General features: G+C 37.8%; 2 long non-coding RNA genes and 1 pseudogene across 4 annotated transcripts; 2 read left to right on the plus strand and 1 right to left on the minus strand.

The window, feature by feature from the left end:
• Nucleotides 1-29344: 29344 nt before the first annotated feature.
• Nucleotides 29345-44769, minus strand: LOC119232542 (uncharacterized). 3 transcript variants are annotated; one of them, XR_008549678.1, is made up of 6 exons: nt 44530-44769; nt 37428-37486; nt 32831-32923; nt 32288-32357; nt 30340-30439; nt 29345-29551 (listed from the first exon to the last, which is right to left on the minus strand). It is a non-coding gene; the product is annotated as an uncharacterized LOC119232542 (long non-coding RNA). The 3 variants fall into 3 exon arrangements; XR_005122145.2 differs by lacking the exon at nt 30340-30439 and adding an exon at nt 33902-33986; XR_005122144.2 differs by lacking the exon at nt 30340-30439.
• A 41246-nt stretch (nt 44770-86015) lies between these two features.
• LOC119232016 (uncharacterized) lies at nt 86016-212317 on the plus strand. Its single transcript, XR_005121983.2, has 4 exons — nt 86016-86064; nt 123893-123955; nt 141069-141142; nt 212273-212317. It is a non-coding gene; the product is annotated as an uncharacterized LOC119232016 (long non-coding RNA).
• Nucleotides 212318-237739: 25422 nt separating this feature from the next.
• Nucleotides 237740-237837, plus strand: LOC119233109 (U6 spliceosomal RNA; annotated as a pseudogene).
• Nucleotides 237838-254393: the final 16556 nt, after the last annotated feature.

Below are 254393 nucleotides of genomic sequence, written 5' to 3' on the forward strand. Positions count from 1 at the left end.
ATGTTAGGTAGAACTCTGTCAGTCCCCTCCCCCCCAGAGGTGTCTCTGCTCTAGTCTTGGGACCTGAGACTATGTTGCTTCCTATGGCAAAACTGACTTTAGAGGTGTAAGGTCAGGAAGGACACAGGGCAGGTTTTCTAAAATCCAGCAGACCAGGTAAAGGAGGAGTCAGAGTCCTCATGGTTTTTGCAGGTCTTTTATTGGGATTTACCCGATATATGGCAGGCAGGGGTGCTGGGGGGCTGGGAGGCTGGCAGCCCTCCCAGCCCCCAGCAAATCTTCACTCTGTTTGTGCTCTCCGGCATTCTGTCTCTGTCTCTGTCTGTCTGTCTGTCTCTCTCTTGGCTTCTCTTTCGGATTCTACTGGCGTCCCCATGACACCGCCCTTAAAAGCCCAGTCTCAGCCCAGGTGAATCCCATCTACCTATGCCCACACCCTATTCCAGGTGCCCGCCATCAGGCATGCATTCAGGACCACAAGGATCCATCATCTGTCCTGATGGAGGGAGGGCAGAAAAGCCTGACATTTTTCCTTACCCTACAGGAGGTATAATAAAGGTAAAGATCTTGAGATAGCAAGATTATCCTGGGTAATGTGTGTAAGATCCATTATAATCCCAAGAGTCCTTATAAGTCAGAAAGGAGGTTAGCAGGTTAGAGTCAGAGAGATTTGAAGATGCTATTCACCTGGATTTGAAGGAGGACGAGGCTAGGAGCAAAGGCATGCATGGGCCTCCAAGGCTAGAAAAAACAAGGGCACAGGATCTCCCCCAGAGCCTCCAGAGGTTGCACAGCCTGCTGACTCCTGAATTTGAGCCCAGTAAAACCCATTGCAGACTGCGACCTCCAGGATTGTAATATAGTAAATGTGTGTTGTTCAAAGCCATTAAGTTTGTGGTAATTTGTTACAGCTGCAATAGAAAACCAACCCATTCCACCCAAGTCTTCTTAGGTGTGACCCACTCCTGGTCAGGGGGTTTTTCCTATTGCTCTGTTGAGAAGTAGAGACGAGCTTCAGCTTCTGCTCTGAATTCCTTCCAGACCCAAATCCACACAACAGGGCTTTTCCCCCAAGTCCTCTGCTTAACCTAGGGAGTGACTTTCAAGACCCCAGCTGGAAACAGAAACAGCAGCCACCTGCTTCTTACCCCTGGAGGAAGGAAGGATCCAGCCAGGCTAGCTGTTTGTCTGTGAAGTTAGTGCTTCCTGCCTCAGAGTCCATCCCCTTCTCTGCGCTGATCCCATCTCACCTGCGTGCAGCCTCTTTGGGACTTGAAGACAGGAAAATGGATTCAGCTAAAGCTTCTGCTTTCGCTGTCTTTACTCCTGCTAAATTGCAGCATGCATTTCTTCAAGAAAGTGTTTTCTTTAGAGTCACTGACAGCACCCTTATCCTTTTTCTTATTACTACCGTGGAGTCTCTGTTTTTAAAGAGATTTATTGTCATCTCAGTGGGATTTGAGGAAAAAATTAGGCAAATACATATGTTCAATCTGTCATCCTGATTTGAAGAGTTCAATTTATTTTTTACTGCTCTTTTTCTACGTATTTGGTTATTCTTGGCGTTGCTCATCCCCACGTGTCTCTACTTGGGGAATATTGGGAGATCAGGTAGGATTTTTTTTTTTTTTTTTTTGGTTGCGGTGATCAAAGATTCTTGGGGCAGTGCCCTCATTATCTGTCTGTGATTAAGAACAGGTGCAGCTGAGTCCTTGCTGTGTCTGCCATTCCTGCCTGCTTCAAATGCAAAGCAGGAGTAAGTTTTCTGTGGGAACGTGCCCTCCCTCTCAATTCTCTTGTGCTGGAGAACTTTCCAAAATGTTGGCAAGGATCTGGCTTTGTGGCTGACCAGTAGTCCCACATCCTGCCATGGTCCCCACAGACTTTGCAGCTTCAAGATAAGTGATTTTGATGTGGTTCCACCCGAGTCATATCTCCCATGTAATTTCAATTTAATCGGCTGCCTGACATACAGTGAATTATGGGTTTATTGATCTATTCTTCATTATTTTTCTATGATCAAGCAATTCTTTGAAACTTCTAAACATGGATGGCAGCATTCCCTTATTTCTAAATAAGATACGGGTGTTCTCTCAATTCTTTCTATATCCCCTGGGTTATTACAGTCTTTAAGTGCATGAGTTAAAGATGGCAGTGAAACTACCATGCCTCAATGAGAAGTTCTGATAGGATAATGGGAGCCATAAGCTTATGATGTCTATTCTGCTCTTTCAGCACAGGGTAGCTTCGACATCAGTTTATCCATTTTGACTTCATTTTATGGTTTCACCCTAAATTGCAGTAAAGGGTAGGAGGGTTCATGAGTCCTGGGTATTTTAATGATAGATGGTAGTACAAAAATTACACATTCTCATGCTCAAGGCAATAGACAAAAAGTGATATTTGTATTCTGCTGTCTGCAAAATATAAGAGCATCCCACATCGAAGTGCCAAAAATAGCAAAGGAGATAGAAGGGCAGAAATGTTGTAAAAGGAGATATGCAGGCAGTTTCATTATTTTGTCAACAGAGAGGGTGGGCTCAAGTCTCTGAGTTGCATTACAGAAAAGATACTTCCCAGGAAGAAGAATTAGCTGAGAAAGAAGGTGTAAGAACCAGGCTTATTGAAGGGAATAGGAAATAGGAACAATAGCTAGTTAATTATACTATTTAATCTAGCACATTGTTATTTATTTATACCATCAATAAACTAAAAGTAAAAATTACAAAACCACCAACCTTATGCAAATTTTATGGTTTTGTTGGGGAAGTATTTAATTAAAGTTTACTAACTGGGCTCTGATATGGATACTCAAAATACATCTTGACTTCTTTAAGCTTAGGCTGAAAATGTCCATCTTCACTTTGGTGACTTTTACTCTGAATACTCAAACGTTCCATTATCATATCAATAAAAGCTTAGAAAATATATTTAGGCCACTATAAACAATCACTTCTCATGAGACAAGGAGAGAGTCCCCCATGGACAAACAGCCAACTGTTCCCAATTGTGCTACTCTTTTAAATAAAGGATTCCCAGCCAACATTCGGAAGAAATCCTATGCCTTCCAGGGATAGGCAGCTGGGAAAGAGGGAAGAGATTAATAGAGAAAAAACTGTGGACCATCTCGATCCTATTCTTCAGTGCCTTGATTGAAGGCATTAGGTTTTATTTTATTAACTTCTTTCTTGCCCTTCAAAAGTTGAGGGTGCTCACTCTAGGGCTGCTATAGAACTGCCCCCGGGACGCTCAGTACAAAGGTTTGAAATCACAGCTGGCTGTGATTAGAAGGATTGGGAGAGATCAGTGCTTGATTAACTTTCAGCTGCTATTGGTTTGCCTCAGTTCCTGCAGGAGAATTAATCCGTAGGTTCGAGTCAATTTTGGATCTTAATGGATACCAGATACATTGAGGCCACCCAGACCACCGAGACTTAGCAATCCCTTTGCTCACATGGAGATTGTACAAATGAATTCATTCCTTCTCACCCAGCCACCAAAATAACTAGACCTCACTGTTTTTCTTCCATGACGTTTTCATGTTAGGATGCCTCCTGTTCTAAGAAACTTGAGGTACTTGAAGGTGAGATCCCAGGATGTAGTTTTTGTATTTTCAGAAGTATAACTTTAATTCCTTTCACTCCCAAAAGACTGTTGGATGAACAGTGAATGTTGTACCCATTGGCTTAATTTTTGTTCAATGCACACGAAATTATACTGGTTCTATAATCAATGGTCTCCACTTCCCACTACAGCAGGGAGTGACCCTCCTCTGTAAATGAATTTATGCAAAGTTAGTTAAAGATTCTTGAATTGGAGATGTAGACTTATTATCATGTCAGAACATTAGTCGGTATTATGTCACTAAATATTTTTACAAAAATCCATGTTTCGAGATCTTACATGTTTTATTGGTTGGTTTCCTAAGAGGGGACATTCTTCATCTAACTCTTTTTTGTTAACTAAATATTCTTATACTTGTGAATTGAGAAACCCACTCAAAAGAAAAAAAACATAGCATAAACGTAATACACACATATTTGCTTAAATTTCAAGAGACTTTAATTTTTGTGCTAGATTATTATGATAGCATTGGTCTATGACGCTGCCCCCTATAAGATCAGAGATATATAAATACAAATAAAGCATGAATCAGCATAAATAAACCAAAGAGACTTTTTCCTAACTAACTAGCATGTAACTCAATTCCTTTTGTAGAATCTTATTGCAGGAAATACTAAGAAAAAAACTGAAAGAACTCAGTCTTATTGTAGTGCCCATGTATTTCTCCAAGAATTTTAATGTAAATGAGTCAGTGTTCTATTTATGACTTCTTGAACTGCTCTGCTCACCTTACTTTCAGATGCATATGCTCATTTTCTTCTCTTCCAACAGTTTTTATTGGCCTCACACTAACACAAGTTTGCAGCACTGAATTTATCCTAGGAAAAATAGGTTAGATACATGTTCTCATTTATTGGCCTATTCATTTTCCATGTTAATGTAGTGTCTATCCCACACTTTGCTTTAGCTTTTGCCAGTTGCTTCTCTCACCTGAAATTGCCTGTTCCTGCTATTCATTTGCTAAGCAACTCCCAGCCTCTAGCTTAAGAACCATCTTGTCCACAAGATTTTTTCTAGATTTTGCCCAGAAGTTTCTCTCTTCTTCAAATCATTGTTACTTTTGTTTTGAATCTCATATTCAGCAGTTATTTGTTGGTTGTTTGGATTATCATTTTGTGAAATCATCTGGTCTCTGTAACTTGACCGTACCCTCTCAAGATAGGAGGTCCTTAAAAAGTGGGAACTGGACCTTATTCATACAAATAGGATTTCACAAATATTTGCAAATTATGATGCTATGGCACTTATGAAAATAATATAACATTTTAAATTTCTTTGGTGGAAATTTAACTGCTATAACCATTCTGGAAAACAATCCGGATTTACCTTAAAACACTAAAAATAAAATACATTATGACCAGCAATCCCACTCTTGGGCATCTAACTAAAGAACGAGAAACCATCAATGCAAAAATGTCTATGTTCTACAATGTTTACTGCATCATTATTACAATAGCCAGGACATGGAAACACCTAAAGTGTCCACTGATAGAGGACTGGATCAAGAAGATGTGGTCTATACTATCAGTCATAAAAAGGAAATATTGCTACTTACAGCAAAATAGAAGGTGTTTGAGGGATTTCTGTGTAGTAAAGCAAGTCAGAATGACAAAGACAAATATGGGATATATCTATTTGATTTTATTAAAAAACAGTGAATACTAACAAATAAAGTGATGTTTCTGAAACTAAGAGGGAGAGGAAGGAGGAAGTGTCAAAGGGACATACTGGATAATGGTGGGGGAAGGATTAGGAAAGGTAACCTTATAAGGATATCCTTTATTCTCTATTGAACATTTGTGGCTTTACCAAGTCATAATTGATAAACAAACAAACAAAAAATCAATAAAATTTCTTTGGCTCAGATTACCCAGAAATTCTTAACATGTCAGGGGCAAAATATCATTCAACTCTTCACAGCTACAAGTACTGTTGACTAGAGGTCTGGAAGCAGAACGACATATCAATTGCCATAAGCTTCTTGGTAGATTACAAGACCATGAAAATCGAAATCAAAATTGCCTGGTTGCTACTAAATTCCAGTATTGAGCGTAATGCCTACAACAAGCCTTGTGGCCAATACATGATTCTGAATGAATCAAATGGATGAACAAGTAAAAGCAGTATCTTCAGGATGAGCAGAATGGATGATTCCAGGAAAGTTGCCTCTATTTCTCTCTCCAAAATTTCAGTCCTCCAGATCCACTGATTCCATCTAATGATGGGAAGAACCGACTTAACTCATTCTCACTGCAGTGTAGCTGTCAGTCCTAGCCCCTAGAAGACTAGATTTTCATGGTTGCTTCAACTAAGTATATATCTACCTACTGAACCATCTTCAATATTTTCCAAAATTTTATTTCATTTTTTAAAGATTTATTTATTTATACAAGAACTAGGGTACAGGTCAGAGGTGCGGGAGGGTGAGAGAATTCACCAGAGACAGAGCAAGAAGCAGAACAGGCAGATGGACCGAAGACATTGCTGAGGGGAGCAGCAGGGGAGGCAGAAGAGGTCTGCTGTGCCATGTGGATATCTCCCAGGCTGGCTGGGAATCCAACCTGTGCTGCAAAGGCTGCAGATAGCTTCACAGTGTGGTGCTCAACCCACTGCGCCACCGGGGAGGCCCCTATTTTCCAAAATTTTAGATTTAAAACTAAACAGGTTTCTTCTAGAAATGTTTTACAGCAGGCTAATTATTTTGTAGGAGTCCATTTCTAGGATTGCCTGAAGGGGCATCCTTACGAATTATCTTCTCTAATTCCTTGGCCATGTCTTTCTCCATAGTACCCCACTTCTCACAGCTTCATCCATTTTACTCATCCTAAATCCAGCTAACTGAATGTTGCCCCTGGGGTCAAATACACAGTGTCCTGGTTTCATTAAGACAAGGAGATGTGAAGAAAGGGATCCTGACAGCAGCAATGCTATCATATCATTCACATAATACGTATCCCATCAGAAGTCAAGTTATGTGCTTATGTACCCAGCAATAAGGTTATTAGACACAGATGATTACGCCTAAAGAAAAGACACTCTAAAAAGCAACAACTAAAAAGGAAAAAAAGTCAGGAAATGCCGTGGATACTCAAGTGCAATTTGGAGAAGAGCAAAAGAAATGCAAATAGAGCCTTTGTTATCTTAGAACTCCTAAACCATTTTTAGAAGTCATTGAAGCGGAGACCATTTATAAATAAGCTGCTTTTGAGAAAAGTTGACATTCATCATTCATTTTCTAAAGAACTACAATCTGCTAAGGAGATTATATAAGGAAAGATCCATTGTATAAGCTTAGCCTTGTAGGAAGTTGTCAGCTTTTCAGATGACCAAGGCTCTCTTTGTCTTGCTGGAAGCAATTTTTAGCCATCGCTGTGGCTCTGGCTTCTGGCTCCATTTTGCTTATTTCTCCCTGTATGAAAACCTCTGCTCCTCATTTCCCTGTTCCTCATTAGACACCTTAAGGGTCACTGGCAAGCAGTGGTCTTTTTATAGAAATAAGGGTCTAGCGTGAATGTGTCAGGGAGCTGGAATAACTTTCTCTTCCCCCAGGATCCAGCAAATCAAGGTTGAGGGCCATTGCCAAAGGCTTGGCTCGGCAGGAGGCAGCGCCTAGAAGGAAGGGGGTTATCTTTGCACTGGAGGGTGTCCTCGCTGTATCTTCCCTGCTGTTAAACTACAGCTTTCAGAGGCTACTGACCCAGGAGCTTTCATCAGCCTGAATCCTATTTTTTTTTTTTTTTTTTTTTTTTACTTTTAATAACAATGAGCTCAGGGAGTCCAGGGAGTTATGCACCAAAGTCTGTAGCTCTGACAAACATCTCCTGGTGGTGCTGCCTGGTAAGGTCACCGCAGCTCCATCGGGCGTGTCTCCTCCCCTGCGCCGTTCTGCAACTCAAACCAAACATCACCTTTTGGAATGAAACCCGCAAATAAAAACAAATTAACCCGCTGCACCACCGACCCCCTCCGGCCCCCCTGGAGGTCTATGTTAGCCCCGTGCTGACTTTAATGTTCTATTTTACCACTTTTTGTGCTGAATTCTTTGGACAGCCACCCTCCTCAGAGTGGGGCATGGCGATTCAGCTTCTTCATTAATCATGATGGGGAATTCTGCTCATACAGCCCGGCCCATGGTCTCTCTTCTCAGCTTGCAGTCCCGCTCCTGGCAACAAACACTCTGCACAACGTGTTTACTTTACATGTCAGATGTTGTTAACCTTGAACAGGGGAGCCTCTCGTGTGAATGTTCAGTGAGTCCAGTGCCGCTGGCTCAGGTTTCTTTTCCATGATGGAACTGACATCAGATCTTCCAGCTCCCAGATCGTGGTTTTGACTGAACTGTTTGCAGATTATGTCTGGAGATTTAAGTGATGGTTGAACCTCAATTCAAGCAGTCCATGTCCTGAAGGAAGTGTTTCCTTCATGGATTTTCTTAGTGAAGATCAAGAGAGCAAAGTGCTGTGGAGGTGTTTTGATGAACTCCCGCTCTCAATTTCTTGGGAGTCACACAACTGCTCTTTCTAAGTGATTTCCCACTCTCCGATGTGTGTGTTCCTCCCCATCAGCCCCCTTATCACCGGTGGTGCACGGGATCGGGTCACTCGCTCTTCTTGAATTGTATTCTTTTCCTAGCATTTTTCCTTTCCAGTCACTCAAGTGATTTCTCGCTTTTCTGGAACCCCTGTTTCAGACATCAGCCTGCAAAAACTCATCATTACATGTTCCCTAATTATTTCCAGCGTGTTAGCTTCCTCTCACAAGTCACACATTATGCTGAGAGCATTGCGTTCAGAAATTTGCCAGGGAAAGGGGAGCCTTCAAGAGGACACTCTCTAAATTGTGCATACACTTATCTGATCAGATTTTAGGAGTTACTACAAAGGACACGCCCATCCCCAAGTAAAAGGACTTTTCTGTTTTTATCGGACAACATTCTAGATGAAATGTGTGCCTAGAATTACAACACAAGCTTTACAAGCTTTGCAATTGCAACACAAGTGTTAAAAAGCATCAGTGGGAAAGTTCTAGAATGCAAAAACTGGTGGAGAGGCAGGATTTTCTAGGCTTTTCTAGCATCCTCATCCAGCAACTCTTTACAGGGAAGATATTTCTCCCCAGGGGACATTTAACAAAATCCAGAGACATTTGTGGTTGACCCAAGCATGTATTGGGCAATAGCCAGGGATACTGCTGCCCCAGACAAAGAATTATCTGGTTCAATATATCAACAATGTTTTGGGGGTGTCAATACTCAGATCTGAACTTTCAGTATATTGATAGTCAGTAAAAACTTCTCGAATAATTAAATGGATCTGAACTAGAATCTGTGTTCAATTTTTGCTCACTAGTGCTCCCTTAGTAATCCGTTCAAGCCTGGACCATACCTGTCTGCTTAGACTTAATGCAACTTTCTGTTTCTTCCTGCCACCCCCCCAGACTGGCTCTCCCCACCCTGGGCCTGTTAGATTCATCTCACTCCTGGCTCATGCCTGCTTAGCTCTCAGTCTCCAACTTGACAGCTTGCAGAGCCAAAAGGCCACAGAAGCAGGATCAATAGGAGACCTGAAATCAAGAGTAGCAACAGTCACCATCACCTCTTCTAAATAGTAACGTCACTTGATGGATTTCGGCAACTTTCCCATTTTATGCCAGGCCCTGTTGATACAAGTGCTGTAGCTGTAATGAAGTTAAACTCAATATATTTTTTCCTCTCGTTATAACTGGCAATAATTTTGCAAGTTCCCAGCTACCGTGGAATCCATTTGGGGGCAGGCAAAGAAAGCAAACAAGCTCCAGTATGAAATGTAATTGTGGTTGCCACATGTGAAACAGGTTAGCTACCAACTTTTCTTGTTAGCCTTGTCTAAGTTACAGACCCTCGTTTTTGCTCAAACCAAGTATATTTCACTAATAGGAAGTGGAGACAATTATCTGGGCATTTAATTGAAAGAAAAACGGCCTTTCCTGGAAACGTTCAGATTATAGAGACAAAATGATTCTTAAAATATGTTGCCAGAGGGTGGATCAACATTTTCTGATTATTTATCAGAGAGATGTGAAATACACTATATACCCAGGTCCGGAAGTGTGACTAGACACGGTTAATCAGTACATGCAAACTAGCTGCTAGTTGCATGCATTACCCACTTAATCATCCCAATGACCCTATGAGGCATAAAGTAATATCTTGATTTGTTTTTTTGAAAGATTTTTAAAAGTTATGCACACAAGAACTGGGGTGTAGGCCAGAGGTGTGAGGGGTAAGAGGATTCACCAGAGACAGAGTGGGGAGAGGAACAGGCAGATCTACTGAAACACTGCTGAGGGGACCAGCAGTGTGTGAGACAGGAGAGGTCGGCTGCACCATGTGGGTATTGAACTCATGCCTCAGTAGCTGGCAATAGCTTGATAGTGCTGAGACTTTAATCCCTGTGCCACCAGGGAAATCTTGATATCTTCATTACTATAGTTAAGGCACTGAGCTCATGGAGTTTCTATCTTCTCAGATAGAAAATGAAGCTTCATTTAATATCAGAAAGAACAGGGGCATTGAAACTTTAGTTCACTAAGAAAAATCTCCAAGCCATTAGAGAATTTGAAGACATTTGACATTTCTAAATATTTATCAATCAATAAATGCTGCTTTCTGTTTTCAATAGTCAAGTTACATCAGTTTGAAATTCTGCATCTATCCCTCTTTATTCCCTCTAGTAACCAACTCCATGAAAGTGTAACTTGTCTCTCATCCTAACGAAAGCAACTATCTACTATTTTAAGTTCTTTTCAGTACAAATTATTTCTCTTTTAAAAATAACCTGTCAATAACTGAGCCGTGTCCCAGTATCTCATTTAATTTTAGGTCTGTCAGGATGAACACATCCTTGCATAATTACGTGGAGGTCCGTGGTCACTTTAAACACACATTGGAATCTGACTTCATGAGGAAAATGTTTCACAAGTAGAAATGTTGGGTAGAAAAAAGGAAAACTAGCGGTACTTAAAGCCCCTGCAAGTTTCTTTGCTTAATCGTACTTAATTCATCTTATAACTAAACTCTATTTGTACAAGCCAAAGCACACGTTTTATTTAAGTAGACCAATTTGCAAGGAGCCCTGTTCATACATCCGTCGCTACTATAAACACGAACACACAGAGTCCTTTTATGCTTATTGGGTTTTTTTATATTTTTATTTCATATCAAGAATTTCTACTGACGTCAATGGTCGTCCCGGATTGGAATGAGTGGTAAAGATTTAACAGGCAGTGGTTGAGAGGATTTTAGCTTATTAGCTGAAAAAAAAAAAAACAAAAAACTAACATCAGTGATCCTGACAGTGAAGGCTAATTTAAGAACTTTCAACTTGTATTAATCTTCAAAGTGGAATAAACAAGAGCAATAATAAGAATAATTGAAGGAGGGTGTCACTTCAGTGTCTCAATTGGGTGGAAGCTTGTAATGAATTGTACAATAGATTTTCTATTTCCTCCCCCAACTGCTTCAAATCGTGTCTGGATGTGCCAATGGGGTAGGGGACCACCTCCTTGACCTAGGATGGGATGGGTTGGGGGCAGGATGTCAGCTAAATGGGCACCAGAAGAAAACCCAATAGCTTCTTAATAATATTTTGAGCAAGCAGGGCAAGATATCATCAGTAGAAGAGTTGATCTGACTTAGTTTAAAATGCTGCTGCATTCCCGACAAGGAAGTTATCAAAAGTTTTTCATACCTTTAACGATAGGAAATCCCCATTAGTTAGAACCCAGGGATCTATGGTCACCTTAATAATACACAGAAGATTTGTGTGTTTTGCAGGGGAGGAAAAAGTAAAATAGGTGTGATGCATTTTTGGAACTCCTCTTGTATCCAGAAACGACTGAATTTATGCTTCCTAGAGCAGATACCATTTTTTTTTACTACATCCACAATATCTGTTATCTGGGGAGAAGAAAACTATCTGACTTTGAAATTGATAGGGGATTTGGGGCACAAGGGGGATGGGTTTCCTTGTGTTTGATCCCCAGTGTGTGGGGTTGCTAATGGGAGCTGGTATTTTACTTTTTTACTTTGTATGAAAAACATTATTTTCTCTTGAGGCAGCAAGTCTCCCAGGTGGGATTGAGGCAGCAAATCTCCCAGGCCTCGATGGCCACATCTCCCCCCTTTACCTCATAACACGTTCCCTGGCTTCCAATAAATCGCACATCCGTTGTTTTACCACCAGCTTATTTGATCCCCGTGGAAGATGAATGGCTTGGACTAAAACAATTAAACAATGGTAAAAGTAGATTGCAGCGAAAAGTAAACCTCACTGCTCTGCAGAATCTCCGTTCTTTTTTCCTGTGTCTGAGATCAGGTCTGGGTTTCTTTGCCATCCACTCACATTTACTGGAATTCTTTTCATCACCGGTGTTTCTTTTTCAAAATTTGAAATTGTGGTCATTTGTCTTTCCTAGTTTTCTTCTCAGTGGGTTGTGCTAGAGACTGAGTGTGAGACTCTGGGAAGGTGTGCGGTTCTGTCACTTGTAACCCTTTTCTCCTAGCTCCCAGGACTTACTTTTAGACTATGCATTTTCTTGCTTACGAAGTGGAAACAATGACTTAGTTCCTTTGACTCTTAAAGGAGTTGAGAAGATGCAATGATATTATGTGCATAGAAACAACTTGAATGCTTAAAACAAACTACTTCTGAAAGAAATTAAACTGGAAATTAAACCTACTGCAAACTTATTACCTAGAATATTTCACTATATATAAACTTCCTGCATTGAATATATGTGAGTACAACACAAGCAGAGAAATAATTTCCAAAGTGTGCTCCAGTGTTTCATGAAATATTAGCTAATTGCTACAGAGATACTTAATTTTAACTGTCAATCACAATTCTGGGTATCTGTTGCTACAAGTACATATTGAGGTCTAGCTCATACACCTAAGATAAAACTTGAAAGAGACCAGATCCTTGTCATGAGCAAACATATTTTGCCATTCTCCTGAAAATATTCTCTTAGAGTTCTAAATTGTTCAACAAATAATAGAGATTCTGGAAAGCAATGGAGATTTCCAGTTCATGCTCACTCATCATAAAGGTTACATCATATTTGGTTCCGCTGATATATTCCAGGATACACCAGAATATGGACCAGGTTATCAGGGAGGGGGTATTATTGAGTGACTTGGAAAACCAGCCTACCAATGAAATAACTCACTAGTGAAGCCTACGAAGTCTCTGCTATGTAAATTCCCCAACATTTGGCATCCAAGAACACCAAAGAACATTGTTTCTCATCCTTGCACACCCAAATGGGTGTGATGGGGAAACACAATAATGACAATGTCTTGGGTACATTGACAAATAATTAGAATATTTCAGATGTCTACCCAGGTAGAAAAGCCAAAGAAAGATGAATATGCGCTTAGCATGCATGAATGATTCAACATTTCTATGATGAACACGTAGCATATAAATTCCCAGAAATAACTTAAACTGATTTATGTCTGTATATCCTACAGAGAGGGAAGGAAGTGAGAAGAAATGCTGCCAACACTAAAATGTCCCACCTCAATATTGGTGACATGGTATATGTTTTTCCTAGTATTTTCCTAGTACCCTAAAGAATCTATTTGAATAGAAAAATAATAGAAGTTCATGACTTACTTAAACACCTGTGGTTTGGTGGTTTTGGGGTTGGATAAAACATCATTTTCCATACAAGTAATTTAGGTTAAAAGGAATTCAAATAGCTGAAAGCTGTGCACTAGATCCTGTTGCTTTGGGGCTCACTTGCTAATTGTTCATTTATAGCATAGCCCCCATGGATATTTTTTATGTAACTCCCTTTTTGAAAGGCTTCACTTCTGCATGTTTTTGGAAGGGAAATAAAATGTGGGGTGATACAGGAAGCTCTTAAACAAAAAAATCATTAGTAAGACTTACAGAATCAGATAAAGATGAGCAATGAAGACAAAATATCACATCAGTAGTGACAAGAGTTAAGGTCAAGTCAAGAGGAACAAAAAATAATTCAGGCCGAATCAGGCAGTTAACAGAAAATGTAACATTCAATCCACAATTTAAAAACCTGGGTTCATTCTGCTAGTAAATGAAGTGGAGGATGTTAGTGCTTTGGTTCCTGGTCTTGCATCATGGCATCAACACATCTGGAAGACAGGCACTTGGACTCTAAATCTTCATGGTGACTTCAATGATGAGCTCAGGTTTCGAAGGAGTTCCAGGTGAATAATTACCTTGTAAATATGCATTCTGGTCGAACATCTGTCCGTGAGGAACTTCAGATGAGTAAGGAAAAATCTCCAATGTTTCTGAAATGATATTGTTTCTATAAATGAACAATCACATTGTTTTGATTAAGGGATAATAGACAGGACATATTGGTTTCAGGTGTATGATGTAATGCTTCTTCATTTGTATATATTGCAAAATCATCACCACAATAAGTTTAGATTTGCTTCTCTTAGCAACCTTCAAATATGCACTACAGTATTATCAACTCTAGTCACCACGGTGTACATTTCACCCCATGGCTTATTTGGATTATAACTGGAAGCTTGCATCTTTTTGGCTGCCTTCAGCTATTTTGCCCAACCCCAACCCTACTTCTAGTAACAAGAAGTCTATGAACTTTTTTTTCACTTGCAGTATTTTTTGTATCATTCGATACTTTTTCATTCTATTAACTTCCATGGCATATATGGGGAAATATTAAACCAGAGAGAATGCTGAAGGCAAGTTAACTCATCGATTATACATAAGGGACAGTGGAGACTGAGTTTACTTCACTATTTCAAATTGCAATAAAACTGTCATTATTAACTCATGCAAATCTGCATTCATTACCTCTTAATTTGAAGTCAGGGCTGCTTTATACTTTTTTCTAACATATACCACCAAGTGGAAATGTTCAAAAACAGCTTAGAATTAAATCAGCTGTGCCACTCGGTTCCCATGGAAATGATCGTCCCGCTTACATTATTTTTATTTATTTCTACTGCAGTAGAAATGACCTATAGTATTATTTAAATTTAAGATGTATATAATATGATCAGACATTTGCATATGTGGTGACATGATCATTCCAGTAAAGTTTATTTACAATCTTAGAAACTTTCAAATTTGTAACACCGCCCCATTATTTCACATCCCCATGCTGTGCATTGCATCTCCTTAACTTAGTGATTTAGTAACTGCAAGTTTTTACCTGTAGGTCTCCCTTCACTATTTTTACGCCCCCCGCTTCTTTTTTTAATATTTATTTATTTATGCATACAAGAGTTAGGGTGTAAGCCAGAGGTGTGTGTATTGGGGGGCGGTGAGAGGATTCACCAGAGGCAGAGTGGAGAGCAGAACAGGCAGATGGACTGAAATACATGGCTGAGGGGGAGCAGCGGGTGAGATAGGAAAGGTCTTCTGTGCCATGTGGGTAGCACCCTGGCCTGGGATGGAACTCATGCTGCAGTGGCTGGTGATAGCTTGCTAGGGCTGTTTTTAACTCCTGTGCCACCAGGGAGGCCTCTCCCCCCTTCTTATAACCCTTCTCATAACCACCAATCTGTTTTCTGTTTCTACGACTTGAGTTGAGTTTGTTTTGTTTTGTTTTTAGATTCCACCTACACATGAGTGCATGCCTGGTTGTCTTTCTCTGTCCAGTTAAGTTCACTCTGCATAATCTCTTCTAGATCTATCCATGTTTTCATAAGTTAGTAATCCATTGTGTATACATACGTCACATCTTGATCCCTCCATGAGCTCAAAGGATTTTTCCATCTCCTGGCTACTGCGAATAATGCCACCATGAGTGTAGGAGTGCATATATCTTTTTGACTTAATGTTTTCATATTCTTTGGATAAATACCTAGAAGGGAAATGATTGAATCATATGGTATCACTTTCTTAATTTTTTGAGGACTCCCCATACCGTTTTCCATAGTGGCTTCCCCTGAGGAGATAGTGTCAGATGGAGTGAATACTCAGGGAAGCTGCTGAAGTTGGAGCAGTGTGTGTTATGTGGCAGCACAGGACCCACACCCTATGTGAAACTGAGGGACAGTTCATGGACTCTGAAGAGAACTGAAGCAAAAGGAGCTAGGAATATTCCCTCAGAATCTGAAAAAGGATGAAGAAATGAAAACTAGAGGATAAAGATAAGAGGCAGAGACAAGAAGAATAGATACAAGCAATTCAGTAACAGGAATTATAGAAAAGAAAATACAGAACATTCAAAGTAAGAGCAATACCCAAATCAAAGTGAAAGAAGCTAAACTGCAGGCTAGAAATGCACATGGGATTTCATATAAAATGATTACAAAAATTTCTAAAGAAAGATGATGAATTGTTACAGAACAAATGTTATATGCATATAAAACATATATGTATATATAATTAGTTAAATATATATAATATATTAAGGTAGTTACTATATATTTCAAAAGTACCTGGTGGAAATCCTATAACTACAATCATACAGATGTGACATAGACAAAAAGAGTACTAATAATGGGAACAAGAAAGTAATAAAGCATGAGATTTCTCCCAGAACTAACATTTAGGGGATAATAGAGTATATTATAAAAAAAAAAACAACAAAACAACTGAAGGAGTAAACAAAGAGGTTTAATAATTTTCTTTTCCTTAAAATCTTTGGCCCATTAAAAAATAATAGACAATGATGCAAAATATATAAATAAAAAAATAAATTGTAAAAAAATGAATAAATAGAAGTGATTCAAATAATGGGAAAGATATGATTGAATAGAAATGATGAATAGTAAAGCCACTAAAATATAATAGTAATCATTAAAATAATCATTAATATCCTTTAAGCAATTTAAGGAAATTTCAAAGTAACTAATCAAAGAAATATGTAAAACAGGAATGTCAGGAAGAAAAAAAAAATGGGCTTTGTAAATTTCACATGTATTTTTTATATATCATAGACTGGACCCATAGTTTTTTCCTTATTAAGCACAAAGATACATTCATGTGATATTGTTCTTAGCCAAATATTGGCTGACAAATGATAAAATCCAGCTCTGATTAATTTAAGTAGACAGAGAATATATGACAAGGGCTGTAGGTAGCTCTCATAATTGCCAGGAAAATTGTAAAAAAGGTTCAGAAAGAGCAGAGGAGGCAATCATAATGAGTATTATCACTCTGCACACATATTCAGATGCCTTCTCCAGAGCCAGCATCCTGGGCACTTGCCAGTGTGGTTTGATACCACTTCTCCAAATACCATGACCCCTGTGGGGTCTAATTGCATTGTGGTCTCTGGGAATAATCTCTGGCCGACACAACACCTTGTAAGAGTGACCAAATGTGCAAAGTAGGGGCAGAGAACTGGCCAGGCTAAAGTCACTTGCCTTCCCCCTACCTGCTGGAAGGATTCAGCCACCATTGCCCCATCCTTGCCTCTCCACGGACTGGATGTCCATAATTTGGAAAGGGTACAAAGACCAATGTCCATGCCAATAAAATGCACTCATACAAATGTACACACACTTCCTGACATTATTTATGTACTGTGAAGTGGAGCTCTTTGGTAGAGAAGATGAAAAGCATCTGGAAGGTAATCACATACCTTTTTCATAATTATATATGCATGTATATAAATGTATGCATATTTATATATTTTCCCCAAGACTTTAGAGCAGCAAAAGGTGGCCTCTTCTGAGCATGAATGACACCTAGCATTCAGATCAAAGTTGGAAAGAGACGTCTCATTTTCATTTCAGCATATCCAACTCCCTTAGTGTAGGACCACAGTCACATCTACATTTGGCTTGAAGTCTAAATGTAAGGCTGCAAAAATGAATGCTTATGTCTCTAATATAATGAGGCTTCAGATTCAGGTTAACCTAAAATGACTTTTTTCTCAGTGAATTTTACCTAAACGTCAAAAGTTGTGTGCCAGGACTAGCTCCAAATATTTTCATTGCCACCCTGATCTGGCCTAAAGACAAGAACATAACTTATAGAGGCTCCAGTTGCAGTGAACTTACAGTGGATCACTTTTATTTTTATAGGGATTTTCCTGCCAAGTTCTAAAACATGGAAACTTATACTAGTGTTCTGGAGACAGTACACAGGGCAAGTGTTTGAGGGTCCTCCTTGATTACTTCTCAGCTCTCTTGGAAATTAAAAATGGCCATCATCTTCAACTTTTTAAAATACTATTTTTATTCCTCTGCTAAATCTTTATGTGTGAGGAAGGAAGATCGTGTTTTTATCATTTAAATAATTTTGCCATCACGTTACACCTTTTCTTCCATACCTCAGTGATCATTCTCAGAGACTTTCATCTCCACAATTTATGCTTTTCAAACATAGATTTTATGCTGATGCCAAAAGTAGGAAACAATCTTTTGAATGGAGAATGCTCTCTTTTTGATTAATCTTAAACCTCATAAAATTATTTCAACTATGTGTTAAGCTCAGCAGAGAAAGGGGACTCATCAAAAATGAATCCTCCAGTTACTAAGTCCATGAGGAGGAGAGGGTGTCTTGGATACAGGAGAGCGGAATAGACATTCATTACATTGATTTAAAGCAATCACCTTTACAGAACTGTGCTTAAATTTCATTACAATGTTCATTAATTATCAGATGGGGATCAGAGGGAATAATATCTGTTCATAGAGTTGTGTTAGAGCTAATAGCTAGGAAAGTTGAGTTTGGACAAAATTGTCCTCCAAGCCCTTAAAACACATTTTTTTTTTCCCACTATGCTACTGTCTTCCTTATATTCTTCAGTTTCTATCTTAATTCTCCCACTGTTCTGAAGACTTGGATATTTTTATCTACTAGTTTAATAGGGAATGTCCTATGTATACTATATAATTTAACAGATAAAGGCTAGTTACCCAAAATTTGAATAACTTCCACCAACAGTTAAAATCATGTTATTCCCTGCACTTATCCAAACTGGTTATATCACTCTTTTGGTTTTTTGGTTGGATGAAAAAACAAGTAATATTTCTTTGCATATCATATGCATCCCTTATTTTGATGTTCTTACAACTGAATTAGTAATGTGTATTTTTCCTGTGAGTTGCTTACTCATATCTCATGTAATTTTATTATTGTATTTCCACTTGACTCTGGTTGCTTTAGATGCACAGTGGAAATTCACTGCTATGACTATGTATCCAGGAGTCCACCTGGCCTTGGGTCTCTTTTGTTTATTGGCTTGTTTTCTATTACATAAAATATTGAGTTTTAATTCAGTTAGAATGAGTATTCCTCTTTGTGTTATTTTACTACCAATATTCTTCAAAAAGAAACTTTCCACATACAAGTTATTTTCACACATCACCTGTGCATGCTTTTATTCCATTAAAGTTTTGAATATTTATATTTTGCTTCTTAGTACATAGAGTAAGGTAGGAATTCAAATGTTTATAAAATCTCATGATTGTTTACTTTTGACATAAATATCTTTGAAGGCTAAGTGCTTCTAACCAGGATAGTAATCTCCCACACAACTATGTATTAGAGTAGATTACTTCATAAAGTCTTTCTATTAATATGCATTTCATCTGAAAGTGCAACTATATAAATATATGCAAATATAACTGTACGTAAACTGCATTTATATGTTTACTTTCACAGAGTTGTATTTTATATTAGCCTTATTTACATATTTATTTTCTCTTAGCTATCTACTAAATGTTTTAATTTGCTTGAACTAATAATTTTTTTACTAAAGTGGGAATCTTAGAAAATGAGAAAAGTAAATTTACTGTAAAATTATAGTCTCAAAATTTTGCGTTTAATGTAGTTAACTGAAAAATTGTTAGGTATTGAATGTTCAACAAATTTTGAATTTTTTTTATAAATCTGATAAATAGCTTGGTTTCATGGTCTATTTCAGGTACCAACCTCCAAAACCATAAAGTTAAAATAAATGGACCTAATTGTTTAAAATAATATGTTCTGTCTTTTAAAAAAATGATGGAATATATGCTTTATCTCATCCTGCTTAATAATAAAAATAGACATAACTGACCACTTTAGTAAGATAACCCTTTCCAATTCATTTTCCAGAACTCAAATTTAAATCATGCTTATTTTTCATATGTAAATTACTTTTCAAATGATGATTTAAACAAATTCCTAAAGTATCAGAATATAATTTATTTTTCACAGAATCTGTGTGCTCTATAACAAAGGTAGCAGTTAATATCTTGTGGGAGGAAATGTCAAAAATGTACATAAAAGAATCTCAAATAATTGATCTTAGTTTACCTACTTTAAAAACCAAAATTAAAATCATAATAAGCTTGGATCATGATTTTCCTCCCTTTCATCGCTGCTATTTGTCAGAATTGTACTATAAGAAACAGAAATACATTCTCTATGATTGCAATTCCACTTAGGCTTCATCTAATATGTAAAAATGTATAAAGACTCATTAGCCATCTAAAATCCAAGATGAGTTTGAAAAATAAGACACAACAAGGATTTAGTCCAAAAACAACAACAAAAATGAGCAAGAAAAAGATTAAACCCACGAACAATTTCCACTCCACTTATTTTAAATACCACCTGCAATTAACTTCATAATATAGGTTCTATAGTCCACAGTTCCCTCATGGTTGAAGCTTAATAAACATGTAAAATAAGTGAAAGCATTTTTCCTGAGTATTTGCTCAAATCGTTTCTAAGGGAGAAGGCATACATATCATTTTATGCAGAGAGAAACGCTAAATGTTTTCTTTTTCTGTTTCTTTTTTTTTTTTTGCAATTTAAAAAAAAAAAAAGTCCTAACACAAAGACTATCGTGGACATACTTCAAATTCTTTTTTCTGTCTTTTCTTTTCCTAGACCTGCATTTTAAATTAACCAAGAGAAATAAAAAAAAGAAGAATCAGAGCAAGCCAGGGCGTTATGACAGGATGATTTTACTTTATGTATGAGTCTAAATGAGATTTTAGAAAATGGATACCTTCTTCCTTAAATGGGTCTGTGTGGTCGAACACCATTAAGCAACTTTGGAAGATTCCACAGGGACACCTGGGGCCAGACGTTTTAATCCCCCTGGACTGAGTCCTCTGTTTGTCTTTCTGCATGGAGAATTAATAAATGTATCAATCTTCCACCAGCGGCCCTGAACTAGGGAGCTTAAAGGAAATAGAATAAGTGGGGAAAAAAAAATGCTCATGTGCATTTTCCTTCCCCTCCTCCTGATCTTCTCTCTTCTGCTCGTTGAACTTATTTTCCCATCAGATTTTCTTCATATTATTCTTTTCCCCCTTGTTATTAGTTCTGTCTCTTAGCATTCCTGACTGCCTTGCACTTTGTCTGCCTTAAAATGATGTCTCACGACCTGGACGGGGGCTGTAATTTAATGGAATTGGCCACCTTTGCATACCTTCTGCTCAGAAGATCAGTCAGTGGCCTTGAAGTGTCAGATTTCATTAAATGATTTTAGTTTCAGGGGAAAAAAATTAAATGGAAAGTAAAGGAAACTGCAGCCAGGAAGCTTGTATGGTGCCAGCAGCCTGAGGAGCACGGGATTCCAAGTCATTCCAACATTCTGAACTGATAAGCTAATTAATTATTAAAACAGAAACACTCCTAGGATGCCTATGACCAAGGTTATAAATACACTCCCTCTCAATTCCTCTTTCTTTCCTTTTCTATTTCATGATTACAAAGGGTTGTCTTTGCATTGCACCAAGGTGATTCTAAAAAGCCAGTTACAAAGATTTCAAATTGCATCAAGGAATCTAAGGGGCTAAGAAGAAATAGTACTTGCATTACAATAATAATGTTATGGCGTTTCTTTGAAACCATTTAATTTTTGTTTTCTCCCAGCTGGTTTAAAATGAGAGTGAAGCAAAATTTAGAAGAGTGATTGACATTGTCATTACACTAATTTTTATATCCATTGATCTTTCTCTCCACCTCTGCTTAAGGCTACGATCGTGTTGGTCCCACCTTTTGCAAATGGTTGGAGGGTAAAGATAGTGAAAACACAACAAATTGAGCCAAATTAAGCTGCTCTGTGAATTGCCTGTTTACTAAGGAGTATACACGTATGGCTTGTATTCTCAAAAGCTGGTATCCTAATTTCCCCTTGAGACTGTTTTCTTTAGTCAAATAACAGTCATTTGTGATTTAGGTAAGAAGATATAGGTGTCAAACATAGAAGACAGAAAAGGAAGCACAGAGCAAATCAAGAGCTGAATTTCAGTGCAAGAAATGAGATTAAGTGTGTGCTCTGCTGTCCTCTTGAAAGGAAGAGAGAATTGGGGGAATCTTGACTGGGGCTCAGAACCTGGAGCTCATATTTGTTGAAATAGTCAAGAGGGGGCCTCCCAGTGGCACAGCAGGTTGAATGCAGCACTGTGAAGCTGTCCACAGCCTCTGCAGCATGGGTTTGATTCCCGGCCGTCCGGGGAGATACCCACATGGCGCTGCAGACCTCTCCTGTCTCACCCGCTGCTCCCCTCAGCAGTGTGTTATAGTCAATCTGCCTGTTCTGCTCCCCACTCTGTCTCTGGTGAATCTTCTCACCCTCCCACGCCTCTGTCCTGTACCCTAGCTATTGTATAAATAAAAAAAAAATCTTTAAAAAAATAGTCAAGAGACTTTCAAAGCATATATTCCTGTAATCTTGGCACTGTGTGATATAAACCTTTCTAGCTACCCAAATACTTAAAATAATTACACAGAAAGAGGTTTTCATTATCAAGTTTTATTTTATTTCTTTTAAAGATTTATTTATTTGTGCATACAAGAACTGAGGTATAGGCCAGAGGTGCAGGGGGTGAGAGTATTCACCAGAGACAGAGTGGGGAGCAGAACAGGTAGATCTATTGAAATCCACTGTAGAGGGAAGCAGCAGGCTGACAGGAGAGGTCTGCTGCTCCATGTGGGTCAGCTCCCTAGCCGGGGATTGAGCTTGTGCTGCACTGGTTGCAGATAGCTCTATAGTTCTGAGATTTTAACCACTATACCACCTGGGAGGACACCCCACCTCTCTCTTTTTTTTTTTTCCAATCCAAAAGGACAGGTTTATTATGGAAAAGGGAGAGAAGAATAAAGGACACTTGCATAGACACCAAGCGGGTAGAAAGATCTGCCTGGACTGTCTAGGAGATGGCTGTGATTGTGGAAGAGCTATATTCTGATTTCTGAGAGCAGTGCTGTCTACAGGATAGCATGGCTAGGATGCCTCATAGGGTTCTGAAAAACCTAGAGGAAGCTGGAAATTGGGTCCACTAGCTAGTAGAAACTCTAAAGTGAGGATAGCAAACCCTGTTGCTTCTGTAAAATCTTTTTACTGGGGTGTGGCTTTTCCCAACAGGGAGCAAATAGGAAGAACTGTCCTTCCCCCAAGCTTCAGTGTCCTGTTCCGTGATTTACTAAAACATGTCTGCAAAAAGGTAGCTGGAGAAGGGGAAACATGTTCTGCACAATACCACAATATCCCAGAGTCTGCAAGAATAGATTTGGGGGCCCGAGATCATAGTCTAATGTCTGGTGACACAGCAGGTGCTAAGCCTTCCACTGACTGCACCAGGGTAGCAGGGGTGGGTCAAGCAACTGTGTCCCTCAGCCTTTGATTCTACTTAGGGACTAGGAGAGATATCGGATCCCAGCCTTAAGAGGAATAGATGGGAATCCACTTCATTTGAATCTCAAAGACTAACTTTAGGCTGGGTCCAATCTGGACACAGAGCTTATACAGTGAAAACAGAAAATTACTAAAATGATTATTTTTCAAAATGGCTGTGTGTGACAGTCATTCTTAAATGTTGGGTGGATAAGTTTATATCACAGGGAGCCCAAGGATATATAGCTGAATAGCTCTACTGGTGTGTCAACAGAATCGGCTTGCTGGATACATGGTGTGGCTGCGTATCTGAATGACTGAAGGTGGCATCATGGCAACGTTCCCTTATCTCTGTCTTCTGAAAAAGCAAATATTGTGTGAAGTGCAAAGGAGACCTGCCTTAAGGAACTTCTTCCCTTATCACTGAAGCTGGAATACTGAAGCAGGAATTGGGCTAAGAGGCAATGGATTGATAACTGAATTTGTTTGGAAATATTTTGAAAGAAAAGTAATACTAAAAATGCAGAAATAGAGAATCTTTTTATTTCACACATCAATTAATTGTATAGACTCTAATCCACATGTGGTAGATGGACAACCTTTGTGCTTATTAAAATCAGGACATAATAGAAAGGGAAGAATTTCTGGTTACCATCCCAATTCAAGGATCCATCAGGAGATACAAATTCTTATTTTGCATCATAACATAATTCTGTTCTTCCCTAACAAAAACTGAAATGAGTTTTTGCCCTTCATTGCTGTTTTATGAAATGCTAACAGCCATCCTTCTACCCTCAGTCTGTAACGAGAGAGGAAATTAGATCTCTTATATCTGATAGCTCATCCATCCCAATTTCATTAATTCACATTTTTCCTCCACTTTTATAACAATGGTTGAAAGTCCACTTATATTCATTCTTTTATTCAACATGTATTAAGTATTTGTTATTGTGTTTTTTCTTTTATTGTTTCACTTGCTAATTTTGATTTGTCGTATTATGTCTTCCTGCCCCTAACACTATCTATGATAATTATTAAGCAAAGGTAAATAGACTTAAGGAAATTTGGAAGACAAATACTTTAGAGAAAAATATATATGCTTAGAAATAGTTTTGGTTTTGAGCTAAGCAGTTTGGGGTACAAATTCTGATCTGATATAAATATAACCTTTATTTTTCAAGATATGAGTTGACACATTCTTCACTATTAATGTGAGAAAAGTTGACTTTGGAGTGTTTCTAAATGCATGTCTACATTCCAAACCTAAACTTGGCTTCTGGAAGTAGAAGGATATTTATACTTTATTTTACTACATATTCAAATGGACCACTGTTTGTGAGTAAGTTACAATTAAACCATTGTTGGTGTAGCATTTTATTTTTGTTAATCTCAAATGCCTTTTATCTTGGGAAATTCTTTCATTGTGCATGGATACATGATATTTATAATAGTTAACTTTATTAATCATATGTTCTAGGCCACACAGTATTCTAATCTCTTCTAGCATCAATCAACTCATTTAATCCTCCTGACACCTAAATACCTCTCAGGTCGATACCACTTCTGGGTGAAGCACTATAGACCTTCTGAGTCCAGAAGACATGAAAACCATAGCACTAGTAGTTAATACATGTTGACAGATTTCTAAACCATCAGCATCAAGACTAAGATTTTGCATATTTCAATTTATTTATCCCTTATAAGATTCTTGCCTATTCGAGACTGTCATTACCTGCTCTGTGTAAAGAAGGACGGAGCCAGCTCACATAATTAAGGAAGGTGCCCCAGCTCAAAACACTGAAGGTTTGAGCATTGAAGGTGCTATTTGAACATTGAAGGTGATATTTGAACTTGGGCAAAATGTCTCCTGAAACTGCCTCCTGGATCAATCCGCTATTTATTCCAAGATGAACCAAAAAGAATATCAAATGGAATCTTCAGAAATACTATCGGCATCAGTAAAGCAAAAAATAGCAAAGAAGAGTCATTATTTCTGTTTTGGTCTTAGAAATGAAAAATCTAATGTTGAGAATGAGTAATGTTATTCTCCACAGAGAGAACTGGATATGATAGTAGGCCGGTGTTGCTTCATTTCAGAGTTCAGCCCCAGGAAATTGCACTCCAGGGGGAAGGAATGTGAAAAGGAACTCGGTTGATTGCTAACACGAGTCTGTGTTAGGGTTAGTATGCACACAAGCCCACTGATTCTCAGTGACTCCTTTTCTTCCCATCCCCACCACTGGGACCACAACAAAATTCAAAGTGGGACTGCCTAGTACATTGCATTATTCACCTCCTAGCTCTCAGATCATATAGTTTGATGTTTAAAACTCCCCTCCAAAAAAAAAAAAAATCTGCGAAAAGATATCTCATGGGGTGAATGAATCAAGCAATCAGAGATGCAAGATGATACAATTCTAGAATCTCAACTCACCACCCCAGGAAGGGCCACAGAATTGAAAGTCATTGTGTTGACTGAGCACATTCTCTCCTCTACCTCCAGCTCTCCTGATGCCGGCCTGTCTGAGACTTTCTGCTCCCAAGGGCAACCGTGTTTTCTTTCTCTGTTGGCATCTTGTAGATTTAATGTTCGTCTGTTGAGGCACATTGAGGTGACTTGCCAAATAACTCCTTTTGGCAAAAAGAATGTGCTGGGTTATTATTCTTTGGTCCAAATGAGCCAGACTGACTGTCTACACTGTGGGAATATGCCAGGTAATTACTTTAACCATGTCTTGCCCTTTTGCTGTATATACATGTTCCGCGGATTCTAGATAAACTCGGTTAAACTTCATATTGAATAATCACTGGCAAGTAGCCAGGTGCTCAGAGTAATTTAATGTTCATCTTTGGTTTCTACAGGGTGCTAGTGACAAAAGCAGGTTTTGTTTATACTTGTGTTAGAAGGAGTTTTCTTTTTAGAATTCAAAAGAAAAAAATGCCAAAACATGAAGAAAACAGCACTCAATTAAAAAAAAAAAACAACAACAACAAATAGTTTGTATCCAAGTGTTCCTCTGGTAAGGAAAGATGATGCAGTTTAGCTTTTAGAAATAAATACGTGTCCCCTGCCTCTGATGTCAAGTGATTCTGATTACCTTTAAATCCCATCCAATGCAATGTTGCTCTCTGATTTGAAAGTGAGGGCAACAGAGTTGCATCTAAGTAGAGACGGGAGACTATATGGGTTTCCATGGACTGTGGCAGCTTTCAGCTCCAGGATAATAGAAAACCTAAGAACAGAGACAGAGCGTAGAAATCCCAGTACGAATGTGTTTCCTACTGGTTTTAGAACCCGAACCAAGCAGATTTAAACTATCTCCATGAGAATGACAACATCATCCTCATCTTGCAAAGCATATATAGGAGGTTTCAAGGAAACCACCGACAAATAATTTTATAACTGGTATGACACTAAAGACCCTACACTAAATGACAAAAAAAAATTGTAATTTATTTTTTATATTGTTTCATTTTTTTTTTTATTGAGATGACATTGTCTACAACACTGCCTTATCATCTAGGGTTCACACTTCTTCAGATGTATGTTTTCACATCGAGAGTTTTTAGGGTTTGTAGACTTTTCTGGAATAAAACACAAAACAAGTCATGGTGGGGTAAAGATGGGTTAGGAGAATACAGTGAAGAGACAGACAGTCCTGGGAATAATTACATCAGGAAGAAAACTGAACTTTGCAAAGTGGTTATATTTCCCTCTCTTCCTTGACTGCCACAAAGGAAAGCTGGACATTTCAGAGAGAAGAGGGAGAAACATGAGTAGAAAACAAATTTGCAATATCAAAAGTCTACGCTTGGAAAATATTCCTATTCTTGGATTCACAATTTTCCTTCTAGGAACTCTCCTGAGTATGCCATGATGAATATTGTTTTTATTTTTCTTAGTAAAATATATTTGACATATAACAGTGCATAAGTTTAAGGTGTACACCATGTTCACTCAATACACTGACATACTGTAGCATGGCTGTCATTCTAGCCTAGTGAGCACCTCTGTCATGTCACATGATTATCATTTCTTTCAGCGGTGGGAATACTTAAGATCTAGTCTCTCAACAACTTGATGAGTATAATACAATAGTGTTCCCTATATTCACTATACTGGACATGACACACGTTCAGGACTTACTTGTCTACTAAGTAGATTCAAGTTTGTACCCCTCAATGTTCTCTCTCCTAATCCCATACATCCCAGCTCTTTGTAGCCACATTTACTCTCTGTGTTTATGAGCTTGGCATTTTTAGATTCCATATGTATGGATTAGCGTACTGTGTGAGTCATTCTCTGTGTTATTTCACTTAGAATAGTGTCCTCATTTTCCATCCATGTTGTCACAAGGGCAGAATTTCCTTCTTCCTGTCTATCTAATGTTCCACTGTGTGTATATGTGTGTATTGCATCTTCTCTCATCTATTGGTGGGCGTGTCTAATTGTTGAATGGAGAGAGCAATCAACATGAGAGATTTATTTATTTTTTTTGATATTTACTATCTTACATCATTGTTAATTTTTGGACAACATTTGATTTCTCTCCTCAGATGCACTCCCTGTAATTTTTCTACCATCTTAGCACCCATGATCCATCACCATAGTCCCTTGTGTTCTTCGTTCTCCATCTAGACTAATACATATATTTGACTCTTTCTCCCAAAGCTAGGATTCTAAGCATCAAAGACAGTTTTATGGGTCCTTAAAAAATTCTGAGCTAAAAAAAATTTCTTATGGAAATTTCTCTATTTAATGTGGATAAAATGGATACATAAAAAGCTATATGGTATTTTAATGTTGCGGGTCCACAAATGGAATGGCTTTTTGGAAAACTGCCTAGTTCACATGGAGAATTTCAGTTGAAAATTTAATGTGCTTCATCTCAAGGAATACAAGCATATTCTATACCATATAACTTGAAGAATCTGTAACAACTTGAATCATGTTCAATTAATATAATAACTAGCATTTTAAGAAAGATCATAGAATAAGTTATTTTGTACCAGATTACTTTGCTCCAAGTTAAGGAATTCTATATTTAAAGAAAATTGGAAACATGACAAGAATTCAAGAAAGAAAAGAGATATGCTTCTATATGTATTCTAATATCAAGAAATGTCTCCACTTAAAATCAGCGTATTTACCAGAGGGTTACAATTAATCTGAAGTATCTCAATGATAGCAACAGACCACCTGTCTGGTAAAATTGAAAAAAAAATCCAGGAATATTTAGATCTTTATTTTAATCACAATCAATGTGAAATTGTTGTGTTTGAGGGGGGAATAAAGTAGACAAATCAAATAGAGCTTAAATTCTAATATGGAAATTTTCTGATAACAGATGTGATTTGTAAAGTCAAATGGCTGGGCCATTGACTTCAAAAGATCAGATAGGTATCTCAGAACTTAGACTTTACAAGATATAGGTCATGAACTTTATTATTTTTTAATCCACCATCTTTTAATGAGCACCACTGTATCCTGTGGAGCTGAGGAACTCACTGGGTATGCTCAAGTAGAAGTTTCTAGAACCCTCAGCAAATACTTGGCAACCAGATACCATGGTGACATATATGTCTCCTCTATTACTCAAATACTTAAAATGCTTAGATCTCTGTTCACAAGTTTAATGACATGTCTACAAAAAAATACTTCATAATACTTTCTTTTGTTTGAAATAAACTCTTTTGCAATAATGACACCTCTACCCAGAACTTTGTGGGAGAAAATATTGATGTAACTATTTAGTCACAGACTGAACCAAAGGGAGACCAGTGTTGGTAGAAAAAAGACTGTAAGATGGAGATTGGCTTCTTCATTAGACTTGTTGGTGGTACTTCACATAGAAACACAGATTTTTAACTTCATGGACATTCCTCTTAGAGCCTTATATATCTAGTCTTGCTGTCAGTCTTCATTTTTAATGATAAGGACTGCATTTTTTGGTTGTTGTTGATGTGACTGTTTTCTTAAATGTCTAATGGGGAATGAGAATAGACTGCCTGACACCTTTTAGCCTGGCCCCATTTTAGTCGAAAGATTGCTTTGTTCAATTCTTAATACTCTTTCTTGTATTTCCTTCTTCCCTTTCATCTTACTGTGGGATGCCAACACAAGATCAGAAATGTTTTCCCAACATCTGTTTATTATTTATTTACGGCCCAGGAACACAAGACTGCACACATGCACATTGTTTATAGGTTTGCGTGGAGCCCTCAGACGACTTCCTCACATTTATTCTTGATGATTTGGCTCCAACCCTCCCGTTTATATTCAATTCTTCTTTTTATCCTTTGCTCTCAAAGCCAAACATGTTTCTCAGTGGTACTGGTTGGAGGACTGCAAGAGAATCACAAACAAGCCAGTGTTTTATGTTTTATGCTCAGAACTAACAAACACATCCATGGCTTAGAGGAATGCCTTTACACTAAAGCCAGAGGGTGTGAGCTAACGCGTCTGCCGCTGACCCTCAGAGTGTGAAGAAATGATGGAATTCTTATCGATGCATGTGGAGAATGATGGAAAAGTTGTTGATAAATGAGTAATTTATCACCTCAGTTGTTGATAAATGAATAATTTATCAGGATTTTTAAAATATATATATATTTTACATCATTGTTCATTTTTGAAAAAGATTTATTTATTTATCCATACAGGAACTGGGGTACAGGCCAGAGGTGCGGTGGGTGAGAGGATTCACCAGAGACAGAATGGGAAATGGAACAGGCAGATTGACTGAAACACACTGCTGAGGGGAGCAGCAGGTGAGACAGGAGAGGTCTGCTGCGCCATGTGGATAGCTTCCTGGCCAGCCAGAGATCGAACTCATGCTGCAGAGGCTGAAGATAGCTTCATAGTGCTATGCTTAACCCCTTGCACCACCATGGAGGCTCTCATCGTTCATTTTCAAACAATGTTTTGCTTCCCCCCACCCCCAGGTGTAGTTCCCATAGAATTTCTCCACCAATGCACCCGTGCACCATCACCACAGTCTCCTGTGCTCCTCCCTCTCTCTCTCTCTGATGCCTCTTCCTCCTCCTCCCCTGCAGGATGTCTCTGGCTTCTAATTGTTTGTTTTTTTTGTTTTGTTGTAGTTTGTATTATTATTTTTTCCCCTGATGTCTTACTTGGTTCCCTTATATTCCTCCTTTAAGTGAAGCCATCCAATATTTTTCTTTTTCCTTCTGACTTCACTGAGCATAATTTCTTCTAGCTCCATCCATGTTGCTGTGAATGGCATGAATTTATCTTTTTAGGTTGCTGAATAGTATTCCATTGTGTATCAGGATTTTTTAAATGTGTAAATAACTGCATAATAAGCATTTATGGTGGATTAATTTATGCTAATTTCCTTCTGAGATCCCTGCTTAATTGTAAAACCAAGCCTCTCACCTGGACACAGTGAATGACAAAATTGTAGGATGAACCCTTAGATGCAATGAATACCAGAATTATCACAGAAGGGAGGGCTTTTTTTTGTAATACTTCCTTCAATTTAGAAATGTAGATTTAAACTTTATTAAATCAGGAATAGAGTCCTAATTCAGTTAGGCAATCTGATTGGATGGACTTTTTCCAAATTATTTCAATAATGATGATGGTATAATCTGTCCTTCACTGCACAAATTCATTTAAGTAACACATTAAATTTATGATGTTAGTGTGTCCTCTATCACCAAATTCATCAACTCAATAGCATGATGGTTATTTTAAAAAGGGAAAATAGCATGAAACAAAGATAGATGATGGATAGAGGGAAGAGAAGGAAGGGAAATCTTTTGGACAGTTTGGTATCATCAGTAAATCTCCCTATCAAATTTCATTTGGATTTGCATGTTGGTTATTTTTGTGGGGTTCAATTTCTTTTTAAAGATTTATTTATTTATGAATACAAGAACTGTGTTGTAGGCCAGAGATGTGGTGGGTGAGAGGATTCACCAGAGACAGAGTGGGGAGCAGAACATGCAGATTCACTGAAATACACTGCTGAGGGGAGCAGCAGGTGAGACAGGAGAGGTCTGCTGTACCATGTGGGTAGCTCCCTAGCTGGGGAATCAAACTCATGCCGCAGTGGCTGGTGATAGCTTGATTGTCCTGAGACAGTAACCCCTGAACCACTAGGGAGGCCCTGTGGATTTCAATTTTTTGTATCTTTTACACTCCGTTAAGTGAGTTATGCCCTTGGATGTTAAAATATATATTGACTTATATATCAGGTAATCACCTTAATTGTTTTGCTTTACAGTATAAACAATGAATCTGACCAATCACTTTCAAGATCATAGAGACTTTGTGAGTAATCTAGTCTAAGTGATATTCCTCTGCTCACCCAACCACTATGGAGGGGGTGGGGGTAGAAAATAGTAGCATTTGACTTCTCATCAGGAACTCAGCAGAGGTAGCATAATTTACTTTAATGCTTAAACCATAAGATGGGCAGATTTGAAAGGAAGCAAAGGAAAATAATCATTCACATCCATACCCTAACAATTCACAGTGAGAGATGTGGGTTTCAGCATCAGAGAGAACTCAATTCAAACATCAGCTTGCTAACTGTGTGACTGGGACTAACTAGCAAACCTTGCTGACACTTTACTTATTTTCTCATAAAATTGGGTGGGAAGAGTTTAATTGAATAAATGGAGTAGGGAAGGTATAATTATTGTATAATAGAGTAAGTGTACGGACCCCTTGCATGACAGGTTAGGCAGAGGGACAGTCACTCTCAAGGGACGGGCTATGCATGCAGACTGACACAGGGGTCAGAAGGCAGGGCTGGGATCTGGTCTCTTACTGAGCCCCTCACCCAGCCTGCCAGAAAAAAAAAAAATGAATGAATATGTGGTGAATATGATCCATAACTATGCCATTTTATTATTTATAATGTCTGAAGCTCTAAGATTGTTATAAAGTCATACAACTTGATTTAGGCTAAGGTTAAAAGTTTGCTCACTGTTCCAAAGATTCACAGAGAAACACATACAGAGAAACAGTTACAGTAATCCTCAGTTCACAACTGAGGAGTATTGAACCTTCCAGGAGCTGTTTGGCAAGTTCTGGAAGCAGTTTTCTTACCACTACAAGGAAGGATGGGAGTGTGCTCCTGGCATCCAGTGGGAAGGATCCAGGGGTGTCAGTAAATATCCTGCAATGTACAAGCATACCTTAAAAATAATGAATAATCCGGGCCCCAACATGAATAAGGTGAGATTGAAAAATGCTGGAATATATTAAAAACATTCCAAACTACATCTCGAAAGATCTGATTTAAAAAAAAAAAAAGAATTCTCAAAGCCCATAAAACAAGGTCCAGTAAAATTCTGGCTTGAGTTTAATTATATTCATTTCTACATATCATGGCTAACCTTTTGCCTCACAAAAATACTTTGCTGGGATACTGTTTAATTTTCATATATTTTATATTATACTCATGAAATATAATCATGATCTATGAAATATAGGAATTTAGGGCACAATTATAAATGTCAAAACACTAGAAATATTCTTTAAAATTTACTATAGCTTGTCAAATCTGTGCGTTCACCCAGTCTTATTGAACCAGGGGGTTTAGGTAACAGAAGCTCAAATAAACAAATGAAAGAGGAGAGCAAGACTTACCTAAAATCAGTCTACAGGAAAGATGGAGCCAATATTTCAAACAGGCAGAGGCCATCAGGATAGGACTTTCCTAGAAAGTGTGTGTCCGGGGGACTCCAGATAAAGTTCCAAATAAATGAAAAGAAGCCATTCAAACATTTTTATACTAGTGATTAAAATATTGAACTTTTATAATTATTCTTCTTTCAGATGAAACCCTCAGAAATTCTGATGTTCCACACAAAATTAACAAGACACTAAAGACTTTTCTGAATGACAAAAAATACCCACAAGTATATTTAGTTAGCTTTAGACCAAGGTGGAGTGTGTGTGCATGTGTATGTGTGTGAATTGTGTGAACACTGAATAATCTGCTGTTGTATGTGGTATGTCTGTAAACATAGCCAGGGATGCTAGCTTACTATATCCTAGATATACCTTCAAATAGCTCAAAGGAAAAAGATCTGCCATAAATAATATTTGAGCTACTGGCTTTAAAAGTTAAACAAAACAAAAACAAAAACCTTTCAAGTCTTTGAAACTCTGTTCTTGAAGGAAATGCCTAGAAAAACCATCTTTGGCATTTTTTCATAGTCTTCTTGTTCAGGAAACCACTTAAAACTTACAAGATTTATTCCATGTATCTGAAACAAAATACTTTTTGTTTCATCAAATTTCTTTGAAAGATATTTGTTTTCAAGATTTTGTCACCACTTGTAAGTAAAATAAAATATAGAGGATTTTCATACTGGGGACACTTTGTTCTGCTGGTCCCCTATCAACATGTTCTGAATTAGATGATTCAGGCAGAAATTTTCTTTTCAAATTTATTAAATATTAACTCTGCTTAGGCCCTTTAGAGGACTGCAAATTTCCTAAGCTTTCTATGAATTAAAGTCCTAAAAATTTTCTTCATAGAATATTCTTAAGGGTTTAGAATATTCCTCTTCCCCCCGAAAAAAAAAGAAAGAAAAGAAAAATAATATCCTTTCCTGTTGAGAAAAGGTTTCAGATTCCAAAGTCTAATATTTTACATTGGTAAAATATGCTATTAATTAGAGTTAAGAAAAAAATAATAAATGAATACTCCACCTTTCATCTGAACCTTCTAAGAGTTCTGTTCCTATCAGGGAAATTTCACAGTCTCACACCAGGAGACAGATCCTACAGCCAGAAACTAGATGAAAATTATAAATGACATTGTTTTTAAAGTGAGCAATGGCTATAAATCTGAATATCTGTGGTAGATTGTTTGCAAAATTTGCCAAAAGAAAGGTCCTCTGGGTATCTCCACACTTGGCTTGGTCCTATCCCCTGCAACTTTGGATTTAGCCAAAGGAACAATAACAAAGGATGTTAAGTACTGGACCCCTGGAGCTGGGGACCTGCAAGACTTGACTATTCTGTTGGGGAAGGAGATACAAGTGACCTCATCACCTCACCCCACCTCTCTGACCTTGAGCCAACCCCCAGTGAGCCAGTGAGGTCATCCTAGACCATCTGCCCCAGATGTCTAACCCAAACTCGAAGAACGTCTGAGTTGACCCACAGATTTATGAAAATTAGTAAATAATTATTGTTCTAAGTGGCTAAGTTTCAGAGTGGGTTGTTACAGGGCAAAAATTGGCTATAAATTATCCATGGATATTTAATACATAAGGTTAAAATATTACTGTAGACGTAGCTGACATTTCTAAAATCCCCATGCTATAATTTAACTATTAAGAAAATGAGGCAAATTTGTGTTCAGTGGAAAGAGATCTTATGTGGGCATGTAGATTCAAGTTTTGTCTCTTGTTCTTGATTACGAATAAGACTTAGAACATACTGCTTAACTTATCTGTGTATGAGATTTTTTTTTTTAATCACTTTCTCCTCACAAGACTTTCAGTGCTGTTGCCTTTTAGTGATGGGGTGATGTCAATGGTGCTCTATATATTCATTACTCCTGTACCCATGTCTTCCATTTTTATTTATTTGCACCTATTTCTGAAGTTCAGATGTTCTTTTCCATTAATTGCAGCCTGCAAATCTCAGTTACTTGTTTAGCTTCTCCTATAGACATTTCAAACTGTTGAGGGGGAGAGGTTGTCCTGAACAAACTCCACAAGTAGGTTTTATGGGCCCCCACCCCTACCCCAGACCAAAGAGATTCAAGGCGCCAAGCACTGCAAATCCCATAATGCCATCACCACTGAAGGGAGGGTTGCTGGGAACTGAGGGTGGGGTTAGCAGCCAGACTTGGTATATAACCAGACATGTGGGCCTGGGAGGTGCTTGGTTCTTTGCCAGCTTTCAGCATGCTGTTGGGGTTCTAGCTCAGTGGGACTAATAGGACGCATTCACCATTTTATCTCTCTTTCTTCCTGGATTATTCCTTTCTTCATTTCCCCTTTTCGTAAATAGGCCCTTTATTAAACTTTTTGTGTGTATCTGCAGTTGAGTCTCATTATAAGTCCCTTTTAAGCGTGCTGGTGAGGGCCCACAGCCAGGCAACCCATTTCACATTGGCGTGCCCTGTAGCAAAGCCTTAAAAGAAACATGAAAAAAGAGGTAAGAAGGAAGGAAGGAGGCACGGACAGAAGCAGTCACTGTAGCAGGAGTTCAATCACCAGCCAGGGAGCTACCCACATGGTGCAGCAGACCTCTCCTGTCTCACCTGCTTCTCCCCTCAGCAGTGTATTTCAGTGGATCCTCCTGTTCTGCTCCCCACTCTGTCTCTGGTGAATCCTCTCACCCCCTGCGCCTCTGATCTACACCCCAGTTCTTGTATGCATAAATAAATAAAATAAAGGGCCTCCCCGGTGGCGCAGCGGTTGAGCACTGGGTTGCGAAGCTGCCCGCGGCCTCTGCGGCGCCAGTTCGATCCCTGGCTGCTCCCCGACCACCAGAGGAGGGTCCCACATGGCGCGCAGACCTCTCCTGCCGCCCGCTGCTCCCCTCAGCAGTGTCCTTCGGTCCTTCTGCCTGCTCTGCTCCCCGCTCTGGCTCTGGTGAATTCTCTCACCCTCCCGCGCTTCTGACTGTACCCAGTGCATGTATAAACAAACAAACAAACAAACAAATAAATAAATAAATCATGCCTCTATAAAAAATAAATAAATAAATAAATAAATAAATAAAATAAATCTTAAAAAAATAATGATAGTAAGGACCTGCATTTATAGAGATTTCTAATCTGATAGTTTTTAAATCACCCAGGATTCCAAAAAGTCAAACCAATGCATGTAATGGAGATTTTGATGAGAATTTCATGAAGAGACTAACTGCAGAGGTGTGGGTAGGGATAAGTTAACCAATTACTGAGATTTCCAAGAACTAGAAAGACTGTTCATTTACCACTTCTACGTATCAGGGAACATAAGGTGAAAGGGTTTGGTAGGATTCAGCAAAAGTTGTGAAGGGAAGAGGGAGAAGAGAAACTGTCCAACATGAACCAAAGTTTAGGGGAATATAATCATTGGTGCTGGCAAGCAGCTGGGGCAGGAAGAAATGTGCATGTTATTCTCTCCTTATTCTCATTTGGGCAACTAATCAAGATCCGGAAGGCAAGGAAGTTTGGGTGTGAACCCCTAGGATGCCAGTTTGGCAGGGTATAGGACAGAGAAGGAGAAAAGTTAGTTCTAAAGGGCGAGATAGGGATGTAGGTCTTAGTTCTTACACCTAAGGGCAATATGTTGTGCTGTTCTCTCCATGTGCCAACCTACAACAGCAACAAGTTCAGGGCATAGTCAATGGCCAGTGACCCAAATGTATTTCAAACTGAAATGTTGGCTCTCATCTCTTATTCAAAGACCCTGGGAAAGCAGTCCAATATGTGAACTTGGAGATTGAGCCACTGGGATTTGCTTTCTGCTTCTGCCACATGTACTTGTATGATAAACAGTCTATTCTGAGTTTCAGCTTCACTATCACTAAAAGTAGAGCAATAATAAATTCTAAAAGAATTTTTATAAGAATTTTTTAAGTTTTTTTTTTTAAAGATTTATTTATTTATTTAAACGAGAGCTGGGGTACAGGCCAGAGGCACAGGAGGGTGAGAGATTTCACCAGAAACAGAGCAGGGAGCAGAACAGGCAGAAGGACCAAAAACACTGATGAGGGGAGCAACTGGCGAGGCAGGAGAAGTCTGCCTCACCATGGGGGTATCTCCCTGGCCGACCTGAAATCGAACCCGCACTGCAGAGGCTACAGACAGCTTCACAGCGCTGCGCTCATCCCACTGCGCCGGGGAGGCCCAATTTTATAAGGATGTTTGACATGTAAATAAGACTTCATTTCCTGCTGGAAGTATCACTGCCACTCACAATTCCCCTTCAAAAATATAACATTGAAAAAAAAATATAACATTGCATTTCAAAAATACGTCTGACTGCCTAAGTGAAAATCTCCAAACCCTAATAAGTGAGCTGCCAAATTGCCCCCATTTTCTCTAAGGACCTCTTTTTTTTTTAATATTTCAAAATTATAGATAAAACCCAATTTCATGTGTTCTTGTGGACAATATTGATTCAAAGATCAGTTTCCTAACACTTATGTTTCTTCCTCAAAGTTTTTACACGCCACATACCAAGACACAAACTTATATTCTTCTATATTTTAAGCATTCATTTCTTACCAAATGTAGTTCAGCATCAAGGTGCACTTCCCAGGCAAAATGAGATAAAAACCAGGGACCTGTGAAAAATATTGGATTGTATTTTTTTAAAGATTTATTTATTTATTTATGCATGCATGCAAGAAGTGGTATAAAGCAGTGTGGGGGGTGAGAGGATTCACCAGAGAGACTGTGGAGCAGGACAGGTGGATTGACTGAAATACACTGCTGAGGGGAACAGCGGGAGAGACAGGAGAGGTCTGCTGTGCCACGTGGGTAGCTCCCTGGCCAACCTGGAATCAAACTCATGCTGCAGTGGCTGGCGATAGATTGATAGCACTGTCTTTAACTCCTGCACCACCAGGGAAGCCCATATTTGTACGGAAATACCACCTTATATTTTACCATGAATTATATCCATTTGCGTGCTCCTGGATTCCACAGACTATTATAATTGGCATTAGTTCTATCTTCTGGAGGTTGTGAATTCTGTTGGCCAAGAATACCTGTACAGAATCTGAACGTGTGCATGTTTGATGTACTTTGTGATGTGAGGAAACAATCTTCTAGCTTCAAATCCTTCATGAAATTAAATATTATCTTAAGAAATCCTAATTAACTTAATCTTTGACTCCATCTTCATTTTCTTTTCTGTGACTTCATTCTAAGCTGGCCTGCCTATGACCTGAACACATTGACTTCCATTAGCTGCAATGTTACTAAAACCTGAAGAAAGAATCTTTGATTACCTTTTAAACTCTGTAAAGAGAATTCATGTTTTTGTGTGACATCATTCTGTGATGGTTTCAGCACACTCATTTTATTTCTTTCCTGCTCTAATTTGTCTTAGTTTACACAGATAACTAACCAGATGTTGAAATATTAAAAATGGGTTATTGCTGTACATTTCCACTCAAAGTGGCTGCAGCTGAAGAATACCCTAACATTTCCTGCCTAGTTTTGAATTTATTAATTACGCATTTATACTATTTATGTTTTGCATAGAACACCAACAATTGCAGTCTAGCTGGCATAATGATAGAGATTCTGCAGGAGCAAAAGGTGCTATAGAGAAACAATAACCAGTGATCCAGTGATCGCTTTGGAAGTCATTAAAATAATGCCAAAGCCAGTTTACCACAACACATATGATCTCAGATCTTCTATATAGGAAAATCAACATCACCTGTCACTAGATAGTTCTCCATTTTTTTCCCCTGAAGAATGAATATGGCCAAAAAATGAAGGTATGGTAGACCAAGTTCAAATAGCAAATTAAAATATTCCAACTTTGAGGTTTTATTATCCATCTTCCTGCCATATGTGAAAGCTAAACCCTCACCATTCACACCACTATTAGTTGTTCAAATCTTGCACATTGACCAGTAACTATATTTTGGTCATTTGCTTCCACTGATAGAAAAGTCATGGAGGTAGATTATTAAAAAAAAATTACATATGTATGATGTATGAATTGAAGTATAAAATGTTAAACAGAACAAAATTGACTTATTCAGCAACATATTTGAACAATATTTTCAAATTCCTGGATTGAGAATGGAGGATAGATACAGACAAATGATATTTAAATTATTCAGAAATTATAAAGCAACAAACTGAGTATTCCCTCTGAGGTAAGTTAATTGCTACAGGAATAGGATGATGCATATTTATTTATTTATTTTGGCTGCACTGGCTCAAACTTCTTGTGTGAGAAATTGGCCTGTGAGATTTGATTTTAGTATGGGTGGGGTGTTGGCCATCCCAAGATGCAGGACACATTCATTCCAGTGTGGGAATGAGTTTAGCAAGGGTGACTAGATATTTGGTAAGTGGCGAGTGACCAGAAATAGGAACCCCATTATAGAGAAGAGTTCTTCTATAGTAACAGAGGATTGATATTTGCAAGACAACATGGATTGTGCATTGAAGACATAATTCATATGGAATTTCATATTGGATGCACGAAAGAGAGAGATTGATCTTATCAGACCCCTAAGTGACTAACCTTTTGTGTTAATCACTGTGACCAAGCTTCTTTGCCTCCATGCCACATCAGATAAAAGAGGAAAAAAGTTATAAACCACACATCTGAGCTAATCAGAGGATGGATTTTTATCAGAGGATGGAAGGTCTTCATAACTCTGTTATGGTTTCCAGATAGGGTTTCTTTTTCTTTTTTTTTTTTTTTTTCCTCTCTGAATCTTTTAGACAAGTAGGTGACAAATCCTTAAGCTGCTGAAATAATGATCCCCTGGGGAAACTTAACTTAGTTTTGTACTGTGTGCTCATGATTTGTTCTTCACTTTATCCTTAGGGTTTTGAGGTATCTTGCTTTTCTGTATTTGTTTTCCTCTGTCAGCTTCTTTGGTCTTGCCACCATAATCAAAGACTATGTAGTTCAAGAGAAGAACAGTGTTTAGTGATATGGCTTCAGCGTCAGAGAAACTAAATTTAACTCTGCACTTGAACAGAATGATCTTGGATTAGTTATTAACATCCTTTTTCCTCTTCCTTTAACATAATAATGATAATGATGTCCATGTCACTAGATCACTGTGAGTAGTGTATCATGCATAAAATGAGCAGTAATACAAAAAACGATGGCTAAGATTTATTACATTATTATTATTATTATTAATAACATCGTTGTCATTTAATGCAGCCAAAGGAGCAAACTTGTCATTGGCATAATACTGATTTCATGTGCATTAGAACATTGAAATCCATGAGGAGAAAAATAGATACATAGAGGCTGCTTATGTGTTTTCTTGCATTTGTCTCCATGGTGCCAAGCTCATTTCTGTATGGTCAGCCATCAGTCTCAGGTTTTCAATGAAAGATTATTCACTCTGGGAGCTTAGTTCCTGCATTATTCATGCCATTCTGCATGCAGCTAGATTTATGTGTCAGGAAAAACATACAAATGGAATCCGATTTACTTGCACAAGTTCCTGGACCATTTGATTTATGTTTGAGTAAATAAAGACATATGTCTTATAGGCATTGGCTTCCCTCCTCTGTAGAGATGGAAGTGCAGTGATTCAGTTTCTTTTCCTGGCAGGCACACACTTCTGAAGTTCTGTAAGCCATACAACTTCAAACCATGGAGTTTTCAGTTTTCAATTGTGTTCATTATACTTTTGTGTTTGCACTCAGCCCTCTTGGTAGCAAGACAATGAGAAATCTACAGGTCTGCAACACTCTGGAAAAGGCTCAAGAGCTCCTAGTGTAGGTACAAGTCATAGAAGCAACTGAAATTGAGAAATTGAATGTGAGATTTATCCAAACCACCATCAAGTTTCCTAGTCTCTGGCTACACATATCTGTCCACACCACCTCTGCCCGTAGTACATTTTACATGGTCAGTGTCTCGAGAGGGCCCTACGTTGGCTTGGATCCTTCCCCCCAGCTTTGCTGTATGGTTGTTTCACATGAGTCTCTCCAATAGGCGAACATATACATTTAAGTTATTTTCTTGACCTCTAACTTTTTTTTAAAGATTTTTTTTTATTTATGTATGCATACAAGAACTGGGGCACAGGCCAGAGGTGTGGGAGGTGAGAGGATTCACCAGAGACAGAGTGGGGAGCAGAATAGGCAGATTGACTGAAATGCACTGCTGAGGGGAGCAGCAGGGAGACAGGAGAGGTCTGCTGGGCCATGTGGATCAGCTCCCTGGCTGGGGATTGAACTCATACTTAGTGGCTGCTGATAGTTTCATAGTGTTGAGTCTTAACCTCTTGTGCCACCAGGGAGGACCCCCTCTTCGCACGTTTTTTAACCTTCCTGGGCTATCACCCCAGTCTACCTTATGAATTTTAATTGCTGAGTGTTGGGTTGGCTCCAAAACTGGAGAGGTGAAAGAGAAGGGGGAAGTGCTGAACACACCTGGGAAGGGGTAGTGTCCTTGCAGGAAGAGGAGGGAGTTTGTGGGTGGGAACTGATACTCAGCTGGTTTGTTATTTAATTATGTATCAATATTCATGGACAGTCTTAGGTGACAACCTGGGCTAGACAGTTTTTTTTTATTTAACTTGAACTAGACTTTAAAATATTTTGTAAAATCTCACTCATTCCAAATATTGGACATCTAGCATTTGTTACAGAGAAGTTATCGCAATGGTTATACCTGGTGATGGTGATAAAGATGATGATGATGATGATGGTAATGATAGTAATAGACACCTGAGTTCAGCTAGATTTGTGTCTAAAATCTGAAAAACACAACTGACTCTGGTTGGTGTTAAAGCTGTTTTCCTTCTGCATGACTTACAGCCAGGTCAAGAAGAGACAAATTAAAATTTTCAAATTACTTATGAAAAGAGAATTTGAATCCCTACAGTTTACATTAGCAAATGGCATGACTTTGGTGCAGAACTAAGTTGCTTTTGTCATTATAAGCAACTGTCATGTTGAACATAATTGCCCCAGATCTTACAATAAATATTTTGGAAACCAAATATCTGCATGAGGAAGGAATACTTAGATTTTCATGAAACAATAGCTTGTTTCTGTTGTTCACATTTGGTAGCCGATAAAATGCTAAGTTTCTTTATCAATCACATTTAAAACCACTAGTATCAATTTAAAAATACGCTTTTGATAATGACACCTAATTACGATGTTTGTCTAAGCTTTGTAAATTTGGGACAATAGATTATGTAAGAGCCACAGAACCACCAATGCACAATAATTTATCAATCATCAAATTTCCAAATCATGGGAATCTTCCCCAAATGACATGATTCATATTAGACATTTTGAAATATGAGATTCACTTTAACACGTCTGGATTCCTGTCTTACATTTTCTTGGGCTGAGTGTGCTGAGAATGCTGGGTAGAAGGTAATGTACTAATTAGTTTGCCCCATACAGTTACAACTACATGGTTCTTAACACTGTGATATAATAAAGAGGGGTTGTGGTTAGCCCTGTGGAGATGTAAGGGGAAGGATGAAATCCATCAATGAACAGGGATTCATGAACGAGCCACCTGTGTGTCCTCATCTTTCCACTGTGCTGTATCACACCCATGATTGAACTAAGTACTAAAAGTTAAGAAAGGGATCAAATTTTGGAGTAAGTGAATTTCACTTTCTCTAACTTGTGATTTAGCTGCCTCGAATATATTCTTCATGTGAATTATATCTAGCCATCACATGGGATGTGGGATGCATTAGTTTTGAACACCCTTCAATAAATATTTGCTAAACTATGCATGAAAGATGAAGTAAAGTGGGAAGAATTGGTCTTCAAGTTAATCATGTCACTTTGTGCAAACTGCACTATGTTGGTTCTTGTGTGACCTCCTATTTAGCTGTTGGTGTTTCATGGTCAAGGGTGCTGTAGCCTATTAATGGACTCCTGCAGCTTCCAGTAGTTTAAAAGACCTCAAAGGATCTAGTTCTTTCCTCAGAGTCCTTTCTTGGAGGTAAATTGGCTCTCCCCAAACCTGCTACCTGTGGAGAATGAACCAATTGCTTTATGTATTCGGGAAAAGTGTATTATTCACTTTCCCCAAACACATAAAGCTACTGGTTCATAAAGAAAATGTTTATTGAGTGCCTACTTTGTGCCATAGATTGTACCAATCAATGTAAAATAAAAATACATCAAATAATACATTAGTTTTTGTTCTGGAAGAAACTAGATTGACTAAGGAAGACACAGATTCCAAACTATTATTTTAAAAGACTGGTGGAATGTGAAGATGTGGACAATTTATTGTAAAAGCTGTCAGGACAGACAAAGGAAGTCAGAAGAGGATCTAAAGGGGCAGCTTCTTACAGGAAACATCCCCTGAGCTATTAAACATGGGTAGGAATTAGCCAGATGATAAAACAAAGGCATTCCAGGAAGAAAAGTCAGAAAAATCAAAAGCACAGACGTGAGAAGTTGCATGCTGAGTATAAAGAGAGAAAAAAAGTCTTTCTGGAAGATAAATCCAAGGCAGGAATTGGGGAAAGAGAGTGGAGAGTTGGGGAGAAGCCAGTGGCTTTTTCCATGTTATGGAAATTGGACGCGGTGGGAAGCTATTGATGCATTTTAGGCAGTGATCTTTAGCATTTTAATTAGCTCAGCCTTGGACACATGAGGAATTAACTTAAAGGGGAGGAAGAGCGGTTGGTGATGGTAAGAAAGCAAGTTAGAAGGCGCTCTCTGTTCAGGATCCGAAGGAAATGCAGGCCCTAACTGGCCACCACGTCTAGAAGAGTGCAGAGGAAGTTTGCCATTAAAGATTTAACTATTAAATGAACTAGCCAACTTTTCCATTTTCACAGTTGCAGCTAAGCCCCGAGGTGTAACACCATATTCTTTGAGAGTGATCCACGTCCAAATGGGATACCTTCACACTTAATATTGTTCCTTAATTCTGAGATTTTTTTCATGTGCCATTTTGACTAATCTTGTTAGAAATAGAAGCCATTTCTTTTTTAAAAGGCATGTAAAAAAGGGCATTGAAATAACTCATCACAAATGGTCTCAAGCCACATATTTCTTTTCCTTTCAAATGTGAAGAGTGGTGTGTGTGTGTGTGTGTGTGTGTGTGTGTGTGTGTGTGTGTGTGAGAAGAAGTAAAAGAGATCCAGGTGAGGCTGAAGTCCTGTATATACTACTGATTCATGAAAGTTGGCTCTTTCTCAGATCTGGAATTTTATGTTTGTGGGGATACCTGCAAGTTTCTGTCTCATTCATCTTTCAGATGTTAATATGTTTTTAGGTTCTAACTCTGGTTTTCTATTTTTGTCTTCACAGTTTTTATGAGTTATCGCCTTACTCTAGGATACTCCATTTTAATTTCTATATCCACGTATTTTCTATATATCTCTACTAGCTATTGACATTATTTTTTAATTGCCTAGCAGATCTCTATACTTTGCTTCCATGTAAAATTGAAGTTCAGCATTTCTTAAATCATACTTATCTTTTTCAAAACCCTTATCTTCTCCACCAAAGCATGAGTCCTACTTATTTTTGGATGTGCATCTCTGCAGGAGGTCCATCATCTTTCCCTTGTGCTCACATCAGCACTTGAAGTCACCCCTCCCAGCTGCTTCCCGGGACCACGAGAGTAAAGTTTTAATTCCCTGCAACAGCAGGGGTCTCGTCATTAACTCACCTCTGAAATGTTCTCTTTCCATTCATTTCCTCATTGTTGTTGTTCTATGTGTTTACTTTTTAGAGATGGATCCACCCTGAAACTTGGGCTTAGGGTCTCTCTTTTATACTGTGTGATGGCATTGACGCGACAAAGGCCATTTTGGGGATCTGGCTAAGGGAAGGGAAGATTTGACAAGCATATACATTTAATTTTAGTGTGCTGGATATGTATGTATAGTCACTTGGGAAATGGATCAAAAATGAGGTCATTGTGTTATCATAAAGGAGCAAAGGGTCAGAGGTCACATGAAAACATGTTCCTGGCAATGGAGAATGGTACAGGAGCAGAAGAATCGTATTTCTTATTTCCCCAGAAAGTAATATATGAAAATTTCCACATCTCATAGTCCTTGTATGTAAGAAACTAGATTTCAATTTGACAACATTCTTAAAAACTACAGGATGTCACCAATACTTGATAAGTAAATATATTTTTATAACCTATCAGAAAAGGAAATCAACCATATTAGAGGAAAAAATGACTTGTCTTTTTGTTCACCTTAGAGAAAATATTCAAAACAATTCTCCTGTATTATGAGTAGGATAAGAAATAGTAGGTAGAAACATACATAAAACATAGTATAAAAAGTCTATGTTCGTTTTCCATTTATGTAATATATATGTTTTTTAAAATATGCATTTTGTGAGTTTTCATCTAATTCTACATTCATACTCACACCTAATTTTGTACTTATGATATCACATTTCTTTAATAATCCCCCTAATTGTATCAGCTTCAGTTTCACAAAGCCTAAATCTGACAATGAGCATGATAAAAACAAAATAGATATTCTATTGATGACGGTACACATTACATCTAAAGCCTACCTAGACTTCTCCAGCTTGCTGAAGGCAGAACTAACATTGATGGGGCCTCCCTCGTGGCACAAGGAGTTAAACACAGCACCATGAAGCTATCTGCAGCCTCCACAGCATGAGTTCAATCCCCGGCCAGCCAGGGAGATACCCACATGGTGCAGTAGACCTCTCCTGACTTGCCCGCTGCTCCCCTCAGCAGTGTATTTCAGTCAGTCTGCCTGTTCTGTTCCCCACTCTGTCTCTGGTGAATCCTCTCACTCTCCAAACCTCTGGCCTGTACCCCAGTTCTTGTATGTATAAATAAAAATAATTCTTAAAAAAATAGATGAAAAGGTAGTTCCAGGAGAACTGAAATGATTTCCCTCTCTCTATTCCAAGGATGGTGTCAATGGCCTATATTTTTGCATAATGCTTGAACTTTTGGATGGCCCATCAAAAAATAACAAAGGAGTTATTTGTGTTAAATATTTAAACAAGGAAGGCAATATACTTTAAACCCAAATCATGGCAGTAATTGGAGAGATCCAGTGATATTCCCTGCTTCTAGTATCTAGAGTGATTCTAATATTAAGTGCAGAATGCACCAAGGAAGAAACTCAAGCATCCTATCAGGTACAAAAGCAAATAAGAAATAAGCATTAGATTGAGCATGCCATTATTTAGAAAGATGTTCCTTTCTATCATAAAAATGAAAATTTCTCACATAACATATATAATCTCTCTATGGACACACATATACACACATGCACATATATGTACATACATAGAGTCCTCCTTCTCCAGTGATGGTACTAAAAATTATTCTTAACAAAAACTCATTCTTGCTGTGTGAGTATCAATTTCCATAGTCATTTAAAAAACGTTTTAGCTTCTTTGTATAATAGTTTATTACTGGTTCTTTTTCCCCACTTGGTCATTAAAATGATCTACTTTTACAATGGTATAGTATTTTGCAACTATCATTTTTCTTCCTCTCCTCCTCCTGTTCCTTCTTCTGCTTCATCTTCTTTTAAACTCCATTATAACTTATGTTCACATTTGTGGCTTTCACAGAGAGCCAAAATGTACAGCAAAGAAAAACACCATAAATTCATTATGAAATTCTACTCCATGTTTTTTCATATATACTCTCCAGTCTGCAAAGACTATATTAATGGGAATTTCTAATTTTGTTCTTCAGAATGAAATAGTGTCGAGTTGTTGAATTCCTGAACTACTAATATGTTTTCAAGCCTGGTGCTATTTATTTTGTATGTTGAGAGATAGTTTCTTATGGAGTAATTTAACTAATGCTGTGAAAAATAGCTGGCTGTTTTTTTCTCTCTGCGGGGTACATCAATACTTTCTTGAACCAAAAGGAAAGAAAATACACATTCTCATTTCTCAGATTTTCTGATCAAACTGTGCCATTACTTATTGTGTCCTATTAGTTTTTCTAGGCAGTTCAGCAAAAATCAGTGTCTTCCTTCAGCCAATTGTAATTTTCTCGAGTCATGGATATGGGTGGGTATCTTCAAATTAAACAAATATTTGTCAACTCCTCCATGTCTTAGACAAATACTGCTGAGTCTTTGTCTTCGTTTGCTCACAAAGCTATAACAAACCTATCACAAACTGGGTGATAGAAACAACAAATATTTATTTCTCAGTCTAGAGGGAGCAAGTCCAAGATCAAGAAGCCAGGAAATTCAGTATCTGGTGAGGTCCTTCTCTGTAACCTCACATGGCTGAAGAGGCCAGGGTCTCATGGGGGTCTCTTTATTTTTTAAGATTTATTTTGTATATTTATGCATACAAGAGCTGTGGGAGGCAGAGAGAGGATTCACCAGAGACAGGGTGGGGAGCAGAACAGGCAAATTGACTAAAATACACTGCTGAGGGGAGCAGTTGGGAGACAGGAGAGGTCTGCTGTGCCATGTGGGTCAGGTCCCTGGCCTGGGATCTAACTCATGCTTCAGTGGCTGTGGATAGCTTCATAGTGTTGAGACTTAATCCTTTCACCACCAGAGAAGCCCCTCACTGGGGTCTTGTATATTGGCTGACTGTTTTTTTCTCTGCCCTCATGGTATAATTACCTCTTTAAGACTCCACCTCCAAACACCATCATACTGGGGATTAGGCTTCTGCCTATGAATTTAGGGGAAGCACAAACATTCAGTTCATAATGTATTTTCACACAAGTCATCTCATTTAATATACACGGAGTCCTGTGAAAGAGATAGCTCTGTGGCCAGTTTGTATGGTACTAATTGGGCCTCAGGGAATTGAACAAATCAGGTGTGCAAAGCTGGCCCACACTCATACACATGGCGAGGAACGTGGACTTGGCAATCATACTTAACTTGGCCTGTCCCTTCCCCTGCAGGCTTCCAAGTCTGCAACATGTTATTTCTTGAAGCTTTGATATTTTTACCTATGAAATGTAGGTAAGTGCCACAGAGGATATTTGTTGATAATTAAATGAAACGCTGTATGAAAATAATCAAATGTATGCAAACAAACCAGCAACAGTAGCAGTGAGCATTGCCATCTAATTCCTGAACTCAAATCCAGAGCTTGCTACTAAATCATAGACTCTCTGCATGAAAATCTGCCTGTATGTAGAAAAAAGCAAAGGAAACAGAAACAGAATCAGAAAGCAGCTTAAATACGTGATACTTCACTTTCAAATCCAGGACAGATATAATAATACACACTAGCATTCACCCAGTACCATACACAAGAACCTTACCATTTCCATATCTAAAGAAGTGAGTTTAAAGATTTTTAATTGTATTTTTTTTATAACTCATCAAGAAAAGTTTAAAAATGCAATGCACAAGATGCATGACACATATATGGGCAGATGGAGAAACCAGAAAGTCTTTGCTTTGATTACAGATTACTGCATAGCTGACTTCGCTGCCTTCCTTTAGTAGAAAGAAAGTTTCATGGAGAACTTTGATCTATATGTTAAAAGCCAAATTTGTGAAAATTTTATTAAGGAAAACCAAAACAACTTTCCATTTCTGGTTTTAAATATGGGACCAAATAGTCTCCCTTAACAAGTCAGGGATGGGCAGGGTGAGTGAGGGAGTCAACAGACCTTTACAAAGTAAAGTTGTAGATACACAGATAGGCTTCCATCAGTGATTTAGGGTTAGCTGTTGTGAGGCCTCCATTATGACCTCATGGGATGCAGCTCACTAAGCGATTATATGAAAACATACGAAAATCATTTTATCCAAGCAGTAGCCCTTCCAACTTTTCATCTTGGGCTAACCACAGTTCTTAATGTCCCATTAGTACACGGGAATGTTTAAAGTCAGAAACGCATAAATGAACTCTCTAAAATGAAGGCCTATGTCCTACTTGGCTTCTGGTACTGGGCAAAAGTTCAGGCCATTGTGTGTTTTATCAAAACTTACCATAAATATTTTCAATGCATTTGCAGTCACCATGTAGAGTCACTGCAAGTGAAATGTGTGCAATAATCTGGAGCACCCACATCTCTTTTCTAATCATTAAAGGCCACTGGAGCTAAACCTCTTTTCTATTTCAATCACTAGTGCTCTGCATGGCCCATGCTCTGGGATAATCGCAGGATTTAAGAAACACAGACTCTTACTATTAGAGCCCATGCCAGTGACAGACAGACCGGGTCCATTTCAGACAAATGTCAAATACTCTCGGGCCCTCCTTGTGCTACCCAATTTATTTCAGCATTTCCTTTTCTGCCAAGTGATTAGTGCTGTAATCTACCAGTCACAGCAAGAATTGATCTATTTATTGAAGGTTCTGAATTTCAATCTGGACCATTAGCAAACCTTAAATATCGCCAGATGATACAAAGCTCTCTGGTGCTCAACACAATGACTAGAACAAGAGTGGGTAGAAGACCACTAACATGGAGCCTGGTTTTGCACCAATGGGCAAATCACCTAAGGCAGGAGCAGAGAAATCATTCACAGTGATAATAACAAAGAGAGCAAACATTTCCTCCAGGACTCAACCATCATAATGTGATATTTCAAATGACTTTTACTTTTAAAAACCTGAAGATGCTTCAAAAGATGCACCTTCTAGGAGACCCTAGTCTTTTTTAAAAAAAATCACTTTTATTCAAGTGCATGATAAGTTTCAGGTGTATATCATTATAAACCAAAGTCTGCAGATATTGCATTAAGTTCCCCTCTGTCTAATTTCCTTCCCGTCAAAGTAAAACATTCTAGTTGGAAACTAAGATGCTTTAAATAAATGCTGATGTCATTTTCACTTTTTAAAAAGGAGTTATTAAATGATATTGATTTTTCCATTTAATAAGAGGATCTGTGGAACAATTTTTAATGCTTTAAGGATGTGGTCAAAGCCTTGGATGGTTTATGGCATAAAATCACATGAGGGCTATGTAAGTCCTAAAATGGAGGCTGGAGAGAAATAAAGGACCAGTAATGTTCATGACCACATACCTCACACTTCTCTAGAAAGTCCACTTCCTTCATTTCATTTGATGAAGTTTATCTACATCACAGATGACAGCCTTGGAAATGGTCCCTCGAATCTGGTGGCACCCCAAAACAAAACTTCATCTCACTTTCACCGGTGTTATCTCCCAGGAATGCAGATGTGGACATGTCCATCCCCAGTGGCCAGTTCTCAGAGGATGCCCATGGCCCATGGTGGAGAAAGTCTAACTTCTGCTCTTGTGTCATCAATATAATGACTTTGGTGATTTCCAATATGATCTTCTACTATTTGCCTTCCTTGTGTCCCTAGACACCATCTCATAACAACTGAGCACTTTCACTTGCTTAAAAACACCAAGCTCATGAACTCCCTCTTCATCGCTCTGGAACGAACCCTTCTCTTGCCTTGATAGCCGGTCCCCTGTATGTTCCAGAAACAGCTATGAATCTGAAGTTAGGCAGTGGGGCACATGTGGATTCATGAGATTCCCCTTTTGCCTTCTTCTGTTTTATTCTCTTCTCTAGTCTGTTTTGGCATCTTCCCTGCACTTTGGTGAGTGCACAACTCATCCTTCAATCTTTAATTTATTAGAGTAAACACCCAGGATTTGAGTTAGTCTTATTAGACTTGAAAACCCTATTGGGTAGAAGTAGTTTCTTATTTAATCACTTTATTATATTTTGGTTTACAGTATCATATAAATTTCACATCCATAATTGATGAATCATGTATGTGAACAAAAATGAACAAAAAAGGATCTTTTGGCTGCATCAATACATATTACTGTACTGCTGTATAGTACAATGTATACATTATATACAGTAAAGTGCACTAATATATATTACTGTAACTGTATACATAGTTGACTTTTTACTTTTTTGTTTGTCTGCTTGTTTAAGATCAAAAATTATTCTCTAGAGTGGCTTATTTTTTTTTTTTTTCTATCAAGACAAGGTCAGGATATGCACAGGATAGAAGTCTTTGATAAGATGTGACTACAGGGCCTCCCCAGTGGTGCAGCGGTTGAGCGCTGGGTTGCGAAGCTGCCTGCAGCCTCTGAGGCGCCAGTTCGATCCCCGGCTGCTCCCCGGCCACCGGAGGAGGGTCCCCCATGGCGCGCAGACCTCTCCTGCCGCCCGCTGCTCCCCTCAGCAGTGTGCTTCGGTCCTTCTGCCTGCTCTGCTCCCCGCTCTGGCTCTGCTGAATTCTCTCACCCTCCCGCGCTTCTGACTGTACCCAGTGCTTGTATAAATAAATAAATAAATAAATCTTTAAAAAAAAAAAAAAAGATGTGACTACATCCTCTTAAATATTTTAGAATTAGAGAGAGCACACCAACACAATGTATTATGGCCATTAATTTTTTTTTTTAAAAAATGAAGCCCTAAAAGAGGGAGAGAAGGAGGTGGAAGGAATAGTGATTTTCTACTATTTATATGACTTGAAAATTTCATTTCAAAAATGCCTGCTATAAAAATATAACTCTTGTACAAATCTTTGCAGTCAGTTATTCTTTGAGTTGTCAGCATAATAGCTATATAACTTTCCACTGAATGTGGCTTTAAGACTTTATTTAACCAGATTTTAATTTTTTTATTTCTTCTGTGATATTGTTACTAGAGGTGGAAATGTACAAGTCATATGCTTTTTTGAGTATCTGATCACATTTCTATTCATTTCCTTGGGATGGATTTCTAGGGATATAATTAATAGGTCAGCATTACATTTGACTGACATATAATATATAATCACGTATGTACTTAAAGAATGGTGTCCTACATCTCTCTACCAAATTTATATGAGAATGCACCTCTTGCCTAGTTCACTGCTAATAATTGCCAATTTTAATGACAGTGTCTGTCTGGCTGGCACTAGTTCCTTAAGGAACACTTATAAAAGTGTTTTCTAAATGAAAATTTTTATTTGTTACTATCTGGTTTTGGGGTATTTTTTGCATATAAGAACTGGGGTGTAGGCCAAAGGTGGGAGAGTATGAGAGGATTCACCAGAGACAGTGTGGGGAACAGAACAGGAGGATCTACTGAAACACACTGCTGAGGCAAGCAGCTGGTGAGACAGGAGAGGTCTGCTGCACCATAGGGGTCAGCTCCCTGGCCCAGAATGGAACTCAGGCCACAGAGGTGATAGTGCTGAGACATAACCCCTAGGCCACCAAAGAGGCCCTTGTGACTACCCTTTTAAGTGTTTTTCCTATTAGTTTTTCATTGGGATTTAAGTTCCTCTGGTTTACTTACCAGCAATTTTTATATAACTCTGAGGCAGATATAATTTCAGAGTTTACAATTGACTTTTTAATTTAATTAAGATACGTTTACCCTTTTTCACTTACACTTTCATGTTTGCAAATATCTTTGTGATATTTTTCCTTTGCTTTCAATCCTGAGAATGTCTTTCTTTGTCCAAAGATCATTAAACATCTATCTTTATTTGAGGGGTTCCTTGTTCCTATTTGTAGTTAGTTGTTGACTTAATGTGGATCTACTGTGATGTGTATACCGGGTGATGTTTTGGCAATGTTTTTCAGAATATTCCAGATTGTATACAATGATTGGTTAATCAATCACTCCTTTCCCTACATATTATGTGGCTCTACCTTTAAAAACAACTAATTTCAAATATCCATGTGCACTGCCTCGAAGATAGCTCTTCTGTGTGCCTGATTAGTGCCTACATTCTTGCTTGAGTATAACTTTTTAATTTAATATGGTTAAATAACAATTTTTTTTAATTAATAAATTTTATTTTTATATTCCTCATACAATTGCAATCCCCCCAAGATGTGCTAGGACAGGCTCTCTTCACCCCTTTTCACAGTGGAACTTTAGCTTTGGATTTGTCTTCTTCCCTCCTTCGCTGCTCTTCTCACTGGATCCACAGTGGCCACAAACTGAGTAGCGCCCACCATGGTTTTTAGCTGATCTGATTCCCAATCTTAAATAAAGAGGCACATTGCACACAGAAGGGAGAATGTGAATTGGCTTCTTTCTTGTAGCTATTTTTCATTAGTTGTGTCTGTGGATAACCTTAAAAAAAAAATCCCCATTTTTCTAATACAACTGGTATTAGATCCTGGTAACATGTCACTTTTTCATTATAAAAATACTACTTGATGTTTTCAACATTTCTGACTTGTGATTAATTTGTTATGGATAATTTGAGAAAATTTACCCAGAGAATGTTATTTAGGTTCCTGGCTTATCACAGTTGGCCAAAACTCATAAAAGGACTATTTCCTATGTAAAGAACAAATAAGTATTACAGGTTTTCTAGAACAGGTCAACAGAAAGGAGCGCAAAAATGATGCTTTTACAGAGAATATGAGTTATAACATCCCAGAGCTGCAAATCTACATATTCCCAAGTGAATCATTTAGCTATTCTAGTTAGCTTTTTGTATACCTGAGAAACACTGTAAAAATGATATAAAATATTTCTACAGAAACAAATTGAAATATCAAATTTGAATTATGGAATTATGTACCGATTCTAACGAATCCTGTACACATGAAATCAAGTTGCTGGTAATTTTTTAACCCCAAATATTAGCCTTGACCTTCCATACTGGTGTGTCTGTACATGTCTGACCAGCAGTGTAGCTGTGCGTCCGTTTCTTCAGGTTCTTATTTCTCGTGCTCAATTTGCTGATGTTGAAATGTCTCATATTCTACTGGGCACAGATATTCCAAACATTACTCACAGAAATTAAAGGCAAGTAGACCATATTGGAATGGAATTATTCATTCAATTCAATGCAGTCTAACATGGCTAATTCCATGCGGGAGTCTTAAGTTTAAATAAACTTTCCATGCAATCTATTTTCTGAAGACTTTTGCTTTGTTTGAATTCTTTTATAGAAGGACATTTTGCTCCATATGTTTATTCTCACAGACAAATACAGGAAAAAGCCCACTTGCTCTTCTTGACCTTTCTGCTTAGCAACTATTACTTTTCTCAGCTCAAAGGTAATTCTTTATTCAAGAGGGCCTTATTTAGAACACATGATAGGCATTCAGAGTTTTCCAGTAGCCTCTGAACACCACAGAGTATTTATTTACATTGTATAAAATTAGAGGAAGTGGAGGGGTATGCATTTAAACTAGAAGCAACAGTCTAATTCTCTTTATGGAGCGATTTCAGTCAATGTCACTTTAGGGGGAAAAAAAAAGAACTCAGATTACAGACATTTTAAACAATATAGATATTTTTAACCTAACAATGACATACATCATGCTGCTTTCTAAATAAGAAGTAGGCTATGCATTAGGGGTTGTTTCTATTTTGTGCATTTTCTGAGAGTACTTTTAGATTCTTGTGTTAGGAAACTTAGACATAAGGAGTCATCTTTGGGGATCTTGAATGAGTGGAAACTACTTTAAGAGAAAATATTACTCAAAAAGGACCAAGGTGCATCTAATAGAGTATCAACTCTATGAATGTGCCTGTGTTTGCACATAGATCATTAATAAAAGAGCATTGAATGAGCAACTGGTGAATGATATGATACCAATGGAATTTGTATCAGGATGGTTTTTATTAACACATATCACCATTCTTGTTCTTTCCATTGCTATAAAAACCCAAACCGTATTCATTTAGTTTGCATTTAAATATATTTGATACCCAGTTTTATAGATAGAGCAATCAAGTGTACGGTAAGGAAAAACTAATATAAAATGCACTCTCAATATTTCTAAAAGCAGTATGAAAAAAATATTTAACTCAAGGTGCAAAAATATTTCATAGCATCTACTTGTGGGATGTCCAGTAAATAAAATAAATGATAAATACAAAGCAAGGACACAAAAACAATTCTAGAAATAAAAACTAACATATAGATCTTGTACAGATGCTAAAGTGGTTGAATAGATCTCTAATTTAGGAAGTTATAGGGAGAAAATTATAACTTATTTTACTCATAGCAATGCAAAAATATGTTTAAGTGATTTACATAATAAAGTCTCATTGAACAAGATTAATTTTCCAAATCAATTAACCCATATATCCAAATTCTTATTACTTAAGCTATTTTTAAAAGACAATTTAAAAATTGCACATATCTTTATCAAGAAGAGTCTATTTATCAAGCTCAATGAAGCTCAGTGAAGTAATTCTGCAAGATTAAATAAGCTCAAAGATTGTCATCTATTCATACACTATAGTCTTAAAATCCAGAGACAGTTTTTCCAATATAGCAGAAAAAAGGTCCCTAATAAGAGTTTTTAAAATTTAAAAAAAAAAGACGTTTTAAGAGCTGGTTCTGTATTAAAATATGTTGCTGAAATACTTTGATGAGTTCTATACGCTTTATAAAAATTCCACTAAATATAAAATATGTCATATACACATAGAGAGTAAACAAACATTAGATAGCACAAAATTTTGGAGTGCTTTGTAACATTTATTTTCTAAGCTCATTCAAACATATAAGGTATAATTATATATATAATATACATTATATATATATATGCACATGTAATTTGTGTATAGAAACCACAAGCACAGATATAGAAGTAAGAATGTTTAGTTTGCTTATAGAATATATTTATCTTCTCCTTTCAATTTTGTGATTCCTAGACATTCTCGCACATAGTCGTACTGAGGATATAGTTGGAAGCTACCTTACATAATAGTTAAGGGCTATGGAAACATATGGTTTTGTATATATCTTTATTGCATCAAAACAGGAGGCACATAATGTTAAGTTGTATCACAACTGGTGAGAATTGATTAGAGTTGGGGTACCTAATGACTCCATTATAATATGCATTTTCCCACTGTAATTATTTTTCAATATCTTAAATCCACTATTATAAACATATGCGAAGCCTACATCCTTTTGTAAGATATGCAAATTATTTGTTGGGTTATTTTTACTTTATGGATCTCATTTACTTCCTTTTTTACCATGAGGAAATCGATTTGTATATAACTTTTGCTTCTTAACTTGGAAAATGTGTTCTGTCCTTATGATCTAATTTCATATGCAACCTCTGGCGACAGTGATCTGTTACTCAAACACGAGAATCTTTTCTTACCTCTCAGATGACTTTTCTTGCTATCCATACTGTCCACCTCCAACTACAATCAGTTCACTTCTTTATCAGTTGAGACAATGGAATGAAAAAAGATAGCACACTCACGATAACTATTTATAATAGTGGTCAGGGTTCAGGGAGTCACAAGTGATGATGGCAGATTCTAGGACTAGCAAGATGATGGTTTTGTTACCAACTGATGAAGCCCATACTGGCCAGCTTCCTGCACAGGGGCTGTGTGGGCAAGAGATGACACATCTGCAGGACCAGCTGGGAGATGGTGAACTCTCTCCTTTGAGACTTGATTTTTGTCTATTAAACACTCCCATGCAGGGTTATTAAATTTATATAACTTCAGATCATTTAAAAAATAATAAAAACTATAGAATTTATCTGTTAAGTGCAGAAAAATGCACAAGTAAATGCACACCCACCCACCCACCCACACATGAATGGGACATGACTTTAAGAACCTTGTGTAGTTCCTTGAGTCTATACAAAGATTCAGGTTAAGACTTAACTCAGGTTAAGAATTTCTAACGTAATATTAGTAAGGTTTATGGATCTATTTTTTTTTTCTTATGTGAAGCTCTTAACCCTACCTCCTTTGGTGAAGTCCGTAAGGTAAAAATAAAGTGTGTTTTATCCACCTTTGTGATCTCTGTGTCAATTAATTGCCTGGAAAATATACAGAATATCAAGAATATACTGTTCTCAAAAGATTCACATTTGACAGTTGCATCAATAAGGAAATGATTTGCAAGTATTTACTTTAAAATAAATTTATAAGATTTAGGAGTTTTAAGAGAAGGTATATATTTAAGAAACAGAATTAAATGGTGTATATTTAAATTATTAATCACTATAGCAACAAGCCAAAGACATACTTCAGGTTTAAAATATATAAATGACTTTTCTTACTTTTTCTGTTAATATATATATTTTTAAATTGATATAATATTGGCTTACAACAGTCTGTGGTTTCGGGGGATAGGCTCACCTCTCTTCACATGTATGCCACCACACTCCACCCACCTCCAAAGCTCCATGGTCCTCCACCATAAACATCAGGCCCAAATTTGGTCCCTACCCTTCTCCCCCCAGTAGCCTTAGTTCTGCAATTGCATGGTTTGACTTAGTTTTGTCAGTTCTTTTGTTTGGTTTCTTTTTATTCCACATATGAATAAGATGACCCAGTATTTGTCTCTCTCATTTTGGCTTATTTAGGCTGAGTGTAATCCCCTGCATTTCCATCCATATTGTCACACACTGCAAGATTTCATCTGCTTTCTTTTTTGTAGCTGACTAGTATTTCATTGTGTGTGTATAATACTTCTTCCTAATCCACGTATCTGCTGTTGGATACTCAAGTTTTTCCCAGGGCTTGGCTATTATAACCAGTGCTACAATGAACACATAGGGCATATATCCCCTTGAATTAGTGTTTCTGCATTCATTGGGTAAACAACAAGAAGTGGAATTGCTGGATCACATGGTCCATCTATTTTTTAATATTTTTATTCTTTAAAAAGATTTATTTTTATTTATGCATGCAAGAACTGGGGTGTAGATCAGAGGTGCAGGGGGGTAAGAGGATTCACCAGAGACAGAGTGGGGAGCAGAACAGGCAGTTCTACTGAAATATATTCCTGAGGGGAGCAGCAGGTGAGACAGAGAGGTCTGCTGCACATTGTGGGTCAGTTCCCTGGCCTGGGATCGAACTTATGCTGCAGTGGCTGCCGATAGCTTGATAGTGCTGACTCTAACCACTGCACCACCAGGGAGACCCCTATTTTTAATATTTTGAGGAAGCTCCACACTGTTTTCCATAGGGTTTGGTGCAGATTGCAACAAGTGACTCTTCTGTTACAAACTCTCCCAGAAATTAATTTGGAAATGGATTAAATTAACAATTTATTTTTAAAGCAGAGTCTTCCAAATTTTGGCAAACTGTGCAAGTAATTTTGTGCAGTAGAAAAAAAAAAAACATATGCCTCTGTTAGAAAGCGGATGCAATGTTCTTTTTTCTTCAGGTTTTAAAATTGTGAGTTTATTTACTTTTTAGGTTTATTATTTCTGACAAGTACATGAAGCATATGTTGAAATGGCCAGAAAAAATAAAATTTGTCATATGGAGCCCTCAAAATATCCACTACATAAAATGGAACTAGGGATATGGTATTTATTATTTAATAGCCCAAATAGAGGTAGGTAGAGATTGGGAGGGGAGGGGATTATGTTGGGTGTTATTATTTTCACTACAAGAAACTATATCATCAATTTGCAAATTATACAAAGATAAAATCTCCATGTTATACATGTGAAACTAATAGGATGTTCTGTGGCAATTATACGTCAATTATAAAAATTGTATCTTAAAGATACACTTTTTAATAGACGTAATCCGGAGGAGTAGAAGGTTTTTATTTTTCAAAGAAACAGGTTGATAGTACTTATCTGATAAGATTTAAAAGACAGGTAGAAAATGTCATTGCAGTGAAAAATGGACACCAATAATGCGGATCCCCCAATCAACTCCCTATGTTAAATTTGATGATTATTTCTAGGTGTGTCAGCCATAGTGCAAAATTATTTAGAGATCTTTGAAACTGTGTTGGCCAACCTATTTCACGAAGGATTTCTTTCATTTTCTACTCTTGGGATCTCACTTGCAAACTAGAAAATGCACGGATCTGAAGTATGAAGCTAAACGAATTTTTACACATACACGCAGCGATCACCTTGAACGGTGCTTCCTTAAGGAATATGTGGATCATGGTCAGCGCCCCCAGGGAAAGGCTGAAATCCACCCAGTGATCTACCTGTCAAATTGACACAGGAATGGGTCTGTTGATATTAGACTGGCTAATCATTTTGCTAATTGGACAACCAGTGGGCCACAGTGCAAACTCAGATTGGTTTTCACTTTAACTACTCACACAGATGATGTTTGACTCAAACATATTACTTTATATCAACACACTGAATGGCTGTAAAAATAATACCACATGTGCGGCTGCTTCTTTTTAATAAGTGTCTTCCTCAATTTTCCCTGTTATAATAGAGATTTTAACACAGAAAAATTAAAGGTTATTTAAAGGATATCAGTTGAAAAATGCACCCTTAGGATTCTGGAAAGAAACCCAGCTACCAGCACAGTGTCTGGGTCATTCGCCTGTCACTTCTCTCTACTCCAAGCCAAAATGTTCAAATGAGCCGAGCTTTGATTTTCTGTTTCAGATGCTCCGTGTCCTCCTGCTTCCTTCATACAGATAATGCAACCTCATCTCAGAAATAAATTTATTTTTCTAAATAAATGTATTCCCTGTCTCCCTCCTTAGATTCTTACAAATTAGAACTTGGAGATATTTTCATGCAGTAGGGGGAAATACAGGATTATTTGGAATATGCCCAAACAATTGCATTGTGGCAAATCAAACAGACCACACATCTTTTAAGAAACAGAACCACTTGCTGGCTGATGGATGAGATTCATCTCTCCCTTCGATGAGTCACTTTTGTCTTCACAGTTAGAAAAATGAAAGGATTGCAAAGTTCCCATTGTGGAGGTGGATCAGGAATTGATGTTAGTGTAGATTATCCAGTTATAGCACACGCCACCCCTTCCCATAAAGCAAAGCATTTGCAGTGGGTTTAAAAATAATCAGAATTGTTGCACATATTTCAGATCAATGGAATTACCATGACATCCAAACCAGTAGGTGTCTGGGTTTAAGACAAAAAGTCTTAAAAACAGCCATGTGGGGCCTCCCTGGTGGTGCAGCGGGTTGAGCGCAGCGCTGTGAGGCTGTCCACAGCCTCTGCAGCACGGGTTCGATTCCTGGCTGGCCAGGGCGATACCCACATGGCATGGCAGACCTCTCCTGTCTCGCCCGCTGCTCTCCTCAGCAGTGTTTTCGGTCCATCTGCCTGTTCTGCTCCCCACTCTTTCTCGGGTGAGCTCTCTCGCTCTCCTGCACCTCTGGCCTGTACCCCAGTTCTTTTTTTTCATTTAAAGATTGATTTATTTATGCATACAAGAGCTGGGGTACTGGCCATAGATGCAGGGGGTGAGAGGATTCACCAGAGACAGGGTGAGGAGCAGAACAGGCAGATTGACTGAAATACACTGCTGAGGGGAGCAGCAGTGAGACAGGACAGGTCTGCTGCACCATGTGGGTTGCTCCCTGGCTGACCGGGGATTGAACTTGTGCTGCAGAGGCTGCGGATTAATTCATAGTGCAGTGCTTAACCCCTTGCGCCACCAGTAAGGTCCCTACCCCAGTTCTTGTATAAATAAATCTTAAAAAAAAAAAGCCATGTGGCTTCACTAACGTTCACTAAACTGTGGACAAGCGCAAAGCCTTCAAAAATGGGTTCTGTGGCAATAATCAGTAAATTATTGCCTTTTCTGGGTAGGTAATTCGCTGTTTTTGCCCAGTCAACTTCCCTTTAGTGTTCTTCTGCCTCCCTTCTCCTCCTGTCTCTCTGGCTGCTAGTGTTCCTTCTCCTTGCTCTTACTGAGAGCATTTAACAGCATTACAGCATCGTCTTCTGATACCTAACTGTCAATTTCCCCTTTCCGACATTGGCTTTTTTTTTCCTAAATATTTATTTATTTATGCATACAAGAGCTGGGGTGTAGGCCAGAGATGCGGGGGGTGAGAGGATTCACCAGAGACAGAGTGGGGAACAGTACAGGCAGATCTACTGAAATACACTGCTGAGCGGAGCAGCGGGCAAGTCAGGAGAGGTCTGCTGCACCATGTGGGTAGCTCCCTGGCCAGCCAAGGATTGAACTCATGCTGCGGTGGCTGCAGATAGCTTCATAGTGCTGCGTCTTAACCCCTTGAGACACCAGGGAAACCCTTGACATTGTCTTTTATCTGAGCATCACTTTCCCCCACAACCATACCTGTCTTTTATGTCATAGGTCAAAAATTAAATTTTAAATGCATTAAATTGACACAATTATTGGGAGAACTTTCAAAATTAAAGTTGCATTTATGATAATTTAGACATTCTTGGCATGTCTAAGTTAACTTGTTGATGCTATCTATGTTTGAAATCCAGAGTGTTTGTGCTGTGTGGTTAGCTACTTTAAGCTTGCTTCTGCCTTGAAGTTTTAATTTTTATTTTTGCAATCAAATCATCTCAAAGTTGACTCTAACCTGCCATCTATGTCTCAATGAAAATGTCTTTGCCAAATATCTTCTCTAAAGACATACAAAATAGCTTCCTCCCTCCTTTTTCTATTATATCACTGTTTAATTTATTGAAGTTACCACCATCCCAAATTATGTAGTTTGTTTTATTTTCTGGTCCAATTGCATATATAGAGATGAGGAACTCCATGAGCTGCTGTTTCCTCACTGCTTAGAACAGTAATGTTTATGGAGGAGTAAATGGATTTCTAAATAATATTAGTTCTTTCTTCTTATCTATATACCTAGGATATAAGTGACTACTACTGAAAGTGTATATGTTTTATTTAGAATTAGGCATATCTATAGTATACTGATAACTATAATATCTATATAGTTACTATACAGTATATAGATATCTGTAGTATATAGATAACATGTATATATGTACATATATAGTGTGTATATATACACATATATGCGCATATGCACATGCATCTATAACTGTGGCACTAAACTGTGGCATGTGATTTTGTTCTAAATGCTACAGCAAACATCAGTAGCACATCGTCAATGACTCTGATTAGAAATAAGTTCAGAAAGAAGAAAAAAAAGTATTTTTAGCACCTAATTCAAATTTGGGGAAAAAAGCACTGTATTGTGAATACTTACTATAATTTGGTTGAAACTGATCTGATGTGGATTTAAGGTGCATTAGAGGAGTTTGGAATTGAAGACAAGGGTCTGTAAAGATAATATATTATTCTAGCTTTCATTGCTTCTCTAAAATTGAAAGTGTGTTCTCCATGATCCTCCTTTGGGAAAGCAGACTTACTCAGAGTGGGAGTTTGCCTGCATTTGATTGTTCAGCTGTATATCAACTGGTGTGGGTTCAGCAGAGGTCTCTGCCATTTTGCATTCAATCCTGCAGAAAATCACCACCCAAATATCCTACAACAGGGATCAGGCTTCGGTTTAAGTGCTGCCCCCCTCACATACTTGTGTTCTAGTCATTTAGAAAAGTGTGATTAAAAACCATTATGTGCCCTAACAGATGTGACCTTAAAGAGTCTACTAAGGTTTAAAAAAAAAAAGGTGCAAAGCAATAGTGGTTAGACTAACACCAGGAAAGTATTATACGAGCTGAACCACATTGAATAACTTCTCATTGATTACTACCTTCTGTTTCAAGAAAAATACCACGATGTTTAAGAATGAGCTGCAACGTTCCTAAATCAGTCTCCTTCTCCATCTTCTGCTCTCCTGGTTCTAATGAGGAAGAAATTAAACTTAGACGGTTGCTGAATTTTAAATGCTCTTTGCTGAAGAGGAATTATTGGATTGTTACCATCTTCATTTCCTCTACTCTCAGATAATTTAATCCATGTGCCAAGAAAATACAAAACAAACAAAATGAAACCATGGAAACCATTTAGAAAATGAGAACCCTTGTTTGAAAATCTCTCTTGTAAATACTAAAGCATGCTTAGCAATCTTGAGCAAATAAGTTAGCTACCTTTTATTAAGCATACTGCTCCTGTTAGCTAACAGAGTCTTGCTAATTTCCTTGAGAGTTCATAAAAACTTTTCAGTGTTTTAAAATGTTGATTGTAATTTACTATGTCTTGTCCACAAAAATGCAGTTACTAAAACAACAGAAAAGTATATATGTTGTCAATACACCAGAAAAGCTATTTTGAAAGTAAAAATCTCTCCAATTTGTAAGGACTGATAGATTATTCTGCTCATTTCCTTGTCCTCCTTGTGACCAATGATATAAATCTGGAACACATTCTACCCTGGAAAGGGTAGAATTTATCAGCATGGAAGTCAGGCTACTGAACCTGGATTCAGCAATGTTACGAATAAAATACATTTACTTGAAAGAAAAAAAAATCTATTTGTAATACACGTATGTATTTCACTCATAGTTATATTAAAATTAGGATGAGTTTTTTGGGGGTCTTGATAATGAGCTTGAATAATATTTTTAGCTTCAATTTTATTTTTCCCTTGACCTCTTCTTGACATATTGCTTAGTTGTTTTAAGGACTAGAACAGTAAAACAGGGCTGTTATATAGTAGAAAAAGTAATTTTGAATGTCTTGCATTTTAAAAATCAAATGTAGAACAAATGAATCCTAAATAATAAGTACTACGAATTCTACAATCTGCTGTTAAATTATAAACACGTTCAAGATGTTATTAAGAAGATATTTTATAGTAAAAAAAAACTAGTTAAAAATCTTTAAATGGTCTTCAATATATTCTGTAAAACAACAGAGTCATTACACTCAACACTTGCAAATTTAAGTAAATTTGTTGTTTGAAATCAGTCCCCACAGTTGACAGTCCCTTTTAATACCAAACAATTACAAATTTCATTAAACTTTGTTTTAAATAGTCTGCAACTATGGTTAATGACAGTTACAAGTCATGCTGATTTAATACTTAAATTACATATTGAAAGAAACTGTGGATAAACATTGCCATTCTTCCCTGTCTCAGAAGAAGGCTAACAAATAACTATGGGGAGTGTTTGAGTTGGAACAAAGACAGTCGATCATTTAATAAGCCCAAGTTATCTCTGTCTTTCAGTTAAACTGAGAATCACTAGCATATCTCAGGTAGGAGATAGGAATTTTCAGGTATGCAAAAGTTGGTATCTTAAAAATAAGAAGCTAAAGAGTTGTTTCCAAATCAACAGGTTCAAGATGATGATTTCCATCAGATTTTTACATCTACTACCTCTCTCCTCCCAAAGCTACAGAAATCACTAACAAAAAGAGTCCTGAATTCACCATGGTAAACTGCAAGTCATGAACAATGGGTCAGCAGATAATGTAAGCCATATACACACAAAAGCCAGAAACAATTCAGCGTGATGTTAAGATTTCTAAGAACGCCAGAATGCTGTAGGTGAATATGATGACTAATAATGTCCATGGAAGCTGAAAAGTTGCCATGGAATAGAAAAGATAGCAAGACTCAGGGTAACTCATAGTCCAGATACTTTGGTGCCAACCTGCACGTCTGAGTAAAGACATAAAGTTGGAAGGCACCATATTTAACCTGACTGGACAGAAAGTCATTCTTAGACATCTTACATATGCAAATTCACTCTTCACACAAAATTTGTATTTCTTATCTAAGGGATAGGTTTTTTTTTTAGATTTATTTATTTATGCGTACAAGAACTGGGGTATAGGCCAGATGTGCGGGAGGGTGAGAATGGGGAGCAGAACAGGCAGACTGACTGAAATACACTGTTGAGGGGAGCAGCGTGCGAGACAGGAGAGGTCTGCTGCGCCATGTCAGTATCTCAGCAGCTGGTGGGGATTGAACTGGCACTGCAGGGGGTGGGGACAGCTTCACAGCGCTGCACTCAACCGCCTGAGCTTATCTGAAATGAAGAGGGTTTTTAGCATTATTTTCTCACTGTTTATTTTCATTAAAATTTAAATGGGAAACACTGTGGATCCAGCTGGTCTTAATGTAGTTACAATACTGGAAATGTGGGTGCCCTTGAGAATAAGAACAAAGGGAAAGGAAAAATGGTCCAGATCTAGAGACACCACAGCCCTCCTGCCTGATACTCCCACAAAAATGTCCTCCGTTTTGAAGGAATGGGTGGCTCTCTGTATTTCTACATCTTATAACTCCTGAAAGGAGTGGATAAGCCTAAAGGAAGAATGAGTTAATATTAAGTGCTGTCAACACACTGAATGAAGTTCATAGCCCTGAGATCATTTTCAGAGATAGCTCCAGGATAGGAGATCAAGAGGGTTGGGGAAAAGGTGAAATTCCTACATTCTGATCCTTCTCTCTGAGTAGAAGTTTAAAAAATCAAAATTTTCCATCCTTTGGTACATCAAGTCTAGTCCTAGGATGTGTGGATGTTGGGAATACAAGCTTCTCTGCCCCGCCCAGTTCCTCTAAGTGGTGACTGTGCAGCTAGAATAGAAACCTGTATGTGCCAAACACGCCCTGCCCAAAATCTGTGTCTACACTGAAGACATGTTTGATGCTCCTTTTCTCCTGAAAAACTATATCTTCACAACCTTTTATTAATACATTTTCTCCTACTTTGTTTTATAAATAAAAAAGTCACCAAAAAATATACTTTTACCTCCAGATGGCAGAAAGTTTGATTTTAAACAAGGATGATTTAGATGAATTTCAGGGTCTGTGTAAAAAGATCTTTCGAATAATTATGAATTCTGATTTCACACATTCCTCAACAATAACACTTATATTTAGCATTTTTATCACCATTAGCATATTAATTCACCCCTAGAATAATAACTATTCTATTTAAAGTTACGCACAAGGTTACACATTTTTACAATAAGATTATTGGCAATGTTTCATCATAACCTATCTACAGACAAGGCACAGAGACACAGAGTAGTGATCTACATTATAATTCACAACTTCTTTGCTTTTAGTCTTTTAGAAAAAAATTACTTAACTACTTTAAATCAGTTGGTATGTCCTGCTTCCAACAAAGATGATATTTGTCAGTTACATTTACCTGCAGTTTCAAATAGATCAGCTTCAATAAATTAAAGAGGCACGATCGTATAATAAATATTGATCCTATAGCAGATAACAAACAGCCCACAGACACATACATAATTTTTCTATTCTCAATTTGTTCTGCTTTGTTGTATTGTAATTTCAATGAGGGACCATACTATGAGGGATTTCATACTATCGAAAGAGCTTTGTTAATATTAGGAAATTTTGCATTGATACAGGATACACACCAAAACTAACCTTTTAAAGAATTCTTTTATAGTTAAAACACAAGTGTCATCATCAATGCCTACTCCTATACAGAAACATTTAAGAAATACAGATAAAATCCAAGCTCATTGCATATGTAATTTGGTGCTATTGAGAAACATTTTCTAGAATAAAATACTCAAAATAATTGTAAATTAAAAGTTGCAGCCATGGAGGGATCACATATGGGGACTTAAAATATTGTTTAGTTCTTCAAATAAAGAAATAAATTGAACTGATTATAATATTTCATGTATTCTGAAGTAACAAATGACTTCATGGGTTTTAACAGGAAACCCAGTGAATTTCCCATCAATTGCACTGTTGAAGACTTGTCCTACTGTAATATTTTGGTTTTAGGGCATTAGAACTTATTTCTAGCGGAATACTGGAGTAGAACTATTCAGTTCTGACATGTCATTCGTTTCTGTCTCAAGACGTAGGTACATTTTAATAGATGGGATGAGAGAGAAAGGACTGTTTTGTCTCTCAAGGAATTGCTAAACCAGATGTCGAAAAGGGAGGAGAGATTTTCAGATTTTAGCTGGAAAGCACTATCCAACGAATCAAAAACTGGCATCCAATCGGTGACCATGCCCCAGCCAGATAGCTCTGCGTCCTTCTGGGTCACCTCTGGCCATTCTGTGAGGTGACTTTTACAGGTCACTTCTCATTGTATATTTGTGGAGGGTTTGTGCTGGAAGCCTGCATGCCCCCATGTCCTCCCCACATCAAAGGCACCATCTCCAAGCTCCTTCACGAAACAAGGGTCAAGTTTGGGAAATTTAATTCTGTGAAAGCTACTCCAAAAATGAACTGCAGATTCTAATGCATTTGAATTTTTAAAAGAATCTAGCTCATGATGTCTAGCTAACATTGAACATTTCTGGTAAGTCTGTGGCATTAGAATTCCTTTTCCTGAATTCTCATAGTTTCTGCTCATTATTTTAGGGAGAAAAAAAAATGACTTAGACCAGTTTCAAAGACATTTTTCAAAAGTTTTTCCTTCTGTCTTAGTAGGTTAAAACTTTTATAAATATTATTTACGTGTGAGGAGATATCATGTAAGTCTAAACTTATGTCAACGGAACAAAATGCTTTTGAGTGAAGATGACCTGTTAGGAAGTAAAGCAACATTTCTTTAATGTTAACATTTTTCAAACTGTCTTATCCTCAGAATACTTGTATTAAAAGCTGAAAGTAACAAAGACTAAAAAACCAGCCCCCAAATTTCTGATGTTAGAAGTTAGAAGCCCTGGAACTTTTGTATTTTCCCAACAGAGGGCAGTGGAATTCCACTGATGGGTTTGATGGCTGTGTTGAAAAATAGAGGCCCAGAATGTAAATCTCTGAAGAGAAATCTGTCTTAACACAGCTACCTCAGGAAAAGGGGAATTATTGCACTTAATTAAAGTGTATTGACACCATATGTGGGCCCCCCTCCCCACCTCTCCTTTTTGGATTCATTAATGATTAAAAAAAAAAATCAGTCCAGTAAGTGCAATATTCCTATAGAGTCTGTGACTTCAATCTGAGACATTAATCCTATAAAAATTAAACCTAAACAAAAAGCTAGTTAGCAAAAAGAAGTCTTTTAAATGAGACAAGTTATGTTAATTATTTCTATAACTCAAAGAAATGTCATTGTGCTGTTTTTTTTAGCTTGAGTTCTCTAATGACAGGTTATATTTTCTTCTGAGAGCAACACATTTTTAAAGGCTAGAAAAACTCTAATTGCTTTTGCCAGTGGAGAGTATATGCAAATTTGAATATTTGTCCCCATCTAAAGAGAAAGAGAAATCATAACTCTCCATGTCTAATTCTCCATGTAATTTACAGTCCTTGATCTCTGAATAAAATACATCCATTTTAGTTGAAAATGAAACCTTTTTGTTCTACTTGGACATCTGTAAAACTTAGCAAATTAAACTTGAAATATATTTAATTCCAAAAACTCATCTGTAAGAAATACTTTGATACTTTCTCTTCTTTATTCCCTTTCTTGTCAGAACACTTTTATGAGTTCTTTTTTATTTGCTATCAAATTGAGTTTTAACACTCTTCAAGAGACAGTTGAAGGTAGATATATATTTATCTTCACATTTCAATCTGCTCTTGAATGAGTACCTCCAATGTGGATTTTTCATAGGTTCTAATTAAAACAGAATCATAAGAGGTCTCTATAAATGTCTCTGTGCCAATAAATTGGAAAACCTAGAAACACACATTCTTAGACACATATAACCTTTCAAGACTGAATCGGGGATAAATATAAAAACTGAATGTGTTTTCTTCATCATAGTTTTAAAGATAACATTTTTATTCAAAACACCCACTCATTTTCCAATTATAAAATAACGAACAATGATTGCAGAGCAAGGAGAAAATATACCAATATAAAATAATGAACCCGAACTTCTACTTCTCAGTGAAATGCTATTAATGCTATTTTCCTTCCTTTTTCACACAAGCACATGAAGTATGTATGCATTTCATATGTTTATATTTTCATATATCAAACTATATTTCATGCATATGCATATTTAATATTTAAATATTGGCATAGCAAATATATTATTATATTTGATATTTAAATATTAACATACATACTATATTTAATAACTTTGGATTATAACCAATATAAAATTTTTGATTTGCTTATACCTTTCCTTACCCTATACTTTGAAGACTTTCCTAGTTCTTTGGGTTATCATTATTTGTTTTCAAATGGCTATGAACCACTTCATCATCTGGCTTTATCATAATTCATTCACTTTTACCTTGTAGATCAAAAATTTATTTGACGTGTATTAGTTCAGGAATTAGAAGGTGATTCCTAAGTCAAAAGAATTCCATGACACCAATTCTAAGTCTTTTGATTTGAAACTTCTCTGTCTTTTAAATTAGATTCATAACAAATCTAAAGAAATAGTTAATAACTGCAATAAAGAAGCCATAAAAGGTCAGGAAGTATATTTACTGTCTGTTTTAGGGGTGAGATAAATATTTTAATAACATGATGAAGAAAGGTAGTGTCTGGGTCTCTCACTTTATGTAGCTGTTTATGACAAATGACACCTTTGTGTATAAGAAAACTTTCTCCATCCTTTTGTTTAGATGGAATGAATGCCATTTTTTATTCATATGTTCCCCAAAGTATTTTAATTTTCAGATACTTTTTCTGTTACTGTACACATTTTTAAAAACAGATGAGACATTTCACTACATCATTCAGAGTCATATTTCTACTAGCTAAACTCAAATTCAAAAGCTAGGTACCTAATATTTTAAAATCTTATAAAGTTGGAGAAAGGTAATATTAAGGGATAATTTTTTTGGTTGGGGGATACAGGCTCCTGCCCCACTCACTGTAAATCCTACTTTTCAAACAGTCACATCCTGATTCATTTTATCACATGTATATAAGAAATTCTGCATGGCTTATAAAATAACCACATACAGAATGAATACAGAATTCATTCAAGTAATAGCTGCTCTTATAAATTTTAAAAAATAATTTATCTAGGTATATATCTATATAAATATCCATTTCTATATATTTTAAATACCTTGCTGATTTAAAGATCTTTTCATGATTTCTGGAATAGAGATTATTAAGTTATTATGTATTTATGTATTATATATACACAAGAAACATATATATGTAAATTCAGAATTGTTTGAAATATTGATAAAATATCAGTAAAGTGATTAAACTCCAGTCATATAGCAAGATGAGAAATGAATCCTGCCTCGCGATATGTACAGCAGTGCTCACTCTACCAGAACATATGTTTCTTTAACTTACTGAAGTCTATTCATACGTATGCCTAGGTGATTGCATAAACTATACTTAATATATAAGTATATTTTATAGAAGAATTATACATGTATTTGAGAGCGAGAGAGAAGGAACACAAAGAAAGTGTATAGTGTATACAAATGAAAACATCTACCTATATATACATTGAACTATTTTCAGCTCATAATTCATCAAAGAAAAAATAAATAGCAACTTTAAGAATCCTACATTTCTTTACACTCTGACCTATGGATTCTTTTTCAAACAAAGAGACATTTTCAGCCTTAATCATAACGCTGAGTAAATGAAAACGTTCCTGCACATTTGAATTTCACAGGTTTTGTATTTCACACTGGGAGTCAGGCTTTCACAGTTTTTTAACTACCTTAAAACCTTGTTAACTTTCAGCTGAAATTGCTGTTTAACAATGTTATGTTCTTGTGGGAATACAGGATCTTTTAGAAAGCAGTTTGGAGGAACTCTATTCCCAGAGCAATCTACCAAAGCTGGGTGGAAACAGAGCTGGTTGGCAGGGTAACTTCGGTTTGAAAGGCCTTCTACGTTTAGAGACAAAGGGTAGACTACAAAGATGAGTTTTCTCAAAATTCAGAACCTGTCGGTGTTGGAGCTCATTTTTCTGATGGAGCATGACGAGCACCCTCTCCTTGTGGCAGGTAGCGAGTGTACCAGCTGCTGGCAAGGGCCTCTTTCTGCCCAAGTGGGTTAATTGGGGGTGGAAAGCACTGGGGACTCCCTGTCCTGGAGGCACCCTCCGCCTCTGCCCCCACCTGGTGCTTTCCAGCCAACAGCACATAAGGGAGAGCAGGTCTGAGATAGCAGCTTAAGTCCGCAGCTGTGAGCCAAGCTACGTGTTGAAGGCTTTAATTCTAAGTGAAAATGAAAAGTCAAGCTGGTAACCACCTGAAGATTTCAACAGTCAATAGGTAAGGAAAAGGGCTCAGGATGTTTCTCTCTGAAGACCACCAAAGGAGAGAACAAACAGAGCAAGTCTGCAGGGATGGTAAAAATAAGGGAGCTCATTGCAGAGGACATTGTCCCAGACTGCCAGGCCATTATACATAGATCTTTAAGAGAAGTAGATGGTCTTCATTCCATTGAACCACTTCCCTCTAAAACGTTTGAATTTTGAGGACACTGGATTTGAGAGTATTGCTTCTCTGCCTGGGGTGATTTTGATAGTGTCTGGAGACATTTTTGGCAGGTGACATCGGCTTCTAGCAGACAGAGTCAGGACAGCATCCACAGAAGAATCAAAAGTATAAGAATTATCATCCCCAATGTCGCGATGCTCATTGGAGAAATCCTGCTTGAAGCCCACGTTTCCAGTCACCTCTTGCAGCTAGTGAATTGTAATCAAGCAATCGGTGGCAGCCAGTGAGTTATGGAAATAGGTAGTTTTTGATCACTGTGCTGAACTGGCAGCCAAATACGCAGAATTATGATAAAGGCAACATCCCCCTGAAATTATTTATTTAGCTTTTATGAACTCTCACTAGGAGACAGTCCCTTTGGCTGATCTTTCAAAGCTTTCACATTCACTTAAAAAATATTTGCCTTAGGACAATAGTCTGATCTTCTAGCAGGGGTCTTAATGTGGCCTATGCACATGTTTATCCTCCATGAATATCTATACTGTTACTGAGACTATTCATAGAATGTTACCACGGAATGGTCTGTCTATAGGGTGTGTGTGTGTGTGTGTGTGTGTGTGTGTTTGCCTTAAAGAGAGAACAGTAAACAAGGATCTAGAATACAAAATTTCCATACACTGTAAAAGAAACAATAATAGAGACATTTCAAATTAAGTAAGGGGGGAAAAAAACCTGTTGAAATAAAATGCCAAGGTGCCTGGTAATGTAATATAGCTTTCTCTCTCTTTTTTAAAAGTGCATATTGAAGTGTAAAAGAAAAAGCCATTTGGTTCTTCCACTTTGCCTTTCCTCTCCTAGAAAGCTTTCTAGACCTCTATGAAACAGACATTGTGGGGTGTGAAACTGTCAAATGGAGACAAAAGGTTTCCAAGGGGCCTCGAGTTGCGTTAGAAGCCACTCATTTTCCATGTCAGAATCCAGCCTGCCTGTGATGAAGTCTGCTTTTTCTACAGCTTGCCAGCAGCTGACCAGTAAAATTCAGTCTTTGCCGGAAGTCTTAGCTGCGAGGTGGCAAGGGTTAATATTAAACCCACCACCGCATTTTGTGCAGTCTCCCAGGAGATAGCTCAATGGATTTCTACTGCCACTGGAAATAATGGCTCACAGCTGCAGCAACCCGTGGTAACACTTGATATTCCAGTCGCAGGCAAGCCAGTGCTTCCAGTGGGAATGAGAAATCACTGGCCAGGGCAATGCCTTGTGCCGGTCAGTCCCTAGTCACCCCCTGAAATGACCTCTCAGCATGACACCCGGCCCAGATAGCTGCTGGCTGGGTTTATGGTCTTCCTCATTTTGTGCTAAGTCATCTTGTCAGGTTTGTCCTAAGGTTAAACTCAATGAAGAATCCTAGGGAAGATTTCTGTGTCGAGGGAATTGATTTCTATTTTGCACAGAGTAGATTTCATGGACTTAAAGAGAATCTAGAGTTATTCTTCCAGTGTTGAAGAATATGTGGTCACTTGAAATGTGCCTCCAGACATATGTCGGGACCATTCAAGGCCTCACATCACCTACCCAATTCTTTCTCCTCCATCTTCTCAAGGCCTCCAACAATCTCCAACCTGCTTCTTAGTCTCAGATCCAAGGATACAAATTCAATATATCCAATTGTTTATTCCTCTATATTTAATTTGCATAAAAGATGCTCCTGTGAAAGCTTACTGTTTACCATTTTAATATTTTCACAAAACTGGGAATGCATTTCTAATCCTGGAATTCCAGGTGCTAGTTGTCTGGCTTTGAAAAGAAGTAACAGAATGAATGCTTATGATAGTGTCTATCTGATAAGAACATCTGTTATAGATGCAGATACACACAAACTCCTCTGACATATAATGTGCACATACAGTTTATAACACATCCACATAGATGACTGACTATAGTGCAAAATTGCTATATCACTATTACAACTCTTAGAACTTGCATCAATCAAAACGATTTGTAAGAGATAGTATATTTCATATAGAGCCAGTTCATTTATTCCATTTATTTCAAAGCTCCCAACTGTTTAAAAGAAAATTAAACATAGCAAAAATTTCTGTCAAATACTCCAGAGGAGCCTCCAATTCTTTTCATTTCTGGTTATGCTGCACAATTTCAACAAGCACTTTTTAGAAAGTGGGTGGAGCAGAGAGTTTGAGCTCCGTGGAAGACAGACACAAAATGTCTCAAGCACTCTAATTGTTTTTCTGGGAAATTTAGTAATTATAGAGAAGTTCTGTTTATTTTAATGGCTTCTTATCACCACATGCAACCCACTTAATGACCACAATTTCTCAAGGGACCTCCATGACATCATTGAGTGGACCTGGTGCTTCCTGATACTTTAAAATGCTGTCACAGCCAATTTTCAGTATTGCAGAGAATTGTGGGGTTACTGGGAAAGTTCCACAAAGCTCTGTTCATCCATGCATGTACATCTCATATGCAGATATACATACACGTGCAATATACAGTATTTAAAAATACTTCCTAAAATATTTTGAGCCATATGTTAATACACATTATATTATCTCCTATATATAGTTTTAGAAATATTTTCTTTTATAAATACTTCTTTTCTATATATTATATAAATGTATTTATGTCATATTTCATATATAAATATATTTTCTATATATAGTAATGCATATTTACATAGCATTAGTTTATTTACATACTATATTCATGAATTATAATTCATATTTATAATTTGTAATGCAGAATTTATAATGCAGTCGGATGCAATGAGGTGAAGTTTGAGACTTTCAAGCTCTGTTAATTTTTAGCTTGCCAAAATAAAGCTCTGATTAAATTTTATACACATTGCCAAATGGTTTTACCTAAAGGCATTTTTTTAAAGGGACAGAAAACTCACTGAAGAACACTAGCATCTGCTAGGAGAGTAAGCACAAAGTGTGACAAAAGTATGGTGAGACATAGGGCCATGTATAATTGTCTTTGGATCTCTATTTGTTATATTCTAACAAAAGATATATTGAGAATTAGATAAAAACAAGAAACCAATGGTAAAATTTGTGAAAATATTGAAATGATAATTAGACTTTCAGTGGAGCTTATTTTTACATGAATTAAATACAGAGGAGAAAACAGTTGATATATTAAATTTCCATCTTCATATCTGAGAATAAGAAGGACGTTGAACATAGTTGGAGGGCTTGAGAAGTCGGGCGTGGGGGTAGAAAGCATTGACAAAGTGATGTAGGAACTTAAATGGCAACAACACTTGTCTGGAGACACATCACAGATTTCCTCTTCCTGCATCACTGCCGGATGCTTTATAATATCTTGCATTAAGTCCTACTATTTCCCTGCATAAAAACAAACAAACAAAAACAATGTATCCCTGGACTCTAAGCTAATCTTTTTTTGTAAATTAAATCCACTTCTTTTCTTTTTCTTTTTCTTTCTGACTTATTTCACTGAGCATGATCCCTTCTAGCTCCATCCACGTTGCTGCAAACTGCATGTGTTTCTCTTTTTTGATTGCAGAGTAATATGCCATTGTGTATATGTCTCACTCATAGCAGGAATTTAGAAAACCTAAATAAGAGACCAGGAAAAAGACTAATCAATACAAAGTAAAAATCAAAATCAACAAGCAACTATAAATCAGAGACACACTCTGGGGTGGGAGGGAAGTGAGGGGCAGGGAAAGGAAGGACTAGTGTCAAAATAAGGGGGGGGGTGCAATTGTATGGGGAATATAACCAAAATGAATATGCATACATTGTGCGAAGATGAAAAAAGATGTAAGAATTATATAAAATAAAATATTTAAATAAAAAATAAAAAAATAAAGTGATTAAGTTAAAAAATAAAAAATAAACCACTTAAAATATCAAAAAAAAATCCACTTCTTTATGTATGTAGCTATTTTGGAGACACTTTATTTTCATTTGACCATATAATGAAAATATTAAATTATATCATGTCCATTTGAGTTACCTGCAGGTTGGCACTCATCTAAAGGCTTTCTTCTTTTTATCTATTTATTTGTTGGTGTGGTTTTACATCCTTGCTAGTGTTTTGACAACATAGGATTTTCCCTCTCAGGTAAGTGCCCCAAAACAATGTAAGTGCCCCAAAACCCTTCTAAATGGATCAAGAAGATGCGGTAAATGTACACAATGGGATACTACACAGCTATCAAAAAAGAAAAACTCCTGCAATTTTCAGCAACATGGATGGATCTGGAAGGGCTTATACAAGTGAAATAACCAGAAGGAGATAGATAAATACTTGATAGTGTCACCTGTATGTGGAATATATAAAAAACCAACAAAAGGTCATACAAAGACAAACTTTCAAATAAAATCTTTGTTCTTTTTGTTGCCTCAGAGTGACCTTGGAAACACTCAGGGGGCAGCTAATGTCCTGTCTGCCACCCTAAACACCTAGCTTCTCTTTTTTGTACTCAGATAGCATGTTGTCTTTATTGCAATCATAGCACACATTCCTATTTATAATGGTTTTTATTTGCACTTGTTTTGCCTTTGTCTCCAGAGTCTATGCTTCCAAAAGATGTGGTGAGATTGGATTTTTCAAAGTAGTATCAGGTCCTCTGGTACAGTGTAGGTGCTCGATGACATTTGGGGGAATGAATAAAGAATGAATGAATGAATGAATGGGTCACTTTACTATGATTTGTAGAATGCTTGCACTTGTAGGATGCCTATGTAATGGTTTGCTTATGCCTTCTCAGCATATATGGTATTTAAGATAAATGCTTATAGCACGTTATATATCTCAAAGACACGGAAGATGGAAGAGATGACCAGTCTCCTAGGATATTGGAAAGGAATGTCTGGAAATCTCTCATTTTATAAATAATCTACCAAATTTAAACTTGTTCAAATGTTTATAGCAGAGAACATGTTTTTAGTGGTTGCAAAAGAGCAATGACCTCTAGCATCTATTAATATTCTGCCAACTTTTGGTTACTAAATTTATCATCAGGGATGAATGTTATTTTCTGCACCATATAGAATTTTCTGGTAGAACTGAAACTAAATTTAGAAAAATAACATACAGAATTATGTGTAGGCTTCACTCATATGTGAATAAAAATAAACACCCTGCGTGCTTGTACGCACGTACTTAGCATGGGACATTATTTAGAAAAATGGATAGACCTTTATTATTTTCACTAATGGAGGGGAGCAGAAACAGGTCATTTAAAAATGATCCATGGCTTTCTTTGTAATGCATTTTTAAATGTTAGTTTTTATATGTTTGTGTCACTATTAAAACAAACTTTAAACAACATGAAGTTACATATAAGACCCAACTCCTGGTGAAGTTGAAAATTTCAAAGCTTCCTCCCATTCTCTCTCAAAACAGCTAAATTTCTTTCATGTTGGAAAGTGGAAGCATCTTTTTCCCTCCAAATATTACACAGAACGTAGAAGCCTCAAATTCTTCTTAGAATTAGGACGTTCATAAAGGGTCTTGATTTTATCCTAGTGCCTTGGCATCTTTAATTAAAATAGTACTAAACGAAATATAAAGCAATGTTGATAAAATGTAGTCATAGAGAAGGTGCGCTGTTACTTATTCTCTGTCCCTTCTTAATCTCCTTGGTCTGAAGCACTGCAGACGTCTCCTAGGAGCAGGCAAGATTGACTGGCAGCTGGCAAGCACCTGTTGGTCCTGAGGGTGGTTATGGCTGGTGTCCATTTTGATTGAACGGGGCATCTGTTTCTGATCGGTTGTTGCCCATGTTCTACTAGTCATTAAATAGTTTCAACATCAGTCCTGGGACTAGGTAACCATGCTAGATTCTTGATGTTTACAGATTTCTCCCTGTAGTGAAGTTTACTTCTATGAAAAATTCAATGAGTAATGTTTGCCCCATTTCAGCATGGAGAGAGAAATATTGTATAAAGCACTATAAATAGGTTAGATGTCTAAGATTGGTAGATCCATGTTGCTAACGAATTACGAAAGTGATGATCCCCACAGTAGGTTAATATTCTTATTTAACTATGAATTTTCATGTATAGAATACATCCTTTTTTTTCATAGGCAATCTGAGTGAAATCGCATCCCGATCTATATTTGCAAAAAGTAAATGAATGGAGTAGAAATTAATGCGACGTCATCTTCCTTTCATTTCCTAGTCTTGTTGGAAATATCGAGGCATGAAGCTCCAGGAGAAAAAGTAGTGATAGTTCTGTATAGAACTGAGCCCCCTCCACCGACATTCGACATTCACTTGAACAAATAAACGAATAATGGCACTTCACAGCTATTTAAAAAAAAAAAAAAGAAAAGCCAGGCTGTGAAGGTACGCTTAGTGGCTAGACACAGCTGGAAATAATCGTGGAACAGAGTACAGTGCAAAAGAGTTTAAAAACCACATGGTCTCAATGATATTTTCATAGTGCTCCAAGCAATTTTCTTCCACAAGTCAAATGGTTTCAAGACTCTCCAGCCCAAAATTACCTACAAAACATAAATGCCAAAAAAGGTAAACGGCAAGGCACGAGGACAAAACAACCAGCAATCCTTGAGGAAATTCCTTGTCAAAATTGTGAATGGGACACTTCGTGGTGGAAACAACCATCACGTACTCTTTAATCCAGACTGTCAGTGTCCCTGGTCCACACCAACAAAGACGATAAATAGTGATTCACTCATGATGCTGAGAAATCCATTGAGTCACCTGTCTCTGTTCATTTCTGTGGATGGTGGTGGGAGGAGTTCTAAAACCAGTCTAGCAGCTTCCACAGAAGCAGATCACTGTTTACTAGGGCTCACTTGTGCCCTTGTATGAAAAAGCCTTCCTTTCAGGGAGCTTGAGTTGATATGCTAAAGAAAGCTTCGGACCAGTTGCCCCAAAATATAAACCATCAGTATCACACACCATGAAGAGCAGAACTGTCACTGACCATCTAAACACCAGAATTCAGAAATCCGAAGTCTGACACCAAATTGTTTTTTCTAATTTTGCTCATTGTGATAGCAGGTTCTTGGGGTGTGTATGCCATTACTTCTTTCCTTTTAGATTTTCTAATCTCAAAATAGGATGCTTTTGCATGATAATGTCACTCAATGATATGTCAATCTCTTTGACTAATTAAGTATATTAGTAGTGGTTTAACATACTACCTGCTAAGAACTGTTCTAAAGACTTTACATAGGAAATTTACTTACACTTTGTTTTTGTTTTTTTTTTAAAGATTTATTTAATCTATGCATACAAGAGCTGGGGTGTAGGCCAGAGGTGCAGGGGTGAGAGGATTCACAAGAGACAGAGTTGTGTGGAGAACAGGAGGCTCTACTGAAACACACTGCTGAGGGGAGCAGTGGGTGAGACAGGAGAGGTCTGCTGTGCCAGGTAGGTCACCTCCCTGGCCAGGGATCAACTTTGTGCTGCCTTGGCTGTGGATAACTTCATAGTGCTGAGTCTTAACCCCTTGCGCCACCAGGGAGCCCCCTACTTACACTTTGTAAAATGTAGCAATTATCCCATTTTGCAGTTAAGGATGTTAGGTTTCATAGGCAGAAAGCAAATGACACAAGATGATTTAATGTGTGGTTACTGAACTGGACCTTTTACTCTCCATTCTCTTTTCAAATACTGGAAGAATAGACATGATGGGAAAAGAGTAAGCCAAGCATAGAGTTATAATTATTTCTCAAATTAAAACCACCCAAATGCAGCATTATTGCAAACTTATTCATTATTGCAAACTCTCTAAAGGTCAAATGCAAAACCCTAACTATTCCCCCAATTAAAATATCTTTAGATGTCATTATGATAGAAACAGGATTTGGATTTGGGACTTTTTTTTTTTAAAAGATTTATGTATTTATTTATTTATACAAGCACTGGGTATAGTCAGAAGCTCTGGAGGGTGAGAGAATTCACCAGAGCCAGAGCAGGGAGCAGAACAGGCAGACTGACAAAGTACACTGATGAGGGGAGCAGCGGGCGGCAGGAGAGGTCTGCGTGCCATGTGGGACCCTCGCCTGGTGGGCGGTGGATCGAACCGGCGCTGCAGAGGCTGCAGGCAGCTTCGCAACCCAGTGCTCAACTGCTGTGCCACTGGGGAGGCCCAGGACTCTTTTTTTTTTTTAAGATTTACTTATTTATGCATACAAGAGCTGGGGTACAGGCCAGAGGTGTGGGGGGGGGTGAGAGGATTCACTGGAGACAGAGTGGGGAACAGAACAGGCAGATTGACTGAAATACACTGCTGAGGGGAGCAGCGGGCGAGACAGGAGAGGTCTGCTGCGCCATGTAGGTTGCTCCCTGGCCGGCCGGGGATCAAACTCGTGCTGCAGAGACTGCAGATTGCTTCATAGTGCCTTGCTTAACCCCTTGCAACACCAGGGAGGCCCAGGATTTGGGACTTTTAAAAAAATACTGGTAACTGATATTATCAGAGGAGAAGCTGAAGATGCAAGGACACCTGGAAACCACTAGAAGTCATTTAAAATGTGTAAGAGGGTGGCAGAGCTTAGCAGTAGCACAAATTAATATACCTAGACAGTTTTCCAAAGTTTCATCCAATAGACAGAAGGCTAATGCTCTAATAGAGAATACTTTTAAGTCTCCTTTTAAGATCTTGTACGTAGTTATAATCCAATCACTTTAGTTTTTAAAGATAAACAAACCTTGGTATCAGAATTTGACAAACTCCAGATTTCAGACCCAGGGGACTCTTTTCCTGTCTTTGTAAATAAAGTTTTATTGGAAAACAGCTGGGTTCCTTCAGTTATGTATTGTCCATGGCGGTTCTCGCCTGCAACCGTCTACTTGAGTCGTCGCAACAGAGACTGTCTGACCACAAAGCCAAAAATATTTACTGTCTGGCACTTTGCAGAAAAAATTTGCCAACCCCTGACCTAGAGGATTGTGGCATATGTTTTTTAAAAAAATGAAGGAAGGAAAATCAGACTACCGAGGTCTTTGTAGACAAAGAGTGGCAGAGCTGAAATTCCACGCTGTTTCCAGACAGCTCTTGGTCCCAGGGCTGTGCCATCTGTCATTGGACCATCGTGACTACGATTGCAGAGGACGGCCAGTTGGCCTGACTGCAGTTGTGCACAGACAGAATTTGTAGAAAGAAAAGAAAAGTTGCCAGAGCCCGTTAGTTTGAGATAACTTTTTATTGAATCCTCACACCATTGCCAGATTTCAGCTCCTCTACATCTCTGCCCAGTCGTCAAACTCTTGCAGTGCTTTCAAGAAGAGATAATTATTTCTGTAGGGTTTTAAACAATTCTCTGTGGAATCCAAAACTTTCTCCAAGCTGCACTAGACAGTATATTTTAGAGTAGAATTGGTGTTAGCTATTTCACAAAAATGATGTTAAATTGATTGAAATCATGAGAGAAAAACCACTAGCAGGTGCAGATAAGAGGCTTGTGGATGCATCAACCCTCACTTCTGGAATTGATGTTCAGGTGACATAATGTGAGGGTAGGGGATGCTTTAACTCTAGCTCTGGGGACAGATGAGTACTTTCTTTTCCAGGATTGAAATTAGACTAGGGAACTCTGAAATCAAAACAAAAAGAATGACTCAGACCCCATAGACTCTTACTGGTCAATGACACAAGTCAGCTATTGGTTCCTAATTATAGAACCGATTTTGTTACTACATAGATCAACACTTTTTTAAAAAGATTTATTTATTTATGCATACAGGAACTGGGGTATAGGCCAGAGGTGTTAGGGGGTTGAGAGGATTCACCAGAGACAGAGTGGCGAACAGAACAGGCAGACTGATGAAATACACTGCTGAGGGGAGCAGTGGACAAGCCAGGAGAGGTCTGCTGCGCCATGTGGGTTGCTCCCTGGCCGGGGATCGAACTCATGCTGCAGTGGCTGCGGAGAGCTTCATAGTGCAGTGCTTAATCCCTTGTGCCACCAGGGAGGCCTGGATTAAAACTTTGAATGGCTCAAATTATATTCCTCAAAGTATTGACAATATCAGTATTTGATATAACCTGAGTCGATCTATTTTTAAAAAGAATTTAATCTTTCTCTAACAGAATTTAGAGTAGACCCTGTAACATATGTGTGAAATAACAGACTGGCTTATCTACATATAATTGTTTTCTACTATCTAAGGGTATCTTTAGATATAACCTACTTTTTATTTCTGAAAAAAAGGACTAGGTAAGAGATACTGGATAGATTTTATCATTCAGGACATCAAGCAGAACAATGATTTTTTCAGTTGTCTTTTTTTTTTAACTATTAGTTATTTCCTTCACATATTTAGGCAGTAAAACCACCCAAATATCAATAAAACACAAAGGTAGGTTCTTTAAACCTATCTTACACTACCATGAACTTGAAATATTCTATTTTTTGGATGATGTTAAAATGATATCATAGTAGGGCCTCCCCTGGTGGCGCAGCGATTGAGCGCTGGGTTGCGAGGCTGCCCGCAGCCTCTGCAGCGCCAGTTCGATCCCCGGCCACCGGCGAGGGTACCACAAAAAAAAAAAAAAAAATCATAGTAAGTCTCCATTAGAAACTATGAAAGGGCTTGTATTCAAGTATGATACTTCCATTCATCAAGTACTAATTAAATAGTGGTTTGGGGTATGCAGAGTAATAAAGAAAAGATTTCATAAACAATTTTGTGTCTTTCAAGATACACTTGTAAACCAAGCAAAACCTTTTAAAAGACCGGTCTGAACAGTTTAAATATCTGTCCAATTTCCAGAAACAAATATGAGGAGTTTTGTGAACCTCGAGTTGCTTGTTTCATCGACCACCCAGGCCAAAGGCATTTGTACAAATCCTCTGAAAGACACCCATCCATTAAAAGGCCACAAGGCAAAATGCCAAGTAGCACATCCCAGTAGGAGTGGATAAAGCCATGTCCTAGAAATTATTAAGTGAATATCTATTTTTGGTTTTGTGAATGAGCTATTCTATGTCCCAGTTGCTCTTAGGCTTAAAATAGGGAGACACTCCACACCCACCACCAGTTACTGTGCTAGTTATTCTCCCTGAGACTAGCTTCCCTTCTCTGTCCCTTTCTCCCTGTTTGCACCTGGACACCCATCTTTCAATCCTGCTTTTTAACTGAGCTTCTGGGATCTCTAGCTTCCGGTTGGGTTTGGTTAAGAGGAAGCACTGAGAGGAGCAGAGCAGGCAGAGAGAGACAAGGCAGAGAGAGACAAGTGTTTTCTGTTTATTTCTCTGGCTCTTTATAGCTGGGCTTCAAATAATGGCAGTGATTATGTTCCCCACCAATGGCCACAGTAACATGGAGGCGGCCCTTTTGCTGTGGCCACACTCATACAGGTACAGGTGATGCTCTGTTCTTGCTTCATTCACATTTCCAAGCTTTGGGTGGGGCCAGCTACTTTGTGTTCCTTATCCAAGGACACTTTACCAGCTCCCGATGGCTCCTCTCACTCTATCCACACCTCTGCAAATGGATGCTCTTTTTCCTTTCCAGCTTTGTTGAAGTATAATTGACAAAAATTATAAATGTATGCATGTGAAATAATCACCACATCAAGTTAATCCACACATTCATCTCACAGAGTTGACTTTGTGTGTGTGAGAACACAAGAGGTACTGTCTGAGCAAGTTTCCAGTGTATAGTAGAGTCTTCATTGGTCATAAAATACACCCTGGGGTGTATTTTATGTCCCTGGGGTAGATGCAACTTATAGGTGATAATTTCTATCCTTTGACCAACAGCTGCCTACACCCTTACTCCTACCTCCTCTTGTTGGCCATCCTTCTGCTCTCAGCTTCTGTGACTTTTATGCCTTTAGCTTCCATGGGTAAGTGAGCTTATACCTTACTGTCTTTTTATATCTGGCTCATTTCATTTGTCTTAGATCCTCCAGTTTCATGCATATGGCTGCAAAGGATTTCCTTTTTTATGGTTAAATAATATTCTATTGTGTATGTATGTATCACTTTTTTCATTTCCCAACATATCCATTAATCCATCAATAAATGCTTAGATTGTTACCATATCTTGGCTATTGTGAGCAATGCTTGGATGCACATGGCAGGACAGATATCTCTGAATCATAAGTTCGTGTTGACAGTGTGTGGATTAATGGGAATACTTGTGTGCTGCCTGAGGAGATGGAAGTTGGTACAACCATTGTGGAGAAAAGGTTGAAGACTTCTCAAAAAATTAAAAAATGGAGCTTCCATATGGCCCAGTAACAGATACTCTGTTAATAGTTCCCACCTACTTCTTTTGTGTGTGTCTTCGCTTTCTGTGAGATCTTGCAGAGTTATCAGCCCCTGATGATGTGTTATTATATATTTGCAAATATCCACACAACTGGTTTGTTTTTAACCATGTATCAGTAAAGATTAAATGTAAAATAAATAAAGAAATGTTGCAGGCTAACTTTTATGGGGTGTAGTTCAATTGGAAATTGTGTTTAGTGCATTTTGTGTGACATTATAGAAATTAGAGGTCCTATTTCTTGGTTATTTTGAAGTCTTCCACTGAACGTTAGGTTCCCTTGATAGCTAATAATTTATTGAAAAGTGAAAGACCACGGAAGTCAGTAATGGAGCTGCTGATCTGGTTTTTGAGAGTGACTTGCCTGGATCAGTGAAAAGGGAGAACTGACAATTACCAATTACTAAATTTTTCTACATACATGATGACCATGATATCAGTCATTTAATAAGGGTTAATGCCATTTTTTTCTTCACTCGATCAGCTATTTATTATTAGACTTAATTGCACATGAACAAACTGAATCTCACGAAAATTAAACTGGTGTCCCTTAGAGCTAAATCTTCTGGGTCCTTTGTCAGTGATTGGTCCTCTGTCAGTGTAGCAGGTGCCCTGTAATTTCTGGTGGCTGACATATATGCTATGTTGTCACCCTGACCTTCCACCCTTTATGTCCATTGGATTTCTCAGGGAAATCTGTGTCTCTGTGATACTTAGGAAACTTAACTGATTTCCCTCAGCCACATCAAGCCAGGAATTCACCATGCCAACACACCAAACTACAGAACTCAGGAGAAGCCTTCTTAGAAGGACTTAGCAAGCAAGAACATAGTTCATTTGTTCTAAACCACAGAATTTCAATCTGGTTTCTCCCCAGAGAGTTTGGGGGTGATGGGACACTTCTTGGTGAACCGCAGCATGGAGAGGAAGCCTATCCTCTCGGATCCTCCTTACAGGCAATCAGGGTTTTCCTCTGGAGGACACATCACCACCCATTTTTCTATGCTGGACCAACACTAGCTTTTACTATTGATGTGTATAAAATAATTAACATAATTTTCCCTTTTAAGAGCCATACTGTTGCAAGTAAACAGTGCTTTTATCTTATGGCACTCCTAAAACTGTCCTTTTAAATTTAACACTGAGAAAGGGACCTCTCTGGTGGTGCAAGGGGTTAAGATGCAACCTATGAAGCATGAGTTCAATCCCCGGCCAGCCAGTTTGTTGATCCACATGGGGCAGCAGACCTCTCCTGCCGTGCCCACTGCTCCCCTCAGCAGTGTATTTCACTCAGTCTGCCTGTTCTGTTTCCCACTCTGTCTCTGGTGAATCCTCTCACTCCCCACACCTCTGGCCTGTACCCCAGTTCTTGCATGCATAAATAATCTTTAAAAAATAAAACTGAGAAAGAATTCCTTTATTCTCAGCAGTATTTCCCTTTTTATTAAAGTAATGAAGCCATCTTCCTAGTGAGTCATGAACACCTGAGATATATTAGGAATTACCTGGAAGAAATACGTGACTTATGCAACCAACATATACCTAGAGGCCATGCCAGTATCTCCCACACATAAGTCTCTACTTGATGTGGTACCTACATGGGCGTAAATCATGTATATGCATTTATAAAAGGTTCTATAGCTACTGAAGAGATTGCTTAACTATTAATAAACTTTATAGTTGTAATATACCATGTACAATTGTGTCAGTGTGTTCAGATTTACGAGAGCCTGTGACACAGAGGCATATCTGCATTGTAAATAATTCAAATTTTTGGCCCCGTGACACAGAGTTGCATCTGCATTGTAAATGATACAAATTTTTGGATAGCCATATAAATCAGTTTTACTATAAAGTATGTTGATTTGCATAATTTCACATAAATGTCTTTCTGTACTTGCAGCATAAAATAGTATTGACCACTGCATAAAACGCTATTGTAGATATGTTGGTAGGTAACGGTATACATCCTATGTGATTTGAGTTCTTGAAAATGAAAGGAAACTTAAGGCATAAAAACAAAAGGTGCAAGGGTTGTTAGTTTGATAGCATAGCATTTTACATTGTGGTAATATTGTATAAAATCTGAATTTATATTTTGCATTTATTACATTAGCCACCCATCCCACTGCTAAAAGTGAAATGGTTACAAATGGGCTTCATCAAACATTATGCCTCCTATTATCCTTAGTCCCAATCTTAAAAAAGGCTGACTTAACCAATCAATTTGCAATTTTTGCATTATTAAGAACATATTCTCTTCATACCATTGAGAAAAAGCATCTGTATATCATGTTCTCATTCCAGAACATCGCCCCTGGCCAAAGCTTTCTTCTTAACAACATAAAAAGTAAGAAATGCAGAAAACAGCTAGTCCCAGAAAATTTAGTTTAAATGCCCAGCATTCCTTTAATAGAAATTGCAGGTAGAATTTCATCTGTATTAGTCAGGGTTTTAGAATAGCAGGTAGTATGTGGATCTAACTGTCAAATTTCTATGAGTAATTCAATTGGCATGGAATAAATTTGGTTATATTTTTGACTGCTTGGTATTTCAAGGTTTTTAATTTTTTTTCCATTGTAGAGATAAACCCAAATGTAAAAGCCATTTAGTGTGGCAATTTCCCCCACTGATGCACTAACCCCGTGTCTCCCTCAACAAGTCCTGCCTTAAAGACCTACTGTATATTTTTCATTAGACACGATAAATTGAATGTATATATTTATATCTTCTTCCTCCCCAAACTGCACAAATAAGAGGGAATTAAGAAAGAAGACTATGGAGGCCAGACTACAAGCTGGGATTCAATGAACCCTGACTCCTGGTATTCACAAAATGTGTGGTCTCCCCATTTGTACCAATGGAGTTGGTCTGGGTAGGGTTGCCCTGCTTAATTAACATCACGTGGCAGAAGTGCTAGTGCATCATTATAACATGAAGTTATGAAAGAATACACCTTCCTCCTCTTACAATGTCTTTCTGTCCTTCCTCAAACAGTCCTCTGGAGAGTCCTACTTGGAGAAAAACTAAACCTTGACTCAAAAGCCAGCTTTGAACGAACACACCAAAAACATGGTGAGTCCTGCTTCATCCTTTAGGTGAAGCAATCCCAGGTGGATATCTTGACAGTAATCTCTTAAGACACCTTGAGCTAGTGCCATCCTGCAACTCCAGAGTCCTGAGCCCCAAAACCTAGATGATAAATGCTTGTTGTTTTAATCTGCTGAGTTTAGGGTACTTTTTTCACACAACAAATACCAGTGCATAAATACGCTCAGAGAATGAGATCAGGAGTGCTGTCAACAGATAAGGAAATTTACAGGATTGTGAATACAAATCACATATATTTGTGTAGTAGCGACTGAGAAGCAAACCAACCCATGCCATGGTCCTTCATGAGGACTCAGGGATTGGAGTCACAAGGGATCCCGAAAGAGCAAAGGGACTAGGGTAGGCAACGATGGGCAAGCGGATGCCAGTATGTGTATGAAGCAGCCAGATCCCAATGTGATATCATTTACCTAAATGGGGGAGAGACTTGTTCTATGGAGAAAGCAAACCAGAACTTTCCAGAGTGAGGTAACAGTCACAGTGGATGTTTGGTGAGAAGCGCTGAGCTGAAAGCAGGAAGGTCAAAAGAACTTTCCTGTATCCAATAATAAGACTATAGGCTCCCTTCTGAGCTCAATTCAAGCAGGCATTACTATTATGACCCAGCGTTATCTTGTAAGCTCAGGCATTAAATTGCTTGATTCTTGATAGAAAGTAAGAGGGAGGAAGAGAAGTAGGGAGAGAGAGAGAGGGAGAGAGAGGCAGAAAAGAGAGAGGGAGGATAGAGAAGGGATGTGAAGGGAGAAGGGTCTGCCATAAATCTTTATATTTACTGATTTGGTGAACAAATGAATGAGCATCTGATCCTGTGGAGAACTGCGTTCAGGCAGGTTTATAATCCATTATAAACTCGTGGAAGAAACAAAAATAGAGTTATGAAAACCTAAGTAAAATAAACAAGTAAAAGTCAATTAAAATTAAAAGTATCAATTTCATCTCCAGGACAAAGCAAAAACAAAATGTAATCCAAAAAAATGAAAATGCCATTATAGGTCACTACTAGGCACAGGTGTGAGAACTAAGTCACAGATGTTGCTGGGGTGCAAAATAAATCATCCCATACCCCTCTGGGTTCTTCTCAGACCAGACGAGTCATCAGAACAGCACCAGATGAGTCAGTAAAGGAAAAACAATTAATAACATGCCTATGGAGACTTCACGTGGTTGTAAATTCCAAAGAATAACGGGGCAGTCCAGGAATATTTATCCTGTTTTGGGAACTGGGGCATGAGGGACAGAGGAGTTTTCCATGACACACCAAGGGGGGTGAGCTCATCCTGACTGAGAGTAAAGATGAGATTCTTAGCCAGAACCTGTTTGCTGATAAACCTGGAACTGGATAAGAGCCCCCAACTTCTAGGTCATAAAACACAGGCCAGTGATTGCTTCTCTGATGAGGAAAAGGGCGAAGACTTTAGGCAGGATCAGAATTTTCTTTCAGCTTTCAGTGCCCTCAATTTTCTTTTTTCTTTTCTTTTTTTTTTTAATGAGGAATTTTTTTTTTTTTCTTTTTAAGATTTATTTATTTCTACAAGCACTGGGTACAGTCAGAAGGGCGGGAGGGTGAGAGGATTCACCAAAGACAGAGTGGGGAGCAGAACAGGCAAAAGGACCGAAGTACACTGCTGAGCGGAGCAGCGGGTGGCAGGAGAGGTCTGCGCACCATGTGGGACCCTCCTCCGGTGGCCGGGGAGCAGCCGGGGATCGAACCAGCGCTGCAGAGGCTGCGGGCAGCTTTGCAACCCAGCGCTCAACCGCTGCGCCACTGGGGAGGCCCAGTGCCCTCAATTTTCTTAACCCAAAACGATCTGCATCCTTGAAGTAATGGTGAGAGAACCTGACACTCATGGAGTCTTGTTTGACCTCTAGTCAAGGTGACAAGAAGATGACTCTGGTGCATTGAGCAGAATCTATCTGGCACTTTTGGGGAGACATACTTCAGAACGTTGTGAAAGAAACAATAGACAGTGGCTTAATCAAATTTACTAACTGGAAGGGCAGAGGGAGGGAGAGTAGGGAAGGAAAGCAGTTGTACTCAAACCTCACAGAAAATCAACTGTGATAGTGTAAAAATGGGTCATCTTGAAAGAGCAGTAGATGCAAATCTTGGCTTTGAGGTGAAATCAAATACCTTAAAAAGAACTAAAAGAGTTGAAATGGTTTATTTCTGGAAAATAGAGCACAGGTTGTGAAGAGGTGGAGGAGGGATGATTATTTTAAGCTGTGCAATATTTGTAATTTCTTTTTTTTAAGATTTATTTTATTTATTTATGCATGCAAGAGCTAGGGTGTAGGCGAGAGGTGGGGGTTGTGTGTGAGTAAGAACATTCACCAGAGACAGATTGGGGAGCAGAGCAGGAGGATTGACTGAAATACACTGCTGAGGGGAGCAGTGAGTGAGACAGGAGAGGTCTGCTGTGCCCTGTGGGTCAGATCCCTGGCCAGGGATCAAAGTCGTGCTGCAGTGGCTGTGGATAGCTTCATAGTGCTGAGACTTAACCCCTTGCGCCATCAGGGAGGCCCCGATATTTGTAATTTCAAAACAATGCATTTGCTTGCTCAAAATTTAAAGTAGTTAAAAAAGATATCACAGCTCAAAAACAGCTGATAACTGCAGGTTTAAAGAAAAGCTATCGATGCCTAAAAAGAAAGTCATTCATCCTAAGTTCTTGCTGAGGCACTTGCATTCAGCTGGGCAAGTGACATGATTTTATTCCCAGTGAACGCTGTATCTTAGCTGGTTGGTACATCTAGGTTGAGTGAATGAACTTTATTAAGTCATGTTATAGGTCAACAATAAATATGCCATATACCTGGCAACTGATCCATAAAACAAAGTTACACACTTTGATTGCTGCTTCCCTGGCGAACTCATATTAAATTATGTATTTAAATACAATTCTTTGAGGTCATCATGAATGACCTCCTACACTGCTCAAATTGTTGTGTTACAACTTCAGGATTTTGATCCTTTCTACCAATAACAAGCCAAAAAAAGGACAGGAACGGTACAATAAATAGTCGATGTGTTTGACAAGTACTTTTAAATGGACATTGAGATAAAGAACTCCTTGATACCTGATAATGTTTTTTTTCTTTTTTTTCAAAATGGTAAACCTATTTATAGTAAATGAACTATTTCTTTATATAATTATGTTTAATTATTATTTATATGTTCATGTTGTCTTAAATCGTTTTTTCTGACTTAGTCAATATGCCACTTTTCTTGCAAACGAGTTAAGTAGCCACTATTTGTTTTGTTCTGTTTTGTTTTTGGTTTTGCCACCCATGTGCTGAACACAACTATCCAGGGACTTGCCATATTTACTTAGGTCCAGTTTTTCATCAGCCAAGCGGTAAAAGTTATTTTCATATTGGGAAAAACGTTGGACTCTACAAGCTGGGATGCAAAACATCTCTTCCCACCCTTTTATTTATGTATTTTTTTCTTCCCTAAAATATGGTACGTGCCTAATACCTTTTCCTATGTATTAATTTAATGAAATGACTCTTTGCAAGAATTGCTTGCTAATGATAGGATTTGAGTTGTGGCAGGCAATATTTAGGGTATTTATTTTTAAATAGGAATGATGTGTGTATTTATGGATAAATGGTCCTATTTCCCCTGGAAAATCATGGGTATTTTCTGAAGGCTGTTTTCCTGTAAGTATAAGCTTCTTCCTGGGTGTAAAGTCATTAAAACTAAATCTAATTTCAACTCATATTTAACATAGCAAATATTATTATTCTATTTCTTTATCAAAGACTGGTAGTGTTGGATTTCTATAAGCTGTTCATGATGGGGAGGAAAAAATATATATATATTTATATGTGATCTATATTACATGTAATACAATATTAAATTATATATAATTTACTCATAATTATACTTCTTATAAATATGAAAAATATGTATCCATGTGTGTCTTTGATGTTTTTATATTAAACGTTTAATAATTTAAAAGCCAGAGCAATAATTTATACTTTTTAAAATAGTATAAAGACCAGTGACAGTGACGAAGTGTCCATTTCTGCCTTGCCTCTAAAGAAAGCACCATTAATCTTTCAGAAGACATTTATTAACCCAGATGATGATTTCACAATGTGGATTCCACCTGATGTACTTTTTGGTTAATATGTGTTTAATTCTGACCTTGGAGACGCTACCTCATAAGGGTTAGACCAACAGCGTGAAAATGACAAAAGAGTCTCAGAATATTTTTACTGGGGATGACCGCCACGGGCAGGGCAAAGCCATAATGGTAAGGTCAGCGGTGAGACATTGACTTGGCCAACCTTCACCAACTCAACCAAGCGTGAAAGCAAGTCTCCAGCCAAGTCTGTCGTGGTGGGCAAAGGAAATTTGGAGAAGGCTTTGCTCCACAGTTGGCTTTGAATGAGCAACAGTTGGTTAGCGCATTGTGTTTATGAGAATAAGGCCATGGGCACGATCCCAGACCATCCAGTTAACATCATTTATTTCCATGACCACCAACTGCACCATTAGCCTTGCCAACAATATTAGAAATGCTCACATTTGGTTACCAGGACAATTGGGCGAGGAGCAATCCTACTACTGTAAGTAACACTGTGGATAAAAAGTCTTAGATGACACAATCTCATTTGCTTCTATCTGCATATTATCATTTTCGACCTACATTTTATCACTTCAGTTAGGGCTTGGGTGAAAGGGGTATATAAACAAGTAATATAAATATCAATAGACTAGTTTTCACCACAGGGGCCCATGGGTAGTTCCTGGAATTTAGCAGATGAAATCTTCATGTTCTTAGTGCTTGCATTTTCTAGTTAGTATCCAAATCAGGCACTCTCAACCTCTGTAGTATGAGACTTCTCAATTGTTTATTACAAGAAACCACAAAATAAGCCTATTTGAGGCATGCCAATGTTGACTGAAGATAGGCAGGGTGGGGCAGGAGGGGACTCAATTTGCACAGTTGATTTAGATGATTAGTTTGAGATATGTGATGGAAACTTAGAGCAGAAGATTTTAGAATGAAATTTTTTACAAGTTCAAAGAACCAGAAGTGGGGGTAGGGGATGTTTAATGAGTCTTGAATAAACTGGCCATGGAAGTTTCCAGGCATCTGAGCTGAGGACAGAGAGGATTATTAGATACAGAAGACCAACCTAACCCAAGTTTAAAGTGATAAATTCCAAAGTAATTTAATCAAAAAGCAATATATAAGGGCACCCCCTGTCCTGGCAAAATGCATTTCTTGTCCTTTCAGTCTGCCTACCTGTGTCTATGTAGGTGCCTCCTTTTTCCCTTTTTCCTAGTAAATCTGCCCCTTTGAAATGCAGTTTTTACTGCCTGTGTCTATGCAAATGACTTTTTTCTTAACAAACTCACCATTTACTGCTGAGGGGGAGACCCTACCAAAATCTTTCTGAGGGCCCAAGAACTCCATACACAGAATCCCAACATCTGAACCCCAACAATATATAGTGATTAAAATTATATATATTTATATTTATATACTTTGCATTTTGGTTGACACTTTGTGTTTTTCTTTGTAAAAGTCCCTACTATTCTAGTTGCACATTTTCACTGTATTTAACTAACCATAACTAACTAGTTTTAGCTATAAACTTTCAGTAGTACTTCATACTTTTATAGTTTTCTCTGTGCCTTGGAGCTCATGATTTAGCTTTAATTTCACATATATTTTTCATTTAGTAAAGGTGGTTCTATTGTAAGCAACTAACTCAACTTGATTTCACACTTAAGATTTTTTAAGACATTCTAACAATAAAGTCACAATTTGTATAAAATTAAGAATACCTTGTTCTAAATTTTGGATTGAGGGAAGAGGTCACTGTACCCAAAACCATAAAATCTAAGTTGTTCCAGTCCAGGTTTAAGCCAACAAGAAAGTTCCTTGTCACATTGGGAGGGAGGACAGGTAAGCAGGAATGTTCTGGAAAGTGTTTAGGACGAAAGTGGGTGCCAGTGCAAAGTTTATCTATGTTACACTTTTTCCAATGGGCAGTAAGAATAATTCCTGTTCTATGCTTGACTCAGACAGCACAAGGGGTTTCCATATGTTTACACACAAATCCTCACTGCGCACAGTGAGGTAAATACATGAGGGTTTGGCAAAAAGGAAGGCTGTTCCATGCATTTTTCATGAGAGAAATTTCAATAAAATGAAATAACTCAGTGTCCCAAACACGATGCCAGCAAATGACAAGAAAGACTGTTTACATTTGGGTTGTGCAACCAGAACAGCTTGGGTTTCCTACATTCCGAGGCTTCCAGCCAGCCCTTTCAGTTAATACATTTTTTCAAAAGCTCAATTAAAAAAAAAAGAACTGTTTCAAGCACTACCTGGAAAAATAGGTCATTAGGAAATTATATATAAAAGGGATTCCCTGAAAAACAACCACCATCATACATAAAATTTCAGTTATACATGCAAATTCAGTCAGAATATTTGTCCAAATGATCTCAATAATTTATATGTCTCCAGTACTAGAAACATCCATATAGTTGAAGCAAAATGTTTTATTCTTAAATTTTTTGAACCAGAACCATTTTTCCATACCGAGAACACTGTGTAAAACCTGGTAATCTCCAAATGTACTGAGTAGAAACACAGTAAAAACATAAATAAAAATCAATTACAAATTGAAGAGATAACAGAAATGTAAAATATTTCCCAATGTCAGTTATTATTTTTTCTATTTTGAATAGTGATTCTTAAAATGCCTTTTGATCGGTGATAGACAGCAGCACATGAGAACTGGTTTTATAGCCAGCCCAAGGGTCCTGCCTCAGAGCTACTGAATTAGAAACTCTAGGCATGGGGACCAGTAATGGATGCTTTAACAATGCTTCTAGGTGATTCTGATACATACCAAGGCTGGGAACTAGAGATCTAGTAAATAATATTGAATGGCTAAATGATAACCTTAGAACTAAGAATAGTATATAATAGTTTGATAACCTAGCAGAGATGACAGTTTTATTTTCCTTTGTTTTTATTTATGTTATGTGTATGCACAAATTAAAAAAAAAAAACGAGACAGAGACACATTTCTAAGTCTGCATAATAGACTATTTATCTTTGCTAAATGATTTTTAGTGCTTTTCCAAAATTTCTTCATTGAATATGTATCAGTTTTGTGATTTGAACTCTGGGGGAGGAAAGGTAATTTTTCCTTTACCCTCTAGTTTCTTGAATGACACACCCCCATAATAAAAGATAGATTAACAGGAGAAAAAAAAGAATATTAATAACAGGTGTTAACTGGAAATTAAGTCTCAATGAGAGTTAGAGAAACTAATAGCTTATTAGATAAGCAAAGTGAGGATTTGAGTCTTGTCCAATAATCACAAGTGCAAATTTAGTTTATGTACATAGGAATAGTGAGTCATTGACATTTAGAATATAATTATTATTGATAGAGGAGGCGTCTATCTCTACATTGTCTTGGAGGAAGGCGATGCAGGATTTGATCTATCCCCTTTTAGAGAATGCACTGCAGAGATGCAAAGGCTGGGTACCCATTGTTTATATATATATAAATCTGGATCTTTGGTCATCAGCTAGTGAATAACTTGGCTTTCCCTACAGGCATCTGATTTTGCATTACTGCTTCAGACATGGAGATGACTTTGTTTTCTAGCCTGCTCAGCCAGGATGGGTCACCTGAAAATTTTATTTTATGTTCCACAGGTATTCCTGCTGTATACATAGGGATACCTAGAGAAACTGAGTAATTCCCTGAAATGGCTCAAAGCAACCACCTTAAACATCATTTTCAGCTAAAGACAAAGAATTTTGGAAAGGACTGAGGAGTTAGGGGAGGTTATCAGGCAAAGTATTGCTAGGCCAAAGGGAAAAATCCCCTACCCCTCTGGGTTTTTCTTGGACCCCACGAGTAATCAAAGTGATATTCTATGAGTGGACTTAGCAGTATTGTGCTCCTTCTGGCAGCTCTTTATCTTCTCTGGGTTCTAGAAGTGACTGCATCTCTTGGCTTATGGCCTTCTTGGGTCACTCTGACTCTGCTTTCTTCATTACCTGCTCTGATCCCCTGGGACCCTACCACACTTCTAAGAACCCTGGTGATTACATTGGGTCACAGTTTCTAGGAATTAGGACACAAACAGTTTGCAAAGAAGGGAACATTATTCTGCCTAACATATGGGGGGGCGGTGGGGATTTTCAGTACTGAGTTGCATTGTTCTTTACCCATATTAATAGACTTTTGAACTCCTGTTGTCCCCAATCATATTTGTAAAAGATAGACATATCTCAAGGGCTATATGATACTATCCTTGACAATGACAAAGTCCATGCTATATGCTATTGAAGAACCAAAACTTATGTGTCAATGTTAAGTTCAATTTTCAACCCTTTGTATATTAAACAAAATAGCATTCATATTTTTACTAATTTCTAAAGTTATCATTGTGCCATTAAAAATAGAGATAAAAATAATTAGACTCTTAGATATGCATGTTTACATTTTTTTTATGAAATTGGTTGATAATGTACATTCTGCTTGGCGAACATTTTCATTACTTTCTCATAAATCTTTCCTGATAACATTATTTATTTACTAAATTCCATGAAATCAAATCAATCACACAATTCTTCTAATATTATTGGAGAGGTAGGTTTTTTTATTTTTTTAATTCGTAAACAATTTTATGTTGAACCCTCTAGCAGGTAAGTGTCTGCATATTCTTGATTATTTCTATGAAAAACAGAATGGCTGAATATTTTAAAAATACTTCCATAATTGATAATACCAGTATTTTAATGACACACATAGCTAATGATATAAATAAAATGTGTGTGGCCATTCTTTTCATTTTAAAGGATTTTTTTCCCCCACCAATTCTTTGGGGATAAAAAGGTCAGGGTTAAGCGAATTAATTATACAATAAAACATCTGCACTTTATATAAAGAGAGGGCAAGTAAAAATGTTTGGGATCTAGGTCCTTAAACTGACTTCATTAAAAATGTATGGTTGTAATTCCATCTCTATGGAGAGAGATTTGCTTTGCTATGGGCAGAGGCGACTCAGTACTAAATGTAATTGGATGAGGAGAAGTGGACAACTCCAGGGAAGTAACAGGAATACCAGCAAAAAGCCTGGACTGGACTAAGGCCAAATGAAACTTTGCTAAAAGAAAATACCTGCAGGGTAATTTTTTGAAGGCATGAAAGTTAAAGTTGATGATCATTGATGTAGCTCTGTCATGAGATGTTCCTACTTCCCTGCAGATTTACAAATCCTAAGGAAGAAAAAAATCTTTGCTTTGACACCCAAGTTCATTACCATTCACTGCAAAGATGTTAGAAATCGCTTGGAAAACTTTTGTTGGAAAAAAAAAAACACAAGCTACAAATAACAAAAGCGAACTTCATTTCTAGGACTATATGGCATTCCAGATAAAATGTTAGAGGTTGATATATAATATTGCAATTAATTTAGCATTTTTAGAAAGGAGTTATCCCCATTCTACAAATGTAAGAACTGAGACAAGGAGGCTTCTCAGATAAAGATTTGAAGAGGAACATGGAATTAACAAATTTTAGCCCAGGTGTCAAAGATACCAAAACCTGTAATCTTAACACTCATTCTACTTCAGGAAGGGAGGATTTAGAAGGGAGGATTTCAACTTTAAGCTAATAATTAAACAATTTTTTAAATAATTAAACAGTTTTTGAAGATATTTCAGTAATGATGACATACTCAAGACATAAGATTAAGAAAAATAAACCAATAACTACCTTTGCTTATAATATAGAATCATTATTTTAAGTAAACGTGAAATTTTGCAAAACAAATTTCTGTGTGCATATGTACAAGTTTTAAAAACAGGGGGATCTTTGAATGATAGAGTCATAAATGATTCAAGTTTACTTCATCATCCACATTGTATTTTCTCTAATGATGATAATAGTATCTTGTAAATTAGCTTTAAAATAATAAAAATGCATAGCAATTTAAAAAAACAGAAAACAGGGCGATCTACTGAATGCATTATTGAATGTTTCACAAATAGGATGTGCCAAGGGGAATGGTTACTTTTTCTTATTAATATGACAACTATGATATTGGACATGAATACATTTTGTGCTCTGTTTAATTTGGGAGGCGAATAAAATTTATGTCTAATTGGGAGAATTATGACACACCAGTCCTTGATAAACTTTCTGTTTTTCTTGACCAGTATAGTAAATACTGTTGTGTAGGGCTGAAATGTAACTTCACACTGAAGACTTGTTCAGAACTCAGACAAGACTTTTGATCTTCCTACCAAAGATTTTAAATTACCAGTTATTATATAACAATCGGCACACATCAAGACCTAGTTCTCTTGACTTCTAACATTATACGTTCAGCAATTACAAATGACTGGAAACATCTATGTTCCAATGAGATCATAATAGACTCAGGATCTACCAAATGTCTGGGGCAACTGGAAATGGCAGCATAAATTGAAGTCCTAGGCTTTCTTGGAGACATAGACGCAACCTTTGAATATTATATTGGTCTCAGCATGGGAACTGAAAATCACTTGTAATGAATTCAATTTTTTTAATCTGTGAACTCATAGAGTTAATGCAGGTGAGGTTATTTGTTTTCAATGAGCCATTTAATATAATGAAGGAGAGTTTTTGTAATCCCTAATTAATTTTTGCCCTCAGTCTGCCAATTGATTAATAACCCAAGGGAATGAACAGTCAGTCTGCTCCCCCTCCCAAATAAATGCTGCTCCAGTAGGAATGTCACATTCAAAATCACCATCGTTAAAATAAAAACAAATCTGAGTAAATGATGATGGCATTAATGAGTCAGACAAATTTCCATTCTTATTGATTAATGGGTGAAATATCACGAGCATGGCAAATCTACCTTAAAACCTGTAGGTAGGGAGCTGTGGTTTTTATTGAGACTACTTCAACTATCCAAACAAATATTTCTTTTTTTAGTGAGCAGAATATAATATAGAACTGTGCAAGATGACTGGCTGCTATATTTAACTCAGACAAATGCATAACAAATCACTATTCTATAGTGAGGGGGTACACCTCTTAGACTACTTTTTCTCTACCCCCCCCACTTTTTTCTTTCCTTGGGGCCTGGATATAAGACCACAGCCATCTAAATAATCCTCCAGAAATAAACCAATGAAATCGTGAGCTTGACAACAGACACAGCATTATACCTGCAGCTGGTAAATGTTTCCATAGTACAACCACCTTTCCAGTAAAAATTTTATCCCGGGGGAAAGTCAGCAACTAAGATTTTAACTACTTTTCTGCAATAGCAAAGTTTGGAGCAATTGAGCCTTCATAAATTTTAATATTTATGGCTTTTATTTTACTTAGAGAATTACCCACCCATCAAGTATATTGTGAAAATACTACTACCATATTATATATTCCCATATAAATAAATTCTTTTCAATAATCTAGATGATTAACTAGAAGGCTGCCTCATGAGAAAATACATAATTCCAGAATCATTTTGTTGTTTTCCATATTATTTGCTGTGTGTGTAATTGTCGAATGAGTACTTCAATTACCTGAATATTGGAGACTAAAAATGTCTGTAAAAGTTTTGGCCAATTACCTGGAGGCTGAACCACCAGTGGTTGGCCTGGCTCTATTTGATGGAACTGCTAAAGGTTAGAACGTTTAGATCTTGCATTCTACCTGTTCTCTTGGCAGAAATAGTATTGATTTCCACATAACCTTTGATTTCAGAACACATTTCCAATAGATACTGTGCTAATAGTCGGATTATAACATAGTAACTTAGTCTTTTGCTGCTCAGGAATGTTGAGTGGTATGGGAAAACATATACATTTACAATAACTAGCAAGCAACTCCTGGAACTTCATTGAGAAGAGAAATAGTTCCATCCATTTCAAGGAAAATTTATATTCTTTTCAAAATTTTAAACGGGTAAAATCTTTTACTTAATGTACTAGTCCCAGGATTTCACCCAATACACACACCCATATGTTTGTGTGTATTGCTTGCTACATATCTCCCAAATCATGGCACAAAAATCAAAGGACAGGAAGGACAGGACATGCTACTGAGTTGAGTCGTCTTTAGTCTGTGGCACCACAAAGCTCAGGCATGTTAAAAGTTCATTTTCACTTTTGTTCCATTAAAATGCATTTGCTTTTGTATCCTTTGCTGCTGGAGTCAAATTCCCAAAGACATCACTAATGGCAATGCTGTGCAGTGTTTTGCCTGTGTTTTATTCTATGTATTTTGAGATTTTAGGTCTTACATTTAAGTCTTTTATGCATTTGAAATCATTTTTGTGGATGGTGTGAGATAGACGTTTAGTTTGATTCTTTTGCTATGATGCTCTAGTTTTCCAACACCATTTGAAGGGTCTTCATTTTTCCAAGTATATCCTTGAATTTTCTGCAGTAGGTTAACTGTTTGTGGTTTCCTATTTTTACTTTTGAAAACTGTTGAGTTTAAGGACAAAAAAAAATATGACCTTCCCTGGGGAATTATCTCTATGAGCATTTGGATGTGTATTCTGAGTATTGAGTGGAATGACTTCTAGATTTCGAGCTGAATAATAATGCTATTCCACCTTCTATATCCTTGTAAGTTTCTGTCCTATTCATTATTAAATCCTGAGAGAGAAATGCTAAAGTCTCCAATGATCATTGTCAATCTGTTCCTGTCTCCTACTGTTTCAGCTTTTGCTTCATGTATTCTGAAGACCTGTTTTAAGGTTTTTAAATGTATTTATATTATGTCCTTAATGAATTAAACCTACATAACTTTCAAAGATCCTCACTTTTTCTAGCAATACTCCCCGTATGAAGATTTTTCTATGTGATAGGAATAGTCATTCCAGCTTTTTATTATTATTATTTTGGGATGATTCCTTTTACTTTAGTCAATCTAAATTTAGTATTAATAGCGGATATTTCTCACAGCCAAAATAAACTCATCTTAACTTTTATACAATTTGATCATCTCTGTCCTTTAATTAACTCATTTTGAATAATTCCTGGCTATTATCTCTTCAAATTCTGCCTTCTCTTCTCTTTCTTTTGGATGTTTGCATGTCACATGTTAGGGTATTGGATATTGTTCCAAAGCTTTTGATCTATATCGTTCTGCTTTTTTTAAATCTCTATTTACCTGTCACCAGGTCAACTAATTCTTTCCCTCAAAGTGTGGAGGTATCATGTTGGCAACACATATCTATGATACTTCACTAAGTGAAATATGTCCTCCTTGTTTAAAGACAAGCCTAGCTAAAGTCTGAACTGTCCCCCGCTTCACCCACATCAATTTTGTTAAGATCCCATGAATACAGAATGCCTAAGACAATGATTTTAAGTGACTAGAAATACCTACCTTAATTAACATTAGTTTATACCTGAACATACTGTGTTGAAGCTTTAGGAATATTTGCCAATAAACAGTGTATGTTTTTTGGTTAAGATTTACTTCGTTATTGTCATGATATAGTCTCAGTTTGACATTAAGCTTATAAATGTACACATGTCATCATGTTATAAATGGGAGGTATATGAAGATTTTACCAACTGCTTCTGTGGGTTTGGAGCCACATGAAAAGGAAGGCATTAGCCACGCTGCCCCAAAGGCTGAGCCATGTTTTACATCTTGACTATATTATAACTATTCATTTGCACCTCTGTCTCCACACTTTTCACAATTATATGTTTGATGATGTTGTTTACTCTTGACATTCTTTCTTTAAATGAATTAAATAGCACTGTATTGTTGGAGAAACTAAAAACACACTTCTTATAAATACACTTGATTTATTAGAGCCTACAATTCAATCTGGAAAAATATGACTTTCATGACCTTAATCCTCACCTTTAGCAGCTTCAAGTACATTTTGGAAAAATGTAGGTGTAAATAAATAAGAAAGTTATTTTCCTTTGGTATTTGGAAACAGATAGACTTTCATAAGTACACATTTCACACGTTCTCATGTTTCTCCTACCTGTTTACATATTGGTAAGATGGCTGACTAGGGTTCAGGTATAAAATATTAAGCTATGGAAATTTGTTCTCTGTGCACATCAATGCGGCCTAGTTAATACAGGTATTAAGTTAAATTTATATACTTACTCTAGGAAATTCAAAGCTTTTCTAGGAGTTCCTTTGTAGATTACAGAAACATGTAACATGTTTGTGTGTGTTACTTGCTGTGGATACATAAAAAAAGAATTTGGAGTCATTGTCAATCCTGCTGAATAACTCAGTTTTGGGGTGCAATACCTTGAAACCTATGCCCCCTGCATCAAGATTTGTGTGCTACGCCTCTGGGCTGGGTTGACAAGAACTTAGGAGACTTATGAACTTGACTTCTGTAGAATGATGTGAATGATGTGCCTACTTCAGGTATCTCAGAAATAATGCAAATTATTCTCAGAGAGATCAGTCTTAGGGTATTGATCTAACCCCCTGGTGGCGCTGGAGTTAGTCTCAGGATGCTGTCGCCGTTGTCTTTTTTTTAAGATTTATTTTTATTTATTTATGCATACATGAACTGGGGTGTAGGTCAGGTGTATGGGGGGGGTGAGGATTCACCAGAGACAGAGTAGGGAGCAGGACAGGAGGATCCACTGCAATACACTGCTAAGGGGAGCAGCAGCAGAGAGGTCTGCTGGTCTGCTGTGACATGTGGGTCAGCTCCCTGGTCAGGGATCAAGCTTGGGATTGAATCAGGGCACAGTGGCTGGCAATAGCTTGATAGTGCTCAGATTTAACCCCTGAGTCCCTCTCCCTGTTGTCTTTGAGAGTTACAGAAGGAGAAAGACTGGTCTGGCTTTGGAACTTCTGATTTCCATGTACTTAGGAAAATTTAAAGGGTAGTGCCAGACACAGGGTTGGGATTAAGGACAGCCTGCTACCTAGAGACCTCTTGCATTTGATGCTTTAAGAAAGGGTAGTCTTCCTTTTATTCCAGTTATTGATTTCTGAGTATCAAACAACTCAAAATTTTAGTGACTAAAACCAATTATCATTTATTTTGTGCATATACTGGTAGAGGAATAATTCTGCACCTTTCTCTCTGGTTTATAAGGACACCCATACTATGAACCCAGGCTCAAACTTTATAACTCAATTCCCCAACCTCGATTACCACAAATGTCCAATCTCCAAACACCATCACACTATGGAAGGCAGGAGTTATTACTTCAACATATGAATTTAGGGTAGACAATTTAGATAACAAATGTTGATCTGTAATGTTTTTTCTTATAATTCTGTGCTTGGTTTTACTGTTAGGGTAAAGCTAACTTCATAAAATATATTGAATATGTTCTTTCTTCTACTTTCAGAAGAGATTGTGTACAATTTGTATGCTTTCTTTCATAAATGTTGTATAGAATTTGCCAGTAAAACCATTTATATTTTTTCCTAGATTTGAATGTTTTAAACTACAAATCCAATTTGTCCTTTGCTGAAATACAATCTTCATTTCAGCTGATTCTAATTCAACACAGTTTTATGGTCTTGAATTTCAATGGGGGCCAACTTCTTAAGCCAGCTTGCTCCCATACCCAACCTTACAACACACACCCTGGGAAAGTTGGTTGCAAAACATTTATGGACAGAACTCAGTTCAATTTATTTATCAGCACATCTATGCCCCAACCCAAACGATACACATATACAATGAATATGGGATGGTGATTGTATTAGACAAAAGTGTTTTCTATCATCACTTCAAAAAGCCTTCAGGGACTAGTTTTGAGACTTAAATCCAAATGTGATGAGCAAAAAGCACCCAAAATTTGCTGTATCACTGAAGGGGCCTAGTAAAAGAGAGAATGGGGAATTTTCTGGAAATGAATTAGCCTTGAAGTCTCCAATGACAACCTACACAGGACTAGACGGGCAGAACATCAAGATCCACTTTATTTGCTTTGCTTGACTCTGGAACACTGCATATTTCCTGCTGGAATATGTGTGAGTATATGTATAAATGGATGTAGTTTTCCCTAACACTTTGTGTTCAGAGGCTTAAAATGTAGTCATTCTTTCTAAAGGAATTGATTTATATGGATGCTGTTTTACAACCCCCAACAGTATTCATAAAGTTAAATATGTTCTAAATCTTGCAGCAATAACTGTACAGCCATACTGCCATTATTTTAGTCTGCAGGGATTAGGCTGGTAATTAAGTATTTGAATCCACAATTATAAGGCATGCACTTTATCCTGCATATATTTGTGCTTAAAGAGGAATATGATTTTCTTTTAAAAATATACTTTATGTTGGTGGTTTGATTTTTTAAATTATAGGAACACATACAGATAACAAAATATATTCTTTAAGCAAATAGTTTCTATTTGTTTTGTCTTTATTATGCCAAATATCTATCTTAATCATTTTTCTGCTTTTTCTTGCCTGAAAAGATGTGGCATTTTCATCTTATCAGATATGGTTGTTCTAGGAATGCTTTGAAATGATATTAGGCATAAGAAAACATTCAAATAGGGCTCTTAAGTTATCTGAATGTGTTCAAATCATGAATTAATCATTTTGAAATGGATTGTTGATTGCTCTTAAATGGAAAACTTTGCTTATTATTGGAGATTTCAAGGTCATTGATAAGCAAAAGTATAACATAAAGAAGAAGAAATGGTCAAAGTTTCTAGTTAAATAACAAGTGAGTCTGAAGGCTACTTTCACATACTTTAATTGAAAATTTGCAACTGTAGTTATTAAATATGTGATATTTATCCTTCTAAATAATAAGTGAATGGGTGTTTCCAATTTTGAAAAAAAATAAAATATTAAAATATTGGGTAAAAATTAAGAGGGAATGATTCTATTTTTCCCAGTAGTATTCTACAATTATTATTAACTCTAGGAGGGCCTCCTCGGTGGTGCAGTGGTTGAGCGCTGGGCTGTGAAGCTGCCCTCAGCCTCTGCAGTGCTGGTTCGATCCCCGGCCACCGGCGAGGGTCCCACATGGCGAGCAGACCTCTCCTGCCGTGCCTGCTGCTCGCCTCAGCAGTGTATTTCGTCAGTCTGTCTGTTCTGCTTCCCGCTCTGGCTCTGGTGAATTCTCTCACCCTCCTGCGCCTCCGACTATACCCAGTGCTTGTATAAATAAATAAATCTTTAAAAAAATTAACTCTAGGAGAGTGTGTGGACCCCTAATCCATAAAAAAAGTATGGATAATCAAAAAGATAATATCAGAACATAGTAGACATTTGTGGGATTGAGTCTTCAAAATTTGATTCTAGAAACTGACACTTTCTCTCTCCTGGTAGTTATGATCCTACTTTGCCATGTGAATGTAATATAATCTTGCCTCTCAGCAGAGTAGATTGTCCCAGGTTGGACACATGCCCAAGGTTGGCCAGTGAGCCTCCTTCTTGCCAGCATATTGGAATGAAGCTAAAATTATTAGGAATCTTTCATGTACATAAAGAAGTTTCCAAAAGGATAAGGTATTGCACTAGTCTTAGTTCCCCAATAGGATGGAAATAATTAGTGGGATGGATGGATGGATGGACGGATGGACGGACGGACAGGTAGGCAGATAAGGTAGGTAGGTAGGTAGGTAGATAGATAGATAGATAGATAGATAGATAGATAGATAGATAGAGTCATTATAAGCAATTGCCTCACGTAGTTACGGAGTTAAGAAGTCCTATGAGTTGTAGCTGGCAAGCTGATGACAGGAGATTCTACAATCTCTCATCTGAATCTGGGTGCAGAAGACTGAAGGATGAGCTCAGTGTCAGGCTTGGCCTCGTTATTCCATTTGGTCCTTAAAGGACTGGGTGGGATCCACCTGTATCACTAGGGCCATTTATTCTACCCAATCTACTGATTGAATAATAATCATTGTGAGAAACATGCTCACAGACACACCAAGAAATAACGTTTAATCAAATATCTGAGCAGCCCGTGGTCCAGTCAAGTTGATACATGAAATTTACTGTCACAAGTGTCTTCAGTTAGGTATGATCATGATGATTTCCTTTGTAAGGGGAAAAGTATACTGCAAGAAGTTAAAGGGATGAAACTGTCACAGAAAAGTAGATAGCAAAGGAAGTAAAAGAACCCTAGAAGCTAAGAAACCCTGATGCTAGATGTTCCTGAGACACTTACCTTCTCCAGAGATTAAGAATCCTAAGGAATATCCACAGCACCATTGATTCAATCCCATCTTCTCCTGAATAATTTGAATATTGTTTCAATTGCCCATGCTCCCGACTGAAGATAGTTTGAGGACGTTCAACTTTATGGGGTGTGTGTGTGCGTGCAGACGCACACACACGCTGACATAGGCCTCTGAGTCTGAAGAAAAGAACATTCATTTGGGAGTCAGTAGACCAGGTTTTCGCCCAGAGTGTGCCACATGTTGTTTGAGCTGGGAGAAGTTACTCCCCACTCAAGACCTCTGACGTCTTGCCTTAGCATTACTCATTAATTCATTTTTAAAACAAACATATATTGAACACAAACCATACACACCTGTGATAACACAAAGTGGTAAACAACAACAAAAAACAATTATGCAATTTATAAGAGACACATGCTAGAGTTTGATCCTAGACCTCTCTGATGTGAATGCTTTTCAACACCGTGCTACAATATTTGTATGATTTGATAATAATTTAGAGCTCCATATTTTACCCATTAGAGCTGGCTTTTTATACATAGCAAAATCATATATTCCCGCAAATAATTATTTAAATGAAAGTAGATATTTCAGTACCATATTGATACTCAGAAATATAAATTATATGTACTCATATTCCATTTGAAACATTCTTTCACTTTAAAATTACATTTGGGGGTTGCTTTGTGAAAATAAAATAACTGTTGATTTATAGATCTTAATAAGAGGCCGTTCTTTTCTTATAATAGAAATGTTATTTATGTTGTTCTTGTTAAGACAGGCAAGTTCCTCCATGGGGGAGGAAGCCATTGATGTCCCTTTGGGGGCCTTAAAAGTGATTTTCTATTTCACAAGCCAGAAAAGAGACCCCTGGGTACTCTGTTTTATGCATCCAAAGCTTATCTTCCCTTCCAAACCTGCTCAATCCCTCTATGATTTGTGCTCCTGGACCCTTCTGTGACCTCTTCAACTCTGTGATTTCATGCTGCTGTAAACTCCCTGCACCAACATCCCTTTCAACAGTGGAGCGAGGTAGCACAGTGTGGAAGCAGAGTGATACTCCCACAACAGGGAAATCGAGGCACCCACAGTGAAAGGCCTCCAATAACCGAAGGCTCAGAAATGCATAGTGACCTTCTGAAAAGGAGATGAGTGATTGACCCAAACAAGGGATTCTTGTAGTGTGGACAATTCCAGCCTTTTAGTAAATGGTGATCCATGAGATTGCTCAGGCTGAGTCATCTGTGCGGCTCCAGGGAAAAGAAAGACAGATTTCAGTGTTATCAGCAGGGAGTCAACAGGTAGGAACATGACTACCTAGTAGTATAGAGTATGTATGGGATCCTAATTTTCCCACTGAGTCCTTTTTTTGTTATTACCACTATTTTAAATTTGTTTTAATTAATTTACTCATGGAGTATAAAGCATTCATGTAGAGTATTAGTTAACCAACTTGATTAACCAACTTTAGCACTCTCCGTGGCTAAATGCCACTAATCACATTTCCCATAATGTCCACCTCCATGTTGCCTTTCACCAGCTACCCCTTGTTTCCTGCCAATGGGTCGGCTGTGCATTCACAGGACTGTCGGTATCACCTGGGCAGGGCCCCATGTGGCAAACTGAGTTCAAGTTGACCACACAGGTTTCTTCCTCCTGTGGTGGATCTGACAAGCACACACGGGCGAGCTGGTTCTTGGTGCTGTTTGGTATTTGCTGCTGTTCCATTGGCAAAAGCAAGTCATATGTGCGTATGTCCAAGAGGCATAGCAGAGGATGAGGGAAGTTTCTCTGTCCATAGTGGGAGATTCTCCAGTTATACGAAGGCCTAGTTTTTATAAAGGAGTGAAGAAGTGATAATTCAATTCATCACATGGAGTCAACAATAAACTGTGCCAAATGCTTACAAGAAAATCACTGTCTCCCCATGCCAGTTCTCCTAAACACCTAATTTTGTTTCCAAGAGACAAATTGCTGTTTTTATTTATTTTAGTGTTTACTTTCATGTTTCTTTCTATCTATCTATCTATCTATCTATCTATCTATCTATCTATCTATCTACCTACCTACCTACCTACCTACCTATCTGTCTGCCATCTATTTAATCTTTTTAGTAAATATATTTATATCCATGTAAATTGGTATAAATACATGGTTATTAATTTCAGACATTATCATATTCTCTTAACAGTAGTTAAGGACATGATTTTGCTGCATATTCATCTGTATTTCCCCTTTGCTCATTATATCAATATATTATTATTACAATTTGGGGAGTTAACATTATGCTATAGTTTCATCTGTTCATACTTAATTTTATGTCAGCACCAATCACTTCATACCTATTTCTGTTTTGCAGTGTTCCAAAAGTACTGTTAGGCTCCTGTCACTAATTCTGCCTGGTATTCAAACCCACATTATAGCACATGAGTATTATTAATTTTTAAAGATTTATTTATTTATGTATACAAGAACTGGGGTATAGGCCAGAAGTGCGGGGGGTGAGAAGATTCACCAGAGACTGAGTGGGGAGCAGAACAGGTCTGCTGTGCCATGTGGGTCACCTCTCTGGCCAGGGATCAAACTTGTCTAGCACATTATTAATTAAATGCAGCACCCCTCTTTCTCCCTGCAACTTGCACACACCTTGGACACTTCCCCTTACCCTGGCTTCACATCTTCTCTCTGCTCTGGACTAATGCTCTCTTCTCCTCTTACAAAACTGTCCTCCTTGGGCTTTGTTTACGTCTCTGCTTGATACATCTGCCATCACTCAGTATGCTACTAGTAACCATGGTTTGTGCTGACAAGCCAAATTTCAGATTCTTCATATATGATCTCTTTTATTTCTCCCATAAGACTTGATCCTTTTTGTTCTTTGATGCCTGAATTTCACAGCAATGAATCTATTGCTGATTATTTTTTTAATTAGCAACATTTTCTAGGTGAAGACCCATTTTCTGGTTTGGAAACTTGTGTATAATTATTATCATTATTAATACAATGGTTTTTATTATTTTTTAATTTTTTAATTAATTTTTAAAGTTTTTTACATCATTGTTCATTTTTAAACAATATTTCTTCCTCCCACTCCCCAGGTATAGTTCCCATAGTTTCCTTCCCCAATGCACCTGTGCACCATCACCCCAGTCCCCTGTGTTCCTCCCTCCCTCCCTCCCTCTGATCTTTCTCCCTCCTCCTCCTTTGCAGGATGTCTCTGATTTATAATTGTCCATTTTTGCTTTGTTGTGTATTGTACTGTTATTATTTTTTTACATGGATGTCTGATTTGGTTCCCCTATATTCCTGCTATAAGTGGAACCATCCAATATTTTTCTTTTAAATTTTATCTCCACTCAATCCCTTAGAGTTCTCACTATTCTTGTCTTTCCACTTTTGTTTTTCAACTTTTTGTTTGTCAGCTTACTGGGAGATATTCTCTGTATCACCCAGTCCCAGTTTTGTCAGGTCTCTATCAGAATGCTTGTCTTATGGCAATAAAATGGGAGCCACCAAAGAAGGCCACATGCGTGATTTAAAGAATGTTAGTAGTCAACTAAAAAAAAAAGAAACAAAGGAAAACAGGTGAAGTTAATTATAATAATGTATTTTACTAATTCAATATATTTCAAATTTACCATTAAAACATGGAATCATGTTTTCAGAATTACAAACAATTATTTTACATTCTTTTTTAAAATTCATTTTTAAAGACTGATGTGGATTTTACATTTTTAACACATCTCAATTGAACCAGCCCTTGATCTGTAAGTGTCCTTCCAAGATGCCCCAAATGGAGAGAATGGGACTGTCCCCACATAGACCAATCACTGCAGATGAGCTAATGGGAGGGTAGTGGCCAGCAGCTTCCTTTCACCAGAGGCAATGCCTGGGGAGAGACTCAGCTATGATCCCTCAGCAGGCAGCAGGGCCAGGCCAGCAAAGCCCTTGACCATGAAAGGAGAGACTCAGCCTATGCTAGTGCATCTGACATAGAAGCTAAGATGTAACAAAAGTTCAAAATAAAAATGAGGCTTTCATAAAACATGCATTTATTTATAACCAGTACCTTTTTTCTTTTTCACCCTTCTAGAGAAGGGTTTGTAGAAAAAGAGATAACTGGGGTCCAGAAGAAGAGACTGGAAAATAAGGAGTAGAAGTTACATTCAGAATAGAATGAAATAAATCTTTCACTAAAAGACCTGCATTTGCAGAATTTATATATAGACAATATAGCAAGAAAAATAAATTGCGGGCCTCCTTGGTGGCGTAAGGGGTTAAGCATGGCCCTATGAAGCAATCAGAAGCCTCTGCAGTATGAGTTCCATCCCCACTAGCCAGGGAGCTACCCACATGGCTCAGCAGACCTCTCCTGTCTTGCCCACTGCTCCCCTCAGCAGTGTATTTCAGTCAGTCCGCCTGTTCTGTTCCCCACTATGTCTCTGGTGAATCCTCTCACCCCCTGCATCTCTGGCCTATACCCCAGTTCTTGTATGCATAAATACATTAATCTTTTAAAAAATATAAATTGAAATGGGCCACTGCATACAACCCCTAAAAGGATAAAGATAAAAGCAAAAAATCTAAGTAGACAGTAACTGTCTAAACACACTTAATTAAAAAACAAACAAACAAACAAACAATGATTACTTCTTACTATTTAGAGTCAAGAATTTTTTAGTTCAGTGTTTTAAGCAGGTGTCTACATCATACTAGGTTCAAAATCTAGGCCAAAACGTCCAAAGGAATAAATACATATTCCCATATTATACACTACTTTATGGCAAATGGTAAAAAACAAGGTTGTATTCACATGCTAAAAGATTCCCTAATTTATTTTATAAAGCTATGTTATGACTAAGAGAAGACACAAACTCTTCTGCTAAAACAGGTTAGGAGAAATTAAACTGGGGAAACATTGGTAAAATCTCCCTAAAATGTGAAACTCAGAAAACAGGAGTCTTATGATTTTTGGTTATGATATGACTTGGGATTGGTATCAAGCACTCCTAGTGGATTTTCTACTGTGCATTTGGAAAAATCTGTGAAAGAGATACAGCAGGCAAAATGTCTGCAGGACACAAGGTTTCTGCTTGATCAGGCAGAGCCTGTCAGTGATATTTCAAGGCAGCAGCATGAGAAAGGGTATCAGACGTAGCCATATGGTGTTTAGGGATTGAAGACAAGCAGAACAGAGTGGGCATATTGATAGCCATCCCTAGCAAGGCAGCTGCCCAAGCCTGCAGAGATAAAATGCCACTGCTGGACTCATTAGCTTGTCTTACACTTTGTATTGCTGAAGTGGTAATGACAATGCCTATCTATCATATCCATTCTTATTAGGGTTGACTGGCCTAACAGAAAATCCAAGGAAGAATGGCTTAAATGAGATATATTATGTACACATTTTAAAAGTTAGAGAAGGTGCATAGAAAAAGAGATAACTGGAGTCCAGAAGAAGAGATTGAAAAACAAGGCATAGAAGTTATAAACAGAATAGAATGAAATAAACCTTTCAGTAAAATATCTGCATTTGAAGAATGTGTATATGGAGAATATACCAATAAAAATTAATTGAAATGGGCCAATATATACCCATCCTAAAAAGATAAAGATAAATACAGAAAGGTATGCAAAGAACAAAAATAAAATTAAATGTGTTACTAAGAAAGATGAAGAAGTCAGGCTGCCTTTGTATCTTCCTCCTCAGCTTTAGCCACAAAAATACAATGGGGATATGACTACTAGCTTAAAGGAAATAGTTTATTACTACTACCAAACAGGATACATTCCAAATTTGAAGCCAAGAGAAAGATACATGTGTATTTTCCTTAAAGGCAACCAAATAAGGATATCTTCTAGCTAATGAATCAAAATAAGGCCTCAAAATGGTCAGTTTCTAGAATAAGTTTACAGGCAGAAAGCACATTTAAATTAGTAATGAAAAAAATCACAATATGGTTGTGTATAAAACCAAATGCAACTAATTATTGTAAGAACTGATACATAACATAAAATAATCATCAAGAACAGGGCCTAAGAGCTTTTTAGATGATATGAAAATTTCCTAATTTCCTCATCTTACATAGGGTGAAGCCAATAGCTACTCCTTCATCATTCACACTGGTAAAGAGAAAACCATGGGTTCAAATATATTTTTTATTTCCAAAAACTAAGAGGTGATCATTTGTATGATCAGAGTTGCTTATTAAATAACTTTAGATAAACTGAGTTATAACTTACGGTGAAAACCAAACAAAAATATAAACATGGAAATAATAAGCTTGATATCCAAAGAACAAATTGGCAGCGATGACAATAAATATGAATGAATTGAAACTCCTCATTTAAAAGACAAAAACTCTCATGAGTCAAAAATAGAATCTATAAACTTGCAAGAAATGAGCCAATGTGGGACTTTAGATTTGTAAAATCTTCTCTCCAAAAAATAGTAAGACAAGGTTTATGAAACAAATAGTCAATGGTGAAACAAGCTAAGGGCCCTTGGCCAAAAATAAATAGTGAAAGGTATCTTTTAACTAGTTCTTTCGTTCTATATTATAGAACAATGAACCAAGTGAAATAATTATCAATGAATCCACAAACACTCCACTTACGAATGAGCAGGAGAGAGCACAGTAGTGGAGTAATGGGCGCCATTTTGATTTTTTTTTTTTATTGCTACCATCTAAAGTAGTGGGATCAGAAGTACATGCAGCTATTTGGAAAAAAGACAACAGAAGAATGGTCTCCTTTGAGTCTCTCTTCCTCTTTGTGAAAAATCTTTATAAAAGCACATTCTCTAGAGCAGGAGGAGCCACTCAAATTTATGCTCCCTCCCTCAACCTCTCCACCTCTGGCAAAATGGCAGCCTTAAACAGGCAAGTATAATCTCAACACTGAAGCTTTATCAGGAAATGACAAATGTGTAATTAAAGAAGAAAAGGTGCTCAGACACGTCAAGTGAAAATTTTCAATGCAGAAGTCCTCCTGACCTCTGGAGCAAGAAGGTTGCAGGTTAATCTCCATGGGAATAGACCTTGGATAGGTCCAGACAAGAAGACCTCAGTCCAAGACTTTTAGTGCCATTCACGACAGGGAAACCGGCTGTGGTTCCCACACACCCAGTGTTCTCACCCATCCCTTATTTTTCCCTACAGCTGACTAAGCATCGAACATGTTAATACTCATTCTTCAACTTGACGTTATGTTGGAAGCATCTGCTCTGTGTCTAGGTCAAAAGCTTTACTAAAAAGAAAGCATTTCAAATAAAATCTAAAGTGCAGCTTGAAAAATAGACATAAAAAGAGTGAGTAAAACACTCAGGGGTGAAAAGATGATTAAATATTGTAGAACTATAGTAAGTAAAATACTGATACTGTGGAAGAAGTGTCATATTCATTAAGACATCAGAAAAGTAATTTCCTGCAAATAATTTCAAACAGTATATAAAAAACTTTAATTTTTTGTAAGAATGGCCTTTCAAATCCTTTGGAAAAGAAGTATTTATTCAACAAATAACTACAATTAGTAACTGTTTCATATTATAGATTCAAATAAATTTCAGGTGATGAAAAATAAGGTAATTTAAAAATAAGTTATAATCAGGTCCTCCCTGGTGGCTCAAGGGGTTAAACACAGCACTGTGAAGTTATCCACAGCCACTGCAGCACGAGTTTGATCCCACCAGGGAGCTACCCACATGGCACAGCAGACCTCTCCTGTCTTGCCCACTGCTGCTCCCTTCAGCAGTGTATTTTTGCATAAACACACATGTACATGCAAAACTACTGACAGCTCTATAAGTATACATGCAGAATTTCTGGTAGCTTCACTTTGTTTCTTGATTAGTATTAGTATGATTTATTAGTAGTAGTATTCACATTATTTATTAGTATTAGTATTATAATATTAGAACTATTTCTTCTCCCCTCCCTGGAATTATCATGCATAACATAAAAATTCTTAAAGTCCTAAAAAAAACCTCAATCCATTCTCCCTCAGACACATAATGGCAAAATTCAAGTTGAAGTTTTCAAATTTGTCTTCTTTGATTTTATATTTCAGAATATGTAAATGTATACAGCTCACATCCTATGTACAATGAGCATTTCTGAATAAAATTGGAAAATGAGGTTAATTATTTGCATGACTTGTCAGTATTTAGATTTGTAATGTCCATATTTTCCCTCGCTGAGAGTGAAATAAAATATTTTACTAGGAGCTGGAGCAGAGAACGTTAGGCAGGTAGTGGGAAGTTGTGCTAACAAGCTTAGGCAGTATTTTGTAGCTAATAGTTTGAATGATTTCAGGTAATTCTGTGCTCTGATTTGAGGAGGTGATGTATTGTGTTGCTCCTATCAATTTTTTCTTGAACTTTGTCCAAGGAATTTTCAAGAGAATGATGAAGTTGCAGACAATACTTAATAAATTAAAAGAATGAAAAGGAATCTGGAAAGAAGAGGCGATTTGTTTTGATTTCACTTTAAATTCACATGATCCTGACTTAGATTGTTCCATTGTCTGTAATGGCATCTAATCTGGAAAGACACTTACCTGTCATCTATATGCACCCCAGCAAGATGGTTTATGCCTTTTATTTGTAGAAAAATGTTTGGCTCTTCTGTAACCTTTACCTAGAAAGTTACCTGCTTTGTCCATTTCTCCATATTCAAAGTGAGCCAAGCCATTTCATTTATTTTCTGACCCTCTTATATTAGGTTTATCAAGAGCAACAACTAGGATGAGGACCTTGTGTATGAGAGAGATCACAGGAAGTGCTCAGGAGACAGTGTAAATGAGCTGGAGAGAGTCCCAGTGCTCTAGTCACCCCAGGAGAAAAGCAATAAATAGATTATGATATCATTGGGGTTGGGGAGAGGAAGTGTATTCTAGAATAGATAATTGCTCATATGGAATTTCATAGAGGAAGCTGTCATGCTGAAAATTGGAATATTCAGAAGTCATAGGGCAAACTAAGATGGAGAATGTGATAAAGTTGAGGAGAAGCTAGGCTGGAAAGCTGGGAGAATGTTCTATGTACTCAACAAATACTCAAATGAAAGCTGAGTCATCTGAGTGAGTGATCGGCCTTATTTCACTTGAGGACACTGGCATTTTCTCCCTACATGCAAACACTAAAAAATCCAAACTTAAGACCAGATCCTATAGCAAGAAGTTCTCTATAAATCAGAGTGAAGAAGAATAAATATCTACATGTAATTGATTAAGTGTATGACATGAGTCTTAGGTCTGATTGAAATGTTTTATATGCATCCATTTGGCAGCGCTGTAATAAGGTGGCTTTCACTCTAGGGCTTTTACTAAAATAGAATCTTTTCCATACACTCCACACAGGGTGACCCCACATCCATTTGTCAAATGATATAATTTTGGGTAGAAAATTGAGATATCTAAATGGTCAGCTTGCTGATCTGTTGATAATTTTACATCCTTGGAGTCAGAATTTATGATCTCATCATCAAGAGCAAATGGCACAATTTGAAGACATCAAAACACGGAACTATGACAGCCCCTGATATATATCTCTATATATATATACATTTTCTCTCATTTTTGTTGTTTTGTTCAGGTTGATGGAAAAATGTAATTGTAGGTTTGGATATCAAGATGTTAGCACAACCCTAGAGGAAAAGGTAGTTTTCTTTGTAACTTGGCAGGCCTGGAATGGCTGCTTCTGACATCATGGGTATTTTTAATGAAATATTAATGACTCTGATTTTAATAGGAATTTCAGCACAACCTAAATTAAGCCATTGGAAAAGGGATATGGTCCCGTTAAGAACAGTAAAACCGTAAGCCCCCTTCCTGAAGAGTAGCTGTGGGCAGTTAAAGTGACAATCAATTTAACCAGGCCATATTGCTTTGTAAGTCTCCAAAGTGTGAAGTCCCAGCATGCCTGATGTATTTCATTTTAATTTCCTTTTGGACAGAGCTATGGTTAGTGGGGAACCTCGCACACAAAAGAAAAAAAAAATGTGCAGAAGAGGAGGAAATTATTTAACCCTTTCAAAAAGCTACGCAATCTATTTAGCTAAGAGAAGGAAAATAAGCAAGGTAAGATTTCTCCCTTTGTTTTTAAAGAAAAATAGAAGTGGAGTGTGTGTAGTAAATAAGGATGACCCATCTTATAATTTCTCTTAAGAAGACCTAACGTGCTCTGTTGATTGCTTTGTTTTTAAGAAACTAGATGCTTCAAATATAAATCTTCTTTCGCTCATTCATCTAGGAAGATAAAAATCATGTCATTTCATATGATTTTCCAGCTGTCAATGGAATGAGATATCTAAATGATCAGGGGCTGATCTCTTGATAGCTTTACTTCCTAGAATCAGATATCAAGATTTGACTTTAGGAGTCAGATCTATGTTGACATTTTCAAGATGGCGGCCTTCTCAACTTTTACAAAAGTTGGGAAAATAAAATCGCCAGACAAAATGTAGGATTCTTGTTAAATTGTAGGAGTTTCCTACATACAGGAGGCTCAGCTACCTGCAGAAGTTTCTGTGAGAATTTTTGTTTCAGAGCAGTTAGGAGAGAGGACAGCAATTTTGTTGTGGAATGTTTAACGTGGATTGGAGTTAGCAGTCCAGAGAGCCAAATTTGTCTTTTATTAGCTTTGACACCAATTCATAATTTGATATTGCTAAAGTCATTCGCCCTCCCCTAGTTACATTTCTTGTTCTCTAAATGAATACAAGGATGTACTTTAAAATGCAAAGTGCCTTTGGAGGTTTTAATGTGTTCAGGTAGCAATTTTAATTGAAATAAATTACCAGCTTTTCAAAAAAAGGCAAATTTTACTCTATGTGTGGTGTTTTTATCTTAATACAAGTTTAAAGATGGCAATCTACATTTGCATTATCCACAGGAAATGTTTTACCCAAGGATTATTTTAATACAAAACCAACAAACAAAACCCCACTGTTTTGTGTGCTAATATAAAGAATGAAAAGCAAGGATGCATATTTTTCATAACAACAACACATATACCAGTGTATTATTTAATGAAGTTTTGTCACATTAATGCTTCTGAGGCATAGTATGATCTCAGTATCACCCTGGTCAAAAATATCCCATGGCTCCCGTGTATACAGACTCAAGACCAAATTCCTTCCCGAATTACCTTCAAAACAATCCAGGATTTCATCTTAACCTTAATTTTCCTTCACCATGTTGCTTCTCTATGTTGTAAAAGGTACATACAGCATATATGTGTATGTATGTGTCTACAGTGGCTGCGCCTCCTCTCGGGATTCTCTTTCCCTAGTAGTAAATACTGAAACTTACCCACCTTACCCAATATTTGATAAAAGTTGGATAAACTTGCCAGATAAATCTGCAGACCTTTTCTTAAATTATAAAAGCTTCCCACACACAGAATGCTCAGCAGAAAGTTCCATGAGACTCTGTTTCAGAGCAGCTAGGAGAGAGGACAGCAACTGGGTGGTGGGATGCAGAATGTGAACTGGATTCAGGAATACCATCTCTTGAGCCAATCTATGGAATTCATATAATTTCTTTTTCTTTTTGATTTTTTTCTTTATTGAGGTAGCATTTGTTTACAATATTATATCTATATACGACTTAGGAGTAGAGGCTCATACCTCTTCAAAGGTATAATTTCTTTTTTTCCTGGATTCTTACATGAATTTAGTGGCCATGAAGACTAAAATGTATAAACACTGACCCTATTAATTTCAGATGAGTGACATTATTTACCTCCTGAAATTATAAAGCTATCTGAAAGAGTAAGAATGTCTTCCAGGAAGAGTTTGTAGATGTAAGAATTGAATGATGAGGCATGTTAGAAACCATCCATGATTTGAATCAGGAGCAAGAAGAGAAAGAGGAAGAAAAGGTTAACATTTGAGAAGATGTGGTGTATAGGCATGATGAAATACTACACAGCTAAGAAAAAGATGAACTCTTGCCATGTGTCACACGTGTATGGAACCAGATGGGATTATGCTAAATGAAATAAATCAGGTGGAGAAAGACAAATGCTGGATAGTTTTACTTATATGTGGAATATAGAGACACCAAACACAGGAACTGACAAAACTAAACCAAAACATCCTAGGAATAGAACTGCAGAGCGAGGCTACTGGAGGGGGAGGCTGGAAACAAAGGGGGAGAGTAGGACACTGGACTCTGGTGGAGGATTATCTGTGTTTTGGTGGTGGGTATGGTGCAGTGACATACATTTTAGGAGGTGTGAACCAATTCACCTAAATCATATACAGTGTTGTAAACTGATGTTACTGCAGTTAAAAAAATAAATAATACGTATGTGTAGAAGTGGCATTACAGTCTTCTGGGGTCACACAGTTCATGCCAGAAAATCTCTCCTAAAATACAGATATAGGCTGGCCACTTTTTGGCTGCCTGAAGTAGCCTCTGTCTGGTTTATTTTTCAAGCCTATTCTTGTCACTTCTCAAACAATTCCTTTAGTCCTTCATCTGCTGCTATTCCTCTTTACTTAAAAGGAATGTTAATTCTCTTATTGCAACTGAAAGTATTCTATTTAATACAGATCTCCAAGTTCTTGGAGAGAAAACAATGACTAACTGGTTATCCTGGTTTCATTTTTTAAATAGCTAGATTACTGAAAAATACCAGGATAAATGTTTGAGTGTTTTTCTTTATTTGCCTGTTTTTAAGATAATGCACCATTTCTCTAGGTTTTTTCAAAGAGAACTTACATGATACTTCCAGTATTATGAACTTATAGGCATCTGAAATGTCTCTATCCATTGCAGTTGTTGTGTTACTGAAGTTTAAAGTGTCCCGTTTGAGGTTGTGGGAGTCTCTACAAATTGTCTTTTTTGTCCTTTGGAAAAGGATAAAATCCTCTTGTTCCATTCTACAAGGATCAATAGTTTTGGACAACTTGTTTGATTTTTGTTATGTCAAGAGTTTTTGGGGTTTATTTTATGTATTTCCTGCTGAGACTGAGAATCTAATGTTTCTCCAAAGAGGCAGATTTTGCTAGAGAAAACGGCCAAACCTTTTAGCTGTAACTGTCCAAATATATTACACTGTTTTTAAACTTCCCTTAAAAATGAAAATCTTTAATTCTAAATATAAAAAACTACAGCAAAAAGGTAAATGTCTCCCAGTGGGCTGCTTGCTCTGTAGTGAGGTTAGGAGTTTAGATGATCTTTTTAATTTTTTGGAGTTCATAATGGTAAAACAAAAAAACAAAAACAAGGAATTGATCAATTCAAGTAAGTGAGATATAAAATTTTTATCCTGGTGATAAATGTGGAATACAGTGAACACTTAGCCAAGTGATCTATTATGTGGTACAAAGACCATTCGATGAAATTTGAAAACAAAAATTGTAAAGTAAAGACACTTTTGTAGGAATAAAAAGCTTCATTTGAATCAATTAAGCTCTCCCAATTCAACTTGACATAAAAAATAGGAAACATCTTACATAAGAAAAATATACAGAACAATCAGTCCCCAGTCATAGCAAGCATCAGAAATTCAGTAATGGCTCAGAGAAGCCCAGGAGCTAGGTTCTTCAATGTCCCAGTATTCTGGTTTCTTGTTTCATTCTAAGACTAGCTAGATAATCTCAACAACCGCTCAGCGTACAATTAGACGTGGCCAAGTCTGGCGAGGAAGGGAGATTGTGGACAAGCTTCCCGACGGGGACCCTAATATCCATTTCCTCTTTTTTCCTGGTAACAGAAGATAAGAGATTCCCATGTGACAACCTCACTTCCCAGCCTTCATTGCAACTGAGGGTAACCCAGCCCTCGCCAAAGAAATCTCAGGTTTTTAGATGGATTTTTTGCGGGGACCTCTGAGATATGACTTTGAATTTTATTTTATTTTTAAAGATTATTTTATTTATTTATGCATACAAGAGCTGGGGTGCAAGCCAAAGATGCAAGAGGTGAGAGAATTCACCAGAGACAGAGTGGGGGAGCAGAACAGGTGGATCTACTGAAATACACTGCTGAGGGGAGCAGCAGATGAGACAGCAGAGGTCTGCTGCGCCATATGGGTAGCTCCCTGGCCAGGGATCCAAGTCATGCCACTGTGGCTGCTGATAGCCTCATAGTGCTGAGACTTAGTCCCTTGTGCCACCAGGGAGGTCCCGGATCTCATGTTTTTAGAGGGATCTTTGAGGAGACTTCTGAGATAGGATTTTGAATTTTAAAAGTGGCAACAGTGGAGAGGAGCCATGTATTGAAGAACCTGCCTGGCCAGATGCAGCAGTTATAATGAAACCCTCAAAAGATAGTGACTTACAAAACACAACAATGCATCCTGTAGCCATCGTATGGCTGATGCTCCTAGCCCTTGAGCACAGGGTCACAAAAGTTTGCAGATCCTTTAAACCTGAACTGGGAACAGCAATATCTTTCCAAGCTGCATGTGTGCAGAAAAGTAAACAAAAGACTTTTTTTTAATTTTAATTTTATTTTTATATTCCCCATACAATTGCAACCCCCTTATTTTGACCCCAATCCCTCCTTTCCCTGACCCCCACCCCCCATAGAGTGTCTCTGGTTCATAGTTGTTTGTTGATTTTGATATTTTCTTTCTTATAGTTATTCATTTTCCTGGTCCCTTATTTAAGTTTTCTAGATTCCTGCTATGAGTGAGACCATCCGGTATTTTTCTTTTTCTTTTTGGCTTATTTCGCTGAGCATGATCCCTTCCAGTGCCATCCATGTTGCTGCAAATTGCATGTGTTTATCTTTTTTGAATGCTGAGTAATATTCCATGGTGTATATGGACCACATCTTCTTGATCCAGTCATCTATTTTTGGGCATTTGGGTTGTTTCCAAAGCTTAGCTATTGTAAACAGTGCTGCTATAAACATAGGCGTGCAGGTGCTCTTTGGAATTGATGTTTCTGTGTCCTTTGGGTAAATACCTAGGAGTGGAATTGCTGGATCCTATGGAAGCTCTATGTTTAGTAGGTCAAGAAATCTCCACACAGCTCTCCATAGTGGCTGGACCAGTTTGCACTCCCACCAACAGTGCAGGAGAGTTCCTTTTTCTCCACAACCTCGCCAACATTTGTTGTTGCTAGTTTTTTTAATATGTGCCATTCTCACTGGTGTAAGATGGTATCTCATTGTAGTACAAAAGATTTTTTGAAGGTAAAAAGTAGAAATTGAACTAATGACTAAAATGATTTCTCTGTTTTAAAAATGTACTATGTCTTGTATCCATGATGAGAGGACACACACACAGACACACATATCTATAAACGATTGCTTCGGAGTATGCACATTTTTGTGTCTGTAAAAAAATAACACACGGCCAGATCTCACATGCACAAATATAACATCATTCACAGGGCAGGCTTACTTTTTATTCTCCCTTCTGACCTAAATTATGCGTGTTGCCACTTACTAAAGTTTTTGATTACTTTGTTTGTATTCACATAAAAAAAATCATTGAGCACCCTTTTAAATCACTTTACCTGTGCCTGACCCTACCTCTGCAAACTAGGTTGCTTCCCAATTATTTCCATGTCATGTTGTAACCAATGCTTTCAGGTATATGATTCCTTTCTTTTAGATGATTTCATCAGGCTGTATTCCTGGGCTGTTCACCAAGCCACAGTGATCCCTATTGTTATCCAAGTGCCTTCTGCCAAGTTGCTTTCCAACAGGCTGTACCAACTTACACTTTTCAGATCATGCAGGAACATAGCAGGCAGGTGTCACCTGGCTTGGCTGGAATTCACTTTTTTAAAAATTGAAACTTTTGCTTTTCCAAAATTTACTTTTTTTACATTTGACAGTGTAAAATATCATATCTTTATGAGTGGTACTTATCTTTATTGAAATAACAATGTAAAATTTGCCACTATACACCTTTTCCCTTCAATGTCTGGCTTGAGTTTTCCCCTAGGATTTTAACTTTTTTTTTTTTTAACCGAAGTTGCAAGTTATGTTTAAAACAAGCACAGTCCCCTTTTGCCAAATTTTTTAAGACATTTTTTTTCAAAGATCATCTGAAAACCTGGAAAGCTATTGGCAAATATTTGGAAATAGTCATTTTATTTAGTATTTTTTTTTTGCATTTGCACACACATTTATCCTATAAAAATAAGCTTTTTATTTTAAATGACTTACTTTTCCATTTGAAATTTAGTAAAAATGTATAAAATTATAAGAAAATTTTCTTTGAGTTTCCAATAAGATTGCATGTAATATAGGGCTTATAGGAGAGCAGACAGGACACCAGTAGGAAATTTAATCTTCTCTTTGAAAGATATTTTATTCACCTTATTTTTTGTCTCTCAATTACAAACTTAATTCCAAAGAGCAATCCATTTTCTGAAGAATATGCTCTTTTCTTTTACATATCCTGGGGAAAAAAAATCTCTAAAATACACCTTTATGTCTAATCAGTTGAACCTTTTATTGTTTATTTTATAATAAGCTATATTGCATGCCATATACCATTAGTTTGCAATACTTTATATAATATTGAGTGGTCAGGATGCAAAATCTGTTTTGGAATTTTGTAGCTCATGATTCTTTTATCTTTCTCCATAAAGCAGATTTAAATCTCTCTGCACAAACCTTGATTATTTTGTTATATAATTTCCAGTATCATTTCTCAACAGCTATTGATAAATAATTTAATATTTATTATTTCGTGGTTTTTTTTTTAAGTCATCCTGAAGTTGGCAATAACATGGCTGTTGCTCTGTTTTATTAAAGTCCATGTGAGCTCTGCCCTGACTCTAGTTCCCAGTAGCCCCAGTTCAGGAAGTTAAGGGGATGGAGTCCCAAGCATCACCCACTGACTTGCAGGCTGTTCCTTTAACCCTGCAATCTCTTTCCCAACACCCTTCTCTGGAACCACAACTCAGGTCTTGACTCCCAATCTGATTATTCTTCCTTTGTGACAGAAAGGCTCTCGGGAACATAGGATATCTCTCCACCCCTTGCCTCGCACTCGCATGTCAGCAACACCAAACTATTTACACTCAATCTGCAAATCTAGTCCTATCTTTTCCCTCTACTTTGTCAAATGGCCCCTATGCCAGGCTGCCCCACCCCACCCCCTATCACCTGTTCTTCACTTGGCCAAACCTTGACCTGGACACAGCTGAAGCACGTATATAACTTTTGGGAGTTGGTAGAGTCTGACATTTGCACAAGGCCTTAGGGTTCTTTGGGCAGGGACCATATCTAACTTGCTCATTACTGAATCCCAACATTTAGCTGGAGTCTGACACATAGTAGGTGCTAAAGGAAACACAACGACCAGTCGAATCTTTTATTGTTTATTTTATAATAAGCTATATTGTATGCTATACACCGTTAGTTTGCAACACTCTATATGATTTAGGGGTTCATACCTCTTCAGACATAGATTAGTATAGCTGAAGAGGTGGGATCCTATATTTCTGAGTCATATATGATATTGTAAACTATAAGATGTATGTTATTACACCATACCTGCCGCCACAGCACCCACAATCCAGAAGGGGAGGATGTGGTGATCAAATGGGCCAATTGAATCTTTCAAAGAGTCAAATCCAGTTCCATTTTTTCTTGAAAGATTTTGCTTACTGAAACACATGTCTCAGTCTGCCATCATAATACTATTAATAACACCCACAGAACCCGGGCCTCCCTGGTGGGCTAGGGATTAAGTCTCAGCACTATCACCACTACAGCCTCAGCTTGATCCCTGCCCAGGGAGCTGACCCACATATGGCCCAGCAGAACTCTCCTGTCTCCCCGCTGCTCCCCTCAGCAGTGCATTTCAGTAAATCACCGTGTTCTGCTCCCCAGTCTGTCTCTAGTGAATCCTCTCATCCCCTGCACCTTTGACCTACACCCCGATTCTTCTATGCAAAAATAAATAAAAAAATTATAAACAAAACAAAACACAGAATCCTATCCTTGTAATTACCTCTTCTCCCTCTAGACTGAGAATTACTTGAGGGGTGTCTTCTTTTTTTTTTTTTTTTGTAAGCTTAACAATGAAAACAATGCCTGATGTCACCGATGTCTCTGTCTCTCTCCCCCTGAATGAAGACATGTGCAAATATGTGCAAACAGCAGAGCACAGTGCCACATGCTAACATACAAGTAAGCTGCATGAGTGACCGGCTGGAATCTGTTTAATTCTCTGCTGCATCTTCGGTCCTCTTGACTTGTCTCTGAGACATAAGTACTTAAACATTTGATTCCACTGGAAAAGGTCCTAAGAGAATTCAATTTCTTTGGGCAAAAGTTTCAGTATATTGTAGTCTTTACCTTCACACCACAGATAAGTCTGTCTCGCATAGTTTCGAAAAACACACAGCATAATGAGTTTGAGAGAAAACATTCAATTAGAGGCTCATTTTCTTCCTATGTTTTACCTTCTGACTTTAAACAAATAATGATGAGAACGATTCTCAAGTATGACCACGCAATCTGAGGTTTTGCATTTTCCTTCTTTGTTAACCTAAACCCTGTTATTGAAATGGAAACCTAAGCTGACATTTTTGCAAGTTTTTTTTTTCTTTTTTATAGTCTAAAGGTTAATGAGCTGTGGTGTGGTTTAGTGCTGCGTGTGCTAAGCTAGCACCTAATATGTTAAGTTGGGCGTGATTCAAGCCTTCCAAGGAAAGTGGTCTCCAGCTTCACAGAGGGGAGGGGTGGACAGAAGGGAAGAGGCTGCACCATTGTGTGGTGTTACTGCAGGAGGAAGGCGGTTCTGGTCAGCCGGCTCTGCACGGCAGGACATTATATGCAAGCTGTTCTCAGGAGGAACATAAATATCCCACATTCCATTTCGAGAGGTGCTGGGTTATAGGTTATTGACCAGTTTAGGGATTTATAGCTGAAGTCAGTAATTATTAAGGAAAAATGGCTTGACAATTTTATTATAGAGGAGGTCTGCTGGAAAAGTTAAATATTGATTTACCTAAAACTAACTTGATCTTAATAATCATAGGTATGCCTGTGTGTGTATATATGAAAACTGCAACATAATGAATTTGAGATAAAATAAACAGAAGCTAATTGTCATCTATATTTTATATATAGCTACATACATAGATGGACAGGTATTGTTTATATAGTTATGTACTTATAGGAATAGTTATGTACTTTTATGGTTATATATACTTAGGTATATGTGTTTCAAATATGCAGTTATATGCATTGCCACACTCTGCTTTCAGTTCTTAGAGAAGTGTTATATGAATTCATCCACATGTGCGACATGAGTAACTAGACTACATACTACCTCGTAAGAATATAGAGATTATTGTATGTAACCAAAGTGTAATTAAGTATTTTCAGAACAATTCTTGCCACCTCTCCAACTCGAGATTGCTATTAATTTGTTTCAGATTTCAGAGAAACAGAGGAAGGGGAAGAATTGAATAGTCTAGGGGAATAAAGTATTTTCTACCTCACAATCATTTTGTTTCTCCCAAAATATAGCCACACAAGTGTCAACCTTGAAGTCTAAACAAATGAGTTGCCTAAAATATTTTACAAATCTACAGATTTTTAGAAAGTAATATTAGAGATTTTATCTCATCCGGATTCTGATGCCTAATCCCAAAGGAACTCAAACATCACATCTAATAATTAATTTGTTGTTTTATTGCAGTATAGAATGTCCTGAAAAAGTTCCAGAAAAGATGTTCATCGTGTGCCTCTGAGAAAGTCTTGGGTGAGTTTTAAGTGTGAATTTTGGGTTTTTGTCCATTTAAATTTTCTAAGTGTCCATCAAGTGCCCAGTATTCATCTCCCAGATGAGTTATCCGGTCTTAGCCCCAACATAAAGGCCCATATCCCCTTTCAGGTACATACAGGTGGAAACTCTAGAGTAGAAAAATAGAGGATATTTTCAGGGTCCTAACTTTGGAGAGAGGACCACAGCCATTCTCACACTGAGCGTTAAGGGGGTGTTTGCAAAGTATTTAACCCTTCACTTACAAAGAAGAACCTGGAAGAGATCCCAGCAGAAACCCACTCTATTCTCTGCCTGCTGGTTTCTAATCCTCACCCCTGATATAGCACAGAAGAGCTTGGATGTGGAATAGAGAATGTGGTTGTCATTAACACACCTTTGGAAATGATGTAGTTAGAGAAAAGCCCAGGTTCTGCCTCACAGATCCCATTGCACAGCAAAGACACGTGTCTTTCAAGTGCATTACACTTGTATTTAAAACAGAAAATAGGTACTGAGTGCCTCCCAGAGTCCAACTTTATTTTATGGGGTGCATTTCCTGCTACACCGCCCCTCTCCCACTGCATTAGCTCATCCAGAAAGTCATTGCTGATATATTCCTACCATGGTTCTCCAAAAGCAGACTGCCATGGGCATAGCTCCCCAGCCACCAAAACATAAGCAGTGTATTCCTATGCTACACAGGCCATGTAGGCACCTGTCCACATTGTCCCAATTTAAAGTAATTTCTATCAACACCTCAATTTTATTTTTATTTTTTTAAAGATTTATTTATTTGTGCATACAAGAGCTGAGGTACAGGCCAGAGATGCGGGAGATGAGAGGATTCACCAGAGACTGAGTGGGGAGCAGAACAGGCAAACTGACTGAAATACACTGCTGAGGGGAGCAGCGGGTGAGAGAGGAGAGGTCTGCTGCGCCATGTGGATTTCTCCCTGGTTCGCTGGGGATCGAACTCTTGCTGTAGAGGTTGCAGATTGCTTCACAGTGTGGTGCCCAACCCCTTGCACCACCAGGGACGACCAACACCTCAATTTTATTTATTTATTTTAAATATTTATTTATTTATTTATACAAGAACCAGGGTACAGGCCAGATTTGCAGGTGAGAGGATCCACCAGAGACAGAGTGGGGAACAGAACAGGCAGACTGATGAAATACACTGCTGAGGGGAGCAGCGGGCAAGACAGGAGAGGTCTGCTGCACCACATGGGATTCTCCTTGGCTGGCAGGGATTGAACTGGCACTGCAGAGGCTGCAGACAGCTTCACAGTGCTGTGCTCAACCGCCTGTGCCACCAGGGGAGACCCAACACCTCAATTTTAAAGAACGTTTTAACATGGGAGTCTTCACAGCAAGACTGAGCTGTAGAAGGATTTTATAACCAAGGATGTGACTGTCCTATGTCTCTGACCTCAATGGTACCTATGAATCCTGGGAAGATGGTGGTGTGTGTGTTTGTGTGTGTGTGTGTTACCGTGTTCTGTTGGGCTGACTCAATCAATGGAAACCCAATGCCAGTGAGGGGTACATAGACAAGAAGGCAGGGGGGTGGAGACCTCAGAGGTCAGTGTGCCTCCTGTGTCAGAGGACATGTTTCCAAGGTCTGACCTGGAGGCACAGCAGCTGAGTTCTGACTCCACTAATTAGACTGTTAGTGAAATAACCGTGACTAATCAGATGTTTAACTACATCCAGAGTTTTAAGGGAATGAAAGGGATTTGGGATATATATATATATATTTTTTTTTTCAGACAGCGTCTGTCTGAAGATAGGATACTCTCCAAGAAAACAAGAGCATTGTTTAGAAGTGATGAAAGTCAGGGTACTTACCTGTTGTATATGTTACCCACCCACACCATCCCAAATTATCTGTCACATTACTGAGTGGTTGCTGGTAAAACTTCAGCAACTTCTCTTTTACCTTTGATGAAATATCAACATAGTTGGACATCTAGCTCCTCAATCCTCACTGAGAATGGCTGTCAAAAGATAGGTTATACCTTATTTGTGAATGCCTATTCAAGGTTGAGCAAATAGAATATCAGACTATGATTTGCAACACTGATTCATGCTTTCTTAGGAAGTAAAATATTTGGAGATAAAATTTTACATTAAGTTGCAAAAAAAAAAATGGAAGTTTCGTATTTTCGATATGCCTTGCTAACTAAGTGCTGGTGTCAAAACAGTAAAAAACCGCATGTTTCCTATCACAAAGGAGACATTTGTTTGCCTTGCTGAGAAAAACTAGCTTTCAGCAACACAATCTATATAGACACATCATTTTAGTAAATATGAAAAAAATACATTTTTTTCTGCTTGTTTTTTTTATGATTTAGAGCTTCAGCCTTTCAATTGAGGCAGTCCCTGGATATGTTTCAGACAAGGAGCCATTTCCTCTATAACTGTATTCTGCAGTAGTTTCTAATCAAGAATTACATGTCTGCAAAAATTTGCTAAGTCACAGAAAGAATGAATCAATGCAATACATTCGTGATGCAGATTATATTGTTTTCCAATATTCTCAGCCTTTACTGTTTTAAAAGTCATAGCTAATGCATAGGCAAATCTGGCCAGAGATAAGAAGCATGAAGAGTAGAATTCATGTTTTTTTTTTTTTTTTTTTTTGTACAGCTCAAGACTGGCATAAGAAAGAGTAGTGGTTGCAAGTGAACTTACACTTCATAACCACAGAATCTAAAGTTCCCCTAATAAGGCTGGTAAAAGCTTCCTGCAATATTTCCCTCTAAGGGGATGTAAACCAATCTCCTCTTCATTGTCCAGATTGATATTTTTGTCTGTCGAAAGAAAAGAAAGAATTGAAATAGTTTCACCAGAAAAGAGTTTTTTTTTTTTTTTTTTTTTAATGTTGAAACAGTGACAGGTCAATCTCTTTTTGTTTGTATCTTTTACTGTATCTTTAATTATTTCCGTGGAAAAACAAGCAAAGAGATGGATACTACCTGATGAAAAAACAACAGAGGAAGTAGCATGTTTTTCAGTTCCTCTGGCCATGTGGCTGCTGTTCGGTGCCTTTTGTCTCAATAGTTTCCTGAACCTGGGTGGAAAATACCACTTTCATAATATTACTTGAGCCTTCTCTCTTCTCGGTCCTCTTTTAGGTTGGTCATTGGGGGGATCACCAGATGGGAAGAACCCTTTCAAGTCCATTACTCCTTTCCTATCCCTTCAACACCTTCTGATGCCCAGTGGGGTTTTCACAGGTTCTAATGTTACTGCAGGGCTTCAACAAGCCCTTTGAATTATGCTCAGGAAGGGAATCATATTCTCTTCCCAGTTCTCCTAGGAATTCACCTTTCCTTTCTAAGAATACACTCAAAAAAATCCAAAGTGGTATTGCCAATAAATTAAATAAAATAATTATTATGGCACTAAATGTTATGTTTTTAAAGTCTAGGTTGGTGACATTGAAACAGAAGGGGGCAAGAGGCAAAAATGCTATCCTAAAAGTCTTGGGTGTGTATTCATAAAAATAAAAATGAATAGCAGGTAAAAACTATAGTAACTCTGACATTAATAACACTTGGCACTCAAAATACTCTTCTTTCTTTGGATATCATAATGTTTAAACTAGAGGAAGAATAAAGTAGGTTGTTTTTTCGTTTATCTTTCTTTCTATGAGATAGAGGCAGATAACACTCATTTTTAGCACACTCTTGCCAAATAGACAAAAATGTCAATCAAATCTACAGTGTTGACCACGGAAGCTAATTATTTACCATCTGTTTCCTATGCCCAGTGCTCTGCTCTGATTTCTTTTTTTTTAAAGATTTATTTATTTATGCATATAAGAGGTGGGGTGCAGGTCAGAGATACGGGGGGCTGGGGGTGAGAGAATTCACCGGAGACAGAGTGGGGAGCAGAACAGGCAGATCTATTGAAATACACTGCTGAAGGGAGCAGCAGGTGAGACAGGAGAGGTCTGCTGCACCATGTGGGTAGCTCCCTGGCCGGGGATCAAACTCGTGCTGCAGGGGCTGCAGATTGCTTCATAGTGCTGCGTCTTAACCCCTTGCACCACCAGGGAGGCCCCTCTGTTCTGATTTCCTTCCCAAGATATGTATTCGATGGAATTTATCATGCTCTTTTCTCTTGACCTTCAGCTTCCAGCAGGCATGCTTGATGTTGAGAAATTCCTAAGTCTTAGAATAAATTCCAGCAGATAGAACATTTGCTAAGGTGATGAAATGTAATGACCAGATTTTCACTAAGACATTGGTCAAAAGAAATTCCTTAACTCAAAGTGCTCCATTTTTCATATCCCATTTCTCTCGTCTGGTCCTTCACATATTTCTATCTTCAAGGTCACTGATTTGATCTTCTATTTGGTCTATTCATCTTCCATAGCTTTCACTAGAATACTTGACCTCATTATTGAGGTCTTTCCATCTTCAATCTGTGTTACTTTCTTATAACTTCAATTTCTACTTGATGTTTATTAATTTTATTTCTCAGATCATTAACATGTTTCTCTGAGTATTGTTGTCTCTCTCGATTAACTTTTCTGAATTCTCGGGGCCTCCCTGGTGGCGCAAGGGGTAAAGACACAACCTATGAAGCTGTCTGCAGCCACTGCAGCATGAGTTCGATCCCCTGGCGGCCAGGTTGCAACCCACATGACACAGTAGGCCTCTCCTGACATGCCCGCTGCTCCCCTCAGCAGTGTACTTCAGTAGATCCACCTGTTCTGCTCCCCACTCTGTCTCTGGTGAATCCTCTCACCGCCCCCCCATACCTCTGGCCTGTATCCCAGTTTATGCCTACAAGAGTATGCATAAATAAATAATCTTAAAAAAAAAAAAAAACTTTTCTGAATTTTCTTACATTGCTTTAGGTTATCTTTATACATTTTTTTTTATCTCTTTGATTTTTCCATTTTATCACAATATTCTCTCTGATAAGGAGATAATATCTTCCATGTCTTTGTTATTGGATTCTGGAGAGTTGCTCTCACCTTATGATGTCACATTCCCTTGAGGTCTTGAGTTGCAGTGTGTTATATTTTTTATATGTGTGCCCATTTTTTACTTCCTATTTTTTAAATATCTGTAACCATGACTTGAGAGAGTTGAACTGCTTTTACTTTTCCTACATGTAGTCTTTTCCTTTATTTGATTTTATTTGACTTTTTTGGCCCTTGCTGACTTCCATTGGGACTGAGCCCTTTTTATTCAGTTGCTAGGTCAGCAGTGTTGGGGAGGGGCCTCGAGGGTCCACTTGTGCAAACGTACTGGGCAGAGGTGCTGGCTTATGTTTGTGGCACCAGCAATATCCCTCTTCTCTCAGATTCAAGATTAGAGAATGAGCAGTCTGTATTCCATCAATGCACCTAATAACAGTGCATTAGTCCCAAGGGTTGTGGAAGGGAAGAGTACAGCCAAGAGTGACTTCTCTGATCTTTTCTTTCCAGGGACCCAGACTTTGTGGAGTACCCCAGGCCTTCCCTACCCATGGTCTCATTCAAGGGTATGTGCCTCCACACTGTATCTGTTCTCCCCATACCAGTGCCCCTGGGTGAGACAACCTGCCATCTTTGTCAGCTGCCCCAGATCATAGCTTCAGGCATTTCCCTCCACCCACCTTCTGCTTGTGAAGCATATATCACCTCCATGTACCCTCTGCTGGAGTCGGCACAGGCCTCTGGTGTCCAAAGGCTGTTCAATTTCCACTCCTTGTTGTAGGAGTCTCAGGAAAATGTCTCTCAGGCTAACTGTTAGCTGTTGCTCTTGAGAGAGAAGCCAGGGACCTATTTATTGCCATTTGATATCTTTCAGTTTACCTTTAAGAAGAGGCCAGGTCACCTGTGCCCAAGGTGACATGTGGCATCTCCCAGGTCCATAGTATGAAACTGCGTTGCTGTTCTGGGAGTTGGAGCCAGTGGGGACAGGCACTGCTGCTGCTACTTGCTATGCATTTCATATTTATTTATGTCACACACACACATATGTTTGGGCTGGGCTACACAAATGTATATTTTTAAATTTCCAAATACATATACATATAGGTGTCTATTATTCATGATATCAGCTAAAGGTACAGAGATGCTCATGGTTTCAGTGCAGCCTCATAGTCACTAATTAGTCAACCAAGTTTCAGGTTAAAATTAGCTTCCTTTTCCCTCGTGTATATGAGCATTATTGGTTATAAGCAAAGGAGTTTAGTTCCATAAGCAAACAAATAAGTAGGTAAATACTTGAATAAAAACTTTAAAACTATTTTATAGAATAAGGAAAAAGCACAAAGATAACATCTGAAAAAATGCCGTGACCATGTAAGACATTCTCAGACAGGGCCAATTTCATTTTATTTATGTATTTATTTTTATTCAGAATATTAGTTAATAACATTGTATATGATTCAGAGGTAAAGGATCACATCTCAGATGTATGACCTCATGTCACACCCACCACCACAGCACCCACAGTCCTCTTCCACAGCCTACTGTACCCCCTCTTCACAGTCATTTTTTCCCTGCCCCTTTTATAGCCCAGATTCCACAGTCAGTTTCCATGTTGTTGTTTTTTTTTTATTGGTTTCGCTTTATCTGATGACAGGTTCAGTTTTAAATAAAGCAATTTTGAAGCCCTTATAGTTATAGGAAAAATGAAGATGATATTATGTAAGGGACATAATGACTAAATAAGGTCAATATTTTTGCATAAAGAAAATAAAATTTTGTAAAGCCAGGCATGCCCTGGGGAGCTTGGTCCCAAAGCAGTCACAGTCAAAGGGACTCAGTCCAAGCAACAAAAACTAACTTCAAAATATATTCACTTTACATGACAAACCCTTCAATCACCCCTAATTAGAACCATACACAATTTTAAGTTTTAAGCCCTATATCGTAATACATATTTTTAAATATATAGTTCATACAGTGACATATGTATGTAATATAAATAATACAATGTGAAATTTAATTTTACATTGTTTAAATTATATAACAAACAGGAGAAATTAATGCCACACATATATAGTTTAATTTCTTTCAAATTTAAGAAAGTGTATTCTTAGAAGCTTGTTTAATTCAGATCCTTTACCTCTATTTTGTAAGGAAATGAAGTGAACATGTAATCCTCAGCAAGACTATCCAGCATGCATGTATTTTTCCAATAACTCATTTCCCTTCTACAATTCAGGTCACTTCTATTTTTCTCTTCCATTCCACAAAGATAAAGCCTCTAGCCTTCTTGCTTGGGTGTTTTACATTTTCAACATCTCCCACTTCCCTCCTTTTTCTCTACCATACAAATCTGAACCTTCTGGGAGGAAACATTGGTCAAAGACAGAGTTCTCCGTAGTTAGAAGGGAGAAAAGAAATTTTATCTCAGTAGTAAAACAATGCCAACACCAGAAGAATGTACTAAGGCAGAAAATCTATATTTTAGATTTTGTATAGATACTATTTTAAACCATATGAATTGCCATTTAAATTAGTCAAAAATGATTGAATATGGCTCTCACATATGATTCAATCTAATGCAACAAGGTATATGTGGAGAAATAAGACACAATTCACATCTCTGGTCTTTCATAGTTAAGTGGAGAGAAACAGTGGGCAAATAAGCATCCCATAAAACAAGTACCTGTCCCAAATCTAATACTGGATAATTCTCTGTCTCTTCATGTGCCATCATCTGGGCCTCTCAAGAAATATGTTGAGACTATTTATTTTCATTGGTAAATGATTTCTTATCACAAATGTTCCAGCGACTCTCCATTTAAGGCAGAGACCTCTCCACAGCACACCTTGTCAAGGTATTTTATGAGAACCTCTTGATTTTTCTGTAAACCCACACAGATCCCAAAATGGCCTCCCTGCTCTAAGCCATCGTCTAATATTTTCTACCTATACTCTAGCTACCTCCATTTGTAGTACTTTCTCCAACCTTTTCATGGTTTGTGAAAACAAAACCTGGGTGTGCTCTGCTGCCTATGTCAACTAGCTGATCATTTCTTATTGCATTTTTATTTTATTTATTCCACAAGAAAAGAATAGGATAATGTTTTCATGTCAGTGCATGATGACAGTACCTCAGCTGAGAAATGAAACCAAATGATGTCATGAATTTTATCGGTTGGAATAAAAAGGTTGATTGTAGTTTACAACTTAAAATTGGTTAATAATAGCAAATGTAGTCTTTGGAAATGTGTGTAAAACTTCTTTCGCACGTAACTAATAATCTAGAGAGATCATTCCAAAAGGGGGAAAAATTACCTTCACCGTGGGTTTCCAACAAAACAAGCAGAAGTGGATTAACGTAATTGCTTAATCAACAACATTCAGCCAAAAGCCTCCAAGTGTGTAGAATTAATCATCTTATTGTAAGATTCATTAAAAAGTAATGGGAACAGTGAGAGCATTGCACAGCTGGGAATAATTTTGTTCCATTAAAAATAAAAATAAATACATCTTGGAAAACACTATTTTGACAGCATTTTTGCTCCATGCATGTTTTAAAATCAAGGATTTTGTTCACTCATGCCATGCCTCACACTGTCACCATGTCCCCAGTGCATGAATGACATGAGTGTAGGGGATGAGTCTTGTCAGTAACAACCCTTTCCCCTCAAAGAAATTCAGCCCTGCTGACTGGTCATTAAAAGCATGATTTTTTTTATTATTATTCACTCTATAAGGATTATATTTTCAATATACCAGTTTATAGTTTTTATATCCTAAAATCTACTTAGCAGTTTATGAATTATAGGTTTAAAATTATGTATGGAACTTATTTTCCAAATATATTTGAAGGGTCAAAAAATGAAGTACAGCTCATTGGGAAATATAAAGGGAGGAAATTCATAATACAAGGGGGTCCTTTGTCAAATCCTTTGACATATTAAACTACCATTAACTCTAGCTTCCTAAAGACAATCAAGTATGATCTCATTCCTTATGGGAGCTCTTTTGATACTCTTAAGATTCATCGTTGTTTGGGGGTATACTGGATAGTTGCAACTAAACTTTCAATTGACAAAGACATTTGACTTCCAGCTAATTATGGAGTACTTCTGTTTTCTTCCCTCTTGTGCATAATCAATAGTCATTGTTGGGAGGGGGAGTCTTTGGGTTTTTGCCATCATCACATTGGATCTCTTAGAGGGCTATGACTTTGAAGAGCAGAATTGATATTATTGTCAAAATTGATGATCACTTCCAAACTCTCATCTTTAGCCTCTTTGGCATGGCATTAGAGGTAATGGTAGGACTAGCAACAAAATGGTAGGACTAGGTCATGGTAGGTCTAGCATGGAGCATTAGAGGTAATGGTAGGACTAGCAACAAAAATGACAATGACTAAGTTTAGTAAATATTCAGGTGCTGAAATAGCTGAAGTAAGAAGCTTAGCCTTTACCTTTATTTTATTCTCATATATAACATTTAAAAAATTCTCTTTTTTCCACAATAATTCATCTCAAATCCCTAGTTTACAAACCCCATTCAACAAAACTCAAACTTGGAAAGTAGCCAAGCACCATCTTTTGTTCCACAGACATTTCACATGAACATTTCTCCACCCCTACAAAGTGGTTATCAAAAATACCTCTCCAACATAAAGGGGAAAATTTATTTTAGGGAAATAACAATTTTCCATATTGTTACATTATTAATGAGACTAAGGTTCATTTGATTTACACGGCAGCAGTCTTAAAGTCTAATTAGAATCACCTGAGAAATTCTAAAAGCCATTTTCTTGGGTCCCTCCCAGAACTATTGCATCAGAATTTCCAAGGGTGGACCAGAAACTGTCAATGTGCTTCATCTACTGCAGGTGATTCTGGGTAGAAACCAAGTTTTGAAACCACTGCTCTATGGAAATAGAATAATTACATGCCCATCACCTTCTATTTACCAACATTTCACCAAAATATTTTGGCAGAAGAGCAAATCTTAGCCAGGAAGAAAATATATTGATGATGTGTTTCTACATTTTTCACTTCTAATAATTTCCTTATATAGATAAAAATGCAGAGACAAAACAAGATAAAGGGCATACGGCATATGCTCTGGCAGAGATTGTTCGTTATGTCAGTACCTAGGGCTCTCTCCTCCAAGCCCATGGCTTCTCCTTGGTAAGGTGTGTTAAATATTACATAAAACTTGTGTGGAGTCTCAGCTACTAATAAGAAAGTTGCTTTATTTTCAAAGCTATGAAGTGGGGTCTGAAATGAACAGTGGCTCAATATAAATGTCATTTTTTTTTTGATTCCTAAAAAATGGGTATTCATACAAAACAAGAGTTTCTTAAAACATTTACATAGTTTGCGTGAATCTTGGCTCATGAAACTTTGGGGAAACAACTTCTTAATTGTTAACATTAAAATAGAAAGCACAATACAATTGCACAATACAGTTTTATGAAGATAAAAATCAACCTCAGGATCAATCATATAGTATCGTTTGATTATCTTCTTTTAGTACCAAATATTTGAAAACAAATGTTGCATCAGTAAATATAAATTGTATGCTGACCAGAAGCAACAAGCAACTATTATAGCTCAAAGCTATAGTTTACTTGCAAAATGTATTCATGTTGGAGAGGAGTGGAATCAGGTTGAAGTTTTCAGGATGTAGTTGCTAAACTGATATTTTCTTATGTTCAGACGAAATAAAAATGTTCAAAAGGGATTTCTTTTTCATTATTTTCAAGTTAAGTATATGTGAATTATATTTCCATTTGTGTGCTTGAAGACTTTTTTTTGCTGTTCAAAGCTACTGCCCTCATTCCTAGCAGGATATTAATAATTCCTTATTATTAGCATGTTTGCATTATGACCAAATTTTTAGTATTACCTTGCATGCTTCCAGCACTTTGTGGTTTATCAAGTGTTTTCATATATATCTTATTTCCCTGATTGCAATGTGTACCTTTTATTCACATCTTAATATTTCTAAAATAATGTGATTAATCTTAAAATCAATATCTTACTTAATGTGAAAAAAAGGTATTATTTTATTCAAAATATTTTTCCAAGATGTATTAAGATCCATGACATATTAAAATCGAGGAAATATGGTATTAATTCAGTTGGTTTTAAAGACAAAACTACGGAGTCGACAGGGTTCTATTTCCCTCATTTAAGCAACAAGGAAGTGACACCATCATTTAAGTCTTAGAATTCAAGTCTTTGGATTTAAGCCATTGGATTCAAGATTTCAAGAGCATCTCCTAACCATTTGTACCGCTGCTAAAGTTATTATAAGCCAAAAGTTACCCTTATTTTAGCAAGAAAATAGAAAGACTCCAATCTGTCTCAGAAAATAAATACACAGACAAAAGAAGAATCAGGGGCGTCATATGCTTTTCTCTAGCAAGGGTCTCCAAAAGGAAATAGAACATGTTTCATTTCAAGTGTCCCTCAGGCCAGGGCCACCCGTCACGTGCTCGGCGCCTCAGTTACTCTTGAGGCTCAAGTGGAGGGAGCTCCGTCTTTTCCATTTCTTTGTTTGCTGAAGAACCCACCCTACCTAATACCCCATGATAATCTTTGGCCCGTGAAACACGCCAGGCTCTGCCTGTTTCTCTCAACTTGGTGGTGACAGCTTCCAGCAGGACACCTGATCAATCATACCTGTCACTGGCCTCCGTGTCCAGCGCGTGATGGCTTTTGTTTGTTTGTTTTCTTAGCTTGCTCCACTGCCCCACTGGCAGGTTTCCTTGTGTGTTCATTAAAAGCCAAATGTGAAAGTAGCAAACTCCACCATCTGGGAAAAAGGGAAAAGGTCTGGCAGATCTCACTGGCCTTGATTCTATCAAAGCTCCAGGAGGCTGAAGATATTTTCCCCGCTGCAGATGTGTTTTGGCTGCAGTTGGTAGTGGTGGAGAATGAGAAGTGGGTTTTGGTGGTATGTTTTTTTTTTTTTTTTTACCCAGATCTTTTGGTAAGTTTAGCATGAATAATAGGATAAATTGTAGGGTATCTTTACGATTTCTCCTGCAATGAAATATTTGTCTACAATGATCAATCCCCACGGACAAGTGACTGTTTTTAAGACTTTTTCAAAATGGAAGGGAATGTCTGAGGCTCCTGGAAGGAAAGTATTACAGTTTATATTTATTTATTCAGGGTTCTCTGGGCGATGTGACATGAAACACTCCTCCAGTTTGCCTGGTTTTTGTTTTTTTAAGCCTCGTGATGTAAAGTTTAGCAGCAAGCAAGATCTAGAAAACCTTATCAGTTAGAGTGAGAATAACAGGTCAACACAGTAATCGTCCCTAAAATGCACAGGATCTTACATTTATAGTGCATCTTTAGCAAGAAGTCTGAAGACACCACAGCTACACCACCAAGGCGTTTCTCTTTCCTTTCTCATGCTTACATCAAGCCAAGTCACCAACTATGGCACATATTTTATTTCCTCAGGAAATATGCTACAGTGTTCTACTTGATTTGATTTCTGCAGAAACAAAGGAGAGACCAGTGTCCATGCAGTCCCCTTAGATTTTGAAAACCAAGAAGGCTATGTCAGGAGTAAATGGAAAATAGAATCAGAGAACAACTTTTCTCAAATTGCCCAAGTTTATAGTCACAGAACAGATGCACAGAAGGACCCAATTCTTAGAGAATACCTCTGAAGGAGCAGTCTATCCGTAGACTCCTCACCTAATTCCAATCCTGCAATCCTGTTTACAGGGGAGGAGGCTGTGCCTAAACACAGGAGATCTTGAAATTCCAGAGAGCCAAACAGAGCATCCCAGGAAACTCATTTCTTGGGAGAGCTTCTCATGCTATGTCCTGCAGCCATGCCTTCCAGGGGGACCCAGCTGGGCGCCGAGGCAAGCTCAGACCGTGTCCTTCCCGCCATAACTGAAAAAAAGAAAACTGAATTATAAGCATATGCTCAGTTGTTCTCAGAGCCAGGTCAGTCTTTGGAAAAAAGCATGGAATAAAGCTGAATTCTTCCTCTCCCTCTGCCCAGTCACTACCATTATTTGCAAAATGGGTTTCTTTTCCAGACCACGTTTATTCTGGAGCTTAACTCAATATAATGTTGTTATTGCTGACATTGTTGTGTGTGTGGGAGGGGTGGCAGGTGTGTAGGTGATGAGCCACCAACATGATTAAATTGTTTGATTATTTGACAGAATATGGTTGCCTCTGTGTTATGGTTGGAACATATTTTAGTTACACAATACAATGTGTTATGTTGCAATAAGTATTCGACATCTCTGGGCCTTCCTGGTGGCACAAGGGATAAAGTCTCAGTGCTATGAAGCTATTGGCAGCCACTGCAGCATGAGTTCCATCCCCGGCCAGGGAGCTGATCCACATGGTGCACCAGACCTCTCCTGTCTCCCTGATGCTCCCCTCAGCAGTGTATTTCAGTAGATCTGCCTGTTCTGCATTCAAGCATTTTCTATAATTATCAGAATTTCTATCTATTAATAGTAGGACCAGGGAAGGAGACTGAAAATATGACAAGCTAGAAGTACTCAAGGTTTTCTAACGCCTGTGGTGATTGAGCTACACCTGCCTAGCTGCCTAGAATGCCTTTCTAACTTGCCAGGTGACTATTACCTTATCACAATCATCTGAAAATGGACATAATGTACCTGAGTTTGTTGCACAGATACCAACAAATGCAACTAGAAACATGAACATCTAATACGCTTAAATCACCTATGTAATTCAACCATAATATCAGTTTTTGAGGGAAGTTAGGAGATAAATAGCTCAGTTATGAACTCCTTCAAAGAGATTATTTCAACTACTATACCATCAAAATTAGTAAGACAGATTTCATGTGGAAAGTTAGAGCTGGCCATGGTTTGATGAAGAATTTTATTATTATTTTTATTCATTTATTTTATTCATGCACAGAAGAACTGGGGCGTGGGCCAGAGGTGTAGGTTAGTGAAAGGATTCACCACAGACAGAGTGGGTAGCAGAACAGGTGGATTGACTGAAATACACTGCTGAGGGGCTCAGGAGGCTAGACAGGAGAGGTCTGCTGTGCCATGTGGGTCACCTCCCTGGCCGGGGATCGAACTCATGGTGATAGCACTGAGACTTAACTGCTAGGCCACCAGGGAAGCCCTGATAGAGAATTTCATAGCCCATCTTTATTAGCTACATGATAAAGTTCCACAATGAGAACAAGTTTGTAGTTTTGAGAACATTGTGTCCATGAAAATCCTTCTAACAAAGTCTCATAGCATAGTGGTTTACCTACCACCTTTGAGGGAAAGCACCTGAGTCTGCTCCTGAGCCCTGGAGTTTGGGTAAGTCTTCTCTCTGAGTCTGTTTTCTCATATATGAATGTAGATTAAAAAAAAAAAAAAACACTTACATCTTAGGATTTATATTTATTAAATGTGTTTGCTTACATACAATATCAAGGATGATCTCTGGTGTTAAGTCGACAAGATTGAATGTTTTTTATCGCTTCACACTCCCAGCCTGCAGATGTACAGATGAGTGACCAGAGGTTTGGGATGGATAGCGACTCAGGGTCGCTCAGGTTCTGAGTCACAGCCTGGATAGATTCATGCCAGAGCTGACCTCCCTGAGCCCAGCACTAAAGTGCCAATTCAACATCCCTTTCTTGTATGAGGTCACTAGTTAGTGCAAGCACCATCTTAAACTTGGAAGATGTAAAGATTAAGGTTTATCTCAACATCCAGTGTAGAAGACACAATCTTGGCCACTGTCTATCCTCAAATGAACCCAATTATTTCCATACTCCCACCTCTCCAGCCCCTCCTCTTCATTTGAATGCTTTTCTCATTACAAAATAATGTGCTGGGCCTCCCCGGTGGCGCAGCGGTTGAGCACTGGGTTGCGAAGCTGCCCGCGGCCTCGGCGGCGCCGGTTCAATCCCCGGCTGCTCCCCGGCCACCAGCGAGGGTCCCACATGGCGCGCAGACCTCTCCTGCCGCCCGCTGCTCCCCTCAGCAGTGTACTTCGGTCCTTCTGCCTGCTCTGCTTCCCGCTCTGGCTCTGGTGAATTCTCTCACCCTCCCGCACTTCTGACTGTACCCAGTGCATGTATAAACAAAAACAAACAAACAAATAAATAAATAAATAAATAAATAAACATGCCTCTATAAAAAAAAAAAAAAATAATGTGCTGATCACAGGGAGTGGGGGGAAATGAAACTATGCAAGTCGTGATAGAATGTGAAACACAACCATTCAGAATCCAGGTGTTGAAATGAGGTAGCCTAAGTCTCAGCAGGATTTGTTCTGTGCTAGGAAGAGTACCCTACCTTACATACCCAGTTATCAATTTTAAATTTGAGACACAAATATCAGCAACAACCTAGAGAATTCAGTGACTTCTATCTTTCTTATAAAGCTGGATTGTTTGTGAACATGCGAGGGATGCGTTATAACAATGATTTGTTACATCGTGTTGTGAAAGGTGTGCATGACATTGCCAGGTGTGTACACATTTCAGGAGGAGGGAGACGGATCCAAAGACCTCCCTGCAATGTGATAAGTATTGTATTTTACAAAATTGCTCCTGTCCCTGCCTCTGACCCTGTTCTTCTACAAAGGAAAATGTTGTAGAATTTGTCATGGGAATAAAATGTAATCGGGCCAAATGAAGATGACAAGGAAGTCCCTAAGTGTCTATCCACTCTGTCTATACAGAAATAAACAGAAAACATACTTTCCTAAGATGAAATCGATGCTCAGTAAGGTGGGTGGCAACAAGAATCTGAATTTTAAATAAAATAGTAACATCGTCAGAGACTGTGGAATAACATCAGCGTGGGTGAGGGTGATAAAGGTTCCTGCTTGTGTTTATTTTTTCAGAACAAAGTTGCAATGACCCATGCAAGAGATTTGCCCAGTGGTAGTGATAATATAATGAGATACCTCTTCCAAAATTAGCTCACATTTAAGCTAAGGGAAAGGCATTATCACGAAAATTCCTCCCAGAGTATTAGAGAAAGGATATGTGAGTTTGTGGTATCTTGTTAAACTTTTCTCAGAACACATTTAGGTTTGGTTTTGTTTTGAACATGATTTTCTTCTCCAAGTTCTCAGCCAGCCAAATCTGTGCTTTATCTTCTTGCTTTAGTAGAAAGCCTGAACAAGGCCTTTCAAAATAACTTCCTGTCTGGCTTGTTTAAAACATACCTCTTCACTGTCTCTGAGCTGAGCTGCAAGGAGCATATGAAGTCAACAAGTGTAAGGTGAAAATAAATAACCATCCAGTCTGAACAAACCACTTGCCTCAGTCAATAGTTTCTGGCTCTGGTTCAGTTGTGCCCAACAAAGTCCTTTAGCTATCTTATCATCACACTCCTTTAAGGTTACCCTTCAAAGATTATCTTGTTTTGAAGTCCTAAACACCATGAATGCAAAAATGGCCCAGGTATTATCATATATTGATGATTCATGATGTCCTTCTGGAAATGAATACTCAGGCATCTAATCAATAAAATAATTTTGAGTCTTTGAACTGATTCCAGGTCAATTTTTCTTGGCAGTTTTTTGGCTTCTTGAATTATACTGACCCAAACCATGAATAATGATCTAAAATTGCACAATATACAGAAACCATCTGTTGGATAGGAACAAGAGGGTGATGTCATGGGGCCACTTCTAATCTCGATTGAATGTCCTGCCAGTGCTGATGTCACTAGTTCGGTAACATATTGGCAGACTCCAATTTGTTAGGGATGAGTAGGTTTAAGAAGGATATTGTATCACGGAGTTGGGGGAGGCTTCTCGGTTTTTCTGGATTGGATGGAGATGAACTAGAAAGAAGAGCAAGAGCTGACAGTGGAAAGACTGGTCTTACTTTACTGCAATGTGATAAGTACTATACTTCACAAAATTGCCAGTAGCTGCCTTTGTCCCTAGTCTTCTACAAAGGAAGATGTTGTAGAAGTTGTCATGGAAATAAAATGCAATTGGGCCCAATAAAGATGACAAAGAAATCTTTACATATCCAGAAAAAAATCTGGAAGTCATGCTAAGTGAGTCTAGACTGTAGTTAGACAATGTATGAACTACAAGGTTATTGATATGTATGCGTGTGTATTTAATGTAAGAAGCATAAAGTAACCTCTTATTTATGCTCAGATCTAACAAATTCATCCTTTTTCAGGTGCCACAATAATAATGGTTGAATGTTACGGAGAACTTTTCAAGGAATCAGACCACAACAAAAACGACTAAAGGGTGAGTTGATCATTTCTATAATAAAATATCCAAATACTTGGGAATTGTTGGAGAGATTGTGGTAAAAGAATGTGAAGAATATACACAGGTAGATTTTTGGCTGCAGAAACTACTTCCTGTACAGCAAAATCTGTTGCAGTTTTAGGGGTTAGCATAGAAAGCAACATTTAATGTTCTTTTTTTAAAGTTTGTGGTTTTGTCTGAATTTCTGCTGCACAAAAGATTATGTTATAGCCTTAAAACTGTGAAATATAGAGACACCAAAGAAAGGGTGAGCCAAAGATAAACTTTAAAACCAATCCTGGAAAGGTGATCATAGATCTCAGAAGTGGGGGAGGGTTGAGGACAGAGTTGGGAGCTGGGGGGCAGCACTTTGGACTGTGGTTGAGGACAGAGGGTGCTGGGGTGGAGAGAGAGCTATGGTAAACACTTCTGAGTGGAGAAATCCTATATTGTCAAAATATTAACAAGGATCTAAAACAATGGCACTTCATTAATAAAATAAATAAATAAAACAAAAACAAAAAAAAACTTGTGGCAGAGGGCTCAATTTTCAAATCAAATTTCTTGAGTGAATAAAGTTTAGCTAATTTATGGTTTACAGGTTTATGTTATGAATTTTGAAGTGCGTTTAATGAATACACTATGTGGGTTAAAGTATGTACCTGCTCTTTGATCAAAGTAAAAGTTACTTACAGATGCTGGTGCCAATTATGAATGAAATGAAAAAACATCATGAAACAGTAAACAACTGTGCGTTTAGAACCGACTCAGATGTGAATAAAAAACATCACTAATTTAAAATTAGACACATATAATATTTTGACAGATTTTATCACTCACATAAAATAAAGCAAGTATTTGATAATAAATAACCAGGTAAGAAAGTTTTGAAACAGTTTATCTTGAGTTCCTATACTAATGGGATAATTTTTTTTTTAAGTGCTTGGGGAAGGGCATTACATGTTTTCCTTGAAAGTCTCATACATAAAGTTGAAATTTTAATTTTCCCTTCATTTTTAACTGCAGAAAGTTTACATCTGTACAATGACATAAATTGCATTTAATGTCATTTTAAGATAAGGTAGTCTTCCATTAGGTTCTGTAAAAAAAGAAAGTTTACAGGTCTAAGGAAAGAAATAAAAACAGATTCTACTCACATATCTCAAACTTTTGGGGGAAAAGTTTAGAGTTCATTAGTAATTGCAAAATTTTCTCACAATAAAGCATATTCATATAAACTATGGAGAGTAGAAGTTGAAGGGCTTGAAGCATTTTACTGTGAAACCATAGACCAAAAACATATCTACATTATGAGATTAAGAAGAATTGCTAAACAATTGTAAACTAATACCAAGAGCCAGAGGGAATCAAGGAAAGAGGCTTTTCTTGATTGCAGACTAGTTAAGCAATTTAATTAAAATGACTGATTTTAAAATATGTGCAATTTTGCCAGTGGGAAGTGTGTTTTCTGGTGATAGAAACATTGATGAGCCACAGCCAGGGGACATTGCCAGACACAAGGTCACTGGACTTCATTACAGCAAGCACATGTGTATCTCAAGCACATGAAATTTCTTGCAACTCACTAGAATTTATCCAGCACATCATCTCCTGATACAGAGATTGTGGAACATGTCATACTACATAATCTCTCTCTTTTTTTTGCTCTGAACAATTGTGTGCCTGCTGCGTGGCCATGGTCATTTGGGTGGTGATGATGAAGTCAGGGACGAGGCAGGAAGGTGGGCTGCATGTGCAAAATGTCCATACCCCATTTTGAAGCATACACAGACCTTTAAATGCTTCACTTATCTCATATTGTAAACTCCAACTCGAGAAGAAATATTCACCAGACAGGTCATAAATCATGCCCAAAGACAGGTGCAATAAATACCAATGTCAAAAAGTTACAAAGTAAAATTATATTGTTTTGACAAGGCTTCCAGATGCGTTGACAAAAGGGCCAATGAACGGTCTCCCTTCGGATCGCCCCCATCATGGGTACATGGGTGGGAGAGGGACCCCAAGCCAGCTTAAGACCAGTTCCCCAGAATTCTCATGCTTGTCAATCTCACTATACTCAGGGAGATGACAAGCAAATGTCTCTCCACTTAGGGAAGTCATCGCATGTTAAAATGTTATCTCTGCAAAAAGCCTTTAGCACAAAGTCAACTCAGCATGTCCGTAATGCTTCTCATGGAAAATTTGTTTAGGAATCAAACTGTTGTAAATATGTATACATTTATCACACATTCACACAAAATATATTTATATTTAATACATATTAAATTATAAATTCAGTATTTTTTATTTAATATCAAATACATTTCTATAGATGAGTAAATATTAAATATTGGTAACTATTAAATATAAATTGACCAGTGATTCTTTTATAAATGTATTATTTAGTTCCTATTTATCATTTATGCAAATCTGGATTTCAATATACTTACATGAAAATTCTTTTATATGAGATGTGCTTTTTTCTTCTATCCGTTTAACTAAATTTCACTTCAAAGAAATCTAGCATCCTCATTTTCTTTGTAAAAAGCATTAGCTGTCATCGAGATTTTATTTAAATGACAGAAATCACATAGTTTTCTATGTTTGTTCATATTAACAAGAAAGAATGCCTAATACTGTACCCTACCCTCACTGTTATGTATTTCTTTCTCAGTCATAGTTCCATGAGAGGTGCCAATGTTATTCTTGTAATGATGGACCTGTATTTGTATTTATGCTCCTGCTATAGCTATATCCAGCTATTGGAAATATATTTAAGGTCACAAGTATTTCATCCAATAGTTCAATTTTCTTAACCAGTTTAGTCTCAAATAAATAAGTAATTAGGATAAATTTCTTAGCACTTTGAGTGATAAGAATCATGGTTTAAATATGTTCCTGCATAGAAGTATTAAGTTTGTCCCTGAATGAGTCAATTGTGTTTTTGTTTTAATAACCGTCTCTTTGTTGGGTCGTCTTATCTCATCCATCCTAATATTCAGATATTTACTGATATTCAAGTGATTCTGCATTCAATGGTTGACCAAATCATATTTGTTGCAACAGTTCGAATTTGTACTGGATCTGACAAAAATGAAAGACAAGTACAACAGCACCTTAAAAATATTTTACTAGGATACATTTATGTTGACATGGGATCGCATTCCTGTCTTCTAATTTTGTTGCCAGTCTACAATCACACTAAACTGAGATTGGAAGTTTTAAAACAGTTTATAAACTTCCAACATGCAGGTTGTAAAAGAAGTCCACTCAAAAGTCATTTCTGCAACACCTCTAGAAATGACTCTGCATTAGTAGTTCGGTTCTATATTCCTCGGTTCAAATGGCACTTCTTTCTCTTTTATGAAAGAAAAAACCCACCAACTCTTTTCTTTATATGCTTGAGAGTCCAAAAGGGAATATCAGGTATATTATTTTGCATTTATTCCTTGGTCGGCTGAGCTACATGCCCCTATTTAAAAAAAAATAATAATTCTTTAGTTGAGTTGTATGTGGTCACTTAGACTTATGACCTAGGAAAGCAGAAGTCGGGTGTGGAAGGCCTGGTAGCAGCATCCCATAAACCTGGCCAATGTGTAGCTCTGGACAGGAATGTGAGCCATAAATGAACGCACTTGGAGGGCAAAGGTCATGGTATGTAATTAGCACAGGCCATTTAAAGAAGAATAAGAAAATAATGTTTTACAAGCTGGTAGAAAGAGAAGCAAATAATCATTTAAATGTTCCTATTGTGAGTTCAGTCATGTGTGTGGTTTATTTTATAAGTAACTTTCTTTACTGGCCAAAGGCATGGTGATACTGAAAAAAGTAAGTACTCCTTGGTACCTTGCAGCGTAGACAACGTAGCCCTGTCTTTGAGATAACTTGTAATACTTTATTTCCAGCACTGTGCTTTTCTCTCTAATTCTAAAACTCATTCAGGCATTGGGAAAATAGTAAGTGGAATGAAAAAAAATATGGATATCTCTTTAGGATATGGAAAGCTTTGGGCCAATTTGTACATGAAAAGGAACACTGGACTCTGGTCTTTAAAAACGAGGCATTGGCAAAGGAAGCTGGAAAGCTTTTCTCTGGGTAGCTCAGCCACCTAATGCTTAAGTGACCCATTCATGTCACTCTTGGGGATATCCAGTTGCCCATTTCATTGAAAAATAAATGAAATGAATTTTCAGCTGTCCACTTAGAATTGCAACTGACTTATTGTTTAAGGTAGGAAGTGACTTCTGTGCATATTCAGGTAAATTAAAGTTCATGTGAAGTGAGTTTTATTGCCTACGTGCTTATAATTATACCTAATGCTTTTTAGATCAAGAAATGGAAATACTAAGCTAAATCTTTCCTTTTTTTTTTCTTGTCATTAAGATATTGGGGCAGTAAGTTTTCCTCACATATACGTAAACTGAAGGTAAATTATGACAACCAAGCATATAAAGACACCCATGTATTTATAGCAGATAAGTACAAGCCATTGCTTTTGAAGTCCCATGCAGAATAACACATCTGCTGTCTTATTCTGAAATTGTCTTCAGCAATCAATCATTCCTTGCTATACTCTATACAACTGGTCAAGTCACAGTTGTTTCTATCCAGGTGCAAGTTCAATTTTATCACAATTTCATTTAAAATCATTTCTTCTTGGCTTCATTACCAGAGGAGTTGCAGTCTTGGATCAAAAAGCTGATAGTGGAAGACTATTTCACTGGTAAGGATGCTGTGAGTTAACTCAGATGGAAACCTGGGAACTGGTTTTCATTCTGTTTCCTATATAGGCAGTAAAAGAACAAATTAATGGGGTGAAACAAGATCTCTTGCCTGCTAAGTTCCAAGGAACCTATGTGATATTTAATTACTTACAGATATTGAAACTTTCTTCCATGAATCTATTTTTTTCTCAATATTTTACTGTTCAGTGTTTTGCTTTATTTTATTTTTTAAGTTAGTACATGTATGAGAATAGCGTACAGCCACATGGCTGGAGGGCATAATACAGAAAAGTCACGTATAAAGACATTCTTTCCACTAGATCAAGACATTCCTGTCATGGATACAAATAAATCACCAAACATTTGACAGTGGGTTCTGATAAAATTGACTCTAGTGTGAGATTTAAACTTTATTTAATTTAATGTTTTATCTTACATGCTAAATAACATAATCTGGTTGACTTCATTTCAAGTCCATGACAACTAAAATCAAATAGAAGATTCACATATTTCACTTCCATGTTTTAGAGGACTTCATTTGAGCTACACTAAATACAGTGTGATAAATTTAATTGTGGCTTTACTGTATATGTTCTTATTCATTAATTTCACAGAATCCCTGCCACTCTCTTAAGTTTTGACTTCATATAAGAAGAGAGAAAATCTCAGGAAACTGACCACACAGTTGGTTAGGACCACACAAATGGTTCATTAATTATTCTGTAAATACTTCATATAGTGCATCTGTTTTCCCAGCAAGATTGTAAACTCCTTGAGGACAAGAATCATAAACTACTAAAATTCCTGGCAATTTTTAGAGCCAATACTGAATCTATCATATGTGTTTATTAATACTTTTGATTGAGTTGTTAAGATTTACCCTCTTAGTGGTGGAAAACGTGAAATGGAGCAAAAAACAGATAAGTCTAGGGTTCTTTGTATTTACTTCTTTACATACTAGAAAATATATAGGTCTTGATAAATTCAACAACCTTCCTGTTAGTACCTAAAAACAAATTTAAGCAGCCTAACACCCATTTTAACAGTTACTACTTAATTATAAAAACAACATAGATGATTTGAGGAGAAACATTAGGCATAAAAACATTTCATAGGGAAACTAAAAATTATCTTTGGACTCAATACAGAGAAAAAAATCACTTGATTTATATATATTAATCTACACGTAATTTATAGATTTTACAAATGGTAAATCACACTGGGGAGGCAGCTTCAGTGTTTTGCTTTTTTCACATACATGAATACATTGAGAATCATCTCAGTTAATTAAATATTCTATAAAATATTTGAAGTAGGTCTCTCTTTTACAACAAAAGATTAAGATCATTTATCAGTTTCTTTTTATTGTTTTGCTGTCACTACCAAGTTGAGATCTGTGTGTGCTTTCTTGATTATTTTGTTTGGGTAAATTTCAAAACATGAGACAATGAATTCAAAAGAATAACAATTGTTATTAATTTTGATATAGGATGCCAGTTGTTTTGAAGGGCGTATATCTTAGACCTTGATAAATAACCATTTGGTTCTTTGTGGACATCTCTTCCCTTTTCTGCCCCCACATATCCACATGGCCTTGCCATTATCTTCAGCTATTTAATACCAAAGGAATTCCTGTTAGGCATATGACTTTCTCCTTTTTTTCTTGCCCTTTGGGGTTAAAAAAAAAAGATATAATCATCTAGAACAGCAGGTCCCTACAGGGAGCTTGAACATTTGCTTTCAATCAGAAAACAAAGTTTATATTAAATGCAGTAAACAAAAGCAACATGGATGGAGCTGGAAGGGATCATGCTCAGCGAAATAAGCCAGAAAGAAAAAGAAAAATACCGGATGGTCTCACTCATAGCAGGAATCTAGAAAACTTAAATAAGGGACCAGGAAAAAGAATAACTATAAGAAAGAAAATATCAAAATCAACAAACAACTATGAACCAGAGACACTCTATGGGGGTGGGGGGCGGGGAAAGAAGGGATTGGGGTCAAAATAAGGGGGTTGTAATTGTATGGGGAATATAAAAATAAAATTCAAATAAAAAAATAAATAAATAAATATATTCACAAAAAAAGAAAAATGCAAATTAAGCAATTAAAAGAATTTTGTTACATTATTTATACCTACTAAAGATAGAAAAAATGTGTCAATCAATGTAATAATTAACATTTTTGTGTACTTAAAGCAGGTGAATGTTATCAATGCATACATCGATATGCCAGAATTTATAAAAAATGAAAAAAAAAAACAAAATCAGGGGACTTGCATAAATAACAATTTGTGCATATCATTTTCATTTTTTGCTGACACTTTTGACTCTGGCATTGATCTTTCACCAGGTTGTGAAACTCAGAGGGCAAAGTGCAAAGTTCAAAAGTGGCTGTTTGCCTCAAGGTTTCTTGAAAATAAAACCTCAGCGGAAGTCCGCTGAAGTAATTTGAGGAAACTTTTTTTTTTCAGCTAGGAAGGATGTCATTATTCGGTTTGTAAGGTTAAGTCTGCTTAGAGAAAAATAATAGAGTGAAAACAGGCTTGCAACATTAGAAAGCTGGAAGAGAACATCTTACAGAGTTATGTGACTTAACACAGATATTTGCAATTTCCAAGGAAATCTTTTCCTTCTTCATGGAACATCCTTCTATCATGCAAATATTTAAATTTGTTCATTGTGCAAATATTAGAGTGATAGCTCCCTCCATCTCCATTAAGCAAGTGAAACAAAGCAAAATGAATCAAAATGAAGCAGTTTGTCAAATGAATGAGCAAAGAAAGGAAACATTAAAAATATGTTAATTTAGATTTATTTTCATTGTAAAATTGATGTTTAAAAATTGGTACAACTGGGAACTCATGATGCTAATTTTTAATTCTCACTTTCCAAATGAGAGCTGCCTGGGTGCTACCCTCGTGGGGAGTGTTTCCATACTCAAGCACGACAAGGACATAGCAGCTGAACTGTTTTTAATTTTTAAAGATAACTGAAAACATACAGGAACGTTCTCCAACTTTGACTTGAAACTGGTATAGTTAAGATTCTCAAGGCATTTATTAGAAAGTGTCCATCCAACTGATGAAAATTTTAACAATCTGCCTTATGTCAGGCTGCGAATTAAGCCAGAAGTCCAGAACTTCAGTAATCTTTGCCCAGTGTCACGCAGTAGGTCCTGGTTATTTTCAACCAAATTAGACAACATTTTGGATGTTTATTTTCCCAATTAGCTGCTTTTTTCCTAATCCTTCTAAGTTTCTTTATGATTTTATTTCAAAAAATCTCTGGGTTTCTGATTACTAGAGTGAGTTGAAAGTGATCTATTGGAAATGTTCGTCACATGCAGAGGGAGAACACAAAATCATTTATGTAATAAGAGTCCGCCAAACAGGCACCCTCAAGCAATCTGAATGCTTATGGAATGACATGAAATGGATCCAGAAAATTAAGCTAAAAGCTGGAGGATATACAAACGACACAGAGCTGTGCTTTTACAAGACTGATATGTGAAAGTAGATGAGGTCTCAGCCTCCCTGTCTCTGACTTTCTGATGGTGGAAGATACATAATAAGCAAGTAAACAAACAACTAAAAAAGAAAATTTCAGATGCTATTAAGAGCCATGAGCCAATAAAGCCTTGTTACAAGTGGTGATGAGAGGTTTTCCAGAAAGCATGGTCAGGAAAGCACTCACTGAAGAGATGGCAGCAGAAATCTGTTCAGAGTGGGGAACAGATGAGGACCAGAATGACTGACATACAGTAAGGATAGAGTTGTAACAGTATAGGAATGAGCTGAGGACAGAGTTTGGGGTGGATTGACCTAGGCAAGGACTATCTGATACCCAGCGCAGTGAGGATGGCAGCAGCCGTCGGGCAGTGGAGGAGTTGACTGATAATTAAACCATCATTCCAGCTACAGGGTTGGGTGTGGGTTATTAGAGAAAATAGCAAAGACACTCATTAGGATATTGAGTGAATCCCAGCAGAAGAGTCACAGTAGTAGCTGCTTCAGTGAGATACGTATTTTATTTTCTTCCTTACAATAGTGAACTGTTTAGTGCTGCTATGGTAGAGCCTTCCATGTTGAGCTCAAGCTGTTGCCAGATTTCTATTCCGCCTACTCTAATGGGTGGAAGGAGGCTAGAGAATTTCAAGAGAAAGGTCCGTTCTGAACGGTGATTATGTGACTTTCTTATAACAGTGATCAGAGCTGAGTCTGTGGCTAGTTATAAGGGAGGGCACAGGTCCCAGGAAAAATTGGCTGAGTTTAGAGTCATCCTACCACCATGTTAGACAGGACTGGGAACAAAACGTAGCAATGTGACAGAGTGAAATCCTTGAGTTAGTGAATTACCCAACCTTGGAAACATCCTTTTTTGGAAGTTCTTGTCATGTCAGGTTATAAGCACGTTGCACTTTGCCCATTCTAAGCTGGCTTTTCTCCATTTTAAGCTTATATGTCTCTATCTTAAAGACAATAGATTGATATTGAGAAACCTCAGATGAAGCAAGGTGAACTAACCTTGTTCATGCACTCCAGTCAGGTCCTCCCTGGGATGAGCTAAATGTTTCTCACTCTTAGGGCATTTGGAGATCAGTCCCCTTGCAAAGCTGATGTCATTTTGATCCCTCGGATCGTGGTATGGAAACATCCCCTGTGCTTTTATGAAGCAAGTAAAAAGCTGAGGAGTATCTGTAGACTTCATGTCCAAATCTCTCAATACTAAGCTTCAGAGAATGGGATCTGAATTAACATTCTTTGCCCACACATCTGTATAAATCACTGTGATGTTCATAGGCCTCATTTTGGTTTTGCCTTGGAAATTCTATTTTGTGTCGTCCTGGTTTAGGATTTGGCTCAGGGAGGCCAACAGGTGAAGACTTTGATTCCAGTTCTGTGTAATATTTCGAATAGGCGTGAATCTCACTGAGATTCAGTTCTTCATGTGAAACATAAGAATAGATAACACTGCCTCTTTCACTGCACTGCAGTAAGATTAATGTTTATTCTTAATGAGATTTTATATTGTGCCAGACACCATGTCAAAAATTTATGAAGGCTAAATCTTACAGAGGGAGGTACACATATTCTTATTCCCCTTTCACAGATGAGAAAAGTGAGACCAAAAATTATGAGCTGCATAACTTGCTCCAAGCCACTCAGCTAGCAGGAGTTAGAGCTAGCATCTGACTCCAGGCGGCTGGCTCTAGAGTGTGAGCTCTCTGCCCCTTCTCTGTTTAAATAAAATATTGCCTGCAGAGTACTTGGCACATACGCATGCAATAAATGTCACTTATTATTTTTATTTTGCCTTTTCCCATCACTTTATTTTGACTTCAATGTGGGAGAGGTGATTATCCAAAGATGTGAATTATCCAAGGATTGTGATAGTCAGGAGCAGAGGAAATATTAGATTTTTCAGAGTGGGAGTAGGATTAAAGAGTCCCAGGACTTGAACCAGAGCAAGAAGTAAATGTCCAGAAGCTTTCTCTGCTCCACATCTGTTTTTATTTTTCAGTTTATCAGCCTGCTGTTTCATGACAGGATTTTGCAATATTCAGCTCCCCTGGTGACTTATAGGATATCAAGGGAAGAGAGAATAAAGAAAAGCTTTTAGCCAACTTCAGCTTTTCCTTCCTTAAAATGAAGATAAGCTCTGGCTGGACACCACGAGGTTGGTTGAAAAGGCCAATTCATGCATCTCCCTGTTATCAGAGGCAGAGGGGAATGCTGGCTCTGCCAGTACCCAGCACAGTCACGAGTCCTTGTCCCACAAGGTCAGGGAGGTGGTGTGGGAAGATAAGACAAGCTTGCAGCTGAGGACTGTCCAGCTAGAGTGCAGTTTTTCTCTCCTGGGGAATAGGTGTGGGCATCTTCAGTAGGTGATATCTATGTCATCACAAGAAGGTTCAGGTTTGATGAGAACCTGAAGAGGCATGAGTGAGGTAGTTAGGGTCATCCCCTGAAGAACCATCCACCTCTCTTTCAAGCACCACAAACAGGGATTGACCTTGGCCTTTGATTTCTTACAAGAATTAATACAAGTTGTAGCAAATGCCAGGACAGCTCATGTAGCAGTCATTTGGGAAGGTTTGTCTTAGGATCTTTCAGTCCTTATCTTTTTTCACCTTTTATAAGTGGTTGTGAATTGTTGACAATATTTCATTCCTAAATTGAGAAAGATCAACTCCAGATGTCTACCTTTTACTGCAGGAGACCAAGCCAGTGTCTCTTCTAGCAGAAAAGCCAATAGGGTAAAATAAGGACTCCAGAAACTCTTCCCCCCAACTGCCCCTGGAATCCAAGAAGTACAGTTTTGTGACCCTCCCCTGTCTGGCTCTCTCATTTAACTGCCTAACAAGGTGTCTCCTAGGAGCTACAAGTAGAGATGTTAAAAGAACAACCTTTAGCTGTCTTAAAACAGTCCATGCCACCAGTGACAGTTTGAAAAAAGATCACTAAGAAGCATTGTCAAGAACTAGGTAGAGATGTGTCATCTGTTGAGATAAAGAGGCAATTATCTGGTTAATTCTACCCATAGAGCAAAGTTGACCTAAACAGCCCTTATGTTTTAGGTGAATGAGGTCAATTTGGATACCAAATCAATAAAATACTTGCTTGAATCAGTGAAAATCTATGTGCAGATATCCTTTTGATTGCTTCTTTATTTTATTCATGCTTTGTGAAATGAAGTATCATTGTTTTGCATCCTTGGTAATAGTTGCACAGTATAGGATTGCTCCCATCAGCTGTGGTCACCATGCTCTCCCACCACAGAATCCTCCACCACAGACGACTGTGCCCTGCTCCATGTCTCAACTCCTCTCCCTGACCTCTTCTGGATGCCTCTGCCCTATGCTCAGCTCACAAACCCTTTTTGAATGATGTGGCAAGAGAGCAGACGGGCATTTTCACTCCTGCACAGAGAACTGCAAGACCCATCATGGCAAGCATGTACCACCCACAGGAAGTGAGGCTGCTTCCTGGCCCCAACCCAAGACAGGCAGAGACATCTGAAGATTATACAGGCAGAGCTGACATGGGAAGGACACTTGTGTCTGTGTCTCACCTTGAGACTTCACTCTTCAAAATGTCTTCTGGTTGTTTCTGAGTCAACCATTTTTATTTTTTTTTAAATTATTAATGGCTTGATTGTTGTTCGAGGCCAACATTTCTTTTCATTTGGTATATAAAATGAGATGAGAATTACACAGTAGGATTTATAGTCAATTGTGAGGCTTTATGAAAAACCTGGTTTTCACAAAATGGAAAGAATGTACATTTTTCACAATAATAAGCATTCAGCTTCACAAAAATCACTCTTCCTAAATAATTCAGCTTTGTTGCTACTCTGTATTTTTCCAGATTTCCTTTTATCACATTGTGTTAGATCTGCCATTCCATAACAAATTTCTTCTTCACTTAAAACTACATTTTAGAACAAATATTCTTTTCATACTCCACATTTAGAGTCTTTAATAAATGTTGAACTACTCCAAAAGAAACAGATTCATGTTTGGGATACTTCTGTTTCAGTTTCTATTTGAAAATGTTTCCATTTCACTATAATTTTGAAGAATTTTTTGGAAGGTGTATACTTCTATAATGGTAGTTGTTTTTTCTTCTTTAAGTCAATTCAGGTGTTTTCTTTGGTTTTATATATATTTCTTGCAGTTCACCAAGCTTCTTGAGTCATTGGGTTGAAGATTTTAATAAGTTTTGGGAGATGCTTTACCAAAGTTAATTTTAAAATACCTCTTGCTTTCTTCTCTTTATTTTTTCCGAATAACTGCAATTACATATACAGTACTATTTATTATTAACATGTGTATCTCACATTTTTCTTTTTTGTTGATATATTCTTCTTCTTTTTTTTTTTTTTTTAAAGATACACTTTTTTTTTCCAATTTTTTTTTTTAAGATTTATTTATTCATTTATTTATTCATACAAGCACTGGGTACAGTCAGAAGCGCGGGAGGGTGAGAGAATTCACCAGAGTCAGAGCAGGATGCAGAACAGGCAGAAGGACCGAAGTACACTGCTGAGGGGAGCAGCGGGCGGCAGGAGAGGTCTGCTCGCCATGTGGGACCCTCCTCCGGTGGCCGGGGAGCAGCCGGGGATCGAACCGGCACTGCAGAGGCTGCGGGCAGCTTCGCAACCCAGCGCTCAACCGCTGCGCCACCGGGGAGGCCCTGATATATTCTTCTTAATGCATTTTTCTCCCAATTTTTCACTTTGAATCTTGTCTCCCAGTTCTTCATTTTGAAATTTCAAAACGTTTAAATTCAATGATTTTTTTTCTTCAGTGTGTAATCCAGTCTAGTTGTTAAGTTTATTAGCTTATTCTATAAAATCTGAAGGACTATTTTTCATATCTAGAATTTCCATTTGATGTTCTTTTATGTTTCTTTTTTACAGTGAACATGCAGATTTATTTTAAATTAGTTTGGCATGTGATATAGATTGGTTTTGCATTTAAAAAAAAAACAGAAATAAAAACATCTCTATATCACAGCATCTACAAAAATATAAGAGTTAAAATATGGAATTATGATAAAATTACATGTGCAAGAAAAATCACATGAAAAAAAATCTTCAAATGTTTCTCTATTCCTTATGAATTAAAGAAAAAAATTATTGATAGTTCATTATTAAATTGCTAAGGAAAGGCAGAAGGTTGTATGTTTTATTGCAAGAGTTGTCTGTATACTTACAAAATCAAATTTCATAGAATGATTTTTATAGAGCGGTAGTTAAAATTACAGATAATGAGAGACTTCCAACCATCTTTCCCTTCATTTTATACATATTTTAATCTCACTTTTCTTTAACAAACTTATTATTAGTTATTTCAATGTCCTGTTTCCTGATTGCAACATTCTGGCCAATGCAAGGCAACTTCTCTTCCCTTTTTTACTCTTTCTCAAAGCTTTGTATTATACTCTCCAGAATTCTCTATGCTTGTCTAGCTAAACTCCTTCTTACCGTCCACTACCTCTCCTGCACACTTAAATAAATCTTGTGGTTGAGGTCCAGTGGATAGAAAGAAGCAGCTTTGATTTCAAGGTTTCTCTAGGCTCAAATGGGTCATGCCAGTTTGCATGGCTGGTAAAATTTCTATTTATTTCTCTTCACTCTAGCAGAAACTCTACCAAACCTTTGCCAAACCCAATACTCTACCAGCTTATGCCCAGTCAAAGACAGTGGCCCAGCAGGCAGGGGAGATTTTGATCTTTACTCACCCAGGAAGTGAACTTCTAGTGAGATTATTTCCTTCATATTTGCGTCCTTTCATAGGTAGAAGATGCCAGAGTTTGTCTTACCTGTAGGTTACAGATAGAAGATATCAGTTTGTATTATTGTAGAATTTGGTATGGCAGCATAAATGACCCATGGTCTCCTCCATACCACCAGTGGAAAAACTACAGTCTAGATACCACTTGTAGCATGATTTGGTATAACCAGCAAGCAAAAAAATGTAATTTTTTTTTCACATTTTAAAAATATTGTAAAATAATCAAACAGCAAAGAGTATGCAAGCAATGATACATACCTCACAACTATCCTATTTCTTGAACTTTCACAGAAAAAGTTGACAGATCTCAGACTGTATCTTCATTGAAATTTTGTCATTCTATAGTGTCTTAGTTTTCATTCTGTTGTGCAGCATGATCTAACAGATAGAAACTTGCTGCTCACATTTTGGAGCTGTTGGGGTAGAAATCTGGGAATATAAGCATTCATAATATGACATTGTAACAAGCCCTCCACCCCCTCACACCAAAACCCCCACTTTGCATCCAAGTTCTCATTGGTAACTGGCAACCCCCAGGCCAGAGGCTCTGGTTTTATTCTCTCCAAGGAACGTACTCCACTATTCAACCGAAATCCTGCACTGCCAATCTCCTGTCTATGAAAAATGATAAGAGGATATGGTTATCTAAGTATTTATTCGTTTTCAAGCCACTGACCAGTTCTTCTGTGGGGACATTTCCTTTACCCTCATCTCAAGAATCACATTTTAACTGATTCCAAATTTGGGGGAAGGATCTGCAATATACGAGGTTGCTTCTTAGCTTTTTCCAGTATCAAATTAGAATTTAGTTTTTTTCTTATCTCAGTAACTTAGTTATCACTATCTTTTCTTTTTTTATACTATAATATACTATTTTTATATTATAATATTCTAACACTGAAACCCCAAACCTGCCTGCTGTGTTATCTGCCTCATCAAGACAAAACTAGTGCATAAGACATTTAATAGAAAGGAACTTTAATATAATTAGTGTGCAATTAAGAGAGGTTAAGAAAAAGACAAAGAATATAGTTTTCAAATCAAGCACCCAAAATTACCCATCCTCTCATGGTAAATGCTCAGCCAAACAGGGTTGTCCCAAAGCAGGGCAGCTGAGGCCCAAAAGCCTGCCACATGCCTAAGGCACATCCTGATAGGGACCTATAGGAAGGGGCAGAAGGGTCTAGCACTTCTGGGATGAAAGGAGCAAAATCAAAATCAAGATAAAAGCTGTCATTGTCACCTCCCCACAGGTCTTTCACCACATCTGTTTCAAACAGTCCGAGACCAAGAAGCAAATGTAGCTTCTTCACACATCCTTCTGCTCCATGTGCCTCCTCCAGGTCTCCTTCTGGAGACCCTTCTTCTTTTCCTCCTTCTCACAGTCTCCTCTCAAGCTTCTTCTCCTCCCTGCTTAGCTCCACCCTTCCTTGGGTGCGGTAGGGAATCTGGAACCTTCCCTTTCTCTGGGACCACCCTATTACAATAAGGTGTAGTTGAGCAATGGACTGTATTTCTTGGGCATACATTTGTTTAGGCAGCCTTAAGTAAACTAAGAAAGCTGTAAACAAAATGCACCCTGCCAAAACAATAATGAAAAACACATTTTCATTAAGATCAAATGACTATAGTAATTATACATTCCTTTGCTATATAGATTTTATCCCAGATTTTGATGATAGCTAAAATGAAGTCAGATTAAATGTTGGCATTTATTCAGAAGTCACTAGAGTGAAAGTAACATGGTTCTACTGTTTCTGAACTAACTGCTCTTCCATGCGAGTGGACAGGAAACTTAGCTTTTGAAGTTCATTGAATATAATCATTTAAAGTCTTTATTTAATTATCTTTAATGTTAATTCAGCTTTACAAATTTCTCATTTGTGAAAAGAGAGCAGGGGTTTGTTTTATTGTGGCAATATAAGGAAATCACCTTTCGGACATAGCAACAGAATCATCACTACATTTTTATATGGTTAGCAAATTAAAAGATCTTTTTCCTGCATGTATAAATCTCTTTATGCAATCTGGTGGGGAAAAAAAAAGATACATCAGTCAATTATATCATTTCAGGCAACTCACAGTTAAATCAATAAGAATCATAGAGGGCCTCCCTGGTGGCACAGCGGTTGAGCGCTGGCCTGCGAAGCTGCCCACAGCCTCTGCAGCGCCGGTTCGATCCCCGGCTGCCTGTGAGGGTCCCACATGGCACACAGACCTCTCCTGCCGCCCTCTGCTCCCCTCAGCAGTGTACTTCGTCAGTCTTCCTGTTGTGCTCTCCGCTCTGGCTCTGGTGAATTCTCTCACCCTCCTGTGCTTCTGACTGTACCCAGTGCTTGTATAAATAAATAAATAAATAAATAAATAAATCTTAAAAAAAATAAGAATCACAGAGATTCAAAGGATCAGTGATTCTAATCCTATTATAATCATCTAATAGCAGGATGATCAGGTTGTTTTATTATTTAAATAATTGTTCCAGTTGAAGTGATTGAATAATCCTAGCACACAAAATTACAAATCCTACTAAAGAGCCTTTGTATACAATTCTGGATAAGAAATGTCTGATTAAATTTTGTCTGACAGAGCTAATTTGATTAGTAGTAGGCTTGCAAATTTTTGAAGTCAGAGTGGAAGGAAGGAAGGAATTTAAGGACATGATTTCTAATTTGTGAAGTCCATTTATAATATTCTTCAGGGTAATTTGCTGATGACAGTAAAGCTTAAGGAGATAGATCAAACTAATTCATTAACTGCTCTATCTTCTTGAAGAGGATTAGAGATGGGGGAGAAAATGTTCTGTAGAATTTCAAGCACCAGGGGATTTATGCAGGCTCAAACTATGGACAGAACTAACAAGCCTAAATGATATCTCATTTGACTGAATTATATCTTTCTGCTTAGTAGGGTAATCACAGTCATCATCCTAGGAACTATATAACTTTAGATGCTCTTAAAATGGTGATACACCTGTTACTACTTATAACTGGCAACCATTAATTATGTACCTTGTGCTAAATAAATTGTACGTATCTTAGAGGTTTTTTACTCGTTTCATCTTTACCACAATCTATGAGAAAGATTTTATTATTTCCCTGTCTTTTACCAAATAATTGAGATACAGAGAAAAAAGTTGAGGTTAAGTAATTTGGTTACACTTTAGATGACAAAACCATCATTCAAACGTAATCAGTTTGACCTTAAGACCAAATTTTATTTTCATTTATAAGCATGTAACTAGTCTAGTGCTCTGCTTCCTGTATTTCTATTCTGTAGAGAAATTGGAACTAATTATTTTCTCTCTAAACACAAGAGTTACTTTCTAGCCCCAAGTCATATTAATGAAGAGGAATAAACTAGGAAAGGAAAGGAAAAGGGAATTGGAATATAAATTAAAACATTTTACAAAGCATGGGTTCTTATTTTATCACAACGGTGATTCAAATCATTTTTCTTTTTTCTAAGTTTGGCCCAGGGACAAGTGTTTTGTCTTCTTTAAACTCCAGTTTCCTTATCTGTACTGATGAGGACTGCAAAGATCAATGGCATCATGGAGATAAAGAAGCCTAATATAGCATCTAGTAAGTGGCTGATAAAATGATGAATGAATTATCAATGTTTGGAGTACAGTGATAAGAGCTATGAAAAATACTGATGCATTATTCTTTTGAAAACTGCTCTTGAACTCACATAAATATTTTCGAGGCACCCCTTGTTTTTCTGTCCATCTGAGGGTGGTCGCTAGAGCCACAGTAGCAGCAATGCCTGGGAATTTATTAGATGCAGAAAATCAAACAGCATGTAAGTCCTACCCAGTCAGGGCTGCTTCAGAGCAAAATCCTAGTTGTCATAAGCATTTTAAACTCTCCAGAGAAGCTCTGATTGACAGAGCTGAATAATTAATGAATGGATGATTTGAATAAATAAGCCACGGAGGAGTCTAGTAAGGGTGCAGATTTTGGGATCGAACAATCAGAGAATCAAGAGTTAAAGAAATTAGTTTCCTTCTGTTTTGTTTCTTTAAGGGGGTTTTGGTGGTGGGTGTGGTATGATAACATCTTTTTGAAGAGGTGTAAATCTATACCGCTAAATTCATACAGTGTTGTAAACCAGTGTTACCTTGATAAAAATAACATAATTTAAAAAGAAAAAGTAATGATGATAATTTTTATAATAATGATGATGATAAATAATAATAATAAAACACAAGATAAAATAACGAATGATGGTCTGAAGAATGTCTGTGGACTAGGACCATCGCACAGTGCTTCACATTCTCCTGGTTTATAAGCCTGAAAGCAGTTGAGCCCAAGAGACAAGCAGTGTTGACCTGGCACCTGGTTAAGTAAACCAGTGACAGGCTCTCTCTCCCCAAACTTGAAGATTCCAGTCAATTGGGATGAGTAAGATGGAGGTTCCAAGGGGTGAATGGTCAGAAGTGAGGGGGTGTGTGGGGGTTAGGGTAAAATGGAAACTGATGGGAGGAATTATGCATGTCAGGCTAAAGAAAGAGCAAAGGAATGAAGAGATAAAGAATGCTGGGGCCATGGAAGTTGGAGATTGGGCCATGTTGCAGGCTGAATACCCAGATACTATGCAGATTCTTTTTTTTTTAAGATTTTATTTATTTTTTAACATAGAAGAACTGGGGTATAGGCCAGAGGTGCAGGAGGTGAGAAGATTCACCAGAGACAGAGTGAGGAGCAGAACAGGCAGACCTACTGAAATACAGTACTGAAGGGAGCAGTGGGCAAGACAGGAGAGGTCTGCTGCGCCATGTGGGTCACCTCCCTGGTCTGGCATCGAACTTGTGCTGCAGTGTCTGCCAGTAGCTTCATAGTGCTGAGACTTAACCCTTTGTGCCACCAGGGACGCCCATGATGTAGATTCTTCTGAGTGCATTTGGTACAAACTAGCTTTGAAACTCAAGGTAATGGTATAATTCTTAAAAAAAAAATGAGGGGGGATGCATTTTTTTCCCAGTGGTAGCATTTCAGGTTCTAGTGTGTGAAAATGGACACTGCCAATTCACACTGGGTTCTGTACATATTAAGCATCCGTGTACTAATTATGGAATAATTTGCTAAATGGCATTTTGAGCATCATCAAGGCAAGTAGCTGCTGTGAAGAGACATCAGATTGGATAAAGGACAGTCTATTTCTGTTTGCAATTCTATTTGCCCTTTTTCGTAATGAAACAATATTATAATGCTCACTGTATCAAGACAGGAAATCAGTGGTCACATTTTCCCTCTGAAGAAGCGCAAAGCTGGCGGGGGGGCAGGGATAAATATCAGAAATAAAAATTAAAACAAAGAATCATAACCTCTTACCTATTTCCATCAGGATTTTCACACATGAGGCAGAATAAATCAATGTTAGCCTTTGCCTTCCCATCGAATTTAACCACCTTTGTAAGACTGCAATTCTTCATCAAAATATGTCTATATGCAATCAGATTACTTTTGGCAAATTTTAGTTCATAAAGTTTTGACTCCCTCCAAATATATATGTGAGTACATTTCTCCTTTATACTGTCTATGTTGGGTTTTAAAAATATCACTTCTATGAAAAAAACTTTTTTTGTAGCTTTAATTTTAGTTTTCAATATTTCCATGTTTACATTGAATTTGTTTTTCACAGTCTGCAAGCTATCTGTTCTTGACTCTTGACCCTATTTCTACTGGCATGTTTGGTTTCCTCGTTGCTAGTATGAGGTTTTTTTATATTAGAAAATTAGTTCTTTTCCTGTCATAAGTGTTACAAAATGCATTGCCTGTCATTTGATCCATTTCATATACTTTTAAGCTTTTCTTTCACACTGAAACTTTAAACAAGATTTTCTAGAATGTTGGAAGAAGAACAAAGAGAGCACAACATAAAGAATAATGTATAGCTCTTTCTAGATGGGGATTCTGGGGGGATCAGCTTCTGCATGTCTCCATTCCTCACTCTGAGCTGCTGTTGTATTTTGAAAGTTAACAAACTTTCATCATGGGAGACACATCACCCAGGACTCTCCCCTCCATAGAGTTCATGTATAGAATTCAAACACACAGACACACACACACACACACACACACACACACACACACACCCCATGCATACAGGCACACATATTTATATGTTTAAAATCTTCATCCAATTTAATTGCAAAATATAGACATTTACCACATATTTTCTCCAAATGGATTTTCTAAGCATCCTTTAATATTGTTGCTATACTCACTACTAACTCCCTGATTTTAAAGCCCTGATGTGGAGTGAAAGCAGAGAATGGAAATACAGGGTTGCATTGGAGGGACACTATAAATAATTGACAGTGTTTGGGGACAGACTATTCAGTCTCCAGAGAGAGTGCAGTGAAGAGTCTGGGCTGGCTCCCTTGAGGAGCCTCTGAGGTAATACCGGGGAGGCAGAACTGTTGCGTGAGGAAAGACGTGGATTGCAGACAGGGAGAAAGGCAGAAGTAAATTTTCCACATAAAATTCCTTTTATGCTTAATTGTGTGCTCAGTTTTATAAACAGTTTACTTAAGTCATATATTGAAGAATTGACTAAGAAAAATAAACAATAAGCGGACCCCTCCGCTGACCTATGGTGACATGTTATTCTGCAGCGAGTCCCAGTAGCCACATTGCAAAACTGTTGAGATCCCTTATCTAATTGGATCAGCTCAAAAGGCCAAGTGATGGTGCTCTGATGATTTGAAAGCCAGATACTGTTCTGTTGCCTCAGCCAAGTAGTTTGCACCAGATGTGAAGACCTGGCTACGCAGAGAAGGCAGACCCAGCAGCTGTGAGAGACCTAGATTTTGCCAACTTCATGTGAGTTCTTACTGACATGCACCCTGCATTTCCACAGGGTTGTTTCATGGCTGGGAAGAAAGAGCTGCCTCCTCAAGAAGACTCTGAAAAGCCCATGGTGTTGGGACAGTTGCCAGACAATGAATGGAAAGCTAAGAACAGCAATTTGTAGACTCTTACTTTTAGGGTTTTGACACAGAACATTTTTGAAAGCAGTGTGCCATTAACGAGAACATGCAGGAAAGCACCTGGTCCTGAGCTATTTGCCAGTAAAAACTGATGAATAATGAATAGAAGTGCACCACGTAATGACGAGGCAAGAGGGAGACTTCTCTATGGTATAATCAGGCTGATGAATTAGCATTAGTGAAATTTGAATCATACGGTACCAGGTTTCAGGTGCATAAAGGCAACCCATCCCCCGCTTCATTCCTTGATAAGGAATATCATTCTAGTTGGCACACATACATTTTCAACCTAGGACACTCTAAAATGCCCCTTAAGTTCTGTGGTTTGTGGGTTGAATTCTGTGTCTCCTTGATTATTTATTAAGGTTAACACATTTGCTTACAAGAATGAGCTCAAGAGTGGATGCGTTTGGCCATGGCTATTTGGTAATCAGTTCATCATCTATCTATGCTGATTTAATTAGTTGTGTGAGTTATAACTCCAAAAGTGAGTTCATTTTAAATTATCATTTTTTTTTTACAAGCTCAGTCATTTTATTGCCCTTCCTCATTGAGGCAGGCGATTTCTTAATTCAGGAAGAGAATGTCAATGTTTTATTCATCTAACAATTTGGCTTCTCAGCCGTGGTTTCACTACTTAATTTTATCCAAAGGCATCTCACAAAATTATCAACTTACCCATTTCATCTGACATGGTGCCTGGAGCTATATATTATTAAATTATAAATGAGATCAGAGTCAGACCTGTAAAAAAATATGGGCAATAGTGGATGTTGAGATCATGCATCCCAAAGGCCCCCGATCCCTCAGAACTTGTAGCGGAATTCCCATTTTACTCTGAGTGTCATGCTCCATTAATCCCTGAATCTCAAAGTATATCTGACAAGGGTGATGTTGCACATTATAAAATAAGATTTCTCAAAAGCTGCCCATCTGTTAGTGATACAGGCAATCAAGTGTCCTATATATAGAACATACATACATTTCCTGCATTGCATATTCTTTCAAATATTTGCTCTTGGCATTCTAAGGTGTCCTACTGTCATAACAGACAAGTCATTCATTAAGCTGTCAGCACCTCCCTACCCTGCTTCCATTGAAGGACCAATTCTGTGTTTTCTATTTCTTGTTGGATGACCTGTTCACTCATCATGAGCTGAGCAGTTACTCTCCTAACGGGTGCAACTGAGTTGTTCATGTCAACATATGTAAACCAAAGCTCTGCTTCTTTATTTCTAGGGGCCCAACAGTTGACTAGTGGAGGGCACTAATGGGTTGGAAAACCAGCTTGCATGCATGAGAGTTAAGTCACTGTCAATATAATGCAGTTTTTGGCTGAGACATCTAAGGAAGGGGCATTAAAAGCAAAGAAGTAGAACAAATAAGTAACAGCAAAAAAAAAATGTGATTAATTGTAAGCATTGCTTGAAAATATGAAAAGGAATCAAGAAAGGCAATTAGCTACCCAGACATATATGTTGTAAGTATTTGGAACAGATTATGTGAGAAATCACACAAAGTTTAACCTAATATAAAAGCACCTGGTATGGCACATATTTGGAAGATAAACAGTAATGCAAATTAATTTCTGGACAATTAGAGCAAAATTCCATTGACTTGTCTCTTTGATTTTGTTTATTTTAAAAGGGCTCATGTTTATGGGAAATTTAGCATTCTTTTCAAATTAGGAAAATTGTTCAGTTTTTGCTAATTCAATACCTGAGGACATAGTTTCTGAAATATCTAAGCCCTTTTCTTAATTTTCTTCTTTACCCCTTGCATGAAAAAAAAAAGGGAGGCAAAATTTAAACTGCCCAATTTGGCTCCTAATTAACAACTTTGATTCAGACTTGACAGAAAGCAGATTAAAATCATTAACCTCAATATGATCCATCAATAGTGTGTACTTTCCAGTTAATTGGGCACTCTGCATCATCAACTCTAATAGAAATTAAAAGATTGATGATAAAATACTAAGAGTCAAACACACTCACACACCATCTTTTAAGGTATGAAGGTTTGTTACTCTATAGAGATGTTGATGCATTATGTTACATAGGATTTATTATTCTGAGTTTATTTTGGCATTGGAGTAGAAAAGGCCACTTCACTAATCAATTAAATCATTGCGTATTTTATGATGTACACTTTGTTCTACTCACTTGTAGTTTGGGCCTCCTCCCGGGTCTGTGATAGAAGAACATAAAGAAAGATTTAATTTCCCATCACAACAAAAATATCAGATGAAGCCCACCCCATGCCAGAAACACAAATGAAAACAGTGAGAAACTCGAAGTCGATTATGGTACTGATTTATTTAGCTAGGTTGCTTTTCTGGAGAATGCCATTAGAAAATTATGGCTCACATCAGAATTAAATTGAATTTTTTTCTCCATTATTTCCGAGGGAACCATTTCTTTTTTGGACCTAGATAGGATAAAATATTTGCTCCATCATCCTAATATTATTATCTTTATTATTTTGTAACATGAAGAAACTTTCTTACACAATCTCACTGGCCACTTTGATGACTCTCCCTCATGGTTTAAAGATTGAATAGTATGGACATAAGTCACTGACTCTAATGCCATAAGACAGAAGTCACAGAAGGTTTTCACAGTGAGTGCGTATTTGTGTGTGTGTGTGTGTGTGAGAGAGAGAGAGAGAGAGACAGAGAGACAGAGAGACAGAGAGAGAATTTTATTCTCTGCTTAACTTGCATTCTGTATTTTAGGTTGAAAGCATATGACTGATCAAATATGTTAATGTCCTTATCTATTGATTTATATGGTGATCAGAAATTCTACATGTAGTCAGCATTTGGTTGTGCCAAGACCTTTAAATAACTTTTTCCATAGGGATGGTGTTCAACTCTTTCATCATATAGCTAATGATTTCTAGTGTTTGGGTTGAGGAAAGAGCAAGGGTAATAAAGCATTATATTATTTAAGAAGTATTAGTTCCAATACCATATTTAAACAGGAAAGATTAAAAGAAAAGCACTTGTGGATAAACTACTCATTGGGGGGAAAATGAGAAAATCTAAAAGTAAGAAATAGAAATAAAACAGAGAATGCTACCTGTAGCCTTATTAGTCTATGTTATTTCAACTTCTCCTTAAAAATATACCAGTGCAATGGAGCTTCACTGATGTTGCTGGAGAACAGAGAGTTAGAACCCGCCTGTGACTGGCTTAGTCTCTTATTCAAGAGAAATTTAGTGAATTATTTTCCTCTGGTTTGTTAAATTCTTAGCAGGTCATTTGCTTATATTTCTGGTACAATTTTGAACCTGTAAGAATTATAGATATTCTTAAACATGTGTATGATTTCTGATGTAAATTAGGTTCCAATTATTGCCTTCTATAGTCAACACTCTTGCATCCAACAAGTCATCTTAACATGTGTTTTTGACATAATTTCTTGATAAGTCTGAGATTCAGGTATAGCTTTTTTTTTTTATCCAATGAGAAATTCAGGAACAAAGACTTCTAGTACTGAGAAATAAGTGAGTGCTGCCTTTAGGGAAGGTATTATATTTCATCTATCACCCAGTCTCCAGTATAAAACATTGCTCGGAACATGGTAGGTGCATAATAATTATTTGATTAGATGAATAAAATAAAACGATCAAGAGTCTGGGGTCCTTCTGTAGGACAAACACGATAAAAATTACCTTTTTTCTAACATTGAAGTTGCATTAAACATTAGTTACCCCAATAGCTACTGCCTTGGGAGAACTATTTACCAATAGCCTCTATCGGTAGATTCCAAGCAGAAACCAATGCCAATGACATGACAGTTTATACATCTGTGGGTCAGTTGATCACTTGGGATCCTTTGATCTAAGGATGTAATTATCATGAGTACATGGTGTAGATTTCCTAACACACTCCAGCCAGACATCCTCCTTATTGGCCTCAGTATGATACTTATGTTTGCCAAACTACATAAATTCCTTTTCTTCTTAGCTTAGAGAATTTCATTACCATGTTGAAAAGAAAAAGGCCATCTATGATGAGTCAAAGTATGATCTAGAAACACCTTAAATTCTATCCTCTATCTCATGGAAATGAGGACACTTCCCAGACAAAGTGATGTATAACACCAAATAATAAGAATTAAAGTTACAATGCAGACAAGGCAACCAGTGGGAGTGCAAGTTCATATAGGAGTTGAACTTTAAAACCAATTATTACAAAAGAGACAGATATATACAATTTTATTCCAGGAGAACAGAAAGTATGAATACGTACTATGATGTATTAGCAAATTTTTGTACAGAGAACAGATAAGAGAACAGTAAGAGAACAGATTAGCAGATTAACCCTACCTAATGGATGTCTGATTGAAGATACTCACACAAAGTAGATAATAGCATAAAACAGAGAAAATATTAATAAAGTGGGTAAACAAACAAATAAACTTTTCAAAACTCCAAAACTGCTTTGATCGTTTTTATCACCAGCAAATATGCACCATTCAGAAATCTGTTTCATACTGTCCAATTTTTTTCAGAAATGGAATCCTATAAACCTGGTCATTTGACATTATGTTTAACTTAAGGGGCTATTTATAATGTTGCAGCAAATCATTAGAGAAGTTGGGATGTATTTTCCACTTAGTATAACTTCAGTGTTGTTTGCTATGTTATTGTCGATTATAGTGTTGCTTTTAATCAATGTAGCTGTGGTTGATTTTTAGAAATACACCTAAATTACTCTCTGAATTATACTGAACTCATCAACCCATCAGCATTTGTTTGCCTACTGTATACCTCTCCATAAATCTGTTTTCTCAGGTTCATCACTTTGCAATGAGTGGAATCCCAGTAGTCAGAACTTGGGAGATTGCTCGATAGTCAGGACTTTATATTCCTTCATTTTTATTTTTTTTTTAAAGATTTCTTTATTTATGCATACCAGAACTGGGGTATAGGCCAGAGATGCAGAAGGTGAGAGGATTCACCAGAGGCAGAATGGGGAGCAGAACAGGTGGATCTACTGAAATACACTGCTGAGGGGAGCAGTGGGTGAGACAGGAGAGGTCTGCTGTGCCATGTGGGTATCTCCCTGGCTGGCTGGGGATCGAACTTGTGCTGCCAAGGCTGTGGATAGTTTCACAGTGCTGTGCTTAACCCCTTGCGCCACCAGGGAGACCCTCCTTCATCTTTAAATGCAAATGTTGAAATTATTTTGTGGTCTGCTTTCTTTTAAGTGACAGCTGAACATCATTTATAAATATTTTTTATCATAAAGTTGCTTCTTCTTAGGTGATCTGATAATTACTGGGTCAGTAGAAATTGGTTAATATTCTCAACTCTGTCTGACTGCCTATTATTGAAACAGGTTTCCAAAGAAACCTGTTAAATAACATTTTTTGAACTCAAAATTTTATATTATAACTTCTTCATAACTCATAGTCAACCACACACAGAAGTAACTCCCTATTAGTAATAGACATAAAAGCTAAAAAGTGCACAAGTTCAAAATATCTATTTTAGAATTTTACTTTTGACAGGAAGATATATCTTTCCATCTCCAGTGACTCACTCTCTAACTCAAAAAAAAAAAAAAGTGGAAAAAAACATAGTCCAGGGACATGCAAATATCTAATAATATTCCTTGTGATACTAGAGTGTTATATCTACAATACTCAAAATTCTTAAACAAAAATAATACCCAACTATCACCATTGACATCTTAGAGTTTGTTTTCATTTGAGGGTCACAAGTCACTTACCTCCCAAAAGAAAACTCCATGAGAGAGTAATCTGTTTTCTGGAAACCTTAGAATTCTTAGTTTAAAAGTCTATGTGCTTCTTACTCAATAGCCTACTCTATTTACTTAAGGAGGAGTTATTCCTGGATAATGTTCACATCCAAATTTTTAGGTTGAATGAAAACAAGAGCCAAATAAACTTGGCAATTAGGTGAACAAAGTTTCTGGTTTGAAAATGGCCTCTTTCTAGAAGCCCTGAACAAAACTTCTCCCAAACTCCTGCTAAAAGAACCATGTAAGGACAGAAAAGATGTAAATTTATGACCTTCTAAACTAAGATTGACAGACAACCTATGGCCTGAATCTGGAAGGAATTTTCAATTGGCAGTCAGACAGAGTTGAGAATATTAACCAATTGGTGCCCTGCATGTGTATCATCTTATGAAACAGAACAGCCCTGGCAAAATTAGAGGAGGTGGAAAGATAACACACCTGACCCATGACACCCCCCCACCCCTAGGCTTAGCAGAGAAGGAGGCTCTCCAGTGAGCATGAACCTCTAGAGGTATTGTTTTTTCCTCATTTCTTCCATGTCAGCCCACTCATCTTGGATGTTCTTCAATAAACTGAAACTCCAAATGCTCCCTGAATAGTAAGGGGAGAGGATCAACTGAAGCATGGCCCGACCAGTGAAATATTGAGTTCTTGGCAGTGTAGAGCCCAAATAAGTCTCAGGAGGAGGCACAGCCCAAGGGGGGACTGGGTTACAGTCACTTGTAAGGACAACTAGACATCACCGAGTTGTTAGGCTGAGGACTTGAGGGTAAGGTTAGGTCAGCAAACAAATAGGAAGTAGGGAGTCAGACTGCTCGGTTGGAACATTGAGTCTGGACACATTCATGTTCAAGATTAGTCAATGTTATAGTAATAACAGCAGTTACTACAAAGTTACTGTGTCACAGGTGCTATTCTTTGTGCTTAGACATATCTAACGACTTCATCCTCGCAAATAGTATGAGGTGGGTATGATTATTCCCATTTCTTCTTGAGGAGATCAAGGCAAAGACAGTTGAAGTAATTTGCTCAAAGTGGTGAAGCAACAATTTAAACATGCAATTTGACGCTAAAATCTGCTTTATGGTTGTGAACAAATGAAAAATTTGAAAAAATACTTTAAAATCATAAGGCCTGATTAAGTAGGATAAAAATTAAAATACAGTACTCTGAATTTTTTTTAAAAAACATGCATTTGGAAATGATTTATTATAGGAACTATGAACATAGAAAAATAATATGAAGACAGTCTCCTGAAGAGGATTCAGGAAGATGTGGTCTCACCGAAGGAGGAATAGAAAGGCAAATAGGTTGGGATTAAGTAGCAAGTGAATAAGATAACTAAATCTGCAAATGTGATTGGGGCTTGTTTTGGCCAATAGAATGCTCAGATGCATTATCCCCCCAGTTCTGAAACTAGATCTCCAAAGACTCTGCGCTTTTTCTTCCTCTATCAGACCCCTCCATCTTATGAGCATAAACTCACAAAGTGTGCCAGAGCATGATGGGCAACATCGGGAGGAGGAAGTCATCGCAACCCCAGAGGTCTCCTAGACAGCAAACTCCCAGTCGACTTGCCAGCTTGGTTCACTGGCCCAGAGAAGCAAAACTACCCAACTATCTCATGGGTACATACAAAATAAATTATTTTTGCTTTAGGTTAACTTTTTCAGTTTATTTTTCATCAATAGCTATACCCTGTCTCTGACATCACCTGCCAAGAGCACCATGGGCCTCAGCCTGGTGTCTCAAGGAGCTCTTGGGCTATTGATTCAATCCAATAGACTCAGGTCCTGGACCTGCACAAAAACTGTGAACACTGGTGTGTCAGATACCACCTTCTGGTGAACAGTGGTGACCAACGCTACTGGTCAGTGCTGTCCATCACTGCTGATAGGTGACCCGCTCTCTGTGTCTGGGTCACTTTTGAGAGATGTTCACTGCTTCTGATCATCCCTCACTGCCTCCTGGTGCTGTTGCATCCATTGCTGTCCAGTCTAGTGTCCAGTGCTTTCTAGCCCAGCCTTCAGATAATTGCTGTGGCTACTGCAGTGTCCTCTCAGTGGCCCCTCCTGTGAGTACCTCCAGCTGCCACCATGAGTTTGCTCCTGGCCCACTGCTTGCCAGTGAGCCTTGAGGGAGGGGAAACTTTCCCAGGTGGTGGCCTGAGGCCAGCAGGACTCACTCCCCAAAAAGCCTTTCTTACCCTGCAGTCTCTGGGGGCTGTGGGGATCCAGTGACAGTATGAAAAATATTTTGGAAAATAACATGAATTCCCTCTCTATCTGTATTATGTTTCCTGTTGCAAAGATTCTCTTTCTTCCTTTGTTCTGAAATGTTCTTGCCATCAAACAGAGTTAAGATCTGCACACCAGGAACTGGTGGGTGGAGATGAAGATGAGATTCATGTTATTTCCTAATAGTCTTTGCACGAGTATTTTCTGCAGTGGTTTAAGATATTAAAGACATTTGGGAAACCATTCCTCTTCTCTTTCCTCATGTACTCAAATTAAGAAACTTAGAATTCAGGGCCTCCCTGGTGGCACAAGGGGTTAAGCACTGTACTATGAAGCAACCCGCAGCCTCTGCAGCACAAGTTCAATTGTTGGCCAGCCAGGGAGTTACCCACATGGTGCAGCAGCCCTCTCCTGTCTCACCCGCTTCTCTCCTCAGCAGCGTGCTTCAGTCAATCTGCCTGTTCTGTTCCCCACTGTCTCTGGTGAATCCTCTCATCCCCTGCATTTCTGGCCTGTACCCCACCTCTATAAATAAATAAATCTTTAAAAAAAAGAAACTTAGCATTCAAATAAAAATCCACTGGAGAATTGTGTGTGTCCACTTGGCTTTATCTTAAATTTTAAGTCTAATGTTGATTTACTGAAAGTGGTGTTGGTTTATGAGATTTTTGTCTTGTGCACCTTTTGAAAAATAGCATGTGTGACATTCAGGAATCTGAGTGAATATAGCAACAAATCCAAGACTGAGATGCTGATACCAAACCTGTCTGGAGAATTTCCCCATTTCTTTTTCTAAAAAAAGGAAGAGAGAAGGAAAAGAAAAATATCCTTTGATACTTAACAGCCTTTCTTCTTTTCTCCTTTGTTTATAGACATTCACTAGCTTGTCACTATCTTTCTGCATAGATTGCCTGTTCCCTTCATGCTCCTCCTAATGGAGACAGGAGCTGCCAATACTGGTCCTGGACCCGCAGTCTAGATTCGACAGGCATCGTAGAAGATGATGCAGGTCACTCATTACTCTGATTAATAAACAAACAAACAAGGTTAATAGTTACTGCAAAACTAAGGCTCAGAAGACTGGATGATAATGTGCAATCATAACCATCAATCCTAAATGCAACAACCACGGAAAGGTCTAGCCTCCCAAAAAGAAGAAGAGAGAGAGGTTATGGAAAATTTCATGAATGACCAGGTGATTGAATCAGACTCGAAGAACAGAAGACAAAGATCAGGCTGATGAGCATTCCAGCTGCAGGGACATCCTGAGCAAAGGCACAGAGGTGAAAAAGCACAGGGGAGGGTCTGGGGAAAATGAACCCAACCGGGTTGACAGCTGTATGATGTGCAGGAGAAGAGGCAGACGTGAAGGAGAAGGAAGTTGGATTGGAGTCAGAGGCCAGGTATTGAGGTCAGGCTACGTAGATAGGACTTTCAGACTTGGCAAAAAAAAAAGGAGAGTATCATATGAGTCAACTTCATCACATAGATGCAAGGAAATAGATTCAAAAATAGCCATTTATATATAATTTTCAAAATTTCCTGAACTTTTTGGATTCAAGGTAATTTTTGATGTGTTATATACCTTTGTCTTCATGCTATTTTAGAAAATAAAATATTAGGAAATAATCATGGGTTTTTCTCTTAAATAATGCTAACCAGTATAAATAATGCTTAGTCTCAGGTAACTATAGTAAGATAGTTTTGCTACTATTCATGTCTATTCTGTATTCCAAATTAAGTTGATTAAATACATAAAGGGAACAAAAAACAAAAGGAATGTTTTATAGTCTTTTTTATGAATTATTTTATTTTATGTAATTCTTACATCATTTTTTCATTTTTGCATAATGTATGCATTTTCATTTTGATTATATTCCCCATATAATTCCCACCCCTTTTTTCTGACCCAAATCCCTCTTCTCCCCCCTCCCCTCACTGTGGTGTGTCTCTGGTCTATAGTTGCTTGTTGATTTTGATTTTTACTTTATTGCAATTAGTCTTTTTCCTGGTCCCTTATTTAGGTTTTCTAAATCCCTCCTATGAGTGAGACCATCCGGTATTTTTCTGTTTTATAGTCTTAATGTTACAGTGGATTGGTTTGTCTGATTTCTAAAAAAAACGCGTTGACTAAATTTACTTGTTGCTTAGATTGAATCACCCTCATTTCTTATTTAAAGTTGACCATATGTAACTTGATGTACTCTGTTGAATTAATTAAACAGTAAGGTCATTAGACAGATGTGGCTCTAATGAAGGGATAGATACTGTAGGTAAAACAAAATTTAAGTCTGAAATGCCTCAAGGTTATAAATTGAAAATAGCCAATCACAATAGAAAGCTAGTCACAAATAGCCAGATAAGCTTTAAGTTTATAGCCAATCAATTCCCATTTTTTGCTTCCACAGTTCCTTTCTCTATATAAATCTGATTCTGGTAAAGAAAGTATTCTTAATCACTTCCCATTTGGTAATAACAGATTCCAACCAATTTTGCTCAACTACGCATATAAAAATTTTCGTGACCCTCAGTTTATCATTTAAAAACTCCAGTAAGTCACCAGATGTTATCTAGCATGTAGATGTTTCTATGAAAAGATTTTACATTCAAAAATAGGCCAAGTAAACTGAAATGCTTGATTTCTCATTTATACTGGAAGAGTAGTAAGTTAAACAAATCTCTCCAAAAAGGTGAGATTTATCAATAAGAGGGGAAAACAATCTCATAAAGCGTTCCTTTTGGGATATAACCAGATACTCAGTTGACCTGAGAAATCAACATGATTGCAATAAAAGACAGTATAAATCCCTATGTAATCAATGGCCTATTATCTGATAAATGATTTACTCTAACATATATTCTGACAGCACCAGGAACAGACCTTCCATTATCCCTTAGGACATTGTGTGCTAGAATGCAATATTCCTTTAAAACCTAAATAAAAGAGGCAAACACCAGCTTGAGGCCAGACAAGAAGCCTGTGAAACTTCAGACGGTTTTCATCACAGCTGGTCAGGACTAGGCAGTTTCAGACAAAGGACTTCCGCCTTTATCTGGCCCTTATTTTGATGTCTCATTCAGCTGAAGATAAAAGGAAAGATGTGCTTTGAAATTTAACCATTAGGCCAGCAAAGAAATCAACATGCAAATGTCACTCATACATGAATTCAAGATGAAGTCCACATTTGTCATTGCAAATTTAGAGCTTCTTGGTATTTCTTTCTTCCCAGAGTAGGAGGATAAGAACTTTAGATAAAATATAAGTGCTGGATTGAGACCAGTGGAATTCTTTAACTTATAGATCTTATTTAAGAAAAGCACAGATAGAGAATATATATACATTTGAAAAGCCTATGAGAAGAGATGAAATGAAAAAAAGGAGAATCTTATATATGATACCTGTAGCTTTAGGCAATCAAGAATGCTTGAGAGGCTCAACATCTATATTTTGAAAAATATTATCAACATTTCATGAAAACAAACTAGTAAGAAATGTTAGCAAAGAAGATTGTACACCTATAGAAGGTGAGAGTGCCCTCAGAGACAAGGGCAGGGTTAGAATTTTCCTTGTCCATATTTATGAAACTATAAGATAAAGGATTCACTTGCAAACTTAGATAAACTGCACATAAATATGTGTAGATTTTTCTGATTCAAGTAATCTGATTTTTCTGATTCAAGTAATGTTCTAAAGTTGTAATTTTATGAGAATTTTGTATTTGTATCAATGGCTTTTTTTTTTTTTTTGTCATTAAAAACTCCAAAGAGAATGAATTAGCACTCCTCTTAACTCTCAGCATACAAATCCATACTGGAATGAAGAAGGTGATTGAGAGTATGGAAAGGATCTAAGTATTTTGGAACAGAGATTTGACACTAGGAAAGGTCAAGATGTTTGTGTTAAAATAATTGGAGGACTCTCAGATAAAGAATAATTTTATTTGATCTAAACAGAACTCGAAGCATTGTGTTAACTGCAGTGAAATATTTTGCTATAGTATAACTGAATCAAATATTGAGTGGTTCCATCCAACAGGGTACAGAGATGGAAATGTTATCTTCATGCATTTTTCCCTTTGAACACATATTTTGGGTACGATACTTTAGAGTAATTCAGTACATATATGGAATAGTTTAATATATATTTTGAGAAATAAGGAGTAGCCATTCTCGCGTACACTCTACAACTAAAATCTGCAATGAGAAGTTTTATAGGGCTCTTCCTCTTGATTAACTTCCCCAACTGCATTGTTTGAGGGCAAGGAATCTATAGTAGTTGATAGTAGATATGTCCCTTTATGAGTTTTATTGTTATATTGTGAAATCCCCAAATTATTTCAAAGTGGTTTGGGGACGAGAAAGGGTCATGATTAGCTTATAGTCCACCTGGGACTTTAGGGTCTGAGAAGATGTTAAACCCTGGAGATGTGGGACAGATTCCCACCGACCTAGATTAGAACTCAGCAAGTCATTGCTGTTTGGAGATAATCATCTATAACTAACTCCTGGACCTGTCTCAAATATAAGCTCTACTTGTTAGAGTCTCTGTGAAACAGATGAAGTTTGTGTGGCTAATCAATTATGGCCAGGTAGTAACCACATTGGGAAATAAAATCCCAGCAAATCTAATACATATTTTCACAAATAAAACAGATCATGTAGCTTGAAAATTTATTTCAAACCTGTCTCTGTATGCTTCAACTGAGAACATAACTAAATGTTTCGTTTCTTAAGAAATTCACTCTCATTGTTTTTTTCTTTTACTTGATGTTTTATTTAATATTCAAAAAATTCCCAACCAGTACATATCTGAAACCATCCATTAAAACAATTGACATAAATGTTCTTTTTAAGTTTTAACTTGGGGAAACCTCATGTTTACAATGACAGGATACTCAATTTGAAAATAATTTTCTAATATCTCTTCATGGGGAGTTGCCAAATAAAATGTAAATTTCACATGTGATATACTAAAAAACATAGTTATCTGAAATTAAAATTTAAGTGGATTTCCTGTATTTTCATTTGCTGGGTATAGCAGTCATCACACTAGCTGGTCAATGACTTTTGCGCTAGATGGGCATCTATCTAGAATGGCATGGAGAGAGAATCATTTATCTTGAATGATTATCATGCTTGACCACCTTCTTTAATATTTTCATAGATACCATCTTAAAAACCACCTTAGCTGTTTAGGACTCTGAAACTTGGATAGATGTAATTTTTTGACCATTGTTTCCAAGCACTAAACTTAGCCTTTTGTGGGCTAATAGACCCTGAATATAGAGAGATGTGCTTACTGCAGAGATGCCAAATAGATTATATAAAATGAACATTTTATTGTAATTGCTTACATGCTATATCTATGACATCTTTGTTACTAAGCTGATTTTTCTGTCACTTAGTGAATAATAGAATCAGCCACTTTGATCGGTAATGCAGGTGGTACATAGGTTCAACCTAAGTCTCTAAGTGTTTTGATACAATGGAATAAACATGGATTTAGTAACAAATTTGGATTCAGAGTCTACCTCTATCAAAAATTCCAGGAAGCTCAGCATTAAGAGTGATTATTTCCCTCCAGAGTGCTTAAGAGAAACAAGTTAAATGATCTATTTTTAAGTTATAAACTATAAAACATTGCTAAGAAATAAAAACTCCAGTCATTGATCTCTCACATAGATCAAGTGAAGACTATATCAATAAGTGAAGTTTTAATTAAACCTTAATTTGTTTATTTATTTTGTGAATATAAGAGTACAAAGAACAGGAGACAGCAGAGGTTGATGAGACACCATGAAGTTTAGTTCTAGGACATCAGTGAACTTTGGTTGCTGTTGACTAACGAGCATCCAGTCCTGTAGGATATGGGGCAGGTGTTTCAATAGCCAAGCCACATCACATGGAGTTGGGTCCCCCTAGGCCCTAGGGAAGTCACCTTTACATAGTAAGTGTATTAGGGACCAGCAGCAACTCTTCCCTCATTATTCTTAATTAAGTTAATAAGTAACACAATATCAGAGCCATTTAGTTTTTTATTATTTGATTGTTGTTGATTTTATTATTCTTAATAACATAAGTTATTATTATTGTGCCTCTAGATTTAATTGATTGAACATCACCTAAGCATCAATAACTGTTAATTACTTTGTATGCATCACCTTATTTAACGGTCAGTGCCTTTTTCTTACCTGCTCTAAGAATATTTAGGAAAAAAAAAAATCACATAGCTCCAATTCCTTTTGTTTTGGAAAAAAATGTGAAATATATGTGTTTTCTTCTGACGAGGAATGCAGAAACTCTAATGAACTTCTTAGTCTGAATGATTGTATAGGCCTCCACCATAGCTTCAGAGGAAAATGACAATTAGGTTAAAACTCCTTTTAAGGAAATGAATTGTAATTTATCTGAACTTGGATGCTTTGGGAATTGATAGGAAAATCTGAGTATGGTTGATGAAGTCAATAAAAAAAAAACACTAGGCATATTTAAGTGGTTAAGCAATGGAAACTTTATCATCGTAATCTCAGTATTTGTGAAACCTCGAGTATGAAACGACAGAAAAATTAACTAAAAGCATCATGTCTAAATTGAGTTCGGTAATACAAGGGACAAGCTTTAAGTTACTCTTTTGAGAATTGCATTTTTTATCGCTTATAAGCTACTCACACATTAAGCAATGTCCAAATAAAACATTGAATATTATAACAAAGGAGAACTTGTTAGTCAATGGCTAGCTTATTAAATGCAGATGAAATTACACTGTTTATTTTCAAGTAATCTAAGTAGACAATGGACAGAGTGGACAATGGATAAATTATATTGAGCATTGAGATATTCTTGGCAAATATTTCTTGTATCTTGCTGGCGAGAGGTGAAATCTAAATTGTCTACAAAATGGGAGAAAATCTCTCATTGAACAAGTGTGACAGTTTAGGACTCATGCAGTAGATTTCAATATAAAACAGTTGCAATAATATATGGGAAAATCAACTTGTTTAAGGATTATAACTATACAATACACAGATTGACGTTCTCAACATTGAGAATGTCAATTATTATTTGGAAGTCCTTAAAAAACTCCTGGAGTATTAAGAATTTCCTTCTTTGACACAAATAACTTCTCTGACCTGGAAATTATAGAGCTTTATTTTACATGGATAATTGAATAACTAAATTTAAATCAAAGACTTCCCACCTGATTTTTTAAAAAGTCAGAAATCTACATACAATGATGAGTAGTTCTTCACTCTTTGTAGCAGTAAGGGCTCATGATCTGATTATTTTCTTAATTTCTATGTTGTATATATATAATATATATATACATGCAATTACATATTTTATCAAGGTAACATTGGTTTACAACAGTGTATATGATTAAGAAATAGAGGCTCCCATCTTAACAGGTGTTTGCCACCAAGTCACCCATATTCCTCCACTCTTCAGGACTCTCTCCCCACCTCCTTGTAAGCTATGCTTTCAAAATGGTAGATTCTCTCTCAATATTGGGTCCATGAATGGCTGGGAACAAATCCATTCACTCCCCCAAAACCAGCCCCACCCTGCTGTACTGCAGATTTTACTTTACATGAATAGGTTAAGCAATGAGTGCTAATTTAAATATTCTCACTCATACATCTAATTAAGTCTGTTGATTCTACTGCTTTGCTATGTACTAAATATGATCATTTCTTTCCTTTTGCACTGTGACATTGTAGTATAAGCCACACCGTTGAAAAACAATTGGTGATCAGGGACCCATGAAGCTCATTGCTTTCTTCCATGCTTCCTCTTCTCTCTGGTCCATTCTAAACACTGTATGTAGGGTGATTTCTAGAATTGTGAATCATTGGACTGTATCATTCCCCCATTTGAAGATCTTCAAGCTCTATGACTTATCTTTTAAATCTCACATCATCCTAAAATCTTTGTGTGGCTTAGGTCTAGCCCACCTCTCTATTCAGGACCACCGCATTTCTCTACTCTGCCACCAGCCAGCTCTGTCTCTGCCCTCACTGCTCTTTGGTCATATTTTTTTCTTAGCCATCCCCATTTGCTGCTTTTTCTCTTCAAACACAAGGTTACATGATCTTTTCATAGCTGCCTCATTTTTACCCTGCTTAAGAAAACCTCTTACTAATCTATCTTTAATCTGTTTCAACCTCCTTTGCTTTCCATGAGATTATCTTATTTGTGTCACTTACTGTTCATTCTACATTCTGCAGTTATCTTATTGCTAATTTGATGTGTGGTTTCCCCACAAAAACTGCTGTTTCCACATATTTGTGGAGGTGTGCCTGGCCGCTGACTCAAAGCTTGCACATAGAGGACCTATCCTAATTTTTAAAAGAATTATTGAATGGCTATTACCTTTATCCTGCTTGATTTGTCCAGTAGGAATAAGATATCAATTCTAATGATTGATACACAATTTTAAACAGTGACATTTTATTGAATCTCTTTTATAGAGATTTTAGAGTCTTGCCTCTCAGGAGAACTTGAAGCCACAGATTACTTTGTTTAAATACATTTTTATATTTCCTTAATATATATATTCTTAAATATATATGTGTGTGTCTATACATACATACACACATCTCTGGTCTCATGAAGCAGAATGAGCTATTCTGTTTCATGTTAAATCTCAATAATTGCAGAATAAACCCTAGCAAACTTATCTCACCAACATTTGGCTCAGACCTTGCACATAGTATGGGCTCCTCAGCACATTCACGTGTCTCTAAGAAATAAAAAAGACTGCTTTTTGGCTATGAAAATCATTACTAAGTTAAAAATATGCACAGATATGTGTACATATTCTGAACTTCACTGTATTTTTTTAAAAGATTTATTTATTTACACATATAAGACTGGGGTATAAGCCAGATGTGGGGTGGGGTGGTGGTGAGAGGATTCACCAGAGAGAGTGGAGATCAGAACAGGTGGGTCCACTGAAATACACTGCTAGGTGGAGCAGTGGGTGAGACAAGAGAGGTCTACTGCTCCATGGGGGTCACCTCCCTGGCCAGGGATCGAACTCAGGCCGCAGTGGCTGGGGATAGCTTGATAGCACTGTGTCTTTAACCCCTGTCCCAACAGGGAGGCCAACTTTACTGTATTTAAATGGAGACACTACTAAAAGTAGACCCCCATATGTTAAAAATAAATGAATGCATATTCTTATTATAAAAATCATGACATGATAGTATTCTCCATTCCAAACTGTTCTAAAAAGCCAAGTGTTCTCTTAATAAAGCCTTTTCAAATGATCCCTTCAAGAAATAGCGTCCTTGTTTACCCATTCTCAAAAACTTTCAGTGGTCTTAAAACAAAAATGCCAAGTAAACCCTCTTTTTGAAAATAATGTAAAATGATTCTTGTAGAGGTAAGGAATTGACAGTGACACTTCCTGAATTGAGAGTTTATATTTGTGGTCACTTTTTTCTTAATTCTAACTCCAAAACAATAGATTCTACCTGTTAAAGATAGTAATGGCTTTATTAAAAATAAGTTCTAGTTAAGGCTTGGAGGTATTGTGTGCAGGGAAGGGGGCTGTCTATGATTTTTCTATGAATTCTGTTAATCTATGCCAGATATATATTCACGGAATAACCCCCATTATATATAGTGTACTTCTAGTCTACTAAACCAGGAGAAAGCTTGTCAAAATAAATCTTAACTTCTGACCGAGGTAGAAGACCTACTAGGCATATTAACGGAGCCAGAGCTGTCAATCACTGCTGGGTCTCAGTGTTTGTGTTATGAATTCCAACCCTGGTGGCATGAACTTGGGATAGAAACCATTGTAAGCTGTGCAAGTCCAAAAAATACAAACCCAGAGTGAAATACATTTTGGGCTAAAATGACTCTACCTATGTCTGAGATGGGTTTTCTTTTTTCTCCCGTGTGCCCCCCCCCCAACCTTCCTATTTGAAAGGTGATGCTTTTATTAGATTATTTCTACTGCCAAGAGACACAGCTACTGTCTGGCTGAATTTGCTGGTTTTCTCTTGAATTAAAATAAATAAATAGAAGAAAAAAGTCAAAATCTTTTAAACAAAACAAATGGAAATATTTTCCTTTGTTTTTTTTCCCTGCCAACTGAACAAATTCCATACATTAAGAGAGAACTCTGGGTCACCTAGTATTAGAAATGTACTTCTGAGTGTCCATGGGGTGTATGTCACAAGATGAGCTTCTTCAAATCAGCGTGTTGTCATGGGTGTGTAAATGAGTGGAAAACAGCACTTTGTCAGCAGCAGCCCCGATGCTGCTTATTACAGTCTCTATGATAACTCTGTCTTTTCTTTTGCTTATGATTTAGCTTCCTGATCCTTGAAAATAGGGCCATCCTTTCTTGGTGCACAATGAGAATTTAGATAACATTGCACATTTTCCATACTTTGCCGATAAAGACAGTGAGGTCTTGAGAAATTAAGTCATGATCACATGCTGAAAGTCATACCTTCATTCATAGCAACGTGAGGAGTCTCTTTATTTACCTATGGAACAAGGTGTCAGAGACAATGTAGGACTTGAATGACAAAGCCTACAGGTGACTCAAGGTCATCTACCTTTCCATTTAAATAAATCTGGAAGGAAAGCTCTTGACACAAGGAACGAATCTCTCAATAGCTGTGGATTCTTGGAGAGAGCAGAGAGTTGGAGGGTGGGTGGCCCTTACTTTTTATCTACATCTCTCTGTCCTCAATTTTACTAATTTATTGGGTTTTATTGAAACTGACATTGACCTTTGGATCATGCTTTCTATTTTTCGTCAACTTCTATGTACTACATTATTCCTTTGTCCTTACTTTCCAAGTAAAGTTCAACTTGCCTAGAATTTAAGTTTACATTGCAGCTTAATTTTTCACCCTTTATGTGAAAAAATGGCTTGTATTTGGAGCCTACCATGTGTCAGGTATTCCCCTGAGCATTTGCTATAAATTTTGTCTGGTCTAAAGTATTTTTTTGTGATTTGGTGATAATTAAAAACTAAATCTGGGTCCTATGGATTCCAAAATCTATTCTCTCCACATTGAGGTTAGCTGTTTCATGGATTCTATTTTTCTTAAAGTGCTGTTCTTTTTTTTTTTTTTTTAGATTTATTTATTTATGCATACAAGACTTGGGATACAGGCCAGAGGTATGGGGGGTTGTTGAGAGGATTCACCAGAGACAGAGTGGGGAGCAGAACAGGCAGGCTGACTGAAATACACTGCTAAGGGGAGCAGCAGGCGAGACAGGAGAGGTCTGCTGCATCATGTGTGTCACCTCCCTGGCCAGGGATCGAACTCATGCCTGCAGTAGCTAAGGATAGCTTCATAGTGCTGTGACTTAACCCCTTGCACCACCAGGGAGACCCCTTAAAGTGCTGTTCTTTATTAACTGGAGTGATGTCATCAGCTCCCTCCAGGACAGCAGCATCTCTTAATTGTGGATGCCTCAGAGTTCATTGTCCTTGATCTCCCCGCTCTATGCCCAAGGAGAATGGTCTGCCTACCTGAGGATATCAACTGTGTCCTTTTAGATTATATTCTCTGAGTCAAATGAATTGCCCTCTAAGGAGATGAATGGATATGGGAAGTGACCTTATTAGCATACACCTACATTATACAAAACTTCTTTCTAAGCACTTAGTTACCTTACAAATGAGACATGTAAAGTTTAACGAGTAAGGTTCTGTTGAATTTGGAGTTGTCTGAAATAAGGAAAGGATTTGTAGTTTATTCAATTTCCCACCCATCTCAGCTCTTCCATTTCTGGATAATATATTAATGCTATTGACTTTATGTGGAACCAGCACTAATGGTGTTTTCTATTATAACTAGAGTCATGCATGCAAGCATAGATTTGATTTGAGTCAGACCACAAAACAAAACCTATAGTAACAGTCATTTACCAACCCTCAATCCCTGGAGGCATTGTCTGGGAGAGAATGGGGTGTCACTCCCAGTAATGCACATCAATGACCAAAAGTCCTGAATAAGAATTCTCTCCCTCCCTTGCTACCCCCTCCCTCCTTCCATTCTCTCTGTCTCTAGACACACACACACATACACACACACACACAGACTGAGACTTATTACTGTATTCAACATATTCCTGTTGGCTCAAGGCTTTTATGAATTACATGTTTATTTTGTCTTCTTGACTGATATTTCCTCATGTCTGAGTATTGTGCCTCTAGGAAGGAAAACTTATATATTTCTTAAATAGAACTTTTCTTAAAATCTTGCCAAAAATAAAGTGGCTTGAAAGGAAAGCACATAGAGCTCTTCCTTTGAAAAAGAGAATAAATTTGGAAAACTTTTATTTATCTATTTTCAAGTGAGCTCTCTGCAGAAGCACTAAGATTGCTATCTGAATAAGGTCAAGACAGATCCGAGGGAAGTGCCCAGTGACCGGGCAGTGATGCTGAATGCTTAGGTGCTACCGGGCAGACAGACACCATCACTCTGCCAGCCTCTCACCACTGCTTTCCCACACCTCAGCAGTCTGGAGTAATAAGTTCAAGAAATGGTGTTAGATGGTTGTCTCATCTACTATACCCCCTTGCACCCTCTGCATACCCTGCACCCCCTGTACCCCTTGAGCCTCCTGCATCCCCTGCATTTCCTGGACCCCCTGCATCCCCTGTACCCCTGCATCTCCTGCATCTCCTGCATTCCTCTCAGCCACACGCAGTGACAGACAGGTGCCCCACGCACTGCCCTCCATGATCTGCCGACTTGTCTCTGTAAGCACCATGCACCTGCCCGGTCACCTCTCTTCCTCTCTGAACTCTGACTTTGCCCTCCTCCAAGAAGATTGCATTGCACCCCCTCCTCCCTTGAACACCTCCTAACTCTAGTCTTTCAATGGGGTGTGGTTATTTGCTCATTGATCTGTTTCACTAACCATGAGCAACTCGAGATGAGGACCACTTCTCGTTTATATTCTGTCTCCACCACCACGCTCAGAGCCTGGCAGTCAGAGGCACTCACGAACATCTTTGACTTGTCCTGTGAACTCCACGATCCTAAACTTGTCTTGCTTTAAATGATATGGATGTGATACCGGAACCTTTGCTGCAGGTTAATCCAGAGTCCACAGGCATTTTCAATAGCCACATGCTGAATTGTTCCTCCTTTACTAAACTGAAAACTGCTTTAAGTGATGGAAATTTTTTGCATGAAATCCTGCATCTCTTGGGCCACCCTGGTGGCACAGGCGGTTGAGCGCAGAGCTGTGAAGCTGTTTGTAGCATCTGCAATGCCGGTTCAATCCCCACCGACCATGGTGCAACCCACATGGCGAGGCAGACCTCTCCTGTCTCGGCCACTGCTCCCCTCAGCAATGTATTTCGGTCAACCTGCCTGTTCTGTTCCCCACTCTGTCTCTGGTGAATCCTCTCACCCTCCCTCACATCTGGCCTGTACCCCGGTTCTTGTGTAAATAAAATAAATCTTTAAAAAAAAAAAAAGAAATCCTGCATCTTTCATCCTGCAAAGCACAGTGCTCCACAAAGAGTAAGTGTGCAATGAGAGAGAACAATATTCGGGTTTTCATTCTAGGCTATTTGTCTTATGGCCAGCAATAGTTACGTCTCTAAAGATTTACATGTGGCCTAAATTGCTCTCAGCATTTCAATGCATTATCTCATTTGATACACACAATAATGAGGGAAAAAAGTACTATTGTTTCCACAATTTATAACCATGCAGAGACGAGATATGAGACCTAATCACATAGTGAGGCACGGTGGTACCAGGTTATGGAGACCCCATGACTTCAACCACCATTTCCAATGAGCTCTCAATATTGGGTAGAAAGGCTGCAAGGAGTTATACCTAAGTGGTGTCCAACAGCTGGAGTTAGTCAGAAAATGCCCCAGAAGAGGGGTGGAATCAAATGTTAAATGGCACTTCCTATGTCCACAGTCCAAAAGTCAACTAAGTCTTTTGCTTCTACCTTAACCCCAAATAGTACTTGTTTTACATTCACCTCAGTAAAATAAGACTCCTGCTCTTAGGGATGCTTTTCTAAATAAAAATGTAAATGTGGTAAAAAAAAATTATGTTCTGTAGTCATTTGGAATTCAGTGCTATGAAAATGGCTTGGCTTGGGGTTCATGTCATCTTAAAAATAGATATATTATGTTCAGGCATAAGAAGTTTAGATAATTAAAAAAATCTCCTATTAAACATAACTAAAACCAAATTTACCCATATGTAGCTAATGTACTAGTTCATTTATGTCTATGCTCTCTCTGGTTAAGCGTGTCTGATGATATTCTTGTACTTGGTAACACTGCCAGCTGCTTGTTCCTGTTGTTATATATTCCTAAAAGGAATAAGAACATTATTTTGAAAATAGCTTATGATTCAGATTTCCAGAGTTACTTTTCTCTCTCTAATTTACCCCATACTTTAATGTTTTTCACCTAATTTTTTTCAGAACTCCATCTGTCTGCAGTTCAGTTTTTCTAAAATCATCAAATCCCAGGAAACTATTTTCAGAAGTTTTAGAAAAGGCTATTTCTAGAGCACAGACTGATGAGTAATCATAAATATCGGTGAAATTTTGTTGGAGTCTATCTTCTACGAACACTTGAGAAAATGCCTGGGTTTTTTTTTTTTTTTTTTCTTTTTTTTGCATTCACATTTTTGTTATATTAGACATTGTGGTTTGAACTGGATTCCTGGCTATCAGGCTTTTCAATAGTGTGGAAAATAAATCTCTTGAAAGGAGAGGGATCAGAAATGTGGGTCCTGAAAATGGCAAAGGATCACATCTATTGTGAATTGGAAAAGTAAGATCACCTTGAACTATACCTGCCTCTTCCCTTGTGACATAACCACGTCTCTTTTAGGATTTGTGTTTATGGTTTGATGGAACAATCTCAGATACAGAAACTTAATATCATTATTAACACTTAATACCTTCTCAATGTGGAGCTTTTCTGAAGGGCTTCAGAGCAGATCCCTATTTTTCTTTAACAGAGAATATATTTTGAAGCATAGAGGGTAACACAACCTTGGGAGGAGTGAGCTGTGTATATTTCATTGGATCAATTCCTCTCCTTTTTTAAGAATGACAAATACAATTCATTGCATGGATTTCCCTGTCTCCTTTAGGGATAATTAGTTAGAATTTCCTGCCTTAAGCCTTAAAATCATTTAGTGGTGAATACAATCCCCAAGGTCAAAGTTGAGTGCAGACCATCCAGTGACTAACTCTAAGAGTCAAGCAAAGGCTGATTTCTGGAGCCTTCATAGTTCCCAGAACAGTCAGCAAGAAGCCAACCTACGTCAGACTCTGGTAATTGGGAACATGACTTCCACGTGGTCACTTTCTTTTTTTTTTTGTTATTTTTTTTATTTTATACATTTTTTTTGCATGGTTCTTCATTTTTGTACAATGTATGCTTTCTCATCTTGGTTATAGACCCCATGACATTCCTAGCACCAATTCGCCCATGTGTCATCACCCTAGTCCCTTGTGCTCTTCCCACCCCTGTTTTGATCCTACTCCCTTCTCCCCCACTGTAGAATGTCTCTGGTTTATAGTTGCTTGTTGATTTTGATTTTCAGTTGAGTATGATAACTTTTTTTGCCCCCTGATCCCTTATTTGGATCTTCTACATTCCTCCTATAAGTGAAACCATCTGGTATTTTTCTTTTTCTTTCTGGCTTATTTCACTGAGCACGATCCCTTCCAGCTCCATCCATTTTTCTGTGAATGGCATGAGTTTATCTTTTTGATTGCTGAGTAATATTCCATTGTATATGCACACAACATCTTATTAAATTTCTTTTATGTGGCTACTCAAGAAAGTGAAAGGAAAGAGAAGGGCTGAAAAGAAAAGGCTGTAGGAACAAGGAGCCAGTAAATTAAAAGAATGGAAGCATATAAACAACCCTTGAAAACCCCTCCTGTCTCTACATTCTCTTATCCAGTAGTGAATTCTTGAGTCTGAGTTTCAGGAAAAGGCTTAAATGATACAAATAGCATCTGCATAGTTGGCTAAATGAGAAAACAAACAAAACAACAACCTCATTATTATCAAGTTCACCCGTCAAGGTCAGAGAGCTTGGATCTTAGCAGTCCGGGGAGTCAGGGAATCTCTCACGGTTTTCTCCAAGGTGTGTCAATTTAGTAGAAATGCTTTTTCACACAGGCTCTCTGTGGAATGCAAAATTTACTGTTCAAATGACTGAGTCAGTAGAATGACCAACTTATGGATTAGCTCCTACAGTGAGTCTTCAGATGATGGTATGCTGTTATTGTAATAGTGTGATACCCATGGAAGGGGGAGGTTCCAAGTTTCCTGCCCCACCTAAGGAAGGGTGGAGCAGAGCAGTGAGGAGAAACTAGAAGAGACTGGGAAGACTAAGGGGGGAAGACTTGGGAGAAAACCTGGAGGAGCCACACAGAGCAGAAGGATATGTGAACAAGAAGCCATACTTCTCAGCTTGGACTTGTACCAGGGATTTGGGGGGCATGGCAGGAGAAACTTGTAAGAGGCAGAGACTTGGGTGAGAAATCCATGGGGAGGCTGACATTGGCAGCCTTTATCTTGACTTATACTTTGCTTTTTCTCCTTTCCTTACCGAATTGCCTGGCCTCTTCTGTCCCTTTCATATGGTGCCCTGCCAGAAGGTGCCAGAGGCTTGTGGCAGGCTTTTGGGCCTCAGTTGCCCTGCTTTGGGCCAACCCTGTCTGGCTGGGCATTACCTCCAAGGGCGTGGGTAGCTTTGGGTGTTTAATGGGAAACTATTTAACTCTATTCTTTCTCTTCTCTGTATTGAACACTAATTATTTAAACTTCTCTACTGAAGGTCTAATGCACCAAGAATATGTTTTGTTTTTATGAGCCGATGGCAGACCCATTTAGAGTAGGCAGGTTTGGGGGTCCTGAGATGGTCCTCAGTCTGCTTGGTAATGACATCCATTCCATGAAGTGGCTGTCAAAAGCCAATGTGACTTAGACTAAACTTTATTAGAAAGATGGTAACTAGGAGCCCAGGAGGTAACTCTCGATCTATCTGTGGTGGTCAGGTCACACCAACCCTGTTTCAAAGCTCCCTCTCCTGGATCACAGACTAGACCCTCTGAGCCCAAGCCAACAGAGTGCCTGTGAGTAATGAGGCCACAGTGATATTGAGCCTGGAGAAATGAAGTGAACAAAGCTGACAGCACAAACATGTAAAGACACACTATTGTGTGAAAGAAATATTAGCTTTATTAGATACCAGTAGTTAAACTGAGGGGTCTCCATGGTGGTGCAAGGGGTTAAGTCTTCAGCACTATGAAGCTATGGGCAGCCACTGCAGCATGAGTTCAATCCTGGGCCAGGGAGCTACCCCCATGGCACAGGAGACCTCTCCTGTCTCGCCCACTGCTCCCCTCAGCAGTGTATTTCAGTAGATACACCTGTTCTGCTCCCCGCTCTGTCTCTGATGAGTCCTCTCACCACCCCCCACACCTCTGGTCTGCACCCCAGTTCTTGTATGCATAAATAAACAAAAATAAATCTTTAAAAATATTGTCTTTTGTATTAGATCTTTGTGTTGTTAATCCCATTTCATAGATGAGAAAACAGAAGGTCAGGAGCAGAAATGAAGTTTTCCCATCCACAGTGAAAATGTCAACAAGTGTTAAATCCAAATCGTTGGGCTTACAAAGTCTTTATTTTACTCCATACTCTTGATGCCAATTGATTTGAACTCTAAACAGTATCTCTGCCACCAACTAAGCTGTTCATTTTTATCCCATTTTACTGTCTCTAAAATGTGTCCACATGCTCTCTGATATTTGAAGACCGTGTTTATTTAAGCTTCTGAAGTTCCAGGAATGACCCTTCCTCAGATCAGCCATCACCCCCCTGACCTTAGGGGATCCCCCACATTTTGTTTTCTCACATTGTCTTGCTTGTGCGCTTAGAGGGTTTGGTTCATCTGCTTCTAAACAATCATTTTGCTTTCAACTCAGGAGTTGATTTGTTATCAGTGAATACAGCTTCCCCTGCCCCCCACCCCCCACACCCTTGACTTTTAAACCATCTTTTGTGAAGTGTCTCCTCTGGGAAGAGTCTTGCATTCCTGGAACCAGTCCCTCCCCTGACTCAAGGTTTGAAGAATTGTCGCCTGCAGAAATCATTATTTACTTCCTCTGAATATTTGTAGTGATAGTTGCACAGATTCAATCCAACCAGGAATTGCATGGTCTGTCTTATAAGTGTTTCTACTTAATTTCATTTGTGTGTGTACATATCACTTCCTAAATAAAAGTTCTTTAGTGAAAGGGTTATATAGGAAGGTAATATTTATTATTCGAATATTGGGCTTACAATGAAACTTATTTTTTTTTAATGTATTTACTCAATCGGGGCTAACATTTGATGCACTTAACATCTCATGGCCATTGTGTTCATCTAAATTTTTATGGAAATACCATTAACTGACTTCATTTTTTCTCCTAAGTAAAGCCCAATATAGTTTAACATTTACATCACTGATTGTATTCAAGGGACTAGTTACTTCCAGATCTTTAAGTAGTGAAATATAGATTTATCTCTAAGTGACAGTCTCCTTTAATTAAATCTTTTAGGTCCTCCAAATCAGCAAATACGCAACAGGATCGAAAGGAGAATGAAAATCACCCATGAGTTAAAACTGCAAAAAATGAAAACAGGCAGAATTTATTGAGAATTTATTATGTGCTGGATTCTAACCACCCACTGCATATATCTCCAAGGATTAGCTCTTCCAGCACATCTGTACAATTCTTTAATCAGCCCCTGTGAACATTTATTCAAGGTGTTTCACATGAAGGAAAAAACTTCCCAACTTTTAGGAACATTTCTTACAGTCTTTCATCATATTTTCCCTAGAGTCTAAAAAATATATCAGAACTGTAACCCTATGTTTTACAGAACTTTTATTCTGGTCTATTTCGATAAATAGCCATAACACAGGCACGCATACAGAGATAGATAATAAAGACACAAATTAAATATTTATTTGCACACTTATGAATTTTCTGCAAACCTAGGATTAGACGCGATGGTACTTTCTGAAGTTTTGTTTCAATTGCAGCGTTCTTAGCAAAGTTGGAGGCAAACACCTCTGTCGCTGCAGCTCCAGCTGATGTGACGTGGTAAGAAGCTCCAAACCAAGAGCCAATTTACCGTTGACTTCAGATCATGCCCTTCAACCAGAAATATTGCAGGGGCTTTGCCAAACACGCAGAGGCTGTTGCTTTCACCATTTTGCAAGCAAGAGAAACATTCAAACAGCCTTTGAAAGCTTTTTTTTTTTTTCTTTCACATTAAGAGGCGCCACACGAACAGAACGTGCCATAAATTACGTGTGCTAACATTTTCCAAAAACTGGACATCAATTAATGCTAATTTATGAGGAAACTTCTTTGGAAGAGCATAGTCCAAACTCATAACTACTGAAAAGACTCATTAATATAAATGTTATATTTATATTTTCTTAAAGGAGGGGTGGGGGACTTGGTAAATGCATATCATTACATTGAAAGTTCATAATTTATTGAAAATTCCGTGGAAAGGAAACTTTATACTGTATGTTTCCAAAGGTAATGTTTAGCACATTAATCAAGAAAATAAAATAAGGATAAGGATGTGCTCTTAAGAAGACATGCAATGAAAAGCCAGCTTAATGATGCCTCCCGTTTATTAAACAGATACTACATGCCAGGCTTGTTTATTTTATCCAAGCAATGCAATGAAGTAGTTTGTATTTTACTTCCATTTTAGGATTAAGAAAACTGAAAATCAGGTACTCTGTGTTACTTGTTGTATGTCACAAACATAAATTGATCTGTGTCTATTAACTTGACCAATTGAAAGTTTGGCATAATTAGTTATTTAGACTTTAGATCTTAAAGGTGGTAACAAAATAATTAATGTTCTCTGCCTTTCCTGAATTTCCCTGACATTTTCAGTGGCACAGGTTATATTCATATATTGACTGGAAAATGAAATTTCTATGTCTTGAGGTGTTTGATTACCTTTGGTAATTGGGAAAAATGAAAGTGGTGAGAAAAATTAATGTCATTTGGTTTTATTTAGGATACACGTGGGAGGGAGTATGTTCTGGTAGATGAGAGATGGGGCAGAGGGGAGAATATAGGAGAACAAGATGAATGTTTTATCCAGAATCTTGGGCTTGGTTATCTGCTACTTAATAAATAATGCTTTCTGTTAGGTCTCCAATGATTTATTTGACTTTAATGTGCATCTGCCCCTCCAACCTGCCCCAGGCCCTGGGTTAGAGCAAAGACTTTAGTGGACGTTGAATTCATCATCTCTTAAGACAATAAAACACATGGATTCTTCTAGTGTAGTGGTTCTCAATTTGATCATGCTTCAGAATCTTCTGGAAGGCTCAGTAGGTCTAAAGTAGGCCTATGAATTTGCATTTCTGATGAGTTTCTGAGACATGCTGTTGGTGCTGTTCTAAGGACCCCACTTGGAGAACCACTCAGAAGAGGGGGTGCTATTAATATAATACATGAAGGCCCATAATGCGCTTTGGTTGTAACAGTTAATAATAAATAAAGGGTGTTGCCGTGAGATCAATGAATAGGCATATCTTAACTATCAATAGTTTCTAAATGACCTATAATAATTGTTACATTCAGTTCCAGGAACAAACTAAAAGATAAATACTGAATAATGTAATATGATTATTGAGTATCTTCAGGCTTTCTAAATCTCTCTGCAGCTACCACCAGCCTAGTTAGACACTCAGTCTAACTCCTGGTCAAAAAAAAAATATGAAAAAAATGAACTTTTGGGGCCCTTTGTCTCTGAATTCTCCCCTGAAATTGAGAACATTTCAGCTAGTTTCCACTGAAACAGGCAATCCCATTAGAAACTGACCACACTCAGCATACAAAAAAGGGACTTATATTTGAATGAATAAATAGTTACAGCTTATCAATGAGAAGTATGCTCTGATGATAGGAGAAACAAAAAGCATTTCCAAGAAAAAGAAGGACAAAATTGGGAGGACATTAAGTCAAATAATAAAAATGTCATTTTAAATTATGAAAGTAGAAACCTCATCTATGTTTTCTCAATAACTCACTTTTAGAAAAACCAAACTTCATGAATCTGTTCAGTGATAGGCAGTTGGCAAAATTAAATCTGAAATATCTCCAAAGTTTACCTAACATTGGTTCTTAAAAAAAAAAAAAATACCCAATCTGTGTTCCCGATTCTAAGGAAAACATTTGTATATCAGGCATGTAAAGTCCTCTCTGACTAAAGAAAAGAGTGTGAGTTTAACATGCAAAATCCACTGCATGAAACTGTGTGAAATGTTTCAATTATTTCTATAATAACATTTAACATGTTCCAGATATAGTGCATTAAGCACACAGCCAAGAAATGTTCCAAGCCTATGCTGTTTTTCATTTGGGTGTATTATAAGTGTATGAAACACATGTTAGGAATATATTTCATATTCTGCATTTGTAAAATATCAAATTTATATCAGCAGAAACCGCAAAGGCGGCACAGGAGCTGCTCCCAGTGCAAGGTCATTTTGCAATCAAACTTTTAACACCACATTATCATTTTAAAGAACAAATCTCCTGGTTGAAATGAAGAAAATGATTTTCACAACTCATGGCAATTTTCTTTATGTATTTATTACACAGGATTCAAAGCACATACTCAACAGGAATTAGTCTCAAGTTACATTTTTTTTCTTTTTTTAATATGTACCACGCTCAAAGTCCCTGTTACAAATAAAATTAATTCTACTTGGTTATCTTATTCCATGTTGTAGCAGAGATAGCATTTTGGAAATTCTGAGAGTCCATTCCAATGTGTTTATATGCTATGGTTCTTCAGGTTAAAATTTTATTCTAAAAACAATCAAGGAAGAAAATTACTCTTTTTGTGAGCTCAACACATTTATACAAGAACCGGGGTACAGGCCTGATGTGCAGGAGGGTGAGAGGATTCACCAGAGACAGAGTGGGGAACAGAACAGGCAGACTGACTGAAATACACTGCTGAGGGGAGCAGCGGGCGAGAGAAAAGAGGTCTGCCGCTCCATGTGGGTATCACTGCGGCCCGCCGGGATTGAACCTCCACTGCAGAGGCTGCAGACAGCTTCACAGTGAGGCGCTCAACCACCTGTGCCACCAGGGAGGCCCATTGGTATTATATTTTTAATTCCTAGATGAATTAAAATGTTTTCTGCCAATCTACTTATGCTATACAATTTACTTTCCATGCCTAAAAATCAAGACTTTCCCCATCTTATTTTGTAAGTAAATGTGATATGATACTAACAATTATATGATCATAACTATAGGTGGTATTTTATAATAAGGGTTGTAAGTAGAGTTTGGGTAGTGCAGTATGCTTTGTTTCCTGTTGAAATATTTTCTTATAGTACTTTTATTCCCAGGATTGCACTATCATTTACAAATTCTAGACCATGTATTCACTTTCTTGACCTGAAACATACTGGTCATTTTAGTAACACCTAAAATAGGCATCTGAAGCTTGTGGTTCAGGACTTTATGTGTAATTGTCTTTATTCCTATATCTCGCCTTGGCATGAGGGCAGCACAGAACAAGCGGAGTGTGTCTCTGTGGCTCCTGTGCAGCACTGGCAAGGTCTTGCCCTGTACCTCAGTTTCCCCATAAGTCACATAGGGAGGTAGGAACACCTACCTCATCAATTTGTTGTGAGGATTTAATGAATAAATACCTGCAATGCATGAAAATAGCACAGAGCTCCTAGGTGACCCCGATGTAGGTGATGAAAAATTGTTGATAGTACCTGCCTAAAAAGATCAGACATAAAAGTAATGAACAGTAAATTAATAAATAAAATATGAGTCATTTTCATTGAATTCACCATAACCTTTTGCTTGGACCTCTCTGATTATTGCACACTGTATTAAGTACTTATTCTCATATTAAGCATCACTGCATTGCTGAAGGTCAGGAGCTATGTCCTGTTCATACTTGCACCCCTTCTATGACAAGGGCCACCCCAAAAAACACAGGGACTATCTATCATGGGCATGTGCTGCATGAATGAGCAACAACAGAGAAGCCCACGGAATTGGCCTATCACTAATTCTCTTTTTTTTTAAGATTTATTTTATTTATTTATGCATGTAAGAGCTGGGGTGTAGGCCAGAGGTGTGGGGAGGTAAGAGGATTTACCAGAGACAGAGTGGGGAACAGAACAGGCAGACTGACTGAAATACACTGCTGAGGGGAGCAGCGGGGAGACAGGAGAGGTCTGCTGCGCCATGTGGGTAGATCCTGACTGGGTATCAAACTTGTGCAGCAGTGGATGCAGATCACTTGATAACCCTTCTGCCACCAGGGAACCCTACCCCTCCTTGTTAATTCTTTAAATTTATTTCTATTTCCAGAGCAACTAGTCAGAGGAAGACTTTTTGCCATGTGTGGTTCAACAATAAATCACCATCCCTTAGTTCAGAAATGTGATAAATGAATAGGGAAGGCAAAATAGCACAAAATATATTTCTGCATGGGTAATCTCTGACTCACAAAAGAATATTATCTGAAATGCTCAGAGATTCCAGTGGAAAAAGTCATGGTTCCCCACAACCCACAGAGCCAAAAAGGCACCAGAAGTCACACGAATGGTGGTCTCCCTCGCATCCAAACTCCCAGCAAATAACAGGCATAGCTATGCTTTCCCGACTTGGTTGGTTACATGGACATTTGTTTTGTTTTATTATCCATTAAACTTGTGGCTAGTTCTAGCCAGCCTTACTAAAACACCTGTGAATTCCATCAAACGGGTGAAGTGGATTTAACAAAATTCATGGGCTCTTCTGGATTCTGGTGGCCATGGCTTCCAGTAGCAGGGCTTGGTACTAATATCTGCTTGTGTGTGGACTTTCTGGCTAGATAGTAGGAAAACAAGAAATGAATGAAACTGCTAGTCCTCATCAGTGCATTAGCATTAAATAGCCTGTCCCCAGTATCTGTAAGCAAGCAGCGCTCCACAGCAAACACTAACCTCAGGGAACACATGTTGGATGAAGACTAGAGCAGACCCAAGCAAAAGCTGCATCTCTTTAGAAGAAGGGCTTGTCCCTTGCACAGGTGCTTATGCAAATAGATGATTGTTTGGATTTCTGTAGACTGGGCCTTGCCTGCCATGACCTAACTGGATGTGTGTGTGTGTGTGTGTGTGCGTGTGTGTGTGTGTGTGGCCTGCGCTTGCCATTCACTCTCTCCACATCTTTTTACTTTCTTGCAATGACTTGACCCAAATGTGGCCATAACTGGCAAGGCAGGTTAGATTTCACAAATTTCTAATCAGAGCGGAGGATCCAGGAGCCCAATGCCAGCTCAGCCTGAGGCATCCTGCAATTAACATTGTCAAGTGTTCACCTCACGTAGACAGTCACCTCACATTACCTCGGAGCGCCAGGCTGTGTTTGCACTTGAGCACCGGACACAGCAGTCCAGTTTAGCAAAAATCGCCACTTCTGGAAGTCATTTTCTACCACGTGCATGTTTCAATAAATCTGCAAAATAACCAAAGAGACTCGGGGTGATTTTTCCTCTTTCATTTTTTTGTCCTCATTCCCTCCTCCAACTAAACTGTAAAACTAAGTCCCCTTTATCACACGAGTCTCCAATCTATAACCCAATTGACTTTGGGGGTTGCTTTCCCACAAGCTTTTCTCTTCCTGGGCACTAGATTGTATCAGCTGCTGGGATTTTGGTTGGATGGTGATGGCTGAGCTGGGAGGGACGGTGGCTGCATGTCCACTGCATTTACACACACCATAGGGATCAGGAAATGTAGTTTGGAGGGTAGTGGAGTTTCCTAGATATTTAGGGGATTTCAATTTTTTAATATTTATTTTAGTCTTTGATCACTTGTGCGAAGATCATTTTCTTAGAAGATCTGGGGTACAGGTCAGAGGTGCAGGGGGTGAGAAGATTCACCAGAGACAGAGTGGGGACAGAAACAGGCAGATCTACTGAAACACACTGCTGAGGGGAGCAGCAGGTGAGACAGGACAGGTCGCTGCGCCATGTGGGTCAGCTCCCTGGCTGGGGATCGAACTCAGTCCATAGCTGTGGCAGCACTAAACGTAACCCCTGGGCCACCAGAGAGGCCCCTAAAATGAAAATCTTGAGATTTAGATTTTATTGGTACATTTTGTTTCATATTATATTGTATGTAGTAATATAGCATTATATGTCCCATTATGCTAATATACATATATTAAAACAAAACATATTTATAATGTATTCAATATCTGTGGCTATAATAACATTGTATATGGGAGTGACTGCATAATACTTTATTTCTAATAATAGAATTACAGAGCAGTGTTTGGGCAATAGAAACAGTGTGGTCTGAAGCAAAGGATTTGTTTGTTAATGGGTGTTTTGCTAACAGTAAATCTTCTAAAGCAAAAAAAAAAATACATATTTTTATGTGCAATGTGCATGTGTATATGTCACTTCATTTTTTATAGAACTGACATATTAAATAGAATAACCAACCCAGGATCTTAAAAATATTCATTAGGAAGCATTACAAATCAGTCTTTCAGAAAAACCTTAAATTTTCCAAAATGATCCTTTCTCTCCAAGCAACCTTCTTTAATTGTGTTCGGTATAAACCAGATCTCTTAGACTAAGTTTTAAGGAATCCTGATTTAATCTTAAATTTATGGCTAACTAGTTATATGATTAGAGAAGTAATAAAATCTTTTTGGGTCTCGTTATTTAGTAAATCAGAGAATATTGTACTTATCTTACTACCTCGCAATTTTTTGGAGCTAGATCAAAGAAAATCATGTGTATGCTGTGCTTTGAAAACATGAATATTATTATAGCTAAAGAGATACGGCCATTGTTAAAATTGTAACGTCTTGATCATTATTTTCTTTTTGATGTCCCTTCTCTTGGTTATTCCTCCATCTTTCACATCTTCACTCATGTACCTCTCACTCCTCATACCTTGCTCTAAACTAGGGGCTGACACAAATCTCAATAATGAGCTAGATAGTAAATACGTGGAGCTTTGTAAGCCATAAGATCTACGTGGCAAGAGCTCAATTCTGTTGTTTCGCCTGGAAGCAGCCATAGTTGATAGTAGACAAAAGGGCTGTGGCTGAGTTGTGATAAAACTTTGTTTTTAGGCACTGAACTTTTAATTTCATATCATTTTCATCTGTCATGAGATCTCCTTTTGATTTTTTTTCCCCAAATCATTGGAAAAAAAAAAATACAGGAGACCACTGCTCACTTTTCGATGTACTAAGAGTATGCATGGACTATATTTCTCCTGGGGACCATTTTTGGCTCTCTCCTGCTCTCTCTCATTCCCAGGTGAGTTCTGGGCACAGAGGAGGGCTAGTTATTAGAGATGTGTTAGGAAGTAGGTCATTCCTAATCCCCGCTTCTACCTCCAATTTAAATTCCAGGAAGAAAAAAAAAAATGAAATGAATGTTTTCACAAATATGCTCAATACTGGATGTTTTTTCAAACCATTTGTTTTGGGGCAATAAAACTACTAATTTCTGATTTTAGACTCTTACATCCAGCTCCTGTTGCGGTAGCTATCATGTGTTAGAGTGAAAAGGCCAGTGAGATGTCACTGAAATCATCTCCTTTTATCCAAAAGCGAGCTGCTGATCCACTGAACAAGAATTAGTTGCTTAAAATTAGAGCCAACTAGAATTTGTATGACCCATGAAGGGATCCTCTTCATTACACAATCAGCCTTTTTCACTGTGTTTGTTCCAGGAAACTCATCCAAAATGAAAACAGAACCAGAGAAACCAACTCTTAGACCCTTCAGTGATTCTAGGTGAAGATGGTGATGCAGCTATGTCTCTCTCACTTTAGAAATAAGTGGCAAAGAGAGAAAGAAATTTGAGTAAATTCAGTGCCCTGCTGAGAAACTCCTGCTTTCAGGTAAAATTTTAGGACAAGCAATTGCTGACTAGGTGCTGCACTGGATTGCTGTCTCTGTTTGTGCCATATGAATTTTTCAGGGGTAACTAAAAATCTTTAAGTTATTATCCTCAGAAAAATTGCTCCCATAAACAGGGCTCCCTAGGAGTTTCTTTGTGAACTGACCAGGGGGATTCATCCAAAAGAGACCTTCTAATCAGACCTGGGGCCAGGTCTCTCCATGAATTCACAGCTTCCCCATCACCTAGGGCCACAGTTAAAATCCTGCAGTCTTTCATTCTCATGCAAACAGACACCAGAATGGAAAGGTGGTGCATATATTACCCACATCTGTCTGCTACAAATCCTGCTCAGTTTCATGCTTTTAGGACAAATTCCAGGCAAAGGGCCACTGGGAGAGGCTCCATTTCTCAGTACCCCATGCCCAACTCTGTCAGTTAGGCGGCAGAATAATTTCTTTCATAAGGTCTGTCCTAGCCAAAGAAAACATACCCATGCCCTGTGGCATGGGCTCTCTGAAGGGAAGGGACTGTGTTCTGAATTACACTCCAAGGGGAGTTGACCTGAGATCAGATGCCTTAAGACCTGGAAAGCAGTGAGACAGGAATATATCAAAGATGGACTTTATCATTTGGTATGGTTGGAAAATCAATTTTCTATATATGTAACCGTGGCACGGATAAAATCCACCTCTCATACCCCAGCTCTCCTTTAGGTATCAACACTAAAGAAACAAGCATCTCAAAGTTGGAGCCAATCATTTAAAAGGATGGAAAAACAAGCCTTCTTTAAAAAAGAAATGGAAAGATGTCATTTATATGCACAGATTAAATTAGCAAAAAATATAGGCCCATTCAAGGTCCCTGCTGTGCTTCCTTATACATCTAATGGAAAAATTGTTCACGATCCAGGATTTTATTATTATTGTTATTATTTGAAATGCCACCTTAGAAAAAAAATTTCCATTCGATACCCACCTTAGTAGGAGAGGCTCAGTACAAAAATAAATAGCTGAAAATGTGCTGTGGTTGAAATAGTGTTAGCCAAATTAATGCTAAATTTCCATCTGGACTTCACCATGCTACCACCCAGAAATATTTTCTGGATCCCATTTCTATCAAGCATTTTCCTCTCTTTCTCTCTTTCTCTTTCTCTCTCTCTCTCCTCCTCTCTCCCTCTCTGCATTTGGGGATATTCTGTTCTAATAGGGTTCGGTAGTTGTTACTAGGCAAATTGTGCTTGCTGTCACATCCTTACGCTGACCTCCCATCTCTAAATGGGAGATAATTTCATGTGGCTCCATCAGATGGGGGCACGGCTAATGGTGGTCCCTCTCCCACATGGCTTCTGGACATTTTGCAGATTTATTGTCATCCAAGATAGAAGGAAAAAGTGCCTTTGCCAGCAGGGAAGCTTCTTTCGCCTCCTCATGACTTCCATAGCATTGACACAGCAACCTCAATGAATAAACAAACGAGGGACCAAACAGTCTTCAAAGGGGAAGTCTCAACTAAGCAGGTAGTGAAGCCCATAGACTATTGTTCATATCTTAAAATATTCTTGTTATTGACAGTTCCAAAAAGCCTTGGTACGTTGAACAATTCACACCCACAATCCAAACTTCTTTGGAATGAATTAAATTCTGACTTTTGAAGGGGTAAAACAGATGGCAAATCCCAAAGTCTAGGCCTTCATCCAAGTTTAATAACTAACTCACTCTATGACCTTGTACAAGTCATACAACTATCTGGGTCTCTAGTTTTTATTTTAAATATGGGACTGTCAGCTGCCCTGCCAACTTCTTGGTTATATCTAAGCAGATTCTTGAATAGTTGCAAATAACTTGGAAGCATGAGAATTTCCCTGTAATCACAGCATCTCGTCTTGCCAGAAAGATCAGCACAAATTATTTTATAGCTTAAAAAGATTGTCCTTTGGAAATTCAAACTAAACTAAAATTTTTTCAGGCATCTCTTATATGCCAGGCACTGTGCTTGGCACTTTATAAAAACCTTGGCTGTGATATCTTTTTCTTCTGATGGAATATATCAAAGAGTTGACATAGTGTGTCTAAGATCTCACACCTAGTCCATTGCAGAAGCGGGATGGGATACCAGGATGGTTCCATAATCGTCTACCACACAGATTATAGGCCCATTGGTAGCACCGAAGATTTTTTAGGTTTATTTTAGATGCATTCAATAGTTTTATGCAAAGCACAAAAGATGGAGAGGGCTCTTCTACCAGATCTGAAGTCACATGTTGGTCCCATCTAAGGTGATTGGTCTCAAGAAGCACACATGGTACTCAGCCCTACCCCACACAGTCTGTGGTAGAAGAAGGGCTGTATGTGTATTGTTAGCAGATAAAGAAACCAGGGTGCTAGAAGTGTAACTGATTTCTGTACTTAATTTATTTGTCCATTTCCTGGTACTAGCTACTGCCACTTTCTTTCCTGCTATCAAATATCAGGTTTCTCCCCCTACATGCTGGGGAGAAACACCCAGCTTGGTCTCTACCCTCACAGATTTGAGACTCTAGACGGTGAGGCAGAGGTGGGAGGGTTTTGATCAGTTAGAAAACAGATTGCAGTTTCATCTACAGTAATGGTAAGGGATTTGGGAAGAAGTGAATTTCTATAAGAGATTTTTAGATGGAAAAACCACTAAGTCTTGATTATGAGTATCATATAGCAGGAAGGTGGCAAAGAAAGAGAGAGGAGTGTCAAAAATGAGTTCTAAATTTTTTTGAAGGTTTATTTATTTATACATACAAGACCTGGGGTGTAGGCCAGAGGTGTGGGCAGGTGAGAAGACTCACCAGAGACAGAATGGGGAGCAGAACAGGCAGATTGACTGAAATACACTGCTGAGGGGAGCAGCGGGGAGACAGGAGAGGTCTGCTGCTCCATGTGGCTAGCTCCCTGACTGGGATGGAACTCATGCTGCAATGGCTGCCAATAGCTTCAATAGACTTAATGCCTTGTGCCACTAGGGAGGACAATGAGTTCTAAATTTTAAGGCAGGTAGCTGAGAGAGAGAACTCCAGAGTATATGGTGGTGGTTCCAGGAACGTGGGATGGTAGAGAAGATGATGATAATGAAATAGGAAGGCTTATGCAAAGTTGATTACAGGTATTAGACTTCAATGTAAACTTTCAATAAATTATTAGGTCACTTTTTTGATGGACCATTTGTTACCAACAAACAATGTTTCTTCTTCATTCCAGGAAAAAATTACAAGATCCTATACTTATCTGAGTAGAAACTGTTTCTTCTTTATCAAGACATATTGGTAGGACAGGAACCAAAGATATATAACTTTATAGGCTCTGGAACATTTAAACATTGGGTAAAATATATGTATCTAGATTAAACAAAAGATACCAAAGGGAGATTTAAAATGAATGAATTTAAATTTAAGATTTATAGAAATATTCCTCCCATTTCACCTTCCCCTACCTTACTTTACTATCTCTATCGAACTAATTTTAATTTATATCTTTATTATTTGATTAGTTCTCTAGAGTGAAAAAAAAACACCCCAATAGCTAATAACTCGAAATTAAATCTGAAATATTTTTCATTTTGATAAATTACTACTTTTTGGTGCAGGCTCATTTTTAAGGGTGTGCTGTTTCAGGTAGGACTGCTGATTTTTCACCCAACTAGGGAGGTTCAAAAGATTTAGATGAGCTTTTGGGCTTAGAAAGAAATAATTTTTTCCTTACAGAGTTTACGTTAAATAATAAAGCCCTTTTTCAGCTCTGAGCTGAATGTGCTGCTGTAAAGAAGGGCTGTTGAAATAAGACGACCATCACCTTGAAGAGACTCTTTCTAAGCCCACATTTCAGGCCTTCTGGAACCACAGGGTGGAGATGTGAGTCTGCAGATAAGCCTTCCCCTAAACACCCACAAAGGAACAGTCCATGGTCTGACGTACTAGGTCCCGAAACCACAAACCAGGGGAGCAAGTCAAAAGCCTCTTCACCAAGTCTAAATGGAGGGAGGGGCTGTGGATGTGTGTTACCTTTTTACACATTTCCTCAGGTTACAAGCTGACGCAAAACTGACATTTATGTTCCTCTAAAGAGACCTTATTATCACCAGTTTGGTATCAGCCCACTGACAGAAAAGCAAAAGTCACCTCCTGAATTACCTCCGAACTGCTTTTCAACACATCATCTTTGGCGTTGCCTTTGGCCCAAATGAAATGAGCAAAAAGTGAATCAGTCAACAAGCTGGCTTCCATAGCAATGCCTCAATATCCTGGGAAATGAAAGTTAGTTAAAGGTTTGTAACAATCAAAAGGCAAACTATTGTCTGCCTTCATAGTGATGACTCAGCACTGCTGTAAACCTGGGTCCATCATGCCAGGGTTTTTGTTATTCTTCCTGATTTACAGTTTTCAAAATGTATTAGAATGTATTCAAGATCTCTTTCTACCAGTCAAGTATTGCTTCATAGGAAAAACTGTAAGATTTTTACAAAGTTCCAGATACTTTATTTTACATTAAGTTGCAATATAAACTTGATGATTTTATATGATTTTGCTTCTTCTTGGTGTTGAGTGAGGGTATTGGCTCTGCCACAACCCAATATGAGGCCATGAGGGTCAGTGCAGGCCAAGTTTCAGTCCAACACTAAATATGTTACCTTCAGGCTTCTATCAGAGGAAACTTCCAGAACCTTCCATGAAATACCTTCTCAGGGCCAAGGGTTAAGAAAAACAAACTTAATGGGTGATTGATCCACAATTATGATTCGAAGGAGGAGTTTATGTTTGATAGAGGAAAGAATGCCATCTTTACACACATACACACAGAGAAAGATACAATTTGCCCTGGTAACAGCCTACCATCTCCATGGTCCAGGACGGTGGATTCACTTCTATGTGAAGTTGTAAGCAGAATCACATTTGTTATTTAATCCTTTTTGAACAGCCCTTAAGTGACTGTCTTTTTTATCAGTTGTGACCCACTGAGTTTTCTTCACAAGTCCATTTGTGATCTTTTCCTTCACTGTACTTCTCTCTCTTTTAATTTTTTTTTGTTTTTAAACATTAATTTATCTATGCATACAAGAACTGGGGTCCAGGCCAGAGGTGTGGGAATGGGGAGGGGGTGAGAGGATTCACCAGAGACAGAGTGGGGACCAGAACAGGCAGACTGACTGAAATACACTGCTGAGGGGAGCAGCGGTGAGACAGGAGAGGTCTGCTGAGCCATGTGGGTAGCTCCCAGGCCGGGGATCCAACTCAGACCATAGCAGTGACAGTACTGAGACTTAACCCATAGGCCACCAGGGAGGCACCTGCACTTGTCTTTTGAGTGCTCTCTACACTTTTCAGAGAAGTTCAGAGATGTGGGTACTTAACCTCACCTTTGACATGGAAGAAGCTAATTGAAAGGCCTGGGGATTAGAAGAAGGGGGGTGGGCAAATCTGATAAAAAGGGTCAATTGGGTGGTGATATGTATACCTAAGATCTGAGGCCTACAGCAGGGGGAGGGCAGGGAAGGGTTAAGACAGGGGAGGGAAGAGCATAAGGGACTGTGGAGATGGGCCACAGGTGCTGTAGTGGAGGTAGAAATACCTTAGGGACTACACTTGATGGGGGGAACCACTGTCTAAAAATTAACATCTATGCAAGAATGTATGTATGAAATATTGTGTGTGTGTGTGTGTGTGTGTGTGTGTGTGTGTGTATATATTTATAAAGAGTTCTGGTTGCTCATAGAAGGTAGTCTATACAGAGGTAATTTAAAAGGCAATATACTGAAACCTAAGTAATGTTATAAATTAATATTACTTAGGTATTTTTTTAATATTTCAACATTGAAAATAAGTGTTAATGATATTACATGTCAGAATTTTAAGATAATTAAATTGCTTCAATTTTTTTGAGTAGATTAAAGTTGGAAGTATTTCAACATACAAATGACTGATTTATCATATCGTATTAATTTTGGTACCATATAGGGAAGCTTCTACATCAGGCTGGATGAGTCTTACACAAATGCACTGATTTATGATTATTCAAAAATGACACAAATAATTCTTGGACGTAAAGAAGTCATTAAAAAATTTCAAGATCTAATTTGTAAGGAAATCCAAAACTAAAATCAGCAAAATTTGAAGTTTCAAGAAGTCAGAAATCCCACATTGCAAGCTTCCAGTAATAACTATGCTGTTAAACACAAATTTTAAAAATATTTTATAGTTTTTATTTATGTAATGTAGGCTTTATAGAATATTTTCAGCATTTAGTATCCTTGCAACAATTTAAATTTGTAGAATAGCTGAAGAAAAACTATTTCTTCAATTAAACAACTTCAACACAATCTTATGAATCACTTTCCTTTATATACTTACCCTGATACCTTGAATTCTGAAAACTAAATCAGAAGAGTTTATTTATGGGTCGATTCTGTTTTTTAAAAAAGGGAATCCTATTGACCTTTTGATATCTACTCTGAGTTATTTTCCCTATGACAAAGCATTAAAATTCTTGTTTGTTAGTGATGTTCTAGTCTTAATGCCTTATTTTACATTCTTATTGGATCTGCAACCTCCATTCAATGCAATATAATAGTTAACCTTTGAAGAGGTTGAAGGTAGAAGATGTTTTTAATTGCAAGGGGAAAGGTGGTTTCAATTTAATGAATACGTTTCATTTTTACACTTCTTTCCCTTCTCAAAATTGACATTCAAAATTGAATTTGGTTTTAGCCACACATGTCTTGTACTCTCCTTCACACCTGCCTGAGAGTAGATAAAGGTGCAAGAAATGTGAGTCCACTCCAGTCAAGCAGGTTTAAAAAATGGTTACCATAATAGGTGTCAAACAGAGGTGTGATTGTAAGAAAGAAAAATATGACTTCTTTAATTTGAATGTTTGAGCGTTGGCAATATATTTACTTTTATGTCATCTATCTCTCTTGTACATGTTTTCTTTGTAGTATTTGGCTCTGCGCAGAAGACAATATCTTTCCATTAATATTTTAAATTTTAAGAACCACTCATGTTTATTTGTATTTAAGGAAAAGAAAGGTCAGAGTTCATAGTGTCCAGTTAGTTTTGTTTGACTTGTTAAATATCAAAACTAGTCATTAATGCAGTCCTAAGACGATCAAAAACTCTGCTGATCTCTCCAAAATATTTATTGGGTAATAACTTTTTAAATGATCCACAAAGTAATTTAAGTACATTTATTAAGGTAGTTAGAAGGCTAACCAATTTTTATTTTATTTTATTTTGGGGGAATGGGCTATGTAGAACAAATAACCAAGCACGACTATTATGTTCCTACAGTGACCTAAAAAGCTTTTGAGAAAATTATATATTTCCAGTCTCAAGTCTAATGCACAGTCTAAGATTGTGCATATTCATAGAACAAATAAATAAATAGATGTTGCAGCCTGGAGAAGGAGGATGCAGCGAGAAAGTTCGAAGATGTAAGGTCAGTTTAAAAAAGCTTTAGAAGGTGGTGGTATTGATGCTATGTATTAAGCAATATATAGTAAGAGACTAACTTGGTAGGAAGTCATGAAAGAGGTTGGTAAATGAATCATTTATTTTTTGGATACATTCTATTCAAAATTCCAGTGACCAGTCCTGGTGGGTAGATCCAGCAGACTTTGGGGTCCGTGAACCTTGATCCCAGAAGTGTATTCTTGTATAGAAAGACTAAGTCATTAGTTTAACCTGAAAAATTGCATTCATACCCTGTGCTGAAGTTGACATATCTCTTTTCTGTCCATGTTTTTATGCTAATAATACATATCTATATCTATAAATAATAACGGTGATGTTATGGTGTTTTAAAATAATTTATGGTGGATATCTGTTCAATAAAGCACCATTTAAATGCAGTCTCACATATTATGGAATAGAAGCTAAATAGTCTTCAAAATTATCTAGATAATGTAATTTTCTAAAAGTCATGAGAATCATGAATATTTTCTTCATTTAGATAAGGAATTTTTTTTAATGAAATAGCTCAGCTACCATCTTAAGAATCTAGAAAATTCATGAGCTAATTGAAACCAAAACAAACAGATGGATCAAAAAAAGAAGAGATATAATATTCATTATTTTAAAACAGAAATGTAAAACTGAGAAAAATCAATGAATTAAAAAGCTGAATTTTGGCAAAGATCAATAAAATTAATAAAACTCTAGTCAGAATGATCAATAAATAGAAGCAGAGACACACATTGAAGTCTATTAATAGATGGGATAATACTATAGACTTTTCTCTGTGGAAGATACTGAAAGAATACTACAAACTATGTGCTTAAATCTAACAGCTTAGTTCATATGGATAGATATATTTTGAAATGAAATGCTTCCCTGGCTCAATTTAAGGCTCCAATTAGAAGTTGATTAATTTCCTTTCTTGAATAATTGATGAAGTCCACACTCAGTCACTTTCCTTTTGAGGTTCTGACACTCTGGGTTACATTGACCGGCCCTGATCACTCTGGAGTCAGATATATAACAAGAGGCAGCCACTCTGTCCTGTAGCTCATAAAGTTATTCAAATTGGCCAATCACAAGTAGCCTGGGGTGCAGCTGACATTGCCCCACTTACTCGCCATTAGCCGATGTCAGGGACATACAAGATATACGCAAGGACAGGTAGACCGAAGCAAGAGCTGTTTCTTATTTTGGGTGACTTTGCTTGATTTTTTATTCTTTGTAGAACTTTATGCCCCAAAGCAAACTTTGCTTTTACATATATTTTACATAGAAGTTTAAAAATAAAACAACGCCACGCATGCTTATTTCTACATTAGACTGTCAGTTTTCTTTAACTACTACAAAGTAATGACTTGCTCCAAGTGTGCCTGGATTTCGTAGGTAACATTCCCACCTGCCTACAGAGACTCATACACTGGCCACTGCATTAGTCACAAATTAGAGGGATGATCTGGTTTGAAGCATCATTTTTCTGTTATAAATAAAACAATTTTGTATTCCTGAAATCCTTTCCTAAGATGAATGGCTTCAATGACTCTTCAACTCCTTGGCCTCTTTTCCAGTAACACTAACAGCTTGGGTTTTCCTACGTCTGCCCCACCCTAAGGCAAAGACAACCTCCCGCAGGGATCAGCTTCTTGGGGAGAATAGGATGTTTCCACCCACCACTGTATATTGACACTTGCTGTGCTTCTGGCCATAAATCACTTGATGACATCACATTGTTGCTATAAATCCAAGAACAAATAAGCTATCCTTCCATTAGGGAACATAAAACGGTCCATTTTCAGACTCAGTCTGCATACTGTTTATGGGTTGCTTGCTGCTTTCAGGGATTTTATAAGAGAACATCCACTGTTTCTTTCTGGCCTTACTCCAGAGAAATATGTTAACATTGCCCATTTTCCAAGATACTTGGTGGGAACACAGCATCACAGAGCCTCATTTTCCAACCAGGACCTGCACTGTATTTTAGTTACTATTTCCCAGACAAATTAAACCAACTGTTTTATGACCTTCTTCAAAGGGGCTACACAGTAGCTCATTTTATTGAATATGGATACTGTCACTCAGAAAAGCAATCATATGATAACAGAACCTGGAGCTTCCAAATTCTAGAGCATATTAATGGTTATTTTGGGGTTTGAACCTAAATTACTTGGGTTCTTTGGGGGAAAGGTAGTCTATGATAGTGGAATAGAAAACATGATAAGATCAAGTAGCGTATCTGCTTAAGATGAGGGTGACAGGGTAGATGATAATAGTATGGTATCTCCAAGCACCAAGCACTATAGGTGGGAAGAAATTTTATGTTCTTTGTTCCTCCATTTCTTTCTTTCTTTTATTTTTTTAAGATTTATTTATTTGTTTGTTTGTTTAATTATTTATTTATACAAGCACTGGGTACAGTCAGAGGTGCAGGAGGGTGAGAAAATTCACCAGAGCCAGAGCGGAGAGTAGAACAGGCAGAGTGATGAAGTACACTGCTGAGGGGAGCAGCAGGCGGCAGGAGGGGTCTGCGCTCCATGTGGGACCCTCGCTCAGTGGCCAGGGATCAAACTGGTGCTGCAGAGGCTGCGGGCAGCTTCGCAGCCCAGCGCTCAACCGCTGCGCCACTGGGGAGGCCTGCTCTATTTCTTTATTTAACCAGGAAATGGTGCTATAGTAATAAAGGCGTCAATTTTCTGTGGTGTAATTTTCCTAGTGTTTTTAAAGTCGGGAACTTGATTTAGGATTTTAATGGGAGAGTAAGTTGGAGTGAAAATGAAGAAGCATCTAAGAGACTTTGCAGTTTTGCTCAAAGAAAGATATAGGTAGATGATGAAAGATTGGATGGATGGATGGATGGATGGATGGATGGATGGATGGATGGATGGATCTACAAATATTAATTTATATATATATATATTAAGCACATACATTTACAAGAATAAAAATAGGCAAATAAGGGCTTGAATTGTTATTTATTAGCCCATTCTGTTACTATTGATGGGTTATTCAACCTAATCCCTGGTTTTTGTTTTCTTTGGCTTTCCACTCTTTGCCATCCATATTGAATTTATAAATAAAACAGCTTTTGGATACTAGTTTGGTTACTTTTATGGTTCTTGGTTTGAACTTTCATTTAACAAAAGCAATTATCATAGTATTAAATAAAATATACTAAGTTCAACCACAGGGTGGCAGGCACTATAGTGAGTGCATTGTGTGTGTTTCCGCCTCATTTTAAAACTACAACACTATAGGGTGTAAACTATTATTATTAGCATTTTGTGGAGAGGAAAATGAGCATTAGAAGATTGGACACCTACCCACAGTTTTCTTTTATTTTTTGAAAAAGATTTATTTTATTTATTTATACATACAGGAGCTGGGTAGGCCAGAGATAGGGGTGTTGGGGTGGGGAGGGGATTCACCAGAGACAGAGTGGGCAGCAGAACAGGCAGATCCACTGAAATACACTGCTGAGGGGAGCAGTGGGGAGACAGGAGAGGTCTGCTGTGCCATGGGGGTCAACTCCCTGGCCGGAGATTGAACTCATGCTGCAGTGGCTGCGGACAGCTTGATAGCACTGAGACTTTAACCCCTGGGCCACCAGGGAGGCCCACTTTTTTCCCTTTTTTACTTTTTTTACAGTAATAAAGCTGCCTTTTAAAGTTTCAAGTTGGCAAGGTCAACCAGATTTGGAAGCAGAAATACTGATTACTGCATGGCTTAGAAAGAAAAATTTAAAGATATTCAAGTATGTGGAAAAGAATTTGAAAAACTGCATGAATAAAATTGCCTTATTTTCAATACTGAACAATCCATTAAACTAACAACAAAACCAGAAACAAAAAGAGGCACAGAGACAGGTCGTGGGAGGCGGTTTAGAGAGCTCAGCTGTAAGGTCACAGCACATAGCTTGGAGATCGGGAGACTTAAAGGTGACAGCAGAGAATGGACATCCATGGTTGATAAGGAGAAGACCAACTGATACCATAGAATGTTCTCTTTCTGGGGTTCCTGTCAGAGAATTTCCAGTTCAAACTGAATCAGGAAAAGATCATAATTATAGTTTCCTTTGGTGCTTTCCATGTGGACAAGATTCTAAAATTTGAGCATGACAACGATACCACAGATGTTTTATTTACATGAGGAAGGATGGAGAAATCAAAACCTCTCAATAATCTATCATCATGTTTGCCTTCAAGAATGTAAATTTCTGAGGCCCCAGAAGAGTTGTCCTGTTTCTACCTATGAATTAAGATTGATCCAGGGGTCTCCCTGGTGGCCTAGGGGTTAAGTCTCAGCACTACCACTGGGATGGCCTGAGTTTGATCCCTGGCCAGGGAGCTACCCACATGGCACAGCAGACCTCTCCTGTCTCCCTGCTGCTCTCCTCATCAGTGTATTTCAGTAGATCCACCTGTTCTGCTCCCCACTCTGTCTCTGGTGAATCTCCTCACCTCCCACACGTCTGGCCTGCACCTTCATTCTTCTACACAAATATAAATAAATAAACTCTTTAAAAAAAAAAGATTGAATTCAATGTCTTGGGAGGGTTGTTTTCAATAGTTGTGAAGAAAAGTGACTCGTCTGACTTCGAGACAAACTGGAAGGGCTCCTTGGTGGTTCCTCCAATAGCGGCCAAATAGCGTGTCCTTAGAGCCTTCATTCTGGCTGCACTCTCATTCCAAGGCCCTAGTCGTTTGACAGGGAAGCTCTATCTGCCAAGTATCAGCAAGGAAACATAATTATTACTAAAATTAAAGCAGGTACTATTAAATCTTTTCAATTCAATTTGGAAATATAAGATGAAGAGTTTAATATTAGCTCAATCAGTCCATTTCAATTAAGTCACTGTGCACTACAGTTAATAGCATTAAGATCGCTAATACAGCTCCCTGAGAAACAAGTGAAGTATTATAGTTAGTCTAAGTAGACATATTCTACAACGATTTGATTATATTTATATGTTTTCTTGCAAACTCCAGTGGTATTTCTCAAGATTTTTTAGGTGTCAACATATGGTTTCAATTTCTCTGAAATCTATAGCATAGCTTGTTCTCAGACAAAATGTTGCCAAGCAGGACTTGTAAATGTATCTTGAGGTCAAGCTTACCATCTAGTCCTTTCCTATAAGGCTCTTTGGCTCATGTCTACACAACCACCTCTGATAGAAAGTCAGGCCATTACCCAAATGAAGTTTTCTCAACTGAAAAGGGAGACAGATTTTTACTTTTTGCACATACGAACTTATACACCAACAGAATTTTTGCCCATCAAGGAGATACCAACATAGACACTTTAGTTACTTTAAATAATTACCTTTCTGATCTATTTCATAATAATTCCAACTAAAGGAATCAGGCACCAACATTCCTAAAATAGAATGGTTCAGTTCAAGAACAATTTCCATCATTCTAGAATCTCACCAGAAACACTGGGTCTCTAAATGTGGGGGAAAATATGGGAGGCAAGTTTGCATTCAATTTCTAATGGAAACAGTGTCCCCCGAATGTGATAATGATATACTTCTTGATGTAGTAAATATTTGTACAGAATTGTTTACCTTTAAGGTACATTTCAAGCCTTATTTGTGCATTTGCTAAATACACAGTGTAAAGTTTTCTATTTCTCTTTAGCACGTATGTGTGGGGTGTGTATACACAGATCCATAATGTGTGTATTTATCTGTTTTTCTTTTTAATTTCTGGAATGTAAATTTTTAAATTCAATTTGGCATTTGTGTGTTTTGTCTATATTATAATCCAAATCCAAGTTGAGTACAGATCCATTTTTATACCTAATAATGTGCTGGTGAGTTTTACTTCTAAGTTCTCAGTGGACACGCACTTGGCTTGTGTCATCTGTTAGGTTCGGCATAACTCCCTGTGAAAAACCGAACACCATTACTGCTAAAAACATAACATGGTTCCTATAGGGAAAATATTTAAAATTTTTGTTTTAGTGTTTAGGTGAGCAAGGAGACACCATGGTGAGCAAAGGAGGATTTTCTGTGAAATTTTCCCCTAAATTCCAAATGATTATCTTAAAGTCATAAACAACCCAGCAGTCCATTAAACCGTGTCCCTAAATTATTCAACCTTTACATGCTTGGCCTCCTTCATACTATTATTATTTTGTCTCATAGCGATGGCGTTAATAAAATATATGTGTAGAAACAGACTAAATAGAACAGGCAGCACAGTGCTTCAGAGAACAGAGGTGCTCAAGGCGTTTTCTCACTGATATTAAGAAGTTGTGGCAGGAAGATGAAAATAGCAGTGGCTTTTGTTTCTTTCCCTCCCTCTCTTGCTCCTGCCTTCTTTCTGTCTTTCTTTCCTTCCGACTTCCAACTATAAAAATAAAAGAGATCATATGTAGGGGGGTTATTTGAAAACACAGAGAAGCAAAGATCATGACATTAGAACAGACACACATGTCACCGTGCAGGCATGTGAGAATCCGCATGTGTGTTTCTGATCTCTGCACATTTCAGATCTATTACTCCAGACTTTAGAAGATATAAAGATGGGTCAGGAACATTTTTCCATGCCAGGAAATCTCTTTTCTTTTTCACATGGTCACATCAAATAAATGCAGTTATTCTACTTCTGGAACACACCAAACTGTATAGACAAAAACTATTGGATTTTTTTTTTGTTATTTCCTTTCGTGTTGTTATTTTTCTCCATTTTTTAAACCTCACAATAAAAAAGTTTGCTATTTACTGAATGCTTATTTTGTGTCCAACACAGTGCACAGGGCTCATGTGGATAATCTAGTTCAGAGATTGGCAAGGCAACCCTGTAACTCCATCCAGTTCACTGCCTGTTTTTGTAAATAAACTTTTATTGGGACAGAGCCACTTCCATTTATTTACACATAGACACAATGGCAGAGTTGAATAGTTGCAAAAGCACCACATGGCTTACAAAGTTTATAATATTTATGTGCTAACCTCTGAGAGAAGTCCAGTAGAAGCTTCTAGAAGGGTAGAAACCTCTGTATCTGCCTTTTCCAACATGGTGGCCATGTTTTATAGGTGACTTATGAGTGCTTAAAATGAGTGCTTAGTGTGGCTGAGGAATTGAATATCTAATCTTATATAATTTTGTTTAAATTTAAATTTAAACAGCTGTATGATGCTGTGATAAATATACCTGCTGAGGCAAACTCAGAAAGCCTGGTCTGTTGTATTACAAAGTTTATGCTTTTTAAGTTTGGAGACAAAAGCTCTGGTAGGTCAAAATTGAGTAGCTAAATATTCTGTGGTTGTCATTATGTTTGCATTAAATTTTGGTTCATTTATCAATATGTGACAAGTTATCAAAATTGTTCTTTGTTCAGCAATGAATGATAAAATAGTTAAACAGAAATACCTTTTTGCACTGAACAAACTCAGAAAGTTATATTTTGCAACACTCAAATAAAATGCTACTTCCATTACTACTATTATGTCTGTTTTCAGTTATTTCATAGAATGACTGAAGCACAAAGAAAAAAATTAAATCCCCAAATCTGTGAGTTTTATGAAGCAGCAAACCTCTCTATGAAACCATACAAATTATTTGACAAGAAAAAGTGATGGTATTCTTTGATTCAGTTATTAATATGACCAAAACATTTTGTTTGTTTGTTTTTTATTTTTGCTTAGATTCAGTTCCTTCTTAAGAGAAACAACAACAGCAACAACAAAACCCAGGCAAGTGAGTGGTTATTTTCCTGAATCAGCAACCTGGGAAAGTGCTGGATGGGGGTTTGGGGGTGAGGACCCCTGGATGGGGGTTAGGGGGTGAGGACCCCAGGATGGGGGTTAGGGAGTGAGGGTGGTGGGGAAGTAAAACCACATTTTATAATTACATGGGCACGCAAGTAAATATATTATTACATATTAAACATTTTAAAACATTTTAAAACTACATATTAAAACATTTTCTTTATCCTTGATATATTTTGTTTTTTTTTTCTGATTTTAAAATAATTTAAAACACCTTTGTGATAGATGACTGGATCAAGAAGATGTGGTACATATATACCATGGAATATTACTCAGCATTCAAAAAAGATAAACACATGCAATTTGCAGCAACATGGATGGTGCTGGAAGGGATCATGCTCAGCGAAATAAGCCAAAAAGAAAAAGAAAAATACCGGATGGTCTCACTCATAGCAGGAATCTAGAAAACTTAAATAAGGGACCAGGAAAATGAATAACTATAAGAAAGTGAAAATCAAAATCAACAAAAAACTATGAACCAGAGACACTTTTAGGGGGCGGGGGTGGGAGGGGAGGGATTGGGGTCAGAATGGGGGGATTGCAATTGTATGGGGAATATAACAATAAAATTTATTAAATAAAAAAATAAAACACCTTTGTGAACCCCCAAAGGATATTATGGATCCCTGTCCCCTGGGCTTCTGAGGAGCAACGAGTCACATGAAGTATGACCTGACTTTCAGTGGTTGGATTTTAAGAGCATTATTAAAGAGGTGCCTCTACCCTACCAGCATTCCCCTGTTATTAGTTATTAATATTTCTGGGATAAGATTGTATTTGCTCCTTTGAACATACTTCAAAAGGTCAAATTAATTAATTATGAGAATTAATTATGATGAATGGTGATTAATGTCTAGTTTTATGGAGTCATTTCCAGAGAAGAATGATGGTGAGCAAGGCATGCCATGGAGGTTGGGGTGGGGCAGACAAGCGTATGAAACTATTAGGAACAGGTGGTTATTAAGAGCAAATTTATTGTGCCATGTACCTCCTTCCACAAATAAGAAAACGCATTCCTAGCTCTCTTCTCTCTTTCAACACTTAAGAAGCAGCAGCCACGTGCTGCGGAGGCCATGCAAGGCAGGGGATTAGCTGCCCAGATGCTGAAACAACTGGAATTCAGGTTGGAATTCCGGTTCCCTCACTTTGCAGCTGTGTGCCCTGCGTGCCTTAGTCAAACCAAAGGGCCTGAGTTTTCATCTGTGAAAGGGGAACGCTACTCCCTAGACCCATCTGGATGTCATGAGAGATGTGTTAATAAATGACAGCTCTTATAGGAGTGCCCGGTACATTACAAGCACTGCATGGTAGCTTTTATTGTTAGTAAATGTTCTACCTCAGGTGGAAGGATGCAAGCAAAGCAGGCTTGCCCAGTAGCAGCCCATGCGGTGCTTGTATCTGTCCCAACCTACTAGTCCCTTCAACCAGTAGTAGTAACTGCTTGGACTGATTGTTCAGAATTCTGAGGTTTTTTTATTCAAGTTCAGAGAAAAAAGGTGTCCTGAGGATAGAAGGGGGTATTGGCAGATTTGTCATGCATTTTCATTCCCATCTAGTAAGATAGAAAAAAGTCAATATTTTAATAAGTTAATTTTACAAGCTACTGATCTCCCTTAAAGCAACTTACTGCTCTTTCGTTAGGAAGGTTTATCTGTTTGAGTTATTTGCAATGAGCATGTCGACACAATTTGTCTCATGGTTGGCATATTTGTTTTCCCAACAAAATAGTGTTCTTTGATATCTCAAAAAATATATCCATATAAAAATTGTGAAGATGAAAACCAGTAATCACTGAGAAATGATGATTGCACTTTGAAGAAGCGCCACCTTTTGCTAGACCTATCTATCTCTCGGCTCTTTCTAAAGTTCTGTTCATCATGCATTTCATTGTAAAAAAAGTAGTTGGCTTTGTAATGATTTGAAAGGTGGGTTCTGTTTGCCTCCATCTGCCATAAGCGAATGGAGGCAAACAAATGCTTTGCAAATGAAGAATGACCAAAATAGCTTAATAGATCAGCCTAGCCAATAACAAATGTTCTCTCTGGACAACCATTTACCAAATTACTGACAATGCAGATCTTGATCAGAAAAACAAATCTACAAGGTACATTTACTTTAACTTAAATTAATCAAACATAAATCTGCAGACTTACCTGGCCTTGAATATATGTGCATATGTCCACAACTTTATCAACTCCCATGCACATCTCTTTATTTCATTTCCATATAGGTAAACATCTGTTGGAACTATATCGTTCTGAGCCCTCTTGAATTATAGCAAGGAGCTTGACATTAGGTTTTTTTTTCTTTAATTCTTTTCCATTAAAAAAACACTAAAAATGGAAAATTCATACCACAAAATTAATATTTTTATAAATAGGTTTTCTCTTTAGATAGCTAAACAGTCAAATAAATCATTTGAAACTTAAAATGTATTCTTTACCTCCAACAACTGCATTCCACATTTAAATTTACAATTTGTAACTAATTTATTAATGTAACTTTTCCCAGTTTAGCAAAATAACAGTCACATCAACATTTGCTTGATTCATGAGATCCATTAAAAATACTGGAATTAGACTATAATTTGAGTTTTATTAAATATATGTTAATAATTAAAGAGTTAGCATTCCCAAATTTGTGTTGCATGGATTTTAGAGACAAAGTCAACTATATATTGTCTTTAGTTAGCAGAAGATAGTCATAAAACATTAGTTCTTCATTTAAGTATATTAGAAATAAAGTGTAGAAACAATTCAACAGATTGTCAGAAAAATTATTTTTATGTAAACTCTTTTTATTACCTTTCCTCTAAAATACTAGTTATAGACTTCTCAAAATAGTGTAGAGGAGGGAACAGAAGGTATGTAATTTCGATCTAAAGTCAAGTCCCATTAATATGTAAGCATATTTCTTTTCAAGTAATTTACCCATTTTGATTTCACATAATCAGTATCACACTATAATTTCCCATGATGCTTTTATATCATTAACACTGAATTAGAACAATTTCCAATGCCATTAAAATAATCTAGCAAATGAAAACTAAATTTGTAAATAGGATTCGAATTGGCCATTGGTCCATAGTAGGAGTTGGCAGACCTTTCCCATGAACATATTTGGTATGTTCTGCACTGGGAGTGATGGTCTTCCCTCCGCTACTCAGCTGTGTGTTTGCAGGGTAATAGCTGAATTACCACACACCAAGGAATGGGCATATCTTTATGTATGGACACTGAATTTTGAATTTTATATGATACTCATATGTCACAAAATAAAGTTTTTCTTTTTGTTTTCTTCACACACACATTTAAACATGTGGAAGTTATTCATAACTGACAGGCTATACAAAGCTCAGAAGATCAGCTGGAGTTGGCATGTGGTTGACCCCTGGTCTGTAGCTTCCCTGATGTGAAGAATTTCTGAGTAGCAACTAGGGACAGCTATGTTTCTGTTCATCTATTTTGTTTACACATCAGACGCTCTTATATATAAGATTGTTAGTGGTTACTTGATTTTCAATGAACGATTAAATGAACTGGAAGATTTCATTGAATGGGATTTCAGGAGGTAAATTGTAAGTTGATTATCTCTCAAATTCTAAACTCAAGCTGGTTTAGGGGAAGAAAAAATTTCTTGTGTTCATCTTAGCATCCCTGGCTTTTCTATGGCTGAGTGTGTCTGAAAATAAAACTTGACAAAGACTGATGAGCAGCAGAAAAACATACAAATGTATTTAATGTAAAATTTTTGTGACATGAGTGTCTCCACAGGGAAACCAACAACAAAATGGTGAGAGATGTGTATTTTTAGGTGAAGTCTGAGAGGAATGGACAGTCATGGAGGGAAATGCTAGGCTAAGAAATTTAAGGTTGTTGTAGTAAACTGGGGGAGGTTTCACACAGCCCATCTGTTAAGATTCTTCTTGCTGCCCCTTTATTCTCAGAGAGAAGGTTGCTCCTACCTCTAGGTAAGGTAGAGCACCAGTCTCCTGAGGGTTTTATGACTTCCTTTGGAAAAGGAGTGTTATAGGGCACCCCCGATATTGAACAGGTTGCCTGGCTGTGGGTCCTCACCTGCGCGCTTAAAAGGGACTTATTAATACTCCACTACAGGCACACACAAAAGGTTAATAAAAGATTTATTTACAAGGGAAAAGGAAATAAGGAAAATGGACAACTCAGGGAGAAAATGGGGAAATAAAGTCTTTAATGCGTCCTACCCGATCCGCGGACCTGGAAACCCAAAGGCACTGTCAGCGCTGGCCAGACGCTGCGAGCTGGGCAAGAGCCAAAATGGGGGAAACCACCCCCCCAAAGCCCACGTGTCTGGCTTTATACCAACCTGGCTGCTTAACCCCACCCTCAGGTCTCAGCCACCTTCCCTTTGGTGGTGATGGGATTTGGAGTTCCCAGTGTCTTTGGCTTTGGCCTGGGGTGGTGGTGGAGTCCACAAACCTGTATGGAATTAGCTTTAGGACAGCCTTTTCACCCTAACAGGAGGACATATGGAAGAGGTCAGAGTGAATTTTCTGTTTCTATCATTTCTTAAACTCCTCCAGCTTCCCATCTTCAACCTGCCAATGTGCCATATTGTGGGATTATGTGTCCTCAATCCCTGATCTAAGAGCATTTTTCTGAGACAATTTGCTTTTTCATTAGTAATTGAAATCTGGCATCACTCTCTCAATGATTGTTCTCAAAACAGTGATAGAAGATAAGGAATACCACACTCAGCCCATTGTGTAAGATATTTCCTTAAACAAGGAATAAGAGGAAACATACAGACTGCTGTGGAAGAAAATGAATCAGAGCATCTCCAGTGTAAATCTCTGCTGGAAAATGCAAGACCTGGAAGGACTTTGGAAGAGCATCTAATCTGGGTGAGGAAGATAGCATCTCCTCCAGGGCTTCCAATACAGTGTGGTCAGCAACTATTTTCTGGAATAGTTGATCAAGGACATTTTCAGATTGAGGACTTCTCTCTGCGTTTCCAGCCAGTGTTTGGACAATTTGGATTTTCTCAAGAAGGGTAAAGAGGAAGAACTAGTCACTAAGGTCATTTGCAAGAGGAATGAGAACACACAATAACTAGCCTTTTATGGAGCATTTACATTTGAAATACACCTTTAAAAGTAGTCACTACTTAGAATTTGTATAATTATTTCTCTATTGCCACTATGGTTTAAACAGAAATTTTTGTACTGGTTTAAATACTATAGAAAAAGTTATTACTATGTTGTCTATTGGTTATGTATAACAGGTTAAGGAGGGAATTCAGCTATGATTGACCAGATTTTTGATGCAGAAATGAATCATCAAAAATCCCTGAAACTGCTTAGGATATGCAATAGTCAACCAACTACAAATTTCATGAAAGCAATTAAGTAAAAATAATAATAGCCTTCCCAGGGTGAATGATGACCAGGTGGCAGGAACACTAGCTAGATTTGTAACAGTACCGTGAACTAGATCTGATATTGGTTTTGAAAGCAAGGGCACAGGAGTAAAATACAATCTAATAACAATGACCTCTGCCCTGTGCCCCTCAAGAATGAGGTGCAGAATAAAACTGAGGAGGAATTTTGTACTGTGCCTTTTTCCAGGGGAATGTGAGATAGGAGAGCAGTAGACACAGACCTGGACCCAGCTGGCCATTCTCAAGATGGCAGCTGAGTGCTCTCTGGAAAAAAGATGTGTGTGCAAAGAGCGTTGGTGCATGGGGATGGCTGAGACTCTGCCTAAATCCTCATGCCCCACCCCACCCCCAAAGAAAAAGAACCCTTTCCTGAAGCTCAGGGAGAAGGTTTTTTGCTTGTTTGTTTGTTGTTTGTTTTTCTGAACAAATTTCTCCCTCCTCCATTGCTTACCATACAATTAAGTTCTTGGTCTGTTAAACCGGACCTGATTTCTGAATTTTTGGATTTTGGTCATCAGGCAAATAGACCCTCTCTCCTTAAGGGGATTTGGTAACAATTTTAGAGATGAAGAAATTGATATTCAGGGATTTTAAATAACTTACACCACCTAGCCAATGGAAATAAAAATTTGAACGTGGGCCAGTCAGACTTACACCACATTCCGAACCATCAGGTCAAAAGATAAAGACTCAGTCATTCATCACAGTGGCTTAAAACTACTTAAAGATTGCACTTGGCAAAATTTCCTTTCTAGTAAAATAATGGACACACATGTAAATAACAGTGATGCTTTTCCAATATATTTAAAGATTTCCCCTGTGATTTTTTACCATGTGTTTTGACTTGTCCCCATGATATTCCCAAAGTAAGAGTTAACCTTTTTGAAAAGATCTGTCTGGGAGAGAAGATTCAGAGAGAGGACCCGCAGGCCTGGTTCTTTCTCCCTGCAGTATCAAGAGCCAAAATGCTAACATTTTCTTTTAGATTTGCTAAGAGGAAAGGCAAAAAAAAAAAAAAAAAAAAAAATACCCTTGAGAGTACACTGGGACAACACCATTTGCATATCTTAACAGCCTCCCAGGGTGCTCTGCAAAGGGAGAACAGTTGAAGGATATAGAGTTCCTTTTACCCAGGATAACCAGCGGAAATGACCACCGATGTTAATTTGAAACAGAATGAGATAGCTACACTAGGTGCCTTGAGGAAGGACACAAAGAGAGCCTTCTCTCGTTCCGAGGTGCTGACAGCACGGGTGAGTCCATCCTGTGCAGCTGATGCGAGGAACTGCACATCTTTAAATCTCAACACCTGGATAGAGCCTGGGAGATTTTGAAAGAGAACTAGACAGACTGTTTCTCATAATGACACTGCAAAAATCCCAAAAGGCATCTGCAGCTGGCTCACTAAGGAACCGAATTTAAAATAATAATAAAAAAAAAATTGTTTAGAAAGGCTCATTTATCAATGCAGGCAGCGATAAGCTATTTAATCACCCACTTTCCTGATTCCCATTTTGGGTAGCCTTATGTTTGCACTGTTGGCATATCTGGGGGTTTTAATCCCATTCTGCTAGAATCCCAAGAACATTTTAGAATAGTGAAGTGTCAGTTCATATGTAAATCAACAGGATGACATTCCTTGCAGAATTTCATTTTCTGTTTCCCCACTAAAAATAACATCTCCCTTCAATCTCCGTGGAATTCAAAATGGGATGCGTTGGGGATTTTATGGATCAGCTTTTAACAAGACATGTGACCTGTCTGTCTTCCTGCGACTATGTTTCCATCCTGATCAGTTGCCTTCTGAATTATTCAGATTCTGTGATTCTATTAAGTTGGCAATCTACGCCTTGAAGCCTTGAAGATGTGTCATCTCGGGACGCCTCAGCCAAACAGAAAAGCATTCTTCCTAAGGGATGAGAGGCTTCCTGGGGAGGGTGGACAGGAAAGGAAACATTACTTCAGAGCAGAATCTGCTCTTCTGTAACCTGTGGGATGGTGACAGCTTCTCAGTGCACATTATGGACGCGGTAGCATGCACTTGAAGAGTGGGAGCCTGTATTTCTGAGTCATATACAGTGTTGTACAGCAATGCTAATATAAATATAAAAAAATATAAAATAAATAATTAGGAAAAACAAACTCAAAAATATAATAGCAAAAATGTGAGAAAAGCAGAATGATATGACTTTAAAATTATTTTAGCTCAGTGTAGGAAAAAATTTGGTTAATGACAGAGTAGTTGGAAAAATCCTTGAATCCAGGGAGCAAGATAACAAGTTATAGGAGGAGTATATTAATGGGGAGCTATGGATCTAGCTAGAGAAAAATGTTTATTTTGTTCAAATACGTGATGGATGTCCAAGCTAAGAAACTGAAAATGCATGTAGCCACTTCTGCACGCTCAGTGCTTTCAGAAAAGACTTCCGATTCCAAGATTCTCTGATCCTACATGTTATTAAGTAAGTTCTTTAAGTATAAATGCATTTCTCCTACAACCAGTTTTAAGGGGTAAGCACATACTAAACAATTAATTCCAGAAAAATCTTGCTTCGTAAGAATGTACTACCTGTATGAGATAAAAGTGTGAATTACAGTTTTATGGTTTATTTATGGTTTATGATTTTGTCTTGTTTCTACCAAAAGTATAATCTTACTTTTCTGCTTTTTTGAGATATTATTGACATGTAACAATGTGTAAGTTTATGCTGTACAACATGTTGATTTAGATATATATATACTTATATATACACATATATATCATCTATATATGGCGTTATATATTTACATATATATCGTATTTACATATACACATACATATCATATATACACATTATATTGCAAGATGATTACAACTGTTTCTCTTTTTTTAAGATTTATTTTATTTATTTATGCATAAAAGAGCTGGGGTGTAGGTCGGAGTTGCCTGTGGGGGTTGCTGAGAGAATTCACCAGAGACAGAGTGGGGAGCAGAACAGGCGGATCTACTGAAATACACTGATGAGGGGAGCTGCAAGGAGACAGGAGAGGTCTCTTGCGCCATGTGGTTCACCTCCCTGGCCAGGGATTGAACTCCTGCTGCAGTGGCTGCAGATAGCATCATAGTGCTGAAAGTTAACCCCTTATGTCACTAGGGAGGCCCTACAACTGTTTCTTTTTTGTGGAGAATGTTTAAGATCTGCCCTGAAAAGACCACTCTTAAAATATTGTATATATATGAACACATTGTATAAGTTGGTGAAAATTCTGTAGGTTCAAATATGCTGAATACCACCTCATTACAAGATTCAGGGGGATCTTAAGGCTTGAAAGTGGCCTGCTTATGGCATCCACCACAGTTGATGGGAAACTGCTTGTTCTTAAGAATTTCCTTCTTTGGAAGCCCCTTCAGGCCTGGTCCTGAAATGCCATCTTGGAGTTCAGCCAGTGCTTGTTGACCCACAAATGAGAGCAGCTAAATTAGGGGCAAATTCTTAGGACCTTGTATGACCAAATGGTTTAACTCTATTATTACAAAAGTCCTGGGGTCTGATACTGAAAAATAATTAAGAGGAAAAAAGTGTTAGTAGATTGTGTATTGGACAAAATTATGCTGCCACATCTGTCCAGCTGAAATCTAAACTCAGAATGACTGTCGTGCATATAATGAAGACATTAACTTTTAATTATTTGGCTGAAAGAAAGGCCATGGCATGGGAAAATAAAACTTCACAAAGTAAGGATTAGATTAAAACTGTGGGCTCTCACCCCCTGCTTCAGTGGCTCCTGTGAGCTCCGACAGCTTTCAAATTGCTTAAATAGTTAGTAAGGTGACTGTAACATTGACCAGCAAATGACATAAATCCAGAATTAATTATAAAGACTTAAATAAGCAAAAAGAAAGGGGTTTGCTGGTCCAGATTTATTGTGAGATGTCTCCATAATGAAATTTTAATCAGTTTGTTTATTTAAGGAAGAATTAATCTCATATCATATTGCAGAAAATATAGTATTTTAATAAAGTCTCCTGACTTCAGAATTATTTAAGTGAATCACTTGTGTCTTAATTTTTGCAGACAATGTGTATGGTTTCGGGGTTTTGTCAGACCAGTGTTCAACTTGGTACATTGGCTAAAAGCAAGCATACTTATGAGCTGTCTTAAGCCTTTCTATCATTTTTAAAGAACTGTCCATCTTTCCCATCTCCACACCTCCTGAAAGTTCATTCTCCCATCTAATTTGGAGTGAGCTATTATTTCTGGATTGCTTTTTATTTATGAGGTGATGAGGGGTGTCATAGTTAGCTGGATGCCCCTGTGAAGTCCCACAGATCAGTGGCGAGGCCATCCATTTACCAATTGACTTTTAACCTTCTCTAGCTGACACAACATGATTTATTTTCAGGCTCAACAAATGAGCTAAACCTTTGAATATAAGCAGGTTTTGTTTGCAGGCTGAATGTATTGTTCCTGAAAATAACTACCCTGTTCTTCGCTACTAGAAAATGGTACATTACAAATGTTAGATAAATAGGATCATGCAGTGGGTATCCTTTTGAGATTGAGGGTTTGTTGTTGTTGTTGGTTTTTCACTCATTGCTCTCTCTCTCTGAGGTTAATTCAAGTTCTTGTACTTATCCTTTTTAATCGCTGAGTATTTTTCAATAGCATGGATGTGCTGTAGTTTGAGGAATCATTGAAGATCACCTGGGTAGTTTTCAGAGTGAGCATTGATGAATAAAACTGCTTCCTTGCACAGCCCCTGCTCTTGAGCATGGGTTGACTCTGATTCAGTTTAACCAATAGCAGGAGCACAGGTGGCACCACATCTCTTCCAGCCTGCCATGCTGGCTCTTTTGTACTGGGAGCCAATTCTATATGGAAACCCAAGTCAGTGCTACAGTGGGGCTCAGGAGAGAAAAATCAGGAAATCCAGACAAAAAGGGTGAACCAAGGTTACCGATCAACTGGTAGACCTGGCTATTCAGCCAACACTGAGCACCAGCTTGCCAGACCTGAGTAAGCCAGCTTGGAGGAGGGTTTAGAACCCAGCTGATGCCATTGAAGCCAGTGGGCTATTCCTGCATAGCACTGACCAGATGGCAGAATCATAGCAAATAAATCCAGTGGCTATTCCATTAAGCCCCTAAGTTTATAATAGGTTTGTCCTACTAAAAGCTATACACAGCAACACAATGATGTGATTAATTTTGAAGTATTTATAATTAGAATAGGAATACATATTCTAGTGTAAGTTGATCTTGGGTAGGTATCATTTATCATTAATTTGTCAAATTCCAGGCTATTATTTTAAATAAATGCAGTTATCAAATATTTGCATTAAATTAGGTAAAGAGCAACAATCTATATTTTATATAACAAAACATATAGTACATTCAAAATTATTTCCTTCATCTAAAGTCACAAGAGCTAAGATCAATCCACAACCCTGTCACTAACATTACTTGGAACATCCCACATAGTGGACAATCATTAGGGACAGAAAAAACAACAGATAGAAATATATTTTGGATACCATAAAACAGTAAAGAAATATTGTGTATCTTATAGTGGCTTGCAGTCAAATTGTTGATAGACAAAAAGAGAAAAGAGGGTATAAATGTCAATTATAAAGAACATTGAATTAATGCCACCAATATCTTTATAAGCAAACTCTTTGGTATGTACAGATATTATACAGAGTAATTATAATGACTTCATTAAGTTTGTATAGACACCAATGATTTTCAACAAGTTAAAATAAAATAAACTTTGCATGAATATACAATTAACTAGTAATAATGTAGCCAAAGTGAATTCAGCAAAGAATCACAAAAGATTATACTATTTAATTTTTTTTCAACAAATACATCAAGCAAAAGAGAGTAATTAACTTTAATTACCCCTCACAATGAGTTTCTCTCATCTTTCTTTTTCTCTTTTTTTTCCTGCCAACAAAGGAAAAATTGTAACTTGACGACATCTGATGTAGTGGCAGACATACACTTTCCAAATTTGTTTGTTTCTGAGCTATTTTTGGCTTTCTTTCGTCATTTAGTCCAAATTAAGTCTTGGTTAATGTGGTCACTTTTTACTGGAGCTACTAAAATGAGGTTACATAAAGCAGAAAATGGAAATAAAAGTTTACAACAAGCTTCATTCTGCTTTCATTCTTTGAAGCTCAGTGGAAAGTATGACAGCATCGCACATTCGAGTCTTTGCATATTATTAAACTAAAAAATATTATAAAGAACATGACAAGCTGAAAGGAAGATGTATAAGCCAGAACAAATTCTAGCTGTTGATTGTTTCCCCAAGAGATCCCCTTCATGGTCCATTGAGAAATGCATCGCAAATTCCTTCTAAAATTGTGTTTCCCTAATGTCTGCCTCCTGAAAAATTCCCAAAAGTTTCTTGAATTTATCCTGCACCAGACAAGCAATTGTGGCCGATTTATCTCCTCACCAGTTTCCTGAGTTGTCTTGGTCCTCGTTACACGGGTTAGTTCTCAGAATAGATTAAAAGCAGGTCATTGATGAAACACAAATGTAAACATTTGTTCCCATTTAGTACGAAATTAGTGTTAGAAAAACAGGATTACAAATAATAGGTAAAGAAAAAAAGACATGAAGGAAATGAAAACTACAGATGACAGACAGTTTGGATGAAATCCTCAATCTCAGGGTTTTAGGTTTCCACGCCTATGTCTGTTTCTCTTCTGTGCAATAGGATTCTTCTGACAAATCAAATAGTTAAAAGGTTTTCTGTTTGTGTTGAGACAACCTAAAGAGTCTCTCAGAAGATTTAAAGCTAGAATATATATTGTTTCCAATTTATATTAGTTACAACAATAAGAGTATACTAGGGAAGATGTTAAAAATGACTTGATCTGAATTAGAAAAGTCTCCGATGCAAGGGGTTAAGATGCAACCTATGAGGCAATCCACAGTCACTGCAGCATGAGTTCGATCCCCAGTCGGCCAGCGAGCAACTCACATGGCACAGCAGACCTCTCCTGTCTCCCTACTGCTCCCCTCAGCAGTATATTTCAGTCTGTCTGCCTGTTCTGTGCCCCGCTCTGTCTCTGGTGAATCCTCTCACCCCCCATACCTCTGGCCTGTACCCCAGTTCTTGTATGCATAAATGAATAAATCTTAAAAAATAAAGTCTCAAATTCATGGCTCATTGAGAGTCATTTGGAAATAGCTCAAAGATGGAAGTACTTAACAACTTATCTGTGTTCCCCTGTGTTAATCAAGCCATCTCTGAAGATAATCAATTTTAACAAATCATACAAGTTCAACAGAGAATTAATCAAATGTATTTAAAAGTTAAACCAAATGATTTTGGGTGGTGTGTTTAGGCAGGGATGCTAGAGGTTGGTGGTGGTAAAGACATATTTGACTTATTGCTGCAGTTCTCCATTTTATTCAGTTCTGTATACTTGGGCATCAACATTAAATCACAGCTCCTCCAAATCTGTTAAAAAATATATGTCTCAAATGAGCATATTAAAAAAATATACAAGTAGCCATGAAGCTAAATTGCTCCATTATTCCATTTATAGATCTACATCCCTAATAGATGATGAGTATAAACTGACTTTGATTTAAAAATTGTTCTTATCTTAATTTTTAAATATATATTGAAGGGGAGTCTAGCTCTTTCTTTGATCATATGCTCTTCGGTTACTAAGTGTTGTATACAGCATGTTACATATCATATGTAAGGACAGAGATTGGGTTGAGTACGTGGCACCCAAATACTCAAAATGTAGATATGTTTATTAATTTAATAAAACCGGTTAGTTGGAGAGTTAGTTTTGAAGAGCAAAAGCTATTTTTCATAACTTAAAATTATCTGTAATGTTTTCATACTTTTTTTGGTCTTAAATGTTACAGTTCAGAGTCTGTTCCATGCCTAAGATTGTTAACAAAATAAAGCAATCCAACAAACAAAAAAACCTACTTGTATTTTGTTCCAGTCCATTAGTTTATTTTTAAATGTCTTCCATTTAATTTAATTTTTATTTTACCTGGAAATTTAAAGTTTTATTCTTCTCTTAACCAGCATTTGTACTTAACACTGAAGTAAAACTATTTCTCCCCATGGGCCTGAATTGCAATTCATTATACATCTTTGCTCTAGTGGATTCTTCCCTTGTCACAGTTTATCTTCTCAGCCCGTTTTATACTGCAGGCCCGGCGGCAGCATCAGAGGACTGAAATCTGTCTGCAACTTGTTTCTACTGAAAACAGAAATCGCTCCCTTTCCCTGTCACAGCTCATGGGATGCCTGGTGAAAGCACTCAGCTGCTGGGTCTCGGGCACAGATCTGGATATGGAAGAGAATAACTTGCCCAAGGGCGGCCCCGGACCAAAGCATAGGACGGGAGACAGATACACGGTTCTCTCAGTGAAGAAGATGCCTCCTACTTGGCTCCTCAGAGTCCCCACACTGGTGCCACCTCCCAGTTGCTTACTCCAGTCAGTAGTGAAATAATGCATCCGTTAGTGGACTGACATTGCTTCTTCCCAAAACTCCTGTTCCTTCCCCTGAGTGCATTAAGCTCTCAGAATGCAAGGGTTTGCCTTAGACTCTGATTTTAAAGAAAATCCTAGCTAAGATAAACATCATTCACTCCTGATGTTATTTCTTGACTCTGTTCTGTCCCATGGACTTGTTTCTTATGGTTTTATAATCTAATACCTGATAAGACAATTGTACATACGCTGTTCTCTGCTTAAAATCTATCCTGAGTATCCTCATGGATTTATCTTTTTCAGATTAACTTTGAACCACCGAGGCAATTTCAAACACCTGTCAGTTTTTTAAATTAGAAATAATTGATACACTTCATAATCTTTCATTTTCCAGTCTTTCATTTTCCAGCTGAGTGAACTAATATTTTTTTCCTTCCTTAGGCCCAGGATCCTTTTATCATGAACTCACCAAGACCATTCTTTCTTCACTGAGTTCATATGAATAGTAACAGAAATATACACATGTGAGTATTCATATTACTCTTGTAGAGTATTTAATACACTACATTCATGACACTTACTGCATACATGCAGTGCATTAATGATAAACGTCATGTATGCAGTAACACAACATGCATGATACTAACACACTGACATGCATTACTACATACATGTAGCACATGTTATATACATGATACTTTTATACATAATGCACATGAAGCCTTTAATGAATAGGTTGTATATATGCTGACCTACTACAATACTGTCCATTGATATCTCCTAATATCCTAATAGATAAAGATGGTCAAAGCACAGATTAGTCAAAGCACACCTTATATTCCATAGTCAAATCTAGTATTTTACTTCTTAGGAATCTTACATTTTTTTTCCTAAATTTCTCTAAAAATTCCTTTTATATTTCAATGGAAATTTTGGATGAGATCATTTTAATTTCATTTTCCAACCAATTAAAACTAAAAGGTTATGTTTATCATTTACTTCCATGGGAGGTGTGCTGGAAATGTTTTATAGATGGATATAAATGATTTTTACAGTAATTTTTTGAGGTAACAACTATTCCTATCTCCATTTTATGGATAAATAAATAGACATTAAAATATTGAATACATTTCCCCAGCTAGTAAGTAATAAATCCCATATTTAATCCAAGGCTAACCTTGTTTTTTATAAAAGCAACTGACTACTCCATATTATTTTTATAGCTAGCCACTTAACACCCCTTACCTAAAATTATTTTTGCTGGTTCTCTTGATTTTCTAACACAATCATATTGATTCCAACTAGCAGAATCTTGCTTCATCTTTCTAATATTATTTCATGAATATCTTTTTGAATGTTGAGATTTTTATCATTTTTGAGCCTTGCTGAATTAAAAACAGCTCATTTAAAAATTTATATTTTATGTAAGTGGCCTGGGACAGAATGTCCGCCATGTTTCCAAATCTAAAATATTTTGCTATATTTACTTGCCAAACCCTGAACACCAAGTGGTCCCCCGATTTTTTTTTTTTAAATAGGATACTAGCGCCACTGTATAATTGCTCCCACCTCCTCTTGTGGACCTTTTCTGATGCCTGTTTTGAGAAGGCAAACTCTGTGATGTCCAGGAGCATGTGGCAGGGAAAGGTGTTTGGGGTTCAGGTTAACCACCTTTCCCACCCAGGACACCGCATTTGGCTACAGCTCCCCTCCAGATGCCTCACACCAACCCAGAGACCCAAGACTAGAGTCCAAGTTCTGAGTGTGCAGTTAATTTTCAAAAGACACATAACTAAGAGGTGACTTAACATTTCCAATCAGTCCTGTATTTTCCTTTATTTTCAGATTCATAGATGGGAACATTGAAATCAGCTGTGGCAGCTCCTATAAAAGGAACCTGCTGTATCACCCGACACAGAACATTGAAGCAAAAAGCCTGATCGTAGATGGTGACAACTTACAGTAGTAGGCCAGGGAGAACAGAGCAATTAAATGTGGAGAACAGGCCTATCTGCCCCCAAAAGCAACCCCGATGAAGGAGATAAATGACATCAGCAAGAGAAGATGCCAACAAAATGTCAAGGTCATTCTCTGGTTGTGTCATTGAATGGTGTTGATTAATTAGAATGAGATACCAGAATCTTTGTTACACTTTTCTAAAGTGATCTAGCATATTTCCTGAGGTCCTTTCTGAAATGTATGGGATAAGTGTTTCTACAACAGTGAAAAAGTTAGATAAATTTATGTAGTTTCTGAATTAGACAAATGGTTTTTTCCTCATTAAATCATATCAAGAGACATGAGAAAACTTCGTGGTGTGTCGAAGGCACTTCTCTGCACTTACTTAGCAACGAAACAAAAAAGATTGCATATGGCCTCTCTGGTGGCGCAGGGGTTAAGAACAGCAATATGAGGCTATGGCTAGCCATTGCTGCAGAAGTTCAATCCTGGGCCAGCCAGGGAGCAGCCCACATGGCACAGCAGACCTCTCCTGTCTCGCCCACTGCTCCCCTCAGCAGTGTATTTCAGTAGATCTGCCTGTTCTGCTCCCCACTCTATCTCTGGTGAATGCTCTCAGCCCCCACACCTCTGGTCTGTACCCCGGTTCTTGTATGCATAAATAAATAAATCTTAAAAAAAAAAGATTGCATACCTCATCTTGATCACCTATTTGAGATAGGCTGGTAGGAGGTGTATTATTCTTAACATTTACAACAGTCCACTGAGCTGATTTTAAAAAATCCCTCTAACAGATGTACAAATGGAAGAAAGGGAGACAAAGTATATCTGTCTGTCTGTCTGTCTGTCTGTCTTCTATCTGCCTATCTACCTACCCACCTACCCACCTACTATTAAAGGCATCTCTTTGTAAAGGATAGTACCATAATAACATAACAACTGCTCTATCACTTATTAGTCTTATAAACAATGTATAAAGGGTCAATATTGGCCCATTTTCCCCATGATAGGAGGATCTAGGATCAGTAAACAAATGAATATCATCATAGAACAACTCCCTATTTGCAGCAAAAGAGGAATAATAAAACTACCCATCTCTTTCCAAAAAGCTCCAACACTAAGAACCCTACTTGCTTATATGAAAGAAACGTATCTGATCACTAAGTTAAATAAAATACTTATTTTCTCATTCTCAAATATGGTGGCCTGAGCTCTTTTTCATTTTTTAATATTTCTTTGAGAGATCGGAAAAGACAGGAATAGTTTTAAACACACCCACGAAGACCAGGGAACCTCCAGGTAGGGAGAACAGGAAGAAAACTTTGTGAACAGTTTAAGAGATGTGTGCCTCCAGCACGGAGATGAAACACACGCAGTCATGCGATTTTATAAGGGAAATGTTTTTTCAAAGAAATAAAACATGGAAGTGGCCAGTCACGTTTGAGGAATAACAGAAGACCCAAATTAAATAGCATTTCATTAGCTTTTTAAGTGGAGTGACTCAATAAATGATTTGTTTTAAAAACACAGACATCCAATTAACCCCACGACGGAGGCTGACAGTAGTCTTAGAAGGGGTATTTCCTTCGGCTTCTGGAAGAGATGCTCAGTCGTTAGTGTGAGCACACACACGTTTCCTAAGGTGTGCATATTTGCACACACACTTGGACACACATGTTTCCTAAGGTGTGCATATTTGCACACACGCTTGGACGCACACGTTTCCTAAGGTGTGCATATTTGCACACACGCTTGGACGCACACGTTTCCTAAGGTGTGCATATTTGCACACACGCTTGGACGCACACGTTTCCTAAGGTGTGCATATTTGCACACACGCTTGGACACACACACCTAGAATGTGAAATTGACCTGCTGCAACAATGCATCATTTATTAGAACTCCCCTAAGGCAAATGGATGAGAGTGAATTCATTGCTCAGACTGGGGATACTGGCGTGGATAAAAGATGCACCACGTCCCTCCGGCCCCCCTCCATCTGCGGTTTTGGTCTCCCTGGGCCTTCCCTGCAGAGGGCAGTTACCTGCGGAAATAGCCAGACTCCGCTGCGAGCACCAGGCGTCTCCCGGAGGCCCTGCGTGGCCGAGTGGAGCCAGAGGGTCGATCCCCTAGCCCGCATACACAGCCTTCCTTTCACCACCTTCCGTTTATACAAAGACTGGCTTATCCCAATTTTTTTTCCTGTTGCCTTTGCAATGAAAAGCTCTCCACGCGCAGCCTAATAAAGTTCTATGCTTGCCCCACCCCCATCCCAAAAATCCCTGCCAAAAAAAAGAGAGGGTGGTGGTGGTGGGGGGAGACTTAAACCTGGAACTCATTTAGCTAAAGGGACTTTAGTTAACAAGAAAGTTACCCATCATGAACTGCAGGTAACACCTCCCGTGATCCTAAATCCATTACCTGGAGACTTAGCCCAGGCTGAGTTTGATTTTATGAACTGTGAGGTTGCAATGTTGAAAGTCTGCAAATTGGACATAAATTGGACGCAAAAGACTGGGGGAGAGGAGTGATTTTCTCTCTAATGGTGTTGCAGGCGTTGGCTCTTACTGGAGATGCCTGTGATCTGGAGCAGAGACAAGGACGGGGGAGCTGCTGCTTGGAGGTCTCTCATTCCAGGAGGATTTCCTGCCCCCAGAGGGTTTGACTGCCTCCAGCAGCTTTATCTAGAAGAACCTCTTAACTTGCTGCTCTGTGAATTGCTCACTGTCACACGGGAGGAACGTGCGTGCATGTGCACACGCACACCAGCCTGAGATCAGCAATAGAAAATGATTTCTCGTCTGAGCTCTGTCTCTGTCAGCAAGGTCTCAGGATTGTTTACCTGGCTCACTTTCATCCAACCCCTTGAAAGAGAATTCTTCTCTTCTAGAGATGGTGCTGATGTCATGACTAATGTCATGTTTTGCATTTTAGGGAAAACAGAAAATACTTTCAGATTAGTGGTATCTTTTTCCCAATTTTATTATTGAGCATTTATTATTATGACTTTGTTCACATATGTATTCATTGGTTTTTACTTTGTGAAAGGGTCCACGGATGAATCAGGGCCAAAAGTTGGGTAGGCACAATTGGTAGCATCACTGAAGCGTAAGGTCAGAGCTAATAAATTCTATACTACAGATGAAATAAGAAAATACAAAGGAGGGGAAATTAAATCTGACAAGGGTTTAAGAAAAGTGTGGAAATGCAGACTTCAAAAATTTAATTGTGATTCAATAAATTGGTAGTGGTTTGGGTCTGGGGTGGAGAGCAGAGGTAGGAACCCCAGGCAGAAAGAAAGCTTCTAGAAGGCATAGCACCACGAGGTCATGGAGTGGCCATTTGTGTGGCCAGGACAGGGTCTGCTATGCATAGAGAGAAGAGGATGGAAATCTGAAAGTGTCACAGCCACCACTTCCAAATACCAGGCTGAATCCTTTCAGAGGAACAGAGTTTCTGGAAGAGTTCTGGAACATGCAAGGTGCATGTCTAAAAATCTGCACAAACAACAATACCATCCACGGAGGTATCTCCATTTACTTACTGCAATTCGTCCAAAGGTGGCATTTCATACATCTTAAACAAAAGAATGTAAAGCTTTCAAAAGAATGTAAAGGATTTTGAGAGTTGTGTCTACTAAATTTTCAAAGTTCAACAATGAAAACAGCATGAAGCATTTTTATGGTCTCAGATCTATCAGCTACTTGATGGTGATCGCTGTTTCTTTTTAGAAACAGAGTAAAATCGGACTCTGAGGCAAACATGACAAAACATTCATTTCTCTTTCATCTAAGTACTAAGGAGGTACTTGGGTATTAACATTTTTCTGTATTTTCCATAGGACTTAACTATTTTGGGTTTTTAAAGTGCAAGTTCTCTGATATCTTTACCTCCACACACTCATTCCACACTTCCATGACTGACTTTGTCTTCTTATCTCTGACACCACTGCAGTGAGTGCCCCCAGCCCCCTGCAGCTCACCCGGGCTCCACAATATTCCTCCCTACATGCTGAAACACATTTTGGTTCCTTACCCTCTTGTGCTACCCAGAGTCTGCAGGATATAAAGCAAGGATTATTTAGCTCTTAGGGTAACTTAGACATAAGATACTTCTAGCCCCAGAGCTTTCCTCTGCATGAAAATCCTACATCCCAATGAAAAATCACAGAAACTTAGAATCCGCTCTCACCTCTGACATTTCTTTTTATTACTTGATCAAGCTGTACTACTTGATTCTCAATTTCCCTCAAGATGAGTTTCTCCCCAAAAGGCTCACTGAGCCATCCTACAGGTCCATTTCTTGCAATTGTCCCTCCGTTTAAGTGACAAAGCCCAGACATGGCTTAGACACAGGTTGGGTTCTCCGCACCACCAGGAAGTTTATGCCGGCAAAGAACATGGTGCAGGCTGGAAACAGAAAATGGCTGCAGGCCGGGAGGCCAGGGAAGGAGGAAGATACCCCAGGCAACAGGCAGATGATGTTCACATTTCCTCGTTTATAGCTAACTTCTGTCATGGTTGGGTGATGAATGCATGACAGAATCTATGTGGATGTAAATGGTGATGATATCTTTTCGATTTAAGTCTGAAAATCAATGTACTAAAAACCTGAGTCGCCAATAAATCTCTCCCTAGGTTACTCTAGGCTACACTCCAGCAAACAGCCATCTTAAAATATCACTGCAAACGGCGTCTTCCTAAGCTATCACCTTGGCCCGAAAACAAAGCTCTTGGGAAGATAGGAAGGGATGAGGAAAGGGTAAGAAAGTCTTAGATAAAATTGGTTTTGTGAACATTCTGTAAGCAAGGACTTAAAACATGCCTTTATAGAGTCATGTCTGCACCTCTATATTCCACTCAACACTACTACTTGTAAAACCAGCTGAGCAAACACAAACAAACAAACAAACAAACAAACAAAAACAGCCATGAAGCATGTTTAGAATCACTGGTCAGTCACCTCCTCTCATTTAATGACATTTTGAGTCCAAACACCAAAGCCTACAGATCCCATGGAGGGAGCCATTTTGGTCTTAAATGGCTACTGACATGAATCAAAGGCAAATGAAGACAAGATCAAAAGCAGGCACCATTTTCATATTACCTTGGAGGGAATAGTTTTATTTGCTGAGCTCCTGTGATTCCAGGAGCTAACATTTTATGTGAACATTTCTCTTTTCCCAGTGTCACTTTTGGATGAATTAGGTTTCAGTAGATTTGGATATTCACAGAATATGCCTGCAAATGCTGGTTGTCTGGGATAATATGAAGAAAAACAAACCAGTCCCTGAATGGAATATCACACAAATCTGAAAGTACTTTAAGTTTTGTTACATGAGAGGCAAAGCTTCAATCCCAACTGCACAGGGCAACAAGAACAAGCTGCTATGCAGGGTGTAGGTTTTAAAACATAGTTTAAGGGTCTCTCTGGTGGCACAAAGGGTTAAGACGCAACCTATGAAGCTATCCGCAGCCACAGTAGCAGGAGTTCCCCCCTCCAGGGAGCTCCCCACGTGGCACAGCAGACCTCTCCTGTCTCGCCAGCTGCTCCCCTCAGCAGTGTATTTCAGTCAGTCTGCCTGTTCTGTTCCCCACTCTGTCTCTGTTGAATCCTCTCACCGCCCCCACACCTCTGGCCTGCATCCCAGTTCTTTTATGCATAAATAAATAAATCTTTAAAAAATATATAGTTAAAACAACAACAACAACAACTAATAATGCACTGGACTGAGCTTCTGATTCCTCCCAGTCTCCAGCATATTTATGTGCCTAGCACAAGCCAAATAACTCTATGCCCTGATTCAGCTAATTGCTATAGAGAAAATATGAAAGAAGACCTTTCTGGTGCTTCCAATTACTGTCATTACTGCTGTTATAAAAACAACAAAACAACATTTCAAAATGGTTTTCCCATGTCATATGCTGTCATGGTATCATTTTAGGGATAGTCTTGGAGTCGAAAAAGCCCTGTTTGCTTTTTAAAACCTTAGGAAAATGGCAATACTTCATCCACACGGAATGAGAATAACCGTCTTTCACGTCTCCCTTTGATTTTGACGTAGCCAAGTCAATCAGCAAAGGTGAGTTACTGCTGCCACCGTCACTGGAAGGGAAGAGAAATCCACTTTGACAGCAATATTATTCATTTGAGTTTCTTTAGGCCCAAGTGCAGTTGGAAGCAAAAGCCTAATTTGAGACCTGTGATTCTTCAGTTAATTTATAACCTTACTAGAAGTAGATTCTCTTCAGCCTCTCCCCTCTGCTTACAAAGCAAAAGAGTGTTCCATTCTTACGTAAGGGAATTTAAGGAATTAACTGTTGTGGGAGCTTACCATCATAAATAATTTAATTATACCTAATAAGGACGGGATAATTGTCTAAGCAATTGCCAGCGAAAATAATGATAAAAGTGAAATCAAGGCTTCGGCTTCAGGATGTAAGCTGAGCAGCTGTAGTGGTCTGGGGAGGCATTTCCTTCTGTTTATTTATTTATTATATTTACTGGGCCCTCCCATTGCAGGAAAAGCCTGCGGGCACAGTTAGGAATGGCTAAATGTGGTGGCATGGAAGGTGCCTTTTTATCTATCCATTTATTTTTCTTTCTGCATCATGTAAATACAGGAAAAACTACCAGTCAGCAGTGGTTTTGTTGTTTGAGCTGTGCTATGACGGTTGATGTGTACATGTGTGGATTTTTCGTCACACTGGAAACACCAGGAACCAAATTCTATGAATATCATGTGTCTAATTGGGATGTTATTGGGCTTTTATTGTCACTTACAATAAGAAAAGAGAACTTAAATTGAAACATGACTATATATAAATATATATATATCATGTGTATGTATCTGTGTATATACATACCCACATATAAAGCATAAATTATTTTTCGAACTGTTTTCATTTTGATCACTTTTGGCCATATGAAGCGGTTGGGTAATTCTTACTCTCAGAGTCTGCCTGATACAGAAACATCCATTTTAATATAATCTGCAGTAGTAACTTGGTTGAGGTGGAGGGTAATTGAGGTTCAAACACAACCAGTAATCACGAAGTCATCAGGTGGAGGTTGAGTAGAGATAAAATCAACATGAGGGCCTCCCTGGTGGTTAAGTGTTGTCTCAGCGCTATCACCACTGCAGCATGAGTTTGATCCCCAGCCAGGAAGCTGACCCACACAGTACAGCCGACCTCTCCTGTATCATCTGCTGCTCCCCTCAGCAGTGTATTTCGGTCAGTCTGCCTATTCTGCTTCCTACTCTCTCTGGTGAATCCTCTTACTCCTCCATACCTCTGGCCTGCAACCCAGTTCTTCCATGCAAAAATAAATAAATAAAATAAAACAAAAAAAAAGAATCAACATGAATAAGACAGGAACAAGGTAGAAAATGAAGAGGGTTAATTATTACCCATTCCTCACCTCCTGCCAACTGCTAGGCTGCTGTGGTGCAAACTCAACTTGGAGGGTAGGGCGGCCTTAAAAACCCCAGACAAAATGGACCTGAGCTTTCTTGATTGAGGTCGGTAAATTCCAAGAGCTTATTTTGCTGAAAAGAAGTTTTCTTTGAGATGAGTTTCACAAGCAGGGATATCCTGGACCCTCCTAATTCAGGAAAGGTGTACTGAGGAGGCTGAGCAGGCTCAGGAGAGGCACCTGGTGGGTAATCTAAGCCTCATCAGGGTGCATGTCAAGTATGAAAGGGAGGTCCAAGGAGAGTCCGCACAGTCCTAAATGCTGGAAATTTATTAGAATAAAGAAGTCAGTTTTGGAGGCGGCCAGGGTACAAAAGTGGTGAAGTTCTAGTTGAGTTTTCTGATGACTCTTGAGCTTGGGACATTGTCAGATATCTGTGATAACATGTGCACACTCTCCCAAATCTAAGATACTTTTATTCCTCTTTGCATTTTTCCATGAACCCAAGTCTCCTTTGTACAGTCACTAAATGCTACGACCACAACCACTCAATCTTTTTTTTCTTATTGAAAAGTCGTTATATGCTTGGAATCTAATTTGGGGAAAATTGCCTCCAATCATATTTTCAAAGATCAATGCTGACAGTGATTGGCGACATTCATAAGCAAATGGGTCTCATGATGACCCTCGCTTACTCCCTGTTCCTGAATCCTACTCTGTAATGTTTCAAAATAGCTTTCAAATTAGTTTGATATTTTGGGTACATCCCTATATCATAAAAATATTTAAGAGATGGATTTTAGTATGATTATTATTTAACTAACCAGTTATACCTTGTGATCAAATTGATAATTTTGGTTAGCATGATTTGTAGATTTTTAGGAACATGCCCAAATACACTACTGCTGTTATTTCCTGGAGATACATAATCTAGAATGTGGTTACAGGCTCAAGTGAACATTTGTAAGGCCAATTGCAGAATTATACTCTAACATTATTTCATCCAATTTATCCCCTTTTTTTAAGATGCCGCTACTGTTTTTTTTTTTCAAAGCAACATGGACAACTTAAGCTATAAAGCTTGTAAAGCAATGATATGCAAAAAGAATTGTGTACCCATTCCCAGTTTGTTGGCTTGTCTTTACCTGGTCTGTGGGATATCACCAGAGTAGTCATCTCCCCAAGACAGGGGCTAGTCACAGGGACTCACTTTCAAATTTCTTTTTTTTTAAAAAAAAAAAGATGCATAAATACTATGCATACAAGAACTGGGGTATAAGCCAGAGGTGGGGGGGGTGGTGAGAGGATTCACCAAAGACAGAGTGGGGAGCAGAACAGGCAAAATGACTGAAATCCACTGCTGAGGGGAGCAGCGGGTGAGACAGGAGAGGTCTGCTGTGCCATGTGGGTCAGCTCCCTGGCTGGGGATCAAACTAGTGCTGCAGTTGTTACAGCTTGCTTCATAGTGCTGACACTTAACCCCTTGCACCACCAGGGAGGTCCCCACTTTCCAATTTCTTGAACAGGGAAATAGCTTAAATATTGAAACTCACTACTATAAGACACTAGAGGTCACACAGCACAATGCTGCGGAGAATCACTGCCAAGGAATACCCTTGGAGAATCTTGGGACAAAATTGAGTGAATGACCTCTGGAAGTAGTTTGGGGTATTCTTGACACAAGAAAAGGTACAATCTTGGAATATCTGGGTATCTGGATTTGGGTAGTCATCAAAGATTCTAGGACTTGTTGGGGATTTTCTCCCTACTCTGGGAAAGAATAACAAACTCTTCTCTGTTGAAAACTGCTGTCCACTTACTATATATTGTGAATGGTGATGTTAGCCACATTTTGATTAAATGGCATAATTTGCCAGTAAAATACTAAAATGACAATAATAAAAATAGTGGTAAAGTGCACAGATGGAATTTTGTTACTTTAGATACTTTAAATCAAAGCTCCTTACCAGAGATTAATTCAAATTAAGCAGCTTGGGCTTCCTTAGCCAAGTAATCAGGAAAATTGGTATAGACATGATGATACAACCTTCACTCTTTGGAGGCTGACACATCTAGATTTAAATATCTGCTGTAATTTGTTTCATCAGTACATATACTAAAATTGGAACAAAACAGAGAAAGTTAGCATGACCCCTGACATGAAAATACATGAAGTCTTCCATATTTTAGAGACTGATAGCAAATATCTCCAAGAGCTTATATAACTCAACAACAATACAAATAATCCAGAGCTACAAAGGCACTTATACAGAAAAGACATACAGATGGCCAACACACAAATGAAAAAATGTTTATCATCATTTATCCTCAGGGATACAAATCAAAGCTGCAATGAGCTATCACTTCACCTGTAAGAATGAACATATCAAAAAGACCAGAAACAAGAAGTGTGGTGGAATTGTAGACTGGCCCAGCCCCTATGGAAAACAACCTGGAATTTTCTCAAAAGTCTAAAAATGGATCTGTCATACAACTCACTAATTCCACTCCTAGGTACCTGCACTCCCAGGTTTATTGCAGTACTATGTACAATAGCCAAGCTATGGAAACAACCTAAGTGCCCCCAAACAAAAAAGTGGATCAAGAAGATGTGAAATACATACATAATGGAATACTACTCAGCAATGTAAAAAGATAAACTCATGGCATTCACAGCACCGTGGATGGAGCTGGAAGGGATTATTTCAGTAAAATAAGCCTGAAAGATAAAGACAAATACCAGATGGTGTTGCATTTATGTGGAATATAGAAAACTATACAGTCTGATAAAGTCAAATTTAAAAACCAACTCTTGAAAGCTGCCAGAGATGCCACAGAACTGAGGCATCTAGAGGAGAAGGGGTAAGAGGGAGAGAAAGCTAAGTGGGGAGAGAGCTCAGTGGTCTATGAGGGGGAACTGTGGATGTTTTGGTGGTGAGTCTGCTATGGTGACTGCATTTAGGTAGGAAGATCTTTTTTTTTAATTATTTTTTATGTTATTATATTTTTTTTATAGAGTCATGTTTTATTTATTTATTTGTTTGTTTGTTTGTTTGTTTGTTTTGTTTTGTTTATACAAGCACTGGGTACAGTCAGAAGCGCGGGAGGGTGAGAGAATTCACCAGAGCCAGAGCGGGGAGCAGAGCAGGCAGAAGGACCGAAGTACACTGCTGAGGGGAGCAGCGGGCGGCAGGAGAGGTCTGTGCACCATGTGGGACCTCCTCTGGTGGCCGAGGAGCAGCCGGGGATGGAACCGGTACCGCAGAAGTCGCGGGCAGCTTCGCAACCCAGCACTCAACCGCTGCGCCACCGGGGAGGCCCTAGGTAGGAAGATCTTATACTTAAAAAATATTGACAACAAAGTAAACTGACAGACAGAATTTCAATTAAAATTCAATAACAATTAATAAATCTGTGCTATGTGACAGCATGCATATTTTATCTTCTTTGAGTTTCATTTAAGACAAGAGGCTATCTTAAATGTGTATAAATTTTCCTTTGTCATTTTTTTATTTAATCTATAAGGATTCAGGAAGTTAGGTTTGTCATGATTTGACTTGCAAAATAAGACATTTTAGAAGTGGTGGTTATTATTAGAATTAAGAATAAAACTGCATAGAAATGTGAAATATGAATGTATTATCTGGGTTTCTTGCCAGCTCTCCTGTCCTTTGACAAATCCCAAATTGTTTCTCTTTAATCCCAAATTTTAAAAATATGCCTGGGGCCATCATATAACCCACAAAATAATTTTCCCATTTAGCTTGACCCCGAAATCCAATGATTATTGGAAATGAGCTGTGCAGGACTAGACCAAAAAGTTTATAGAGATAAACAACTCATAATTCTACTTTAAGGCAGGTTTAACTAAGAGAGCCAAGAGGTCAGTGCCTCTAGAAACTGCCCAAAGGTAGAGACAATTTCTTGTCTCCTGACCTTCATATACCATTCTTAAGTTAATAATTACTGCTTCCCAGTCTCCTGCTTTCTAGACTAAATACACTTAATCATTTGTCTTTCCTCACATGAAAACTACTCAATTTCTTTACTTATTTTTCTGAACTTTCCCTAGACTTTGCCAGCCCTGCTGTGACTTCTGTTTTGAAGACTAGTGTGTACAAGGTACATGACCTGCTCCTTAATTAAGAATTATGAAGAATTCTTAATTATCTAGGAATGAATTACTAGGGTTAAAGACTATCCATGAGCATTTCACTTTTAAATTCATATTAACATTTTCATTGGTTCAGCTAATTATGTACTTTGTGGGAGGAAAAAAAAAATGGGATATTTGCTTAAGGTTAGACAAGCAAGTAGAAAAATTTTCAAAAGCCAAAATAAGTATTTCTTGCTCTGGGGAACGTGTGAAGGAGCAAGATTTGCAAAAGGCTGCTTGTCTTTAGGTTGGTGGTTTGGAACAATCGATCTCAGAAATGACATAAATAATTCCTTTTAAGGAAATAAGGAGACGAGAGAAGAGCTAAGCACAAAAGCAAAATAAGAAAGGTGCCTTTTCCTCCTTAAACTTCGTTATAGGCATCATGAGATTCTTTGAATAACTGAAAAATTCGCAATAGCACATTATTGCTATCCTATTAAACTCAACCCCGCCAAAGACCAAATGGAAACACTTTTAGGATTATTCTTTCTCCAGAGTTACCGCTGGCATCTTTGCCCCCCTAGTTTTTTTCTGTGCACCATGCAAATAACTATCATAGACTGTGTGAAATGTCTAGTGGGGTCTAGTCAGTGACTACCACTTCTTGGAAGAGTGTATAGGAAGTGCAACAAATGGAGACAGAGCACACAAAACATCTCCACTTTCCATTCTGTGTCAGAAAGTACCTTGCTGAAGGAGAGGACCTTGTCATTTTAATGCCCCACTTGCTGAGAGCATGTAACCTTCTTCCCTTTGCCTTCAAATACTAGCTCAGTTCTCTGACTACGCTCGAGTATGATTTGCAGATGAATTTATTTTGTGGACGTTCAGATCTAGTTCGCTTTCTTTTTTGCAGTGTTTCTTTAGGAGAGATCGAACAGAAAGAGAAGAGAAAAACACACATTTGAGTGAGTGACAGAATTAACACACACTGGAGCCTTTGATAGTAGGGGCAGGGCTTGTGGACAGCCAAGACCGATAGAATTTTGAAAAGAAGGAGAGAAACACTAAGGCATTTCCGTTTAACTTTTGGTAGCTTGTTAATTTCTGGTTTATAATTAATTTAAGTCCATTAACATTATATGGGGGCAAAAAACCAAATTACCCCACAGCATCCCAATTCTCCTGTGGAAGCATATCCAAAATAAATGCGAACCCTTGATACTGTACCATGAAATACATTTCTAAGAAATCTTTGGCACTTTTTCTCTGAATTTCCAGCATCGTCTGCTAAGAAACCCTTCAATGAAACCACACAGGTACCGCCTCAGAAAGAAAAAGAAAAAAAACATGGCCCCAGAGAGCATTTTCCAGCCAGCTAGCTGGATGTATTCACATCTTCCATATTAGCTGAGAGATGTTTGGGAGAACATCCATAACATAGGCTTTTCTTCCAATATTTTGGACATATTTTTTTAAGGAGACTGCACTCTGTCTGTCTTTGTCTTTCTCTCTCTCACCTTTGTCTCTCTTCCCCTCAAGCCTTCTCTCCCCTTCTATCACCTTCTCTTCCCTTCTCTTGCCTCCTCTTCTCTCCTCCCCTGAAACCTACCTGAAATCAGATAGATAGCTACCGATCTGATTTCTACGATCTTATTTTTTTACCACATTCCTTTTACCCACCTTCAGTGCCCCCCCCCTTGTCTCAAATTTGACATGAGTGTTACTATCTCTACTTAGAGCCCTTATTTTCTGAAATGTCTTGACTGCTTGCTTTCCTCATTGAGGTTCCAATCATCAGTAACCTCTTCAGTATGTCCTTCAGTCCTCTTTAGCTGAAATGGACACCTAATCTCTCACATCTTCATCAATAGCTGGAATCAACTTTGTCACTTTGTTGTTATTTTTAGCATGGCCTCTTAAACCCAGCTCGAACGCAAGCTATCACAATGTTTTTGTTGTTGTTGTTGTTGTTGTTGTTTTAAAGGTTTATTTGTACAAGAACCGGGGTACAGGCCAGATGTGCAGGAGGGTGAGAGGATTCACCAGAAACAGAACAGGGAACAGAACAGGCTGACTGATGAAATGCACTGCTGAGGGGAGCAGGGGGCAAGACGGGAGAGGTCTGCTCACCATGCGGGTTGCTCTGAGGCTGTGGGGGATTGAACCAGTGCTGCAGAGGCTGCGGACAGCCTCACAGCAGTGTGCTCAACCACCTGCACCACCAGGAGAGGTCCTTATCACAATCTTTTATTCAGTGTTGTATTCTAAAACCTAGTGAGGAATTGCTATTTTGAATTTTTTTAAGATTTATTTATTTATGCATACAAGAAACGGGGTACAGGTCAGAGATGTGGGGGGTGGTGAGAGGATTCACCAGAGACAGAGTGGGGAACACAACAGCAGACTGACTGAAATATGTGGCTGAGGGGAGCAGCAGGTGAGACAGGAGAGGTCTGCTGTGCCATGTGGGTAGCTCTCTGGCCGGGGATCAAACTCGTGCTGCTGTGGCTGAGGATAGCTTTGTAGGTTGCATCTTAACCCCTTGTGCCACCAGGGAGGCCCAAATTTAAATTTTTAAAAACTCATTGAGTTTGCTAACTGGATTAGCTATAGCTACCCTTATTGAGATACAATTTGTTAAACACGCTTATAGCAAACTTTAATGCATGCTCATCAACAGATCACAGACCCATGATGAATCACAAAGCAACCTACCGCCTCAGATAATTCTCCATCGATTTATATGGGACATTTATACAACACAATATCTTTGCCAGGTCAGATATTGGGACGTGCTGGTCAAGTCAAACCAAGGTACCTGGAAGCTTTTCATGTGAAGACCCTAGTGTCCGTCAATACAGCACCTCAGCACCTTCAGGCCTTTGGAAAGCAACTGGGTCATATGAAAGATTCCTCTGTCCTTTCTTTCCTTAGTGTCAATCTTTAATTTAGAAGAAAAGAAAAGTGCAGCTCTCTCCCTTGGCTGTATTAAAATTTATGGGGCAAGGTGGTTTCCAGGCTGCTGCTCCTGCCGGGCACTGCTCTGATGATGTATGACCACGACATGTCACCAGTATAGTCGGGCTCTGATGATCCATTGCAGCAACAAGCCATTTGTCATACATCACTGCTTCCACCGTGCCCCCATCCAGGCCTCTCCTGTACACCGCAGCAGGGAGTCTTGGCTCCAAGAGAGCCCCATGCTTCTGCTGTTCTCCCACGGCTGCTGCAATCACCATGCACTGAGGAGCAAACTCCACTGGAGTAAAGACTTAAAGGTAAAGGCTTCACATATTCTGAGTACATAAGCTACTAGCCAATGATAATGGCAGGAAGTTTGTTTATGCTTGTAGAATAAATGCAAAAATACTAGTAGAACACCTACGTAGCCTTCCTTCCTGGTGGCCATTCTATGAAGGGTTTGACATACATGAACTAATTTACTTCTCACCCACTCCTATATGGGAGATGGCATTGTTATAACACATTTTAAAGATGAAGAAAGTGTGGAGCAGCTAGTTTCATTTGCCCCCTGTCACCCAGCAACGTGAGTAGAACAAACAGGGCACAGACCAAGGATGGAGACTAGATCAACATGACTCTGTCATGTTGCATATATGACCCCAGTGGTTCTTCATACATGTTAACATTGACTCCTACCTTCCAGGACCAAGTAAACACTGAGACACAAAGATGATTACCACAGTAGGTATAGCTAAGATTCATCACCTCTTAGAGATACAATGCAGACAAAAGAAAAAAAAAATTGCTTGAGATGAGAAGTCTTAGGTTTTACTCTCTTAACAACTTCCCTGTAGATCATATAGCAGTGTTGGCTATAATTATCATGTTGTACATTACATTCCCAATATGATATTAACTTACAACTAGAAGTTAGCACGTTTGACCCCCATCATTTGGTTCAATTTCTTCTTCCCCCAAACCTCATTTCTAGTAACCACAAGTCTGAATCTCTTTTTCTACCAGCTTTTTAAAATTATTTCCATATATAAGTGATAAGATACTGTATTTGTCTTTCTCTCTCTATTTCACTTAGCAGGATGCCATCAAGATTCACCCATACTGTCTCAAATGGCAAGATTCCCTTTTTTATGAATGAATACTACTCCATTATATCTGTCTGTCTATCTATCTATCTCTACATATGTGTGGTTTGTATATGTGTGTTTGCATATGTGTGTTTGTATATGTATATATATATTTATGTGTGTGTGTTTGTGTACGCATGTATGCAGATATATTGGTGGATGCTTAGGTTATTTCTAAGTCTTGGCTAATATAAATCAATCTACTGTGACTATGGTGGTACAGATATCTTTTCCAGTTAATGTTTTTGTTTCCTTTGAATGCATTCCCAGAGGTGGAATTGCTGGATCATATGGTAGTTCTATTTTTAATTTTTTTGAGTATCACCCATACTGCCTTTTGTAATGACTGAACCAATTTAAAATTTCATCACAGTGAATAAATGTTCCCTTTTCTTCACACCCATGCCAGTATTTGTTAGACATAAATGGCTTTTAAATGCATACTGCTAAATGAAAAATGCCAGTCTGTACAAGCTATGTATTGTATGTCTCCATTTCTATGACATTCTAGAAATGACAAAACTATAGAGATGATAAGCAGAGCAAGGGGTGAGAGTAGGTGGTAAAACGCAAAGGATTTTTTTAGGGCAGTGAAACTATCCTCTACAATAATATAAAAATGGATACATGATGTTAAGTTTTTGGCAAACCCACAGAACTTTCCAAAAAGCTCGTGAAGAATGATTTTTAACAAAATCATTTAAGAATTTGAGAGAGTTCAGCATGTAACTGAGCTGTATTACAAATACATGAAATAAACTTACTCAAGGAGATAGAATAAGAAAAAAAATGATCTATGCAACTAGGAAAATTAATTAGATCTGCAAACTAGAAGCGAAAGGACTGTTCTTATACCATGCACACAAGTTGAGCATATCACACAGAGTATAAAGAAATACCTATGAGCATATACTGATAAAAATAAATTATTTAATGAAGAAGTAAATGCAGACTAGTCAAATCTCCCATGTAGAAGACTATGAAGTAGTTGATACGGATATTCTAGTCTCAAGGAAGTTGGGCATAACCACTGCTTGAAGAAAACTGTCGACCAGTCTTAACCAAGATTAACATCTTTAGTGATAAGGTATATTAGGGAAATGTACCTTCAATGTGCTGGAATGGAAATGACACTTTACTTGCCAAAGTGAAGTGCCAAAGTGACACTTTTTTTGCCAAACCCCATAACTCCAGTCCAGTGATGAAAATGACAACAACAAACTTGGGTAAAATACTATCTGGGAGGATTTCTACAAAATGCTGATGTGTACTATTCACAGCCTTCAAGGTCACCCCAAACAAGGAAAGGCTGAGAAACTGTCACCACCAAGAAGACCCTATGTGGACATGACAACTCATGTGACAGGGTTTATTGGAGGGAATCTTGCAACAGAAAGGACCATAGTATAAAGTGAGGAAATCTGAATAAAGCATAAGCTTTGGTGATTAATTATCTATCAGTATGGGTTCATAAATTGTGGGAAATATGCTTCACTGACAGAAGATGTGAATAAGAGAGGAAGAGGTCTGTGGTTTGGGGGATATAAAGAGATTCTGTTTCCTTCATTGTGACTCTGAAGATATTCTACATTACAAGACTATTACAAACAGATTAGCTTTTTTCAAATTTATTGCCAGTGAAACTGTTCAAAGTTATTTTGCAAAACACAAAATACACTGAACAGATGTTGTTAAAGAATGTTCTAGCTTGAAAAACTCACAAGTGTAAAAGGAACACTTAGAAAAAAAAACCAGCATTTTAAAAGAACAAGATAGGTAAAATAAAATCAGCTGAGACTTTACCAAGACAGTCATTTATAGAATTAAATTGTGAGGAAAGGAACCAACACTCAAAACCAGAAAAAACTATTTCCACATTTCTCCTGTTGAATGATTAAATGGAAGACGTCACTGACAAGTATTATGATTTAATTACACTAACAGTTTGCTATGTGACACATATAGAGAACCCAATTTTGAATGGATGAATAAATAATGTGAATAGCTAAGAGAAATTATTTTAAAGACAGTACCAATAGGTGATGTTTTTACTGGATTAACTAAAATCAATAGCAAATAAAGACCAACTTGGTAAATTTTATTCTGAATACCCAGAAATCCATCTGAATACTTTCCCTGGGAACTTTCCATTCTCCATGCATTAAATCATAAACTTTGACTCTTTGGGGGGAAAGGTTAGGCTGTTCAGTCAGTATGGTCTATAGAAACACCCCTATTTTAATTTGCTTCAGATATTTTGGAAATGTTTCTGGCTGCGTGTTTCCCATCATACCACTTATTAGGGTGCTTGGTCCATGGATTCCTTAGCTGGTTACCGGGTGCCCCAGGGAACCACACATCCCCAAGAAACACTTCCTCATTTGGAAAATATTCAAACTAATCAAAATCAGGTCTTAAACTACACCCACTGCTGCTTTTATCTTCTTCGCATGCTACTATGTGTAGGGAAAATGGCAAATTCACGTCTGATTTCCTTAAGCAGGACTCTTCTGAAGAGAGAGCTAACATACCCAGTATTTAGGCTAACATACCTAGTATCTAGGCTAACATACCCTAGTATCTAGTATCAGACATTCCTCCTGCAAATTCCCCCAGGCCAGGCCTTTTATTCCTGGCTGAATGTTGAGGCCAACAATCAATAAGTGGCTTTCCATCTGCCTTTGACAGAGGAAACACCAGGCTGACACCAGCCAGTCTGGGATCAGCTGTTTCCCTGCCTTTGATCTCCTCAGTTAGGGCTGTCTAAGCTCCCTGGGCGTCTGCTTCAGCTTAGATACAGGCCGAGTCATGCTGATAGCCCCTCCGAGGTCCATTGTGGCCATTGTACATGGGGAGGGGATCACCTGTCAAAGTGACTGGTTATAACCCCTCCCAGGCTGCGGGAAGTCTTTTTGATGCGGGGCAGATGATAATGAGAGTCTAATTGAGTGATTAACTACCTCAACTGACTTGGAGGTTTTAATGACACCTCTACATTAAGGCCTGCTTTCTCAGCAGGCCCCCAGTTTGTAACTGTATGGCCATGATATTTGCAATTATAAGCCTTTCCTTTAAACAGCAGGGATTTAACAAATGGACTTGGTCCATCACAGCTAGATGGCCCTCACTTCTGACTCTGCTGTGAAAAACATGTATAAATTTACGCAGATAATTGAATGATTATTGCAGGCCATTCCAGGTCCATGCTGTTATGCATCCAATGGAAACTGGGTTTTAGAAGATCTGGGTCCACTAACTAAGTGAACTAGTGACCCATAGAAGCTTGAATTGTGTAGAAACACCTTAAAGATAACTGGATTTTAAGAGTTGTCATGGATATGATCCTTCTAAGCAGTGAGAGTCTGCCTAGATCTACTGTCTTTAATTAACTAGGTCTGAAGAGCCTATTAATGCAATGTTAAAAGGAACCAGTCTCAGCGGGTTCTCACAGTGGGAAAAGTATCCAGGGTTTTCAATTTACAAGGTCTTATTACAAAAGTGCCCTGCTGTTCTGGTCCATGTTCTTTCTGCCTGGGAGCAATTTAATGATCTGCTTTAGAGCAGAGAAATGGTCAGAGAGAAAATGTTCAGTGTTATGTGCTAGCGATCAAATACCGGTGGAATTTACAATGGTAACCAGACACTTCCTTTTCATATCGGAGTAGAACAGGGACAGTGACACCAATACATTGGATTTGAAAAACCCTTTTTGAACAAACTAGCAGTGCTGGGTGAGTGTTTGCTGATGCGACCAGGTGAGGCTGGTGTTGAGCACGTTGCCCACACAAATGATATGGACAAGACAAGGAAAAAGAAAAAGGAGGAAGAGAAGCAAAGCAAAGAAAGAAAAGTTAAATTTAAGAATAAGAATATGACCTTTGCCTTGAAAGTCCTTTAATAATGCGTTCTTCATTCATTCAGCATCATTTGAGAAATACATTCTCTAACACATCTCCCCCCTGACTCTCTATGGCTTATGCTGCAAAATAACTCTCACATGATAATTATCAGCAAATGATGAATTTACCTATTTTTCTTTCTGTAGCTCTATGTTGCTAAACGACTATAACTTGGTAGGTATGATCACACTCTGTTGATAATATTTTAATTACCTTTCTTTTGCAGACCTAAAAGACAGAAGGCACTAGTAAAAGAACAAGCAGATGACTATTTTGTGAAGAATTCCTAAGTCAGTGAAGTGGTTCCTGTGAAAAAGGGGCATAAATATAGTGCAATGTAATAAAAATATAAGAGAAATGTGTGCACAGTGTTAGGGAGCCGTGCAAGAGGGGCTTGGGAGTTCTCTCTAACTGCAGTAAGAAAGCATAAAGAATGTGAAGAAAGTTCAATGGAATGTATTGAGCTTAGGACGTCACTGGAGAGGAACATTCTGGAAGGACGGTGAGCACTAGTCATCTGTTCTTTTAAAGCACAGATTTTAAAATGTGTCAGGCTTTCATTTCACAGATCTGGAAGACCTTTTTTTTTTTCCCCCAAAGGAGAAAATAAGCCAAATGACCTCATAACAGTGTCAGAATCTCACATTTTTTGACCCTCAAACCACACTTACCCCTGGAGCTCTGTCTTATCTTAGGATGACATATTAGAGGAACAGGAAGGTAGGTGGATCAAGTGGCTGTGCAACTTTGAAACTTAAGAAAACACTGCAAAATTGGATTCTTTTTATCTGGTCTACAATTTCATCACTCAAATTATTCTTCCTTCCAGTAAAAGTAAAAGTTTGTCCAGGAATGTTACAAGAGCAGTCCAAAAGAACTTTGAGGTTTCTTTTGTCTTGTCCGAAGATCATAATCTGCTTCCTCAGATGAACATTTTCTGACCTTTAAAATAGCATAGACAGAGATGGTTCCATAGTAAGAGAGGTCACACCTCGAGCCCTAACATGTCAGGCTCCTCCCTGGATTAAAGGCCTCATGCTGGATCATTGAAAACTTCCATCAGGCTCAACTCAAGAACCATTTGCTTCCCAAGGTTTTATTTTTGCACTCATACTGTATTTACCAATGTTTCAGGCTAGGTGTAGTAAATCAGGGTGTTAAACTTACTGTATTTGTTGGCTTGGACTTTGTCACATCTTTCTTTGAAATATTAGAATATATTGCATATTATGTACAATAGAAACTATGAGAAAAAGCCTTATTTCTCTAAAAAAATACTTATTGCAACCTTGTTAGAAAATGAGCATCTCGGGCCTCCCCAGTGGAGCAGGCGGTTGAGCATAGTGCTGTGAAGCTGTCCAAAGCCTCTGCAGTGCTGGTTCAATCCCCGCCGGCCTCAGAGCAACCCACATGGCGAGCAGACCTCTCCTGTCTCGCCTGCTGCTCCCCTCAGCAGTGCATTTCGTTGGTCTACCTGTTCTGCTCCCCACTCTGTCTCTGGTGAATCCTTTCACCCTCCCGTGCATCTGGCCTGTACCCCAGCTCTTGTATAAATAAAAATCTTAAAAAAAATTAAAAAAAAGGAAAAAGAATATGAGCATCTCTATGATGTTTGGACTAACCAGACTATTGTGAATTCAACCCATAAAAATGCAGCAAAGCTTTGACTACTCACTGGTCACACATGTGAAATGTCGTTTGCTGACGCTACATGTCAAAATTTTAACTAAATTTTACTACGAAGTACTAACTTACAAGCAAGCTCATGCCTTGGATAAACAAGCTGGTGATGGTGGTTACTCAGTACGTCTTTTAGGTCCCATGGTCACATGCACAAGTTCTGGTGGCAAAGGTGATCAGATTAGATCATTTGAATCAGGTGAGGCAAAAAAGCCAAAATTGCAAAATGCAAAATGATCATACATTACTTTCATTTTTAAGGTTTTGCACGGAGTGATTCATTATAGGCTGTTTGTAATAATATGAATAGTGTTGGATGAGAAATAACTAAGACAATAATGTGCCCAAATAGCTGTTTAGTGCAGAAAATTCCCCCTAGCAACTTTGCTTTTCCTTGACACTTTAAACACTTCTACTGCTAGGCTGTGTATGTCTTTCCTTTGTCATCTGAAAACTGTTTCTTAACATATCTTGCCATACAAATGACCTCAGGAAAGAATCTCTAAGCTCAGGCATTTTCAGTAATCTATTTAGTTTTCATATGATAGGACTTGATAACGGTAAGTTATTCCCCCAAAATAAATTTGGAAGAAAATTAAATCAGTGGAATCAATACAAATATTTTAACTCATAAAAGGTTTCTTTTTCTTTGTTGTAAGATTTATTTATTTATTTATGCATACAAGAACCGGGGTACAGGCCAGAGGTGTGGGGGGTGAGAGGATTCACCAGAGACAGAGCGGGGAACAGAACAGGCAGACTGACTGAAATACACTGCTGAGGGGAGCAGTGGGCGAGTCAGGAGAGGTCTGTCTCTCCATGTGGGTAGCTCCCTGGCTGGGGCTCGAACTCATGCTGCAGGGACTGTGGATAACTTCATAGGTTGCATCTTAACCCCTTGCCACCAGGGAGGCCCAAAATATTTCCTTTAAGAAGCAACCTTCCCCTTCTTTAAGTTTTGCATCTAAAATATTTACCCTTCAATGATATCTGGATATTGCCCATGCAGGTTGATCTAATTATTTTATCTGTCCAATATTGAAATTCCTCCTAGTCACCCTCATTTCTGCTCTGTAAATGTACCCTTGTCAGTATCTCCAAGCCAAAGAAACATGGATTTTAGTCTACACAACTCTGAGACTCACATATTAGCAATCGCCTATTATAATCATATTAAAGTGTTAATTTGAAATGAATATATGAAGTTTCTCTTTAAGAATATGGTGTAAAGGAGTTTACCTGGAAATGTTACACACACACACACACACACACACACACAGAAATGTAATCTACATAAATTATCATGATGGAGAAAGCCATCAACAAAATCTGTGCTGGGAATGAGGAGGATTATGAAGCACTCTAAGAAAATATTTTTAAGAGCTTCAAAATATTGAATATCCATTCTCCTACCCTGTGGGAAAGGAAATTGAACCTTATAATCTATTAGAAAAGTCACTAAACGCTACCCTTTCATAAAATCATTGACTGTTCCAGCCTGGTAACAGTAAGGACTTTGGATACTTAATTTTCTAAATGATGAATTTAAAGTGCAAAGAAAGTATGTGACTTGTCTGAAATTAGACTCTTTGGTAACCTACCTGACATCAGCACCCAATTTTTCTTGACCTCTCTCTGTCTCTCACCCATCTTTTTTCTGTTTTCAAAACACTACCCTTCCTTAAACTTAATATAAAATTGGTGAACAATTATTCATATTTTTCCGGAAGAAAAAAAAAGAAGCTAAAGTCCGCTTGTAAGGTTGCTACCAGTTCTGGTTAGGGCCGATTGGAACATGGTGGAATGTGGTTTGCTTTATTTGGCTGCAAGTTTTTCTCTGTAACTTGAGGATTCATTAGTTTGAAGTGCTGGCCTTTTGCCTCTTTCCAAGGCCATTTTAGATGCAAATTGTACCCCAGACATCATTTTTAAGTGACAGGAAAATCTCTGGAGATAACAAGAATCAGTTTGTTAAATTTATGGACCCTTTGCATTTTCTAATCCTTCTTGATGAATAACTCAGTTTCCAGCCAGGGTTTGAACTTGAGTTGATAAAGCATCAGTTTAAGCTGCTAGCTACTAAATCAATGTAAGTGATGGCTTAATCAGCCCGTCCACTCCCTCCACTCCCTTCCCACAGAATTCCATCAGGCTTCGATTGAGCTGGGTCAGCAAGAGACAGACACTTGGACAGGCCATTTGTAGCCATTAGATAGCATGGGCAGAGAATGTTGACGGCTAGATGATTCAGTGCTACATTGACGAGAGGGGTCCTCTGCAGAGCAAGAGTGAAAACTGTGCTTTAGAGATTGCTCAAGTTTGGGAGGTGCTGTGAATGTGAGGGAGGACATTATGATGAAACAGGGAGGAGATGAACCAGTTATGGTAAAAGCTTACAGATTCTGTCACTTACAGAGAAGACACTTTGGTGATAGGCATCTTTGTGGACTTGTGGACCCATAGTATGAATTCATGGCTGAGAACAGAAGATGCAGAAAATTATAGGGGTAGTTTGTAAGCAAACCCTTGTGTGAGGGGACAAAACAGGAGAGTTACTTATGAAGGAGGTTGGACCCTCTCAAGTCATCCCTTCCATGATTTGTTTATGTAAATGTCCCCCAAAAGGCTCATCTTTTCCTGGCAAATTGAGGATCCACATTTTCTGAAGGTGATGTTTTGGCATGCAGTTTTATTTTATTTTATTGTGGTGATACCTCTTTAGAGATATTCTGTCTCACCACCCCACACCCAGAGGCATCCAAAGTCCTCCACCACAATCTGTTGGACCTCCTACACACCCCCTTTGCAATGTAGTTTTAACTGTATGTTGTGGTTTTCTAGAGAAATATCTATTGCATTAACTGATTACCCAGCATGATAATTTGCCTTTAAGAAACAGTGTCCATGTAAATGCAGCATCTTTGAATAACATTGTTTTATTCAAAGGTCTTTAATTTTGACTTTGATGAGATTAAAAAAAAAAAAACAATCCCACCAAAAGCTGAATGAAATGACTGTTAGATTGGTTCACTTTTGGTCATGTTTTGTGAGAATCGGTCCCCAGTGTCAAATGAGAGCTTACTGTTGGTACTTTAATTTCAAGAGGAAAAGTGTCTGAAGGTGGGTGATCTTTACCTGAGTAGATGTTTTTCTCCACCTCACACTGCACATATAAGGCAGTATGTGAATAGGCAGATGGATGATATATGAATCTGTGATCATTTATAAGCCAGATTCCAGTAAGACACAAAGAACATGAGGTTAAACGTGAGCTAAGAGTTAGGGTCACATGAAGAGGCTGTTCTGTTTCTCTATTCTATTTCTTAGGATCTAGAGAGGTTGTCAATGAAAAGTTGGTCTGAAGAGCATGTGAGATGAACCAGTTTTCAAAGACTGAATCCACCAGGAGGAGATACATATTCATGAAGGCACCTGTCTCCATAATTTTGGTCTTGCTGATGAAACCATGGTCCATGGAGCAGCACCAGTAGCATCCCCTGGGAGCTTTAAAATATGCAAATCTCAGATCTCAAAGGAAATGTATTAATTTAGAGCCCCCAAGTAAAGATTTCCAAGTAATCCATATGAACCTGAAGGCTTGAGAGGCACAGTTTAACACCAACGAAAGCTTAGCTTTCTTGAGGACCTTACGGTTTCTGATCCTTGGCAACATCTCAGGTTTCTAAAGTCAAATCCATTTCTTTGAAAAGAAACAAAATTATGTTGTAATTTATCCATTTTACAAAAACAGTTTTCATATGCATGAGATACCCATTGCATTTTTAAGTGCAATGCATTAAGTCTCTTTCTCAGTCAAATTTATCAGTACATAAACCTTCACTATTTTAGTTGGAAAACAAAACCATATCCTCTGAATATAGTATAGATGTCCATGGAGTCTAGAGGTTGTAAGTCTGTATTTTCAGCCATAAATGAGAGACTTCGCTTGCCTAGTGGTTGATCGAGTGGTCTCTAAGACTCTCACCTGGTTCAATAGTGTTTCTTCAAAGCTGTATCAATTACCAAAAAGTCAGTGCAATAGGATCTGTTATAGAAACAGAAATACATTTTCACAATTAAGAAATTGGCATTTTAGTTGAGGATGCATGAAGATTTCCCTAAATGGGCAGACTTGTAAAAACAAAACTTATTTTTCATCTTTTTTGGGAATGTACTTAAGTAGGTACAAAGAACTTTGTGGGCAGAGGGGAGTTTGCTTAATAAACCAAAAAACTTGCACTAAAACCCAAGTTCCTTTTTTTAGTGGATTTTAAATAAATTAGTGAATAAACAAATATTTACTTTTAGCCAATTGCTACAGTAGGAGAGAGAAATGATAGGTTTTCCTAGTAATAATTTTTGTACTTTCATGTATATACTAAGAGCTGCATTGCTTCATTTAAAACTCAGGGAAAATATCTATGATTATAGATATAAAAATGGTTTCCCAGAAGTTTAAAAAATATTTCCTTCAAAATTATCATCCACATCCAAATTTAGAGAGTAAATGATCCAGTTCTTCTTGTCAATGGCAAAGTGGAAACAGAGTTTAAAGGTATGCAAATTAGACATAGTAAGACTGGAATTCTGAACAACAGCAAACGATAAACAGTGCCAACATATGAGCATTTAGATCAATAAATTGTTTCAGCTTTAATGTTTTACTAACATTATGCCCTTTGGAGTTACAGTAACAACAGTATTTTCCTTTTTTTTTTTTTTTTTTTCCAAAGAACAACAGTATTTTCCTTGGAAGTGAAATGATCCCATAAAACCTACAGATAGTTGAATTAAAAAAAAAAAAAAAACTAAGGGAAGTAAGAAATCCAGCCTTCAGTTTCTGATATATTTTTTCTTTTACAATTTTCCTTTGACCAATGTCCCAGCAACATATATAGAATGAAATATTCACATTTGTAGGCAAATGGTGCTTCATATTTCTCTTATTTATCTTC

Source organism: Talpa occidentalis, unplaced genomic scaffold, assembly GCF_014898055.3.
Source record: "Talpa occidentalis isolate TD23 unplaced genomic scaffold, MPIMG_talOcc4v2.1 talOcc4.7, whole genome shotgun sequence".
Classification (NCBI taxonomy): domain Eukaryota; kingdom Metazoa; phylum Chordata; class Mammalia; order Eulipotyphla; family Talpidae; genus Talpa; species Talpa occidentalis.